Here is a 288,358-nt window from a genome sequence, read left to right on the forward strand (position 1 = left end):
ATTCAAAGTTGGAAAATTGCGAAATGTTCAAAATTTTCGCCAAATTTCAGTTTTTTTCACAAATAAACGCAGGTAATATCAAAGAAATTTTACCACTATCATGAAGTACAATATATCACGAGAAAACAATGTCAGAATCACCAGGATCCGTTGAAGCATTCCAGAGTTATAACCTCATAAAGGGACAGTGGTCAGAATTGTAAAAATTGGCCCGGTCCATAACGTGCAAACCACCCTTGAGGGTAAAGGGGTTAAAGTGCTGGCCATCAAGCAGTGCTGAAGACACAGATGGCCCTGCACATGTGCTGGGGGGCCCCAATGTTTGTGCAAGGTCACGGCTTTTGTCTGAGTGCACCGAGGATTGACGCTGGCTCTGGATGAGAGCATTTTTTTTCTCCTGTGTATTGCTGATGCTTATGATTGGTTAGCATCATATAGAAGAAGTACACTCCTCTAGTGAAAACTGTCCGATAACACCCACTTGGGCTTAACAAAAGTTAACTCATTAGATGCCAAATACTTTGATTGCAACGGAGAGGTGAAATTTAAAAAAATAAAATTATTTAGTTAGGCAACCACTATTACATTTAGTGAATGGTCCTCTTTAAAAGTGATTGAACAGAAAGAATCCTCATACAGTAATTTTTGATTTAGTTCAAAAAGAGATGACTGCTGTCATCAAAGGAAAGCAATTGACAACCTATAATGAAAAGTATCAAGCCATTTTATCCTTCAGTGACATTTAAAATACCGTATATACTCGAGTATAAGCCAAGATTTTCAGCCCACTTTTTTGGGCTGAAAGTCCCCCTCTCGGCTTATGCTCGAGTCATACCCAGGGGTCGGCAGGTGAGGGGGAGCGGGGGCTGTCTAATTATACTTACCTGCTCCTGGCGTGGTCCCTGCAGGTCCCTAGTTTCACAGTGCCCCAGCTTCCTCCTGTACTGAGTGGTCATATGGTACCGTTCATTACAGTAATTAATATGCGGCTCCACTTCCCAGAGGTGGAGCCGCATATTCATTACTGTAATGAGCGGTAACGGTGACCGCTCACTACAGAAAGAAGCTGCAGCCTGGCGAAGCAGGGACTGCACAGCGCCAGGAGCAGGTAAGTATAACGGGGAGGGGGAGCGCTGCGCGATACTCACCTGCTCCTCGTTTCGGCACCGCTCCATCTTCAGCAGTGACGCTCAGGTCAGAGGGCATGGTGACATAGTTAGTGCGCACCCTCAGCCTGAACGCCAGTGCTGAAGATGGAGCGGCGCTGGAACGAGGAGCACATGAATATTGAAAGTGCCGGGGGCCTGAGCGACGGAGAGGTGAGTATGTGATTTTTTTTTTTATCACAGCAAATGGGGCAAGTGTCTGTATGGAGCATCTATGGGACCATAATGTTTGTGCAGCACTATAAGGGGCCATAACGTTTGTGCAGCACTGTATGGGGCCATAACGTTTGTGCAGCACTATATGGGGCAAGTGTCTGTATGGGGCCATAATCAACGTTTGTGCAGCACTATATGAGGCAAATATCTTTATGGAGCATCTTATGGGGCCATAATCAGCATTTGTGCAGCATTATATTGGGCAAATATGTCTATGGAGCATCTTATGGGGCCATTATTAACCTTTATGCAGGATTATATGGGGCATATTTTAATATGGAGCATCCTATGGGGCCATCATAAACTGTATGGAGCATTATATGGGGCTCCTGATTCAATATGGATATTCAAAAACACTTAACCTACTGATGTCTCAATTAATTTTACTTTTATTGGTATCTATTTTTACTTTTGACATTTACCGGTAGCTTCTGCATTTCACACCCTAGGCTTATACTCGAGTCATTAAGTTTTCCCAGTTTTTTGTGGCAAAATTAGGGGGGTCAGCTTATACTCAGGTCGGCTTATACTCGAGTATATACGGTAGTTAGATTATTAATCTTTGTATTTCTGATTTTTTTTTTTTTTTACTTCCACCAAGCAATTTGTTATTTTTCTTGCAAGACAGATTTTTTTTTTACATGGATTTATTGTCAGTCAACTATTTACATGAACATTTAATTGTATTTCATTTAATTTAGGAAAACTAGCAAAAGCAAAAGCAAAATGTGATATGCTTTTTTATTTGTTCACCGTACTACACAAAAGTGAACCTGTCACATGATTAATGCAAAATACGGGCATAATGAATCAGAGCCTGGCTGCACGATTGCTCAATTATTCTTGGATGTGGATTATGTTCGGTATGAAACACGTAGAAAAACTCTGGAATGATTTTTTTTCAAATTTGCAAGAATAAGGATTGTTCGTGTATTTTTTAATCCAAAAAAAAAAAACTGGAATATTTGCCTGTACCAGAGATCTACATTTTGAGGATAATCAACTCAGGTTTCATAAAACCTAGTCATCTTTTTGGCTTCTCTACATCCTCTGTTAACTCAACATCCTTGCTTTTGACTCTTCCAAGTTCTGTGTCACACCTCTCAGCATCACTATTGTTGATCCCACACACTGATATGTCTCCTATTTTACGTACTTTGCTCTTCCCTCTTCAAGCATCCTAGGTAAACTGTTTTTAATTTTATTTTATTTTGTAACATTTTGTACATTTCTTTGTGATAAAAAAGTCTGTTACGAGAATGTCTGAAGAAATGGCATAGCCAAGGCATGCTTCTTTCAGATAGAATTGCTACTGACCCCAAAAGTCCTATTAATATATAAAAATTAATATATATATATTTTTCTATGAACCAAGCCACAACTGTCCAAAGCAAAACAAAAATGTTTGCAAAAATGTATAAAAAAAAATGCTTCAAAAAGTTGTGCATCAAGCTGGGAAAATGCTAGAATTATCAATCAAGTTATACTCAACTAGCAAGTCAAGTGTGCAAAATAACTTACAACCCCATTGTTCTGTCTATGTAAGGCCTCAATCACATGTTTGTATTTTACGCATGTGCTAAATCTGTTTTTTTCAAAGAATTTTCCATTTTTCTCTCTCTGTAGTCTAAGCTCATAACGTTTTTTTTTTCCTATTCATGGAGCTGTATGAGAATTTGTTTTGCATTGCACACCTCAGTTATTATTAGTGCCACTTTGAGGTGCTTATTACTTTTAAATTATTTTTTTTAAATTATTTTATAGAGGAGGGTGATCAAAAATTAATAACTTTGGTACTTGACTATGTTCTTACAAAATTCACTGTGTTGGATGAGTAAAGTGAAATTTTAACCCTTTTCTGACATTGGGTGTAATAGTATGCCAATGTTGGACTCCCTCCCTTTGATGTGGGCTCCGGCGGTGAGTCCACATCTTTCCAGGGACATGTCAGCTGTTTTGAACAGCTGCGGGTGGAATCGTGATCCACCCGCGGCTATTAACCAGTTAAATGCCGCTGTCAATCTATGACAGCAGCATTTAAATTGTGCTTCTGGCAAATGCGCTGGAAATACGCACACTGGTGACCCCCGTCACGTGATCACGGGTCACCGGTGTATTGGCATGATAACCTGAAGTCTCCTGGAGACCTCTATGGTTGTCAGTGCTGGCTTGCTGTGAGCGTCACCCAGTGGTCGGCGCTCATAGCAAGTGAGTAAATCTGCTATATAGAGGTGATCTGAACATCGCCTCTATGTAGCAGAGCCGATCGGGTTGTGGAAGCTTCTAATCTCCAATGGAGACTATTGAAGCATGCCAAAGGTAATAAAAAAAATGTTTTTAGAAACATAAAAAAAATAAAACTTCAAATCACCCCCTTTTGCCCCATTCAAAATAAAACAATAAAAATAAAATCAAACATGCACACATTTGGTATCGTCGCATTCAGAATCGCCCGAGCTATCAATTAAAAAAAAAGGATTAACCTGATTGCTAAACGGCATAGCAAGAAAAAAGTCAAAACACCAGAATTACCTTTTTTGGTCACCACTAGTGTTGAGCATTCCGATACCGCAAGTATCGGGTATCGGCCGATACTTGCGGTATCGGAATTCCGATACCGAGATCCGATATTTTTGTGATATCGGGTATCGGTATCGGAAGTGTAAAATAAAGAATTAAAATAAAAAATATTGTTATATTCACCTCTCCGGCGGCCCCTGGACATCAGCGGGAGGATCCGGCGTCCGGCACGGCTTCTTTCTTCAAAATGCGCGCCTTCAGGACCTGTGGTATGACGTCCCGGCTTCTGATTGGTCGCGTGCCGCCCATGTGACCGCCACACGACCAATCAGAAGCCGCGACGTCATTCCTCAGCTAAAGTCCTAGAATAAGCGCCTTTTAGGACCTGAGGAATGATGTCGCGGCTTCTGATTGGTCGCGTGGCGGTCACATGGGCGGCACGCGACCAATCAGAAGCCGGGACGTCATTCCACAGGTCCTGAAGGCGCGCATTTTGAAGAAAGAAGCCGTGCCGGACGCCGGATCCTCCCGCTGATGTCCAGGGGCCGCCGGAGAGGTGAATATAACAATATTTTTTATTTTAATTCTTTATTTTACACTTTAATATGGATCCCAGGGCCTGAAGGAGAGTTTCCTCTCCTTCAGACCCTGGGATCCATGAGGATACATTCCGATACTTGATGTCCCATTGACTTGTATTGGTATCGGATATCGGTATCGGCGATATCCGATATTTTTCGGGTATCGGCCGATACTATCCGATACCGATACTTTCAAGTATCGGACGGTATCGCTCAACACTAGTCACCACGATATTGCATTGAAATACAATAACGGGCGATCAAAAGAATGTATCTGCACCAAAATGGTATCTGAATACATGTGGGGATTCCGTAACAAACACGCAATCCCCACATGTATTGAAGCTGTCTAGCAGCCACAAATCATGCAGCTGCGTCGACATCAACTAAATCTACGAGCACGTCGAAATACTCGGAGACCACCCAAGCATGCTCGGTAAATCTCAAGTAACGAGTAATCTCAAGTAACTAGCTCATCACTAGTGCCCCAGCAGTGCTCGATGGTGGGTGGGCTCCGCCAACATTTTGTGAAAGTCTGGTGCCCCGTACTTCCATGGTTTCAATGAGGTGGACTCAGAGAAAATAGGTGAAGATTTTGATCTTGGGAGAATTCAATCTGCGCATGTGCCGCCTCCAGTGGCCAGTTTCCTGAAGTTGACTGCATTGAAACCATGGAAGCGCGCTGGTCTGGGCATTCACAAAATGTCAGTGGAGAACCCGCACCACCGAGCACTGCTGAACACCCTCTCTTTCCAGCCTGGGACTCAAATTATCGCCTCGCAGCATTGCACCTCCGAACACCTCCTTGTCCCAACCCAGTGGCTGTAGAATAGCCCGACTCCCATCCCCGCTGCCCTCCCGGTGAGATACATTCGAACTATAAGAAGCACCCCCAACAGCCCCTCCGAAAAAGTGCATTTTATATTCTAAAAAATACGATACTTTTTCTCTGAAATGCTGCAGTGTTTTAAAGAATATATATATATATATATATATATATATATATATATATATTAGTTCGGCATTGGTTTTGTACCATTTTTCTGGAGTCAAAATGATTCTAATAATGGTTTCATCTATTTTTTTGTTTCCCCTAATGGGTGTGATTTTGGTTATCCAGATGTTTTAGCCTAATTCATCATTTGGGACTTTTTGAAATATTGCGTCTTTGTTGTCTAAAATCCTAATGGCGTATGAAATCTGTCTTTAGCTGCGGAGTTGAAGACAAATGTGTAACATTTATTCTAAAAATTTGCAAAAAAAAGACCAACAACCTGTGTGCAACAAAAAAACGTGAGATAAAAAGTAAAGTCACTATAAACATCGTAAATAATGGATCATCCACACATTTTAAAAATGTTGTAACTCTTGTTTCTTGATAACTAGCTGGTATAAACATGCAGCCACTCACCCAATGAATGAGAAAAAATTCTCAATATCCTTAGGATAGGTCATCAATGTCTGATTGGTTGATGTTCGACACCCGGCACCCCCACTGATCAGCTGTTATTGATGTCAGTGCCGGCGTCCGTCAGCTGGACACACTCACTTGCAGAGCTGGCCGTCTTCTGATAGTATCCGCCTTAGGGTACTGCATATCTACATCCTATTTATTTGAATAGGAGGATGTGTATTAGCTATTAGAGTTTGTCTAAACAGGTACTAAATGACTGCAGATTGACAAACATGTAGCCTATTGGCAGTCTTTTAATGGCCACCGAAATCTAATGGAAACCCTACTTTAGACACTGAAGATGTGATGTGTGCCTCAGCTTCAGCTGTTCATACAACAGTAGTTCAGTTTTTCCAATTCTTATTTTGATAACCTACCATCAAAGTGAAATGAATGTTTTAACATTTCATCTAAGTAAAAGGCTCAATGACAGGTTTTTCACATCTCTATCACTTGTGTTAACCCTGCTCTTAGCCATCACATATTTAAAAGGATTAGGCTTAGAGCAACTGACACCATATTGTATGTCTGTGACATTTTGGATAATACCGTCTGTCAGCGTCACATCAAGGTAAAATAATGCCTTGAAGGAGAAGTCTTCCACAAACTATACTAAATTTTATAATCACATTATACAGTACATTTATTTTAATATTATGCAAATAATCATTTTTTTGCATTTTCCGTACACAGTACTTTATGCAAGTAACAATTTTAAATGAACAAAAAAAATTATATTTAAATACATATAAGTAATCTTACCAAAAGAATGTTATCTGTCACATCAAACAATGCAAGTCAATATAGAATCAATGAAGCATACAGTAAGAAGAAAGTTTGGAAAAGGGCTATTATAAAATTTAGTAAGGAGGTTACTCAGGTAGCCAGAGGAGTGCAAGACCACACAGCTGCAATGTGAGCAATGGATGCTAGGGCTGAATGGATCCTGCCCCTGTCTAAGTAAAAATAATTTAGTCTTGAAAGTCAGACCTCAAGGCATCTTGGTGTAGTTCCTCTTCTGTTTATTATTCCTCCTTTGCTGGAGGAGTTCTGCTGTCTTTGAACATCGATAGAGATAGCCAGGCAGCTTGTTTGTCATATATTTGACCGGAAATGTCATATGATGCTACTGGCCAATAAACAAAGAAAAAAGCACAAAAATTGAGCTTGACTTGAGTTGGTACACGTGCAGAACTTAAACGCATGTTCACATTGGCCCCAAAACATATAAAGCCTACTAGAGAAAAAGTGAGCAAAAACCCTGCTGTAACTAAGTAAATAAAAAAATGCTTTTAAATAACAGAGTTTTTAGTAATACTTTTTTTTAATCAAAAATAGCATAAAAGCCATCCCACCATGACAAGGTAACTCTGATCGGGACAGTCCTACACTGTCTAATATTAAAACCTTACCATGTGTCAATGTTGACCTCAGTGTGAATAAGGGCAGACAAAAGCACTTGGCCCAACCAGTGGATCACCTGTCTGGGGAAGCCTTATATACTATTTCCAGCTTTGGAGAAACAGTCCAGACCAGAGAAAAAAACAAAAAAATTGAGCTTGACTTGAGTTGGTACAGTTGCAGAACTTAAACGCACGTTCACATTGGCCACAAAACATATAAAACCTGCAAGAGAAAAAGTGAGAAAAAAAACCTGTTGTAACTAAGTAAATAAAAAGCAAAACAGTGCATTTCAATAACAGAGCTTTTAGTAATACTTTTATTAATCAAAAATAGCATAAAAGCTATCCCACTACGACAAGGTAACTCTGATTGGGACAGTCCTTCACTGTCTAATATTAAAACCTTACCATGTGTCAATGTTGACCTCAGTGTGTGTGAATAAACTCTGCTTAGTGGCTATTTTTCTATAATTTCTGATCCACCCCAATGGTTCCTTTGCTCCACTCCCTTCCTTTGGTACTGTCTGGAGAGCACATCTCATCTATTCCTATTCTTCTATTTGTAGACTCTTAAACTCACAAATTTTACTAAATGACTTGCTGGACAAATAAATATGGACCTATAGTGTTCAGTCTTGCTTTTTATTTAAATGTGGTTAAAATCGCCAAATTCTTAATAAACAAATGTGACACAGAAATGATAACAAAATCCACAACAGGTTGCAATTCACATCGCAATTGGGTTGGAACACATACTGTATATACTCGAGTATAAGCTGATCCGAATATAAGACGAAGCATCTAATTTTGCCATGAAAAACAGGGTAAGCTTATTGACTCGAATATATAAGCCGGGTATGCATTGTACCCTCATCCCTGTCCTGGTATGCATAGCTCCCTCATTCCTATGATTGTATGCATGGCTCCTCCATCCCTATCCTTGTATGCATGGCTCCCTCCGTTGCATACTTCCTATTACAAAAAAAAAATCCTACTCACCCACCTGTGCACCCTCACAGCATCTCATTCCAGCTTCCAGCAGCTCTTCCTGTGCTGAGCGATCACATAGCCCTGCTTATTGTATTTATGGCTCCCCCGTCCCCGTCATTGTATGCATGGCTCCACCGTCCCTGTCAATGTATGTATGGCTCCCCAGTCCCTGTCATTGGCATTGTATGCATGGCTCCCCCATCCTTGTCATTGTCATTGTGTGCATGGCTCCCCCCGTCGCATGCTTCCTATTAAAAAAAAACATCCTACTCACCCACATGCACCCTCACGGCATCTTGTTCTGGCTTCAAGCAGCTCTTCCTGTGCTGAACGATCATGTGGCCCCGCTCATTAAAGTAATGAATATTCCCTCCATGCCTATGGGCATGGAGACGAGTGTATATTAATTGCCTTAATGAGCAGGGCCACGTGATCGCTCGGCACAGAAAGAGCTGCTGGAAGCTGGAACCAACAAAGATGCAGGGTGCGCAGGAGGATGAGTAGGATGTCTTCTGGAAGCGGCTGCAGCTGTCACTGTGAGCCCTATAAGAGAAATGAATTTTCATTTCTCTTTAGTAGCGGCACAGGCTTTAGCCAAAGATGCTGGCTCCTGCCTCTGTGTCCCACTGCTTCGACAGCTCCCCCTCCCCCGCTGGCTTTCAGGGACAATTGACTAGTGTATAAGCCAAGGAGGGCATTTTCAGCTGAAAAAGGTGGCTTATACACGAATATATAGGGGAGCTATTTCTAATATTGATACTGTATATCATAACAGAATTTCATAAAATCATGTTTTTTTGTAAATGGTAGAAATCTTGTATCATGCATCACAGAATTTGTTGAGCCAGAAGGAAAGGTAAGTACAGACATTAGATATGAATGGATCAGACAAAAATTAAAATTGTTCTGTTTACGTAAATTGTACTGGAAGTATAATTAGTAGACGAGTGCTTGGTGGATCAAACAGTGGTCAGAGAGCAGCCAGATTGACCAGAAAGGAAAGTGGCCGGGAAAAGGTTAAAAAGAAATAAAAATATATCACTGCTCACCGACCATCCCCACTACTCTCTACCCTCTGTCCTCTGTCACATCTTCTGCCCAGTGTTTACTCAGGCTGGAGCTTCTGCTTGCAAGCAGGCCCAGAGATCACTGTGCATACGCCAGGCCAGAGATGGGATGCAATGGATACGAGAAAAATTAGACAGCAAGCATAGAGCACCAGGAGTGGCCAGAAAGGAGAGCAGTGAGGTGAGTTTGTTTTTTTGTTTTCTTACCTTTTGTTGACCCTTTACTCTTCAGCAAGATGGTGACCACAACTGGCCACCAATTTACTGACTTTGCGCAAAGCGAATTGCTAAAAATCTGTATTCTGCAGAATGCATATTTTTGTAAAATTTGGGTTGTATTCAATTACGCTCAATGAAATTTGCCCATCTCTAAAAGACACATCTGTATCAGCTATCACATTAAAACCACTAACTGTTAGAATGAATAACATTGATTATCTTGCCACAATGGAGTCTGTCAAAGATATATTAGGTAGCAAGTGAAGAGGCATTTCTCAAAGTTGATGTGTTCCAAGCTCTAAAGTTGAGCAAGTATAAGAATCTTGTCATGCTGTTGCAGTGCAGTACAGTGCAACCTCCACCAAGGGAAGCTTGAGAAGGAAGTGAGACTGCACACACAGAGCAGAACAGACACCACCAAGTGGTGAGAGAGTGGTCAGACAAGCCAAGTCAAAGCACAAGATAGCACGACAGTTCCAAAGGATTAGACAGACCGGATAGTCAGGACGTAGCAAGAGATCAGTAAACCAGAACGGGCAATATATGGTACAATAGGTTCAAACAGTAATGGAGTCAATAGCCAAACCAGGAGGTAAGAACTGGAGAATCAAGCAGATAAAGAGAAAAACGATGGGAAAAGGGCAAACAGAGGGAGTAAACAGACATGGGACAAGTCAGGGATCACAGCAGGACAAATCAAGAGATACCAGAGTCAGGTTCACACGCCAAAGACAGAACTATAGCTGACACCACCAGCAGGATACCTGGGAGCTAAACCTGGGCCCAGAATGACGGAAAGCAAAGTTAACCCTTGACATGATCCGCAAAGAGCAGACAGGACTAAACTTTTGAACGGATCATGATAAATCTAAGTTACTATGACAAAAATAACAATTCTCATTGTTAGACACATGAGTTAGATAATATCCAAATGACAAGTCTTGATGGGTGTTCCCAGTATACAACGGTTGCTAACTATCAAAAACTTTTCAGACGACAATCGGTAAATGAAAGAAACATGTTATAGATTCCCAAGGCTCACTTAAAAGTGTTTCCCCATGAACAAACTTAATTTTAATCAACATTTTTTGAAGGGAACCTGTCACCCCGAAAATCACAGGTGAGGTAAGCCCACCGGCATCAGGGGCTTATCTACAGCATTCTGTAATGCTGTAGATAAGCCCCCGATGTTACCTGAAAGAGGAGAAAAAGACGTTATATTATACTCACCCAGGGGCGGTCCCGCTGCTGGTCAGGTCGGATGGGCGTCTCTGGTCCGCTGCGGCGCCTCCCATCTTCATTACAAGACGGCCTCTTCTGATCTTCAGCCACGGCTCCGGCGCAGGCGTACTTTGCTCTGCCCTGTTGAGGGCAGACAAAGTACTGCAGTGCGCAGGCGCTGGAAAGGTCAGAGGCCAGGAGAGGTCTCGCACTGCTCCCAGCACTTTAACCCCTTAAATGCTGTGATTGAAAACGATTGCAACATTCTGGGAGCCGGCAGAGGGATGACAGCCCCTTTGCCTTTGGATCGTAGACCCAGCGGCGTGACACGGGGTCCCGATCATTGCCATAGTGACCCGATGTCGCCATGACAACATTCGGCTACCAGAACTAGGAAAGTAGCAACTTTCTCTGTCAGTGCAGAGCTGACAGTTTGCATACTATGGGGATGCTGCTGCATCCCCATACTATACAAGTGATCAGCCTGCAAAAAATGATAGTTCCATAGTGGGACAAAGTAAAAAAGCAAAAAAAAGTAAAAAAAAAAGGCTTTAAATAATTGTAAAAATATTTTTTCTAAAATAATAATGAAAAAAACAAAGATATTGTATCTATAAATAAATATTTGTATGAAAATAAATGATAAAAGTGCACATATTTGGTATCGCCGGGTCTGCAACGACCCGACCTATAAAACTGTCCCACTAGTTAAGCCCAAGGCAAACAAGGCAAAAACAATGCTTTATCATCATGCCACCAAACAAAAAGTGGAATAAAAGGTGATCAAAAATATGGAAATAAATAAACATGTTACCGCTGAAAACATCATCTTGTCCTGTAAAAAAACAAGCTGCCACACAGCTCCATCATGGGAAAAATAAAAAAGTTATAGCTCTCAGATTAAAGCAATGAAAAAATAATTATTTTTTCTATAAAGTAGTTTTTGTTGTGTAAAAGCGGCAAAACAAAAAAAACAATATAAATGAGGTATCGCTGTAATTGTATTAACCCGAAGAATAAAACTGACTTATCAGTTTTACCACAAACGGAATGGCATAACCGAGCCAAAAAATTCCTGAATTGCTGATTTTTGTTCATTCTGACCCCAAAAAAATCGGACTAGAAAACAATCAAAAGATGTTATGTGCCCGAAAATGGTACCAATAAAAACGTAAAATTGTCCCTCAAAAAACAAGCCCTCGCAGGCAGGACTCTGTGGCCAAAATATGGAAAAATTATATCTCTCAAAATGTGGTAATGCAAAAATGTTTTTTGCAATAAAAATTATCTTTTAGTCTGTTACAGCAGCCAAACATAAAAACCCAATATAAATCTGGTATCGCTGTAATCGTACAGACCAGAAGAATAAAGTCAAACAAACAAGATTCCGAACTGAGCGGCACCAGGTAACTAGTAATCTTCACAGGCTATAGAACATATGGGACCGGCTTTAAATCAGACTTAAAAACACACCTGGACCCGTGGAAGCACATTTGTCCATTCTCCTGTCCCCGCACCCCTCACTTTTACCTGCCGCCTCTCCACAGATGTCTAATGCCGCATAAAGCGAATTAAAGGACATTGTTTTTCAGCAATCTTGGGGTGAGTGCCACATCTTTTCTGCTTACATAGAAGAATAAGGTCGCCTAATCACTTATACCGCATGAGTAACGGCGTAAAAAATGAATAAAACCAATAATTCACCTGCTGTTGATTTTTCATTCTGCCTCCCAAAGATTGCAGCAATGCTCGGCGCACATTTATCGTGCCCTCTGCACTGAGCACTTGCACTGGGGTTTCCATGTAAATCTCTGAAATACATGATTCAGACGAAACCTCTGGTGGAAGATTTCCGGTAATGAGGAAGATGAAGACACTGTAGACATCGTCTGACCTGTGATATGGTGCAGCTTCGTGCACTTCTGAAAAGAAGGACTCCGCTGAACAGAGATCAGACGGAGTCCAGAGTAACTATAGTGAATGGATCCCTTGGGGTTTCATCTCAATCACGTTACTCAGCGATTTAGATAGAAACCCCAAAGTGAGAGCTCAGCGTAGAGCCCTGGATAAATGTAATCCCAAACGTTATGTAAAATGTTCCCAATAAAAGCTTAAATTCAATCCACAAAAAGACAGTCTTCACTCAAGCCTGTCTGGAGAGCCCATGCCTGGGCCTAGGGGTACTCGGTACCATGTCCAGTCATCATTAAAGGGGTGGTCACAGTGGCAGCGACCCGTTCCGTGGCCCTGGGAGCCAAAATTAAAGGGAAGGACTTTAAAGGGGTTTGTTGAATAAAGTTTGCTCATGACGCCACCTGTGTTATTCAGTCAGAGGTGACCGACGCTGCTTAAAGGGGTCCACTGGGGTGATTTTATGGCAGATGGGATGGTATGGCTTCCCACAGGTGAAGCTGGGTTCCCAGGGCTCCCAATGCATTAGGCAAAGATGGTGTGGTGCCATAAATAAACAGAGAATGCAAAGTTTCAGTCTCTTTACCTTTTTACTGTAGAGTTTAGGCAGCCACAGTCCAGGGTACCGGATCACAGATACTGATATGGTCCGGCCAGCTTGGAAGCAAATCTGGAATCCCCCTAACCAGGTGGGGTCGGAAGCCTTCCTTCTAGCGCTGCATTGTAGTCCCTTGCTGCCTTAGGCCTCACACAATGTCCTCACATTCTCTCTCTGTCCCCCTTTAGGTAGGACAATAACGGTAAGACAGGAAACTCGAGCCTTTTTACAGTGTCTCTAAGATGACGTCGGGCTCTATCTGCTAATGTGTCTTCGGGTGTTAATGGTGGACAGTAGAGTTGAGCGACCTTGACCTTTTTAGAGTCGAGCCGGGTTTTGCGAAACCCGACTATGTCCAAAGTCGGGTCGAGTGAAATCGGCCGATTATGACGTAAAGTCGGGATCGACCGAAACACGAAACCCAATGCAAGTCAATGGGGCAGCATAGTCGGCAGTGAGTGGGGGCCAGGAAAACACCTAGAGTGCCCATTTTAATGTCAAAACCATCCATTCTTCTTAATGAAGCTTGTCAAGCGTAATTTACCTTATAATAATTGGAAGGCATTTGAAATTGGGGGTCATTTGGCTAAAGTTGTGGGGGGTAGGGCTGGTTCAAGTAATTAGTGGGCCCAGGAAATCTGGACCACGTCACGGCAGTGGAGCAGGGAGAGGTAAGTATTTCAACTTTGCAAGTGCTGTGAACCTGAGCAAGCAGGGGGGGCCCACTCGTTGGCATTGGCACTGGCACAGGGCCCCTCAAAGTACAGCGGTGTGTTTGCACGGCGGGGGCGCCTCCCACCGGCAGCAACACTTTTGTGTACTATGAGAGGCCCTGTGCCAGTGACGTCGCCAACTAGTATTCCTCCCCCCACCTGATGAAGGAACCTGCACTTTCATCTGCACCTTCCTCTTTGTCCCCGTGTAAGGTGGTATGGTATGCGGGAAGAGCAACCTGACTTTCAGCAGGGTCACAATGTTGTTGTGTAGCGTGCACGGGGAATGTTGCGTTATGGGTCAATGTACCAGCAGACTCATCTATCACTGGCTGGGCAATGGGCACGATGAAGTGGAAACACAGATATAGGCCCAAAGAAGAAAGTGGGCTAAATGCAGTTCAAAATTGGTAACACAGGAATAACCAGGGGGCATTGCAGTGGAGGACAACTGGAATGAGAGGCTGACACAGAGAGTAGGGCCAAATCAGTAAGTAGTCAAAATGCAGTTCAAAATTGGCAACCGTAGTAAACAGGCGGCACAGCTTTGTTCAGTGGAGGAGAACAGCAAGGAGTGGCAGACACCGATAGTAGGCCCCAACCCAACTAGTAGGCCAAATGCAGTCTAACATTAACAACTACTTAACGAGAGGCTGAAAATGGTATTTCAGGACAGGAAACCAGGAGAACAGCAAGGAGTGGCAGACACCGATAGTAGGCCCCAAACCAACTAGTACGCCAAATGCAGTTGTTCCATTTAACCACAATTTAATGAGAGCCTGAAGATAGAAGCTCAGGAAAGGCAACCTGGGGAACACCTTGGAGTGTAACACACCATCTCTCTCCACCCCATACCCATTTTGTAGGCCTAATGCTGTGTACTTTTCTACAACTACTAAACGAGAGTCGGAAGACCGAAGCAATGGCAAGGAAACCTGGGGAACACCTTGGAGTGTAACACACCATCTCTCTCCACCCCATACCCAATTTGTAGGCCTAATGCAGCCTACTTTCCGACACCTACTAAACGAGAGCATGAAGATCGAAGCTCAGGAAAGGCAACCTGGGGAACACCTTGGAGTGTAACACACCATCTCTCTCCACCCCATACCCATTTTTTAGGCCTAATGCAGTGTACTTTTCTACAACTACTAAACGAGAGTCGGAAGACCGAAGCAATGGCAAGGAAACCTGGGGAACACCTTGGAGTGTAACACAACCTCTCTCTACACCACGAAAGGGCTGATTCTTAGGAAGGAAGGCTGTTGTAAATAAGCATTGCGCGTCCGAGGGTGATTATATTCTTATTCGGTATCTACTCACCCTCGGACGCGCCATGCTTCTTGATTTGTAATTAATGTTTATTTGCAATGTGCTTTTGACTTACTCAATTATTTTTTTAATTATTGATTTTATTAAATTAATAGTTTAACATCTTATTGGAAATAATTTAAAGGAGACGCGACAGGACAACACTCGGTGGATGCCATATCTGTGTTAACAACTCCAAAAAACTTTCAGTTAACTTCTTGCAGGAGAAAGAAATTGTAGCTGTTGGACCTTTGTAGTACAGTTCCAGATATTTGTTGTGTGTTTGTTTTGATTGTTAAAATGTCTGCATTTGAGATCTCAACACGATCTTATTTTTTATAATCAAATTAATTTTTTAAATATTTTATTAGGTTGGTTCAAGGGGTACACGGGCCGCAGTAGACAGGTCAGTGGAGGCCTAGTGGAAGGAGGGACCGCAGATGCGCCACTGTTTCACCCATACACAATTAGTAGGCCTAATGCAGCGTAGTTTCCAACAGCTACTAAACGAGAGTCGGAAGATCGAAGCTCAGGAAAGGCAACCTGGGGAACACCTTGAAGTGTAACACAACCTCTCTCTACACCACGGAAGGGCTGATTCTTAGGAAGGAAGGCTGTTGTAAATAAGCATTGCGCGTCCGAGGGTGATTATATTCTTATTCGGTATCTACTCACCCTCGGACGCGCCATGCTTCTTGATTTGTAATTAATGTTTATTTGCAATGTGCTTTTGACTTACTCAATTATTTTTTTAATTATTGATTTTATTAAATTAATAGTTTAACATCTTATTGGAAATAATTTAAAGGAGACGCGACAGGACAACACTCGGTGGATGCCATATCTGTGTTAACAACTCCAAAAAACTTTCAGTTAACTTCTTGCAGGAGAAAGAAATTGTAGCTGTTGGACCTTTGTAGTACAGTTCCAGATATTTGTTGTGTGTTTGTTTTGATTGTTAAAATGTCTGCATTTGAGATCTCAACACGATCTTATTTTTTATAATCAAATTAATTTTTTAAATATTTTATTAGGTTGGTTCAAGGGGTACACGGGCCGCAGTAGACAGGTCAGTGGAGGCCTAGTGGAAGGAGGGACCGCAGATGCGCCACTGTTTCACCCATACACAATTAGTAGGCCTAATGCAGCGTAGTTTCCAACAGCTACTAAACGAGAGCCGGAAGATCGAAGCTCAGGAAAGGCAACCTGGGGAACACCTTGGAGTGTAACACAACCTCTCTCTAAACCACGGAAGGGCTGATTCTTAGGAAGGAAGGCTGTTGTAAATAAGCATTGCGCGTCCGAGGGTGATTATATTCTTATTCGGTATCTACTCACCCTCGGACGCGCCATGCTTCTTGATTTGTAATTAATGTTTATTTGCAATGTGCTTTTGACTTACTCAATTATTTTTTTAATTATTGATTTTATTAAATTAATAGTTTAACATCTTATTGGAAATAATTTAAAGGAGACGTGACAGGACAACACTCGGTGGATGCCATATCTGTGTTAACAACTCCAAAAAACTTTCAGTTAACTTCTTGCAGGAGAAAGAAATTGTAGCTGTTGGACCTTTGTAGTACAGTTCCAGATATTTGTTGTGTGTTTGTTTTGATTGTTAAAATGTCTGCATTTGAGATCTCAACACGATCTTATTTTTTATAATCAAATTAATTTTTTAAATATTTTTTTAGGTTGGTTCAAGGGGTACACGGGCCGCAGTAGACAGGTCAGTGGAGGCCTAGTGGAAGGAGGGACCGCAGATGCGCCACTGTTTCACCCATACACAATTAGTAGGCCTAATGCAGCGTAGTTTCCAACAGCTACTAAACGAGAGCCGGAAGATCGAAGCTCAGGAAAGGCAACCTGGGGAACACCTTGGAGTGTAACACAACCTCTCTCTACACCACGGAAGGGCTGATTCTTAGGAAGGAAGGCTGTTGTAAATAAGCATTGCGCGTCCGAGGGTGATTATATTCTTATTCGGTATCTACTCACCCTCGGACGCGCCATGCTTCTTGATTTGTAATTAATGTTTATTTGCAATGTGCTTTTGACTTACTCAATTATTTTTTTAATTATTGATTTTATTAAATTAATAGTTTAACATCTTATTGGAAATAATTTAAAGGAGACGCGACAGGACAACACTCGGTGGATGCCATATCTGTGTTAACAACTCCAAAAAACTTTCAGTTAACTTCTTGCAGGAGAAAGAAATTGTAGCTGTTGGACCTTTGTAGTACAGTTCCAGATATTTGTTGTGTGTTTGTTTTGATTGTTAAAATGTCTGCATTTGAGATCTCAACACGATCTTATTTTTTATAATCAAATTAATTTTTTAAATATTTTATTAGGTTGGTTCAAGGGGTACACGGGCCGCAGTAGACAGGTCAGTGGAGGCCTAGTGGAAGGAGGGACCGCAGATGCGCCACTGTTTCACCCATACACAATTAGTAGGCCTAATGCAGCGTAGTTTCCAACAGCTACTAAACGAGAGCCGGAAGATCGAAGCTCAGGAAAGGCAACCTGGGGAACACCTTGGAGTGTAACACAACCTCTCTCTACACCACGGAAGGGCTGATTCTTAGGAAGGAAGGCTGTTGTAAATAAGCATTGCGCGTCCGAGGGTGATTATATTCTTATTCGGTATCTACTCACCCTCGGACGCGCCATGCTTCTTGATTTGTAATTAATGTTTATTTGCAATGTGCTTTTGACTTACTCAATTATTTTTTTAATTATTGATTTTATTAAATTAATAGTTTAACATCTTATTGGAAATAATTTAAAGGAGACGCGACAGGACAACACTCGGTGGATGCCATATCTGTGTTAACAACTCCAAAAAACTTTCAGTTAACTTCTTGCAGGAGAAAGAAATTGTAGCTGTTGGACCTTTGTAGTACAGTTCCAGATATTTGTTGTGTGTTTGTTTTGATTGTTAAAATGTCTGCATTTGAGATCTCAACACGATCTTATTTTTTATAATCAAATTAATTTTTTTTATATTTAATGATGTTGGTTCAAGGGGTACACGGGCAGCAATAGACAGGTCAGTGGAGGCCTAGTGGAAGGAGTGACGGCAGACAGGCATCAAAGGCCTAACATTGGGCTGGCTGTAGGCAAGTTAAAATTGGTTCCAGGGGAACACGGCCATCAGTGGCCTGGTCAGTGTAGTTGTAGTTGAAAGAACGGGACGCAGACAGGCTTCGAAGGCCTAACATAATAACATAGGGCTGGCTGTAGGCAAGTTAAAATTGGTTCCAAGGGAACACGGCCATCAGTGGCCTGGTCAGTGTAGTTGTAGTTGAAAGAACGGGACGCAGACAGGCTTCGAAGGCCTAACATAACAAACTTGGGCTGGCTGTAGGCACTTTTAAATTTGTTCCAGGGGTACATGGGCAGCAGTGTATGGTCAGTGGAAGTCTAGTGGAAGGAGTGACCGCAGACAGGCTTCCAAGGCCTAACATAACAAACTTGGGCTGGCTGTAGGCACTTTTAAATTGGTTCCAGGGGTACACGGGCAGCAGTGGTCTGGTCAGTGGAAGTCTAGTGGAAGGAGTGACCGCAGACAGGCTTCCAAGGCCTAACATAACAAACTTGGGCTGGCTGTAGGCACTTTTAAATTGGTTCCAGGGGTACACGGGCAGCAGTGGTCTGGTCTGTGGAAGTCTAGTGGAAGGAGTGACCGCAGACAGGCTTCGAAGGCCTAACATAACAAACTTGGGCTGGCTGTAGGCACTTTTAAATTGGTTCCAGGGGTACACGGGCAGCAGTGGTCTGGTCAGTGGAAGTCTAGTGGAAGGAGTGACCGCAGACAGGCTTCCAAGGCCTAACATAACAAACTTGGGCTGGCTGTAGGCACTTTTAAATTGGTTCCAGGGGTACACGGGCAGCAGTGGTCTGGTCTGTGGAAGTCTAGTGGAAGGAGTGACCGCAGACAGGCTTCGAAGGCCTAACATAACAAACTTGGGCTGGCTGTAGGCACTTTTAAATTGGTTCCAGGGGTACACGGGCAGCAGTGGTCTGGTCAGTGGAAGTCTAGTGGAAGGAGTGACCGCAGACAGGCTTCCAAGGCCTAACATAACAAACTTGGGCTGGCTGTAGGCACTTTTAAATTGGTTCCAGGGGTACACGGGCAGCAGTGGTCTGGTCTGTGGAAGTCTAGTGGAAGGAGTGACCGCAGACAGGCTTCGAAGGCCTAACATAACAAACTTGGGCTGGCTGTAGGCACTTTTAAATTGGTTCCAGGGGTACACGGGCAGCAGTGGTCTGGTCAGTGGAAGTCTAGTGGAAGGAGTGACCGCAGACAGGCTTCCAAGGCCTAACATAAACTTGGGCTGGCTGTAGGCACTTTTAAATTGGTTGCAGGGGTACACGGGCAGCAGTGGTCTGGTCAGTGGAAGTCTAGTGGAAGGAGTGACCGCAGACAGGCTTCGAAGGCCTAACATAACAAAATTGGGCTGGCTGTAGGCACTTTAAATTGGTTCCAGGGGTACATGGGCAGCAGTGTATGGTCAGTGGAAGTCTAGTGGAAGGAGTGACGGCAGACAGTCTTCGAAGGCCTAACATAACAAAATTGGGCTGACTGTAGGCACTTTTAAATTGGTTCCAGGGTAACACGGCCAGCAGTGGCCTGGTCAGTGTAGTAGTTGTAGAAAGAAGGGACCGCAGACAGGCTTCGAAGGCCTAACATAACAAAAATGTCAAAACAATGGTATTGTCAGTGCCAGGCATTGAAGGATGTCAGCGCCTAGACTACACATTGGTGAAGCTGTGAGAGATAATTTTGCTAGTGGTAGAGCACTGTTTGAGCTGGGGGGGGGAACTGTCTTGTGGCCGGCGGTACAGGCACAGGGCCCCTCATATTACAACGGTGTGTCTGACGTTGGGTGCGCACCACCACCGCCAGAGACACTTTATTGTACTATGAGGGACCCAGTGGCAGTGCCGTCGACCAAAAGCGGCCACACCCACCTCTTCAGACAAACAGCACTCTCAAGGGTCCAAGCGCAAAGTGGCGATAGCACGGCCCCGTGTGGGGAGTTTGGCCATTTCGTGAGGTGGAAACATGTCGTATGCTGGACAATCAGGTGAAGAAAATTACGAGATTGGAAAAGTCATTCAGAATAGTCCACAGGCAAGACCTTTTCATAGGAAAGCTAGGTGTCAGCCGGGCAGGGTGGGGCAAAAGATTTTGAAATCCAGTTGTGGTTCATTTTAATGAAGGTTAGATCATCTACATTTTGGGTAGCCAGACGAGTCCTTTTTTCTGTTAGTATTGAACCTGCAGCACTGAATACTCTTTCTGATAGGACACTAGCTGCCGGGCAAGCAAGCTCCTGCAATGCATATTCTGCCAATTCTGGCCAGGTGTCTAATTTGGATGCCCAGTAATCAAATGGGAATGACGGTTGAGGGAGAACGTCGATAAGGGATGAAAAATAGTTTGTAACCATACTGGACAAATGTTGTCTCCTGTCACTTTGAATTGATGCTGCAGTACCTGTCCTGTCTGCGGTCATAGAAAAATCACTCCACAACCTGGTCAGAAAACCCCTCTGGCCAACGCCACTTCTGATTTCTGCCCCTCTAACACCTCTGGTCTGCTGGCCCCTGGAGCTCGTGTGAGAACGATCACGGGCGCTGTGTGCAGGGAATGCCAGAAGCAAACGGTCAACAAGAGTTGATTGTTTTGTTGCTAATATTAGTTCCAAGTTCTCATGTGGCATAATATTTTGCAATTTGCCTTTATAGCGAGGATCAAGGAGGCAGGCCAACCAGTAATCGTCATCGTTCATCATTTTTGTAATGTGTGTGTCCCTTTTGAGGATACGCAAGGCATAATCCGCCATGTGGGCCAAAGTTCCCGTTGTCAAATCTGCGGTTGTGCTTGGTTGAGGGGCAGTTGCAGGCAAATCTACGTCACTTGCGTCCCTCAAAAAACCAGAACCCGGCCTTGCCACGCCACCAATTTCCCGTGCCCCCGGGAAAGCTTCCTCATTAAAAATATACTCATCCCCATCATCCTCCTCATCCTCCACCTCCTCTTCGCCCGGTACCTCGTCATGTACACTGCCCTGACCAGACAATCGCTGACTGTCATCAAGGCTTTCCTCTTCCTCTGGTGCAGACGCCTGATCCTTTATGTGCGTCAAACTTTGCATCAGCAGACGCATTAGGGGGATGCTCATGCTTATTATGGCGTTGTCTGCACTAACCAGCCGTGTGCATTCCTCAAAACACTGAAGGACTTGACACATGTCTTGAATCTTCGACCACTGCACACCTGACAACTCCATGTCTGCCATCCTACTGCCTGCCCGTGTATGTGTATCCTCCCACAAAAACATAACAGCCCGCCTCTGTTCGCACAGTCTCTGAAGCATGTGCAGTGTTGAGTTCCACCTTGTTGCAACGTCTATGATTAGGCGATGCTGGGGAAGGTTCAAAGAACGCTGATAGGTCTGCATACGGCTGGAGTGTACAGGCGAACGGCGGATATGTGCGCAAAGTCCACGCACTTTGAGGAGCAGGTCGGATAACCCCGGATAACTTTTCAGGAAGCACTGCACCACCAGGTTTAAGGTGTGAGCCAGGCAAGGAATGTGTTTCAGTTGGGAAAGGGAGATGGCAGCCATGAAATTCCTTCCGTTATCACTCACTACCTTGCCTGCCTCAAGATCTACAGTGCCCAGCCACGACTGCGTTTCTTGCTGCAAGAACTCGGACAGAACTTCCGCGGTGTGTCTATTGTCGCCCAAACACTTCATAGCCAATACAGCCTGCTGACGTATGCCAGTAGCTGCCCCATAATGGGAGACCTGGTGTGCAACAGTGGCAGGTGCGGATGGAGTGTTTGTGCGACTGCGGTCTGTGGACGAGCTCTTGCTTCTGCAGGAGGACGAGGAGGAGGAGGAGGAGGAGGGGGTGCGAACGGCTACAGACAACTGTTTACTAGACCGTGGGCTAGGCAGAACTGTCCCAAACTTGCTGTCCCCTGTGGACCCTGAATCCACCACATTTACCCAGTGTGCCGTGATGGACACGTAACGTCCCTGGCCATGCCTACTGGTCCATGCATCTGTTGTCAGGTGCACCTTTGTGCTCACAGATTGCCTGAGTGCATGGACGATGCGCTCTTTAACATGCTGGTGGAGGGCTGGGATGGCTTTTCTGGAAAAAAAGTGTCGACTGGGTAGCTCGTAGCGTGGTACAGCGTAGTCCATCAGGTCTTTGAAAGCTTCGCTTTCAACTAACCGGTAGGGCATCATCTCTAACGAGATTAGTCTAGCTATGTGGGCGTTCAAACCCTGTGTACGCGGATGCGAGGCTAAGTATTTCCTTTTTCTAACCATAGTCTCATGTAGGGTGAGCTGGACTGGAGAGCTGGAGATCGTGGAACTAGCGGGGGTGCCGGTGGACATGGCAGACTGAGAGACGGTGGGAGATGGTATTGTTGCCGCCGGTGCCCTAGATGCAGTGTTTCCTACTACGAAACTGGTGATTCCCTGACCCTGACTGCTTTGGCCTGGCAAAGATACCTGCACAGATACAGCAGGTGGTGCGCTAAATGGTGGTCCTACACTGCCGGAAGGGATGTTGCGTTGATGACTAGCTTCATTGGCAGAGGGTGCAACAACCTTAAGGGACGTTTGGTAGTTAGTCCAAGCTTTCAAATGCATGGTGGTTAAATGTCTATGCATGCAACTAGTATTGAGACTTTTCAGATTCTGACCTCTGCTTAAGGAAGTAGAACATTTTTGACAGATGACTTTGCGCTGATCAATTGGATGTTGTTTAAAAAAATGCCAGACTGCACTCTTTCTAGCATCGGATACCTTTTCAGGCATTGCAGACTGAGCTTTAACCGGATGGCCACGCTGTCCTCCACCAGGTTTTGGCTTTGCCACGCGTTTTGGGCAAGATACGGGCCCGGCAGATGGAACCTGTGGCGATGTTGATGCCTGCTGCGGCCCCTCCTCCTCCTCTGCTTCAGAACTGCTGCCGCCTGCACCCTGTTCCCCCAATGGCTGCCAATCGGGGTCAAGAACTGGGTCATCTAATAACTCTTCTTGTACCTCCTGCGCAACTTCGTCTGTGTCACCGTGTCGTTCGGTGGTATAGCGTTCGTGATGGGGCAACATAGTCTCATCAGGGTCTGATTCTTGATCAGCACCCTGCGAGGGCAATGTTGTGGTCTGAGTCAAAGGACCAGCATAGTAGTCTGGCTGTGGCTGTGCGTCAGTGCACTCCATGTCAGATTCAATTTGTAATGGGCATGGACTGTTAACTGCTTCACTTTCTAAGCCAGGGACGGTATGTGTAAAGAGCTCCATGGAGTAACCCGTTGTGTCGCCTGCTGCATTCTTCTCTGTTGTTGTTTTTGCTGAAGAGGACAAGGAAGTGACTTGTCCCTGACCGTGAACATCCACTAACGACGCGCTGCTTTTACTTTTACCAGTTTCACGAGAGGAGGCAAAAGAGCTAGAGGCTGAGTCAGCAAGATAAGCCAAAACTTGCTCTTGCTGCTCCGGCTTTAAAAGCGGTTTTCCTAATCCCAGAAAAGGGAGCGTTTGAGGCCTTGTGTAGCCGGACGACGAACCTGGCTCCACAGCTCCAGACTTAGGTGCAATATTTTTTTCCCCACGACCACCTGATGCTCCACCACTACCACTACCCTCATTACCAGCTGACAATGAACGCCCCCGGCCACGACCTCTTCCACTAGACTTCCTCATTGTTTTAAAAACGTAACCAAACTAACGTTATTTGTTGCAGTCACACAACTTACACGGTGAGCTATAACTTCAGTATGATTTAGCTACCCCTTTACAGGTTGGTGAGACCACAGCGAAAATCAGGCCCAATGTTACACACTCTTTTTTTGGTGGCTGCAAATTAGAGAGATGCCCCACACGCAGGACTGTCACTGAAGCACAAATGTTAATATTAATGTCACACTATTATTTTTTTTTTATTTTTATTTTTTTCAGGAACACTTTAGAAACCCCCCAAAAAAAAAAAAATAGATTTTTGCAGGGAGAATTTAGAAAACAAATGTAACAAACTATATGCTTTCTATGGGCCACTGAGTGAGAGATGACGCACACAGGAATCAGGAGTGGCACACAAGCCCAGAGGCCAATATTTTTCTACCAATGATTGATGGAGTTATTTTCTCTGGTAGATTTTGGAACCCAAATCAAGGAAAAAAAATATAGGCTTTCTATGGACCACAATTGGAGAGAGAGAGAGAGAGAGAGAGAGAGAGAGGGCACACCCAGGAGTCAAGACTGGCACACAAGCAGAAAGGCCAATATTAATCTCCCACTGTTTTTTTTGTTTGTTTTTTTTTTTTTTTTTTTCAGGGAGACTTTAGAAAAAAAAATAATAAAAAAAATATGATTTTATCAGGAAGAATTTAGAAACCAAATAAAATAAAATGATTTTTTCAGGGAGAATTTATAAAACAAATAAAAACAAAAATAGGCGTTCTATGGCCCACTGACTGAGAGATGACGCACACAGGAGTCAGGAGTGGCACACAAGCCCAGAGGCCAATATTTTTCTACCAATGATTGATGTAGTTATTTTCTCTGGTAGATTTTGGAACCCAAATCAAGGAAAAAAAATATAGGCTTTCTATGGACCACAATTGGAGAGAGAGAGAGAGAGAGAGGGCACACCCAGGAGTCAAGACTGGCACACAAGCAGAAAGGCCAATATTAATCTCCCACTGTTTTTTTTGTTTGTTTTTTTTTTTTTTTTTTTCAGGGAGACTTTAGAAAAAAAAAAAATAAAAAAAATATGATTTTATCAGGAAGAATTTAGAAACCAAATAAAATAAAATGATTTTTTCAGGGAGAATTTATAAAACAAATAAAAACAAAAATAGGCGTTCTATGGCCCACTGACTGAGAGATGACGCACACAGGAGTCAGGAGTGGCACACAAGCCCAGAGGCCAATATTTTTCTACCAATGATTGATGTAGTTATTTTCTCTGGTAGATTTTGGAACCCAAATCAAGGAAAAAAAATATAGGCTTTCTATGGACCACAATTGGAGAGAGAGAGAGAGAGAGAGAGAGAGATGGCACACCCAGGAGTCAAGACTGGCACACAAGCAGAAAGGCCAATATTAATCTCCCACTGTTTTTTTTGTTTGTTTTTTTTTTTTTTTTTTCAGGGAGACTTTAGAAAAAAAAATAATAAAAAAAATATGATTTTATCAGGAAGAATTTAGAAACCAAATAAAATAAAATGATTTTTTCAGGGAGAATTTATAAAACAAATAAAAACAAAAATAGGCGTTCTATGGCCCACTGACTGAGAGATGACGCACACAGGAGTCAGGAGTGGCACACAAGCCCAGAGGCCAATATTTTTCTACCAATGATTGATGTAGTTATTTTCTCTGGTAGATTTTAGAACCCAAATCAAGGAAAAAAAATATAGGCTTTCTATGGACCACAATTGGAGAGAGAGAGAGAGAGAGAGAGAGAGATGGCACACCCAGGAGTCAAGACTGGCACACAAGCAGAAAGGCCAATATTAATCTCCCACTGGTTTTTTTGGTTGTTTTTTTTTTTTTTTTTCAGGGAGACTTTAGAAAAAAAAAAAATAAAAAAAATATGATTTTATCAGGAAGAATTTAGAAACCAAATAAAATAAAATGATTTTTTCAGGGAGAATTTATAAAACAAATAAAAACAAAAATAGGCGTTCTATGGCCCACTGACTGAGAGATGACGCACACAGGAGTCAGGAGTGGCACACAAGCCCAGAGGCCAATATTTTTCTACCAATGATTGATGTAGTTATTTTCTCTGGTAGATTTTGGAACCCAAATCAAGGAAAAAAAATATAGGCTTTCTATGGACCACAATTGGAGAGAGAGAGAGAGAGATGGCACACCCAGGAGTCAAGACTGGCACACAAGCAGAAAGGCCAATATTAATCTCCCACTGTTTTTTTTGGTTGTTTTTTTTTTTTCAGGGAGACTTTAGAAAAAAAAATAATAAAAAAAATATGATTTTATCAGGAAGAATTTAGAAACCAAATAAAATAAAATGATTTTTTCAGGGAGAATTTATAAAACAAATAAAACCAAAAATAGGCGTTCTATGGCCCACTGACTGAGAGATGACGCACCCAGGAGTCAAGACTGGCACACAAGCAGAAAGGCCAATATTAATCTCCCACTGTTTTTTTTTTTTTTTTTTTTTTTTCAGGGAGACTTTAGAAAAAAAAATAATAAAAAAAATATGATTTTATCAGGAAGAATTTAGAAACCAAATAAAATAAAATGATTTTTTCAGGGAGAATTTAGAAAACAAATAAAACCAAAAATAGGCGTTCTATGGCCCACTGACTGAGAGAGAGAGAGAGATGGAACGCTTAGTACTGGCACACAAGCCCAAAGGGCAATATTAATCTCCCTTTTTTTTTCCAGGGAGAATTTCGAAAACCCAAAAAAAAAAAAAAATAGGCTTTCTATGGCCCACTATTTGTGAGAGAGATGGGACGCTCAGGACTGGCACAGATGGCACGCTCAGGACTGGCACAGAAGCCCAGAGGCCAATATTAATCTCCCTTTTTTTCTGGGAGAATTTATAAAACCAAAAAAATATTTAAATAGGCTTTCTATGGCCCACTATTTGTGAGAGAGATGGCACGCTCAGGACTGGCACAGATGGCACGCTCACAACTGGCACACAAGCCCAGAGGCCAATATTAATCTCCCTTTTTTCAGGGAAAATTTATAAAACCAAAAAAAAAATTAAATAGGCTTTCTATGGCCCACTATTTGTGAGAGAGATGGCACGCTCAGGACTGGCACAGATGGCACGCTCACAACTGGCACACAAGCCCAGAGGCCAATATTAATCTCCCTTTTTTCAGGGAAAATTTATAAAACAAAAAAAAAAATTAAATAGGCTTTCTATGGCCCACTATTTGTGAGAGAGATGGCACGCTCAGGACTGGCACAGATGGCACGCTCACAACTGGCACACAAGCCCAGAGGCCAATATTAATCTCCCTTTTTTTCAGGGAGAATTTATAAAACCAAAAAAAAAATTAAATAGGCTTTCTATGGCCCACTATTTGTGAGAGAGATGGCACGCTCAGGGCTGGCACAGATGGCACGCTCAGGACTGGCACACAAGCCCAGAGGCCAATATTAATCTCCCTTTTTTTCAGGGAGAATTTATAAAACCCAAAAAAAAATAAAATAGGCTTTCTATGGCCCACTATTTGTGAGAGAGATGGCACACTCAGGACTGGCACACAAGCCCAAAGGCCAATATTAATCTCCCACTGTATTTTTATCAGGGAGAATTTATACACCCCACAAAAAAAAATACAGAAAAATGAAAAGGCTTTCTATGGCCCACTATGTGAGAGAGATGGCACACACAGGGATGGCACTCTAGCAGAAATGCCAAATTGCCAATCTTAATCTCCCACCAAAAAAAAAAAAAAAAAAAAAAACAGGGAATGTCCTACAATTACTATCTCCCTGCCTGCAGTAATCTCAGCCAGGTATGGCAGGCAGCTACTATCTCCCTGCCTGCAGTAATCTCAGCCAGGTATGGCAGGCAGCAATAAGGAGTGGACTGATGCACAAATGAAATAAAAAGTGTGGACAAACAAAAAAGATAGCTGTGCAGAAAGGAAGGAACAAGAGGATTTGTGCTTTGAAAAAAGCAGTTGGTTTGCACAGCGGCGTACACACAGCAATGCAGCTATCAGGGAGCCTTCTAGGGCAGCCCAATGAGCTACAGCGCTGAGGGGAAAAAAAAAAAAAAAAAACTTCCACTGTCCCTGCACACCGAGGGTGGTGTTGGACAGTGCAAATCGCTGCAGCACAAGCGGTTTTGTGGTTAATGGACCCTGCCTAACGCTATCCCTGCTTCTGACAAAGCGGCAGCAACTTCTCCCTAAGCTCAGATCAGCAGCAGTAAGATGGCGGTCGGCGGGAACGCCTCTTTATAGCCCCTGTGACGTCGCAGACAGCAAGCCAATCACTGCAATGCCCTTCTCTAAGATGGTGGGGACCAGGACCTATGTCATCACGCTGCCCACACTCTGCGTTTACCTTCATTGGCTGAGAAATGGCGCTTTTCGCATCATTGAAACGCGACTTTGGCGCGAAAGTCGCGTACCGCATGGCCGACCCCGCACAGGGGTCGGATCGGGTTTCATGAAACCCCGACTTAGCCAAAAGTCGGCGACTTTTGAAAATGTTCGACCCGTTTCGCTCAACCCTAGTGGACAGGTGACTTGAAATCCAGTTGTCCACCAGTTTCTGGCATGGGGCATGAAGTTACCCCCACAACCTCAGTCTCTGGCTACCGGAATTCTGCGCTTCAGCGTAGAGGAAGCTCAGTTGCAGCTTCCCTCCAGCTCTTTACTCTCCTGCACTCCACTTCCCCTCTCAGTCTCCTACTGACTGCTCTGTTCTCATTCCTTCCAGGAGCTGCAGCACCTCACGTGGCTGCACGGCCCCAGCTTTCCTCTCAGACTCTCTCTGTCTGCTTCCTCTTTGCTCTGTCAGACTCCTCTCTCTGTCTCTCCCTCCGACAGACTAACTAACTCCTCCCCCAGGCCAGAATATATATTATCTAGGGAAGCTCCCCTGAAACCGGGTTCAGATCTCCCCTTCTGGCCTGGAGTCAGAACAGTGTCGCATGTGCTGAATACCTGGTAAAGGGATCCTTCTTCGCTTCCAAGCATGACATCACTCTCCCCATGAGAAAAGCAATGCCACTGTAGCAACCGGTTACCTGGGGTGTTACATGTCATCTGTAAATGAAAATATACGGGGCTTCCACTTTACCTCTAGTACTGCTAGTACGAAAGCTCTGGAAAAGCAAAATGGCTCCATAACACTCCAAAACAAATTCAGCAAATTCAGCGCTCCCAAATCCAAATGCCCCCACCCTTCTGGGCCCCACAGTGTACCTAAACCACATATAGTGTCAACATGTTTGTCATTTCTGAAGTGATGAAAGCCTGCCTAACTTACTGGTGCATGTCTCCAGAAGCACGGGCTGGGCATAACGTACTGGTGACTGCAACATACTGGTCACTACAGTGTACTGGTCACAACAGCAGCTGTTTGCAATTTTCACTTGGCAACATTCATTGCTGTTTGTTTCTGGAAAATACCCATGGGGTTAAAATTGTCACTACATCTGTAGATAAATCCCAAAGGGGTATAATTTTCAAAATGGGGTCAATTGAGAGGGGATTTTTCTCTTCTAGAAATTAGAGGCTCTGTATTTGGAGTCCTCAAACTGTTCTAGGAAAATCTGCGCTCCAGGAGGCAAATAGCGCTCCATTCATCCCGAGTCTCTCAGTACAGCTAAGCAGAACTGTACAGCCACATTTGGGGTATTGCCATGTTCAGTAGAAATTGTGGGACAAATTATGGTGCCATTTTTCCCCACTTCTTGTGTGAAAATTTAAAATTTGGGACTAAAACAAAATTTTGGTGGTAAAAATGTAGTTATTTTTTCTTCACTGCCCAATGGTATAAAATTCTGTGACACATCCGTGGTGTCAATACGATCACTGTCCCTTAGATGAATTCATTGAGAGGTATAGTTTGCATATTGGGGTCACTTATGGGGGTTCTGCTGTTCTGGCACTTAATGGGCTCTCCCAGTTAGTCGTGGCACATGCAAACCATAACAGTAAAAGCTGTCACTCCTTGCCTTCTCATTTTGCACTATGCCTGAAAAATATTTCCTGATTACAAGTAGGGTATGTAGAGTATTGATGCACTCAGGAAAAATGGACCTCAGTTTGTTTAAAAAAAAATCCTATTATCCCTTAGAGAATTAAAAATTTGGGCTAAAACAACATTTTAGTGGCAAAAATGTAATTTATTTTTTCTTCACCGCTCAGTTGTACAAAGTTCTGTGAGGCACATGTAGTGTCAATGTGATCACTGAACGCCTAGATCAGAGGTCTCAAACTGCATTCCTCAAGAGCCGCAAACAGGTCATGTTTTCAGGATTTCCTTGTACTGCACAGTTGATAATTTAATCACCTACACACATAATGATTACAGCACCTTGTGCAATGCTAAGGAAATCTTGAAAACACGCACGGTTTGAGACTCCTGCCCTAGGTGAATTCATTGGGGAGTGTAGCTTGTAAAATCAGGCCACATATGGGGGTTTCTGTTCTGGCACCTCAGAGGCTCTGCCAATTTGACATGGCAACCTTAAACCATTTCAGCAAAATTTGAACTCCAATGTGATGCCTCTTCTGAGCTATGTATTCCCCCACATATGGGGTATCGGCATACTCAAGAGAAATTGCACAACAAATTATATGGTGCACTTTCTCCTGTTACCCTTAGGAAAATGCAAAATTTGTGACTAAAATAACATTTTTGTGGGGAAAATGTGATTTTATTATTTTCACGCTTATACACTTCTGTGAAGCACCTGGCGTTTCAAGGTGCTCACCACTAATCTAAATTAGGGTTGAGCGAAACGGATCGGACAAATTAAAAAATCCCGACTTTCGGCAAAGTCGGGTTTCATGAAACCCGATCCTAGTGTGGGATTGGCCCGGGTTTCATGAAACCCGACCCGATCCTAGTGTGGGATCGGCCATAAGTTCGGTGATCTTCGCGCCAAAGTTGCGTTTCGTATGGCGCTTTCAGTGCCATTTTTCAGCCAATGAAGGAGGATGCAGAGTGTGGGCAGCGTGATGACATACAGTCATGGCCAAACGTATTGACACCCCTGTAATTCTGTCAGATAATACTCATTTTCTTCCTGAAAATGATTGCAAACAAAAAATAATTGGTATTATTATCTTCATTTAATTTGTCTTAAATGAAAAAAACACAAAAGAGAATGAAGCAAAAAGCAAAACATTGATCATTTCACACAAAACTCCAAAAATGGGCCAGACAAAAGTATTGGCACCCTCAGCCTAATACTTGGTTGCACAACCTTTAGCCAAAATAATAACTGCGACCAACCGCTTCCGGTAACCATCAATGAGTTTCTTACAATGCTCTGCTTGAATTTTAGACCATTCTTCTTTGGCAAACTGCTGCACGTCCCTGATATTTGAAGGGTGCCTTCTCCAAACTGCCATTTTCTCTCCACAGGTGTTCTATGGGATTCAGGTCTGGACTCATTGCTGGCCACCTTAGGAGTATCCAGTGCTTTCTCTCAAACCATTTTCTAGTGCTTTTTGAAGTGTGTTTTGGGTCCTGCTGGAAGACCCATGACCTCTGAGGGAGACCCAGCATTTTCACACAGGGCCATACATTATGCTGCAAAATTTGTTGGTAGTCTTCAGACTTCATAATGCCATGCACACGGTCAAGCAGTCCAGTGCCAGAGGCAGCAAAGCAACCCCAAAACATCAGGGAACGTCCGCCATGTTTGGCTGTAGGGACTGTGTTCTTTTCTTTGAATGCCTCTTTTTTTCTCCTGTAAACTCTATGTTGATGCCTTTGCCCAAAAAGCTCTACTTTTGTCTCATCTGACCAGAGAACATTCTTCCAAAACATTTTAGGCTTTTTCAGGTAAGATTTGGCAAACTCCAGCCTGGCTTTTTAATGTCTCGGGGTAAGAAGTGGGGTCTTCCTGGGTCTCTTACCATACAGCCCCTTTTCATTCAGATGCCGACGGATAGTATGGGTTGACACTGTTGTACCCTTGGACTGCAGGGCAGCTTGAACTTGTTTGGATGTTAGTCGAGGTTATTTATCCAACGTCCGCAATCTTGCGTTGAAATCTCTTGTCAATTTTTCTTTTCCGTCCACATCTAGGGAGGTTAGCCACAGTGCCATGGGCTTTAAACTTCTTGATGACACTGCGCACGGTAGACACAGGAACATTCAGTTCTTTGGAGATGGACTTGTAGCCTTGAGATTGCTCATGCTTCCTCACAATTTGGTTTCTCAAGTCCTCAGACAGTTCTTTGGACTTCTTTTTTTTCTCCATGCTCAATGTGGTACACAGAAGGACATAGGACAGAGGTAGAGTCAACTTAAATCCATGTCAACTGGCTGCAAGTGTGATTTAGTTATTGCCAACACCTGTTAGGTGCCACAGGTAAGTTACAGGTGCTGTTAATTACACAAATTAGAGAAGCATCACATGATTTTTCGAACAGTGCCAATACTTTTGTCCACCCCCTTTTTTATGTTTGGTGTGGAATTATATCCAATTTGGCTTTATGACAATTCTTTTTGTGTTTTTTCATTTAAGACAAATTAAATGAAGATAATAATACCAAATAATTTGTGTTTGCAATCATTTTCAGGAAGAAAATGAGTATTATCTGACAGCATTGCAGGGGTGTCAATACTTTTGGCCATGACTGCAGGTCTCGGTCCCCACCATCTTAAAGAAGGGCATGACAGCGATTGGCTTGCTTTCTGCGGCGTCACAGGTGCTATAAAGGGGCGTGCATGCCGACTGCCATCTTACTTCTGCCGATCGTATCATAGGGAGAGGTTGCCGCAGCTTCATTAGAAGAAGTAGTTAGGGAGGGAAGATTAAGCCCCGAAACTGCTTGTGCTGTAGCGATTTCCACTGTCCAACACCACCATTTGTTTGCAGGGACAGTGGAGGCTATATTTTTGTGCATCAGCTCTGTAGCTTATTAGGCTGCCTTATAAGGCTCCCTGATAGCTGCATTGCTGTTTGCACGCCGCTGTGCAAACCAACTGCTTTTTTCAAAGCAAAAATCCTGTTGCTCCTTTCTGCATAGTTATCTTGTTTATTTGTCCACACTTTTGTGTGCAGCAGTCCTTTTTATTGCTGCCATACTTTTCCTGAGATCATTGTAGGGAGATTGAAATTGTACTACAGTCCTTGTATTTTTTCATATATCTTCCAGCCACTTTCTGCTACTTACATTGTGTTGCTTTATACACTGGGCCTGAGTTTTGGTTGTCTCCCCCCAAAAAAGTGAGATTCAAATTCTCACAAAGTGGATATACTTCTGTCCTGTTAGTTTGTCGTATATCAGCCAGCCACTTTCTGCCACTTAGATAGCGTTGTTATATACACTGGGCCTAAGTAGTGGTTCAGTCTCCCCCCAAAAAAGAGAGATTCAAATTCTCACAAAGTGGATATACTTCTGTCCTGTTAGTTTGTCGTATATCAGCCAGCCACTTTCTGCCACTTAGTTTGCATTGTTATATACACTGGGCCTAAGTTGTGGTTCAGTCTCCCAAAAAAAAGGGGAGATTCAAATTCTCACAAAGTGGATATACTTCTGTCCAGTTAGTTTGTCGTATATCAGCCAGCCACTTTCTGCCACTTAAATTGTGTTGTTTTTTGCACACGGCCTGATGTTTTGTTCAGTCTCCCCAAAAAAAGGGAGATTTAAAATCTCAACACGTTTATATACACCTTCTACCTTGTTTTACAGTACCATCTAACGGTTGTTATTTGGTTAGATTTTCCCAAAAATGAGGAAGTCAGGTGGAAGAGGCCGTGGCGGTGGTTGCGAGCTGGTACTGATGGTGGTGGTGGTGAATCTGGTGGTAGTGGCAAAAGCACAATAGCACCTAAGGCTGGAGGTGTTGAGCCAGTGTCATCGTTTGGCTACACAAGGCCTCATAGGCTCCCTTATCTGGGAGTAGGTAAATGGCTTTTAAAGCCGGAGCAGCAGGAAAAAGTTTTGGCTTTCCTTGCTGACTCAGCCTCTAGCTCTTTCGCCTCCTCTTCAGAAAGTTCCAAATATAAAAGCAGCGAGTCGTCAGTGGATGCTCCTGGTCAGGAACAAGACGTTTCCTTGTGTCCTTCATCCAAACCAAAAGTGAAGGATGCATCAGGCGACACTACAGGTTACTCCATGGAGCTCTCTACACATACTGTGCCTGGGTTAGAACGGGAAATTGTTAACTGCCCATTACAAGATGAATCGGACATGGAGTGCACTGATGCACAGCCACAGCTAGATTATAATGCTGTTCCATCGAGTCAGATCACTACATTGCCCTCGCAGTGTACTGAGCCAGAATCTGACCCTGATGAGACTATGGTGCCCCGTCCTGAACGCTATAGCACCTTACACGGTGACACAGAGGAAGGTGCACATGACATTGAAGAGGAGGTGATAGATGACCCAGTTGCTGACCCAGATTGGCAGCCATTGGGGGAAGAGGGTGCCGCTGCCAGTAGCTCAGAAGCGGAGGAGGATGATCCGCAGCAGCCATCTACATCGCAACAGCTGTCATCTGGCAGGCCCGTATCAGGCCAAAAACTTTTGTCAAAAACAGTTTTAGGACAGCGTGGCCATCCGGTGAAAGTAGCACAGCGTGCAATGCCTGAAAAGATATTCCATAGTAGGAAGAGTGCAGTGTGGCAATTTTTTAACCAAGATCTGAATGATCAGTCAAAAGTTATCTGTAAGAAATGCTCAAAGACCTTTAGCAGAGGGAAGAATCTTCAAAATTGAAATACAACGTGCATGCTTAGACATTTAACCAGCATGCACTTGCAAGCCTGGACTAACCACCAAACGTCCCGTACCATTGGTGCACCTGCTCAGAATGAAGGTAGTCAGCAACGCTACATTGCTTCCCTCACTGTAAGCCCACCGGTTAGGACATCACCTGCAGCAAATATGGAGGTATCGTCGCAAGGCCAAAGCAGTCAGGGAATCACAAGGTTATTGGTAGGAAACACTGTATGTAGGCCAACATCACCAACCCTCTCTCAATCCGCCATGTCCACCACCACCACCACCATCGCTAGTTCCACCATATGCACCTCTCCAGTCCAGCTTACCCTACAAGAGACTCTCATTAGGAAAAGAAAGTACTCATCCTCTCATCCGTGTACACAGGGTTTGAACGCCCACATTGCTAGAGTAATCTCATTAGAGATGATGCCCTACCGGTTGGTTGAAAGCAAAGCTTTCAAAGCCCTGATGGCCTACGCAGTACCACGCTATGACCTACCCAGTCGACACTTCTTTGCGAGAAAAGCTATCCCAGCCCTCCACCAGCATGTCAAAGACCGCATTGTCCATGCACTGAGGCAATCAGTCAGTAGAAAGGTGCACCTCACAACAGATGCATATACCAGTAGGCATGGCCAGGGACAATACGTGTCCATCACGGCACACTGGGTTAATGTGGTGGATGCAGGGTCCACAGGGGACAGCCATAGTGGGACAGCTCTGCCTAGCCCATGGTCTGGGAAACAGTTGGCAGTAGGCGTTCGCCCCCCTCATCCTCCTCCTCGTCCTCCAGCAGAAGCGAGAGCTTGTCCACACACTCCAGTCGCACGACCACTCCATCCGCAGCTGCCACTGTTGCACACGAGGTGTCCCATTATGGAACAGCTAGTGGCAAGCGTCAGCAAGCTGTATTGGCAATGAAGTATTTGGGCAACAACAGACACACCGCGGAAGTTCTGTCCGAGTTCTTGCAGCAAGAAACTCAGTCATGGCTGGGCAGTGTACATCTTGAGGCATGCAAGGTAGAGAGTGATAACGGAAGGAGTTTTATGGCTGCCATAGCCCTTTTACAACTGAAACACATTCCTTGCCTGGCTCACACCTTAAACCTGGTGGTGCAGTGCTTCCTCAAAAATTATCCGGAGTTACCAGCCCTGCTCCTGAAGGTGCGAAGACTTTGCTCGCACATCCGCCGGTGCCCGTACACTCCAGCCGTATGCTGAACCATCAGCAATCGCTGAATCTTCCCCAGCACCGCCTAATAATAAAGTTGCAACAAGGTGGAACTCCACACTGCACATAGTTCAGAGGCTGTGCGAACAGAGGCATGCTGTAATTAATTTGTAGGATGATACACATACACATGCAGGCAGTTGGATGGCAGACATGGAGTTGTCTGGTGTGCAGTGGTCAAAGCTCCAAGACCTCTGTCAAGTCCTTCAGTGTTTTGGGGAATGCACATGGCTGGTAAGTGCAGACGACGCCATCATAAGCATGAGCATCCCACTAATGCGTCTGCTGATGTAAAGTTTGACGCACATTAAGGAGCTGGCATCTGCAGCCGAGGAGGAGGGAAGCCTTTATGACAGTCAGCCATTGTCTGCTCAGGGAACTCTCCTGGACGAGGTGGCAGATGAAGAGGAGGAGAAGGAGGATGATTGGGATGAATATTTATGGGAGGTGGATGCTTCACAGAGGGCAATAGAAACAGGTGGCGTTGCAAGGTCAGGTACAGGGTTTTTGCAGGACACAAGTGATGTTGATTTGCAAGAAAGTGCTCCTCAACCCAGCACAAGCAGTGAATTGACATCTGGAACATTGGCCCACATCACTGAGTATGCCTTGCGTATCCTAAAAAGGGACACCCGCATTACCAAAATGATGACTGATAACGATTAGTGTTGAGTAGTGTTGAGCGATACCTTCCGATATCGGAAAGTATCGGTATCGGTTTGGATCGGCCGATATTCAAAAAATATCGGATATCGCCGATACCGATACCCGATCCCAATGCAAGTCAATGGGACCAAAATATCGGAATTAAAATAAACCCTTTCTTTCCTTGTAGGTTCATTCTACCTGAAGGAAAACAACTAAGAATAATGTAGGATGTATGGGGGAGGTGGCGGAGACATTAAAGGCAATGAGGATTAGTCCAATCAAATAGAATAGCATGTTTTTTTTTTTTTTTTAAAGAAGTTCGGATTGAAAAAGATATTGAGTATGTAAATTTTTTTTATTTTGTCAGATATTGATGTTTCACTATTCCACGCCCTTCCCCTTCTTTTTTTTCTTTTTTTTTTTTTTCTTTTCCCACACTTTCATCTTCATCATCATCAGCATCCTTGACATCAACTTCTTCACCTTATTCATCTTCTTCTTCATCTTCTACCTATTTTTTTTTTTATTACATTCTTCATATTCATTTTCTTCAACTATTATTATTCTTCCTATTCTACATATTCTTTTTATTCCACTGTTATTATTCTTCCTATTCTACTTCTTCATCATATTCTCATTTGTGACAGGCATTCCCGTAGTTGTTATCTATAAAAGTTGGAAGATTACACCTTCCGTTCTGCCAGTCACAAAAGTTACATTTGTCCGCGTTCAGTTTGGCCTGCAGCATCAGGCTTTATCCAGGGGCACCACGAGGAGGAACGGACTCACCCCCATACACTGCTTAGTCTTCTTCTGCATATAATTTAGATAATATCTTTTGCTCTGATATTAAGTCTTATGCTTAATGTTCTTCTGCTCTTTGTTCTGCAGCCTCTTGTTCTTCTGCTTCTCGGTCTTCCATGTTGTCGTCTCCAGGGTCTTCGTCTCCAGTGTCGTCATCTCCGCCGTCGTCGTCTCAGCCGTCGTCGTCTCCGCCGTCGTCGTCGTCGTCGTCATCGGGGTGGTCTTCCGGGTCGTCGTCATCGGGGTGGTCTTCCGGGTTGTCGACGTTAGGGTCTTCAACTTGGAAATGTAGCAGAAGGTACAAGAAGGCTGAGAAAATGCCAAGAACCAGCTGATGGAACTGGAACTCGGATGGCTACCCGAAGGTTCAAGAGCCTATGGAACTACCGAGGACCAGCTGACGTTACTGGAACCCGGTTACTAAGCAGGAGGTACCCGTGCTAAAAAGCACTACCAAGGACCGCCTGACGTTGGCGGAACTCGGATACCCAGAAGGAGGCACCTAAGCCAAAGGCTCTGCCCGGAACCAGATGACGTTACTGGAACCAGGATGGGGAGCAGAAGGTACAAGAGCAAAAGACACTGCCGAGAACCAGCTGACGGTACTGGAACCCGGATGGGTAGCCGAATGTCCAAGAGCCAATGGAACTACCAAGGACCAGCTGACGTTACTGGAACCCGGTTACTAAGCAGGAGGTACCCGTGCCTGAAAGCACTACCAAGGACCACCTGACATTGGTGGAACTTGGATACCCAGAAGGAGGCACCTAAGCCAAAGGCTCTGCCCGGAACCAGCTGACGGTACTGGAACCAGGATGGGGAGCAGAAGGTACAAGAGCAAAAGACACTGCCGAGAACCAGCTGACGGTGCTGGAACCAGGTGGTGGACCCCAAGGCCCACAGGAGAGGAGAGAACAGCTAGGCCGCGAGGCAGCCGCAGTTACCGAACCCCAACAGTCCTACAGGGGGAGCTGGGCCTACTGGCACTACAGAACCAGCCTTGACTACCAGTTCACGCAGCCCACATAGGAAGCTCCTAAACTGGAGGCACCCTGGAGTTGGCTAACTCGACCGCCCCACGACGGGGCAAGCATAGGCGTCTCAGTGAAGTTGACACAACCCGGAAACAGCTGACGGTGCTGAAACCAGGCTTGGCACGAGGGAGTACCTGTGACAAGAACACTGCCGAGAACCAGCTGGCGGTGCTGGAACCCGGATGCGTTGCCCCAGTGTGCAAGAGCCAATGGCACGACCGAGGACCAGCTGACGGTGCTGGAACCCGGTTACTAAGCTGTAGGTGCCCGCGCTTAAAAGCACTACCAAGGACCGCCTGGCGTTGGCGGAACTCGGATACCCAGGAGGAGGCACCTTAGCCAAAGGCTCGGCCCGGAACCAGCTGACGGTGCTGGAACCAGGTGGTGGACCCCAAGGCCCACAGGAGAGGAGAGAACAGCTAGGCCGCGAGGCAGCCGCAGTTACCGAACCCCAACAGTCCTACAGGGGGAGCTGGGCCTACTGGCACTACAGAACCAGCCTTGACTACCAGTTCACGCAGCCCACATAGGAAGCTCCTAAACTGGAGGCACCCTGGAGTTGGCTAACTCGACCGCCCCACGACGGGGCAAGCATAGGCGTCTCAGTGAAGTTGACACAACCCGGAAACAGCTGACGGTGCTGAAACCAGGCTTGGCACGAGGGAGTACCTGTGACAAGAACACTGCCGAGAACCAGCTGGCGGTGCTGGAACTCGGATGCGTTGCCCCAGTGTGCAAGAGCCAATGGCACGACCGAGGACCAGCTGACGGTGCTGGAACCCGGTTACTAAGCTGTAGGTGCCCGCGCTTAAAAGCACTACCAAGGACCGCCTGGCGTTGGCGGAACTCGGATACCCAGGAGGAGGCACCTTAGCCAAAGGCTCGGCCCGGAACCAGCTGACGGTGCTGGAACCAGGTGGTGGACCCCAAGGCCCACAGGAGAGGAGAGAACAGCTAGGCCGCGAGGCAGCCGCAGTTACCGAACCCCAACAGTCCTACAGGGGGAGCTGGGCCTACTGGCACTACAGAACCAGCCTTGACTACCAGTTCACGCAGCCCACATAGGAAGCTCCTAAACTGGAGGCACCCTGGAGTTGGCTAACTCGACCGCCCCACGACGGGGCAAGCATAGGCGTCTCAGTGAAGTTGACACAACCCGGAAACAGCTGACGGTGCTGAAACCAGGCTTGGCACGAGGGAGTACCTGTGACAAGAACACTGCCGAGAACCAGCTGGCGGTGCTGGAACCCGGATGCGTTGCCTTGCCTATTAAAGATTGTCTTCCTAGAGCCCCAACTAGCGGTGTTGGAGCAAAGGGTAAGCAGGGGGAGATGAGTGTAGGCCGAAGCCTGCACTGGAGGCAGCTTTGTGTCTGCGTTGCGTTTGCAGGACACTTTGCCGGCTACACACTGGGGGAACAGCTGGCGTTGCTGAACCCCACTAACACAATGGCGTGTGTTTTTATCTGTGCAGCTAGCACTTGCGGGCAAAAACTTGCGATGTTAGAGCCCGTGTTGAAGCAGGAGGAGGAGGAGAGGAGCAGAGTGTAGGCCGAAGCCTAGTTGAACCAATTTCAAAGGAAACCTTTAACCCCCCCCTCAGGTGTTACAAAGTACAAGAGACACACCTTGTGCAGTATTAATGCTGCACAAGTGAAAGGTTGCTCTATTAATTTGTCTACTTGCACACGCTGAATGAAAGACATACACAATTTACCCCATTCTACAGTCAAACTGTAGTGGATGCGTGACTTGGTTTTTTGATGAGACGCAGCACAGGTGTCCAAAATAACGCCTTGGTGCTTGGCGCAGCTTCCTGAGCGTTGTTATTTGCTGTACAGGAGTCTGCGCTCTTGTGTTATCCCTTGGCAATGCCCTGTTAGCGCTGCCCATCTTATGACCTCATTTCATGTTGGCCGGTGCGGTTAACGATGGCCATAAATCCCAGACCCACAGTGTCTTTTCATAAAGCCACACTGCGGTGCTGGGATTCGTGGCCTTGAGCAGTAAATATTTTGGCCGCTCACACACGTCCTTACACCTGCTTCAGACTGGGCGGCCTCTGCTGATCCCTTCTCGCATGCCGCGGCCATGAGGCTGCACAGTCTGAAGAAGGCGGAAGGAGATGAGTTAAGACAGGCGAAGATATGCACTGCTCGTGCCCATCAATCACACCCTCGCAGTCAAAATAATTAAGACAACGAGGAGCATTTTATTCAGGCAGGGCGGACGAACAGGCGCAAGTAGCCAACCAATGATGTCAGAAGACGGGAAGCGCTACCAAGGGGGGTGCTGCGTATCATTAGAAAGGAAAGTCACACCTCAGGGACAGTGGAATGGTCTCAAAGAGACACATTTTGTACGTGTTGAGTTCCACGTGGGCAAGGAGAAAACGTCAGCCACCTTGTACAAATGCAGCAGTACTGCTGTACAAGGTGGCTGTTATACATAGAAACACCTGGGGGTGGTGGCCAGGCTCCCTTCAATTTCAGTTCATGTGCCTGCGTGGCGTTTGCAGGTCACGTTGCAAGCTGCACAGCAGGGGAACAGCTGGCGGTGCTGAACCCCACTAACACATTGGCTGGTGTTTTTCTCTGTGCAGCTAGCATGTCCGGGCAGAAACTGGCGTTGTTTGAGCCCAGGGTCAGCAGGAGGAGGAGAGGAGCAAAGTGTAGGCCGAAGCCTGCACTGGTGGCAGCTTTTGTTCTGTTGTGCCAGCGTGGCTTGTGCTGGACACGTTGCCGACTACACAGCAGGGGAACAGCTGGCGGTGCTGAACCCCACTAACACATTGGCTGGTGTTTTTCTCTGTGCAGCTAGCATTTCCGGGCAAAAACTAGCGGTGTTTGAGCCCAGGGTCAGCAGGAGGAGTAGAGGAGCAGAGTGTTGGCCAAAGCCTAGTTGAACCAATTTCAAAGGTTACCTTTAACCCCCCCCTCAGGTGTTGCAAGGTACAAGAGCCACACCTTGAACAGCATTATTGATGCACAAGTCAAAGGTTGCTCTATTTAATTTTGCTCCTTGCACACGCTGAATTAAACACGTACACTATTTAGCCCATTATACTGTCAAACAGTAGTGGAGGCGTGACTACTAGTCTTTTTAAGGAGACGCAGCACAGGTGTACAAATTTACACCTAGGTGCTGTGCGCAGATTCCTTACCGTTGTTATTTGCAGTACAGGAAACTGCGCTCTTGTGTTATCCCTTGGCAATACCCTGTTAGTGCAGGCCGTCTCATGACCTCATTTCATGTTGGCCGGTGCGGTTAACGATGGCCATAAATCCCAGACCCACAGTGGCTTTTCCTAAAGTCACACTGCGGTGCTGGGATTCGTGGCCTTGTGCAGTAAATATGTTCGCCGCTCACACATGTCCTTACACCTGCTTCAGACTGGGCGGCCTCAGCTGATCCCTTATCGCATGCCGCGGCCATGAGGCCGCACAGTCAGAAGAAGGCGGAAGGAGGGGAGTGAAAACAGGGGAACATATGCACTGCTCGTGCCCATCAATCACACCCTCGCAGTCAAAATATATGAGACAACGGGGGGCGTTGTGTCGGGCAGGGGGGACGCACAGGCACAGCCAGCCAACCAATGATGTCAGGAGACGGGCAGCGCTAACAATGGGGGTGCTGCGTGTCATTACAAAGGAAAGTCACACCTCAGGGACATTGTAATGGTCTCTAATGAGACACATTTTGTACGTGTTGAGTTCCACGTGGGCAAGGAGAAAAAGTCAGCCACCTCGTACAAATGCAGCAGTACTGCTGTACAAGGTGGCTGATATACATAGAAACACCTGTGGGTGGGGGGCAGGCTCCCTTCAATTTCAGTTCATGTGCCTGCGTGGCGTTTGCAGGTCACGTTGCAAGCTACACAGCAGGGGAACAGCTGGCGTTGCTGAACCCCACTAACACATTGGCTGGTGTTTTTCTCTGTGCAGCTAGCATGTCCGGGCAGAAACTGGCGTTGTTTGAGCCCAGGGTCAGCAGGAGGAGGAGAGGAGCAAAGTGTAGGCCGAAGCCTGCACTGGTGGCAGCTTTTGGTCGGTTGTGCCAGCGTGGCTTGTGCTGGACACGATGCCGGCTACACAGCGGGGGAACAGCAGGCGGTGCTGAACCCCACTAACACATTGGCTGGTGTTTTTCTCTGTGCAGCTAGCATGTCCGGGCAGAAACTGGCGTTGTTTGAGCCCAGGGTCAGCAGGAGGAGGAGAGGAGCAAAGTGTAGGCCGAAGCCTGCACTGGTGGCAGCTTTTGGTCGGTTGTGCCAGCGTGGCTTGTGCTGGACACGTTGCCGACTACACAGCAGGGGAACAGCTGGCGGTGCTGAACCCCACTAACACATTGGCTGGTGTTTTTCTCTGTGCAGCTAGCATTTCCGGGCAAAAACTAGCGGTGTTTGAGCCCAGGGTCAGCAGGAGGAGTAGAGGAGCAGAGTGTAGGCCGAAGCCTAGTTGAACCAATTTCAAAGGTTACCTTTAACCCCCCCCTCAGGTGTTGCAAGGTACAAGAGCCACACCTTGTGCAGCATTAATGCTGCACAAGTAAAAGGTTGCTCTATTTGTTTTGCTCCTTGCACACGCTGACTAAAACACGTACACTATTTAGCCCATTATACTGTCAAACAATTGTGGAGGCGTGACTTGTCTTTTTAACGAGACGCAGCACAGGTGTCAAAATTTGCACCTAGGTACTGGGCGCAGATTCCTGAGCGTTGTTATTTGCTGTACAGGAGTCTGCGCTATTGTGATCCCTTGGCCATGCGCTGTGAGCGCTTCCTGTCTTCTGACCTCATTTCATGTCGGCCGTTGCGGTTAGCGATGGACATGAATCCCAGACCCACAGTGTGTTTTCAAAAAATCACACTGCGTGGCTGGGATTCGTGGCCTTGTGCAGTAAATAGGTTTGCCGCTTACACATGTCCTTACACCTGCTCCAGACTGGGCGGCCTCAGCTGATCCCTTATCGCCTACCACGGCCAGGAGGCCGCACAGTCTGAAGAAGGCGGAAGGAGATGAGTTAAGACAGGCGAACATATGCACTGCTCGTGCCCATAAACCACACCCTCGCTGACAAAATAAATATGACAACGAGGGGCGTTGTTTCTAGCAGGGCGGATGCACAGGCGCAGCCAGCTAACCATGATGACAAAAGACGGGAAACGCTACCAAGGGGGGTGCTGCGTATCATTACAAAGGAAAGTCACACCTCAGGGACAGTGGAATGGTCTCAATGAGACACATTTTGTACGTGTTGAGTTCCACGTGGGCAAGGAGAAAAAGTCAGCCACCTTGTACAAATGCAGCAGTACTGCTGTACTAGGTGGCTGTTATACATAGAAACACCTGGGGGGGTGGGGCCAGGTTCCCTTTTAATTTCAGTTCCTGTGCCTGCATGGCGTTTGCAGGTCACGTTGCCGGCTACACAGCAGGGGAACAGCTGGCGTTGCTGAACCCCACTAACACATTGGCTGGTGTTTTTCTCTGTGCAGCTAGCACTTCCGGGCAAAAACTAGCGGTGTTTGAGCCCAGGGTCAGCAGGAGGAGGAGAGGAGCAGAGTGTAGGCCGAAGCCTGCACTGGTGGCAGCTTTTGTTCTGTTGTGCCAGCGTGGCTTGTGCTGGACACGTTGCCGACTACACAGCAGGGGAACAGCTGGCGGTGCTGAACCCCACTGACACATCACCTAGTGTTTTTTTCTGTGTAGACAACACTTCCAGGTGGCAACTGACAGTGTTGAAACCCAGGGAATCAAAGAGGAGCAGAGTGTAGGCCGAAGCCTGCAGTGGAGCAAGTTGAAAGGGAACCTTTAACCCCCCCCCCCAGGCATTTGTTGCTGAAAGAGCCATCTTGTACAGCAGTAATACTGCACATGGAAAATGGTGGCTCCGAAAATTATGCTCCTTGCAAACGCTGAAGTACACACTCATATAATGTGTCCCCTCACACCGTCAAACCATCCCGGAAGTGGGACTTTCCTTTGTAATGTGACACAGCACAGCCGTCATTCCAACCCCCTTGGTGCCGGGCACCACCTCCTCAACGTTGTTTGGTTCTGTCACGGAGCCCGCACTGTAATGTTATCCCTTGGCCATGCACAGTTAGCGGTGCCCGTCTTCTGACATCATGTAGGTGTCAGGCTGGCAGTGCCTGTGCGTCCAAGCTGCCCGAGATCCAACCTTGCAGTGTCATCTAATGTAGTCCCACTGCGGGCCAGGGATCCATGGGCATGCGCAGTGCATATCATCGCCTCTCACTCACCTCCTTCCTGCTTCTTCAGACTGTGCGGCGTCACGGCCGTGGCATGCTATTAGGGATCAGCTGACGCCGCCTAGTCTGAAGAAGCGTGAAGAAGGGGAGTGAGAGGCTAGTATATGCACTGCGCATGGCCATGGATACCAGGCCCACTGTGGGATCACATTAGACGACACTGCGAGGTGTGATTTCGGGCAGCGTGGACGCACAGGCGCAGCCAGGACGACAACAAATGATGTCAGAGGACGGGCAGCGCAAACTGTGCATGGCCAAGGGATAACATAACAGCGCAGGGTCCATGACGGAATCAAACAACGCTAAGGAGGCAGCGCACGGTGCCAAGGGGGTAGCAATGACGGCTGTGCTGCGTCACATTACAAAGGAAAGTCCCACCTCCGGGACGGTTGGACGGTGTGAGGGGACACATTACATGAGTGTGTAGTTCAGCGTTTGCAAGGAGCATAATTTCAAGAGCGACCTTTCCCTTGTGCAGTATTAGTGCTGCACATGGTGGCTCTTTCAGTAACAAACGCCTAGGGGGGGGGGGGGACAGGTCCCCTTACATTTTAGTTGTGCCAGCGTGGCGGTCGCATGACACGTTGCCGGATACACAGCTGGGGATCAGCTGACGTTACTGAACCCCAATAACAGAGGAGCGACTGTTGACTGTGCACACAGCACTTCCAGGCACCAACTGGCGGTGTTAGAGCCCAGGGACAGCAGGAGGAGCAGATTGGAGGTATTGCCGCACACACAGCTGGGGATCAGCTGACGTTACTGAACCCCAATAACAGAGGAGCGACTGTTGACTGTGCACACAGCACTTCCAGGCACCAACTGGCGGTGTTAGAGCCCAGGGACAGCAGGAGGAGCAGATTGGAGGTATTGCCGCACACACAGCTGGGGATCAGCTGACGTTACTGAACCCCAATAACAGAGGAGCGACTGTTGACTGTGCACACAGCACTTCCAGGCACCAACTGGCGGTGTTAGAGCCCAGGGACAGCAGGAGGAGCAGAGGAACAGAGTGTAGGCCGAAGCCTGATTGGAGCAAGTTGAAAGGAAACCTTTAACCCCCCCCCCCAAGACGTTTGTAGCTGAAAGAGCCATGTTGTGCAGCACTAAGGATGCAAAAGGAAAAGGTTGCTCTTTTAATTATGCTCCTTGCAAACACCGAAGTAAACACTAAAAATGTGTCCCTTTATACCGTTAAACCGTTCCGGAGGTGCGAATTTCCTTCGTAATGGGACACAGCACAGCTGTCATTCCTATCCCCTTGATGCCGTGCGCTGCCTCCTCAGCGTTGTTTTAAGCTGCCACGGAGCCTGCGCTGTTCTGTTAGCCCTTGGCCATGCCCAATTAGCGCTGCCTGTCTTCTGACATAATTTGGTGTCAGGCTGTCAGTGCCTGTGCGTCCACGCTGCTCCAGATCCCACCTCGCAGTCTCATCTAACGTAATCCCACTGCGGGCCTTGGAACCATGGGCATGCACAGTGCATAACCTCGACTCTCACTCCCCTCCTTCCCTCTTCTTCAGACTGTGCGGTGTCACGGCCGTGGCATGCTAGGGATCAGCTGACGGCGCACAGTCTAAAGAAGGCGGAGGGAAATGAGCGAGAGCCCGAGGGGAAGATATGCACTGCGCATGCCCATGGATCCCAGGCCCGCAGTGTGACTCAATCAGAAGACACTGCGAGGCGGGATCTCGGGCACCGCGGCCGCACAGGCGCAGCCAGCCTGACACCAAATTATGTCAGAAGACAGGCAGCGCAAATAGGGCATGCCCAAGGGATAACAGAACAGCGCAGGCTCCGTGACAGCTTAAAACAACGCTGAGGAGGCAGCGCATGGCACCAAGGGGGTAGGAATGACGGCTGTGCTGCGTCACATTACGAAGGAAAGTCCCAGCTCCGGGACGGTATAACGGTATCAGTGAACACATTTTATAAGTGTTAAGTTCTGCGTGTGCAAAGAGCTAAAAAAAAAGAGCTACCTTTTCCTTGTGCAGCATTACTGCTGCACAAGATGGCTCTTTCAGTAACAAACGACGGGGGGGGACAGGTTCCCTTACATTTAGGTTGTTGTGCCAGCGTGGCGGTCGCAGGACACATTGCCGGCTACACAGCTGGGGATCAGCTGACGTTACTGAAACCCAATAACACTGGGTCGTATGTTTTTACTGTGCAGCCTGCACTTCTGAGCCGCAACTGGCGGTGTTGGAGCCCAGGAATAGCAGTTCAGGTGGTAGAAAGATGAACACAGCAGGAGACCTGGATGACACCCAATTACTTAATCAGGCAGAGGAGTGGCAAATTCCTGCGAGATCCAGGCCTGGTTCATTTTCAGGAAAGTAAGCCGGTCAACGTTATCGGAGGATAGTCGCATGCGACGGTCTGTTAGTACACCACCTGCGGCACTAAAGACACGTTCCGATAAGACACTAGCCGCAGGGCAAGCCAGCACCTCCAATGCATACTGGCTTAGCTCTGGCCATGTATCCAGCTTAGAGACCCAAAACTTGAACGGGGAAGAGCCGTCTGGGAGTACAGTAAGAGGGCAAGCCATGTAGTCTGTCACCATCTGACGGAACCGTTGCCTCCTGCTGACTGGAGCCGCCGGTGATGGTGTAGACATTTGGGGCGGGCACACAAAAGTGTGCCAGAGTTGTGCCATACTGGGCTTGCCTTGGGCAGAGGCACTGCTTCTGCTCCCTCTTTGGGCAGAGCCTCCCCCACTGCCTCGACGCACTGAGCTGCTTTGTAAAGCACTAGCAGCACTCCTCTCAGTTGGACAGGAGAAGATGATGGAATTCACCAGTGTGTCGTGGTACTCCCGCAATTTACGCTCCCGGGTCAACGCAGGGATGAGGTTTTGGACGTTGTCCCGGTAGCGAGGATCGAGGAGGGTGAACACCCAATAATCAGGCATGTTGAGAATGTGGTTGATGCGGCGGTCGTTTCTCAGGCACTGCAGCATGAAATCCACCATGTGCTGCAGAGTGCCAACCGGCCCAGAAACGCTGTCCCCTGCTTGAGACATGATCTCTGCCCGCTCGTCATCACCCCACCCTCGCTGTACACACTGACCACTGGACAATTGTGTCGCTCCCTCCTCTGGACGGAGCTCTTCCTCCTCCATTGACTCCTCCTCATCCTCCTCACAAATTGGCCCCTGCGTACCCCTTTGTGAGGAACCACGTGGCGCTGACTCTCCAGAAGCTGATGGAAAAGGTGACTCCTCATCCTCCACCTCTTCCACCACATCATCCCTTAACCCTTGCAAAGTTTGCTGAAGCAGGCAGATAAGGGGGACAGTCATGCTGACTAGTGCATCATCTGCACTTGCCATCCGCGTGGAATAATCAAAAGGACGCAAAACCTGGCAGACGTCCTTCATAGTGGCCCACTCTGTGGTTGTGAAGTCTGATCGGCGCTGACTGCGACTTCTTTGCGCCTGATGCAGCTGGTACTCCATAACTGCTTGCTGCTGCTCACACAACCGCTCCAACATATGTAACGTGGAATTCCACCGGGTAGGTAGGTCACATATGATGCGGTGTTCCGGAAGGCGGAATCGGCGCTGCAGAGCAGCAATGCGGGATCTGGCCAAGCTGGAACGCCGCAAGTGAGCACACTCTAGGCGGACCTTGTGCAGCAGGGCATCAAGATCCGGATAGTCCCTCAGAAAACTCTGCACAACCAAATTGAGCACATGTGCCAGACATGGGATGTGAGTGAGGTTGCCAAGGGCCAAAGCTGCCACCAGATTTCGGCCATTGTCACACACTACCATGCCTGGCTGGAGATTCGCTGGCAGTAACCACACATCGCTCTCCTGCTTTATAGCATTCCAGAGCTCCTGCGCTGTGTGGCTTCGATGCCCCAATGAAACTAGTTTCAAGACGGCCTGCTGACGTTTGGCCACGGCTGTGCTCATGTCGGTCATAGGTAAACGTTCACGGGTCCATGTGGGGGTGGACTGTGACGGATCCTGCAGAGAGGAATCAGAGGAACTGGTGTAAGAGGAGGAGTCGATGCGTACAGACTGGATTCCTGCAATCCTTGGAGTGGGCAGGACACGTCCTGCGCCACTCGCACGATCTGTACCTGGCTCAACAACATTAACCCAATGGGCAGTGAGGGAAACATATCGCCCCTGTCCATGCTGACTGGTCCACGCATCGGTGGTGAGGTGGACCTTGCTACTGACGGCGTTCAGTAGCGCATGTTTTATGTTTGCCTCAACATGCCTGTGCAGGGCAGGGACAGCCTGCCTGCTGAAGTAAAAGCGGCTGGGCACCTTGTACTGTGGGACTGCCAATGCCATCAAGTCACGGAAGCTGTCAGTCTCCACCAGCCTGAACGAGAGCATTTCCAGGGACAACAGTTTGGCAATGCCTGCATTCAGAGCCTGTGCTCGGGGGTGGTTGGCCGAGAATGCCCGCCTTTTCTCCCATGCCTGTACTACCGATGGCTGTAGAGTAGACTGGGAGTGTGAGGATGACTGGGAAGGTGGTGCTGTGGGTGGAATTACACAAGGTCTCTGGGAGGAAGCCAAACCAGCTGTGCGTGAGCTGGAGGAAGAGGCAACACGAGCTGAAGAGGTGGTAGCTGCCGCTGTTGGTTGGCCTACATCTTCAGTGTGTTTCTGTAACTCCACCGCGTGCCTGGTCCGCACATGTTTCCACATATTTGTGGTATTGAGGTTGCTGACATTTTTCCCTCTTTTTACTTTATGATGACACAGCTTGCATTTGACAAAACAAATGTCATCTGCAACTGTGTCAAAAAAGGACCAGGCACTGCAAGTCTTGGGAGCGCCCTTTTTGGCTTTGGAAAGAGACAGGCTCCTAACGGGTGCCAAAGTGGAGGCTACAGGCTCCGCAGTCTTCCCCCTCCCTCTCCCTCTTTGGCCCGTAAGAGGAAGCTCTTCCTCTGAGCTGCTCCCACCACCTTCCTGTTCCTCACGCCACGATGGGTCAAGGACCTCATCATCTCCACTACCCTCTGCCACCAACTGCTCCTCCTGGGTAGTCTCAGCAGCACAGTACGCACGAGAAAGCGGCACCTGAGTTTCATCATCAGATGCGTACTGCGCTGTGGTCACCGGAGGCACTGGCCCACCTGCCTCTTCAGAGTCAGAGAGAAAAAGGTGTTGGGCATCACTGCACACTGCCTCTTCTTCCATTTCTCCAATGCTGCTTGGCTGGCCCCCTGTTTCCAAGCCAAGAGATTCAGAGAACAGAAGTAGAGACGGCTCCTGTCCTGGGCTCTCTGACTGCCTGGCCAATTTGGCAGGTGGTGAAGAGACAGATGGCTGCTCTCCAGTGCTCTGTGCCTGAGAGGATGTGGCACTAACTGAAGTCGATGCCGAGGCGTTAGCTGCCATCCACCCGACAACGGCTTCAATTTGGTCTTCACGCAGCAGCGGTGCACGGCGCTCTCCGACAAAGCTGCGCATGAAGGACTGTTCCCTGCTGAAACTGAGTGACGACGAGTCACCGGCGCCCGCAGCAGCAACAGAATCACCACGTCCTCTCCCTGCTCCTCTCCCTGCTCCGCGCCCACGCCCACGTGCCTTACTCCCTGCCCTCTTCATCTTGGTTGACAGATAAAGATAAGCAGAAAAGTACTAAGGCCTTAGTGTGCTTATTCCTGTAATGCTCCTCCTAACAGGTGTAAGAAACACTAATGTTGTAAATTGTGGACTAAACTTTATTATTTTTCAAATGTGGCCTACACAAGTGTTAAGTTGTGTTTGGTGAACTTAACTTTTTTTTTGGTGCAGATCGGGCTACAGAGCTAGTTTAAATCACACGGAGAGCGTGCAGACAGCCGTAAACGGCGCTGCAAGGCCAAAAAACCCTCCTCTCGGTTATCCTATATAGTGTTTTTCCACTATTTAGCTGGATACGAGTGGAAAGACACTAATAGGAATTTTTTTTTTCAAATTTTAAACTGGCTGCACTATTTGAAAAAAAGGAAATTGTTTTTCAAGGTATGAGGCAGTAACGCACCCTGAGCTGAATCCAACCGGCTATGGCTGCACACAGACTACAGGGCGAGCTGCGCTCACACAGAGACCGTGCAGACAGCCGTAAACGGCGCTGCAAGGCCAAAAAACCCTCCTCTAGGTTATCCTATATAGTGTTTTTCCACTATTTAGCTGGATACGAGTGGAAAGACACTAATAGGAATTTTTTTTTTCAAATTTTAAACAGGCTGCACTATTTGAAAAAAAGGAAAATTTTTCTCAAGGTATGAGCCAGTAACGAACCCTGAGCTGAATCCAACCGGCTATGGCTGCACACAGACTACAGGGCGAGCTGGGCTCACACGGAGACCGTGCAGACAGCCGTAAACGGCGCTGCAAGGCCAAAAAACCCTCCTCTAGGTTATCCTATATAGTGTTTTTCCACTATTTAGCTGGATACGAGTGGAAAGACACTAATAGGAATTTTTTTTTTCAGATTTTAAACAGGCTGCACTATTTGAAAAAAAGGAAAATTTTTCTCAAGGTATGAGCCAGTAACGAACCCTGAGCTGAATCCAACCGGCTATGGCTGCACACAGACTACAGGGCGAGCTGGGCTCACACGGAGACCGTGCAGACAGCCGTAAACGGCGCTGCAAGGCCAAAAAACCCTCCTCTAGGTTATCCTATATAGTGTTTTTCCACTATTTAGCTGGATACGAGTGGAAAGACACTAATAGGAATTTTTTTTTTCAAATTTTAAACAGGCTGCACTATTTGAAAAAAAGGAAAATTTTTCTCAAGGTATGAGCCAGTAACGAACCCTGAGCTGAATCCAACCGGCTATGGCTGCACACAGACTACAGGGCGAGCTGGGCTCACACGGAGACCGTGCAGACAGCCGTAAACGGCGCTGCAAGGCCCAAAAACCCCCCTCTAGGTTATCCTATGTAGTGTTTTTCCACAATAGAGCTGGAGACTGGTGGAAAAACACTAATAGGAAATTTGAGAAAAAATGTGCAGCAGGCTGCACTAAGAGCAAAAAAGAACAACTGTGTGAGGCAGTGTGAACCCCCCCTGAGCTGAATACAACCGGGTATATGGCTGCACACAGACTACAGAGTGAGCTGCACACACACACACACACAGAGACCTTGCAGAACGCTGTTAAAACAGCGCTGCAAGGCAAGAGCAAGGTGAACAGTGAAGAACACACAGCGTTTTGCTAAATTAGCCTTTGGAAAGGAAAATAAAGCAATTAGCTAGCTCGACTGGCCCTCAGTTAGAACACAGCGTCCTGTCCCTAACTGAAATCACAGCAGAGTGAGCGCAAAATGGCGGCAGCGCTTTTTTATAGTGCAGAGTGACATCATTTCAGCAGCCAATCCCAGCCTTGCCAGTACTTACATGCCCACCATGCTAAACAGGATGTGCCCACACTTTCATTCATTCCTCATTGGCTGCTGCGTTCAATTTGAATTCTGGGAACTTCCGATTCCGGTATCCGATACGCGGGAAGTATCGGAATTCAGTATCGGAATTCCGATACCGCAAATATCGGCCGATACCCGATACTTGCGGTATCGGAATGCTCAACACTAGTGTTGAGCGATACCGTCCGATACTTGAAAGTATCGGTATCGGATAGTATCGGCCGATACCCGAAAAATATTGGATATCGCCGATACCGATATCCGATACCAATATGTTATGTTTGCTAATGACAGGTGTTATGAAGGCAATCCAGAAACACAGTGTGCTTAGCGATCAGAGCGCACACAGTGATCTGACAAATACCCAAAAATACAAGAACGAGCTCTGAGACGTGGAAACTCTGTAGACTGCACACCTGATCCTATCCTAAACACAACTAAAAGCGGCTGTGGATTGCGCCTAACAACTACCTAGGCAACTCGGCACAGCCTAAGAAACTAGCTAGCCTGAAGATAGAAAAATAGGCCTGACTTGCCCCAGAGAAATTCCCCAAAGGAAAAGGCAGCCCCCCACATATAATGACTGTGAGTAAGATGAAAAGACAAAACGTAGGGATGAAATAGATTCAGCAAAGTGGGGCCCGATATTCTAGGACAGAGCGAGGACAGTAAAGCGAACTTTGCAGTCTACAAAAAACCCTAAAGCAAAACCACGCAAAGGGGGCAAAAAAAACCCACCGTGCCGAACTAACGGCACGGCGGTACACCCTTTGCGTCTCAGAGCTTCCAGCAAAACAAAAGACAAGCTGGACAGAAAAAAAGCAACAAAAAAAGCAAAAAGCACTTAGCTATACAGAGCAGCAGGTCACAGGAACAATCAGGAGAAGCTCAGATCCAACACTGAAACATTGACAAGGAGCAAGGATAGCAGCATCAGGCGGAGTTAAGTAATGAAGCAGTTAACGAGCTCACCAGAACACCTGAGGGAGGAAGCTCAGAAGCTGCAGTACCACTTGTGACCACAGGAGTGAATTCAGCCACAGAATTCACAACACCAATACAAGTCAATGGGACATCAAGTATCGGAAGATATTCTCATGGTTCCCAGGGTCTGAAGGAGAGGAAACTCTCCTTCAGGCCCTGGGATCCATAGGGATATGTAAAATAAAGAATTAAAATAAAAAATATTGATATGCTCACCTCTCCGGCGGCCCCTGGACATCACGCTGGTAACCGGCCGGCTTCTTTGTTTAAAATGAGCGCCTTCAGGACGTGCGAATGACGTCGCGGCTTCTGATTGGTCAAGTGCCGCCCATGTGACCGGCACGCGACCAATCAGAAGCCGCGACGTCATTCGCAGGTCCTGAAGGCGCTCATTTTAAACAAAGAAGCCGGCCGGTTACCATCGTGATGTCCAGGGGCCGCCGGAGAGGTGAGCATATCAATATTTTTTATTTTAATTCTTTATTTTACAAATCCCTATTGATCCGATACCGATACCCGATACCACAAAAGTATCGGATCTCGGTATCGGAATTCCGATACCGCAAGTATCGGCCGATACCCGATACTTGCGGTATCGGAATGCTCAACACTAATAACGATTACTGGTTGGCCTGCCTCCTGGATCCACGATATAAAGGAAAATTACAAAATATCATGCCACATGACAACCTAGAGCAAATATTGGCTACCAAACAAGCAACTCTTGTAGTTCATTTGGTTCAGGCATACCCAGTACACAGCGGCGGTGATGGTTCTCACACGAGCCGTAGGGGGCAACATGGCAGAGGTGTTAGAGGTGCACAAATTCGAAGTGGCGTTGGACAGAGGGGTTTTATGACCAGTTTGTGGAGTGAATTCGCAATGACCGCTGACACGACACGTAGTGCTGCATCGATTCAAAGTGACAGGAGACAGTATTTGTCCAGTATGGTTACAAACTACTTTTCCTCCCTTATCGATGTTCTCCCTCACAGGTCATTCCCCTTTGATTACTGGGCACCTAAAATAGACACCTGGCCTGAATTGGCAGAATATGCATTACAGGAGCTTGCTTGCCCTGCTTCTAGTGTGCTATCAGAAAGAGTCTTCAGTGCTGCTGGTTCAATACTGACCGAAAAAAGGACACATCTGGCTACCCAGAATGTTGATGATCTAACCTTCATTAAAATGAACCAATCATGGATTTCAAATTATTTTGCCCCACCTTCTCCTGCTGACATGTAGCTTGCCTGAAAAATGTCTTGCTTTTGGCCTCCTCTTACTGACTTCTCCAATTCCGCCATTTGCAGCCGCTAAATGTCCACCACAGGCCATTTTTATACCTCCCTAAATGGGCTGACTCCCCCCACAGGGCCGTGGTCACCACCTGGCGCAAGCACCCGTGCGAGTGCCGTTTGCCTGGACAGGTGGGTGTGCTCACTCTTGGGCGACGGCACTGGCACAGGGTCCCTCATAGTACAATGAAGTGTCTCTGACTGTGGTGGTGCACAACCAACATCAGAGACACCGTCGTAATATGAGGGGCCCTGTGCTAGTACCGCCACCCACAAGAGAGTGTTCCCTGTTGTGATTAGGTAATTCAGAACCACAATGGACCTTGAAGTTCAGAGCACACAAAGTGACCTGACAATAACCAAAAGACATAGGACGAGCTCTGAGATGTGGGAACTCTGCTGACCGCAATCCCTAATCCTATCCAACCACACTAGAGGCAGCCGTGGATTGCGCCTAACGCTCCCTATGCAACTCGGCACAGCCTGAGAAACTAGCTAGGCCTAAGAAGATAGAAAAACAAGCCTACCGTGCCTCAGAGAAATACCCCAAAGGAAAAGGCTGCCCCCCACATATAATGACAGTGAGTAGAGATGAAAATACAAACGCAGAGATGAAATAGATTTAGCAAAGTGAGGCCCAACTTACTGAACAGACCGAAGATAGGAAAGATAACTTTGCGGTCAACACAAAACCCTACAAACAACCACGCAGAGGGGCAAAAAGACCCTCCGCACCGACTAACGGTAAGGAGGTGCTCCCTCTGCGTTCCAGAGCTTCCAGCAAGCAAGAAAAACCAATTAAGCAAGCTGGACAGAAAAAATAGCAAAACAAAAATAACACAAGCAAAACTTAGCTTATGCAGAGCAGATGGCCACAGGAACGATCCAGGAGGAAGCTAGACCAATACTAGAACATTGACTGGAGGCCAGGAGCAAAGCACTAGGTGGAGTTAAATAGAGCAGCACCTAACGACTTCACCACATCACCTGAGGAAGGAAACTCAGAAGCCGCAGTACCACTCGTGACCACAGGAGGGAGCTCTGCCACAGAATTCACAACAGTACCCCCCCTTGAGGAGGGGTCACCGAACCCTCACCAGAGCCCCCAGGCCGACCAGGATGAGCCACATGAAAGGCATGAACAAGATCGGCAGCATGGACATCAGAGGCAAAGACCCAGGAATTATCTTCCTGACCATAACCCTTCCACTTAACCAGATACTGGAGTTTCCGTCTCGAAACACGAGAATCCAAAATCTTCTCCACAATATACTCCAACTCCCCCTCCACCAAAACCGGGGCAGGAGGATCAACAGATGGAACCATAGGTGCCACGTATCTCCGCAACAATGACCTATGGAATACGTTATGGATTGAAAAAGAATCTGGAAGGGTCAAACGAAAAGACACAGGATTAAGAACCTCAGAAATCCTATACTGACCAATGAAACGAGGCTTAAACTTAGGAGAGGAAACCTTCATAGGAATATGACGAGATGACAACCAAACCAAATCCCCAACACGAAGTCGGGGACCCACACAGCGTCTGCGATTAGCGAAACGTTGAGCCTTCTCCTGGGACAAGGTCAAATTGTCCACTACATCAGTCCAAATCTGCTGTAACCTGTCCACCACCGTATCCACACCAGGACAGTCCGAAGACTCAACCTGCCCTGAAGAGAAACGAGGATGGAACCCAGAGTTGCAGAAAAACGGCGAAACCAAGGTAGCCGAGCTGGCCCGATTATTAAGGGCGAACTCAGCCAAAGGCAAGAAGGACACCCAATCATCCTGATCAGCAGAAACAAAGCATCTCAGATATGTTTCCAAGGTCTGATTGGTTCGTTCGGTCTGGCCATTAGTCTGAGGATGGAAAGCCGAGGAAAAAGACAAATCAATGCCCATTCTAGCACAAAAAGCTCGCCAAAACCTCAAAACAAACTGGGAACCTCTGTCAGAAACGATGTTCTCTGGAATGCCATGTAAACGAACCACATGCTGGAAGAACAATGGCACCAAATCAGAGGAGGAAGGTAATTTAGACAAGGGTACCAAATGGATCATCTTAGAGAAGCGATCACAAACCACCCAAATGACCGACATTTTTTGAGAGACGGGGAGATCCGAAATAAAATCCATAGAGATATGTGTCCAAGGCCTCTTCGGGACCGGCAAGGGCAAAAGCAACCCACTGGCACGAGAACAGCAGGGCTTAGCCCGAGCACAAATCCCACAGGACTGCACAAAAGAACGCACATCCCGCGACAGAGACAGCCACCAAAAGGATCTAGCCACTAAATCTCTGGTACCAAAGATTCCAGGATGACCAGCCAACACCGAACAATGAACCTCAGAGATAACTTTATTCGTCCACCTATCAGGGACAAACAGTTTCTCCGCTGGGCAACGATCAGGTTTATTAGCCTGAAATTTTTGCAGCACCCGCCGCAAATCAGGGGAGATGGCAGACAAAATTACTCCCTCTTTGAGAATACCCGCCGGCTCAGACAAACCCGGAGAGTCGGGCACAAAACTCCTAGACAGGGCATCCGCCTTCACATTTTTAGAGCCCGGAAGGTACGAAACCACAAAGTCAAAACGGGAGAAAAACAGCGACCAACGAGCCTGTCTAGGATTCAACCGTTTGGCAGACTCGAGATAAGTCAAGTTCTTGTGATCAGTCAAGACCACCACGCGATGCTTAGCTCCTTCAAGCCAATGACGCCACTCCTCGAATGCCCACTTCATGGCCAGCAACTCTCGATTGCCAACATCATAATTTCGCTCAGCAGGCGAAAACTTCCTGGAAAAGAAGGCGCATGGTTTCATCACCGAGCAATCAGAACTTCTCTGTGACAAAACAGCCCCCACTCCAATTTCAGAAGCATCAACCTCGACGTGGAACGTAAGCGAAACATCTGGTTGACACAAGACAGGGGCAGAAGAAAAACGACGCTTTAACTCTTGAAAAGCTTCCACAGCAGCAGAAGACCAATTGACCACATCAGCACCCTTCTTGGTCAAATCGGTCAATGGTTTAGCAATACTAGAAAAATTACAGATGAAGCGACGATAAAAATTAGCAAAGCCCAGGAACTTTTGCAGACTCTTCAGAGATGTCGGCTGAGTCCAATCATAGATGGCCTGGACCTTAACAGGGTCCATCTCGATAGTAGAAGGGGAAAAAATGAACCCCAAAAATGAAACCTTCTGAACACCAAAGAGACACTTTGATCCCTTCACAAACAAAGAATTAGCACACAAGACCTGGAACACCATTCTGACCTGCTTCACATGAGACTCCCAATCATCCGAGAAGACCAAAATATCATCCAAGTATGCAATCAGGAATTAATCCAGGTACTCTCGGAAGATGTCATGCATAAAGGACTGAAACACCGATGGAGCATTGGCAAGTCCGAAAGGCATAACTAGGTACTCAAAATGGCCCTCGGGCGTATTAAATGCAGTTTTCCATTCATCGCCCCGCTTAATACGCACAAGATTATACGCACCACGAAGGTCTATCTTGGTGAACCAACTAGCCCCCTAGATCCGAGCAAACAAATCAGATAGCAGCGGCAAGGGGTACTGAAATTTGACCGTGATTTTATTTAGAAGGCGGTAATCTATACAAGGTCTCAGCGAACCATCCTTCTTGGCCACAAAAAAGAACCCCGCTCCCAATGGCGACGATGACGGGCGAATATGACCCTTCTCCAAGTACGCCTTCGTGTAACTCCGCATAGCGGCGTGCTCAGGTACAGATAAATTAAACAGTCGACCTTTAGGAAACTTACTACCAGGAATCAAATCGATAGCACAATCACAATCCCTATGCGGAGGTAGGGCCCTGGACTTGGGCTCATCAAATACATCCCGGTAATCAAACAAGAACTCTGGGACCTCAGAAGGGGTGGATGACGAAATAGACAGAAATGGGACATCACCATGTACCCCCTGACAACCCCAGCTGGACACAGACATTGATTTCCAATCTAATACTGGGTTATGGACTTGAAGCCATGGCAACCCCAACACGACCACATCATGCAGATTATGCAACACCAGAAAGCGAATATCCTCCTGATGTGCAGGAGCCATGCACATGGCCAGCTGGGTCCAGTACTGAGGCTTATTCTTGGCCAAAGGCGTAGCATCAATTCCTCTCAATGGAATAGGACACTGCAAGGGCTCCAAGAAAAACCCACAACGCCTAGCATACTCCAAGTCCATCAAATTCAGGGCAGCACCTGAATCCACAAATGCCATGACAGAATAAGACGACAAAGAGCAGATCAAAGTAACGGACAAAAGAAATTTTGACTGTACCGTACCAATGGTGGCAGACCTAGCGAACCGCTTAGTGCGCTTAGGACAATCGGAGATAGCATAAGTGGAATCACCACAGTAGAAACACAGCCCATTCTGACGTCTGTGTTCTTGCCGTTCAACTCTGGTCAAAGTCCTATCGCACTGCATAGGCTCAGGTTTATGCTCGGATAATACCGCCAAATGGTGCACAGATTAACGCTCACGCAAGCGTCGACCGATCTGAATGGCCAAAGACATAGACTCATTCAGACCAGCAGGCATGGGAAATCCCACCATGACATCCTTAAGGGCTTCAGAGAGACCCTTTCTGAAAATAGCTGCCAGCGCACCTTCATTCCATTGAGTGAGCACGGACCACTTTCTAAACTTCTGACAATAAATCTCTATCTCATCCTGACCCTGACACAGAGCCAGCAAATTTTTCTCTGCCTGATCCACCGAATTAAGTTCATCGTACAGCAATCCGAGCGCCAGGAAAAACGCATCAATATTACATAATGCAGGATCTCCTGGCGCAAGGGAAAATGCCCAGTCTTGAGGGTCGCCACGTAATAAAGAAATAATGATCCTAACTTGTTGAACTGGGTCACCAGAGGAGCGAGGTTTCAAAGCCAGAAACAGTTTACAATTATTTTTGAAACTTAGAAATTTTGCTCTATCTCCAGAAAACAAATCAGGAATAGGAATTCTTGGTTCTAACATAGAATTCTGAACCACAAAGTCTTGAATATTTTGTACTCTTGCAGTGAGATGATCCACACATGAAGACAGACCTTTAATGTCCATCACTACACCTGTGTCCTGAACCACCCAAATGTCTAGGGGAAAAAAAAGGCAAAACACAGTGCAAAGAAAAAAAAATGGTCTCAGAACTTCTTTTTTCCCTCTATTGAGAAGCATTAGTACTTTTGGCCTCCAGTACTGTTGTGATTAGGTAATTCAGAACCACAATGGACCTTGAAGTTCAGAGCACACAAAGTGACCTGACAATAACCAAAAGACATAGGACGAGCTCTGAGACGTGGGAACTCTGCTGACCGCAATCCCTAATCCTATCCAACCACACTAGAGGCAGCCGTGGATTGCGCCTAACGCTCCCTATGCAACTCGGCACAGTCTGAGAAACTAGCTAGGCCTAAGATAGAAAAACAAGCCTACCTTGCCTCAGAGAAATACCCCAAAGGAAAAGGCAGCCCCCCACATATAATGACTGTGAGTAGAGATGAAAATACAAACGCAGAGATGAAATAGATTTAGCAAAGTGAGGCCCAACTTACTGAACAGACCGAAGATAGGAAAGATAACTTTGCGGTCAACACAAAACCCTACAAACAACCACGCAGAGGGGCAAAAAGACCCTCCGCACCGACTAACGGTGCAGAGGTGCTCCCTCTGCGTCCCAGAGCTTCCAGCAAGCAAGAAAAACCAATATAGCAAGCTGGACAGAAAAAATAGCAAACAAAAAATAACACAAGCAAAACTTAGCTTATGCAGGATAGACAGGCCACAGGAACGATCCAGGAGGAAGCAAGACCAATACTAGAACATTGACTGGAGGCCAGGATCAAAGCACCAGGTGGAGTTAAATAGAGCAGCACCTAACGACTTAACCTCATCACCTGAGGAAGGAAACTCAGAAGCCGCAGTACCACTCTCATCCACCAAAGGAAGCTCATAGACAGAACCAAAAACCAATTAAGCAAGCTGGACAGAAAAAATAGCAAAACAAAAATAACACAAGCAAAACTTAGCTTATGCAGAGCAGACGGCCACAGGAACGATCCAGGAGGAAGCTAGACCAATGCTAGAACATTGACTGGAGGCCAGGAGCAAAGCACTAGGTGGAGTTAAATAGAGCAGCACCTAACGACTTCACCACATCACCTGAGGAAAGAAACTCAGAAGCCGCAGTACCACTCGTGACCACAGGAGGGAGCTCTGCCACAGAATTCACAACAGTTCCCCCCCAGCTCGAACAGTGCTCTACCACTTGCAATACTTACCTCTTCCTGCTCCACCACTGTGTAGTCTGTGCTGTTAAATCCTTCAATGGCACTGCCAATACAAATTTGTTGAAATGATAGATAGTTAAAATATACAGAGGCCCTTGCCTCCATTTTGGCCAGTTAACACTTTGCGCCTACTACCACTGTCTGCTACTCAGCTGAGGAGCCCACCCCAGTACCTAGCTATGCCGTCTGTTTAGTCCTGTTACCAATTTTGAACTGCTTTTAGCCTACTTTTTTATTGTGGGCCTACAAACTGTGTCTGCGCCACTTATTACAGTTGTCCTCCACTGAACAAAGCAATGCCGCCTGTTTAGTCCTGTTACCAATTTTGAACTGCTTTTAGCCTACTTTTATATTTGGGCCTACTAACGTGTCTGTGCCACTCATTACAGTTGTCCTCCACTGAACAAAGCAATGCCGCCTGTTTAGTCCTGTTACCAATTTTGAACTGCATTTAGCCTACTTTTTTATTTTGCCCTACTGTGTCTGCACCACTCATTACAGTTGTCCTCCACTGAAAAAAGCTAGGCCGCCTGTTTAGTCCTGTTACCAATTTTGAACTGCATTTAGCCAACTTTTTTATTTTGGGCCTGCTAACTGTGTCTGCGCCACTCATTACAGTTGTCCTCCACTGAACAAAGCTAGGCCGCCTGTTTAGTCCTGTTACCAATTTTGAACTGCATTTAGCCCACTTTATTATTTAGGCCTATATCTGTGTTTCTTCCTCATCCTGCCCATTGCCCAGCCACTGCTAGATGAGTCTGCTGGTACATTGACCCAGACCACTACATTCCCCTTGCATTCTACACAGCCTGAATCTGACCCTGCTGAAAGTCAGGTTCCCCTTCCCGCATACTATACCACCTTACACGGAGACAAAGAGGAAGGTGCAGATGAAAGTGCAGGTTCCTTCATCAGGTGTGGGGGCATACTCGTTGGCGACGTCACTGGCACAGGGCCCCTCATAGTATGCAAAAGTGTCTCTAGCAATGGGAGGCGCCACCCGCCATCAAACACACCGCCGTACTATGAGGGGCCCTGTGCCAGTGCCAAGTCCCAGCGAGTGGGTCCCCCCTGCTTGCTCAGAATCACAGCACTTGCAAAGTTGAAATACTTACCTCTCCCTGCTCCACCGCCATGACGTATTCCGCGTTTCCTGGGCCCACAAAAATCTTGAGCCAGCCCTACCCCCCCACAACTTTAGCCAAATGACCCCCTATTTTCAATGCCTAACTATTATTATAAAGTAAATTTAGATTGACAAGCTTAAGAAATAAGAATTGATGTTTTTGGCATTAAAATGGGCACTGTAGGTGCATTGAGAAACATGTGATGGTGTCTCCGCGGTGTTGGATGTTTTGATCTCATTCATCCTTATGTTTATACTTCGGAAAAATTAACATAATGTTATTTAACACACACAACAAAAAATTATAACATAGACACTGCATTCTCTTGCCACGGAGTATATCAATCGGGTGAAATGAAACAATTAGTGTAGACATCCCGCACTTTAAGTCCAGAGGGTGGACGACGTGGATGATGTCCATCTGTAGTAGTCAGGACATTATTTGCATCTTTCACATCATCACAAGCATTTGCAGTACAGTCGTGAATTCTTGTGAAGTTGTGAAGTACAACACATGCTTTGATACCTTGATTCACATTTTTTTCACTTAGTTGAATAGCAGACTGCAGAACATGCCATTTGGCACACAGAATGCCAAAGGCACACTCCACCAGGCGTCGTGCAAGGGATGGGTGGTCCAGGGTTCTCCACGGATATGGCCTCATGAGGTTCCTGGTTAATTAAAAAGTCTCATCACCAACCATGACATAAGGGACAGCTTCCAGATTAAACCCTGGTAGCTGACATGGGGGTGGGAGGTCCAACTGATTATTGCGCATACGACAACCCATAATGAAAGAATGGAACACTCGGGAGTCTCCTGTTCTTCCATAGGCCTAAATATCAATAATTCAAAACATGTATGCGCTGTCGACCGGGGACAACAGCACTACAGAAAAATATTCTTTATAATTATAATATTGGGATCCAGAGTTGGGCGGCTTACATACACGGATGTGCTTCCCATCCAGGGTTCAAATACAGTTAGGAAACTGGCATGTCTCCTCAAACCCACAGGCAATACGCAGCTAGTCTTGTTGTTTTGGCTCAAGCATGACCAATTGATGTAGTCGGGACCAAATTTGTGAGCACATAGACCGGACAATGCCTGAGATTGTGGATTTGCCTATTAAGAACTCCAAATGTAGTGCAGCACAGGGCAGGCCAGTGGCTAAAAAGCTAGAGTAAAAAAAAAATTGGTTAGGAGAACATATTCATGCATCATCATACCAAGATTATGGCAACATAACATTTTACGGAGAGTGCAAACTAAGCCCTGCCTCAACAAGTTACAGCAGTACACAATGCCTAGGGAACATTGCAGAATTACAAAGAGCAGGTAATGCACAAGGCATAATGACTAACACCAAAAAAATCAAACATAGGCCAAAAAAAAGGAAGGGAAATGTGTGTGTAGAAAATACACACATCAAATACATACGCAACATAGAGTTTTTGGACATTCCGTAAAGTAAGTAGAAGCCACTCCTCTGCCGTGTCCTTCCATCATGGTGTCCTTGTAGGTGATCCCAGTTCGCAGAGTCTCAAGAAGAATATCAAATGTGGCCAGGTTCATCTGAGTATATTGGTAAAAATTTGTCTGGATGGCTTTGTAGTGAAGCATACTGTGTTGTGAATTCTGTGGCCAAGCTCCCGACTGTGGTCGAGAGTGGTACTTCGGCTGGTTCTGTCTATGAGCTTCCTTTGGTGGATGAGAGTGGTACTGCGGCTTCTGAGTTTCCTTCCTCAGGTGATGAGGTTAAGTCGTTAGGTGCTGCTCTATTTAACTCCACCTGGTGCTTTGATCCTGGCCTCCAGTCAATGTTCTAGTATTGGTCTTGCTTCCTCCTGGATCGTTCCTGTGGCCTGTCTATCCTGCATAAGCTAAGTTTTGCTTGTGTTATTTTTTGTTTGCTATTTTTTCTGTCCAGCTTGCTATATTGGTTTTTCTTGCTTGCTGGAAGCTCTGAGACGCAGAGGAAGCACCTCCGTACCGTTAGTCGGTATGTTTTTGCCCCTCTGCGTGGTTGTTTGTAGGTTTTTGTGTTGACCGCAAAGCTATCTTTCCTATCCTCGGTGTATTCAGTAAGTCGGGCCTCACTTTGCTAAATCTATTTCATCTCTGTGTTTGTGTTTTCATCTTTACTCACAGTCATTATATGTGGGGGGCTGCCTTTTCCTTTGGGGAATTTCTCTGAGGCAAGGTATGCTTATTTTTCTATCTTCAGGGCTAGTTAGTTTCTCAGGCTGTGCCGAGTTGCATAGGGAGCGTTAGGCGCAATCCACGGCTACCTCTAGTGTGGTGTGATAGGATTAGGGATTGCAGTCAGCAGAGTTCCCACGTCTCAGAGCTCGTCTTATGTTTTTGGTAATTGTCAGGTCACTTTGTGTGCTCTGAACTTCAATGTCCATTGTGGTTCTGAATTACCTGTTCGTAACAGTACTGGAGGCCCAAAGTACTAATGCTTCTCAATAGAGGGAAAAGAGAAGTTCTGAGACCATTTTTTTTCTTTGCACTGTGTTCTGTCTTTCTTTTCCCCTTTACATCAGGGTGGTTCAGAACACAGGTGTGGACATGGACATTCAAGGTCTGTTCTCTTTGATGGATAATCTCGCTATAAATGTACAGAATATTCAAGATTTAGTGGTTCAGAATCCTATGTTAGAACCTAAAATTCCTATTCCTGAGTTATTTTCTGGAGATAGAGCTAAGTTTTTGAATTTTAAAAATAATTGTAAACTATTTCTGGCTTTGAAACCCCGCTCCTCTGGTGACCCAGTTCAACAAGCTAAGATCATTATTTCTTTATTACGTGGCGACCCTCAAGACTGGGCATTTTCCCTTGCGCCAGGAGATCCTGCATTATGTAATATTGATGCGTTTTTTCTGGCGCTCGGATTGCTGTACGACAAACCTAATTCAGTGGATCAGGCAGAGAAAAATTTGCTGGCTCTGTGTCAGGGTCAGGATGAAATAGAGATTTATTGTCAGAAGTTTAGAAAGTGGTCCGTGCTCACTCAATGGAATGAATGTGCGCTGGCAGCTATTTTCAGAAAGGGTCTCTCTGAAGCACTTAAGGATGTCATGGTGGGATTTCATATGCCTGCTGGTCTGAATGAGTCTATGTCTTTGGCCATTAAGATCGGTCGACGCTTGCGCGAGCGTAAATCTGTGCACCATTTGGCGGTATTATCTGAGCATAAACCTGAGCCTATGCAGTGCGATAGGACTTTGACCAGAGCTGAAAGGCAAGAACACAGACGTCAGAATGGGCTGTGTTTCTACTGTGGTGATTCCACTCATGCTATCTCCGATTGTCCTAAGCACACTAAGCGGTTCGCTAGGTCTGCCACCATTGGTACGGTACAGTCGAAATTTCTTTTGTCCGTTACTTTGATCTGCTCTTTGTCTTCCTATTCTGTCATGGCATTTGTGGATTCAGGCGCTGCCCTGAATTTGATGGACTTGGAGTTTGCTAGGCGCTGTGGGTTTGTCTTGGAGCCCTTGCAGTGTCCTATTCCATTGAGAGGAATTGATGCTACGCCTTTGGCCAAGAATAAGCCTCAGTATTGGACCCAGCTGACCATGTGCATGGCTCCTGCGCACCAGGAGGATATTCGCTTTCTGGTGTTGCATAATCTGCATGATGTGGTCGTGTTGGGGTTGCCATGGCTACAAGTCCATAACCCAGTATTAGATTGGAAATCAATGTCTGTGTCCAGCTGGGGTTGTCAGGGGGTACATGGTGATGTTCCACTTCTGTCTATCTCATCATCCACCCCTTCTGAGGTCCCAGAGTTCTTGTCTGATTACCGGGATGTATTCGATGAGCCCAAGTCCAATGCCCGACCTTCGCATAGGGATTGTGATTGTGCTATCGATTTGATTCCTGGTAGTAAGTTTCCTAAGGGTCGACTGTTTAATTTATCTGTGCCTGAGCACGCCGCTATGCGGAGTTACGTGAAGGAGTCTTTGGAGAAGGGTCATATTCGCCCGTCATCGTCGCCATTGGGAGCAGGGTTCTTTTTTGTGGCCAAGAAGGATGATTCGCTGAGACCTTGTATTGATTACCGCCTTCTAAATAAAATTACGGTCTAATTTCAGTACCCCTTGCCGCTGCTGTCTGATTTCTTTTCTCGGATTAAGGGGGCTAGTTGGTTCACCAAGATAGACCTTCGTGGTGCGTATAATCTTGTGCGTATTAAACGGGGCGATGAATGGAAAACAGCATTTAATATGCCCGAAGGCCATTTTGAGTACCTGGTTATGCCATTCGGACTTTCTAATGCTCCATCAGTGTTTCAGTCCTTTATGCATGACATCTTCCGAGAGTACCTGGATAAATTCCTGATTGTATACTTGGATGATATTTTGGTCTTCTCGGATGATTGGGAGTCTCATGTGAAGCAGGTCAGAATGGTGTTCCAGGTCCTGCGTGCTAATTCTTTGTTTGTGAAGGGGTCAAAGTGTCTCTTTGGTGTTCAGAAGATTTCATTTTTGGGGTTCATTTTTTCTCTTTCTACTATCGAGATGGACCCTGTTAAAGTTCAGGCCATTTATGATTGGCAGGGCCGGCGTCAGCACCTGGCGTACCCGGGCAAGTGCCAGGGTCCTGGTGAGATAGGTGGGGCCCATTCAGGGCCGGCGTTAAGGGCAGGCAGCTCCCGCAGGGGCCCTCAGCTAGCGGCACACCAGCAGCCGCCATGGGGCCTCTGTGAGGCAGGGGGGCCTGCCTGTCGCCAGCGCCTACTCCCCTGCTGCCGCATTGAACTATACCGGCGTCTGCCGGTAAAGTTCAAAGCAAATGATCGAGGAGAGAGCGTCACCTGACTTTCCCTCTACCATCATTCCCCACTCTGCCTCTGACACTGCCGTTGCGGGTTCGCGATGACGTCATCACACACTCGCTGTGTGTCAGGCAGTGCACTGGCAGCCGCCGAGACCAGTGAAGGGAGCAGCGCGGGCACGTTGAGAGGTGAGGAGTGTTTTTTTTTTTGTAACTATAAGTGAGTACTGGACTATGGGGTCATTCTTGGGGGGGGGAAGGGGCTGTGCTGTATACTACATGTCTGTGCTATATACTACATGGGCCGTGTAATATACTACGTGGGCTGTGCTATACACTATATGGGCTGTTATATGCTATGTGGGCTGTGCTGTATACTACATGTCTGTGCTATATACTACATGGGCCGTGTTATATACTATGTGGCTGTGCTATATACTATATGGGCTGTTATATGCTACGTGGGCTGTGCTATATACTACATGGCTGTTCTATATACTACGTGGGTCATGTTATATACTATGTGGGCTGTCTTATATAATATGTGGCTGTGCTATATACTATATGGGCTGTTATATGCTACGTGGGCTGTGCTATATATTACAAGGCTGTGTTATATGCTGTGTGGGCTGTTATATACTACATGGCTGTGTTATATGCTACGTGGCTGTGCTATATACTATGTGGCTGTGTTATATACTACATGGCTGTGTTATATGCGATCATGAATCGTGGTATGTGTTAAAGGGGGGGCCCACTGAGGCTCTTTCGCCCGGGGCCCTCAAAAACCTGGAGCCGGCCCTGATGATTGGACTCAGCCTACATCTCTGAAGAGTCTGCAGAAGTTCCTGGGCTTTGCTAATTTTTATCGTCGCTTCATCGCTAATTTTTCTAGTATTGCTAAACCGTTGACTGATTTAACCAAGAAGGGTGCTGATGTGGTCAATTGGTCTTCTGCTGCTGTGGAAGCTTTTCAGGAGTTGAAGCGTCGTTTTTCTTCTGCCCCTGTGTTGTGCCAACCAGATGTTTCGCTTCCGTTCCAGGTCGAGGTTGATGCTTCCGAAATTGGAGCAGGGGCTGTTTTGTCGCAGAGAAGTTCTGATTGCTCGGTGATGAAACCATGCGCCTTCTTTTCCAGGAAGTTTTCGCCTGCTGAGCGAAATTATGATGTTGGCAATCGAGAGTTGCTAGCCATGAAGTGGGCATTCGAGGAGTGGCGTCATTGGCTTGAAGGAGCTAAGCATCGCGTGGTGGTCTTGACTGATCACAAAAACTTGACTTATCTCGAGTCTGCCAAACGGTTGAATCATAGACAGGCTCGTTGGTCGCTGTTTTTCTCCCGTTTTGACTTTGTGGTTTCGTACCTTCCGGGCTCTAAAAATGTGAAGGCGGATGCCCTGTCTAGGAGTTTTGTGCCCGATTCTCCGGGTTTGCCTGAGCCGGCGGGTATTCTCAAAGAGGGGGTAGTTTTGTCTGCCATCTCCCTTGATTTGCGGCGGGTGCTGCAAAAATTTCAGGCTAATAGACCTGACCGTTGCCCAGCGGAGAAACTGTTTGTCTCTGATAGGTGGACGAATAAAGTTATCTCTGAGGTTCATTGTTCGGTGTTGGCTGGTCATCCTGGAATCTTTGGTACCAGAGATTTGGTGGCTAGATCCTTTTGGTGGCCGTCTCTGTCGCGGGATGTGCGTTCTTTTGTGCAGTCCTGTGGGATTTGTGCTCGGGCTAAGCCCTGCTGTTCTCGTGCCAGTGGGTTGCTTTTGCCCTTGCCGGTCCCGAAGAGGCCTTGGACACAAATCTCTATGGATTTTATTTCGGATCTCCCCGTCTCTCAAAGAATGTCGGTCATTTGGGTGGTTTGTGATCGCTTCTCTAAGATGGTCCATTTGGTGCCCTTGTCTGAATTGCCTTACTCCTCTGATTTGGTGCCATTGTTTTTCCAGCATGTGGTTCGTTTATATGGCATTCCAGAGAACATCGTTTCTGACAGAGGTTCCCAGTTTGTTTCGAGGTTTTGGCGAGCCTCTTGTGCTAGGATGGGCATTGATTTGTCTTTTTCCTCGGCTTTCCATCCTCAGACAAATGGCCAGACTGAACGAACCAATCAGACCTTGGAAACATATCTGAGATGTTTTGTTTCTGCTGATCAGGATGATTGGGTGTCCTTTTTGCCTTTGGCTGAGTTCGCCCTTAATAATCGGGCCAGCTCGGCTACTTTGGTTTCGCCGTTTTTCTGCAATTCTGGGTTCCACCCTCGTTTCTCTTCAGGGCAGGTTGAGTCTTCGGACTGTCCTGGTGTGGATACTGTGGTGGATAGGTTGCAACAGATTTGGACTCATGTAGTGGACAATCTGACTTTGTCCCAGGAGAAGGCTCAACGTTTCGCTAACCGCAGGCGCTGTGTGGGTCCCCGACTTCGTGTTGGGGATTTGGTTTGGTTGTCATCTCGTTATATTCCTATGAAGGTTTCCTCTCCTAAATTTAAGCCTCGTTTCATTGGTCCATATAGGATTTCTGAGGTTCTTAATCCTGTGTCTTTTCGTTTGACTCTTCCAGCTTCTTTTTCCATCCATAACATGTTCCATAGGTCATTGTTGCGGAGATACGTGGCACCTGTGGTTCCATCTATTGATCCTCCTGCTCCGGTTTTGGTTGAAGGGGAATTGGAGTATATGGTGGAGAAGATTTTGGATTCTCGTGTTTCGAGACGGAAACTCCAGTATCTGGTTAAGTGGAATGGTTATGGTCAGGAAGATAATTCCTGGGTCTTTGCCTCTGATGTCCATGCTGCCGATCTGGTTCGTGCCTTTCATGTGGCTCATCCTGGTCGGCCTGGGGGCTCTGGTGAGGGTTCGGTGACCCCTCCTCAAGGGGGGGGTACTGTTGTGAATTCTGTGGCCAAGCTCCCTCCTGTGGTCGAGAGTGGTACTTCGGCTGGTTCTGTCTATGAGCTTCCTTTGGTGGATGAGAGTGGTACTGCGGCTTCTGAGTTTCCTTCCTCAGGTGATGAGGTTAAGTCGTTAGGTGCTGCTCTATTTAACTCCACCTGGTGCTTTGATCCTGGCCTCCAGTCAATGTTCTAGTATTGGTCTTGCTTCCTCCTGGATCGTTCCTGTGGCCTGTCTATCCTGCATAAGCTAAGTTTTGCTTGTGTTATTTTTTGTTTGCTATTTTTTCTGTCCAGCTTGCTATATTGGTTTTTCTTGCTTGCTGGAAGCTCTGAGACGCAGAGGGAGCACCTCCGTACCGTTAGTCGGTGCGGAGGGTCTTTTTGCCCCTCTGCGTGGTTGTTTGTAGGTTTTTGTGTTGACCGCAAAGCTATCTTTCCTATCCTCGGTCTATTCAGTAAGTCGGGCCTCACTTTGCTAAATCTATTTCATCTCTGTGTTTGTGTTTTCATCTTTACTCACAGTCATTATATGTGGGGGGCTGCCTTTTCCTTTGGGGAATTTCTCTGAGGCAAGGTAGGCTTATTTTTCTATCTTCAGGGCTAGTTAGTTTCTCAGGCTGTGCCGAGTTGCATAGGGAGCGTTAGGCGCAATCCACGGCTACCTTTAGTGTGGTGTGATAGGATTAGGGATTGCGGTCAGCAGAGTTCCCACGTCTCAGAGCTCGTCTTATGTTTTTGGTAATTGTCAGGTCACTTTGTGTGCTCTGAACTTCAATGTCCATTGTGGTTCTGAATTACCTGTTCATAACAATACTGTTAGGTGTCGAGTTCCCGCCGTTGCACAGAGGGAAGCTCGAACCATGTCTGCTGCGGTCTCCCATTATCCTCCAGCCGCAGTGGAGCCTGCTCAGCGGAGACGTCGGTCTCAGTATCTGGCTCAGGCTGATACTGGATGACTGGTTACTACTGCCCTTCCAGGCTCTACCTTTGAAGCCAGCAATGTTCAGCAGCAAGCAGGTCTTTCTGGGACTAAGTCCTGCTTTTCCCATACTGAGCCTGCTCTTGTGACGACCTCCCATTGGAGGTCGGGTGTTGTGGATTCTGTTTTTGGGCTCCCTCTGGTGGTTACAGATGGTACTGGGTGACTTGTGTTTTCTGCGGTCTCTGGTGTCCACCTGTTCTATCAGGATATGGGAGTTTCCTATTTAACCTGGCTTTCTTGTCATTTCCTCGCCGGCTATCAATGTAATCAGTGTGTCTTGTTACCTCTGCTTCCCGCTTCTGTAATCTTCAGGACAAGCTAAGTTTTTGTTTTTCCTGTTCCACGTTTTGCTTAATTTTTGTCTTAGTCCAGCTTGCAGATATGTGATTCCTTTTTGCTGGTTGCTCTAGTGGGCTGATATTACTCCTCATGTTCCATGAGTTGGCACATGAGTTCAAGTAATTTCAGGATGGTTTTTGTAGGGTTTTTCGCTGACCGCGCAGTTCACTTTTGTATCCTCTGCTATCTAGATTTAGCGGGCCTCATTTTGCTGAATCTGTTTTCATAACTACATATGTGCTTTCCTCTCATTTCACCGTCATTACATGTGGGGGGCTGCTATTTCTGTGGGGTGTTTCTCTGGAGGCAAGAGAGGTCTGTGTTTCTTCTAATAGGGGAAGTTAGTCCTTCGGCTGGAGCGAGACGTCTAGGATCATCGTAGGCACGTTCCCCGGCTACAGCTAGTTGTGTGTTTAGGTTCAGGATCACGGTCAGCTCAGTTTCCATCACCCTAGAGCTTGTTTTGTTTTTTGTGCTTGTCCTTTTGTGATCCCCTGCCATTGGGATCATGACAGTATAGCCGGCCTAAAGTGGTAATCGTATTGGCTGAAGTAGGAGGAAAAGTAGTCTGAGGAAGTTTTTTTTTTTTTTTTCTCCCCTCAGAGTTTGCTGCCTAGCCTTAATTGCAGCCTGGCTGCGTCTTACCTCCTCTTAATCCTTGAATGGCTCTGACCTCAGCTGTTTATCATGGACGTCCAGAGTTTGGCTTCCAGCCTGAATAATCTTGCTGCTAAGGTTCAAAATATACAAGATTTTGTTGTACATGCTCCTGTGTCTGAACCTAGAATTCCTATCCCAGAGTTTTTTTCTGGAGATAGATCTAGTTTTCTGAATTTTAGGAACAATTGCAAGTTGTTTCTTTCTTTGAAATCTCGCTCCTCTGGAGACCCTGCTCAGCAAGTCAAAATTGTTATATCTTTCCTGCGGGGTGACCCTCAGAATTGGGCATTTGCATTGGCACCAGGGGATCCTGCGTTGCTCAATGTGGATGCGTTTTTTCTGGCATTGGGTTTGCTCTATGAGGAACCTAACCTAGAGATTCAGGCTGAAAAAGCTTTATTGGCTCTCTCTCAGGGGCAAGATGAAGCAGAAATATATTGTCAGAAATTTCGGAAATGGTCGGTGCTTACTCAGTGGAATGAGTGCGCCCTGGCTGCAAGATTCAGAGATGGCCTTTCTGAGGCCATTAAAGATGTTATGGTGGGGTTCCCTGCGCCTACAGGTCTGAATGAGTCTATGACTATGGCTATTCAGATTGATCGGCATTTACGGGAGCGCAAACCTGTGCACCATTTGGCGGTGTCTTCTGAACAGGCACCTGAGACAATGCAATGTGATAGAATTCAGTCCAGAAGTGAACGGCAAAACTATAGGCGGAAAAATGGGTTGTGTTTTTATTGTGGTGATTCAGCTCATGTTATATCAGCATGCTCTAAACGCACAAAAAAGGTTGATAAGTCTGTTGCCATTAGTACTTTACAGTCTAAGTTCATTCTGTCTGTGACTCTGATTTGTTCATTATCAGCCATTTCCGTCGATGCCTATGTGGATTCAGGCGCTGCCCTGAGTCTTATGGATTGGTCATTTGCCAACCGCTGTGGGTTTAGTCTGGAGCCTCTGGAAGTCTCTATTCCTTTGAAAGGAATTGACTCTACACCTTTGGCTATGAACAAACCTCAGTACTGGACACAAGTGACCATGCGTATGACTCCCGTTCATCAGGAGGTGATTCGCTTCCTGGTACTGTATAATTTAAATGATGTCTTAGTGCTTGGTCTGCCATGGTTACAAACTCATAACCCAGTCTTGGACTGGAAAACGATGTCTGTGTTAAGCTGGGGATGTCAGGGGGTTCATGATGATGCACCTCCGATTTCTATCGCTTCATCTACTCCTTCTGAGGTTCCTGTATTTTTGTCTGATTATCGGGATGTTTTTGAGGAGCCTAAGCTCAATTCGCTTCCTCCTCACAGGGATTGCGATTGTGCTATAGATTTGATTCCTGGCAGTAAATTTCCTAAAGGACGTTTGTTCAATCTGTCAGTGCCAGAGAATACTGCTATGCGGGATTATGTTAAGGAGTCCTTGGAAAAGGGACATATCCGTCCATCTTCGTCCCCTTTGGGAGCAGGTTTTTTTTTCGTGGCCAAAAAAGATGGTTCCTTGAGGCCTTGTATAGATTACCGTCTTTTGAATAAGATTACAGTCAAATATCAGTTTCCTTTGCCATTGTTGACTGATTTGTTCGCTCGCATTAAGGGGGCTAAATGGTTCACTAAGATTGATCTTCGGGGTGCGTATAATCTTGTGCGGATAAAGCAGGGTGATGAGTGGAAAACGGCATTTAATACGCCTGAGGGCCATTTTGAGTATTTGGTGAAGCCTTTTGGAATTTCTAATGCTCCTTCTGTCTTCCAGTCCTTTATGCACGATATTTTCCGTGAATATCTGGATAAATTTATGATTGTGTATTTGGATGATGTTTTGGTTTTTTCTGATGACTGGGAGTCCCATGTTCAGCAGGTCAGGAAGGTGTTTCAGGTCCTGCGGGCCAATTCTTTGTTTGTAAAAGGTTCAAAGTGTCTCTTTGGAGTCCAGAAGATTTCTTTTTTGGGGTATATTTTTTCCCCTTCTACTATTGAGATGGATCCCGTCAAGGTTCAGGCTATTTGTGACTGGACGCAGCCTACATCTCTTAAGAGTCTACAGAAGTTCTTGGGCTTTGCTAATTTTTATCGTCGTTTCATAACTAATTTTTCTAGTGTTGTTAAGCCTTTGACGGATTTGACTAAGAAGGGTGCTGATGTTGCTGATTGGTCTCCTGCGGCTGTGGAGGCCTTTCAGGAACTTAAGCGCCGGTTTTCTTCTGCTCCTGTGTTGCGTCAGCCAGATGTTTCGCTTCCTTTTCAGGTTGAGGTTGATGCTTCCGAGATTGGAGCGGGGGCGGTTTTGTCACAGAGAAGCTCCGATTGCTCAGTGATGAAGCCATGTGCGTTCTTTTCTAGAAAGTTTTCGCCCACTGAGCGGAATTATGATGTTGGTAATCGGGAGCTTTTGGCCATGAAGTGGGCATTTGAGGAGTGGCGTCATTGGCTTGAGGGTGCTAGACATCGTGTGGTGGTCTTGACTGATCACAAAAATCTGATTTACCTTGAGTCTGCCAAGCGTCTGAATCCTAGACAGGCTCGTTGGTCACTGTTTTTCTCCCGTTTCGATTTTGTGGTTTCATACCTGCCAGGTTCAAAGAATGTGAAGGCGGATGCTCTTTCTAGGAGTTTTGTGCCTGACTCCCCTGGAAATTCTGAGCCCACTGGTATCCTTAGGGATGGGGTGATTTTGTCGGCTGTCTCCCCAGAATTGCGACGTGCTTTGCAGGAGTTTCAGGCGGATAAACCTGATCGTTGTCCGCCTGAAAGACTGTTTGTTCCGGATAATTGGACCAGTAGAGTCATCTCCGAGGTCCATTCTTCTGCGTTGGCAAGTCATCCTGGAATATTTGGTACTAGAGACTTGGTGGCCAGGTCTTTTTGGTGGCCTTCCTTGTCGAGGGATGTGCGTTCTTTTGTGCAGTCTTGTGAAGTTTGCGCTCGGGCTAAGCCTTGCTGTTCTCGCGCCAGTGGATTGTTGTCACCTTTGCCTATCCCGAAGAGGCCTTGGACGCACATTTCCATGGACTTTATTTCGGATCTCCCTGTCTCTCAAAAAATGTCCGTCATCTGGGTTGTGTGTGACCGCTTTTCTAAGATGGTTTATCTGGTACCCTTGCCTAAGTTACCTTCCTCCTCTGAGTTGGTCCCTCTGTTTTTTCAGAATGTGGTTCGTTTGCATGGGATTCCGGAGAACATCGTTTCTGACAGGGGATCCCAGTTTGTGTCTAGATTTTGGCGGACGTTCTGTGCTAAGATGGGCATTGATTTGTCCTTTTCGTCTGCATTCCATCCTCAGACGAATGACCAGACGGAACGAACTAATCAGACCTTGGAGACTTATTTGAGGTGTTTTGTTTCTGCTGATCAAGATGACTGGGTTACCTTTTTGCCGCTTGCCGAATTTGCGCTTAATAATCGGGCTAGTTCTGCTACCTTGGTTTCTCCTTTCTTTTGTAATTCGGGGTTTCATCCTCGTTTTTCCTCTGGTCAGATGGAGCCTTCTGATTGTCCTGGAGTGGACATGGTGGTGGATAGGTTGCATCAGATTTGGAGTCATGTGGTTGACAATTTGAAGTTGTCCCAGGAGAGGGCTCAGCAGTTTGCTAATCGCCGTCGCCGCGTCGGTCCTCGACTTCGTGTTGGGGACTTGGTGTGGTTGTCTTCTCGTTTTGTTCCTATGAAGGTCTCTTCTCCTAAGTTCAAGCCTTGGTTCATCGGTCGTTCTTGCGGAAGTATGAGGTACCTGTTGTTCCTTCGCTTGAACCGCCTGCTCCGGTGCTGGTGGAGGGAGAATTGGAGTATGTTGTGGAGAAGATCTTGGATTCTCGTGTTTCCAGACGGAAACTCCAATATTTGGTCAAGTGGAAGGGTTATGGTCAGGAGGATAATTCTTGGGTGGTTGCCTCTGATGTTCATGCTGCTGATTTGGTCCGTGCATTTCATAGGGCTCATCCTGGTCGCCCTGGTGGTTCTCGTGAGGGTTCGGTGACCCCTCCTCAAGGGGGGGGTACTGTTGTGGATTCTGTTTTTGGGCTCCCTCTGGTGGTTACAGATGGTACTGGGTGACTTGTGTTTTCTGCGGTCTCTGGTGTCCACCTGTTCTATCAGGATATGGGAGTTTCCTATTTAACCTGGCTTTCTTGTCATTTCCTCGCCGGCTATCAATGTAATCAGTGTGTCTTGTTACCTCTGCTTCCCGCTTCTGTAATCTTCAGGACAAGCTAAGTTTTTGTTTTTCCTGTTCCACGTTTTGCTTAATTTTTGTCTTAGTCCAGCTTGCAGATATGTGATTCCTTTTTGCTGGTTGCTCTAGTGGGCTGATATTACTCCTCATGTTCCATGAGTTGGCACATGAGTTCAAGTAATTTCAGGATGGTTTTTGTAGGGTTTTTCGCTGACCGCGCAGTTCACTTTTGTATCCTCTGCTATCTAGATTTAGCGGGCCTCATTTTGCTGAATCTGTTTTCATAACTACATATGTGCTTTCCTCTCATTTCACCGTCATTACATGTGGGGGGCTGCTATTTCTGTGGGGTGTTTCTCTGGAGGCAAGAGAGGTCTGTGTTTCTTCTAATAGGGGAAGTTAGTCCTTCGGCTGGAGCGAGACGTCTAGGATCATCGTAGGCACGTTCCCCGGCTACAGCTAGTTGTGTGTTTAGGTTCAGGATCACGGTCAGCTCAGTTTCCATCACCCTAGAGCTTGTTTTGTTTTTTGTGCTTGTCCTTTTGTGATCCCCTGCCATTGGGATCATGACAGTCAGGGGTCACATGCTTAGGTCCTATTGCGGTTCCTATTGGACCACTAAAAAGGTCCTTGTCTGCTGCAGATATAAAAGGTTCACGGTCGCACGGTCATGCGCTAGTATCAACCTTTGTTATGAGCTTTGCTGCTTTAGTGGTCATGTCTGCATGAGGTCAGGGTTGGCTGAAATAAGCCCCTAGAATACCGGCACCTCCGGTGAGAAGTTTTGTGTGTTTGGATTCAGGGCTTGGCTGAAATAAGCCCCTAGAATACCTGATCCTCCGGTGAGGAGTTTTGTGTGCTTTGCTGACTGCGTGACCACTGGTTGCTCACTGCTCAGTTAGGTAGCTGTGATCCTCTGTGAGGTTAAAAGGGCACAGCATTCCCCTATATATGCGATTCTGTGAAGTAACAGAGTTTGCTTATACCACCATATAGTGCCGCCAATTCTAGCAGCAGGTTACTCTCCTGCACGGTGGACTCCGGGTTGCGAACGCACCTATTATTACATATATATACTCGGTGTGTTCCGCCAACCCTAACACATACAGACGGTGAAAATGCCCTTTAGTCATCTGTCGCCTCAAAAGTGGATGAACCCACATTCTTCTCCGCCTCCTCGGATCCACAATCACTAGGTAAGGTTCCCCAAAATGCTGGGACAAAACCCAGTGTAAAAGCACCTGATCAGTGGTGTTAAAGGTTAGCCTATATGACCTGCTGCACACAAATCAGCTAGAAATATACACCAGCAAACACTCTCTTGCAAAGCTAGGAGGAGGGGACTTGTTATTGAGCCAATAGATAGGGTCTCACATTAATTTCAAATGATTTTCAGGCCATGGATCCATCATTTGCTCATTTTGCAAGTGTGCAACAAAATCACGCCATACAGATGCCATGCGGATGTCACACGGATCCTTAGATGCGAGAAAATCGCATCCTCGCATTGAAAACAGACTACATACGGATCACCATATGGAGAACATTTGTGCGATTTGTACGTTGTCTAACTTCGGCCTTATAGGTATATTTTTGAGGAAAAATGTATATTGTTCTTTTATTCTATAAACTTCTGACAACATGTCTCCGAATTTCCAAGCAATAATTTTTGTATTTTTTTTCTGACAAAGAAAAATGGTCAAATTTTTTTTAAAAAACAGTGCGTTCAAACCTCAAATAATGCAAAGAAAACAAGTTCATAATCATTTAGAAACAACAATACTAATGTTTTAACTCAGGAGGATTTCAGAAATCAATATTTTGTGGAATAACCATTATTTGTAATCACAGCCTTCATGCGTCTTGGCATACTTTCCACCGGTCTTTCACACTGCTTCTGGTGCAAAAATTTAAGCAGTTCTTCTGTGTTTGATGGCTTGTGACTCTCCATCATCTTTTTGATTACATTCCAGAGGTTTTCAAAGGGGTTCAGGTCTGGAGATTGGGCTGCCCATGACAGGGTTTTGATGTGGTTGTCTCTTAATTTTTGCCAGAGCTGTATAACCACTGAAGCCTCATGCACATACTGCAGATTTTATCAGTATATTGCATTTATTTTTTTAAGACAAAAACATTAAACTCTTGGCAATATCTGAATAACTCCCCTTCCCCATTTACATCCTGTTTAGAAAGTCTGCCCTGATGAAGTAGAAAGGACTTTGTGATTCCCTTGCTTGGTCCCAGATACAACCAGGATGTGACCACTGTACAAATACTCTGTGCTGAATTTACTTGTTAATCAAGTTCTCAGGACGTCAGAAGAGCATGGTAATAAATAACATAAGGCCTTATGTTGGCATGGGCAGTTATGTGTCAAGCAGATTATCACCTTTAAATGTACAAATCATATTAGAACATTAAAGGGGTTGTCCACTTTCAGAAAATCTTGGTCCCTGACTGAAGTTGTTATGAAGAAAAAACACACCACTCTTTTACTCACCATTTCCAAGTCCAAGTCTTTGTCATTGCTTCCAGACAAAAAAAAACCCTCAAACGTGTATTTTTAATTTTGACAAGCAGTTTCCTTTATTAATGTAATCCTAATTTAAAGCACATTTTCTTTCTTCCCTGGTTGGCTGAATCCCTTGAAATTGCCCGGTACCTATATAATAATTTATTCAATGTATCACTGTTTTGTACTAAAATCATAAAATGTTTTGCAATTCATGACCCCAAGCAAAATAATAAAAATGAACAGTTTACCAATTGGCTTGTGTTTTATTGTTTTGCATTCACATAAGACTGAGAGTTAAACTGTTATGTTCACCATCATGACAATTCTTATAAACTTCTCTTCATGTTTTCCTTCATATTTGGATTCTGGATAAAAAAGGCACTGATCTGTGAGAATCCAGCTTGACAAAATGCATTTTACAAGGAAAACAAAGTGTATGGTGTGTGACAGATCTTTGCTCAATCATTGAGGCATTTTAGATTTTTTCCATAAAAAAAATATTGCTCCATAGCAACTAAAGCAACAACTAATAAGGATATGGGACAACTATGTGAGTGTTGTGGCTGCTACTACTGCATAAACAGAATTTAAAATGGTCGATAAAACTATATGGGACAGTAGATGCAAAGTTTCAGCAGTACATACAAAAATGGGTGACATTATCCGCTTTCTGTGCTGGTTCCTATGACCAGAACTCTGAAATCAGTGTTACAGAGATTGAGTCAAAGTATGAGTTACCTTTGGATGGAGTTAGAGTCCGTAGAAATCTAGATCTGAATACTGAATGAAGATCCAGAATTCATCTTCTAAATAAAAAAAATATATTTATTAATACATTTTAAATAATAATCACAAACACCCCAAGGTCAAAAATATAGCTAACCTAATCTTTCCAACGTGTTTCTAACCTATAATTATACAGTGGCATGTAAACTTTTGGGCACTCTTGGTGAAAATTACTGTTATTTTTTTAAAAATCACAGAAAAGGAAAATGGGTTGATTCACAAGTTTGGACATTTTGCCTGGTTAGTACCTAGTAGCACCCACTGCTTTGTTGCCAGGCAAGAGTCTTTCAATTCTTGTTTGAGGGATTTTCATCCATTCTTCCTTGGAAAATTCTTTCAGTTCTGTGAGATTCCAGTGTCGTCTCGCATGCACTGCTATTTTGAGGTCTAGCAACAGATTTTCAATGACGTTCAGATCAGGGGACTGTGAGGACCACCCACTTGTAAACCCTTCAGATTGCACCTTTTGAGGTAGTCTGTTGTAATTTTTGACATCTGTTTAGGATCATTATCCATTTGTAGAAGCCATCCTCTTTTCAACTTCAGCTTTTTTTACAGATTTGCTGTTTGCATAAAGAGTTTTTTGAAATTTCATTGAATCCATTCTTCCCTCTACCCATGAAATGGCTGCAACATAACCCCAAAGCATGATTGATCAACCCTAGTGCTTGGCAAGATGTTATTTTCCTGAAATTCTGTGCCCTTTTCTATCCATACATAACTTTGATCATTGTTGCCAAAGAGCTCTATTTTTAACCTCATGAGTCCGCCGGACTTGTTTCCAAAATGCATTAGGCTTGTTTAGATATTTTTGCATACTTCTGACTCTGGACACAGGAGCGGATTTCTTCTGATGACTCTTCCATGAAGGCCATACTTGTGAAGGTGTCTCTGAACAGTAGAACAATGTGTCACTAAATGTGTCTGCTAAATCTTTTTGAAGGTCTTTTGCAGCCAACAGGGGATTCTCATTTGCCTCTTTAGCAATCCTATGAGCAGCTCTCAGTGAAATGTTGTTTGGTCTTTCAGACCTTATTTTTACCTCTACTGCTCCTGTTAACTTCCATTTCTTAATTATGTTTCGAACTGAGGAAAGGGCAACATTCTCCTGCTTTGTAAGCCTCCACCATTTTCATTTTTAGAGTGCTAGGCAGCTGTTTAGAAGAACCCATGGCTGCAGTATTTTGGCACAAGGTTAGAGGAGGCTGTGTTTTTATAAAGCTGAGAAATTTGCATCACCTTACCTTTCCTAGCGATGATAGTAAAAAATGCAATAACCCTAACATGCTAATTAAGGTCTGAAACCTTAGTCTAAGCACACAAATCTCTAAGGGTATGTGCACACGCTGCGGATTTTGCTGCGGATCCGCATGTGTTTACAGTATAATTTAAACCTATGGGAAACGAAATCCGCAGTGCACATGCTGTGGAAAAAAACGCACGGAAACGCAGCGTTTTACATTCCGCAGCATGTCAATTCTTTGGGCGGATTCCGCTGCGGGTTTACACCTGCTCCAATAGAAAACTGCAGGTGTAAACCCGCAGTAGAAACCGCAATAGAAACCGCAATAAATCCGCAGTAAAAAACGCAGTGGTTTTGCACTGCGGATTTATCAAATCCACTGTGGAAAAATCCGCAGCCCTCAAAGATACGTGTGCACATACTCTAAGAGTGTCCAAACTTTTGCATCAGCACATTTTCCAGTTTGTCATTTTTAAAAAGTAAAAGCTGAAAATATATTTTTTGCCATAAGTACAAAGTAAATATATCATCTTAAACTTTAGGCCTTTTAGAGATAAAATCATCTTCAACTTGCTTAACTGTTTACAGTAACAGTAATTTTGACCAAGGGTGCCAAAAGTTTTATATGCCACTGTAAATGGTCCTGGTGGGTTTCAGCCCACTATACACACCAGATAACTAACAGCTGAATTGAACTTTGGCCAATCGTTTAGCTAACAGCCATTGCGACTGTCTACCCTATACACTCATTTGTCCGAGCTCTCCTGTGTTCTCTATGAGAAAACCACCAATAGACACGTCTGGCAGCGGCTTAACTTCAGGAGGACAAAGCCATCGGCAAACCGCAATCAAACTTGAGAAATTTTCATCACCTTACCTTTCCTAACAATGATAGTAAAAAATGCAATAACCCTAACAGGCTAATTAAGGTCTGAAACCTTGGTCTAAGCACACAAATCTCTAAGGGTATGTGCACATGCTGCGGATTTTGCTGCGGGTCCGCAGAGGTTTCCCATGCATTTACAGTATAATTTAAACCTATGGGAAACGAAATCCGCAGTGCACATGCTGCGGAAAAAAACTTTAGGCCTTTTAGAGATCATCTTCAACTTGCTTAAGGCTACGTTCACATTTGCGTTCTGCCGGGCTGCGTCGGGCGCAGCCGCGGCGACGCATGTACCATGCTCCCCTATATTTAACATGGGGGCACATGGACATGCGTTTGCATGCGTTTTGCGATGCATGCATCTTTTTTGCCGCAAGCGTTAGGGCGCAGAGGACGCAGCAAGATGCATTTTTTTTGCGTCCAAAATCTGACCAAAAGGACGCATGCGTCACAAAACTATGCGTTTTAGCGTGCATTCTTGTTTGCTTTGTGCGTTGCGTCGCCGACGCAACAGCGCACAACGCAAATGTGAACGTAGCCTAACTGTTTACAGTAACAGTAATTTTGACCAAGGGTGCCAAAACTTTTATATGCCACTGTAAATGGTTCTAAAGCCCACTATACACACCAGATAACTAACAGCTGAATTGAACTTTGGCCAATCGTTTAGCTAACAGCCATTTGTCCATGCTCTCCTGTGTTTTCTATGAGAAAACCACCAACAGACACGTCTGGCAGCGGCTTAACTTCAGGAGGACAAAGCAATCAGCAAACCGCAATCAAACATGTCGAATTGACATTTCCCCCAATAATTTTTTTGCCGGTGCCACCATATCAAGCGATATCAGCAGATGCAGCCAGCATTAATCTAAGGTGTATGGTAGACTTTAGTTATGCCATAAATACCACAAAATGAGAGACTAATACTATAAATATAGTTAACATTTATACAATTTTTTTAAATAGTTAACATTTATACAATTTTTTTAAAGTGTCAAAAGGAGATACTTATACCACATAGTCCCATACGCATAGCAATGTTTTTATATCTCAACATATCTTTATGCTTTAAACAGGACTCCCTTCCGTATACCTCAATCTCCCTCCTTTTTCTCATTTACCCTACACCTCTCTCATCCCAAGTTCTTCCCTGTTGTTTCTTTAAAAAACAAACGAATGTTGATACTTATTGTAATGGTTACATTAAAATGTTATTGTCTGTTTGAACATTCAAAAGTAAAGACTACAACGTACATACTGTATATATAGGCTTTCTAACATGCAAATTAATTCATTAAGCCATCTGAATGAAAATGCCTATGAACTCAAGAGCAAAATTAATGGCATTATGTACTGCACAAGAGAAATCTGCCCTTGGTATAACTAGACAAGCATAACGTTTATGTTAATAATTCCTGATCGCTCAACTAGTTCTCCACCAATCGTATAAAGCCAAACCAGATAGAACACTCTACTTCTACTACAGCCCATAGGATCCGTATGTACGAACCACGTATCACAGGCCATATAGTATCAAAAAGGACACTCCAACCAATTATATAAACCCAGAAAAAACAAGGAGTACTAAGTCCAGATATTTCATATAAACGTATATAATTTTATTACATCAATCATAGAAACATGTATGACAACATTACATAATAAGAGGGTTAGGGTAGTCACAAATACACCGGCATAGGCATATATCACAACGTAAAGTGCATAGTGCTCTAAGTTTGGATGGGAAGCTTCCCCAATAACGTGTACCCACTAGCGTCAGGGATTGGAGATTGCTACATAATTGTAGCCCAATAGAGTTATAGTACTCTTGAAGGGAGCTTACCCATCATATGGTAAAAGGCCGGGACCGTGTACACCGCCACCGACGCGCGTTTCGCAGTTCTTCTTCAAGGTGCGCACCTAGTGGGTACACGTTATTGGGGAAGCTTCCCATCCAAACTTAGAGCACTATGCACTTTACGTTGTGATATATGCCTATGCCGGTGTATTTGTGACTACCCTAACCCTCTTATTATGTAATGTTGTCATACATGTTTCTATGATTGATGTAATAAAGTATTATATACGTTTATATGAAATATCTGGACTTAGTACTCCTTGTTTTTTCTGGGTTTATATAGTTCTCCACCAACATTCATATATTTTCCTGATAGAGCAATGCAAGTCTGAAATGTCTAATGAATATGTGACACCCCAGGAGTCCGGTTGCCACAGTGGCATTTCCTCCCTCACAGGGGGTTATGTCATGCCTTGAAGCAAGGAGGCATCCCCTTTCCAGGTACATCAGCATGCAACATCTATCCTACTCCAGACCAGAAGGGGGAGCTCTAACACCTGATTTCAGGGGAGGTTCTCTATAAGTTCTGGCCTGAAGGCAGAGTTAGTGAGTCTAGTTCGAGAATCTGAGACAGTGAAAAAGGAAGAGGCAAGTGAGGAGAACCTGGGGGATTGGAGCTGTGACTGAGCTCACCCCAGGACTGAGCGCCAAAGACCAGACACCGGAGTCCGTGGTTGTGTGGGAACTGCAGGCTGAGCAACTAAAACTAGAGGAAAGGAGATTGCAGGTCTCCTGGCCCCATCTGACACCCTGAGCCGCACACAAGAGCATGGAGTCATCACGAGGGAGTGACACCTGGAACAGGCTCAAGCTGCCTGCCATGTGGGTAGTGTTCCATTTAATGGACAGACCGAGAGAGGGACTTGAGTAGAACATAAAGCATCTAGAACCCAGAGGACAGTGCAGTATGGAGGCCTCCAACCCCACCTGGCTAGGTGGATTCTGAATTGCTTCCAAGCTGCCCGAATCTCCAATACCACCTGTTACCTGTGCTCCGGACTGCACCTTCAACCAGGAATTAAAAGTAAAGAAAACTTTATCCCTTGTGTCCTCTAGTCCTTTCCCGCACCCTCAGTCCTGCACCCCAACATCCATGATTCCTGATAGACTGTACTCGTAGCCCCGGGGTTTTTCCCCACCTGTGGGGAGCCGAACCATCTCAGCTGTGACACCATCAGCCCCAGCGGTCCCTTTATGCAGCGTCCGCTACCCATTGCTGAACACCACAGGTGGCGTCACGTGAAATCCCTTACAAACGTTCCCTCATACTTTTATTGTGCACCTAAGGCCATGGACCGGGTCACTGCTGCTTCTCGTGTTTCCATGTGCAAATGAGAATAAGGATGATCTCTCTTCACTGTGACATCCTTTCAGATATTTGTAGATAGCTATTAAGTCTCCTTTTAGCCTTCTTTTTTGCAAGCTAAGCATTCCAAGATCTTTTAACCGTTCCTCGTAAGATGTATTTTGCAATCCGCTCACTATCCTGGTAGCTCTTGAGTAGTTTGTGGGCAGTTTTATTTGGGTGTTCACCAATTATCATTTTATTATAAATTCACATGTGTGAATGTCAAGTTGAGTTTTTTAAATAAAATTTCTCTCTTATTCTGTGGTATGTCATGCCATAACTAAGAATCATTTCTATCTCTAGATTTGAAATGTCTTGGCTTGTATGACTATATTTCTGAACATGGCAAGTTTGCAATTTTTTTTACCATACTGGATTTTAAAATCATTTACAAAGGATCAAAATGAATGTTTTATCTCGTAGATGAGTGCTGGAACGTGTATTGTTTGGATGTAGTTTACTGTGCCCATTTACCATATAAAATTTGCATTAACTAATGAGCCTTTTAAGATTTGTCTAGGAAGGTGAGAGAATCTTTTTTTAACTCTTTTCATACACTGTGTCAGCAGAAATCTACCCCTTCAAAAAATATATGTTAATATTTATATTGTATGATTAGCTTCTTAAAAACAAAGCTTTCTGTATTATTTATTTCAAAGCAATTTAGGAAAGATTAGAAATTGTGTTCATATAAATACAGTAATTATGTTCATTTAATCTGAGCCTCCAATTTATTTGTGTAATTGCAGGAAATTAGTTATAACTTACAACTAATTATTACACATGAAGAATCAGCACTGGATTTGTAGTTTGAAGTCACAGTTCATCTTGGCACTTCCAATTCTGTGTTCAGTAGTATAGACATGAGGAATGGTCACAAAAGCAGCAAGGTGCACAGCCACCCTTCATGACATCAACGACACTGAATACTACTACATCCACTGATTGTAGCAGTAATCTCCTGATGCACTGGGTGGGGTGGACAGATGATGGTGTGGAGAGCTTGATAGTTTGGGTGGTAAGGACTTAGTTGTTCTCTGCGTCTGCCCACCCATGGTCTGCATTGCTCATGGTCAAGTATCCTGCCTTCTCTCGATTTTCAGCCAGCCAGTTAACTAGTTGTCTGGCTAAGCACTTAAGGTACTGTCACACTAGACGATATCGCTAGCGATCCGTGACGTTGCAGCGTCCTCGCTAGCGATATCGTCCAGTGTGACAGGCAGCAGCGATCAGGCCCCTGCTGGGAGATCGCTGGTCGGGGAAGAAAGTCCAGAACTTTATTTCGTCGCTGGACTCCCCGTAGACATCGCTGAATCGGCGTGTGTGACACCGATTCAGCGATGTCTTTGCTGGTAACCAGGGTAAACATCGGGTAACTAAGTGCAGGGCCGCGCTTAGTAACCCGATGTTTACCCTGGTTACCATCCTAAAAGTAAAAAAACAAACAGTACATACTTACCTACAGCCGTCTGTCCTCCAGCGCTGCGCTCTGCTCTCCTCCTGCTCTGGCTGTGAGCGTTGGTCAGCCGGAAAGCAGAGCGGTGACGTCACCGCTCTGCTTTCTGGCTGCCCAGCGCTCACAGCCAGACCAGAGAAGCAGAGCGCCGAGGACAGACAGCAGAAGGTAAGTATGTAGCGTTTGTTTTTTTACTTTTTAGGATGGTAACCAGGGTAAACATCGGGTTACTAAGCGCGGCCCTGCGCTTAGTTACCCGATGTTTACCCTGGTTACCGGGGACCTCGGATCGTTGGTCGCTGGAGAGCGGTCTGTGTGACAGCTCTCCAGCGACCAAACAGCGACGCTGCAGCGATCCGGATCGTTGTCGGTATCGCTGCAGCGTCGCTATGTGTGACGGTACCTTTACACCTGACAACTGAATGCTATCCACACAAAACAATGAGGATTGACAAGGTGTGATTGTGAGCAAACTAAAAATTTGCTTTGATTTATTTAGTTAGGCCTGTGAAGGTGAAAACAATTCACTATATAATGAGAAAGCATGTCTTATAAATGACCCATCATATTTGAAGGTCTTGTTACATCTTTTCCTATTGGACCCCAAGAGCGTCAGCATACCCCTTTACATAACAGATGTTATAAAATAAAAATGGTTTATACTTTTTATCTGATTATGCTCCTGTTCCAAAAAATAAATTGCATTTAATATTTTTTCCGTTCTAGTAATAATTTATGTTAAATATTCTTTTCATTACCACCAATGAATCAATTGAAAGCATATCAAATTTACGTAAAATTTTTAGGTATGTGCAAACTATGATGAATTCGAACAATTTGCAATTAAATTTGCACGAATCTCCTAAAATACTCACTGCTATTTGACAATTATATCAATCAGTTTTAATGCCTTGCACTTATCACATAATATAACATTGTCAATCAAGAAGGGCTGTAATAGCCTGTACAAAAGCATAGGTAGGGAATGCAGCAGCAATATTGTGCTGAATTTGGATAGTGAGAGAACATCACACCTCACAGCTTAGCCATAAAGATAGTGAAATAATAATATAAAACAATAACATTACAAATGGTGTGCAGCTATACAGCAGTGAAAAAAGTTACCATTCATTTACCCATAGCCAAAATTTGTTGCAGTCATATTCACACTACTTAAGGTTGTGTTTGCAATAAGGTACTTAAAATGAGTTGGATACAGTTCTTGGAGATCTAAGAGTGTTGTACGTTTCTATTTTAAGAGTTATTAAATAACTTGTAACTCACCACAAATCCAATTTTTTGCAAAAATTTGGCAAGTTTAAACTTCAAAAGATTCTCTCATCTCTAACAGTCACGATAACATTACACATAACACATGAAAATGTATATAGTAATGCAAATGTAATGCCAAAAATTATATTATTTGAATGAACTTTATAGCGTAATGTATTATAACTTGAAAAGTACATTTGTGAGTTGTTTAAAAAGACAACATGTACACAGGTAATAAAGTGTTAACAATTGGGCTCATTCAATCAAATTATGCAAATCATTACTGGTGGATAGTAAAAACAGCAAGGGGGCTCATAAAAAAGTGTTACTCTCCAAGTATTCACTTGGGCATCTGTTTGCTTTCACTAGGTTGCTAGGAGGGAGCTGGCTATGTGATAACTGGCACAACCAAAGAAGTAATGAAACAAGCGCCAGATCTGATGAATGGTTCTTCCTGTTTTTTGCAATGATTATTCCTGGATTTTCCCTTATAAATTGCCATATAAATCCAGTGAAGGGTGTAGCATTCAAAATTAAACAATTCTACTTAATTGCATAATTTCCAATTATGCCCCGTGGTTATTCCAGCTGTTTAACCCCTTCATGACCCAGCCTATTTCGACTTTAAAGACCTTGCTGTTTTTTGCAATTCTGACCAGTGTCCCTTTATGAGGTAATAACTCAGGAACGCTTCAATGGATCCTAGCGGTTCTGAGATTGTTTTTTCGTGACATATTGGGCTTCATGTTAGTGGTCAATTTAGGTAAATAAATTCTGTGTTTATTTGTGATAAAAACGGAAATTTGGCAAAAATTTTGAAAATTTCGCAATTTTCACATTTTGAATTTTTATTCTGTTAAACCAGAGAGTTATGTGACACAAAATAGTAAATAAATAACATTTCCCACATGTATACTTTACATCAGCATAATTTTGGAAACAAATTTTTTTTTTGCTAGGAAGTTATAAGGGTTAAAATTTGACCAGCAATTTCTCATTTTTACAACGAAATTTACAAAACCATTTTTTTAGGGACCACCTCACATTTAAAGTCAGTTTGAGGGGTCTATATGGCTGAAAATACCCAAAAGTGACACCATTCTAAAAACTGCACCCCTCAAGGTGCACAAAACCACATTCAAAAAGTTTATTAACCCTTCAGGTGCTTCACAGCAGCAGAAGCAACATGGAAGGAAAAAATGAACATTTAACTTTTTAGTCACAAAAATGATTTTTCAGCAATAATTTTTTTATTTTCCCAATGGTAAAAGGAGAAACTGAACAACGAAAGTTGTTGTCCAATTTGTCCTGAGTACGCTGATACCTCATATGTGGTGGTAAACCACTGTTTGGGCGCACGGCAGGGCTTGGAAGGGAAGGAGCGCCATTTGACTTTTTGAATGAAAAATTGGCTGCACTCTTTAGCGGACACCATGTCACGTTTGGAGAGCCTCCGTGTGCCTAAAAATTGGAGCTCCCCCACAAGTGACCCCATTTTGGAAACTAGACGCCCCAAGGAACTTATCTAGATGCATAGTGAGCCCTTTAAACCCCCAGGTGCTTCACAAATTGATCCGTAAAAATGAAAAAGTACTTTTTTTTCACAAAAAAATTCTTTTAGCCCCAATTTTTTCATTTTCACATGGACAACAGGATAAAATGGATCCTAAAATTTGTTGGGCAATTTCTCCTGAGTACACCGATACCTCACATGTGGGGGTAAATCACTGTTTGGACACATGGTAAGGCTCGGAAGGGAAGGAGCGCCATTTGACTTTTTGAATGAAAAATTATCTCCATCATTAGCGGACACCATGTCGCGTTTGGAGAGACCCTGTGTGCCTAAACATTGGAGCTCCCCCACAAGTGACCCCATTTTGGAAACTGGACCCCCCAAGGAACTTATCTAGATGCCTAGTGAGCACTTTAAACCCTCAGGTGCTTCACAAATTGATCCGTAAAAATGAAAAAGTACTTTTTTTTCACAAAAAATTTCTTTTCGCCTCAATTTTTTCATTTTCACATGAGCAATAGGATAAAATGGATCCTAAAATTTGTTGGGCAATTTCTCCCGAGTACGCCGATACCCCATATGTGGGGGTAAACCACTGTTTGGGCACACGGCAGGGCTCGGAAGGGAAGGCGCGCCTTTTGACTTTTTGAATGGAAAATTAGCTCCAATTGTTAGCGGACACCATGTCGCGTTTGGAGAGCCCCTGTGTGCCTATGCATTGGAGCTCCCACACAAGTGACCACATTTTGGAAACTAGACCCCCCAAGGAACTTATCTAGATGCATACTGAGCACTTTAAACCCCCAGGTGCTTCACAGAAGTTTACAATGCAGAGCCATGAAAATAAAAAATAATTTTTCTTTTCTCAAAAATGATTTTTTAGCCTGGAATTTCCTATTTTGCCTATGGTAATAGGAGAAATTGGACCACAAATGTTGTTGTGCAGTTTGTCCTGAGTACGCAGATACCCCATATGTGGGGGTAAACCACTGTTTGGGCGCACGGCAGGGCTCAGAAGGGAAGGCACGCCATTTGGCTTTTTAAATGGAAAATTAGCTCCAATCATTAGCGGACACCATGTCGCGTTAGGAAAGCCCCTGTGTGCCTAAACATTGGAGATCCCCCACAAATGACCCCAATTTGGAAACTAGACCCCCAAAGGAACTAATCTAGATGTGTGGTGAGCACTTTGAACCCTCAAGTGCTTCACAGAAGTTTATAACGCAGAGCCATGAAAATTAAAAAAAAATTTTTCTCAAAAATAATTTTTTAGCCCGCAATTTTTTATTTTCCCAAGGGTAACAGGAGAAATTTGACCCCAAAAGTTGTTGTCCAGTTTCTCCTGAGTACGGTGATACCCCATATGTGGAGGTAAACCACTGTTTAGGCACATGCTGGGGCTCGGAAGTGAAGTAGTGACGTTTTGAAATGCAGACTTTGATGGAATGCTCTGCGGGCGTCACGTTGCGTTTGCAGAGCCCCTGATGTGGCTAAACAGTAGAAACCCCCCACAAGTGACCCCATTTTGGAAACTAGACCCGGAAAGGAACTTATCTAGATGTGAGGTGAGCACTTTGAATCCCCAAGTGCTTCACAGAAGTTCATAACACAGAGCAGTGAAAATAATAAATACGTTTTCTTTCTTCAAAAATAATTTTTAGCCCAGAATTTTTTATTTTCCCAAGGGTTACAGGAGAAATTGGACCGCAATAGTTGTTGTCCAGTTTCTCCTGAGTACGCTGATACCCCATGTGTGGGGGTAAACCACTGTTTGGGCACACGTCGGGGCTCAGAAGGGAAGTAGTGACTTTTGAAATGCAGACTTTGATGGAATGGTCTGCAGACGTCACGTTGCCTTTGCAGAGCCCCTGGTGTGCCTGAACAGTAGAAACCCCCCACAAGTGACCCCATTTTGGAAACTAGACCCCCCAAGGAACTTATCTAGATATGTGGTGAGCACTTTGAACCCCAAAGTGCTTCACAGACGTTTACAACGCAGAGCCGTGAAAATAAAAAATCATTTTTCTTTCCTCAAAAATGATGTTTTAGCAAGCAATTTTTTATTTTCTCAAGGGTAACAGGAGAAATTGGACCCCAGTAATTGTTGCGCAGTTTGTCCTGAGTATGCTGGTACCCCATATGTGGGGGTAAACCACTGTTTGGGCACACGTCGGGGCTCGGAAGTGAGGGAGCACCATTTGACTTTTTGAATACAAGATTGGCTGGAATCAATGGTGGCGCCATGTTGCGTTTGGAGACCCCCTGATGTGCCTAAACAGTGGTAACCCCTCAATTCTAACTCCAACACACCCCAAACCCTTATCCCAACTGTAGCCGTAACCCTAATCACAACCCTAACCCCAACACACCCCTAACCACAACCCTAACCCCAACACACCCCTAACCACAACCCTAATTCCAACCCAACCCTAACCCTAAGGCTATGTGCCAACGTTGCAGATTCGTATGAGATTTTTCAGCACCATTTTTGAAAAATCCGCAGGTAAAAGGCACTGCGTTTTACCTGCGGATTTACCGCGGATTTCCAGTGTTTTTTGTGCGGATTTCACCTGTGGATTCCTATTGAGGAACAGGTGTAAAACGCTGTGGAATCCGCACAAAGAATTGACATGCTGCGAAAAATACAACGCAGCGTTTCCGCGCGGTATTTTCCGCACCATGGGCACAGCTGATTTGGTTTTCCATAGGTTTACATGGTACTGTAAACCTGATGGAACACTGCTGCGGATCCGCAGCCAAATCCGCACCGTGTGCACATAGCCTAATTCTAAAGGTATGTGCACACGCTGCGGAAAACGCTGCGGATCCGCAGCAGTTTCCCATGAGTTTACAGTTCAATGTAAACCTATGGGAAACAAAAATCGCTGTACACATGCTGCATAAAAACTGCACGGAAACGCAGCGGTTTACATTCCGCAGCATGTCACTTTCTGCAGATTCCGCAGCGGTTTTACAACTGCTCTAATAGAAAATCGCAGTTGTAAAACCGCAGTGAAATGTGCAGAAAAACCGCGGTAAATCCACGATAAATCCACAGCGGTTTAGCACTGCGGATTTATCAAATCCGCAGCGTAAAAATCCGCAGAGGACCGGAATACGTGTGCACATACCGAAACCCTAACTCTACCCCTAACCCTAACCCTACCCCTAACCCTACCCCTAACCCTACCCCTAACCCTAGCCCTAGCCCTAACCCTAGCCCTAACCCTAACCCTAGCCCTAACCCTACCCCTACCCCTAACCCTACCCCTAACCCTAGTTCTTACCCCAACCTTAGTGGGAAAAAAAAATTATTTATTTTTTTTATTGTCCCTACCTATGGGGGTGACAAAGGGGGGGGGGGTCATTTACTATTTTTTTATTTTGATCACTAAGATAGGTTATATCTCAGTGATCAAAATTCACTCTGGAACGAATCTGCCGGCCGGCAGATTCGGCGGGCGCACTGCACATGCGCCCGCCATTTTGGAAGATGGCGGCGCCCAGGAAAGAAGACGGGCGGACCCCGGGAGGCTAGGTAAGTATAAGGGGGGGGAGATCATGGCATGGGGGGGCGTCGGAGCACGGGGGGGTGGATCGGAACACGGGGGGGTGGATTGGAGCACGGGGTGGGGGATCGCTGTGCGGAGGGGTGGATCGGAGCATGGGGGGGATCGCTGTGCGGGGGTGGGATCGCTGTGCGGGGGGTTGGATTGGAGCACAGGGGTGTGATTGGAGCACGGGGGGGAGCGGACAAGAGGACGGGGGAGCGGAGCACAGGACGGAGGGGAGCGGACCACAGATCGGTGGGCTGGGGGGGGCGATCGGTGGGGTGGGGGCACATTAGTGTTTCCAGCCATGGCCGATGATATTGCAGCATCGGCCATGGCTGGATTGTAATATTTCACCAGTTTTTTAGGTGAAATATTACAAATCGCTCTGATTGGCAGTTTCACTTTCAACAGCCAATCAGAGCGATCGTAGCCACGGGGGGTGAAGCCACCCCCCCGGGCTAAACTACCACTCCCCCTGTCCCTGCAGATCGGGTGAAATGGGAGTTAACCCTTTCACCGGATCTGCAGGGACGCGATCTTTCCATGACGCATATGCTGCGTCATGGGTCGGAATGGCACCGACTTTCATGATGCAGCGTATGCGTCAAGGGTCGGGAAGGGGTTAAAAGGTTATTCTCAAGCTGTCTCTTAGGTAGTTCTGAGCTGTTCAGCCTCTTAAAAGCCTTAAAAGTCTCCTTACGCCTTGGTTTCTGACAGATCAGACATACTTCTTTGAGTGATAGTTTTGCTGGTAAGCAGAGCTGTAGTATAAGTAGAACTATAATGCTCAGCACAAGTTCTGATGCAACACATATAGCTGTAAGTTGTTTGTTCTGCAAAGTACACTGTTATCACTGTATTTATATAGTCAGATAACAGCGCATTTAAACAAGCACACCACCCAAGCTCAACAAGAGCAATGATTAGGAGAAGCTCTTAAATATGCTGAAGGTGGAGTCTGTTGACTTTGCAAGACTGATAACAGTTTCTTGTCAAGAGCAGAGAGAGAGGATGAGGGACATGAGCAGCTAAATGCTTTACAGAAATCAATGTGCTGAAGACAGGTGGCTGGGATATTAGGAGTTAACCCCTCTTTCAGAATGTAACTACTGCATACACTTGCCCAGGGTTTGGACAGGAAACCATGGAAACCAGCTGTACACTATGAAAGATAAAAGTTTTTATAGCAGGAGAATAACTACATATAAAAAAACAAGTAAATTGCAAATGTGTTCAATTTTACCCTGTCTAACTAATTAAAGTAATTTAATGACACGAGAGTACTCCTTTAAGTCACCTAACTGTACCATCCAATCTAAGGATGCAGTGGTACTGTGGCTGCTGACCGATAATGATGCTGACTGAATCCAGGCAGTGACAGCAGATGTGTATAATTGATTTTACTCTTTTAAGCAATCTGAGAGCAATAGTATACATAGCCTGGACAACCCCTTTAAATTAACTCATTCAAAATGTATTACTGTAATACACACAGGAAACTTAATAGTGACTGTAGTCCTTGACACTAATGATAATGACCATCATGATTATTTTACATTTCAGTCAAGTGTGAGCAGCAAATTATGTCAAGTACAGTATCCTGGTTATTTTAGACTATACAATAAAATGTTAATGCATCTAGCTTCTGAACTATTGGCACCGTTGGGACAAGGATTTTCAAGTATTGCCTTGTCTCTTCAGAGAGGAAGAGGACTAGAACTCTAGCGCCACCTATTGGAAGTAGCAATCCTAACAGTCAATGTCGACCCTTTAACGAGCCTTGTCACATGACTTAGGATAATAGCCATACCAGAATCTCAATTTGCAGACACCGTGTTTTGGGGTTCTGCCCCTCATCAGTGCAAAGTGGAGAGTTCTAGTCCTCTTCCTCTCTGAAGAGACAATTTGCATATTTCCCAGAGGAGCATTTCGGCTTTAAGTCTCCTCACCTCGACATACTTATCATGTCACTCTCCGCAAGGAGAAACGATACTTTCTTGGATCCAAGTATTGCCTTAAAATTCAGACGGTCAGTTCACTGATCATAATGCAAAGTTAAAATAGATATGATTTTCTTAGAAATTGGAGTAATATCAACACAACCACCAAAAGATTGGCAGAATATAAATAATGGTATGATTTTAATTCAATTAAGTTGTGAACCCCCTAGAATATGTTTACAGAAAGCAAATAGTAATCGCAGTATTGCAACATATATTTTTGCACCCACTCACACAAATTGTTGGCAAGGTAAATCACTGTCTATAAAACAGAAAGAAGAGGTGATACGAATCCAATTTTTAATTTAGAAATCAAACAACATAAGTTTAAGCCAATGTTGGACCTCCAATGGCCATATGGGCTTCTGACCCTAAATGCATTAATAATTGTGATTGCATTTGGGAATTGAATTTGCGGCCATACCAATAAAGTATAGATTGGCTTCAGGCACATAATTATTAATCTATTATTATGATAATATCATTAGCATTGTGTGCTATGCTATGAATTAGTCTATATTCATCATATATTCATAAGACCTACTGTATGCATGGGCATTTAAGTTAAATGAGGTTTGAATTATTTTTATATTGTTTTTAGAAACTTTGTTGTTAACTAGCTTATTTCCTGTTCAAATAATTTTTATTATAACTTTGAAATTTAATATTAGCATGTGGAAAAAATCATATAGTCAGCTCGCAAGGGAATAAGGGTAAGGAGAGGGAGGGAGGTAGGGGAGATGGGTTTGGGGAATGGTAACCTGTGATCATACTTATTCAAATAATTTTATTATATCTTTGAAATTTAATATTAGCATGTGGAGTCAGCTCACAAGGGAATAGGGGAAGGAGAGGGAAGGAGGTGGGGAGGGTTTGGGGAAAGGTAAGAACAACATTGTGGACACACTGTCCATTTTAAACAAAATTTGATAATGATTAACAATTTTTAACAGATTAACATATAGTAACATATAATAGCATATAATAATAGCAAAGAGCATATAATAAGTTGTAATAACCTCACAGGTATGTAGAAGCCATCATCTTTCCTTTAATGCGATAGATTGGAGTTTACCTCTACCCATTTCTTCCATTTCCTATCATGTTTCGTATAGTAATTATTTACTATTGCGAAGTTTTCTTCGTATGTCTTGTGTAAGTTAATTTGGTCTATAATTTCAGTAAAAGCCGGTAAAGTCGGATTCTTCCAATGGAAAGCTATGGTTTGTTTGACCACAAGGCAGATATGGATGATAAGAGATCTCACATTTGTGTCTATTTTTTCCCAGTTCAGGGACAACAAGGCCATTGCAGGGGTAACTATAATATTACCTGTTAATAATTTGTTAATTAATTTTATGGCTTGCCTCCATAAGGGTTTTACCCGGGGGCATGACCAAAACACATGTAGCAAACTTCCACGCTCTCCACATTCTCTCCAGCATAATGGAGATCCTCCTGACGGCAGATGAGAAAGGCGAGCCGGAGTATAGTACCATCTTGTTATTATTTTATAATAGGCCTCTTTCAGTGTCATGCAGATGTTTGATGCATAAGTAAAGTGGATTGCATTTTCCCACTGTTCTGGAGTGAACGTTACATTCAGATCCCCTTCCCATTTTATCATATGAGCTAACTTATTGAATTGTATGTCATTGTTAAACCACCGATATATTTGCTTGTTATTCCAAAATAAATTGTGTGTGGGATTTTTTAGTAAATTAATAGTTGCTTCAGATATTTTTGGTTTGTTTGTAATGAATTTTTGAACTTGGTCCTTTAGTACCATGTAAGGGAAAAAGGCTGAGGAGGGTATTTTAAATTTTTGTTTAATAGAGCTGAAGGTGAGAAATTTAACCCCATCATGAATATCATTTAATTTTTGAATCCCATTGTCTCTCCATATGGGGGAGGGGTTAATATTTTGGGTAAGCATGATAATCTCTATAGGGGTATTTTGGAGTAGGATTTTCCTGTTGGAGCCTCTCTTTCGTTTGGACAATTTATTCCAGGCATATATAATGGGAGAAAAGATAGGGTGATGGGCGTAGGCCTTATAAGGTCTGTTGAGAATATGGTCAAAAACCAATTCTTTGGGAGATTTCCTATGGTTAAGTTCAATTTCAAGGTCAAGCCAATTCGGAGGATCTTCTTTCATGAACCAATACTGGCTTTGTTTTATTAAATTCGATAGATATAAAGCTGTAATGTTTGGTAAGCCTATGCCCCCAAATTCCTTGCATTTATATAGAATGTTTGTGGAAATGCGGGCCCTTTTTTTATTCCAAATAAATGTATTTATTGTTGATTGGAAGCTAGTCAGGTAGGAAGTGTTGATTTTTAGGGGAAGTATTCTCAGTATATAAGAGATTTTTGGGACAATAAAAATTTTAGTTGCCAATACTCTGCCCCACCATGAGAGGTCTTTTGTACCGAGGAAACCCAGGTCTTTGTTTATATTTTCCAAGAGTTTGTTCAAGTTTTTCTTCATTAATGTGTCTAAGTTTTTTGAAATGATTATACCTAGATAGTCTAGGTCTCCTTCCGACCAACTGAATGAAACTATATCTTTTATTTTCTTTGTTTCTAATTCCGTCAAGTAAAATGGCAATATTTTGGATTTATTTTCGTTTATCTTAAAAAGGGTAATAGTTGAAAAAAATTGAAGGGTTTTTTGTAGCTCCGAAACTGATTCATAGGGGTCCGTCAGGGTAAACATCATGTCGTCGGCAAAGAGCCCTATCTTATAATGGCGTGTTCGCGTTTGTAGACCTTTTATGGAATTATTTTGCCTAATTGATTGCGCTAGTGGTTCCATTGATAAAATAAAAAGCAGCGGAGATAAAGGGCACCCTTGTCTTGTACCATTTGAAATGTTAAATGGTGTAGAGGAGTAGTTGTTTGCATAAATTTTGGCTGTTGGTTTTGAATAGAGTGCCATTACGCTGTTGATATATTTTTCATTAAACCCAAATTTTTGAAGTACTGATGTTAAATAAAGCCAGTTTAATCGGTCAAAAGCCTTTTCGGCGTCTAGAGTAATAATTACAGATGGCACTTTAAAGGAATGAATCAATTTAATTGAGTTGATAAGTCTTCTAGTACCATCTGACGCTTGACGACCTGTTATAAAACCCATTTGGTCCCCATGAACCAATAACGGCAAATAGGATTTGAGCCTATTTGCAATTAGCTTGGAGTAAATTTTCAGATCTGTATTGATTAAGGAAATTGGCCTGTAATTATTAACAAGGGTTAAGTCCGAATTGTGTTTGGGAATTAAAATAATTGTTGATTCTAACATTTCTGCTGGGAATTTACCTGAGGAACTAGCTATATTAAAAAGGTTTTGTAGATGTGGGGAGAGTAATTTGGTGAAGGTTTTATAATATTCGTTTCCAAAACCATCAGGGCCTGGCGATTTAAAGTCCTTGAGTTGAAGAATGGTTCTTTCTATTTCTTCTAGGGAGAAAGGGGAGGTTAGGTTTTCTAAATCATCAAGGGTCAATTTTGGAAGGCTAATTGAGGTCAAGAATTTTTCAATGTCAGAAACATTTGGAAGTGGGGTGGAGGGCTGGGAATGTAAATTATATAATTTGCTGTAATAATCTGCAAAGGAGTTGGCTATATCTTGGGGATGAGATACCGTTGTACCATTTTTTGTTTGTATTTTGGTGATCCTGTTTGCTTGTCTTATTTTTTTCATTCTATTAATCATGTAACGCGTTGGCTTATTAATTGAGGAATATTGCTTCATTTTGGAAATTTTGACCATGGTGTGGAATGATGAAAATATGATTTTCTTAAGCTCCTGCCTGAGGTTCAGTAGCTCTATTTTAATTTGAGTAGACGGGGGGTTTAAACTTAGTTGTTAGTTTTCTTTGTCTTTTATTTTATTTTGAATGTCTTCAATCTGAATTCTAAGCAACCTTTTCCTTTTTGCAGAGATTTGGATCATGATACCCCTCATGACTGCCTTATGGGCACACCAATGGGTGAAAGGGGATGTTTCAGTAGGTGAATTCTCTGTGAAATAATTTGTTAGTGATTTTTCTAATATTGATCTATGGTCAGGGTGGGGTAGTAGGTTAGCGTCACATTTCCATAGTGAATTTTTATTAACCGAGTGGCCAATTTGGATTTCTGCTGAAACTGGGGAGTGGTCCGAGAAGGTTTTCCTTTCTATTGTGATTCTATAGATTTTAGGGAGCGTAAAAATGTCCGATAAGATTAAATCAATTCGTGACGCTGATTGATGAGGGTCAGAGAAATGGGTGTATTCAATTGAAGTGGTGTTTAGACACCGAAAGATGTCAAATAATTCATTTTGGTGTATCCAATTGTCTAAAGTATGTGGTCGGTATCTATTTGGGGTGGAGGAATCCATATTTGCATTTGGTACCAAATTAAAGTCTCCCAACCAAATCATGGCACCTCTCTTGATTGACATTACTTTTTTATTTACTTTGTTCAGAAAACCTATTTGACCTGTGTTGGGGGCGTAAATATTGATGATTGTGCAAATCTGGTTATTCAAGGAACAAACAAGAATATGAAACCTCCCTTTAGCATCTTTGATCTCCTCTAGAAATTCAAATGAGATAGTTCCCTTAACGATTGTGACCACACCGGCTTTCTTTTTTGTGTTGTCCGACTTGTAAATATGTGGGAAATTTTTATGCGAAAATTTTGGGTTGTCTGAGTGTTTAAATTTGGATTCCTGTAAACAAATTATATCGGCATGGCTTTTGGATAGTTCTCTCCAAAGGGTGTGTCTTTTGTGTGGACTATTTAAGCCTCTAACATTGTAAGATAATATCTTTAAACTCATTGTGTAGCAGCAAACCTGTGAGGATTAAGAAATCAATATACGTTAAGTAAGAGTAAGAACAATAAACAATAAACTGTAATGTCCACTTGAAGTGGTCCACTACGGTGAACCTGACTTCACCTGTTGGGGGAAAAGTTCGTATTACTAGCTCCCAAGCAACACCTTCTTGGTTGTTGAACTTATACCCATGTAACATTAACAAGAACGACCAAAAATAGGTATTAGCTTCTTATCGGGATAGTTTCCCATTTAAGTAAACAATAAACTTGAACAAAAACTCTTCATGTTTTACCATCAGAGTCAAGGCGATCCTTATGTCGTGGTTGAAGAGGAATACTGATGGAGTGCAAGAAGTCTCTGCCTTCTTCTGGAGAATTAAGAACGATAAAGTTGCCTTTGTAGTTGACTATTAACTTGAGTGGGAATCCCCACTTATAGGAGATTTCATTGTCCCTGAGAGGTATGGTAATGCTTTGAAAAGTTTTCCTCCCTTCAATCGTTTCTTTGGAGAGGTCAGCATATATTTTTAGTTTTTCAAATGGCTCAGGGAAATTTTTATTTTCTCTAAAGTAATTTTGGATTCTTTCTTTTGTTTTGAAGAAGTGCACTCTCATGAGTGTGTCTCTGGGTAGGACTTTAGGGATGGTGGGCGGTTTTCGCAGCCTATGTATTCTGTCAATTTCTAGCTCTTGCTCTGTTAGGGAGGGAATAATTTTCCTGAATAATTTTTTGGTAAATTCCTCCAGTTTGTTTGGGCCTATGGTCTCGGGGATGCCCCTAATTTTAATATTGTTTCTGCGATTTCGATCTTCTAAATCCGCTACTTTGAGCTTCAGCTTGTGCAACTCTTTTGTGATGTCTTTATTTATTTTAGAGGTTAGATCTGGCCTCTCTTCTATTTTTTTAATTCTGTCCTCAAACCCGTCCATCCTTTTGCTGAGGAGGGACAATGAGTCTTCTAGTAATTTATTTTGTTTATCAAATTTTTCATTCATACCATTTTCGAATTTGTCCATTTTCTCTGTCAATTTAGATATAAGAATCCCCACAGAATTCAGATCAAATCCCTGGGTATCGTCTATGTTTGGGTTACTTATTTTTTGCTTGGATTTAGCTGGACTCAAGTTAGGAGAGGTTTCTGAGACCTCGTCAGATGAGTCATGTGGAGTAGTGTATTTTTCGGCTATAACCTCTGGAATTTTCCTCTTTAAAGAGGTAGATGAATCCATCTCTATAATAGTAGTGGGGGAGGATTGTTTTACTTCATTTTGGTTAGAGAGTTTTTCGTGGTCTGAATCTTCCTCATCTTTTAGTGGGGACCTGGACCTATTGGGACTTGTTTTAGTTATCAAGTCTTTTGATGTATTTCGCCCTACCCCTTTAAATTTGTGGGCTTTTTGAGAATTAGATAAGGCCATGTTTGAGAATTGGGGTTTGGCCGAGGATTTACTCATAATTATCCCCGATCCGTGCTCTAGAATTCAGATAGTAGTAACTAAGACAGTCACAGAATAGGGTAGGAGGGTTGCCCACACTCTAAATCTCCCAGCAAAGTTGGAGTTATATAGAATGATTTATATGTTGTCGTGGAAGAATTTTGGGGAGGATTAATCAGAATTCTCTACTGGTAACTCTGAAGTAAGAGACAAAGGGTTGCTTATTAGAATAACCCTAAGAATATAATTTAGGAGAGAGAAGGTACTATATAGGCAGGCAGTAGTTATGACTATGCAGAGATGCAGAGGGGTGTGTAAACTAATACTATTCACCTGGGTTTGATCCTACCAGAGAAATTAGGTTATAGCTCTTTTGCATTAAAAGCCCTTCAGGCTCCTAACTAGTCGTCAGCAGGATTAGTTGTGTTGTAGTCTCCTCTTCTTGCTAGTGGATCTGGCAGGGTCTTCAAAGCCAACGGCTGGAACTCACCACCTCCAGAAATGGCGCTGAAGCAGTCCGGCCGGCTGCCTAAGTCCTCAGCTTGTGTTGCCGCGTTGTCGTCTTCCGGTGCAGGGACTTTCCCAGCCAGGAGCTGGAACTTACCGCCGATTAGATTTGCAGCTGATCGGGTCCAGCTTGGGTTGTCCAGCGCAGCTTTAACAGGAGTAGGTCGTGTGTGTCGCCTGGTCCGCCGCTGGCCACCAATAAAATGGCGGCGTCTTCTGTTTTCTCCTATGATGCGAAGTCCAGGGGAGTGTTGGAGGTGGCGAGAAGCGCTGTCTGTCACTTCACCGGATCCTCCCTGAATCCTTAATTGTTCTTTTCTGCCTCCGCCTTTCAGACCGGGGAGGCTTGGTGCTGTATAGAGATGGGCAGGTAAATACTCCTATTGTGTCAGATTTTCTAAGATGGCGCCCGGAGAGCTGGTACTTCTCTAATTAGCCGGGCCGGTGACGGGGTGAAGGTAATAAACTCTGTGACCCATTAATTTTGAGGGTTCTTCTGTTGTCAGGTGGGTTGTCACAGTACTGGGTGGACAAGTTGAGGAATCACAGTCAATTTAACAGGGAGAAAACCGGCAGGAAAAACAGCTGAGGATTCCTGTCACAAAGATTGACAGGCCTCAAAATGCTGACAGGAATTTCTCTCAGAAGAGACAATTAAGTCACAAATTTAGGCTCTCTGTTATCCTAGAGAGATACTGGGAACATATCCTCGATAATTTTTACCAAAGGATGCTGTTTTTCCACGGTTTGAGTTGATTTCAGACGATGTCACTCAGGAGCTTAGGCACCGCACACCTTACACCATTGCTGCCTAGGCCACGCCCCAACTAGCTTATTTCCAATTAAAATAACCGAAGATCCATTGAGATTTTTATTTGCATAATAGCCAGAGAGAAATCACATTTATATAATGGCAATGCTTCCTTTTCGGCAAAAAGTTCCAGGTGAACTATGATGAAGTCAGATTTATAGAGAAATCACATAAAATTTGTGTCTACCTTTTTATCAATGTGTCCACTGAAACACTTCTAGGCTACGTTCCCAAGATTAGATATTTGCGAATTTTGCAAGTTGTGAATTTTTGAAAAAGTGCAAGAAACCAATTTACTTAACAGGTGCGGAAATAGTGCAGAAAATCTGTAACATTAAAACTTCACCAAAAGCTCATCATGGGAAAGTAGCCCTATAATGGAAAAGGGCCTTTTACTCATTTATCAGCATTTAATATATTTATTGCAAAATACATGTTTAGAATGTGAAATATAATACTATATAGAATTTAATTTCACATTCTAAATGTATGTATTTTGAAACAGATATATTAAATAATAGTGTAAATATATATATATATGTATATATATATATATATACTGTATATATATATATATTTAAAATACATTGGATAGCTTCTGAAGTAAACACTTGTAAAAAAAAAATTTTCTCATTTAGTCTTTGTAAACTTTGTGAGAATGCGTTCAGGAAGTTTTGGAGGATACATTGAAACAGAAGTAGCCAAACACGTTGTATCCCCTTCAGTCCTTCAGTATGCAGGAACTCTTTTATCTTATGCCACTTTTGACACATAAAGTCCATTTTCTTTATTGTAAAGGGGAAGCAGAGCTAGATCTTCTCAGCTTGTTTGTGGAACTTACCATGAAACTGATACCTTTTTTTCATTCCGATGTCACTTCAGGTAGAGCTGAGTAAAGGGATTACCTTGGTATTGCTGACCTGCACTCATTGTGTGGTAGGAGAATTAATGGAGTAATTTAAGCCCAATAGAGATAACAAACAACAATGTACGGAATAACATTGGTTGCTGCCATTTCCCATGAAGTCACTAAACACTTTTAGTTGGTTTACAAGTTCTTTAATGTATAATTGCAATAGGGCTGTATTTAAGGCCATGCTCACATCTCAATATCTGAACATGCTATGTGTAGGCGCATAGTGCATGTGTCCTATGTACCCATCGTCACTATTCACCTAACGGAGGCCAAAAGAGTACCATAACATACCTTTTTTTAATTGCAAGGGAAACCACAGTGTTCTTCACTTTGCTGTACAGTGGGCCATCTCAAAACTATATGACAGATGATTTCCAGTTAACACTGTGACTAATGGACATAGGGAATTGCTCCTACCATGCATATTTGATATCAATAGAACAAAGCATGGTCCACAAGAACAAAAAAAAACGACTACAAAGTCCATATGAGAAAGTATATATAAAGAAGTCTTTATTAAATAGAGCAATATAAATGGACAGAACAGAACAAGACAAATGGGACAGAGTACCACATGGTGAGGCATTTTGTGCACACCATGTGGTACTCTGTCCCATTTGTCTTGTTCTGTTCTGTCCATTTATATTGCTCTATTTAATAAAGACTTCTTTATATATACTTTCTCATATGGACTTTGTGGTCGTTTTTTTTTTGGTTCTTGTGGACCATGCTTTGTTCTATAGTTATTAGCGACTAGTCCGTCTTCAGGCCTCCCCTTTTTGTGGGATTTATGAATATATTGGTTGTACTATGTTGTGCTCTGTCATGCTTTTAGCTAAATATTTGATATCAAGCACATAGATGATTTGAACACAGCCTTAACTTTACTTATGTGTATTTAAGGCAAAAGAGAAAATATTACAGTAATTTCATATTACACATAATTTGATATATTTCACAAGGACTCATGGCTCGGTCTGTTTAAAGCATGAACCAGGATAAGTATATAAAAAATGTAGCTCACCAAATATATTTTGTATAAGCGTTTTCCATTGTTGGTGATATGCATTTTTCAGTAAATTGTCTAAAAATTGTTAACACAGCTTGCTATTGCAGCTCAAGTTGAATATTTGCCAACAATTTTGATTTTGTTAGGAAAATCAATTTAACTGGATCGAAAAAGGAGGTGGCTTAAGCAAGCTGTGCCCAAATGTGGGCATTTTGGGAATTCACAAGGGTGGGCCTAAAAAGTCTGTGGGTTTGGGGCATTACAATTATAGCAAAGTATTTATCAACATTTTAGAACTATAATATATAGACAAAGGTGTTGGTACACACCTCACAATCATTAAATTTAAGTTATTCATTCAGTAGTTTTGCCACAAGTATATAAAATCCAGCCCATCAATATACAGTCTGCCTTTACTGAAAGAATGGAGTGTACTAAGGAGCTCACCCGGTTGGAGTGTGATATCGTCAATTCATTAATTTTCTTCCCTCCTAAATATTCCACAAACACCTATGCGTGGTGGTATTAAAAAGTGGAAACATTTAACAACTGGATCAATTGAGCCACCAAGTGCCAGAATATGTAACGTTACAAAGGAGGGTCCCCAACTAGAGTGCATAAAAGTAACCAAAGTTCTGCTGACTCAATAGCTGCAGAGTCCTCTACCTTCTGAGTACTAGCATCAGCACAAATATTGTGTGCTGGATGCTTCATTTCCATGGCTGAGCAGCTGTATGCAAGCTTTAGATCACAAAGCATAATCTCAAGAGTGAAATAGTGTGGTGTATAAAGCAATGGACTCTGGAGCAGTGGAAATGTGTTCTGTAGAGTGATGAATCACACTTCCGTGTCTAGCAGTCTGATGGATGAGTCTGAGTTTGGTAAATGACAGGGAAACATTACATATCTGCAATGTGCCACTTGTAAAGTTTGGTGGAGAACAAATAACCATGATGGGTTCTTTTTCAGCAGTTGGCCAAGACTCCTTAATTCTAGTAAAGGAAAATCTTAATGCTTCAACATACCAAGACATTTTGGAAATTGATTGCTTCCAGCCTTGTGGGAAAAGTTTGAGAAAGGCTCTATTCTTTTCTATCATGATTGAGAGGCATTGCACAAAGGAAGCTCTATAAAGGCATGTTTAATGAGTTTGGTGTTGAAGAATTTCACAGGACAGCACAAAGCCTTGACTTCAACCTCATTACACACCTTCACATACAATATCAATGTTTCACCTTGAAAATGCTCTTCTGGATAAATTGGCAAAAATTTCCACAGATCCACTTCAAATTCTAGTAAAAAGCTTTCCCAGAAGTGTGGAAGCTGTTATATCGGCAGATAGAATGACTAAATAAATAATGTCTATGGTTTTAGATTTGAATGTCATAATAGCCACTGTAGGTGTAATGGATAGGTGTCACAATACATTCTTCCATTTAGTATTTGTTGCGAATTATTCTAAATTTTAATGATGACCTGACCTGTAAAGACTTGTTCACCTATATTAACTAGAGAACTTGGAGATTTGTGTGCTAAGATACCTTTGACCAAAGTTTCAGACCTTATTTAGCCTGCTAAGGTTATGACTTGCTCAGTATCATTAGGAAAGGCCAGATGATGCAAATTTCCCAGCTTTATAAAAATCCTCTAAGCTTGTGCCAAGAATTGCTGCCATGGGTTCTTTTAAGCAGCTGCCTAGCACTCTAAAGATGAAAATGGGGGAGGGCCACAAAGCAGGAGAAGACAATAAGAAGACAGCAAAGGGATTTCAAGTAGCCCTTTTATCAGTTCAACACATAATTAAGAAATGGCAGTTAACAGGAACAGGGGAGGTCAAGATAAGATCTGAAAGACAAAGCAAAATTTCAGTGACAACTGTCCATAGGATTACTAGAGAGGCAAATCAGAACTTCCATTTGACTGCAAAAGACCTTCAGAAAGATTTAGCAGACACTGGAGTTGTGGTACACTGCTCTACTGTTCAGAGACACCTGCACAAATATGGCCTTCATGGAAGAAACATCAGAAGAAAACCTCTCCTGCATCCTCATCATAAAATTCAGAGTCAGAAGTATGTAAAAGAACATCTAATCGAGCCTGATGCATTTTGGAAACAAGTCCTTTGGACTTATGAGATTAAATAGAACTCTTTAGCCACATTGATCAAAGGTACGTGTGAAGAAATAAAAAGCACAGAATTTCAGGAAAAGAACATTTGACAACCATTAAGTATGGGGGTGGATGAATCATACTTTGCAGTTGTGTTGCAGCCAATGGCTTGGGGAGCATTTCACGGTTAGACGAAAGAATGGATTCAATGAAATTTCAGCAAATTCATGATGCACACATAACGCCGTCTGTAAAAAAGCTGAAGTTGAAAAAGGACGGCTTCTACAAATGGATAATGATCCTAAACACATGTCGAAATCCACACTGACCATCACAGTCCCTTAATCTGAACATCAGAGAAAATCTGTGGCCAGACCTCAAAATAGCAGTGCATGTAAGACAACATAGAGAGCTCACAGAACTGGAAGAATTTTCCAAGGAAGAATGGATGAGAATTCCTCAAAAAAGAATTAAAAGACTGTTGTCTGGCTGCAAAAAAGTTTTTACAAGCTGTGATACTTTCAAAAGTGATGCTACTAGATACTAACCATGCAGTGTGCCCAAACTTTCGAATCAGCACATTTTAAAATGTAAAAGATGAAAATATATATTTTTTGCCTAAAATACAAATACGTGTCATCTTTAACATTAGGCCTTCTAGAGATCATTTCATCTTCAACTTGCTGAAGAGTTCACAATAACATTAATTTTGACTAGGGGTGCCCAAACTTTTACATGTCACTGTATAAGAATAAGAAACAGACTGAAAACACAATGAATGTATGGCACAAGCAGTGAAACATCTAAAAATACAAAGGTGCTAGTTCAGAAACATTGTTATTAAAGGGGGTTTCCTGCATTATTTTTATGAACTACATTAAAAATTGAAAATAAAAAATTGATGAGTTCTAAAGTTTTAGTAAAACCATTTTTTTAAAACCTTTACAACATTTCACTGTATTTGTCAACATACTTAATTGTGCTCAATATTAAGTGATACAATTAATACTAATACAATTATCAATAATATAATGAGTATAATTCATTGATATTAATATTGAGCATAATTAATTTCAGCCTATTGGTTCAGCCATCCACAACAGTCATAGTCTCTCATGTGGCCCCTCGCGAAAATTAATTGTCCACCCCTGTTATAAATCATAGTACCAAATTTCTTAACCTGTATTCATGTTTAAAATGTGAAATTTTGTTTTAAAGTGGAATTACCTTTGTCAGTGATATTTCAGTTGAAACTATAAAATATGGAAATGTGAGTTAGATAATCTGGAAGAATTAATGAAAAGTCAAGAGCTTTACTAAACTCAACATCCAATGTAGGAAAAAAAAAATTTAAAAGAGGGCGGCCAAACCTTTTAGTACCAGGGTATTTTTTGAACTGTTTTCCAAAAGGTAAAATGCACGTTCATCTTGTATTAACATGAAGGCATGTTGGCTGCTTCAAAACTATATTTGTGAGATTACATCTGTTTATATGTATAATTTAATTTACAACTGGCATATGTTTTGGATTTTACTCAAGGGAATATAATAGTCGGAAATGCATGCAATATTTATTTCTATGTTAGAGAATTATATATGTAATATATAATGTTAAAACATCCAACATGGTGTACAAATAAAAGTTGCTCTAAATGTTTGACAAAATCTTAAGAACAATGTCTCTCCATGCGGAGAGTGACGTGCCTGGCATGCCAATGTTAGGAGACTTATAGGCCATGCAATGTTCCTTTAGTAAATTAAATATGCAAATTGCCTCTTCAGAAAGGAAGAGGACTTGAACTGTAGTGCCGCCTAGTGCATGTAGCAAATCAAAGTTAATATTGATCTTTTAACAAAGCCTTGCTATATGACTTAGGCTGGGTTCACATTGCATTGAACCCGCCCATTACATGGACTACGTTACACCCAGCATAATGCGGTGTAACGTAGTCCGTTAATGCCGCCATTGAATCCAATGTCAGATGCATCGCTAGCGCATGTCCACAATGGGCATGCGCTAGCGATGTGCCGTCATTGAGTGACGGACCCCGAGACGTGGGCTGCAGCGTTTCCGGGTCCATCACCACCAGCGCAGATAAAGCTAGCAGATGCTCTATGTGCGCTAGCGTGCTGCCATACCGGCACTTCCATTTGCAGCAGCCCGTTACCGTATGTGTTGAACGGGCTGCTGTAAACGCAATGTGAACCCAGCCTTAGGATAAAAGCCAAACCATAATCTCAATTTGCAAATGTTAGGTCTCGAGTTCCCACTTCTGCACAGGGGGAATCTCGGGCCGTCTCCGCTGCGGTCTCCCATTCCTATCCAGCCGCAGTGGAGTCTGCTCAGCAGGGACGTCGGTCCCAGCGTCTTGCTCGGTCTCGCTCGGTACAGAGAGTTACTGCAGCTTCTTCAGCTCCTGCCATTAAAGTCAGTGCTGGTCAGCAGCGAGCGGACTTCTCTGGGACTAAGTCCTTATTTGCGCACACTGAGCATGCCCAGGGCAAGATCTCCCGTTGGAGATCAAGGGTCATGTGCTCAGGCTCTGCAGCGCATTCCATTGGTCATCTTGGCAGGTCTTGGAAGGGCAAAGTTTCTGTGGCCACTTCCTGTCCTGCAACTATATAAACTGCGCATGACCGCACGGCCATGCGCTAGTGTACAATTATTTTGTGAGTGTGTAGATGAATGTACAGTTTGTCGATGAATGAAAGCTCCTAAGTATCCCTCCCTAGAGTTGTTGACTGCTCGCGGATGATGGTAGCTCTCTAGCGCCCGACTATCCATCTGTATGTTACACACATCACAGCGTCCTATAGCTGTGCCTGCCAGTACGGCGCCGTGCGCTTGCCTCGCGCTTTCCATACCCATGCCTGGGTGGTTAGTGGCGTCCGTCAGTGCAGCATCGCACGCACTCTTGTGCTCATATATTGCAGAAAAGGTTCTTTTCACACCCAGTTGCGGTGATGTGCCAGCAAGGGTCTAATCGGACTTCAATCCCTTTTGGGGTTAAGTTCGCTGACTACTTGCTCGCGCTCTATGTGCGGTACCGCGGTCCTGTGACTTAACAGGATCGCTTTCTTCACGTTGGGTGAGGTTTAACCCACGTGTTTATACTTTTAGTACCGCCATATAGTCTGTCGTTTACTAGCAGCGGGTTTCGCCTGCACGGTGGACCCCAGACTGCGAACGCATCTATATCATCTTACTTGGTGCGTTCCGCCAGTCCTAACATTACACTAGCGCCAGGGTCTGGCTAGTGATGACAGACAAACAGCAATCCTTCCGGTATATCCAGCAGCTGGAGGGTAGGTTGGCGGCTCTCGAGAGCGCAACCTCAGCTGTGGATGTTACCGCAGTTGCTGTACAGGCTGCCAGCGTGGCTGCAGCAACTTTGTCCATTGCCACCCCTGTTCCGACATTTTCTCGCCTCCCGCTGCCAGAAAAATTTTTTGGTGATAGCAAATTTTGTAGGGGATTTGTGAGTCAGTGCTCTATTCATCTTGAGCTCCTGGCTGCACGCTTCCCCACAGAGCGGGCTAAGGTGGGATTTATTGTATCTCTATTGTCGGACAGGGCGTTGGAATGGGCTATGCCGCTGTGGGAGCGTGGCGATCATGTGGTGCAGAGTGCTCCGCTGTTTTTGAGCACTCTGAAACAGGTCTTTTTAGGACCTCAAGTCACCCATGATACTGCGCTCCAACTGCTGGCATTAACTCAGGGTGAGTCCTTGGTCAGTCATTTTGCCGTCCAATTCCGCACTTTAGCATCTGAGCTGGAATGGTCGGATAAAGCTCTTATCCCCATATTTTGGAGGGGCTTGGCTGACCACATAAAGGACGCTCTGGCCACTAGGGAGATTCCTGCCACACTGGAGGAGTTAATAACAGTCTCCACTCGAATAGATCTCCGTTTTAACGAGCGGAGGTTAGAGCGAGCCCAGTGTAGGCAGAGGTTTCGGCTGGCTCCTACTTTCGCCAAACCTCTGGAATCTCCGGTCCTGGTTCCTGAGTCACATGAGGCCAGAGAAGTGTCACAAGCGGGATCCAAGTCCCGGACCGCTTGTGCACTCAGGGTCTGTCATGTTTGCCAGCAGTCAGGACATCTAGCCACCAGATGTCCTCAGCGGTCGAGGAAACGTCAGCGTCTAGTGGTCGTAGGTGGAGGTACACTAGACACGGCGACGTTTGCCTCTAAATTGTCCTTTAAGGGGACAATTACTATAGGCTCATTTTCTCACTCGGTAGAGCTCTGCGTAGATTCTGGGGCGGAGGGCAATTTCATGTCTTCTGCCTTCTCCCAACGTCACGCAATACCCCTGGTTATGCTAGCTCAACCTGTAACGGTACGAGTGGTGAATGGGTCGACACTGCCCTCACAGATAACACACCAGACCATCCCTTTTACTCTGTCCATGTCGCCATCTCATCAGGAGATTATTTCTCTGCTCGTCATTCCAGAAGGAATTGATGAGGTCCTGTTGGGAATACCTTGGCTACGGTACCACTCTCCTCATATCGAGTGGTCCTCAGGCAGAATTCTGGGATGAGGTGAATCTTGTGGGGGTAGGTGTCAGAGGGAGTGCATTCAGGTTGCTACAACAGAGGTACCCGCAGATCTATTCTTTCTCCCCAAGCAGTATTGGTCTTATGCAGATGTGTTCTCCAAAAAGGCGGCGGAGACCCTTCCGCCCCATCGCCCCTATGATTGTCCTATTGACCTCTTGCCTGGTGCTGAGCCTCCCCGGGGTAGAGTCTATCCGCTATCTCTCCCGGAGACGGAGGCAATGTCACAGTACATCCAGGAAAATCTGGCAAGAGGGTTCATCAGGAAGTCAGTGTCACCTGCTGGGGCAGGATTCTACTTCGTGCAGAAGAAGAATGGGGAATTGCGTCCATGCATAGACTACAGGGGTCTTAACGCCATCACCGTTGAGAATAAGTACCCTTTGCCTTTGATATCTGAGCTATTCGATAGGCTTCGGGGAGCAAGGGTATTTACTAAATTAGATCTGCGGGGTGCTTACAACCTGATTCGCATCCGTGAGGGGGACGAATGGAAGACGGCGTTTAACACCAGGGATGGGCACTATGAATATCTGGTGATGCCCTTCGGGCTCTGTAATGCCCCAGCCGTTTTCCAAGACTTTGTGAACGATATCTTCCGGGATATGCTTTCCACCTCGGTCGTAGTCTATCTGGATGATATTCTCATCTACTCTCCAGATATTGACTCCCACCGGAGAGATGTTTGCAAAGTCTTCGACCTCCTACGGGCAAACTCCCTCTATGCCAAGTTGGAGAAGTGTATGTTTGAGCAGGAGTCCTTACCTTTCCTAGGCTACATCATCTCAGCCCAGGGATTGGCTATGGATCCTGCCAAACTACAGGCTGTAATGGACTGGCAGGAACCCCATTCTCTTAAAGCGGTGCAGCGCTTTATGGAATTCATCAATTATTATCGCCAGTTCATCCCACACTTCTCAACGTTGGTAGCTCCCTTGGTTGCCCTCACCAAGAAGGGGGCGAATCCCAAATTGTGGTCTGAGGAGGTCTCCAAGGCCTTTATCTCTATAAAGTCACACTTCGCTAGCGCTCCCATTCTACATCGCCCCGATGTTGATAAGCCATTTATCATGGAGGTGGATGCCTCTTCTGTTGGTGCTGGAGCAGTCCTCTTCCAAAAGGATGCTCAAGGTCGGAAGCATCCTTGCTTCTTTTTCTCCAAGACCTTCTCACCAGCAGAGAGGAATTATTCCATCGGGGACAGGGAGTTGCTAGCCATGAAGTTGGCTTTCTCGGAGTGGAGACATCTCTTGGAGGGAGCACGTTTTCCCTTCCAAGTCTTCACAGACCATAAAAATTTGGTGTATCTGCAGACAGCTCAGCGGTTGAATTCTTGCCAGGCCAGATGGTCCTTGTTCTTCTCCCGGTTTCATTTCACCCTCCATTTTCTTTCTGGGGAGAAGAACATTCGGGCCGACGCTCTCTCTCGCTCCGTTGTGTCATCTGCGGAGGAGGAGGAGCCTCGGCTTATTGTCCCCACCGAGAGCTTGAGAACTGTGGCTCCGGTTTCGCTGGAGTCTGTGCCCCCGGGCAAGACTTTTGTTCCATCCAGTTTGTGACCGGAGGTTCTTTCTTGGGCGCACTCGTCCAGGGTGGGTGGACATTTTGGTACTAAAAGGACATCTGAGTTACTGGCGAGGACATACTGGTGGCCGCATATGGCCCGTGATGTCGCGGAGTATGTTCGGGCGTGTGTCTCTTGCGCCAGGAACAAGACTCCTCGGCAACGGCCAGCTGGTTTGCTTTATCCTCTGCCCGTGGCGGACAGGCCCTGGGAGATGGTCGGGATGGACTTTGTGGTGGGCTTGCCCAAGTCTCGTAACTGCACCATTATCTGGGTGATCACCGACCATTTTTCCAAAATGGTGCATTTGGTGCCTCTTCCACGGTTACCATCTGCACGGGCGTTGGCTGTCTTGTTTATCAAGCATATCTTTCGCCTACACGGTATGCCAGACAAAATTGTTAGTGACCGGGGTCCCCAGTTTGCGTCTCGATTCTGGAGAGAGCTTTGTCGTCTACTCAGTATTGCGTTAAATCTCTCTTCGGCATATCATCCAGAGACGAATGGGTTGGTTGAAAGGGCCAACCAGACCTTGGTCACATATCTGCGACATTTTGTTTCTGCCAGGAGGATGACTGGGCATCCTTGCTACCGTGGGCAGAGTTTGCACTTAACAATGCCGTAGCCAACTCCACCGGTCAGACTCCTATCCTCTTAAATTACGGCCAGCATCCGCGTGTTCCTGTGCCCATGCCTGTGTCTTCCGCTGATTCCAGGGTGGCAGACTGGGCTGTGGAGGCACGGGACATTTGGGATCGCACGCAGGATGCCATTCGGGCCTCCAAGGAGAGAATGAGGTCCTCTGCCGATGTTCATCGGCGCCCCGCTCCGACCTTTGCCCCTGGCGACTTGGTGTGGCTCTCCGCCCGTAACATCAGGCTGCGAGTTGAGTCCACTAAGTTTGCTCCTCGCTACTTGGGTCCCTTCAAGGTTCTCGAACAGGATAATCCCGTGGTCTACCATCTGGCTCTTCCTCCACGCTTGGATATCACCGACACCTTTCACGTGTCCCTCTTGAAACCCGTATACATGTCCCGGTTTTCCGAGTCATCTGCCAGGACATCGGGTTCGTCTACGGACGATTATGAGGTGAACGCTATTTTGGGGTGCAAGGTGGTACGCGGCAAAAAGTTCTATTTGGTGGATTGGAAGGGTTATGGCCCAGAGGACAGGTCATGGGAACCTGCTGAAAACATTCGGGCCCCGCAGCTCATTGCTGCCTTCGAGCGTAGCGAGGCCCAAGGAGGGGGGGGGGGCCTAGAAGGAGGGGTAATGTTAGGTCTCGAGTTCCCACTTCTGCACAGGGGGAATCTCGGGCCGTCTCTGCTGCGGTCTCCCATTCCTATCCAGCCGCAGTGGAGTCTGCTCAGCAGGGACGTCGGTCCCAGCGTCTTGCTCGGTCTCGCTCGGTACAGAGAGTTACTGCTGCTTCTTCAGCTCCTGCCATTAAAGTCAGTGCTGGTCAGCAGCGAGCGGACTTCTCTGGGACTAAGTCCTTATTTGCGCACACTGAGCATGCCCAGGGCAAGATCTCCCGTTGGAGATCAAGGGTCATGTGCTCAGGCTCTGCAGCGCATTCCATTAGTCATCTTGGCAGGTCTTGGAAGGGCAAAGTTTCTGTGGCCACTTCCTGTCCTGCAACTATATAAACTGCGCATGACCGCACGGCCATGCGCTAGTGTACAATTATTTTGTGTGTGTGTGTAGATGGATGTATGTCGATGGATGAAAGATCCTAAGTATCCCTCCCTAGAGTTGTTGACTGCTCGCGGATGATGGTAGCTCTCCAGCGCCCGACTATCCATCTGTATGTTACACACATCACAGCGTCCTATAGCTGTGCCTGCCAGTACGGTGCCGTGCGCTTGCCTCGCGCTTTCCATACCCATGCCTGGGTGGTTAGTGGCGTCCGTCAGTGCGGCATCGCACGCACTCTTGTGCTCATATATTGCAGAAAAGGTTCTTTTCACACCCAGTTGCGGTGTTGTGCCAGCAAGGGTCTAATCGGACTTCAATCCCTTTTGGGGTTAAGTTCGCTGACTACTTGCTCGCGCTCTATGTGCGGTACCGCGGTCCTGTGACTTAACAGGATCGCTTTCTTCACGTTGGGTGAGGTTTAACCCATGTGTTTATACTTTTAGTACCGCCATATAGTCTGTCATTTACTAGCAGCGGGTTTCGCCTGCACGGTGGACCCCGGACTGCGAACGCATCTATATCATCTTACTTGGTGCGTTCCGCCAGTCCTAACAGCAAACACATGCTTTGGGGCGTTGCCCCTCCTCACTGCAAAGCAGGACATTTGATTTGGCTGTATGAGAGGTCACTGACTGGGGTCTATTGGGTGTCATCTCTCCTTTGTTAGGAGTGACATGCCTGAAATGGTAGTGTAAAAAGACTTTTAGGCCATGCAATTCTTTCAAAGTATGAGTATGAGAAAACAGTTATGCTTCCACTTAAGGCCCAAAATATATACTAAAAGAACACTGTTTTTAATTGACTCCAATACAAATTATGAAAATGATTGAAACAAATAGACGAGAAAGTGGAGTAAACAATAACCACTATACAGAGGAATGAATGAAACTCACCCTTTTATTATGAAACAATAATTAAAAAAATAAACACCAAAAGGAGAATGTGGATCAGGTCTAAAAAGGAGAAAAGTAATAATATGTGAGAAGACAAAATCAGCTTCTAAACCGATACATATGGGTATAAACACTGGCAACCACCTCATATTGAGTCCAAGAGGGTAGAAAAGATGGTGTCCCGAGGTAGCAGAGATAGCATAGTTGTAGAGTTAGTTAAGTTAAAGTGACAGTGACTATAAAAGTGCCATATAGCTGCAGTGCTTACCCACAGCTAGAACAGACTGAATGTGTCCACCAGGAACTGGCCTGATGTACGTTTCACGTGTGCTTTTTCAAGGGGAGATGTGGCAATAAATAATGTCAAATCCATATTTTTATATAAAACTTGTTTAAGATTATAGAGGGTAGCCCTTCAGTCCCTTTGGCACCCATTTTGGTATTTGAACTTTAGTGTGATGTCATATCTACCATATTTCTCATTTCATAAAGGGGCCTGTGAGCCCTGAAATGCGTTGGGTAAGTGGAGCTATTGCTAATAAAGAAGATTATATTTGACCAATGCTATGGATTCCTTCCATCATGTGCACCAAGATCTGTCTATAGTTTGCTGGGCACTGTGCCTAACACACCTTGCTCTGTGTCTTGATTACATTTTGAAATGTATCTGTGTGAAAGAGGTGATATATTTTTATACATTTCCTGTAGATATTGTGGCAGGCCAACCAGTTGGGGTAAAAACCACCCATATTGAGAGAAACTCACAAACAAGTGTGGATTAGCCCAAGGCTACATGGGCTACACAGCACCATGTTAAAAGGTGTCTTTATCATGAGAATGTTTCTCAAATTTAACTACAATTTGTGCCTGTAAGGAACATTCACAAGGCACATTCACAAAAAATATTTGTCAAAAAAAAAGTCCAACGTGATAGACAAAAATGGAAGTGCACTCATCGGTCCTGAAAAACAACGATCCTTTTTAAGTATTTTCTGTACACCAGATTTTATAAATGATGAGCTTGTGCTAAAGAAAGAATAGCTTTCATACATTCAAATGTTATTTTACAGTAGTTTCTGTTTTCCAGTTTGTACATTGATATGTCTCAAGAATGACTTAGTTGTTCAATTTACTATGCATGGTTTCAATTAAACTGAGATCCCATGTTAAGTTTTGAGTCATTGTTATCTACAGCCATTGAAATTGTGTCATAGGTAGTGTTGAGCGATACCTTCCGATATTCAAAGATATCGGTATCGGATGGTATTGACCAATATCCAAAAAATATCGGATATCACAGATACCGATACCCGATACTAATGCAAGTCAATGGGACACAAATATCGGAAGGTATCCTGGATGGTTCCCAGGGTCTGAAGGAGAGGAGACTCTCCTTCAGACCCTGGGATCCATATTCATGTAAAAAATAAAGAATAAAAATAAAAAATATGGATATACTCACCCCTCCGAAGGACCCTGGCTGTCACCACTGCGAGCGTCTGCCTCCGTCCCTAAGAATGCAGTGAGTGAAGGACCTTCGATGATGTCGTGGTCAGGTGACTGGTCACCTGACCGCTCACGTGACCGTGACGTCATCGAAGGCCCTTCACTCACTGCATTCGTAGGAACGGAGGCAGACGCTAGCAGCGGTGACAGCCAGGGTTCGCCGGAGGGGTGAGTATATCCATATTTTTTATTTATATTCTTTATTTTTTACATGAATATGGATCCCAGGGCCTGAAGGAGAGTCTCCTCTCCTCCAGACCCTTGGAACCATATGCACCGCACACGCCGATTCTGATTTCGCAAAAATATCGGAACTCAGTATCAGAATTCCGGTACAGCAAATATCGGCTGATACCCGATACTTGCAGTATCGGAATGCTCAACACTAGTCATAGGTAATATTGTATTTCTGTTTCTCCTGCAGTTTTTACCAAATATATAGTCTGAAATTACCTGAGCTTTTAAAAAGAAGTGCAAAAAAGAATAATTTTAGTACAAAAATTTAAAATTGACTATGGGTGTGTGCAATTAGCTTTTAACAAATTTGTTAAAAAAACGTAATCATGTGGAACTTACATATAACTAATCTATGATTATTAGAAAATTTGTGCCAGAGATGGCAGCATTAATTTTAGTGGAATTGAATCCTACTCAAATTTTACAAAAGTCTCTGTTCTTCAGAATACAAATTCTGTTATTTGCTCTGCATATATTCAGCAAAATGGCAGCTGGGACATCACTATGGAGCAGTGTGGTAAAGTTGTAATGTCACAGCATCCAGTCTAGCGTGCAGTGGTGTATCTGGGGGGGCAGCTGGAGCATGTGCCCTGGGCGCAGATGGCAGGGGGCGCAATCGGGCCACCTAATTCGGCGGTCTGCAATGTCTCCCCCGGCGGCTGCATTCTTCCGCCCCCCGGATTGAGAATCGGCTGTTCTCTGTGCCGACTGTCAAGCTGACAGCCGGCACAGAGACGCTACAGCGCACCGGCTCCCAACATGTGCGGACATACCGGAGGAGTTGGAGCTCCTGCAGGGTGGTTGCGACGTGCAGGGAGAAATCCCTGCAGCTCCGCTGCCTACAAGAGAGAATAGCAGCGGAGCTGCAGCGATCTGTCTTCCTGCCCGCGCTTCCTCTCACACAAGCAGTGCCACAGGATGACGTCATCATTCAGCGGCTGGCTGTGTCAGAAGAAGGCGATGAGATGCTGCGGCAGAGCGTGTGGAGAGGTGAGAGTTTGTGTGTGTGTGTGTGTGTGTGTGTATATATAGAGGTGCTGTGTGTGTGTTGTATGTGTGTGTCTGTATAGAGAGGTGAGAGGTGCTGTCTGTGTATAAATACAGGTGAGAGGAGCTGTGTGTGTGTTGTATGTGCGTGCATGCGTAACGCTGCAGGTGAATGTGCAGAGAGTTAAATGGTTTTGTGTGTGTGTACGGGGAGGAGAGGCGAGGGCAATGATGGGGCTGACAAGGAGAGGGTAATAATTGGGATGGAGGAGGAGGAGGAAATGTTGGATGTGGTGGAATGGGCAATGATGGAGTGGCAATGATGGAGATGGAATAGGCAATGATGGGGTGGGGGGGAGGAAATGATGGAAGTGGTGGAATGGGCAATGATGGAGGTGGAAATTGGAATGGGCAATGATGGTGGTGGGGGGAGAATGCAATGATGGTGGGGGAGGAGGAAAAAATGGAGGCATCATGTGGAGATTTTCTGCAAAAGAGCGGAGAAGATGGAAGTCTGCAGAGATGGCTGTGGATGAGAAAACTCATCATGGGGTCTGGACAAGATGAAGAAAAGAAGAACGGCTCCAGAGGCGATGTCATCTATAAGGTACCTGGATGTAAATATTATTTGTGATACTAACTCTCATGTTTTTATTTATCTTAGGAGCATTAAAGAAAGGGGATGTCCAGTTTGTAATGAGTGCATTCATTTTTTGTGACTGCAGACTTCTGAATTCTCACAGTGCGCACTGCACGCTGTCAGGATTCTCTCGTGCTTGCGATTTACATACATGCAGTTACTTGCTGACTGGACATGTGTGGCCTCACTCAATGAAAATGAACTGAGTGAGGCCAGGCACGTCTAGTCGGAATGTGGTCAGAATTATACAAATTGCATGCTTGTGCTGACATGACTGTCCACCGGCAAAGGAGAATCCTAAAAGTGTGCAGTGCATTAGTTGTGAGAATTCAGAAGCCTGAGATGTCAGGATTCAGCTCTGCAGGTTCCAGTAGTCGTCACATGGACACCTCACTCATATGCGATTTTCATACTTATGGTCCTGTGACAACGAGCTTCCCTTCTGCTTCTCTCAGTTTTTCACTGAACATTGAGGGCATTAGGGAGAGGAGCTCGTGGGTACATGACTAAGTGTGCAAATCTCATATCTCCTTGGGGGGGGGGGGGAGTGGACGCCAAAATGAATTCTTGCCCCGGGTGCCAGAAACCCTAGATACGCCTCTGTGAGCGTGAACAGGAATAGAGCTTTAGCTCACAGTGGTGTTAAGCAGAGGTGCTAAGAAGGGTAACCAACTGTCCAGAAATTTTAGGACAGTCCTTTAGAAATAGGGCACTTTTTTGCCATTTGTAAAAAAAAATTTAAGTTGCCCATGAATTTTTTGAAGCTGAAGAAAATTATACAAAATATTTTTGCTGTCATTATCAGTTTATAGTAAATGCAGCTGATGTCTTGATATCAGAATTATGGGCTGTAGTTACAGTATATATCACTTATAATCATAAAGATTTATTATGGTTTTCCAATGTGTCCATAAAAAATATTGTCGGTCAGTGTTTTTGTTATTAACTGTCCATAAAAAATTAAATTGGCAACCCTAGTGCTAAGAATCATATGCATGACAGTTCCAGTGGAGATGACAGGAGACATGAGTGGTGAGTGGAGTATTAGTAGTTTTTTTCTACATCTTAGAGGTCCTGAAACATAATAAGTGACATTCAATTTGTGTTTAATAAATTCACTACAAATTGAATTTCCCTGTTAAGTCCTTGCGATTTGAGGCCAGCTCTGCTCATCTGCAGCGCCCGCTAGGACCGTGGGGTGGTCACGGTGGCAGTGACCCGGTCCGTGGCACTGCGTGTCCACTAAAAGGGGTTAATGAAAATGGGAATAAAGTCTAATGTAGTAATGTTCGTAACGCCACCTGTGGTACTTGGCCATCGGTGGCCGACGCTGCTTAAAGGGGTCCTCTGGGGCTGATGATATTGCAGCTTAGATGGTCTAGCTCTCCACAGGTAGAGCTTGGTTCCCAGTGCAGCTAGTGGTGTGGGTGGCAATTTTGCTAGTGTCAGGTAGTGGTGCTGAGTAGGTGATGCCGGAAAGAAATGGAAGGACACAGCATGTTGCAGTTTTCACAGTTTTACTTACAGCTCGTGCCCCCAGTCGGAGTGCTGTTTCCCCCAGGTAAGAAGTCCAGGAAACTCTCCGGCAAGTCAGGCACCTGTCCAGAACTCCTCTTATATGTATGCCTCTCCTGACTGTGTTTCTGCGCTGGCTATCACCTCTCCGCACTGCGCTTGCCACCCAGTGTCCCAAGCCAGTGAACGTGGATCTTGTCGGGCGATGTACTCTCTGTCCCCTGGACCTTATGTGTTCACCTTTTCGGCGAATAGGTGCAAATGTGGCTGCTGCACCTGCAATCACAGCAGCCTTTGGATTCTTAGCTGGAGCCTGGAGTGTTCCCACTAATTCAGGGGTCGGTCCCCTACTGTGGCCTGGTCCCTCCACTGATGCTGGTCAGCCTGGAAACAGGTCCCATGGGTGGCCTCCGCACTTCCCGTGTCCCTGGAACCCCTTTTTTCTGGAAGCTTCTTCTCCCTTTCAATTCTCTTGCTCTTTCTGTGTCTGTCAGGAGCTGCAGACCTGCATGTCTGTCCAGCTCCACTTCCTTTCTCCAACTCCTTAGACTTCTTTCTCTTTTGGTCTCTCAGGACCAACTGCTCTCACAAACTCCTTCCGGCCTGATTAGTTCCTCCCCTTTTACCTACCTTCCCCACCCACTCCCCAACACCCTTTCTTATCTAGACTGGGATGAGGCCATCCTCCCTTAGGGTTCAACCAGATGCCCCGTCTAAACTGGTGCCTGTTGGGTGTGATTGTTACAGTTTTGTACAATGTTCCCTTCCTAACAGAGAGTTGGGATACCACATCTCTGGCTGAGATACAGTACCTCTGTGGTGTCTGGACCTTCAGTGGTGCCACACCTCTCTAATTGGTGACAAATTCTTTCTTTGTGAAGTACAGCTCCAATATTAATACATTCTTCTTTAGTGCACTCTCTGGTCGGAAGCTTGAACTTTGATGAAAGGTTATGTGATGGGATATGTCAATCTTAGGGTTCATACTCACTTGTGAGAAAAACGGACAAGTGCAATCCAATAAAAAATTAGATTGCACTCGGAACAATGTTATTCAATAGGTGACATCTCATTTGCGAGTGTTTTCTCAGCCGAAATCGGACTGAGGGCAAAATAGCAGCATGCTGCGTATTGCTGCAATTCTCGGACAAGACTCGCTAATATAAGTCAATTGGTGCAAGAAAAAAAATCGCACATCAATCGCACCATGCGAGTGCTGTCCAATTTTTACGCACCAGTGTCCTTCAAAAAGCCAGCAATTCATGTCATGTGGACAGTAAAATCCCACTGACATGTTAAGAATAGAAAAGATAGAATGGATATAAAGACATAGAATACATTATATATATATATATATATATATATATATATATATATATATATATATACACTGCTCAAAAAAATGAAGGGAACACTAAAATCCCACATCCTAGATATCACTGAATGAAATGAATGAAATATTCCAGTTGTAAATCTTTATTCATTACATAGTGGAATGTGTTGAGAACAATAAAACCTACAAATTATCAACATAAATCAAAACTAATATCCCACGGAGGTCTGGAGTTGGAATGATGCTCAAAATCAAAGTGGAAAATGAAGTTACAGGCTTATCCAACTTCAGTGGAAATGCCTCAAGACAAGGAAATTCTGCTCAGTAGGGTGTGTGACCTCCACATGCCCGTATGACCTCCCTACAATGCCTGGGCATGCTCCTGATGAGGCAGCAGATGGTCTCTTGGGGGATCTCCTCCCAGACCTGGACTAAAGCATCCGCCAACTACTGGACAGTCTGTGGTGCAACATTAACTTGGTGGATGGTAAGAGACATGATGTCCCAGATGTGTTCAATCAGATTCAGGTCTGGGGAACGGGCGGGCCGGTCCATAGCTTCAATGCCTTCATCTTGCAGGAACTGCTGACACAATCCAGCCACATGAGGTCTGGCATTGTCCTGCATTAGGAGGAACCCAGGGCCAACAGCACCAGCATATGGTCTCACAAGGGGTCTGAGGATCTCATCTCGGTACTTAATGGCACTCAGGCTACCTCTGGCAAACACATGGAGGGCTGTGCGGCCCTCCAAAGATATGCCATCCCACACCATTACTGACCCACTGCCAACCGTTCATGCTGAAGGATGTTGCAGGCATCAGATCACTCTCCATGGCATCTCCAGACTCTGTCATGTCTGTCACATGTGCTCAGTGTAAACCTGCTTTCATCTGTGAAGAGCACTGAGCGCCAGTGGCAAATTTTCCCATCCTGGTGTTCTGTGGCAAATGCAATGGTGTTGGGCTGTGAGCACAACCTTCATCTGTGGACGTCGGGCACTCAGACCATCCTTATGGAGTCAGTTTCTAACCGTTTGTGTAGACACATGCACATTTGTGGCCAGCTGGAGGTCATTTTGCAGGGCTGTGGCAGTGCTCCTCCTGTTCCTCCTTGAACAAAGGCTGAAGTAGCGGTCCTGCTGCTGGGCTGTTACCCTCCACGTCTCCTGGTGTACTGGCCTGTCTCCTGGTAGCACTTCCAGCCTCTGGACACTGCGCTGACAGACACAGCAAATCTTCTTGCCACAGCTCGCATTGATGTGCCATCCTGGATGAGTTGCACTACCTGATCCATTTTTGTGGGTTGTAGAGTCTGTCTCATGCTACCACAAGTGGGAAAGCATAACCAACATTCAATAGTGACCAAAACATCAGCCAGAAAGCATTGGTACTGAGATGTGGTCTGTGGTCCCTACCTGCAGAACCACTCCTTTGTTGAGTGTGTCTTGATAATTGCCAATAATTTCCATCTGTTGTCTATTCCACTTGCACAACAGCATGTGAAATTGATTGTCAAACAGTGTTGCTTCCTAAGTGGACAGTTTGATTTCACAGAAGTTTGATTTACTTGGAGTTTATATTCTGTTGTTTAAGTATTCCCTTTATTTTTTTGAGCAGTGTATATGTCAGAGGTGCACTACGGGACCACCATCCAGGCCACACCATGACTGCAGGTATACGATGAGCTTCTTCTGGTGTTCTCTACTGTTATATTGGATAACTACTTGGGAGGCACTGCTATTACTTTATCACCAGTCATCAGCTTTGCTTATATCTTAGGGCGAGCATCTCCTAGGGACCCTGGCACTATCTAATGCATGTGTTACATGATTGTCAGTTGTTATTATTACCCACATTCGTCTATCATGGATATTGATATCTTTTGATGCACATACTATGTATGGGTTCTAGGTAATTGACATGCATTTAATGTGCTGTGATATTTATTAATAACACTATATAGTCCTTAGTTGATATGACTTTATCTTCCTGTTAATCCACTCTATCCCCAGTCGTGGTGCTTTATTTCATGGGTGGTTATTTGGCCCCATCGGTTTTTTCATGATACACAGCCGATCCTATTCCTCCCCTGGGTATAGGATATTGTCATGTTATTGTTTTTGTATTTCATAGTTTTTGTCAATTGATGTTTATGTATTTGATACATGGTTATTTAATACATTTATATATTGGTAACATATTTGTACCTTCTTTTGCTCTCTATTGGTTTATATGTTTATAGCTGAAGGGATCACTTTGTGATCATATGTTGGGCTTTCCACTGGTAGACACAGTGTATATGTCAGTGCCTCACACACATACTGCATATATACAGAATATACAGTGGGGCAAAAAAGTATTTAGTCAGTCAGCAATAGTGCAAGTTCCACCACTTCAAAAGATGAGAGGCGTCTGTAATTTACATCATAGGTAGACCTCAACTATGGGAGACAAACTGAGAAAAAAAAATCCAGAAAATCACATTGTCTGTTTTTTTTATAATTTTTTTTGCATATTATGGTGGAAAATAAGTATTTGGTCAGAAACAAACAATCAAGATTTCTGGCTCTCACAGACCTGTAACTTCTTCTTTAAGAGTCTCCTCTTTCCTCCACTCATTACCTGTAGTAATGGCACCTGTTTAAACTTGTTATCAGTATAAAAAGACACCTGTGCACACCCTCAAACAGTCTGACTCCAAACTCCACTATTGTGAAGACCAAAGAGCTGTCAAAGGACACCAGAAACAAAATTGTAGCCCTGCACCAGGCTGGGAAGACTGAATCTGCAATAGCCAACCAGCTTGGAGTGAAGAAATCAACAGTGGGAGCAATAATTAGAAAATGGAAGACATACAAGACCACTGATAATCTCCCTCGATCTGGGGCTCCACGCAAAATCCCACCCCGTGGGGTCAGAATGATCACAAGAACGGTGAGAAAAAATCCCAGAACCACGCGGGGGGACCTAGTGAATGAACTGCAGAGAGCTGGGACCAATGTAACAAGGCCTACCATAAGTAACACACTACGCCACCATGGACTCAGATCCTGCAGTGCCAGACGTGTCCCACTGCTTAAGCCAGTACATGTCCGGGCCCGTCTGAAGTTTGCTAGAGAGCATTTGGATGATCCAGAGGAGTTTTGGGAGAATGTCCTATGGTCTGATGAAACCAAACTGGAACTGTTTGGTAGAAACACAACTTGTCGTGTTTGGAGGAAAAAGAATACTGAGTTGCATCCATCAAACACCATACCTACTGTAAAGCATGGTGGTGGAAACATCATGCTTTGGGGCTGTTTCTCTGCAAATGGGCCAGGACGACTGATCCGGGTACATGAAAGAATGAGTGGGGCCATGTATCGTGAGATTTTGAGTGCAAACCTCCTTCCATCAGCAAGGGCATTGAAGATGAAACGTGGCTGGGTCTTTCAACATGACAATGATCCAAAGCACACCGCCAGGGCAACGAAGGAGTGGCTTCGTAAGAAGCATTTCAAGGTCCTGGAGTGGCCTAGCCAGTCTCCAGATCTCAACCCTATAGAAAACCTTTGGAGGGAGTTGAAAGTCCGTGTTGCCAAGCGAAAAGCCAAAAACATCACTGCTCTAGAGGAGATCTGCATGGAGGAATGGGCCAACATACCAACAATAGTGTGTGGCAACCTTGTGAAGACTTACAGAAAACGTTTGACCTCTGTCATTGCCAACAAAGGATATATTACAAAGTATTGAGATGAAATTTTGATTCTGACCAAATACTTATTTTCCACCATAATATGCAAATAAAATGTTAAAAAACAGACAATGTGATTTTCTGGATTTTTTTTTCTCAGTTTGTCTCCCATAGTTGAGGTCTACCTATGATGTAAATTACAGACGCCTCTCATCTTTTTAAGTGGTGGAACTTGCACTATTGCTGACTGACTAAATACTTTTTTGCCCCACTGTATATATGTGTGTTTTGAAGATTATTTGGTTTCAAAACGATGTGTTCAGTTGTATTTTACAATGCGATTTTAACATGAGCTTTTACATACAGAGAAGTGCTGTATGTAAAACCTCAAGTTAAAATCACATTGCATATGGATTGCTTACGCAAATACTTCATAAGTAACATTTTCACATGTTTACTTTACATCAGCACAATTGTGGATCCATTTTTTTTGTTAGGAACTTATAAGGGTTAAAAGTTCACCAGTGATTTCTCATTTTTACAACATCATTTTTTTTTTAGGGACCACATCACGTTTGAAGTCACTTTGAGGGGGTGAATATGATAGAAAAAAAACATCCAAAAGTGACACCATTCTAAAACCTGCACCCCTCAAGGTGCTCAAAACCAAATCCAAGAAGTTTATTAACCCTTCAGATGCTTCACAGGAATTTTTTGGAATGTTTAAAAAAAATAAACATTTAACTTTTTTTCACAAAAAAATGTACTTCAGATCCAATTTTTTTATTTTACCAAGGGTAACAGGAGAAATTGGACCCTAAAAGATGTTCTGCAATTTTTCCTGAGTACGCCGATATCCCATATGTGTGGATAAATCACTGTTTGGGTGCATGGCAGAGCTCGGAAGGGAAGGAGCGCCGTTTGACTTTTTCAACGCAAAATTGGCTGGAATTAAGATCGGACGCCATGTCGTGTTTGGAGAACCCCTGATGTGCCTAAACAGTGGAAACCCCCCACAAGTGAAACCATTTTGGAAACTAGACCCCTAAGGAACTTATCTAGATGTGTGGTGAGCACTTTGAACCCCAAAGTGCTTCACAGACGTTTATAGCTTAGAGCCGCAACAATAAAAAATCATAAAAATTATGTTTTTGCCCCCAATTTTTTATTTTCCCAAGGGTAACAGGAGAAATTTGACCACAAGAGCTGTTGTGCAATTTGTCTTCAGTATGATGATACCTCATATGTGCAGGTAAACCACTGTTTGGGAGAGCTCGGAAGGAAAGGAGTGCTGTTTTACTTTTTCAATGCAAAATTGTCTGGAATTAAGATCGGACGCCATGTCGCATTCAGAGAGCTCCTGATGTGCCTAAACAGTGGAAATACCACACAAGTGACACCATTTTGGAAACTAGACCCCCTAAGGAACTTATCTAGCTGTTTAGTGAGAACTTTAAGCTCCCAAGTGCTTCAGAGAAGTTTATAATGTAGAGCCATAAAAATAAATATAATTTTTCCACAAAACTCATCTTTTCACCCCAAATTTTTTATTTTCCCAAGAGTAACAGAAGAAATTAGACCCCAAAAGTTATTGTGCAATTTTGTCCTGAGTATGTTGATACCGCATATGTGGGGGTAAACCACTGCTTTAGCACATGGCAGAGCTCAGAAGGGAAGGAGTACCAGATTTTACTGTTATGGTTTGCAGGTGCCATGACCCACTGGGAGAGCACATGAGGTGCCAAAACAGCAGAACCCCCCATAAGTGACCCCATTTTACTAACTACACTTCTCAATGAATTCATCTAGGGTTGCAGTGATCATATTGACAACATGGGTGTGTCACAGTATTTTATACCATTGAGAAGCCAAGCGGAGAGACTCTGAAGGGGCGGAGCGCTATTTGTCTATTCAAGTGAATGTGTCTGTGCACATGTCAGTCTGTTTTCACGGACTGTGTGTCCATGGGCAATACACGCGGACATCTCCATTTTTTAATGTTAGCGCGGTCCACAAAACATCCAGCACACGTGCATATGCATAACACACATGGATGTCATCCATGTGACACGCATCGGCGCTGAGGAAGAAGTGTTACAGTAAGTGCTGTTCTCTGGTGCTGGGTGCTTAACACAGCTCTCATCATTCTCCCCTGGAGAATGCTGAGAGCCGTGTTCAGCACACGACTCCGGGGAACAGCGATTACTGTAACGCTTCTTCCCTGGTGCCCATCCTTGTAGTACTGATGCGGCATACGCATGCCACACTTGTGCCACAAGTATTACACACAGACACTAACATCTCTGGTAGCGGAAATATCAGGACATGTGAAAGAGGCGTTACAGTGGGCTTTTCTGTTTGACTGCTGTCACACACTGAAAGATGCTTTTAATTGCAAAATAAGTTTTTGCATCACCACATTTTGAGAGCTATAAGTTTTCTATATTTTGGCCCACAGTGTCATGTGAGGTCTTGCTTTTTGTGGGACGAGTTGATGTTTTTACCGTTCCGAGTGGGTTAAAATTGATAAGGCAGTCTTAGTATTCCTGAGGTTGTTATCTTCAGTGATATAAACCTAGAAAATGCTCTAGCACACTCACACTAAGTGCTGAGAGGGGTTAATCGGCCATGTTACGGCTAGGTTGATTGAACAACTGTAGATTGGGTGAGAAGCTGTTCAACATATCTCCACCCCAGGGTGGAGTCCAGAGGATAAATACAGTCTTCTGGCTCATTTATGGTTGGGTGTTTCTGGAGATATGAACTCAGGAACTCTGTGTAAAGATAAAGGAACTTTGGACCAATTTTTCTATGTTAGTTTCCTGAGCTGGTGAATCCCTTAGCAACACAGACTGTGCTATTTGTTTTGTTTCTCTGTTAAGCCAGAAAGGCCATTTTTATGGTGCTAACCCTGCCCTGGTTTATGCTATACCTACATAAATCAGTGGAAAATTTAAAGAGACAGCGTTCCTGTGTCTACCTCTATGAGCAGCTAAGTGAACTGATCTACCACAATACATATGCACATGGCAATTTTTAGCTACTAAATCTGTTATGACCTGGTGGTCAGGACAATAATGGACCTGGTGGTTAAGAGCACACGGAATGACCTGATAGTTACTGATAATAAGGACGAGCTCTGGGACGTGGGAACTCTGCTAACCGCAATCCCTAAACCTATCAAACACACTAGAAATAGCCGTGGATTGCGCCTAACGCTCCCTATGCAACTTGGCACAGCCTAAGAAACTAGCTAGCCCTGAAGATAGAAAAATAAGCCTACCTTGCCTCAGAGAAATTCCCCAAAGGAAAAGGCAGCCCCCCACATATAATGACTGTGAGTAAAGATGAAAATACAAACACAGAGATGAAATAGATTTAGCAAAGTGAGGCCCGACTTACTGAACAGACCTAGGATAGGAAAGGTTACTTTGCGGTCAGCACAAAAACCTACAAAAAGAAAACGCAGAGGGCGCAAAAAGACCCTCCGCACTGACTCACGGTGCGGAGGCGCTCCCTCTGCGTCCCAGAGCTTCCAGCAAGCAAGACAACAAATTAAATAGCAAGCTGGACAGAAAAATAGCAAACCAAAGAAATGCAAGCTGGAACTTAGCTTCTGATGGGAAGACAGGTCACAAGAACGATCCAGGAGTGAACAGACCAATACTGGAACATTGACAGGTGGCATGGAGCAAATATCTAAGTGGAGTTAAATAGAGCAGCAGCTAACGAATTAACCTCGTCACCTGTGAAACTCAGAAACACCCACCAGAGGAAGTCCATGGACAGAACCAGCCGAAGTACCATTCATGACCACAGGAGGGAGCCCGACAACAGAATTCACAACAGTACCCCCCTTGAGGAGGGGTCACCGAACCCTCACCAGAGCCCCTCACACGAGAATCCAAAATCTTCTCCACCACATACTCCAACTCCCCCTCAACTAACACCGGGGCAGGAGGATCAACGGATGGAACCACAGGCGCCACGTACAGTGGGGCAAAAAAGTATTTAGTCAGTCAGCAATAGTGCAAGTTCCACCACTTAAAAAGATGAGAGGCGTCTGTAATTTACATCATAGCTAGACCTCAACTCTGGGAGACAAACTGAGAAAAAAAAATCCAGAAAATCACATTGTCTGTTTTTTTAACATTTTATTTGCATATTATGGTGGAAAATAAGTATTTGGTCAGAAACAAAATTTCATCTCAATACTTTGTAATATATCCTTTGTTGGCAATGACAGAGGTCAAACGTTTTCTGTAAGTCTTCACAAGGTTGCCACACACTGTTGTTGGTATGTTAGCCCATTCCTCCATGCAGATCTCCTCTAGAGCAGTGATGTTTTTGGCTTTTCGCTTGGCAACACGGACTTTCAACTCCCTCCAAAGGTTTTCTATAGGGTTGAGATATCGAGACTGGCTAGGCCACTCCAGTACCTTGAAATGCTTCTTACGAAGCCACTCCTTCGTTGCCCTGGCAGTGTGCTTTGGATCATTGTCATGTTGAAAGACCCAGCCACGTTTCATCTTCAATGCCCTTGCTGATGGAAGGAGGTTTGCACTCAAAATCTCACGATACATGGCCCCATTCATTCTTTCATGTACCCGGATCAGTCGTCCTGGCCCCTTTGCAGAGAAACAGCCCCAAAGCATGATGTTTCCACCACCATGCTTTACAGTAGGTATGGTGTTTGATGGATGCAACTCAGTATTCTTTTTCCTCCAAACACGACAAGTTGTGTTTCTATCAAACAGTTCCAGTTTGGTTTCATCAGACCATAGGACATTCTCCCAAAACTCCTCTGGATCATCCAAATGCTCTCTAGCAAACTTCATACGGGCCCGGACATGTACTGGCTTAAGCAGTGGGACACGTCTGGCACTGCAGGATCTGAGTCCATGGTGGCGTAGTGTGTTACTTATGGTAGGCCTTGTTACATTGGTCCCAGCTCTCTGCAGTTCATTCACTAGGTCCCCCCGCGTGGTTCTGGGATTTTTGCTCACCGTTCTTGTGATCATTCTGACCCCACGGGGTGGGATTTTCCGTGGAGCCCCAGATCGAGGGAGATTATCAGTGGTCTTGTATGTCTTCCATTTTCTAATTATTGCTCCCACTGTTGATTTCTTCACTCCAAGCTGGTTGGCTATTGCAGATTCAGTCTTCCCAGCCTGGTGCAGGGCTACAATTTTGTTTCTGGTGTCCTTTGACAGCTCTTTGGTCTTCACCATAGTGGAGTTTGGAGTCAGACTGTTTGAGGGTGTGCACAGGTGTCTTTTTATACTGATAACAAGTTTAAACAGGTTCCATTACTACAGGTAATGAGTGGAGGAAAGAGGAGACTCTTAAAGAAGAAGTTACAGGTCTGTGAGAGCCAGAAATCTTGATTGTTTGTTTCTGACCAAATACTTATTTTCCACCATAATATGCAAATAAATTGTTAAAAAAACAGACAATGTGATTTTCTGGATTTTTTTTTCTCAGTTTGTCTCCCATAGTTGAAATCTACCTATGATGTAAATTACAGACGCCTCTCATCTTTTTAAGTGGTGGAACTTGCACTATTGCTGACTGACTAAATACTTTTTTGCCCCACTGTATCTCTGCAATAACGACCTATGGAACACATTATGGATGGCAAAAGAAGCAGGAAGGGCCAAACGAAATGACACAGGATTGATAACCTCAGAAATCTTATACGGACCAATGAAACGAGGCTTAAACTTAGGAGAGGAAACCTTCATAGGAACATAAAGAGACGACAACCAAACCAAATCCCCAACACGAAGTCGGGGACCCACACAGCGCCGGCGGTTAGCGAAACGTTGAGCCTTCTCCTGGGACAATGTCAAATTGTCCACCACATGAGTCCAAATCTGCTGCAACCTATCCACCACAGTATCTACACCAGGACAGTCTGAAGACTCAACCTGCCCTGAAGAGAAACGAGGATGGAAACCAGAATTGCAGAAAAACGGCGAAACCAAAGTAGCCGAGCTGGCCCGATTATTAAGGGCGAACTCAGCCAACGGCAAAAAGGACACCCAATCATCCTGATCAGCAGAAACAAAGCATCTCAGATATGTTTCCAAAGTTTGATTAGTTCGTTCGGTTTGGCCATTTGTCTGAGGATGGAAAGCTGAGGAAAAAGACAAATCAATGCCCATCCTAGCACAAAAGGATCGCCAAAACCTTGAAACAAACTGGGAACCTCTGTCAGAAACGATGTTCTCCGGGATACCATGTAAACGAACCACATGCTGGAAAAATAATGGCACCAAATCAGAGGAGGAAGGCAATTTAGACAAAGGTACCAAATGGACCATCTTAGAAAAGCGATCACAAACCACCCAAATGACCGACATCTTTTGAGAGACGGGGAGATCCGAAATAAAATCCATAGAAATATGCGTCCAGGGCCTCTTCGGGACCGGCTAGGGCAAAAGCAACCCACTGGCACGAGAACAGCAGGGCTTAGCCCGAGCACAAGTCCCACAGGACTGCACAAAAAAACGCACATCCCGCGACAAAGACGGCCACCAGAAGGATCTAGCCACCAAATCTCTGGTACCAAAGATTAGAGGATGCCCAGCCAACACTGAACAATGAATCTCAGAGATAACTCTACTAGTCCATCTATCAGGGACAAACAGTTTCTCCGCTGGGCAACGGTCAGGTCTATCAGCCTGAAATTTTTGCAGCACCTGCCACAAATCAGGGGAGATGGCAGACAAAATTACCCCCTCTTTGAGAATACCCGCCGGCTCAGGAACACATGGAGAGTCAGGCACAAAACTCCTTGACAGGGCATCAGCCTTCACATTCTTAGAGCCTGGAAGGTACGAAACCACAAAATCAAAACGGGAGAAAAATAATGACCATCGAGCCTGTCTTGGATTCAACCGTTTGGCAGACTCAAGATAAGTCAAATTCTTGTGATCTGTCAAGACCACCACGCGATGCTTGGCTCCTTCCAGCCAATGACGCCACTCCTCGAATGCCCACTTCATGGCCAACAATTCACGATTACCAACATCATAGTTACGCTCAGCAGGCGAAAACTTTCTAGAAAAGAAAGCACATGGCTTCATCACCGAGCCCTCAGAACTTCTTTGCGACAAAACAGCCCCTGCTCCAATCTCAGAAGCATCAACCTCAACCTGAAACGGAAGTGAAACATCTGGCTGGCACAACACAGGGGCAGAAGAAAAACGACACTTCAACTCCTGAAAAGCCTCTACAGCCGCAGAAGACCAATTGACCACATCAGCACCCTTCTTGGTCAAATCAGTCAACGGTTTAGCAACAGTAGAAAAATTAGCGATGAAGCGCCGATAAAAATTAGCAAAGCCCAGGAACTTTTGCAGGCTCTTCACAGATATCGGCTGAGTCCAATCGTAAATGGCCTGGACTTTAACAGGGTCCATCTCGATAGTAGAAGGGGAAAAAATGAACCCCAAAAATGAAACCTTCTGAACTCCAAAGAGACACTTTGACCCCTTCACAAACAAGGAATTCGCACGAAGGACCTGGAACACCATTCTGACCTGCTTCACATGAGACTCCCAATCATCCGAAAATACCAAAATATCATCCAAATACACAATCAGGAATTTATCCAGGTACTCTCGGAAGATGTCATGCATAAAGGACTGAAATACTGATGGAGCATTGGAAAGCCCGAATTGCATAACCAGGTACTCAAAATGGCCGTCCGGCGTATTAAATGCTGTTTTCCATTCATCACCTTGTTTAATACGCACAAGATTATACGCCCCTCGAAGATCTATCTTGGTGAACCAACTAGCCCCTTTAATACGAGCAAACAAATCAGACAGCAACGGCAAAGGATACTGAAATTTGACTGTAATTTTATTAAGAAGGCAGTAATCAATACAAGGTCTCAAAGAACCATCCTTCTTGGCCACAAACAAGAACCCTGCTCCTAACGGTGATAACGACAGGCGAATATGGCCTTTCTCCAAGGATTCCTTTATATAACTCCGCATAGCGGCGTGTTCTGGCACAGATAAATTGAACAATCGGCCCTTAGGAAACTTACTAACAGGAATCAAATTAATTGCACAATCGCAATCCCTATGAGGAGGTAGGGCACTGGCTTTGGGCTCATCAAATACATCCCGATAATCTGACAAAAACTCTGGAACTTCAGAAGGAGTGGAAGACGAAATAGACAAAAATGGAACATCACCATGTACCCCCTGGCAACCCCAGGTGGACACAGACATAGATTTCCAGTCCAATACTGGATTATGAACCTGTAGCCATGGCAACCCCAAAACGACCACATCATGCAGATTATGCAACACCAGAAAGCGGATATCCTCCTGATGTGCAGGAGCCATGCACATGGTCAATTGGGTCCAATACTGAGGCTTATTCTTGGCCAAAGGCGTAGCATCAATTCCTCTCAATGGAATAGGATACTGCAAGGGCTCCAAGAAAAAACCACAGCGCCTAGCATACTCCAAGTCCATCAAATTCAGGGCAGCGCCTGAATCCACAAATGCCATAACAGAATAGGATGACAAAGAGCAAATCAGAGTACCAGACAATAGAAATTTAGACTGTACCATACCAATGGTGGCAGACCTAGCGAACCGCTTAGTGCGCCTAGGACAATCGGAGATAGCATGAGTGGAATCACCACAGTAAAAACATAGCCCATTCCGACGTCTGTGTTCTTGCAGTTCAGCTCTGGTCAAAGTCCTATCACATTGCATAGGCTCAGGCCCATGCTCAGATTGTACCGCCAAATGGTGCACAGCTTTACGCTCATGCAAGCGTCGATCGATCTGAATGGTCAAGGACATAGACTCATTCAGACCAGCAGGCATGGGAAACCCCACCATGACATCCTTAAGGGCTTCAGAGAGACCCTTTCTGAAGATTGCTGCCAGGGCACATTTATTCCACTGAGTGAGCACAGACCACTTTCTAAACTTCTGACAATATATCTCCGCTTCATCCTGACCCTGACACAGAGCCAGCAAGATTTTCTCTGCCTGATCCACTGAATTAGGTTCGTCATAAAGCAATCCAAGCGCCAGGAAAAACGCATCAACATCACGCAATGCCGGATCTCCTGGCGCAAGGGACTTGTCTTGAGGGTCACCACGTAACAAAGAAATAATGATCTTTACTTGTTGAACAGGGTCACCTGAGGAGCGAGGTTTCAAGGCAAGAAACAATTTACAATTATTTTTGAAATTCAAGAACTTAGATCTATCATCAAAAAACAAATCAGGAATTGGAATCCTCTGACATCGGATTCTGAACCACAAAATCTTGAATGTTTTGTATCCTTGTAGTGAGATTATCCATCCAAGAGGACAGACCTTGAATGTCCATGTTTACACCAGTGTCCTGAATCACCCAGAGGTAAAGGGGAAAATAGAGACAAAACACACTGCAAAGAAAAAAAAATGGTCTCAGAACTTCTCTTATCCCTCTATTGAGATGCATTAGTACTTTGGGCCACCTGTACTGTTATGACCTGGTGGTCAGGACAATAATGGACCTGGTGGTTAAGAGCACACGGAATGACCTGATAGTTACTGATAATAAGGACGAGCTCTGGGACGTGGGAACTCTGCTGACCGCAATCCCTAAACCTATCAAACACACTAGAAATAGCCGTGGATTGCGCCTAACGCTCCCTATGCAACTCGGCACAGCCTAAGAAACTAGCTAGCCCTGAAGATAGAAAAATAAGCCTACCTTGCCTCAGAGAAATTCCCCAAAGGAAAAGGCAGGAGTAAAGATGAAAATACAAACACAGAGATGAAATAGATTTAGCAAAGTGAGGCCCGACTTACTGAACAGACCAAGGATAGGAAAGGTTACTTTGTGGTCAGCACAAAAACCTACAAAAAGACCATGCAGAGGGCGCAAAAAGACCCTCCGCACCGACTCACGGTGCGGAGGCGCTCCCTCTGCGTCCCAGAGCTTCCAGCAAGCAAGACAACAAATTAAATAGCAAGCTGGACAGAAAAATAGCAAACCAAAGAAGTGCAAGCTGGAACTTAGCTTCTGATGGGAAGACAGGTCACAAGAACGATCCAGGAGTGAACAGACCAATACTGGGACATTGACAGGTGGCATGGAGCAAAGATCTAAGTGGAGTTAAATAGAGCAGCAGCTAACGAATTAACCTCGTCACCTATGAAACTCAGAAACACCCACCAGAGGAAGTCCATGGACAGAACCAGCCGAAGTACCATTCATGACCACAGGAGGGAGCCCGACAACAGAATTCACAACATAAATCACATAAATAGTCTGATTCAGGCATCTTTCAAATTCCAGCTTTCAAATTACAGATTTCTAATTACACTACTCTGAAATAGAAAAGAATTGGACTGGAATTTGACTGTAAGGTAACGGAATATAAAAGCACTGCAATATTTCGATTTCTTTTTACTTTCATACTACACTATTTTCCATACCTTTTGTAATCCCCCCACATAGTACCGCATCCAAGAATTCTCCCGTACTTCCCCCATACTCTGGAACTCTCTACCCCAACACATCAGACTCGCGCCTACCATAGAAACCTTCAAAAAGAACCTGAAGACTCATCTCTTCCGACAAGCCTACAGCCTGCAGTGATCCTCAACCTACTGAACAGCCGCACAGCCAGCTCTTGCCTCTCCTAGTGTATCCTCACCCACCCCCTGCAGACTGTGAGCCCTCGCGGGCAGGGTCCTCCCTCCTTATGTACTCGTGTGCCTTGCTATCTGCTCATGTTTAATGTATTTGTCTATATTTGCCCCGTATTCACATGTAAAGCACCATGGAATAAATGGCGCTATAAAAATGTATAATAATAATGATAATAAATAGTAAGGACCTAGCAATTTCCCCCTCCATCCTCCCCAGCCATCTCACCTTCTCCTCACAACAGTTCCACCACATACAATACTTTTTCGCCAGACACACACGGCTGCATCATGTCCTATCCTGCTCCCACCTTCTAATGCTCTGTCTGTTACTCCTCATTGCTGGTGACGTATCCACAAATCTTGGCCCCCGTTAACACATCCCCACCCTCATTTCTAACCCCCTGCCATGATCCTCTCCAGCTGCACTTTCTTACTTTTCTTCCATCTCTCTCACACCCCTCACCCCAGCAACAAAAACGGTAGAGGAGGTGGCTTTCTCCTGTCTGACACATGCTCCTTTACTCCAATTCTGCTACCACCCTCCGCTACTCTTCCCTCGTTTGAGGTGCACTCCGTCTGCATCTACACCCCTCCAACCTGCAGCTGGCTGTCATCTACTGCCCCCAGAACTAGCCATCTCCACCTTTCTCGACCATTTCACCACCTGGCTACTTCACTTCCTCTCCGCTAACATCCCCACTATTTTCATGGGCAACTTCAATATCCCCATTGACACTTCCACCTCAGCTGCCTCTAAACTTTTATTGCTCACTGCCTCCTTCAGCCTCACTCAATGGTCTTCTGCGGCCACTCACAAAGATGGTCACACACTGGATCTTATCTTTACTCACTTCTGTTCCCTTAAGGTACCTTCACACTAAACAACTTCACAACGATATCGCTAGCGTTCCGTGACGTTGCAGCGTCCTGGCTAGCAATATCGTTGTGTTTGACATGCATGCAGCGATCTGGATCCTGCTGTGATGTCGTTGGTCAGAGCTAGAAGGCCGGAACTTTATTTCGTCGCTGGACTCCCGCTGACATCGCTGAATCGGCGTGTGTGACACCGATTCAGCGATGTCTTCACTGGTAACCAGGGTAAACATCGGGTTACTAAGTGCAGGGCTGTGCTTAGTAACCCGATGTTTACCCTGGTTACCATCGTAAAAGTAAAAAAAAAAAACACTACATACTTACCTTCTGCTGTCTGTCCCCGGCGCTCTGCTTCTCTGCACTCCTCCTGCATCCTGTGTTAGCCGGAAAGCACAGCGGTGTGTCACCGCTCTGCTTTCCGGCCACTGTGCTAACAGTCAGTGCAGGAAAAGCAGAGCGCCAGGGACAGACAGCGGAATGTAAGTATGTAGTGTTTGTTTTTTTTACTTTTACAATGGTAACCATGGTAAATATCGGGTTACTAAGCCCTGCGCTTAGTAACCCGATGTTTACCCTGGTTACCAGCATCGTTGGTCGCTGGAGAGCTGTCTGTGTGACAGCTCTCCAGCAACCAAACAGCGACGCTGCAGCGATCAACATCGTTGTCGGTATCGCTGCAGCGTCGCTTAGTGTGATGGTACCTTAAGTAATCTCACTAACTCACCCCTCCCCCTGTCTGACCACAACCTACTGACATTCTCTGACATTCAAAAAAAAATATATATTTTTTTGGTCCAATCTTGGATATGTCTAATATGCGCCCCTTTCCTAGTGAATAGTATACATTCTTCTGATTCACTGGCACTTTCGATGCTATATATTTGCAATTACATTCTATGCATTAAATCTCTAAGCAGCATTTTATGTTGTTCTTCGCCTTTTTAATTCTGTTCTATTATCCCTTCTATCTGTACCAGGGGGTTTGGATTATGGGCACTGACATCTGTCATAGATAGTGTTGAGCGATACCGTCCGATACTTGAAAGTATCGGTATCGGATAGTATCGGCCGATACCCGAAAAATATCAGATAGCGCCGATACCGATATCCGATACCAATACAAGTCAATGGAACATCAAGTATCGGAAGGTATTCTCATGGTTCCCAGGGTCTGAAGGAGAGGAAACTCTCCTTCAGGCCCTGGGATCCATAGGGATGTGTAAAATAAAGAATTAAAATAAAAAATATTGATATGCTCACCTCTCCGGCGGCCCCTGGACATCACGCTGCTATCCGGGAGGCTTCTTTGTTTAAAATGCGCGCCTTTAGGACCTGCGAATGACGTCCCGGCTTCTGATTGGTCGCATGCCGCCCATGTGACCGGCATGCGACCAATCAGAAGCCGTGACGTCATTCGCAGGTCCTCAACTCCTAGAATTAGGAGTTTTTGTGAATGAGAATGACGTCGCGGCTTCTGATTGGTCGCGTGCCGGTCAACAAGAGAACCGCAAAAGGACAAGCAAGGACTTAGCTTTGATGAACTGGTCAGAGTGTCAGGAAAGTCCTAAGAGCAATGACTCCAGGCACGAACAATTGACAACTGGCATTGAATGAGGGATAAGGCCAGACTAATATAGCCGAGCCAGAAAGACGATCAGTGAAAACAGCTGCTGAAGCTAAATCCAAGAAGCAGCCATACCACTCAAAACCACAGGAGGGAGCCAAAGAGCAAAACTCACAAAAATGCTACTTACAACCACCGGAGGGAGCCCAAGAGCGGAATTCACAACAGTACCCCCCCTTAAGGAGGGGTCACCGAACCCTCACCAGAGCCCCCAGGCCGATCAGGATGAGCCAAATGAAAAGCACGAACCAAATCGGCGGCATGAACATCGGAGGCAACAACCCAAGAATTATCCTCCTGGCTATAACCCTTCCACTTGACAAGATACTGAGGCTTCCGCCTCGAAAAACGAGAATCCAAAATTTTCTCAACCACATATTCCAACTCCCCCTCAACCAACACCGGGGCAGGAGGATCAACAGATGGAACAACGGGCACCACATATCTCCGCAACAGAGATCTATGGAAAACATTGTGGATGGCAAAAGAGGCTGGAAGGGCCAAACGAAAAGACACAGGATTGATAATCTCAGAAATCTTATAAGGACCAATAAACCGAGGCTTGAACCTAGGGGAAGAAACCTTCATAGGAACATGACGAGAGGACAACCAAACCAAATCCCCCACACGAAGCCGAGGACCAACACACCGACGGCGGTTAGCAAAACAATGAGCCTTTTCCTGGGACAACGTCCAAATCTGCTGTAACATGTCCATCACAGAATCAACACCAGGACTATCAGAAGGCTCAACCTGCCCTGAAGAAAAACGAGGATGGAAACCAAAATTACAAAAGAAAGGCGAAACCAAAGTAGCCGAACTGGCCCGATTATTAAGGGCAAACTCGACCAACGGCAAGAAAGTCACCCAATCATCCTGATCAGCAGACACAAAGCATCTCAAATAGGTTTCCAAGGTCTGATTAGTTCGCTCAGTTTGGCCATTGGTCTGAGGATGGAACACCGAAGAAAAAGACAAATCAATACCCATCCTAGCACAAAAGGCCCGTCAAAACCTGGAAACAAACTGGGAACCTCTGTCAGACACAATATTCTCCGGAATGTCATGCAAACGAACCACATGCTGAAAAAACAATGGAACCAAATCAGAGGAGGAAGGCAATTTAGGCAAAGGTACCAAATGGACCATTTTAGAGAACCGGTCACAAACCACCCAGATAACAGACATCCTCTGGGACACAGGAAGATCCTAAATAAAATCCATGGAAATATGCGTCCAAGGCCTCTCCGGGACGGGCAAATGCAAAAGCAACCCACTAGCGCGGGAACAGCAAGGCTTGGCTCGGGCGCAAGTCCCAGAGGACGGCACAAAAGCACGGACATCACGCGACAAGGAAGGCCACCAGAAGGACCTAGCAACCAAATCTCTGGTACCAAAAATCCCAGGATGACCAGCCAACACTGAACAATGGACCTCAGAAATCACCTTACTCGTCCATCTATCAGGAACAAACAGCTTCCCCACAGGACAGCGGTCAGGCCTATCAGTCTGAAATTCCTGAAGCACCCGCCGCAAATCAGGGGAGATGGCAGAAAGAATCACCCCTTACTTAAGAATGCCAACCGGCTCAAGGACTCCAGGAGAATCTAGAGAGGGCATCCGCCTTAACATTCTTAGATCCTGGAAGATATGAGACCACAAAATCAAAACGGGAGAAAAACAGGGACCACCGAGCCTGTCTACGGTTCAGCCGCTTGGCCGACTCAAGGTAAATCAAATTCTTATGATCGGTCAAGACCACAATGCGGTGCTTGGCTCCCTCAAGCCAATGTTGCCACTCCTCAAATGCCCACTTCATAGCCAACAACTCCCGATTGCCGACATCATAATTGCGTTCCGCAGGCGAAAACTTTCGGGAAAAGAAGGCACATGGCTTCATCAAGGAACCATCAGAATTCCTCTGTGACAAAACGGCCCCTGCCCCAATCTCAGAAGCGTTAACCTCAACCTGAAAAGGAAGAGAAACATCCGGTTGACGCAACACAGGGGCAGAAGTAAATCGGCGTTTAAGCTCCTGAAAGGCCTCAACAGCCTCAGAGGACCAATTAGTCACATCAGCGTCTTTCTTCGTCAAATCGGTCAGGGGTTTAACCACACTAGAGAAGTTGGCAATGAAACGGTGATAAAAATTAGCAAAGCCCAAAAATTTCTGAAGGCTCTTCACAGATGTGGGTTGAATCCAGTCATGAATGGCTTGGACCTTAACAGGATCCATTTCTATAGACGAAGGAGAAAAAATAAACCCCAAAAAGAGACCTTCTGAACTCCAAATAGGCACTTAGACCCCTTCACAAATAGAGCATTATCACGAAGGATCTGGAATACCATCCTGACCTGCTTCACATGAGACTTCCAATCATCGGAAAAAATCAAAATATCATGCAAATACACAATCAAGAATTTGTCAAGATAATTGCGGAAAATATCATGCATGAAAGACTGGAACACAGATGGAGCATTAGAAAGCCCAAATGGCATCACAAGGTATTCAAAATGGCCTTCGGGCATATTAAATGCAGTTTTCCATTCGTCACCCTGTTTAATACGAACAAGATTATATGCCCCTCGAAGGTCAATCTTGGTAAACCAACTAGCCCCCTTAATCCTAGCAAACAAATCAGAGAGCAAAGGTAAAGGGTATTGGAATTTGACCGTGATCTTATTAAGAAGGCGATAATCAATACAGGGTCTTAAGGAGCCATCCTTCTTGGCAACAAAAAAGAATCCAGCTCGCAATGGTGACGAAGACAGCCGAATATGCCCCTTCTCTAAAGACTCCTTAACATAGCTCCGCATGGCGGCATGCCCTGGCACAGGCAGGTTGAAAAGTCGGCCCATAGGGAACTTACAGCCAGGAATCAAGTCAATAGCACAATCACAGTCCCTATGTGGAGGAAGGGAACTGGACTTGGGCTCATCGAATAAATCCTGGAAATCTAACAAAAATTCAGGAACATCAGAAGAGGGGGAAGAGGAAATTGACATCAAAGGAACGTCACTATGTACCCCTTGACAACCCCAACTAGTCACAGACATTGATTTCCAATCCAGCACTGGATTGTGTACTTGTAACCATGGAAAACCCAGTACAACAACATCATGTAAATTATGCAACACCAGAAAACGGCAATCTTCCTGATGTGCAGGACCCGTGTACATAGTCATCTGCGTCCAGTACTGAAGTTTATTCTTGGCCAATGGTGTAGCATCAATACCCCTCAAGGGTATGGGACTCTGCAAAGGCTGCAAAGAAAAACCACAGCGCCTAGCGAATTCTAAGTCCATTAAGTTCAGAGCAGCGCCTGAATCCACAAATGCCATGACAGAAAAAGATGACAATGAGCAAATCAGGGTCACAGACAGGAGAAACTTAGGCTGCACAGTACTAATGGTAACAGATCTAGCGACCCTCTTAATACGCTTAGGGCAATCAGAAATAGTATGAGCAGAATCACCACAGTAAAAACACAGCCCATTCTGACGTCTGTATCCCCTCTGTTCTGCTCTAGTCAAAATCCTATCACATTGCATGGGCTCAGGACTTTGCTCAGAGGACACTGCCATATGGTGCACCACTTTGCGTTCGCGCAGGCGCCGATCAATCTGAATGGCCAGAGACATAGATTCGCTCAAACCAACAGGCGTGGGAAACCCCACCATAACATCTTTAAGGGCTTCAGAAAGACTCTTTCTGAAAATTGCTGCCAGAGCATCCTCATTCCATTTAGTGAGCACAGACCATTTTCTAAATTTCTGGCAGTATAATTCTGCCGCTTCCTGACCCTGACACAGGGCCAACAGTGTTTTCTCAGCATGCTCTACAGAGTTAGGTTCGTCATACAATAATCCGAGCGATTGAAAAAATGCATCTACATTAAGCAATGCCGGATTCCCTGACTCAAGTGAGAATGCCCAGTCCTGAGGGTCGCCACGCAGCAGAGAAATAACTATCTTTACTTGCTGAATGGGGTCACCAGAGGAACGGGGTTTCAGAGCAAAAAACAATTTGCAGTTATTTTTAAAGTTCAAAAACTTAGATCTATCCCCGTGAAACAAATCCAGAGTAGGAATTCTAGGCTCTAAGGCCGGAGTCTGAACCACATAATCTTGAATACTCTGTACTCTTGCAGCAAGCTGATCCACACGAGAAAACAAACCCTGAACATCCATGCCTGCATCCAAATCCCGAATCACCCAGAGATCAAGAGGAAGGAAAAAGACAAAACAAACTAAAGAAAAAAAAAATGGCTCAGAACTCTTTTTCTCTTCCTTCTTTTGAGAGGCATTCAGCTCATTTTTGGCCAGTTGTACTGTTATGATCTGGTGATTAACCCCTTAATGACCGCCAATACGTCTTTTAACTGACATGACATATAAGAGAATAGCTTCCCCATACAGTTAATAACCTATAATCTGTTGGTTGTGCACTATAGGTGGCAACTTGCTGTATCAGCCACGATCAGTGTTTGCACCGTTCAACTCTGTTTAAACCCTTAGATGCTGCTGTAAATAGTGACTACATCATTATATGTGGTTAACAGAGAGTGGGGGCTTCCTCTTTATCCCAATTGGTGCCCTCAGATCATGATTGTGTGGTCCTGATGTTTGCGATGGCAATTCATGATCAAATAGCGGTCTTAGAGTCTGACGGCTATAGTAATCTGTTCAGAAGTTAGAGACATTTAGGTGGTAAAAATACACATTTTCATTTCTGTCATACCACTTTGCATTAATACCCGTAAAGCACCTGAAGGGTTAATAAACTACCTGACAGCCGTTTTCAATATGTCAGGGGGTGCTGTTTTTAACATGGTATCACGTTTGGGGGTTTCCAAATATATGAGACCCCTAAAGTCACTTCAAACATGGATAAGTCCCTAAAAATATAAATTTAGTAAATTTCCTTGAAAAAAATGAAAAATCGCTGCTACATTTTTAAACCTCCTAAAATGCTAACAAAAAATAAAATAACATTTTACAAATGATGCTGATGTAAAGCCGAGATGTGGGAAATGTTATTTATTAATGGTTTGCTGTGGTATGACCATCTAAATTATTAAAGGGATAATCATTCAAATTTTGAAAATTGCTAATTTTTTTACATTTTTCTCAAATTTTTGATATTTTTTATAAATAAACAAAACATATTGACCTAAATTTACCATTATCATAAAGTATAATGTGTCATGAAAAAAACAATCTCAAAATCACTGGGATTTGTAGATGCATTGCAGAGTTATTACCACATAAAGTGACACTACTAAGATTTCAAAAATTTGGCTCCATCACTAAGGGGTTAAGGAGCGACATGCGTCTAGCTCTGAGCAGGTGGCAACTATACTGACCGCAGTCCCTAAACTCAACACAACACTAGAAGTAGCCGTGGAATGCTCCTAACTCTGTTTAGGCATCTCATCACAGCCTATGCGCTAACTACCCCTAAAGATAGAAGCAGGAAAACTATCTTGCCTCAGAGAAAATCCCCAAAGGATAGATTAGCCCCCCCCACAAATAATGACTGTGAGAGGAGAAGGAAATGACATACGTAGTATGAAACAAGATTTAGCACAGGAGGCCACTTCTAGCTAGATAGAAAATAGTACAGGACAGAACGCTGTGCGGTCAGTAATAAAAACTAGAAAAAGTCCACCGCAGAGAAATGCAAAAATCTCCACACCTGACTAAAGGTGTGGAGGGCAAACTCTGCTGCCCAGAGCTCCCAGCTTAGCTGAATAGATCCATACTGAAAAACTGGACAAATGAACAAAAACAAAGAAAGTGCTGAACAACAAAGTCTACAACAAGAGAACCGCAAAAGGACAAGCAAGGACTTAGCTTTGATGAACTGGTCAGAGTGTCTGGAAAGTCCTAAGAGCAATGACTCCAGGCAGGAACAATTGACAACTGGCATTGAATGAGGAATAAGGCCAGACTAGTATAGCCGAGCCAGAAAGACGATCAGTGAAAACAGCTGCTGAAGCTAAATCCAAGAAGCAGCCATACCACTCAAAACCATAGGAGGGAGCCAAAGAGCAGAACTCACAAAAATGCTACTTACAACCACCGGAGGGAGCCCAAGAGCGGAATTCACAACACTCGCCAGCTTCAACTCCATGCTCACTGCTGCAAAACAAACTTACTTCTCATCTCTCATATCCTCCCTGTCTCACAACCCTAAACAGCTTTTCAACACTTTCAATTCTCTACTTATCCCCAGCACCTCCTCCCTCAACTCTCATTTCTGCTGAACCTTTGCCTCTTTCTTTAAACAGAAGATTGATGTGATCAGAGAATGCTCTGGCCCGCAGCTCCCAATGCCCCTCTTAGTCGCTCAACTCTGTTGCTCCAAAACAAGCTTCACCACCATGACAGAAGATCAGCTTTCCACCCTCCTGTCAAGATCACATCTCACCACTTGCACACTTGACCCGCTCCCATCTCACCTCATCCCTAACCTCGCCACAATCTTCATCCCAACCCTAATACACCTCTTCAACCTCTCACTCACAACTGGTGTCTTCCCCTCGTCCTTCAAGCATGCCTCTATCACACCCATCCTCAAAAAGCCCTCCCTCGACCCATCCTCTGTGATTAGCTATCGCCCGATATCTCTTTTCCCTTATGCCTCAAAACTACTGGAACAGCATGTCCATCTTGAACTGTCCTCCCACTTCTCCTCCTGCTCCCTCTTTGACCGGTTACAATCTGGCTTCCGACCCCATCACTCAGCTGAAACTGCCCTAACAAAAGTCACCAGTGACCTACTAACCACAAAGAGCAAGCGACACTACTCTGTCCTCCTTCTCCTGGATCTGTCTTCTGCCTTTGACACTGTGGACCACTTCCTCCTGCTACAGATTCTCTCATCTCTTCGCATCACAGACTTGGCCCTATCCTGTGTTGTGAATTCTGTGGCTGAGTTCACTTCTGTGGTCACAAGTGGTATTGCAGTCTCTGGGCTTCCTCCCTCAGGTGTTTTGGTGAGCTCGTTGGCTGCCTTGCTATTTAGCTCCACCTGAGTCTGTCTTCCTTGCTCCTTGTCAATGTTCCAGTGTTGGATCTGAGCTACTGCATCTTTCCTTGGGCCTGCTGCTCTGCTAGATAAGTGCTTCTAGTTTGTTTTCTGTTTTTTCTGTCCAGCTTGTTATTATCTTTTGCTGGAAGCTCTGAGAAGCAAAGGGGTGCACCGCCGTGCTGTTAGTTCGGCACGGTGGGTCTTTTTGCCCCTTTGCGTGGTTTTCGTTTTAGGGTTTTTTGTAGACTGCATAGTTCTCTTTGCTATCCTCGCTCTGTCTAGAATATCGGGCCTCACTTTGCTGAATCTATTTCATTCCTACGTTTGTCTTTTCATCTTGCTAACAGTCATTATATGTGGGGGCTGCCTATTCCTTTGGGGTATTTCTCTGAGGTAAGTCAGGCTTGTATTTCTATCTTCAGGCTAGTCAGCTCCTCAGGCAGTGCCGAGTTGCATAGGTAGTTGATAGGCGCAATCCACTGCTGCTTCCAGTTGTGTGAGGATAGATCAGGTACTGCAGTCTACAGAGATTCCACGTCTCAGAGCTCGTCCTATTGTTTTGGGTTATTGCCAGATCTCTGTATGTGCGCTGATTACTGCACGCTGTGTTGCCTGATTGCCAGCCATAACAGTACAAGGAGCCATTCAATGATTTCCAATAGAGGGAAAAAAGAAATCCTGACATCATTTTTTTTTCTTAGCTCTGTCTTCAGTCTTTTTTTTCCCCTAGACATTAGAGTGCTTCAGGACACAGCTGTGGACATGGATATTCAGGCTCTGTGCTCCTCAATGGATAATCTCGTTGTAAATGTACAAAAGATTCAAGATACTATTGATCAGAAATCGATGCTAGAACCAAGAATTCCGATTCCTGATTTGTTTTTTGGTGACAGAACTAAGTTCCTGAGCTTCAGAAATAATTGTAAGCTATTTTTGGCCTTGAAACCTCATTCTTCTGGTAATCCTATTCAACAGGTTTTGATTATTATTTCTTTTTTGCGCGGCGACCCACAGGACTGGGCGTTTTCTCTTGCACCAGGAGATTCTGCATTGAGTAATGTTGATGCATTTTTCCAGGCGCTGGGATTGCTTTACGATGAGCCTAATTCAGTGGATCAAGCTGAGAAAAATCTGCTGGCTTTATGCCAGGGTCAGGATGATGTAGAAGTATATTGTCAGAAATTTAGAAAATGGTCAGTACTCACTCTGTGGAATGAATCTGCACTAGCGGCTTTGTTCAGAAAGGGTCTCTCTGAAGCTCTTAAGGATGTAATGGTGGGATTTCCTATGCCTGCTGGTTTGAATGAGTCTATGTCCTTGGCCATTCAGATCGGTCGTCGCTTGCGCGAGCGTAAATCTGTGCACCATCTGGCGGTATTGTCTGAGAGTAAGCCTGAGCCTATGCAGTGCGACAGGACTATGACTAAAGTAGAACGGCACGAACACAGACGTCTGAACAGACTGTGTTTCTATTGTGGTGATTCTACTCATGCTATTTCTAATTGTCCTAAACGCACTAGGCGGTTCGATAGCTCTGCCGTTATTGGTACTGTACAGTCCAAATTCCTTTTGTCCATTACCTTAATGTGCTCTTTGTCATCATATTCTGTCATGGCGTTTGTGGATTCAGGCGCTGCCCTGAATCTGATGGATTTGGATTATGCTAAACGTTGTGGATTTTTCTTGGAGCCTTTGCGGTGTCCTATTCCGTTGAGAGGAATTGATGCTACACCTCTGGCCAAGAATAAGCCTCAGTACTGGGCCCAGCTGACCATGTGCATGGCTCCTGCACATCAGGAAGTTATTCGCTTTTTGGTACTGCATAATTTGCATGATGTGGTCGTGTTGGGGTTGCCATGGCTACAAACCCATAATCCAGTATTGGATTGGAACTCTATGTCGGTAACCAGCTGGGGTTGTCAGGGAGTACATGGTGATGTTCCATTTTTGTCTATTTCGTCATCCATTCCTTCTGACATCCCAGAGTTCTTGTCGGACTTTCAGGATGTATTTGAAGAGTCCAAGTCTGATGCCCTTCCTCCGCATAGGAATTGTGATTGTGCTATCGATTTGATTCCTGGTAGTAAATTCCCTAAGGGTCGTTTATTTAATTTGTCCGTACCTGAACACACCGCTATGCGCAGTTATGTGAAGGAGTCCCTGGAGAAGGGACATATTCGCCCATCGTCGTCACCATTGGGAGCAGGGTTCTTTTTTGTAGCCAAGAAGGATGGTTCGCTAAGACCGTGTATTGATTACCGCCTTCTTAATAAGATCACTGTTAAGTTTCAGTATCCCTTGCCATTGATTTCTGACTTGTTTGCTCGGATTAAGGGGGCTAGTTGGTTTACTAAGATTGATCTTCGTGGTGCGTATAATCTGGTGAGAATCAGGCAGGGAGATGAATGGAAAACGGCATTTAATACGCCCGAGGGTCATTTTGAGTATCTGGTGATGCCGTTCGGACTTGCCAATGCTCCATCTGTTTTTCAGTCTTTTATGCATGACATTTTCCGTGAGTATCTGGATAAATTCTTGATTGTTTACTTGGATGACATTTTGATCTTCTCAGATGATTGGGAGTCTCATGTGAAGCAAGTCAGAATGGTTTTCCAGGTACTGCGTGCTAATTCCTTGTTCGTGAAGGGATCAAAGTGTCTCTTCGGTGTGCAGAAAGTTTCATTTTTGGGGTTCATCTTTTCCCCTTCTACTATCGAGATGGATCCGGTTAAGGTTCAGGCCATCCAGGATTGGACTCAGCCGACATCTCTAAAAAGTTTGCAGAAATTCCTGGGCTTTGCTAATTTTTATCGTCGCTTCATCTGTAATTTTTCTAGCATTGCCAGACCATTGACCGATTTGACCAAGAAGGGTGCTGATTTGGTTAATTGGTCTTCTGCTGCCGTGGAAGCTTTTCAGGAGTTGAAGCGTCGTTTTTGCTGTGCCCCTGTGTTGTGTCAACCTGATGTTTCTCTTCCGTTCCAGGTCGAGGTTGATGCTTCTGAGATTGGTGCAGGGGCGGTTTTGTCACAGAGAGGTTCTGGTTGCTCAGTGTTCAAACCATGTGCTTTCTTTTCCAGGAAATTTTCTGCTGCTGAGCGTAATTATGATGTGGGCAACCGAGAGTTGCTGGCCATGAAGTGGGCATTCGAGGAGTGGCGTCATTGGCTTGAGGGTGCTAAGCATCACGTGGTGGTTTTGACTGATCATAAGAACCTTACTTATCTTGAGTCTGCCAAGCGCTTGAATCCTAGACAGGCCCGTTGGTCGTTATTTTTTGCTCGATTTGATTTTGTGATTTCATACCTTCCGGGCTCTAAAAATGTGAAGGCGGATGCTCTGTCTAGGAGTTTTGTGCCCGACTCTCCGGGGTTATCTGAGCCGGCGAGTATCCTCAAGGAAGGAGTCATTGTGTCTGCCATCTCCCCTGATTTGCGGAGAGTGTTGCAGAAATTTCAGGCTAATAAACCTGATCGTTGTCCGGCCGAGAAACTGTTCGTCCCTGATAGGTGGACTAGTAAAGTTATCTCTGAACTTCATTGTTCGGTGCTGGCCGGTCATCCAGGAATCTTTGGTACCAGGGAGTTGGTTGCTAGATCCTTCTGGTGGCCATCTCTGTCACGGGATGTGCGTGCTTTTGTGCAGTCCTGTGGAATTTGTGCTAGGGCTAAGCCCTGCTGTTCACGTGCCAGTGGGTTGCTTTTGCCCTTGCCGGTCCCGAAGAGGCCTTGGACACATATTTCGATGGATTTCATTTCTGACCTTCCCGTTTCTCAAAAGATGTCTGTCATTTGGGTGGTCTGTGATCGCTTTTCTAAAATGGTCCATCTGGTGCCCTTGGTTAAATTGCCTTCCTCCTCTGATTTGGTGCCTTTGTTCTTCCAGCATGTGGTTCGTTTACATGGCATTCCTGAGAATATTGTTTCTGACAGAGGTTCCCAGTTTGTCTCGAGGTTCTGGCGAGCCTTTTGTGGTAGGATGGGCATTGACCTATCTTTTTCCTCGGCCTTCCATCCTCAGACTAATGGCCAGACCGAACGAACCAATCAGACCTTGGAAACATATCTGAGATGTTTTGTTTCCGCTGACCAGGATGATTGGGTGTCATTTTTGCCGTTGGCTGAGTTCGCCCTTAATAATCGGGCCAGCTCGGCTACCTTGGTCTCTCCATTTTTCTGCAATTCTGGGTTCCATCCTCGTTTCTCTTCAGGACAGGTTGAGTCTTCGGACTGTCCTGGTGTGGATTATGTGGTGGACAGGTTGCAGCAGATCTGGACTCAGGTAGTGGACAATTTGACCTTGTCCCAGGAGAAGGCTCAGCTTTTCGCTAATCGCAGACGCCGTGTGGGACCCCGACTTCGTGTTGGGGATCTGGTTTGGTTATCTTCTCGTCATATACCTATGAAGGTTTCCTCTCCTAAATTTAAACCTCGTTTTATTGGTCCGTATAGGATTTCTGAGATTCTCAATCCGGTGTCTTTTCGTCTGACCCTCCCAGACTCCTTTTCCATACATAATGTATTCCATAGGTCGTTGTTGAGGAGATACGTGGCACCTATGGTTCCATCTGTGGAGCCTCCTGCCCCTGTTTTGGTGGAGGGGGAATTGGAGTATATTGTGGAGAAGATTTTGGATTCTCGTGTCTCTAGACGGAAACTCCAGTATCTGGTCAAATGGAAGGGTTATGCTCAGGAAGATAATTCCTGGGTTTTTGCCTCTGATGTCCATGCCCCAGATCTTGTTCGTGCCTTTCATGTGGCTCATCCTGGTCGGCCTGGGGGTTCTGGTGAGGGTTCGGTGACCCCTCCTCAAGGGGGGGGTACTGTTGTGAATTCTGTGGCTGAGTTCACTTCTGTGGTCACAAGTGGTATTGCAGTCTCTGGGCTTCCTCCCTCAGGTGTTTTGGTGAGCTCGTTGGCTGCCTTGCTATTTAGCTCCACCTGAGTCTGTCTTCCTTGCTCCTTGTCAATGTTCCAGTGTTGGATCTGAGCTACTGCATCTTTCCTTGGGCCTGCTGCTCTGCTAGATAAGTGCTTCTAGTTTGTTTTCTGTTTTTTCTGTCCAGCTTGTTATTATCTTTTGCTGGAAGCTCTGAGAAGCAAAGGGGTGCACCGCCGTGCTGTTAGTTCGGCACGGTGGGTCTTTTTGCCCCTTTGCGTGGTTTTCGTTTTAGGGTTTTTTGTAGACTGCATAGTTCTCTTTGCTATCCTCGCTCTGTCTAGAATATCGGGCCTCACTTTGCTGAATCTATTTCATTCCTACGTTTGTCTTTTCATCTTGCTAACAGTCATTATATGTGGGGGCTGCCTATTCCTTTGGGGTATTTCTCTGAGGTAAGTCAGGCTTGTATTTCTATCTTCAGGCTAGTCAGCTCCTCAGGCAGTGCCGAGTTGCATAGGTAGTTGATAGGCGCAATCCACTGCTGCTTCCAGTTGTGTGAGGATAGATCAGGTACTGCAGTCTACAGAGATTCCACGTCTCAGAGCTCGTCCTATTGTTTTGGGTTATTGCCAGATCTCTGTATGTGCGCTGATTACTGCACGCTGTGTTGCCTGATTGCCAGCCATAACAATCCTGTATCTCGTCATATCTAACAGACCGAACATTCAGTGTCTCCCTCTCCCACACCACCTCCTCACCTCGCCCCTTGTCTGTCAGTGTTCCTCAAAGCTTAGTTCAAGGACCACTACGCTTCTCCATCTACACCATCGGCCTGAGACAGCTCATAGAATCCCACCCACGGTTTGCAGTATCATCTCTACGCCGATGACACGGAGATTTACCTATCCGGACCTGACCTCACCTCCTTACTCACCAAAATCCCACAATGTTTGTCTGCTATTCTCAGCCTTCTTTTCTGCTCACTTTCTAAAACTGAACATGGACAAAACAGAATTCATCATCTTTCCCCATCTCACTATACCCTCTCCACGAGACCTATCCATCAATGTCAATAGCTGCTCACTTTCCCCAGTCCCAGTCTCCCGGTGCCTCGGGGTGATCCTCGACTCTGCCCTCTCTTTCAAGCCACATATCGAAGCCCTTGCCTCCTCCTGCTTCTCAAACTCAGAAATATTTTCCATATCCGCGCATTCCTTGACCATGAAACCACAAAAAAACTAGTGCATGCCCTTATCATCTCCCGCCTTGACTACTGCAACTTCCTACTCTCTGGCCTCCCCTCTAGCACTCTGGCACCACTCCAAACCATCTTACACTCTGTGGCCTGACTAATCTACCTGTCTCCCCGCTATTCCCCAGCCTCTCCCCTGTGCCAAGCCCTTCACTGGCTTCCTATTGTCCAGAGACTTCAGTTCAAAACCCTTACTATGACATACAAAGCCATCCACACCCTGTCTCCTCCATACATCTGTGACATGATCTCCCGGTACTTACCTACACGCAACTTTTGATCCTCACAAGATCTACTTCTCTACTCCCCTCTTATCTCTTCTTCCCACGACCGCATCCAAGACTTCTCCCGGGCTTCCCCCATACTCTGGAACTCTCTACCCTTACACATCAGACTCTCACCTACCACGGAAACCTTCAAAAAGAACGTGAAGACTCACCTCTTCCGACAAGCCTACAGCCTGCAGTGATCCTCAACCTACTGAACCACCGAACAACCAGCTCTACCCTCTCCTAGAGTATCCTCACACATCCGCTGTCGACTGTGAGCCCTCGTGGGCAGGGTCCTCTCTCCTTCTGCACCTGTTAGTGCCTTGTTTTTGCTCATGTTTATTGTATTTGTCTATATTTGCCCCCTTTTCACATGTAAAGCGCCATGGAATAAATGGTGCTATAAAAAATGTATAATAATAAAAAATAATAATATTTTTTCAAATCACTTCACCAACAGACAATTTAGTGCTGATGCATCACACACAAATCGGATTACAAAAATATTTAAACACAGGTTATAATGTAACAAAGTAGGTAAAAAGTCAAGCTGTGAATACTTTTGCAATCCACTGTATGCAAAAATCACAATCTCCTATGATTGTCAGCCACGATCCAGCATTCACAGTAGATTCACAATGACAGGCACACGGTCTTCTCTAGACCTCTGGAAGTCATGACAACCCATCAGAGTCATGCAATCTTGTGACACGGGTGCTGATGGGAGCGATGTGTGACACACTTCTGGCCTGCGCATGTAAAATCCTACAGTCAGTGATTGACAGGTGGATTTAACAGGGTAACAGCTGCTGGCGGAGCACCGCTCCACCCACAGCTGTTAAAGGCACTTGATCGCTCATTAAATCATCGGAGCCTGCATCAAAGGCAGGGACATGACCTTTGATGTAAATTTTACGTCAAAAGTCATGAAAGGGCCACCTTATCTGACAGTAGCATAATGTAGGATAAGAGACCCTGAATCCAACGATGTATCACTGTATGGTTTACTGTGTGCAGAAGTTGTGACACAATCAGAATTTTAAGATGTAGCAGAGCTCAGAAAGCTAACCCGCCACACATACCAGCTTTCTATATACATTGTCTATTGACATTGAGCAGCATATCAGAGGAGGGGGCGTGGTTGAATCAGGACACATGGGAGCTGTAATCCAGGCAGTGATAATATCCTGGTGATAAAACATTCATTGTATGATATTTGTATACGTTTTTTAACCTAGGGGCATTCAGTCCTGTGAGGATGGGTGGACCGCGCTCCTCACAGGACTGAATGCCTATATATTCAACAGCAAGACGCTGATGCGCCGCTGTTACCTCTCTTTAAGGCTTTTCCTGGAGACAAAATATCCACTAGGCTGCATGCACTACCTCACCATCAACTTAAAACTGACACGCTGTTACTGTCAAACAAGGTTGTACCCAGAGACGAACCAGCCCCTAGGTTAAAAAACGTATACAAATATCAGCAAGACGCTGACGCGCCGCTGTCATTTCCAATTGAGGACATATCCAGAGACAGATCAACCACTAGGCTGTACTTAAATATCAAAGAAACCATACCTGCCCCTGGACACTACAGGGACAACATCCTTCCTACCATAAGAACTATTCGCATAACCTGGACTAAGTGCGACCTTAGAGTAAGACCCGGGAGGGTCGAAACGTCGAAATCATACCGAGTCGCATTCACACTTTGTAGTAACTGCCTTCTGTTTTGATCTGATGTACCTGATTGACCCTTTTTTTTTTTTGCACTTAAATAAATTAGCAATTTTCAAAAAATTGGAAATTTCTGTATAAGATATTCCACATAGGGAGTGCGATGGATTCTAACATAATACTAGTTCTAGACCTTATGGTCCGTCGCACCAGCACCCCGACCCATTTTTAGAGTGCAGGCCAAAATATTTATATTTAGGGTTTTCCAACAGACGCCCATACAAAATTATTGAATGGTTTTTATTAGACGCTACTAATAGGTTGCTGCAAAAGTTCTGTCTGAATCCCATTTTCCCTGAAAATGTGGTGTGAATAACAACCTGTTTAGAGCTTACCCAGCAACCCTAAAAAAATCAGAGGCATCTTTTTTTCTTTTAAACATTGACATAAATTCTGCTACTTTAGTGGACCGCTTAAATTGTTTGACCATTTTCAGCCCTATATCTTGGGTAGGGTGCCTTGGAAAAACAAGAAAAAAATAAAATGTAGCATTTTTGAGAACGTATTCTTTCTATATACTTCTCTAATATTGCTAATAGGATTTAGCAAGTACAAAGGCTGTAAGAAGAGGACCAGGTGATTGATGTTTCTCTGTGCTCCACCTGCCATCAGTGAGTCTGTTGACTTAACCTGGGACCTGGAGTGGGCCAAAGTCTAAAACACAAGACATCACTTATCTCCCAGGTTTGTGCTACATTAAATCTTTGCCATATGTGGGGAATCCAAGCATGTGAACTGCCAAGACAGTGTATTATACTTATTGCTTAGCCCTGTGGATCTTAAAAAATTAAGTCTTCTAAGACACATTAGATGCTTTGTAATCCATTAATGTTTAGATACCAGACTATAGAGATATACGCGTTTCTCTTTGTTGTCTGATAAAATCGTTTACTAAATTATTTCTTGCTTTTTACATGATTATAAAAACCCAAAAAAGAGGCTTTAAGCCCTTTAACAAAAGACTATCAGAAAAAAACAATAAAAAATCCTGACAATGTTTCATTTTGTTCATGGAATTTTTCTGTCAACATTTTTCACGATATATTTAACTTTTACTATATTTTTCCTTTTTTTATTTTTATTTATATTATTATATTTATCAATTAAATTTATTTTTGTCTTTAAAAATGATTTGCTGCGTGAAGTTTTTGAAAAACTGTTTATTCAACACTAACTCAGCTCAGGTTTTCCATTGTTTGTCTAAGACTTGATAAATGAAAAATGGCTCTATTAACACTTGGTTATATATCATGTTTCCAAAAAGCTTTATGTGTTAAAGAAAGAAGTCTTAGCATGAACTAACAAGAAAATACTTCTCTTTAGATGTTACATTAGACGAAGGAACATGCCAGCAGCTTTAAATGCTTATCATGCTTAAGTGATGATATTTTAGATGCTGGTACATTAATCATCTAGATTCATGGATTATTATTGGTTTTATCTAAGTCATACTTATGTGGACAAATTCCATTTACAAAGACAGAAGATTGAATATGGAGATGTTGGCATGATTGCCTACTAAGCATATTACTCCCTTTATCAACATAATTATATTGTCTGTCGTCTGGAAAAAACACAAAATGACTATATGATTTTTTTCTTTGCCTTAACTCACCATCTTATCAGTTACCATCAACTTCTGTGGTAACCAGTTGAGATTGTTAGTTTTTCTTGTCCAAAAAGCAATAGCTGTACAATATTCTACAGTAGGGTTGAGCGACTTTTACTTTTTTAGGGTCGAGTCGGGTTTCGCGAAACCCGACTATCTCTAAAGTCGAGTCGAGTGAAATCGGCCGATTATGGCAAAAAGTCGGGGATCGACCGAAACACGAAACCCAATGCAAAGTCAATGGAAATTTTTTATTTTTTTTATTTTTGTTTTATTTTTTTATTTTTTTTCTCTCTCTCCCTCTCCCTCTCCATCTCCCTCTCCCCCCTCTCTCTCTCTCTCTCTCTCTCTCTCTCTCCCCCCTCCATCCCTGAACAGAAAAGCTGGTGTTACACATTGCAAATCGCTACAGCGCACAAGCGACAAGATGTCGATTGGCGTCCACGCCCCTAAGACCTATGTCATCACTCTGCCCACGCTCCTTCATTGGCTGAAAAAATGGCGCCAAGTGCGTCATACGAAACGCAACTTTGGCGCGAAAGTCGCATACCGCATGGCCGACCCCACACAGGGATCGGGTCGGGTTTCATGAAACCCGACTTTGCCAAAAGTCGGCGACTTTTGAAAATGAACGATCCGTTTTGCTCAACCCTATTCTACAGGTTTGTTTATTCCTCTAAAAGGCAGGTTATTATTTTTCTAATTAGCCCTCTGTAGTCCTGTACTATGGGGAATCTTGAACAAGCTACAAACACTTTAGCCCAGTGATACAACCATGTCTAATATTTTCAGGAAGCATGCCTCATTTGTGCTGCTTGACAACACGCAACAGTAAAAGCTTAGTTATATTTGGTGCGGACGTTTAGATACTTTTAGCAATAGTCTATCTTGGACAATTCCTAGGGTTGTAGGGTTCTCCTTGTGAGGTGAATCCACTAAGACTCAGATCCATGGGGGGACACAATGACTCAAGGCCCTGGTGCAGGTTCCCAAAGGACACATTAGATCGGTTACTTGGTCTATCTCGAATCTCACCTGCAGTCGGACAGATTGAGTGGAACCCAGCAGGGATGGATGTAGGATGAAGTAACGGGAATTGAGCAAAACAAATATGGACCACTTGAGTCTCAATCATAAGATACAGGTGCAAGTCCTTAATGGGCCTTTCATAGGATTAGAGAGATGACTTAGCCACATCGGACAACCTGTAACACCCAAAGTGGAGCACAACAGAGTGCAGTGGACAGAGGTGAAGGAAGCAGAGCCCGGGATACCCAAGACAGATGTGTAGCAACCTACTTCTTCCTGACACTACCACTTTGCTATGACTCCCACTAATTTCCTGGAGTTTAGAAATCACTAATGACTTTGCAAACATCTGTACTAATAAAATAAAGATAATTCACATCTTCTTAAAGCGAACCTGTCAGCATGATATTGCTCAGTAAACTACAGACACTATCAAGTTGGCACTGTTATACTGATTAAAATGATGCCTTCATGAAGTCCGTTTTGTGGTTATTGTTTAACTTCTTAGCGACCTAGCCAATTTTGACCTTAATGATCAAGCCAAATTTTACAATTCTGAGCAGTGTCACTTTATGTGGTAATAACTCTAAAATGCTTCAACAGATCCCACTGATTCTGAGACTGATTTTTCATGACATATTGTACTTCATGATAGTAGTAACATTTCTTCAATATGACTTGCGTTTATTTATGAAAAAAATGGAAATTTGATAAAGATTATGAAAATTTTGCAATTTTAAAACTTTTTTCTACAACATTTTCAAAACCTTTTGTTTAGGAACCACATCACATTTGAATTGACTTTGAGGGCCTACATGACAGCAAATACCCAAAAGCGACACTATTCTAAAAACTGTTCCCCTCAAAGTGCTCAAAACCACATTCAAGAAGTTTATTAACCCTTCAGATGCTTACTTTAGCTCCAAATTTTTTACTTCCACAAGGGTAACATGAAAAATAAACCCAAAAATTTGCTGTCAAATTTCTCCTAAGCATGCTGATATCCCTGTTTGTGTGAAAGGCAGGTCTAGAAAGGGAAGTAGCACAGTTTGACTTTTTGAACACAGACATAGCTGGAATCGAGAGCAGATGCTATGTCACATTTGGAGAGACTCTGATGTGCCTAAATAGTGGAAATCCCAACAACTGACCCCATTTTTGAAACTAGACCCCTTAAGGAATGTGTCTAGATGTGCTTTGAGCACCTTGAACCCCTAGGTGCTTCACAGAAGTTTATAATGTAGAGCTGTGAAAATAAAAAAAACACATTATACTCATAAAAATTAAATTTTAGCCCCATTTTTTATTTTCACAAGGGTAACAGGAGAAAATAGACCCAAAATTGGTTGTGCAATTCCACCTGAGTACGCTGATACTCCATATGTGGGAGAATACTACTATTTGAGCACACAGCAGGTCTCGGAAGGGAAGTAGCACTATTTGATTTTTATTGGCTGGAATCAAGAGAAGACACCATGTCAGGTTTGGAGAACCCCTGATGTGTCTAAACAATAGAACCGAATCCCCCCAAAATGACCCCATTTTGGAATCTAGACCCCTTAAGGAATGCATCTCGATGTGTGGCAAGCACCTTGAACCCAGATGCTTCACAGAAGTTTACAGCGTAGAGTTGTGCAAACAAAAATCCAATTTTCACACAAAAATGTAGGAGGGAGTGATGTTTTGGAACACAGACTTTGATATAATGGTCTGCGAACATCATGCTGCATTTGGAATACACCCCACAAGTTACCCCATTTTGCATTTCGGAAACTACACCCCTCAAGAACTTTATCCAAGGGTATAGTGAGCATTTATAACCCACAGGTACTGCACAGAATTTGATAATATTAGGTTGTCTGTTGTGAATTCTGTGGCAGAGCTCCCTCCTGTGGTCACAAGTGGTACTTCGGCTGATTCTCTCTGTGAGCTTCTGTTGGTGGAGGGAAGTGGTACTGCGGCTTCTGAGTTTCCTCCCTCAGGTGATCTGGTGAAGTCGTTAGGTGCTTCTCTACTTAACTCCACCTAATGCTTTGATCCTGGCTTCCTGTCAATGTTCCAGTGTTGGACTTGCTTTTCCCTGGATCATTCCTGTGGCCTGCTGCTCTGCATAGCTAAGTTCTTCTTTGCTATTTGTTTGCTATTTTTTCTGTCCAGCTTGTCTAATTTGTTGCTGGAAGCTCTGGGACGCAAAGGGTGTACCTCCGTGCCGTTAGTTCGGTACGGAGGGTCTTTTTGCCCCCTTTGCGTGGTTTTCTTTAGGGTTTTGTGTAGACCGCAAAGTTATCTTTTCTATCCTCGCTCTGTTAAGAAAGTTGGGCCTCACTTTGCTGAATCTATTTCATCTCTACGTTTGTCTTTTCATCTTAACTCACAGTCATTATATGTGGGGGGCTGCCTTTTCCTTTGGGGTATTTCTCTGAGGCAAGGTAGGCTTATTTTCTATCTTCAGGCTAGTTAGTTTCTCAGGCTGTGCCGAGTTGCATAGGCAGAGTTAGGCGCAATCCACGGCTGCCTCTAGTGTTGTTTGGAGAGGATTAGGGATTGCGGTCTGCAGAGTTCCCACGTCTCAGAGCTCGTTCTATGATTTTGGGTTATTGTCAGATCACTGTATGTGCTCTGACCTCTATGTCCATTGTGGTACTGAATTGCCTTTCATAACAGTACAGGAAGCCAAAAGTACTAATGATTCTCAATAGAGGGAAAAAAGAAGATCTGAGACCATTTTTTTTTCTTTGCACTGTGTTTTGCCTTTTTTTTCCCCTAGACATTTGGGTGGTTCAGTACACAGGTGTAGCGATGGACATTAGAAGTCTGTCTTCATTTGTGGATCAGCTCTCGGCAAGAGTACAAAAGATTCAAGACACTATTGATCAGAAATCTATGTTAGAACCAAGAATTCCTATTCCTGATTTGTTTTTTGGAGATAGAACTAAGTTTCTGAGTTTCAAAAATAATTGTAAATTATTTCTGGCCTTGAAACCTCGCTCCTCTGGTGATTCAGTTCAACAGGTTTTGATTGTTATTTCTTTTTGCGCGGCAACCCTCAGGACTGGGCATTTTCTCTTGCGCCAGGAGATCCTGCATTGAGTAATATCGATGCGTTTTTCCTGGCGCTCGGATTGCTGTACGATGAACCTAATTCAGTGGATCAGGCAGAGAAAAATTTGCTGGCTCTTTGTCAGGGTCAGGATGAGATAGAGGTATATTGTCAGAAATTTAGAAAGTGGTCCGTGCTCACTCAATGGAATGAATCTGCGCTGGCAGCTATGTTCAGAAAGGGTCTCTCTGAAGCCCTTAAGGATGTCATGGTGGGATTTCCTATGCCTGCTGGTTTGAATGAGTCTATGTCTTTGGCCATTCAGATCGGTCGACGCTTGCGTGAGCGTAAATCTGTGCACCATTTGGCGGTATTACCTGAGCTTAAACCTGAGCCTATGCAGTGCGATAGGACTTTGACCAGAGTTGAACGGCAAGAACACAGACGTCTGAATGGGCTGTGTTTCTACTGTGGTGATTCCACTAATGCTATGTCTGCTTGTCCTAAGCACACTAAGCGGTTCGCTAGGTCTGCCACCATTGGTAAGGTACAGTCAAAATTTCTTCTGTCCGTTACCTTGATCTGTTCTTTGTCATCGTATTCTGTCATGGCATTTGTGGATTCAGGCGCTGCCCTGAATTTGATGGACTTGGAGTATGCTAAGCGTTGTGGGTTTCTCTTAGAGCCCTTGCAGTGTCCTATTCCATTGAGAGGAATTGATGCCACGCCTTTGGCCAAGAATAAGCCTCAGTACTGGACCCAGCTGACCATGTGCATGGCTCCTGCACATCAGGAGGTTATTCGCTTTCTGGTGTTGCATAATCTGCATGATGTGGTCGTGTTGGGGTTGCCATGGCTACAAGCCCATAATCCAGTATTAGATTGGAAATCCATGTCGGTGTCCAGCTGGGGTTGTCAGGGGGTACATGGTGATCTTCCATTTCTGTCAATTTCGTCATCCACCCCTTCTGAGGTTCCAGAGTTCTTGTCTGATTACCAGGATGTATTTGATGAGCCCAAGTCCGATGCCCTACCTCCGCATAGGGATTGTGATTGTGCTATCAATTTGATTCCTGGTAGTAAATTCCCAAAAGGTCGACTGTTTAATTTATCCGTGCCTGAGCACGCCGCTATGCGCAGTTATGTGAAGGAATCCCTGGAGAAGGGGCATATTCGCCCGTCATCGTCACCATTAGGAGCAGGGTTCTTTTTTGTAGCCAAGAAGGATGGTTCGCTGAGACCTTGTATAGATTACCGCCTTCTAAATAAGATCACGGTTAAATTTCAGTACCCCTTGCCATTGTTATCTGATTTGTTTGCTCGGATTAAGGGGGCTAGTTGGTTCACCAAGATAGATCTTCGTGGTGCGTATAATCTGGTGCGAATCAGGCGCGGAGATGAATGGAAAACTGCATTTAATACGCCCGAGGGTCATTTTGAGTATCTAGTGATGCCATTCTGACTTGCCAATGCTCCATCAGTGTTTAAGTCCTTTATGCATGACATCTTCCGAGAGTACCTGGATAAATTCCTGATTGTGTACTTGGATGACATTTTGATCTTCTCGGATGATTGGGAGTCTCATGTGAAGCAGGTCAGAACAGTTTTTCAGGTCCTGCGTGCTAATTCTTTGTTTGTGAAGGGATCAAAGTGTCTCTTTGGTGTGCAGAAGGTTTCATTTTTGGGGTTCATCTTTTCCCCTTCTACTATCGAGATGGATCCTGTTAAGGTCCAAGCCATCCATGATTGGACTCAGCCGACATCTCTGAAAAGTCTGCAAAAGTTCCTGGGCTTTGCTAATTTTTATCGTCGCTTCATCTGCAATTTTTCTAGTATTGCCAAACCATTGACCGATTTGACCAAGAAGGGTGCTGATTTGGTCAATTGGTCTTCTGCTGCTGTGGAAGCTTTTCAGGAGTTGAAGCGTCGTTTTTCTTCTGCCCCTGTGTTGTGTCAACCAGATGTTTCTCTTCCGTTCCAGGTCGAGGTTGATGCTTCTGAGATTGGAGCAGGGGCTGTTTTGTCGCAGAGAGGTTCTGATTGCTCAGTGATGAAACCATGCGCTTTTTTTTCCAGGAAGTTTTCGCCTGCTGAGCGAAATTATGATGTGGGCAACCGAGAGTTGCTGGCCATGAAGTGGGCATTCGAGGAGTGGCGTCATTGGCTTGAAGGAGCTAAGCATCGCGTGGTGGTATTGACTGATCATATGAACTTGACTTATCTTGAGTCTGCTAAGCGGTTGAATCCTAGACAGGCTCGTTGGTCGCTGTTTTTTGCCCGTTTTGACTTTGCGATTTCGTACCTTCCGGGCTCTAAAAATGTGAAGGTGGATGCTCTGTCTAGGAGTTTTGTGCCTGACTCTCCGGGTTTGTCTGAGCCGGCAGGTATCCTCAAGGAAGGAGTAATTGTGTCTGCCATCTCCCCTGATTTACGGCGGGTGCTGCAAAAATTTCAGGCTAATAAACCTGATCGTTGTCCAGCGGAGAGACTGTTTGTCCCTGATAGGTGGACCAATAAAGTTATCTCTGAGGTTCATTGTTCGGTGTTGGCTGGTCATCCTGGAATCTTTGGTACCAGAGAGTTAGTGGCTAGATCCTTTTGGTGGCCGTATCTGTCGCGGGATGTGCATGCTTTTGTGCAGTCCTGTGGGATTTGTGCTCGGGCTAAGCCCTGCTGTTCTCGTGCCAGTGGGTTGCTTTTGCCCTTGCCGGTCCCGAAGAGGCCTTGGACACATATCTCTATGGATTTTATTTCTGATCTTCCCGTTTCTCAAAAGATGTCAGTCATTTGGGTGGTCTGTGATCGCTTTTCTAAGATGGTCCATCTGGTACCCTTGTCTAAATTGCCTTCCTCCTCTGATTTGGTGCCATTGTTCTTCCAGCATGTGGTTCGTTTACATGGCATTCCAGAGAATATCGTTTCTGACAGAGGTTCCCAGTTTGTTTCAAGGTTTTGGCGAGCCTTTTGTGGTAGGATGGGCATTGACTTGTCTTTTTCCTCGGCTTTCCATCCTCAGACTAATGGCCAGACCGAACGAACCAATCAGACCTTGGAAACATATCTGAGATGCTTTGTTTCTGCCGATCAGGATGACTGGGTGTCCTTTTTGCCTTTGGCTGAGTTCGCCCTTAATAATCGGACCAGCTCGGCTACCTTGGTTTCGCCATTTTTCTGCAATTCTGGGTTCCATCCTCGTTTCTCTTCAGGACAGGTTGAGTCTTCGGACTGTCCTGGTGTGGATACTGTGGTGGACAGGTTGCAGCAGATTTGGACTCATGTAGTGGACAATTTGACCTTGTCCCAGGAGAAGGCTCAACGTTTCGCTAATCGCAGACGCCGTGTGGGTCCCCGACTTCGTGTTGGGGATCTGGTTTGGTTGTCTTCTCGTCATGTTCCTATGAAGGTTTCCTCTCCTAAGTTTAAACCTCGTTTCATTGGTCCGTATAGGATTTCTGAGGTTCTTAATCCTGTGTCTTTTCGTCTGACCCTTCCAGATTCTTTTTCCATACATAACGTATTCCATAGGTCATTGTTGCGGAGATACGTGGTACCTATGGTTCCATCTGTTGATCCTCCTGCCCCGGTTTTGGTGGAGGGGGAATTGGAGTATATTGTGGAGAAGATTTTGGATTCTCGTGTTTCTAGACGGAAACTCCAGTATCTGGTTAAATGGAAGGGTTATGCTCAGGAAGATAATTCCTGGGTTTTTGCCTCTGATGTCCATGCTCCCGATCTTGTTCGTGCCTTTCATGTGGCTCATCCTGGTCGGCCTGGGGGCTCTGGTGAGGGTTCGGTGACCCCTCCTCAAGGGGGGGTACTGTTGTGAATTCTGTGGCAGAGCTCCCTCCTGTGGTCACAAGTGGTACTTCGGCTGATTCTCTCTGTGAGCTTCTGTTGGTGGAGGGAAGTGGTACTGCGGCTTCTGAGTTTCCTCCCTCAGGTGATCTGGTGAGGTCGTTAGGTGCTTCTCTACTTAACTCCACCTAATGCTTTGATCCTGGCTTCCTGTCAATGTTCCAGTGTTGGACTTGCTTTTCCCTGGATCATTCCTGTGGCCTGCTGCTCTGCATAGCTAAGTTCTTCTTTGCTATTTGTTTGCTATTTTTTCTGTCCAGCTTGTCTAATTTGTTGCTGGAAGCTCTGGGACGCAAAGGGTGTACCTCCGTGCCGTTAGTTCAGTACGGAGGGTCTTTTTGCCCCCTTTGCGTGGTTTTCTTTAGGGTTTTGTGTAGACCGCAAAGTTATCTTTTCTATCCTCGCTCTGTTAAGAAAGTCGGGCCTCACTTTGCTGAATCTATTTCATCTCTACGTTTGTCTTTTCATCTTAACTCACAGTCATTATATGTGGGGGGCTGCCTTTTCCTTTGGGGTATTTCTCTGAGGCAAGGTAGGCTTATTTTCTATCTTCAGGCTAGTTAGTTTCTCAGGCTGTGCCGAGTTGCATAGGCAGAGTTAGGCGCAATCCACGGCTGCCTCTAGTGTTGTTTGGAGAGGATTAGGGATTGCGGTTTGCAGAGTTCCCACGTCTCAGAGCTCGTTCTATGATTTTGGGTTATTGTCAGATCACTGTATGTGCTCTGACCGCTATGTCCATTGTGGTACTGAATTGCCTTTCATAACAGTTGTCATATTGAAAATTTTCATTTTTTTTCACAAAAATGTTTTTGCCCCAAGTTTGTAATTTTCACAATTTATTTTAGGAGAAAATGGACCCAATAGATTGTTGTGAAATTTGTCACGAATGCGACTATACCCCATATATGGTCAAAAACGTCTGCTTGGGCACATGGCAGGCCTGGAGGAGGAAATAGCGCTATTTGCCTGGGATACATTGTGAATGTCATATTGCATTTGAAGAGCCCTGACATGTGAAAACAGCAGAAACCCCCTACAAGTTACCCAGTTTTGGAAACTAGACCCCTCAAGGAATTTATCTATGGGTGCAGTGAGTATTTTGAACCCATAGGTGCCTCACAGAATTATATAACATTGAGACGTGGAAATATGACACATTAGTGGTAAAAATGTAATTTTGTATCTGCTGCAAATTTGTCACATACACAAGGGTTAATAGGTGAAAGTAGAACCCACAATTTATTGAGCAATTTCTCCTGAATGCGGTGCTGCCCCATATGTTGTCAGTAATTACTGTTAGGCCACAAGACAGGGCTGAGAAGGAAGGAGCCCTATTTGTCTTTTGGAGCAGAGAGCTAGATTGATTTGCGGGCCACATTTGCGGAGCCCCAAAGGTGCCAGAACAGCAGAAAAACCTCAAAAGTGACCCCATTGTAGAAATTGCACCTCTCAATGAATTCTTCTACGGCTGCAGTGACTATTTTGTAATATCCATGCCAGGCTTTCTTTCTGGGGACTTGCAAATCTCTCAGTCTAGTGCACATACATTGTGTCCCCATGCAGTGTAGAGCCCCCATAAATTGTAGCGGTCTCATACATTGTGCCCAGCTTGTGCTTCTGGCGATATACACCTGTAAATTAAGTGTCTTCTCTCTAATACATTAATGGTAAACATGTGACTGCATGTTAGGACTGGTGGAACGCACCAAATGATAATATTAAAGAATATGAGGTGCGTTCGCAGTCCGACGTCCACCGTGCAGACATGGCACCTGCTGCTGAGTAATGGCGGTTGGACGCTTGTTCTAACATGGGTTAGACCTCACCCAGTGTGAATGGAAGGGAAATCTGTTGCTTCACAGAGTAGCCATAATTATGCTGCGCCCTGTTAGTAGTCACAGGGTGCAGCTGAAAGACACTAGTGGGATCCCTATGAATCACCCCAACTAAACTTCTGTTTGGACTTGCTCTGACCCTCGGTGGATTTTGAGCCCGCACCTGAGGACGCCCTCAGTCAGATGCTGAGTCCAAGCGGGAATTCCCCCCTACTCTTACCGGCTGTCAGGAAAGCGCACTGATTGCGCATGGTGCCATAAAGACGGGCACTGCAAATAGATACTGAAACGTGTGCTTAGTGTGCGGGTAGCACTGTCAGGTGCTAGGTAGCTTCCACCACTCGCAAGCAGTCATCAACACAAGGAATGGGAATGATTAAGGAGCTTTCATCCATCGACAGACATTCATCTACACACACACATATCAAGTCTATACTAGCGCATGGCCGTGCGGCCATGCAAACCTATTATAGCTGTAGCACTCAAGGACCTTCCTAGTGGTCCAATAGGAGCTGCTACAAAACTGAGCGTGTGACCCCCGACCTCCAATGGGAGGTCATCCTGTGGGTAGGCTCAGTATGGGAAAAGCAGGACTTACTCCCTGACATGCCTGCTTGCTGCTGATCAGTACTGGCTACAAAGGCAGAGCCTGGAAAGGCAGCAGTTACCAAGCACACAGTATCAGCTTGAGCCAGATGCTGGGACCGACGACTCTGCTGAGCAGGCTCCACTGCAGCTGGACGAGAATGGGAGACCGCAGAGGACATGGTTCGAGATTCTCCCTGTGCAGCGGTGGGAATTTGACTCCTAACATTACCTCCCTCCTTGGACCCCCTCCTCCCCGAGCCTCGCTACGCTCAAAGGCCGCAATGAGCAGCGGAGCCCAAATGTGCTCAACAGGCTCCCAGGTCCTGTCCTCTGGGCCATGACCCTTCCAATCCACCGGATAGAATTTTTTGCCACATACCACCTTACACCCCATGATAGCATTCACCTCGTAATCGTCCGTGGATGATCCCGATGTCCTGGCAGGTGATTTGGAAAACCGGGACATGTGAACGTGTTTTAGGAGGGACACGTGAAAGGTGTCGGTGATACCTAGGCGTGGAGGAAGGGCCAACCGATAGACCACATGATTGACTTGTTCCAGGATCTTGAAGGGGCCTATGTAGCGAGGCACAAACTTAGTGGACTCAACTCGCAGCCTGATGTTACGGGCAGAGAGCCACACTAAGTCGCCAGGAACAAAGGTCGGAGCGGGGTGCCGTTGTGCATCGGCAGAAACCCTCATTCTCTCCTTGGAGGCCCGGATGGCATCCTGTGTGCGGTCCCAAATGTCACGTGCCTCCACCGCCCAGTTTGCCACCCTAGCATCGATGGATAACACGGGCATGGGCACAGGGACACGCGGATGCTGGCCGTAGTTAAGGAGGAATGGGGTCTTCCCGGTGGAGTCAGCTACGGCGTTGTTCCATGCAAACTCCGCCCATGGTAGCAAAGATGCCCAGTCATCCTGCCTGGTGGAGACAAAATGTCGCAGGTATGGTACCAGAGTCTGGTTGGCCCTCTCCACCAACCCATTCGTCTCGGGGTGGTATGCAAAAGAGAGATTCAGCTCAATCCTGAGTAAATGACAGAGCTCTCTCCAGAACCGAGATGCAAACTGGGGACCCCGGTCACTGACAATTTTGTCTGGCATGCCATGTAGGCGGAAAACATGTTTAATGAACAATGCTACCAAGGCTCGTGCAGAAGGTAACCGTGGAAGCGGCACCATGTGCAACATTTTAGAAAAATGGTCAGTAACTACCCAGATAATGGTGCAGCTACGAGACTTGGGTAAGCCCACCATGAAGTCCATCCCGACCATCTCCCAGGGCCTGTGTGCCATCGGCAGGGGGTAAAGTAGCCCAGCAGGCCGCTGCTGAGGAGACCGATTTGTGGCGGAGGAGACACCCGCCCGAATATAGTCCCCGACGTCACGGGTCATAGGCGGCCACCAGTACGTCCTCGCCAGAAACTCTAATGTCTTCTTGGTCCCAAAATATCCACCCACCCTGGACGAGTGAGCCCAAGAGAGAACCTCCAGTCGCAAGTTAGATGGAATGAAAGTCTTGCCCGGGGACACAGACTCTAGTGAAACCGGAGCCACAGTTCTCAGGCTCTTTGAAGGGAGAATAAGCCGAGGCTCCTCCTCCTCCTCTGATGACACAAAGGAACGGGATAGAGCGTTGGCCCAAGTGTCCTTCTCCCTGGAGAGAAAATGGAGGGTAAAGTGGAACCAGGAGAAGAATAGGGACCATCTGACCTGGCGAGAGTTTAGCCGCTGGGCGGTTTTTAAGTACACCAAATTCTTATCGTTGGTGAATACTTGGAAGGGGTAGTAAGCCCCCTCCAGATGATGACTCCTAAAAGGCCAACTTCATGGCTAGCTGCTCCCTGTCCCCGATGGAATAATTCCTCTCTGCCGGTGTGAAGGTCTTGGAGAAGAAGAAGCAAGGATCCTTCCAACCTTGAGCATCCTTCTGGAAGAGGACTGCTCCAGCACCGACTGAAGAGGCATCCACCTCCATGATAAATGGTTTATCATCATTGGGGCGATGTAAAATGGGAGAGCCAGTGAAGTGTGACTTGATAGAGATCAAGGCCTTGGAGACCTCCTCCGTCCCCAATTTGGGATTAGCTCCCTTCTTGGTGAGAGCAACCAGGGGAGCTACCGAAGTTGAGAAGTGGGGAATGAACTGGCAATAATAGTTGATGAACCCCATAAAGTGCTGCACTGCTTTGAGAGAATGGGGTTCCTGCCAGTCCATCACAGCCTGTAGTTTGGCAGGATCCATAGCCAATCCTTGGGCAGAGATAATATAGCCCAGGAAAGGCAAAGACTCCTGCTCAAACACACACTTCTCCAACTTGGCATAGAGGGAGTTTGCCCGCAGGAGGTTGAAGACTTTGCAAACATCTCTCCGGTGGGAGTCTATATCTGGAGAGTAGATGAGAATATCATCCAGACAGACTACAACCGAGGTGGAGAGCATATCCCGGAAGATATCATTTACAAAGTCTTTGAAAACAGCTGGGGCATAACAAAGCCCGAAGGGCATCACCAGGTATTCATAATGCCCATCCCTGGTGTTAAAAGCCGTCTTCCATTCGTCCCCCTCATGGATGCGAATCAGGTTGTATGCACCACACAGATCAAGCTTAGTAAAAACCCTCGCTCCCCGCAACCTATCGAAGAGCTCAGATATCAGCGGCAAAGGGTATTTATTCTTAACGGTGATGGCGCTAAGGCCCTTGTAATCTATGCATGGATGTAGTTCTCCGTTCTTCTTCTGCACAAAGAAGAACCCAGCCCCTGCAGGTGACACTGACTTCCTAATAAATCCTCTTGCCACATTCTCCTGGATGTATTGGGACATCGCATCCATCTCCGGGAGAGACAGGGGATAGACTCGACCCCGGGGAGGCTCAGCACCAGGCAAGAGGTCAATAGGGCAGTCATAAGAGCGGTGAGGCGGAAGGGTCTCCGCAGCTTTTTTGGAGAACACGTCCACAGATGGTCAATAGTGCTTGGGGAGAGAGGAAAGATCTGTGGGTACTTCAGTTGTAGCAACCTGAACGCACTCCCTCAGACATCTACCTTCACAAGATTCACTCCATCCCAGAATTCTCCCAGAGGATGACTCTATATGAGGAGAGTGATAACGTAGCCATGGTATCCCCAACAGGACCTCATCAATTCCCTTGGGAATGACTAGCAGGGAGATAATCTCCTGATGAGATGAGACATGGATAGAGTAAATGGTATGGTTTGGTGTGTTATCTGAGAGGGCAGTGTAGACCCATTTACCACTCGTACGGTCACAGGTTTGGCGAGCATCACCAGGGGTATTGCGTGTCGCTGGGCAACGGCAGATAACATAAAATTGCCCTCTGCCCCGGAATGCACGCAAAGCTGTACTGTAAGAGTGGCTGGGCCTATAGTAATGGTCCCGTTAATGGACAGTTTGGAGGAAAACTTTGCTGTGTCTAGTGTACCTCCTCCTACAACCACTAGACACTGACATTTTCCCGACCGCTGGGAACATCTGGAGGAGAGATGTCCTGACTGCCAGCAAACATGACAGACCTTGAGTGCACGAGCGGTCCAGGACTTAGATCCTGCTTGTGACACCTCCATGGGCTCTTGTGACTCGGACGCCTAGACCGGAGATTCCAGAGGTCTGGCGAAGGTGGGAGCCGGCTGAAACCTCTGCCTACACTGGGCTTGCTCCAACCTTTGCTCGTTAAAACGAAGGTCGATGCAAGATGATACAGCTATTAGCTCCTCCAGTGTGGCCGGAATCTCCCTAGTGGCCAAGGCATTCTTCACATGGTCAGCCAGCCCCCTCCAAAATACAGGGATGAGGGCTTTATCCGGCTACTCCAGCTCAGAAGTGGACGGTAAAATGGCTGACCATGGACGAGCCCTGGGTCAATGCCAGCAGTTGGAGCGCTATATCATGGGTGACTAGGTCCTAAAAAGACCTGTTTCAGAGTGCTCAGAAACAGCTGAGGAATCTGCACCACATGATCGTCGCGCTCCCACAGCGGCGTAGCCCACTGCAACGCCCTGTCCGACAGAAGGGATATAATGAATCCCACCTTTGCCCGCTCTGTGGGAAAATGTGCAGCCAGAAGCTCAAGGTGTATAGCGCACTGGCTCACGAATTCCCTACAAGACTTGCTATCACCAGAGTATTTATCTGGCAGTGGGAGGCGGGATATGGTCAGAACAGGGGTGGCAGTGAACAAACTTGCTGCAGCCACGCTAGCAGCCTGAACAGCTACTGCAGTAACATCCACAGCTGAGGTTGAACGCTCGAGAGCCGCCATCCTGCCCTCCAGCTGCAGGATGTACCACTGAAGTTGCTGTTCATCCACCATTACTAGCCAGACCCTGGCGCTAGTATAATCTTAGGACTGGTGGAACGCACCAAATAATAATATTAAAAAATATGAGGTGCGTTCACAGTCAATGGTCCACCGTGCAGAGATGGCACCTGCTGCTGATTAATGGCAGATGGACGCTTGCTCTAACGTGGGTTAGACCTCACCCAGCATGAATGGAAGCGAACTCTGTTGCTTCACAGAGTCGCCGTAATTACGCTGCACCCTGTTGGTAGTCACAGGGTGCAGCTGAAAGACACTAGTGGGATCCCTATGAATCACCCCCACTAAACTGGTGATTGGACTCGCTCTGACCCTCGGTGGATTTTGAGCCCGCGCCTGAGGAAGCCCTGAGTCAGATGCTGTGTCCAAGTGGGAATTCCCACCCTACTCTGACCGGCTGTCAGGAAAGCGCACTGATTGCGCACGGTGGCGTAAAGACGGGCACTGCAAATAGATACTGAAACGTGTGCTTAGTGTACCTGAGTGTGTGACCCCCAACCTCCAATGGGAGGTCGTCCTCTGGGCATGCTCAATATGGGAAAAGCAGGACTTAGTCCCTGAAATGCCTGCTCACTGCTGATCAGTACTGGCTACAAAGGCAGAGCCTAGAAAGGCATCAGTAACCAAGTGCACTGTATCAGCTTGAGCCAGACGCTGTGACCGACTTCTCTACTGCGGCTGGAGAAGAATGGGAGACCGCAGCGGTCATGGTTCGAGATTCCCCCTGTGGGAACTCGACTCCTAACACCGCAAACTGTGGTTTAGGCACGGTAGGGGAGCATTTGGATTTGGGAGCGCAGAATTCATTGGCTATTATTAATGGGAGTGGGGGCCATGTTGCTTTTCCAGAGTCTTTGTTCTACCAGTAACGTGGGGACCCCCTATAGTTCCAGTCACAGATGACCGACATAAGTAAGGGTTGGTTTTTTGCGGGATAAATTAGGCATTTTATTGGTAACATTTTGGGGTACATAACATATTTTGATTGCTTCCAGTATAAGACTGGGATCACATTCTTGTGTTCTACACTGAGCACTTATGTCTGGGTTTCCATATAAATCCCACAAAAATGAAATTCAGAGGAAACCCCCAACAGAACCATGAGGCAAATGGTGACACTTTGGAGTCCGTTTGGCATCGGTGATATCCATCTTTTTAGGTGGCACAGATCTATGGTCGCCTACAATTATGCACTAAAAAAGATGCCTGAAATGATGGGACACTGCCAGAACAGAAATTCACAGCGAAGGAACACCATATATGAATAGAATAAGATACACAATAAAACTTAACCTTTAATAATTTTTTTTATAATTAAAAACACATACCACATACAACCTAAAACCAGTATCTACTGTTTGACACAGAGATATAAGATAAAGATACAGGGTGCTCTCGATCCCTAGGGTCCCGACTATCTGTCCCCTACCTTGCTGCGGAGGTTGGCACCCTATATAACCTGCGCAATGGCGCCCCCGCTCAACGTAGGCTATCCCTAAATCACCCTAATAGAACCTTACGTGCAAGAAAAATAGAAAAAAAAATCAAACAGCAGAGCATACACTCATAAACTAACAGTTACTAAAGATAAACATATTGCACTTACCCAGATACTTAAGTGCATACCCCAACACTCGTTTGGATGTTGCATAAGTAGTAATAAGCAACAAACTAAGGAAGCCTATATCAGCACCCTAGTTCACCCTACCTGCCAGTGGGGGTTGGCACCTTGTAAGGGGATAACAAAATACTATACAAGATGTACAGTTAGGGGCAAAAACAATACTTAATAAGAATAGAACATAACAAATCCCAAAATAGCACTCCAAACAGTGTAAATAAATAAACAAAATCCAAAACGTGCAATAACAAGAATAAAATTCTCTTTAAAGTATGAAGATCTCGACGCGTTTCCCTGAAATCAGTTCATCAGGAGACATACTTATAGGCATTTAAGAGAACTTATCTGAGTGACGATTCAGGAAGATAAGGATCACACTCTAACCCATTAACATGCGGTGGGGAACAATGTCCATCCAGTACCACAGAACTAAATCAGCCCTCTGTGATATGACACTGCCAGAACAGAGCAAAATCCAAAGTGACTACATATGCCTCATAAGTGAGTGGTTCCATCTGGGGTTTTATATGAATCACAGCTTAGGGAAATTTACATGGAAACTCCGACGTAAGCACTCAGCAGAGAGCGCAGCATAAATTTGAGCAGAGCCGATTTTTGAGAGGTAGAATTAACAAATAGACAGCACTACAAGAATAGTTCTCATTTTTATTGTTGTGTGGTTTACTGTGCGGTATAAGTGATTAGGCGGATTTATTTTTCAGGTCAGTGCAATTACAACTATACCAGATTTATATATAGGTATATATATTTTAGGTTTTGCTGCTTTCACACAGTAAAAATGCTTTTTTTATAAAAAGGAAGTTTTTTGTAGCTATATTCTGAGAACTGTAACTTTTTATTTCTTGGTGAACAGAGATGTGTGAAGGCTTATTTTTTGCCGGAAGAGTTGCAGATATTTTGGTAACATTTTAGGGTACATAATGTTAGGGGTTGAGTTCCTGCTTCTGCACAGGGGGAAACTTGGGCCGATTCTGCTGTTGTCTCCCATTCTTCTCCTGCCGCAGTGGAACCTGCTCAGGAGAGACGTCGGTCCTTGCGTCTGGCTCAGTCTCACTCTGAGCTTAGGCTTGCTGTTGCTTCTCCAGCTTTTGCCATTAAAGCCAGTGCTGGGCAGCAGCGGGCGGACGCTTTTGAGACTAAGTCCTGCTTTTTTCCCTTCTGAGCATGCCCAGGGTGAGATCTCCCTTTGGAGATCGAGGGTAACATGCTCAGATGCTGCAGCTGTTCCCATTGGTCCTCCTGGAGGGTCCTGGAAGGGCTAACTTCTGTGGCAGCTGCCCATTGGTCCTTTATTTGAAGGTCCTGAACGTCCTGCAGCTATATAGCTTCGCATGACCGCATGGCCATGCGCTAGTGTACAATTGTATACGTGTGTTTGTTATGAGTGCAAGTCGTTCATTAAATACCCCTACCCTATTGTATGACTGTTCGCGTAAGGTGTATGGCTGCTATCTAGCGCCCGACTAACCACTCAACCTGTCACACACGAATCAGCGTCTATTGCTGTGACCGCCAGTGCGGCGCCATGCGCCAGTAGTGCGCTTCCTGACCCACATCTGGGTGCTTAGTGGTGTCTGCCAGCACGGCACAGTTCGCACTTCGGTGCTCTAACTATCAGTTACCTAACACACCCTGTTGCGGTGTTGTGCGCAAGTAGTCTGAACGGACTTCAACCCTGAGTCTTGGGATTGAGTTCGCTGACTCCTTGCTTGCACTCTTTAGTGCGGTATTGTGGACCTGTGGCTTTACAGGGTTCGCTTCCACCGCCATATAGCGCTGCCATTTACTAGCAGCAGGTTTTCACTTGCACGGTGGACCCCGGACTGCGAACGCACCTTTTAATATTTCATCTTTTACTTGGTGCGTTCCGCCAGTCCTAACACATAATATTTTTTGATCTCTTTTTATTCAGATTTTTCAGACACAGAATGAACTAAACTCATCAATTCAGTTATTGGATTTTTTTTGCGCCACTCATCATGCGGTAATAATGATAAGATCTATTCGTTTGTCGGTATGATTACAGCAATACCAGATATAATTTTTTTATGCTTTGCTCGTTTTACAGACTAAAAACAATATTTTACAAAAATGAATTTGCTTTTTCATCATCATGTTCCGAGAGCTGTAACTTTTTAATTTTTTTTGCAGGACGGTTTGGTCATTTGTATCAAATTTTTTACATTTGACTTTTCGATCCCTATTTATTCACTTTTTTGTGAGTCACTATGATGAAAAAGTGACATTTTTGTAATATTTTTTATTATTTTTATTTATGGAGTTTTGCCAAATGGAATAAATAACATGACAGTTTTATTATAGAGCAGGTCATTATGAACGCAACCATACCAATTATGTGTACTTTTTAAAATGTATTTTTGTTTTATCACAAACACTGTGTGGCTAGACAGATATTAGTGACCTGTGTGCTTTTGTGTTTCTTTTTACTTGTTTTACTTTACTTTATTCACTTTTTTACTTAGTCCCACTGTGTGACATGTATAACTCAGTTTAATCACTTCCCTCATACACTGCTATACTCATGTACAGTAGTGCTTGAGAGCAGTCAGCGTCTCACTGACTGTGCTTGTGAGAGCCAACTTATTGCTGGATCTCACAGGCCACCATACTCTGGAGTCATCACATGACCTCAGGGTACCATGGTAACCATTGGGACCCGCGATTCTTATGAGTAATCTGATGATTACTAAGGCCTCTTTCACACTTCAGTCTTTTGGCGTCAGTCACTACCGACATAGTGACGGATTGACGGATCCGTCACAATTGTTGCGAAAACGGTTCTAACGGATCCGTTTTTTTGACGGATCCGTTACTTGGGGGTTGTCTGGGAGAAGTATCTACTTTTTGGAGCATGCGCAATTGAAAAAACGGATTGGGGCGACGGATCCGCCGAAAAAACGGTTGCGGCGGATCCGTCGCCCATAGGCACCCATTCTATGGAATGGCGGACGCGACGGATCCGTCGCGATCCGCCATTTCAGCGTTGACAAAAAACGTTCCAATGTCCGTCTATTTTCAGAAAACGTCGCATGGCGGATGGAACGGACGACCATCCGTCACAATCCGTCACTAATGCAAGTCTATGGGAAAATAACGGATCCGTCAAAAAAAATGACGGATCCGTTATTTGAGGAAAATGGCGGTTTTAGACTGACGCCAAATAACTGAAGTGTGAAAGAGGCCTAAGGGGTCTTGTGACCCCCTTGCAACAACTTAAATACCGCTGTCACGATTGACTGTATTTTGGGGGTTAATTGGCTCTGATTCGTTGCAAAAACATCCGGGGCCAATACTGCAGGATGTCAGCTGTCATGTACAGCTGACGCCGGCAAGAAATGCCGCCGCTATTCTCTTATTCCCAGACGCTGCTTTAATGACTGCTGTTTTAATGCCTATCAGTGGTAGTTAAGGACCAGTGACCTTTCATAAGTCCATACAAATGCATATGTAAGCAGAGCACCACAGCCACAGTGATCTTGGGGTTCTTGTTTCCCTCTCTCACCAAAACTCTTTTCCCACGATTGCTCAGTATGGCTGGACTGCCAGGTCTAGGAAGACTTCTGTTCATCCCAATCTTCTTCCATTTAAGGATTATGGAGGCCACTGTGCTCTTAGAAACCTTGATTATTGCAGAAATTCTGTTGTAACCTTGGCCAGATCTGTGCCTTGCCACAATTCTGTCTCTGAGCTCCTTGGCCAGTTCCTTTGACCTCATGATTCTCATTTGGTCTGACATGCACTGTGAGCTGTGAGGTCTTATATAGACAGGTGTGTGCCTTTCTAAATCAAGTCCTATCAGTTTAATTAAACACAGCTGTACTCCAATGAAGGATCTGAATACTTATGACCATGTGATATTTCAGTTTTTCCTTTTTAATAAATTTGCAAAAATTTCTACATTTCTGTTTTTTTCAGTCAAGATGGGGTGAATAGTATACATTAATGAGAAGAAAAATGAACTTTTTTTAATTTACCAAATGGCTGCAATGAAACATAGAGTGAAAAATGTAAAGTGGTCTGAATACTTTCCATACCCACTGTAAATCAATAGGTTGTCTTTGTGATGCAAGACAGGACACTAGAGATGAGCGAATGTGCTTGGATAACATCTTATTCAAGCATGCACGGGTGTTATCAGAGTATCTCGGGCGTGCTCGTATATTAAGTTCTTGAGTCCCTGTGGCTGCATGATTTGCGACTGTTAAGGTACCGTCACACTTAGCGACACTGCAGCGATACCAACAATGATCTGGATCGCTGCAGCGTCGCTGTTTGGTCGCTGGAGAGCTGTCACACAGACAGCTCTCCAGCGACCAACTATGCCGGTAACCAGGGTACACACACACGCCGATTCAGCGATGTCTGCAGGGAGTCCAGCGACGAAATAAAGTGCTGGACTTTCTGCAGCGACCAACGACATCACAGCAGAATTCTGATCGCTGCTGTGTGTCAAACTGAACGATATCGCTAGCCAGGACGCTGCAATGTCACGGATCGCTAGCGATATCGTTTAGTGTGACGGTACCTTTAGAAAGCCTCAACACATGCAGGGATCGGCTGTTGTTACTCCCGAAATACTCTGATAACACCCGGCTATGCTGGGATAAGACGTTATCTGAGCATGTTCGCTCATCACAAGATATGTTTTCTGAAGTCTGAAGTAATAGACTGTCTTTGTAACCATTCTCCACTCTTGCCAAGGGATAAGATACCCCTCTCTTTATTCAGAATTCCATAGGTTATATGAAAATGGCTTTTTAATTCTTTAAGCTTCATATCTTTAGAACAAGTTCCCAAACATGTTAAAAGTCACACCCAAGGCCACCTGAAAGTCAGTGAGATTTTCAAAACAATTGATAATGGGCTCACATTTTCTAGGTAAATGGGCTGTTTACCTACTAATTGGAGCATACATATACAATCAATTTGAAAATTGTGCCATAGCCACTAAATGTAAACTGACTCCTGTTTATGTCTTATTGTTTTTCCTATGGGCAAGATAATGCATCGTTTTTGTTTTCATTCCACACAAAGTAAGCAGCTTTGTCTCTTATATCACAAATTGAAGAATAGGACTTAAAATCTAATAAAATTAGTGTAACAATCTGTAAGCTCAAAACACTCATCCAGTGTCAGGCCCAGAGAAAGCCAATCTATTTAGCAGGGTCTAAATCTATTTAGCAGGGTTTGCTGTTTTTTACCCTTTAAAACCTTTTCATCAATTTATTTTTTGCTTTTAGCAAATATAGTCCTCATATCCATAAACAACCCTACATTGGTGGGTAAGGGTACCGTCACACAGTGGCACTTTGATCGCTAGGACGGCACGATCCGTGACGTTCCAGCGATATCGTTACGATCTCGCTGTGTCTGACACACTACTGCGATCAGGGACCCCGCTGAGAATCGTATGTCGTAGCAGATCGTTTGAAACTTTCTTTCGTCACTGGATCTCCCGCTGACATCGCTGAATCGGCGTGTGTGACGCCGATTCAGCGATGTCTTCACTGGTAACCAGGGTAAACGTTAAAAAACAAACACTACATACTTACCTTCAGCTGTCTGTCCCCGGCGCTCTGCTTCTCTGCACTCCTCCTGCATCCTGTGTCAGCGCCGGCCAGCCGGAAAGCACAGCGGTGATGTCACCGCTCTGCTTTCCGGCTAACCAGCGCTGACAGTGCAGAGGAAAGCAGAGCGCCGAGGACAGACAGCGGAAGGTAAGTATGTAGTGTTTGTTTTTTTAACGTTTACGCTGGTAACCAGGGTAAACATCGGGTTACTTATCGCGGCCCTACGCTTAGTAACCCGATGTTTACCCTGGTTACCGGGGACCTCGAGATCGTTAGTCGCTGGAGAGCTGTCTGTGTGACAGCTCTCCAGCGACCAAACAGCAACGCTGCAGCGATCGACATCGTTGTCGGTATCGCTGCAGCGTCGCTTAGTGTGACGGTACCCTAACACTTCTTTATGATAAAACTAAAAAAGAAGAATCAGCTCAATGACATACATATGACAACACTCTATTTCCCTGATAAAATACTGCTGCCTAATTTTTAGTGCAGCATTTTTTCTATATACCAAGCAGCTATATGGAGCTTTGACTAAACAATGGACTGTATAAAACTATAGGTCTAATTTTCCATTTGTTCTGTAGCTTTGCTTTTATACCTGTTTCAGTACTTAAAGACGTGAGCTCTGTCTTTTTTATTCCAGCAATTTGTTCTGATAAATTGTGTTTATTTACCAATAAAAACAAAGTTTTTTTTACAGTTTTTAAATAACTGGTAATTAATCACTTTAATTCTTTGGCTCTGATTTATTTTTTGCTGCCGGGGCCCTTGGTTTTATGTGCAATGTAACTACTGACAAGTGAAATGTGCTAAGTAAAAAACATAAAGGCCAGATTAGACCAAGAGAGACAAAAATATAGACAGAATATGATTAAAAAATGTAGCCAGGCTCAGCTATGTCAGAGCCCAGGAGGCAAGTAGAATAATATTAGGGTGGCTAGGAAGTCCTAGATCAAATCAGAGTGGAAATATATATGTTAATGCAAGACAGAGGTCAAAATTAAAGCCAGGCCCGAAGTGTTCACAAAGCATGACAAGTAAATTGGAGCAGACCTTTTGACATCCTCTCTTCCCATGGTATCAAGGACCTTGCCCTCTCCTGGATCTCATCATACCTCACTAATCACACATTTAGTGTCTCCCATTCCCATACTACCTCCTCACCGTGCCTTCTCTCTGTTGGAGTCCCTCAAGACTCTGTCCTGCGACCCATACTCTTTTTAATTTATACATTTGGCCTAGGACAGTTCATAAAGTCCCATGGTTTCCATTACTACCTATACCCTGATGATACCCAGATCTATGTCTCTGGCCCAGATGTCACTTCTCTGCTGTCCAGAATCCCCAAATGTATTTTAGCAATTTCCTCCTTTTTCTCCTCTCGCTTCCTAAAGCTCAATTTGGATAAAACAGAACTGATCATCTTTTCTCCATCCCACCTGCACTACCTGATCTATCTAGCACAATTAACAACACCACCCTTTCCTCAGTGCCAGAAGTCCACTGCCTCAGAGTTACCCTCAGCCCTGCCTTTTCCTTCAAATTGCACATCCAAACTCTTGCCACCTCGAACTCAAAAATTTTTCCAGAATCCATCCTTTTCTCAATTCTGACTGCAGTAAAATTTTAGTGCATACCCTCATCAACTCCTTCCTTGACTACTGCAATATCCTTCTCTGTGGCCTCCCTGCTAACACTCTTGCACCTCTCCAGTTCATCATTACCTCTGCTGTCCGACTAATTGACCTCTCTTCACGCTACTCCTTTGTTTCTCTCTCTGCAATCCCTTTGTTGGCTCCTATTTCCACAACCCATCCAGTTCAAACTGCTAACATTGACCTACAAAGCCGTTTGAAATCTGTCTACTTCATAAAAGTCTCAACTAATCTCCAGAACTTCTGGTCCTCCAAAGACCTTCTTCCCTCCACCATACTCATACGTTACTCGCCCAATCACATCCAAGACTTCTCATGAGTGTCCTCCATCCTCTGGAATACTGTGCCTAAACACATCCAACTCTGCGCCTCTCCCGGGACCTTTAGAGGGAACTTGAAAACCCACCTCTTCAGTAAAGCTTACAGCCTGCAATGGACCTGCTGCCACCTTACTACCACTTTCTGTACCAGTCTGTCATTGTTAGCTTGTTCACTGTATTTTATATTTGCATTTTGTATGTAACCCCATCTCATATACAGTACCATGGAATCAATGTGCTCTAAAAATAAATAATAATTAAATTCAAATTTGCCAGCTTCACTGAATTTTCCCAAAAAAATTCAATTCCTGGCACATAAATTTTTAATTCTGCAAACCCTATAATTGCCCAGAAAACATGTATATAAAATGCTGAGGTCTCCAAAAACTGTGCTGAACCCTCTTTGAATACTTTACCACAAACACAGGCTTTGTAATGTCCAAGTGATCTCAAATTATCTATCTAGGGTAAAAGACCAAGAAAAGAAAAACTACAACAGGCCACTGTTTTCGAGTGGCATGTGCAGGTGAAGCATTGGACTATCATAACAAGTAAGTGTGCAAAAAAATTAACAATTTTTTTTACAAAATGTACCCTTTGTTAGGTAGACAGTTGAATTTAAATTTCTGAAATTTGTTTCCATTCTGAATGTTTTTCAGTGCTTTTGTACTACAGTACAATGAGATTTAGGCCTATGTCTTTAATGATGAACTGTGCTCCCTGAACTTCTATTCCTAGGCTGCAAAATCTTAAATTGGCCACTGTTTTCTCTGTCATATTTTTTAAAGTTCCTGTGATACTCCTCCCAGATTGACTGTAATCAAATTGTAATATGATAGCTGCAAGGCATTATAGGAGATCCAACGTGACAGCACATGGTTGATGCAAATGTTGGCAGTGTTCAAAATCTTAATTTGCCTACTTGCACGGTTTATCCTGGGAAATCTGACTTACAGAGATGTTATTCTCAACAAATTTCTTGTCCCTTATTATATTTTGGGGCTTCAGACCTAAATAAATTTGTTATGTAAAACAGTAAAAACAAGCCTTATACTCACCTTATAGCTCATCTCTCTGGCCCCTCCGCTACTCATTGCCACCCACCCAGTCATCGCCTCATCTTCTGATCTCCCACTCCTTGCTATGGAATAACCGAGCCCATGAAAGCTAGAAGTCCAGGCTGAGCATTTGAAAAGGGTTCTGTGCAAGCACCCAGGAGGCAATGGTGTCTTGTCGTCACAATGTGTACTGTGACCTTTAAGTGCCCATGCTATCAAACTTCATGAAAGTTAGAAGACCCTGCTGAGTCTGAGAGGCCCAAGGGTTTCCACATGAGCAGCAAATGATCGGAAGATGCAGTGAGGATCAGATATTTGGCAGAGCGCAGAAGAGCCAGAGATGTGAGTGGTAAGGTGAGAATAAGGATTTTTAAATAGTTTTAGCTTTTTGATGGCTCTTTATAATTCAGAAAAAATGACCGCCAGCAGCTAGTATTATTTTGCATTTGCGCAGAAGCTAAAAACAAAAAATGTGCATTTTCTTAAATGCAAATTTTTGTAATTTTCAAGTAGAACTCAATGTCACTCTTATTTATTCGCTCATCTCTAGCACTGGCTCTGGGAAATTTTTTTGCGATCCTCGCTATTTTTTTCATATTTTCTGATATCTGAGTCTCTTAGTATATATGACTTGAATTTGTATAACTTGAGATTGATCCACTCACTATCTAGTGCCAAGTTATCATTGGAATGCAATAGTGCACAATAGAGAACCAGAAGCACTTTTTAACTGCTGAGCCAGTACTTCTATTGGTTTGCAGACCGCTTCCTGATAATATATACCTATAATAAATTGTACGAGTCAAACCTCAGAGTACAATATAATACCAAACTTTATTAAGGTTAAAACACAACAGAATACAATAGTGATGGTGATAAATACCAATGAACAGGCACCATAGACCTGAGGCACGTTAGTTGTAAATATCCTTGCTACTATATTATATAGATCTCCCGTTAATTAGCAATCCATTACGCCAAGTGTTTTAACCTCAGTAAAGTTTGGTATTATATTGTACTCTGAGGTTTGACTCGTACAATTTATCATAGGTATATAGCTTGGTTTGTAAGGGACCGGTATGGTTTAATTATCCTCTGATGGTCACAGGGTCCAATCTGCATTTACCCTGTATTGTGTTTGTCATTATTGGTAATTCACTTCCTGATAAGTGGTTTTGAAGTACCATGCAATTAGCCTCAGATTGTCAATTATTCTGGCTGGGCAGTCATGAACATTTCGCATGCACTGGCTACTATATTTTCCAGTGACACCATAGACACTAAAGTGGACAATCACCACTAGATAGAGTGGGGCTAGGTCAGTTTATGACAAAATTAGGTTAAACTAAACAGTTGACATGCAGTTAGATTTTAAAACACCATACAATAGAGCTATTATGCTCCTTATGTAACGCAAGTGGTGGAACTACTGTTCTGTGATCTAAAGATAGCTTGGAGGGGCGTAACACCTGACTCTTCGCTAGAGTCCCTTATGGTGGGGTTAGACTTGGCTTCAAATGGACAGATGTAGACAGGTACAACTGGTAAACAGACTGGTACAACAGGTGCAGGTGGCTACGGCTGGTATACAGACTGGCACTGCAGGTGCAGACAGGTATGAATGGAATACAGACTAGCATGGCAGGGACAGCTGATATATAGGGTGGCACAGCAGGTGCAGGCAGGAACGGTTAGTATACAGACTGGCACAGCAAGTGCTGGTGGAGTTGGTTGATATACAGGCAAGTGCATGCTGACGTACACAGCTGATATTCAGGCAGGCAGGGACTGGCGGGCACAGCTGATATACAGGCAGGTAGGTGCTCGCAGGCACAACTGATATTCAAGCAGGCAGGTGCAGGTGGATATGGCTGATATACAGGCAGGCAGGTATGGGTAGACAGGTGCAGGACAGGTAAACTAACTGGCGGGTACAGTGGACCAGAGAACTAGCAAGTATGCAAAGTACTGACATTCAGGGCCGGACTGGACTCACCCTTCCCCCCCAGCGCCGCCGCTGCCGCATTCAACTATACTGGTGTCCATGACGCCGATACAGTTGAATGCAATGATGGAGGAGAGAGCGTCTGCTGATGCTCCCTCTCCCATCATTCCCCGCTCTGCCTCTGACACTGCGGGTGCACACTCACTCACTGTGTCCCAGGCAGTGCAGTGGCAGCCACCGAGACAGGTGCAGGGAGCACCGCAGGCAAGAGGGGAGGTGTATACTACTATATGGGCTGTACTATATACTACTATGTGGGCTGTGCTATACACACCTATATGTGGGCTCTGCTGTATACTACTATGTTGGCTGTGCTATTCACTACTATGTTGGCTCTGCTGTATACTACTATGTGGGCAGTGCTGTATACTACTATATGGGCTGTGCTATATACTACTATGTGGGCAGTGCTGTATACTATGTGGGCTGAGCTATATACTACTGTGTGGGCTGTGCTGTATACTACTATGTGGGCTGTGCTATACACTACTATGTGGACTCAGCAGTATACTACTATGTGGGCTGTGCTACACACTACTATGTGGGCTCTGCTGTATACTACTATGTAGGCAGTGCTGTGTACTACTATGTGGGCTGTACTGTACACTACTATGTGGGCAGTGCTGTATACTACTATGTGGGCTGTGCTATACACTACTATGTCGGCTCTGCTGTATACTACTATGTGGGCAGTGCTGTATACTACTATGTGGGCTGTGCTGTATTCTACTGTGTGGGCTCTGCTGTATACTACTATGTGGGCTGTGCTATATACTACTGTGTGGGCAGTGCTGTATACTACTATGTGGGCTGTGCTATATACTACTGTGTGGGCTGTGCTGTTTACTGTTACGTGAGCTGTGCTGTATACTGCTATGTGGGCTGTGTTATCTGCTATGCGGGTTGTGCTATATACTATGGGGTTATATTATATTCTATGGGGAGGCCGTATTATATACTATGCGGCTGTTATATAGTGTTGTGGGTATTTTATATTCTATGGGGGAGGCTGTGTTATACTATGGGGGACTGCATTATATTCTCTGGGGACTACATTATATATTATGGGGAGGTGGGCTGTATTATATTTTATGGGGTGGCCGCATTATATTCTGGGGTGGCTGCATTATACTCTGGGGTGGCTGCATTATACTCTGTAGGGTGGTGGCTGCATTATACTGTATGTGGCCTGCATTATACTGTATCGAGGACTATGGAGAATACGTTATACTATATGAAGAATTATGGAGTGAATTATACTATGGGAAGTGAATTGTACTCCATGGATGACTATGGCGGTGCATTATACTATATGGAGCACTATGAGGAGTGTATTATGCTATATGGAGGACTATGAGGAATGTATTATGCTATATGGAGGTCTGAGCAGTGTATTTTAATATATGAAGGACTAAACAAGTAAAATGCTGCATATTCAGATTGTTTTTGCTGGAACAAAAATCATTGTTCTCAGCAGCACATCGCCGGTGTAAACTGTAGATGTGCTGCTGATAACATGATACTGTATGGTGATCTGTTAGTGATCTATTAGTGATCGTTTTGTCCCATCATTATTCCTCAGTTGGTGGAAAGAGGCCGGGAAGCAAGTGTTGAACAACTTCAGTATTGTTGATCAAACTCATTTAGCGGCCTGAACTCTGCGCTTTTAAATACAACCGAAATGCTTTTGTGTGATGTGCAATATGTTAGCATTTGGGGCCCCATTTTAAACTTTGCCTAGGTGTAGGGCCCCACTTTGCCTAAAACCGGCCCTGCCTACAAGTGTACAAAGATATTATACAGTCACCATGTGACAAGTGGGCCTGTGTAACTTCAAATGCCAGGGCTGAAATTTAGTCCCAGTGCGGTCCTGCTGACATTACACATTGCTCAGGCACCTCCCATCAGGTGGAGGTGTCTTAAATACTAAGTGTCTCCCAACCATTGGTTGAGAACATGTTAGGACAGAACGCACCCTAAGCACAGTGCCCAGGGATCCACAAACCTGACGCAGACTCCCAAGCAGCAGCCGAAAAGAAAAGAAGTGCAGGGGAGAAACATACAGGGATGACAGCACTACACCTTTTTTTAAATTTTGAAATCAAAATATAAAAATTCAACATAAGGATTTGTACTGAACAGGAGTGACAAGATTATCTCCCAGTTCTACAGCCAATAGTTCTAGATATTTGCTCCTCCAGTGTTTTAGAATGGGAATTTTTTTAACTTGTTGTAGTTCTAATATTTTATCTTTCCAGTGTTATACCTTACAACTATTTCTCTGCAATAACTTAGTATGGATTGCCTTATTTCCCAGAGAAGTCAGCTTCTTATCAACAAGGAACAATAGGAACAGTTAAACTTTCATTCTATGAGCACAACCATATACGGTAACTTTGTGAGTCCATGAAACCCATATCTTTTAAAACATCAGCCTGTTATCACATAAATTTGTTATTATCTAAATGGAAAATTGGTTGTCCCCCATTTCATTATTGGTGTAGAGTAATGAATATTCCTACTCTTTCCATTTTGTAGAATCAGATACCATTTATTTTCTCAATTTGATACGTATTTTGTAATTGCAAGGCTAAGTAAATCAGGAGGTACTTGTTGCTTAGCTTGGACTTAAGGTACCGTCACACTTAGCGACGCTGCAGCGATACCGACAACGATCCGCATCGCTGCAGCGTCGCTGTTTGGTCGCTGGAGAGCTGTCACACAGACAGCTCTCCAGCGACCAACAATTCCGGTAACCAGGGTAAACATCGGGTAACTAAGCGCAGGGCCGCGCTTAGTAACCCGATGTTTACCCTGGTTACCATCCTAAAAGTAAAAAAAAACAAACAGTATATACTTACCTACAGCCGTCTGTCCTCCAGCACTGTGCTCTGCTCTCCTCCTGTACTGTCTGTGAGCACAGCGGCCGGAAAGCAGAGCGGTGACGTCACCGCTCTGCTTTCCGGCTGACAGACGCTCACAGCCAGTGCAGGAGGAGTGCAGAGCACAGCGCTGGAGGACAGACGGCCGTAGGTAAGTATGTACTGTTTGTTTTTTTTTACTTTTAGGATGGTAACCAGGGTAAACATCAGGTTACTAAGCGCGGCCCTGCGCTTAGTTACCCGATGTTTACCCTGGTTACCAGTGAAGACATCGCTGGATCGGTGTCACACACGCCGATCCAGCGATGTCAGCAGGAGTCCAGCGACGAAATAAAGCTCTGGACTTTATTCAGCGACCAACGATCTCCCAGCAGGGGCCTGATCGTTGGTCGCTGTCACACATAACGATTTCATTAACGATATCGTTGCTACGTCACAAAAAGCAACAATATCGTTAACAATATCGTTATGTGTGAAGGTACCTTTAGCTTGGTTTATAATGAATTAACACCTTGCTGACATTGAACATACTGGCGTGTCCAATTTTGCAAGTTGTTCCTGCAAATGGATGTGCTGATAATTGTGTGGGCACAAGAGTTTATGCCCAGCATGACCACCAAAGGAGTTTAAGTGACATCCGAGCCCCTGCAGTTACAGAACATCCTCTAAAAGTCCTATACCTTGAGCCCCTGTATTTAATAATCTTCTCTGTCCTGGGCCCGTTTATTTAATAATGTCGCTCATCCTGGGCCCCTTTCTGTAATAATATTCTCCATCCTGCTTGTGCCTCTTGTGAGATGTATGCATGCCTTGAACAGCCATTTGAGGGTGATTATATCTGCAATCAATATCAGCAAGTTAAATGTTTGGAATCTAAACATGCAGCTTACAACAATCAGGAGCATTGCAAACCTGGAGAAGAGTTTAGAGCTCGCTGAGCATGCATTGGCAGGGACCAGTGATATGGAGGAGGGTGTAGGTGGGGAAGATTAGGACCCAGAAGTATGTAACTGAGTGACAGTTACAAGAAAAGGTAGGGGAAATAGTTTAATGGAGCTCAGTCCTAATCTGGCACAGCCTAGTAAATATGCTTGTTTGGCTGATATTAGGAATATAGGCCCAAGACTAGGATACTACAGCAGGACATTGCTCCTAGCAACCAGGAAAATAACTGCTGTAGAAAGTAGGGAAATACAATTGCAACAAAGGCCAGACAGATGTTTGTGGTAGAGGACAAAGTTAGAGGGACCTTAAAAATGATTGGTGGTGGTTTCATAAACATTGTCAGTGTCATGAGCATTACTAGAAAGACAGCGGGAGCTTAGAGAGATAAATAAGTGGTTTAGAAATTAGTGCAGGAAGGAAGGGTATGTGCTCATAGAAAATGGGCTGACTTCTCTGTTGGCTACAGGCTCTACGGTAGGGAAAGGCTGCACCTCGATGGGAGAAAAAAGATCAGATGAATGGAGGAGATTTTAAACTAGGATCTGGGAGGAGGGAGGGTAGTTTGTTATGATCAGGTGACCTTGGAGCAGCATGAATAACTTTCACTGGAGTAGGTGGTAACTATACTGACCGCAACCCTGATCTTAACACCGCAACTAGAAGTAGCCGTGGGGTGTGCCTAACAAAACCTAGACACCTCGACACAGCCGGAGGATTAAATACCCCTATAGATGGAAATAGGAATTTCTACCTTGCCTCAGAGCAGAACCCCAAAGGATAGGCAGCCCCCCACAAATATTGACTGTGAGTAGTAGAGGAAAAGACACAAGCAGGCAGGAAACAGGATTTAGCAAATGAGGCACACACTAGCTAAATAGGAAAGGATAGGACAGGATACTAAGCGGTCAGTATTAAAAAGCCTTCCAAAAATATCCACAGCAGAAAATACAAAAATTCCACCATCTAACTAAAGATGTGGAGCGTATATCTGCAACTCCAGAGAATCCAACAAGACTGAGAAAACACTGACACAGTCTAAGCTGGACAAGAGAAAAACAAATGAATAGCACATTATATAAGCACACTGCATGTGTGCCACAGAAACAAAAACCAGACACTTATCTTTGCTGAATTGGCAGCTAAGCAGGAGAAGCCAGAAAGTGAACCAACACTTCACAAGAAACATTGACAACTGGAAAGGGCTAATGAATCCTGCACACTTAAATATCCCAGTCAGAACTGCAATCAGCAGATACACCTGGCCAGAACTGCGACTCAGAGACAACTGCATTCCCACCTACAACCACTGGAGGGAACCCAAGAGCAAAATTCACAACAGTACCTCCCCTTGAGGAGGGGTCACCGAACCCTCACCAGGGCCCCCAGGACGATCAGGATGAGCCAGATGAAAGGCACGGACCAAATCAGCAGCATGGACATCAGAGGCAAAAACCCAAGAATTATCCTCCTGGCCATAACCCTTCCATTTGACAAGGTACTGAAGCCTCCGCCTCGAAAAACGAGAATCCAAAATCTTCTCAACCACGTACTCCAACTCTCCATCAACCAACACAGGGGCCGGAGGATCAACAGAGGGAACAACGGGCGCCACATATTTCCGCAATAAAGATCTATGGAAGACATTATGGATAGCAAAAGAGGCCGGAAACGCCAAACGAAAAGACACCAGATTAATAATCTCAGAAATCTTATAAGGACCAATAAACCGAGGCTTAAAATTGGGGGAAGAAACCTTCATAGGAACATGACGGGAAGACAACCAGACCAGATCCCCAACCCGAAGCCGGGAACCAACACACCGACAACGGTTAGCAAAATGTTGAGCCTCCTCCTGAGACAACACCAAATTGTCCACCACATGAGCCCAAATCTGCAGCAAACTGTCAACGACAGAACCCATACCAGGACAGTCAGAAGGCTCAACCTGCCCAGAAGAAAAACGAGGATGAAAACCAAAATTACAAAAGAAAGGCGAAACCAAGGTAGCAGAACTAGCCTGATTATTAAGGGCAAACTCGGCTAATGGCAAGAAGGCCACCCAATCATCCTGATCAGCAGACACAAAGCATCTCAAATAAGTCTCCAAGGTCTGATTAGTACGCTCGGTCTGGCCATTTGTCTGAGGATGAAATGCAGAAGAAAAAGACAAATCAATGCCCAGCCTAGCACAAAAGGCCCCCCAAAACCTAGAAACAAACTGGGAACCTCTGTCGGACACAATATTCTCCGGAATACCATGCAAACGAACCACATGCTGAAAAAACAACGGAACCAAATCTGAAGAGGAAGGCAATTTAGGCAAAGGCACCAAATGAACCATCTTAGAGAACCGGTCACAAACAACCCAGATAACAGATATCTTCTGGGAGACCGGAAGATCAGAAATAAAATCCATCGAAATATGCGTCCAGGGCCTCTCAGGGAATGGCAATGGCAAAAGCAACCCACTAGCACGGGAACAACAAGGCTTGGCCCGTGCACAAGTCCCACAGGACTGCACAAAAAACGCACTTCGCGACAAAGAAGGCCACCAAAAGGACCTACCAACCAAGTCTCTGGTACCAAAAATGCCAGGATGACCAGCCAACATGGAACAGTGAACCTCAGAAATCACTCTACTAGTCCATCTGTCAGGAACAAACAGTTTCCCCACAGGACAGCGGTCAGGTCTGTCAGCCTGAAATTCCTGAAGAACCCATCGTAAATCAGGGGGAATGGCAGAAAGGACCACCCCTTCTTTCAGAACACTGACCGGTTCTAAGACCTCAGGAGAATCAGGCAAAAAACTCCTAGAGAGGGCATCAGCCTTAATATTCTTAGAACCCGGAAGGTACGAGACCACGAAATCAAAACGAGAAAAAAACAAGGACCATCGAGCCTGTCTAGGATTCAGCCGTTTGGCAGACTTGAGGTAAATCAGATTCTTATGATCGGTCAAGACCACAATACGGTGCTTAGCTCCCTCAAGCCAATGTCGCCACTCCTCAAACGCCCACTTCATAGCCAACAACTCTCGATTGCTGACATCATAATTGCGTTCAGCAGGCGAAAACTTACGGGAAAAGAAGGCACACGGTTTCATCAAGGAACCAACAGGATCCCTCTGAGACAAAACGGCCCCTGCCCCAATCTCAGAAGCGTCAACCTCAACCTGAAACGGAAGAGAAACATCTGGTTGGCGCAACACCAGAGCAGAAGTAAATCGATGTTTAAGCTCCTGAAAGGCAGAGACAGCCGCAGAGGACCAATTCGTCACATCCGCACCTTTCTTTGTCAAATCGCTCAAGGGTTTAACCGCGCTGGAAAAATTAGCAATGAAGCGGTGATAAAAATTTGCAAAACCCAAAAATTTCTGAAGGCTCTTCACGGATGTGGGCTGAATCCAATCATGAATGGCCTGAACCTTAACCGGATCCATCTCTATGGACGAGGGAGAAAAAATAAAGCCCAAAAAAGAAACCTTCTGCACCCCAAAGAGACACTTAGACCCTTTCACAAACAAAGCATTGTCACGAAGAATCTGAAATACCATCCTGACCTGTTGCACATGAGACTCCCAATCATCGGAAAAAATCAAAATATCGTCCAAATATACAATCAAGAATTTATCAAGATAAGTCTGGAAGATATCATGCATGAATGACTGAAAAACAGATGGAGCATTAGAGAGTCCGAAAGGCATCACAAGGTATTCAAAATGGACTTCGGGCATGTTAAACGCAGTTTTGCATTCATCACCCTGCTTAATACGAACAAGATTATATGCCCCCCGAAGGTCAATCTTAGTAAACCAACTAGCTCCCTTAATCCTAGCAAACAAATCGGAAAGCAAAGGTAAAGGGTATTGAAACTTGACCGTGATCTTATTCAAGAGGCGATAATCAATACAGGGTCTCAAGGAACCATCTTTTTTAGCAACAAAAAAGATCCTCGCTCCCAACGGTGAAGAAGATGGTCGAATATGCCCTTTCTCCAAAGACTCCTTAATATAGCTCCGCATGGCGGTATGTTCAGGCACAGACAGGTTGAAAAGTCGACCCTTAGGAAACTTACAGCCTGGATTTAAGTCAATAGCACAATCGCAGTCCCTGTGCGGTGGAAGGAAACTGGACTTGGGCTCATCGAATACATCCTGAAAATCAGACAAAAACTCTGGAATTTCAGAAGAGGACGAAGAGGAGATTGACATCAAAGGAACATCATTATGAACCCCCTGACAACCCCAACTAGTCACAGACATGGACTTCCAATCCAACACAGGATTATGTACCTGCAACCATGGAAAACCCAGCACAATAGCATCATGCAAATTATGCAACACCAGAAATCGACAATCTTCCTGATGGACTGGCGCCATGCGCATGGTCACCTGTGTCCAAAACTGGGGCTTATTTTTAGCCAAGGGTGTAGCATCAATGCCCCTTAAAGGAATAGGGTTCTGCAAAGGCTGCAAGGGAAACCCACAACGCTTGGCAAACTCAAAGTCCATTACGTTCAAGGCGGCGCCTGAATCCACAAACGCCTTAACAGAAAATGATGACAATGAGCAGATCAAGGACACAGATAACAAAAATTTAGGTTGTACAGTACTGATGGTAATTGAACTGGCGATCCTCTTTGTCCGCTTAGGGCAGACAGAAATGACATGAGAAGCGTCACCACAATAATAACACAACCTATTCTGACATCTGAAACCTTGTCGTTCCGTTCTAGACAGAATCCTATCACACTGCATAGGCTCAGGAATTTGCTCTGAGGATAACGCCACAGCGCGCACAGTTCTGCGCTCCCGCAAGCGCCAGTCAATCTGAATGGCCAGAGACATAGAATCACTCAGACCGGAAGGCGTGGGAAAACCCACCATAACATCTTTAACGGATTCAGAAAGACCCTTTCTGAAAATTGCCGCCAAAGCATCATTATTCCATTTAGTCAATACAGACCATTTTCTGAATTTCTGACAATACAATTCTGCCGCCTCTTGACCCTGAGACAGGGCCAACAAGGTCTTCTCAGCTTGATCCACAGAATTAGGTTCATCATATAACAATCCCAAAGCCTGAAAAAAGGAGTCTACATCAAGCAAAGCCGGATTCCCAGATTCCAGGGAAAATGCCAAATCCTGCGGGTCGCCACGCAACAGGGAGATGACAATTTTAACCCGCTGAATGGAATCACCGGAGGATCGAGGTCTCAAAGCAAAAAACAGTTTACAGTTGTTTTTAAAACTCAAAAATTTGGACCTGTCACCAAAAAAAAAATCAGGAGTAGAAATCTTCGGTTCTAAAACAGGAGTCTGAACAATATAATCAGAAATACCCTGTACCCTAGCAGCAAGCTGGTCTACACGAGAAGCTAATTCCTGAACATTCATGCTAGCACAAGGCTCTTCATCCACCCAGAGATAAAGAGGGAGTTGAAGACAAAGTAGACTGAAGAAAAAAAAAATGGCTCAAGACCTTTCTTCCCTTCTTCTGAGATGGATTTAACTCATTATGGGCCAGTTGTACTGTTATGATCAGGTGACCTTGGAGCAGCATGAATAACTTTCACTGGAGTAGGTGGTAACTATACTGACCGCAACCCTGATCTTAACACCGCAACTAGAAGTAGCCGTGGGGTGTGCCTAACAAAACCTAGACACCTTGACACAGCCGGAGGATTAAATACCCCTATAGATGGAAATAGGAATTTCTACCTTGCCTCAGAGCAGAACCCCAAAGGATTGGCAGCCCCCCACAAATATTGACTGTGAGTAGTAGAGGAAAAGACACAAGCAGGCAGGAAACAGGATTTAGCAAATGAGGCACACACTAGCTAAATAGGAAAGGATAGGACAGGATACTAAGCGGTCAGTATTAAAAATCCTTCCAAAAATATCCACAGCAGAAAATACAAAAACTCCACCATCTAACTAAAGATGTGGAGCGTATATCTGCAACTCCAGAGAATCCAACAAGACTGAGAAAACACTGACACAGTCTAAGCTGGACAAGAGAAAAACAAATGAATAGCACATTATATAAGCACACTGCATGTGTGCCACAGAAACAAAAACCAGACACTTATCTTTGCTGAATTGGCAGCTAAGCAGGAGAAGCCAGAAAGTGAACCAACACTTCACAAGAAACATTGACAACTGGCAAGGGCTAATGAATCCTGCACACTTAAATATCCCAGTCAGAACTGCAATCAGCAGATACACCTGGCCAGGACTGCGACTCAGAGACAACTGCATTCCCACCTACAACCACTGGAGGGAACCCAAGAGCAGAATTCACAACAGTAGTTGTGCTATTAAGGGGATAGATAGAGTAGACAAAGAGAGTATGATAGTATGGGTCAATAAGGATTTAGGTGGGCTGGTACATGCAAGGAAAGTAAGTAGCTGAGTAGGAATAATAAATATGCTAATAGTGTTAAATGTGTGCTGGAAAATACAAGAAATCTCGCAAGCAAAATCAATGAAGTAGAGACTCTTATGTCAGTCCAAGAAAACAATATGATGGGCATTACCGAAACCTCATGATTAAGGGTACGTAGTCACCTGAAACTCGTCAATGTCGCATATCATGAAACTGTCAACGCTTATGTTGTTTTATCCTCTGCTGAATACCTCTTGGTGAATAAAGAAGGAATTTGTTCATAATTTCGTTGAGCTGGTTTCTCATGTTTTGATTGCCCCACTCTTTGACACAACATTCTCCCTGCTCCAGACACCTAATGATGTCTTATACGATGAGCTGGACTTTTTTCTATTACTGAGGCCAGGACAGAGCCTTTTGGTACCCCACTTGAAACACTATTCCAATCGGATGTGCAACCATTTATTACGACTCTTTGAGTACAATCACTGAGCCAGTTATGAATCCACATAATCATAACCTTGTCTTTTGATGACTTATCTTCCTACACTTTGGTTGTCCCCATGGATTGAAGCAACAAAGCTAAATAATTTGTCACTTTATTAGTAATGTATCTATAGACTATCCACGTGATCTAATGTACGTTTTAAGCTTTTGTACTTTTATTTCCAAAATAAACTTTTCTTCTTATTAATAAGTTGCTTTCAATGCTTTGATTTTTTTTTTTCATTAGAAACAGTAAGAACCACTTGGTGTTATAACTGGTATGCCATTCAAGCTTTGTAATAAAAAATATAATTCAGAATCAAGTACATTGTGTTTAAAATTTTAATTTAGTCAATTTTAGCTTTAAAAAAGTTTAAGCTCCTCCAGGGCTGTAGCATTTTTGGGGTATTCATGTGATAACATCAACGACCTGCTGTGTTTGTATGGGCTGCCTTAAGATTTAGAAGTTCTATGCCTTTTGTCAGCAGAGGATTAGATGTGGTTCCTTATTTGCACGGAATTCATGTCAAATCTCTGTTTTTAATTGACAAAGAGATGAATAGAAGAATTGAAAATATTTCACTGATCATAGGTTTATCTGAGGTAAACCTCTTAATACTGACATTTTCAATTCACTAAGATGTTTTTAGGAAACCACCTGAATTGTGAAATAATTGTAATTTAGATAACTGTTTGCGTTGAGTGGACGCTTTAACAATTTTTGGAAGATATTGTAAAGCTGAAGATAAAACTTTGAGTTGACATATATGGGTTTTACTGTAAATAAAATATAATTTTACTTTTATCTTACTTTTCTGTGCTGTGAAATGAGAATTAATATTTATTCTGCTGAATGAATAGTTTTGCATTCCTCTTTAGCATTTAGTTTTTTTTCACGTTTAATTCTTCTTCATAGCAATATTAAAGCAGTTGCAATTTGTTAACAGTTTAAAATGTACATGATCAAATACAGTTTCGTAGGTTAATGATGGCAATGTATCTGTAAAATTCAGATGTAAAGCAAATGATACGTATGGAATAAGAATTTTTTTTTTTTGCTCACCCGTAAACATGTATAGACAATTCTCATCTGAGATACAGACGGGAATAGTGCATGCTGCAATTTCAATTTTTTTCACACAGAAACTCAGCTCGTGTGAAGAAACTGTCACCTGAATAGTTTTATTGATTGGTCAGAGTGCTGTCAGATTTTTATACAGACAGCACACTTTCATATAATACACTCATCTTAATGAGCCCTTATTTAACCCCTAAAATGAATATTTACATAGTTATAAACCTCATGTAACTCAGACTGTTTATGTTATCTGTGAGTTCTTCCGGTAGCCAGATTTATTTTACTTTTCCATTCTATAGCTATATCCCTTGTGTTTTTCAGTGACATTAACTTCTGTGAAAAAGTTTTAGGCAGGTATGAAAAATTTCTACCAAATAAGAATGCTTGCAAAAACGATGTAGAAAAAAGAAAACTGATTGTTTTATCAATTAACAAAATACAACGTGAAATAACAAAAGAGAAATCTAAATGAAATCATTATTTGTTTTAACCGCCCTTTGCCTTCAAAACCGCGTGAATTATTCTAGGTACTCTTGCACAAACTCAGGGATTTTGCATGGTTATAGTCAGGTGTATGGGTAACTAACTATGCCAAACAGATGATAATGATCTCCATTTTTATTTCTTAGTTGAAACATATTTATTAACTGAAGCAGAAACAGCAGGGAACTCTAGAGGCCCTTCCCATTATTCACACCTGTCAAAAAACTCTAACTACTTGTAATGATGAAATTAAGGTTGATATCTCATAATTAATCAGTTAAGATGCACTACATCCTTGAGAGATGAAGACGAAGATTTAAAAAAAATCAGGTCAGTGCTAAAGTCAGAACATATCTGCAGCCTGGGAGTTGTGAAGATGGATCTTTAAAGGTTTGTAACACATAGATCATTAGGAGAAAAGGTTAAGATGATGCAACTGGCATTTCACAGGCCTTCCACTGGGTGCAAAGGGCTTTAGCTCAGAATCCTTTATGAAATCCTTACTCATCTTCACTAGTGATAAACGAGCATGCTCGTTGCTCGTGTTTTCCCAAGCACGCTCGGGTGGTCACCGAGTATTTGTCAGTGCTCAGAGATTTAGTTTTTGTTGACGTAGCTGCACGATTTATGGCTCCTAGCCAGCCTGAGTACAGGTGGGGGTTGCCTGGTTGCTAGGGAATCCCCACATCTATTCAGCCTGTCTAGCAGTCGCAAGTCATGCAGCTGCGGTGATGAAAACTAAATCTCCGAGCACTCACAAATTCTCGGAGACCGCCCAAGCGTGCTCTGGAAAACTTGAGCAACGAGTATACTCGCTCATCACTAATCTTCACATTTGGGACAAGTTTTTTGTTATCTGTGGAGTCGAGAGGCCATTGGACTGTCCAAATACCTTTATGATAGGGACATAATCTTAAGACCAATGACATTCGTCAACATCTCAGTATATTCTAGCTTCATTCAAATTCAGAAGAAGAGGGCAATAGTCACTATGGCTAAGAAATTATCACAAATGTTTCCTGGCTATTCACCCAAGCTTAAAATCTTCCCCTTTCTTTTCATAGAGGTCTATGGCTGAAAATTACTAATTTACCTTCATAAACGGTACACTGGAATTTCTCACCTTTTAATAGTAGAAACAAAAACTGCTTCTATTGGTAAAGGCAGAACGTCAAGAAATAATGGTTCCTATGATGCAGAACCCCTGCTTGTGTGCTAATAAAAATTAAAAAATAATAATGTTTTCGATTGTAGCATGGCTCAATCTCCAGCATTAATAAGCCACAAATGATCTGGCACACTAATGAAGTATGCAAGGAGTAAGCAAATAAGAACACTGCATGCGAAGAAGAACGAACTGTGTTTGTCGAGCTGTCCTACACAATTAACATTAATTGTTATAGGAGTAATGATCAACTAGTAGAGTTTTTGCAAAGAACTTCTCAATGTGCAGACTGAATTTCCTTTGTCTCTGCTTCTTATTGGCTTATCCCGCTTGTTAACAGGCAGCTTTTCGTGCCGCTGAAATACCTAGAAATGTTCTCCGAGAAACATTAGATCAAAAAGAACTTTTGTACATGTTAACCTGCTATAGGACAAAAAGGCTGTCAATAAAATACGTATAATGCCAGATGAAATGAAAGTACGCACAACTTGGTAATGACTGCTGGACGGATATATATGCCAAAGCTTTAATATCAAGCAATGGAAAATGTCTCTCTCATTCACATTTCTCCTCAGACAGCCACTTGCAGTTTGTCTGCAGACACATTTGTTAAGCCAAAAACCAGACCACTTAAGAATCAATTGGGTATTGTGAATTTTTATAGCATGTGTACAGCTCTCTTTTGTTTTTCCTAAAGACTGTCATTTTTTGCCATTTATTGTTAAATTGCCATCTTAATTGGTTACAGAATAATGCTTTGTCCTGTGCCAATTATTAAAGACATTGTCATATACAGTACATTATATTACAGTCATGTTTCTTACCCCGTGTTATGATGCCACACCATATACTTGCCAACTTTTCCTACTTTTAAGTCTTAATTGTTTCCGCTGTAATTTAGCCTGTTTCTTGGATTCTGCACTATCTCTTTTAACATTCATTTATCCTTTTATTAGTTCAGAATTTAATAAAACCAGGATGTCTGTGTTAGTACAATATATGTATTTTTATTGTATTATTCTCTTCGTTTATTTGCCAGGAATACTATTGTTCTTTTAATCTAATGACAATATGCGGTAGGAGAATATTGTAAAAATCTGTTCCACCAATAAAAATATCTGGTGATAAATGTTTATGATATAGGCTAGGACAAAAATAATCTATAATTGTAGCAACTAGCTAAAGCAGCTCAGATTGTATATGTAGCCCATATAATTAACAGTGTCTTCTGCACAGGGTTTACTTATTACTGTCCAAAGCCATTGTTCTCTCTACTTTAAGAATTACCAAGATGTAAGGGGATGTAATAGGAAGCCATTAAAAATAAATAGGAGTGAGAATTGGAGTTTCTTTCTTTCCTATTATCACTTGATTAATGGGTCTTTTACAAACCTAAGGCGTTGTTAATTTTTAGAGATGAGGGAATATTTTGACATTTGAATTCGCACGTTTCATCTAATTCTTCCCACAAAATCGATTTATGGAAATTGACTCATAGTAAATTGCAATTACTCCAATTATTCCGAAAAGAAGTGTTTAACACATTGAGTTCCTTTCAAGCCTTTTAACACAAACTTAACTTTAATAATGTCCTCAGTATATATGTGTATGAGAAAAATGGACGGTAACTGTCCTGCACTGCTGTAAAGCAGTGGACTTGAAGAAACATTCAGATAGACATGAGGCGGGAACAGCTAATGAACTATTTATTTTCCCTGATATGGTGGGAAATTGCAGTAGTTATGTCAACAGTTTAATAATATGAAGCAGATCAAACACAAGTAGAGTATGCAATACAGAATGTGTAGTGAATGAATACTTGAATTCACTTTAGATATTATTAAAGTGTCTGATTATTTTCACAACCCTCTAACAAGGGTTATGCACAAGTTCACATGGGAGCTAATGTGCTGGCTCCTCCTCTTGTAATGGCCCTAGCGGGGGTCACAGGTTCTTCATGCTTGGTCGCAAGTCCCCTTGACAAAGTCCACCAAAGCATGTTGGGCCTCCTTCACATCAATCAATCCCCACCCTGTCTGCAGTCCTAGCTGAGGTCCTCCTCTGTACTGTACGTCAGTCCTGGAAGTAATGGCCTACCTCACTCACGTCTCCCATTCACCACTGCAGGCGTCATCTGCTGGGCAAACTTTCCTCATCGCTTTTCATGTGCTTTCTGTGATTCACCAGGGTCTTACAAGCTTATAGAAACTTGATTCCGGCCTCGCCCTGGCCTCACATCAAGGAAAATAGAAAAAATTGAAGTCTGGCCCTGGAACAAGTGGTGGACACGGCGTTCTTGTTCGGCAGGAGACACCACTATCCACCACCGATAGTCATGATATCCAATTGGTCCTCCATCTAGGTCTGTGCTGCACACAAATATATATGGTCTCACCATTATACAGACGCACAGATCCACTTACCTCCATGTTGTGAATTCTGTGGCTGAGTTCACTTCTGTGGTCACAAGTGGTATTGCAGTCTCTGGGCTTCCTCCCTCAGGTGTTTTGGTGAGCTCGTTGGCTGCCTTGCTATTTAGCTCCACCTGAGTCTGTCTTCCTTGCTCCTTGTCAATGTTCCAGTGTTGGATCTGAGCTACTGCATCTTTCCTTGGGCCTGCTGCTCTGCTAGATAAGTGCTTCTAGTTGTTTTCTGTTTTTTCTGTCCAGCTTGCTATTAACTTTTGCTGGAAGCTCTGAGAAGCAAAGGGGTGCACCGCCGTGCTGTTAGTTCGGCACGGTGAGTCTTTTTGCCCCTTTGCGTGGTTTTCGTTTTAGGGTTTTTTGTGGACTGCATAGTTCTCTTTGCTATCCTCGCTCTGTCTAGAATATCGGGCCTCACTTTGCTGAATCTATTTCATTCCTACGTTTGTCTTTTCATCTTGCTAACAGTCATTATATGTGGGGGGCTGCCTATTCCTTTGGGGTATTTCTCTGAGGTAAGTCAGGCTTGTATTTCTATCTTCAGGCTAGTCAGCTCCTCAGGCAGTGCCGAGTTGCATAGGTAGTGATAGGCGCAATCCACTGCTGCTTATAGTTGTGTGAGGATAGATCAGGTACTGCAGTCTACAGAGATTCCACGTCTCAGAGCTCGTCCTATTGTTTTTGGTTATTGCCAGATCTCTGTATGTGCGCTGATTACTGCACGCTGTGTTGCCTGATTGCCAGCCATAACAGTACAAGGAGCCACACCAATGATTCCCAATAGAGGGAAAAAAGAAATCCTGACATCATTTTTTTTTCTTAGCTCTGTCTTCAGTCTTTTTTTTCCCCTAGACATTAGAGTGCTTCAGGACACAGCTGTGGACATGGATATTCAGGCTCTGTGCTCCTCAATGGATAATCTCGTTGTAAATGTACAAAAGATTCAAGATACTATTGATCAGAAATCGATGCTAGAACCAAGAATTCCGATTCCTGATTTGTTTTTTGGTGACAGAACTAAGTTCCTGAGCTTCAGAAATAATTGTAAGCTATTTTTGGCCTTGAAACCTCATTCTTCTGGTAATCCTATTCAACAGGTTTTGATTATTATTTCTTTTTTGCGCGGCGACCCACAGGACTGGGCGTTTTCTCTTGCACCAGGAGATTCTGCATTGAGTAATGTTGATGCATTTTTCCAGGCGCTGGGATTGCTTTACGATGAGCCTAATTCAGTGGATCAGGCTGAGAAAAATCTGCTGGCTTTATGCCAGGGTCAGGATGATGTAGAAGTATATTGTCAGAAATTTAGGAAGTGGTCAGTACTCACTCTGTGGAATGAATCTGCACTAGCGGCTTTGTTCAGAAAGGGTCTCTCTGAAGCTCTTAAGGATGTAATGGTGGGATTTCCTATGCCTGCTGGTTTGAATGAGTCTATGTCCTTGGCCATTCAGATCGGTCGTCGCTTGCGCGAACGTAAATCTGTGCACCATCTGGCGGTATTGTCTGAGAGTAAACCTGAGCCTATGCAGTGCGACAGGACTATGACTAAAGTAGAACGGCAAGAACACAGACGTCTGAACAGACTGTGTTTCTATTGTGGTGATTCTACTCATGCTATTTCTAATTGTCCTAAACGCACTAGGCGGTTCGATAGCTCTGCCGTTATTGGTACTGTACAGTCCAAATTCCTTCTGTCCATTACCTTAATGTGCTCTTTGTCATCGTATTCTGTCATGGCGTTTGTGGATTCAGGCGCTGCCCTGAATCTGATGGATTTGGATTATGCTAAACGTTGTGGATTTTTCTTGGAGCCTTTGCGGTGTCCTATTCCGTTGAGAGGAATTGATGCTACACCTTTGGCCAAGAATAAGCCTCAGTACTGGGCCCAGCTGACCATGTGCATGGCTCCTGCACATCAGGAAGTTATTCGCTTTCTGGTACTGCATAATTTGCATGATGTGGTCGTGTTGGGGTTGCCATGGCTACAAACCCATAATCCAGTATTGGATTGGAACTCTATGTCGGTAACCAGCTGGGGTTGTCAGGGAGTACATGGTGATGTTCCATTTTTGTCTATTTCGTCATCCATTCCTTCTGACATCCCAGAGTTCTTGTCGGACTTTCAGGATGTATTTGAAGAGTCCAAGTCTGATGCCCTACCTCCGCATAGGAATTGTGATTGTGCTATCGATTTGATTCCTGGTAGTAAATTCCCTAAGGGTCGTTTATTTAATTTGTCCGTACCTGAACACACCGCTATGCGCAGTTATGTGAAGGAGTCCCTGGAGAAGGGACATATTCGCCCATCGTCGTCACCATTGGGAGCAGGGTTCTTTTTTGTAGCCAAGAAGGATGGTTCGCTAAGACCGTGTATTGATTACCGCCTTCTTAATAAGATCACTGTTAAGTTTCAGTATCCCTTGCCATTGATTTCTGACTTGTTTGCTCGGATTAAGGGGGCTAGTTGGTTTACTAAGATTGATCTTCGTGGTGCGTATAATCTGGTGAGAATCAGGCAGGGAGATGAATGGAAAACGGCATTTAATACGCCCGAGGGTCATTTTGAGTATCTGGTGATGCCGTTCGGACTTGCCAATGCTCCATCTGTTTTTCAGTCTTTTATGCATGACATTTTCCGTGAGTATCTGGATAAATTCTTGATTGTTTACTTGGATGACATTTTGATCTTCTCAGATGATTGGGAGTCTCATGTGAAGCAAGTCAGAATGGTTTTCCAGGTACTGCGTGCTAATTCCTTGTTTGTGAAGGGATCAAAGTGTCTCTTCGGTGTGCAGAAAGTTTCATTTTTGGGGTTCATCTTTTCCCCTTCTACTATCGAGATGCATCCGGTTAAGGTTCAGGCCATCCAGGATTGGACTCAGCCGACATCTCTAAAAAGTCTGCAGAAATTCCTGGGCTTTGCTAATTTTTATCGTCGCTTCATCTGTAATTTTTCTAGCATTGCCAGACCATTGACCGATTTGACCAAGAAGGGTGCTGATTTGGTTAATTGGTCTTCTGCTGCCGTGGAAGCTTTTCAGGAGTTGAAGCGTCGTTTTTGCTGTGCCCCTGTGTTGTGTCAACCTGATGTTTCTCTTCCGTTCCAGGTCGAGGTTGATGCTTCTGAGATTGGTGCAGGGGCGGTTTTGTCACAGAGAGGTTCTGGTTGCTCAGTGTTCAAACCATGTGCTTTCTTTTCCAGGAAATTTTCTGCTGCTGAGCGTAATTATGATGTGGGCAACCGAGAGTTGCTGGCCATGAAGTGGGCATTCGAGGAGTGGCGTCATTGGCTTGAGGGTGCTAAGCATCGCGTGGTGGTTTTGACTGATCATAAGAACCTTACTTATCTTGAGTCTGCCAAGCGCTTGAATCCTAGACAGGCCCGTTGGTCGTTATTTTTTGCTCGTTTTGATTTTGTGATTTCATACCTTCCGGGCTCTAAAAATGTGAAGGCGGATGCTCTGTCTAGGAGTTTTGTGCCCGACTCTCCGGGGTTATCTGAGCCGGCGAGTATCCTCAAGGAAGGAGTCATTGTGTCTGCCATCTCCCCTGATTTGCGGAGAGTGTTGCAGAAATTTCAGGCTAATAAACCTGATCGTTGTCCGGCCGAGAAACTGTTCGTCCCTGATAGGTGGACTAGTAAAGTTATCTCTGAACTTCATTGTTCGGTGCTGGCCGGTCATCCAGGAATCTTTGGTACCAGGGAGTTGGTTGCTAGATCCTTCTGGTGGCCATCTCTGTCACGGGATGTGTGTGCTTTTGTGCAGTCCTGTGGAATTTGTGCTAGGGCTAAGCCCTGCTGTTCACGTGCCAGTGGGTTGCTTTTGCCCTTGCCGGTCCCGAAGAGGCCTTGGACACATATTTCGATGGATTTCATTTCTGACCTTCCCGTTTCTCAAAAAATGTCGGTCATTTGGGTGGTCTGTGATCGCTTTTCTAAAATGGTCCATCTGGTGCCCTTGGTTAAATTGCCTTCCTCCTCTGATTTGGTGCCTTTGTTCTTCCAGCATGTGGTTCGTTTACATGGCATTCCTGAGAATATTGTTTCTGACAGAGGTTCCCAGTTTGTCTCGAGGTTCTGGCGAGCCTTTTGTGGTAGGATGGGCATTGACCTATCTTTCTCCTCGGCCTTCCATCCTTAGACTAATGGCCAGACCGAACGAACCAATCAGACCTTGGAAACATATCTGAGATGTTTTGTTTCCGCTGACCAGGATGATTGGGTGTCATTTTTGCCGTTGGCTGAGTTCGCCCTTAATAATCGGGCCAGCTCGGCTACCTTGGTCTCTCCATTTTTCTGCAATTCTGGGTTCCATCCTCGTTTCTCTTCAGGACAGGTTGAGTCTTCGGACTGTCCTGGTGTGGATTCTGTGGTGGACAGGTTGCAGCAGATCTGGACTCAGGTAGTGGACAATTTGACTTTGTCCCAGGAGAAGGCTCAGCTTTTCGCTAATCGCAGACGCCGTGTGGGACCCCGACTTCGTGTTGGGGATCTGGTTTGGTTATCTTCTCGTCATATTCCTATGAAGGTTTCCTCTCCTAAATTTAAACCTCGTTTTATTGGTCCGTATAGGATTTCTGAGATTCTCAATCCGGTGTCTTTTCGTCTGACCCTCCCAGACTCCTTTTCCATACATAATGTATTCCATAGGTCGTTGTTGAGGAGATACGTGGCACCTATGGTTCCATCTGTGGAGCCTCCTGCCCCTGTTTTGGTGGAGGGGGAATTGGAGTATATTGTGGAGAAGATTTTGGATTCTCGTGTCTCTAGACGGAAACTCCAGTATCTGGTCAAATGGAAGGGTTATGCTCAGGAAGATAATTCCTGGGTTTTTGCCTCTGATGTCCATGCTCCAGATCTTGTTCGTGCCTTTCATGTGGCTCATCCTGGTCGGCCTGGGGGTTCTGGTGAGGGTTCGGTGACCCCTCCTCAAGGGGGGGGTACTGTTGTGAATTCTGTGGCTGAGTTCACTTCTGTGGTCACAAGTGGTATTGCAGTCTCTGGGCTTCCTCCCTCAGGTGTTTTGGTGAGCTCGTTGGCTGCCTTGCTATTTAGCTCCACCTGAGTCTGTCTTCCTTGCTCCTTGTCAATGTTCCAGTGTTGGATCTGAGCTACTGCATCTTTCCTTGGGCCTGCTGCTCTGCTAGATAAGTGCTTCTAGTTGTTTTCTGTTTTTTCTGTCCAGCTTGCTATTAACTTTTGCTGGAAGCTCTGAGAAGCAAAGGGGTGCACCGCCGTGCTGTTAGTTCGGCACGGTGGGTCTTTTTGCCCCTTTGCGTGGTTTTCGTTTTAGGGTTTTTTGTGGACTGCATAGTTCTCTTTGCTATCCTCGCTCTGTCTAGAATATCGGGCCTCACTTTGCTGAATCTATTTCATTCCTACGTTTGTCTTTTCATCTTGCTAACAGTCATTATATGTGGGGGGCTGCCTATTCCTTTGGGGTATTTCTCTGAGGTAAGTCAGGCTTGTATTTCTATCTTCAGGCTAGTCAGCTCCTCAGGCAGTGCCGAGTTGCATAGGTAGTGATAGGCGCAATCCACTGCTGCTTATAGTTGTGTGAGGATAGATCAGGTACTGCAGTCTACAGAGATTCCACGTCTCAGAGCTCGTCCTATTGTTTTTGGTTATTACCAGATCTCTGTATGTGCGCTGATTACTGCACGCTGTGTTGCCTGATTGCCAGCCATAACACCTCCACATGTAAAGGTGCACATTATGTACAAAGGATTCTTGCTTATGAAAGACACCTGTACCTCACATAGGATGAAGATTGAACTCACATATTGAGCCACTTCTGTTAGGTGTCGAGTTCCCACAACTGCAGAGGGGGAATCTTGAACCATGTCCACTGCAGTCTCCCATTCTCCTCCAGCTGCAGTTGAACCTGCTCAACAGAGATGTCGATCCCAGCGTCTGGCTCAAGCTGATACTGTGCGCCTGGGTACTGCTGTCTTTCCAGGCTCTGCCTTTGTAGCCAGCACTGTTCAGCAGTGAGCAGGCGTATCAGGGACTAAGTCCTGCTTTTCCCATACTGAGCATGCCCACGGGACGACTTCCCATTGGAGGTCAGGGTCACATGCTCAGGTACTGTTGCGGCTCCTATTGGACCATCAGGAAGGTCCCTGAGCGCTATTGATATAAAAGGTTCGAATGGCCGCTTGGCCATGCGCCAGTGTAAACGTATTAAATTCTATGTGTGTGTGGATGAATGCCTGTCGATGGAAGAAAGCTCCAAATCATTCCCATCCCTTGTGTTGCTGCCTGCTCGCGACTGATATAGCTGCCTAGTGCCCGACAGTGCTATCCTGCACAATTGCACAAGTTGCTAATCCAGATAGCAGCGACCGCCAGAGCAGCGCCGTGCGCAGATAATGCACTTTCCTAGCCATACTTAGGGTGGTTAGTGGCGTCCGCCAGAGTGGCGCTGCACGCACTCCTGTGCGGAAAATATTTGCTTTAGTTTCCCTGGCACCGCAGTAGCGGTGTCGAGTGCAAGAGATCTAGAGGGACTCTTACCCTGAGTTTTGGGGCAGAGTTCTGTGTCGCCTTGCTTGTGCCTTTTTGTGCAGTATTGCGGCCCTGTGATGCAACAGGGTTCGCTTCCTTCATACCAGGTGAAGCTAACCCGTGTGTGTACTCACATTATACTGCCATATAGTCCGTCATTACCAAGCAGCAGGTGTCTTAGCTGCACGGTGGACCCCGGACTGCGAACGCACCTTATATCATCTCCAATTATTATTTGGTGCGTTCCGCCAGTCCTAACAACTTCTGATCAACGTTTAACTATAGGACCCATTTAGGACCCCTTATGATCCATGGTGGGAGTCATAAACTCTTTCAATATCTCCCATGTGTTGTTCACCCAGACACCTCAGGAGCAGTTAGTGTATTGAAGAAGGTCAGCTGTATTGACAGAAACATTTATGAGAGACTTCTAATAAAATTCATCTATTCTACAAGTTGAGTGCCAAAATATATTTTACCACTGATCCCTCAGTGCCTGCCCCCTAATTTACATTCTGAATATTATATGTATTGAAAAAAAAATCATATTCAGCAGGCAGGCACCTGCACTGCAGCATAATCGCATGTATAATATGTATGTATTTAATTATTTTATGTGCTGCTGATATAAATTTAGTCAGGAAAAAAAATTCTGTCTAAAAATGGTGCCGGCCGCGCCTAAGCAGTAGCTTCTATCGGTGATCCAATAGATGCAAGTGCGCAGGCGCCGCCGGTGCCTTCTTGCTAGAGGAAAAGAAATGTCTCCACCAAGATGTTGCCGGCGGCACCTGTGTAGTAGCATCGGTCAGATCTATTGCTGATTTTATGGGTCGAAAATTTGTTTTATGAAACTTAGTCTTGTCAAAATTTTCAACATCTTTCTTGTGTTCAGTTGGATAATGATTAATATCCTATTTTTAAAGGTGGTTTACTAATTCAAGCTGAGAATTGTACATGTATGTGTGTATGTATAAGAGATGTATATGTATGTATATATATAAGAGATGAGTTAATATATTCAAGTCAACAGTCTTCCCCATGATTGTGGAGCCTGCTGAAACAGACTAAGGGAACTTTTTAAATGCTTAGGTAGCCTTTGCAGGTGTTTTTTTTTAATTATTCTAATTTACTGAGATAATGACTTTTGGGTTTTCATTGGCTGTAAGCCATAATCATCAACATTAACAGAAATAAACACTTGAAATAGATCACTTTGTTTGTAATGACTCTATATACTATATAAGTTTCACCTTTTGTATTGAAGAACTGAAATAAATTAACTTTTTGATGATATTCTAATTTTGTGAGAAGCACCTATATATAGTCTACAGAGCTCTTTTAAAATGCTAATCTAAAAACAAATACTAGGAAAAGTCACATCATAACTTTTTCACCTTTGTTGTCATCCTTAATTTGTAATATTCAGTTGAAAAGTAAACAGAATTGTTTAGGGGAGGAATAGAAAAATAAAGAACTAAAATAATGTTGCATAAATATGTACACACTGTATATACTCGAGTATAAGCCAACCCGAGGATAAGCCGAGACCCCTAATTTTGCCACAAAAAAACTGGGAAACCTTTTTGACTCGAGTATAAGCCTAGGGTGGGAAATGCAGCAGCTACTCCTAAATTTCAAAAATAAAAATAGATACCAATAAAATTAAAATTAATTGAGACATCAGTAGGTTAAGTCTTTTTGAATATCCATATTGAATCAGGAGCCCTATATAATGCTCCATAAAGTTCATGATGGGCCCCATAAGATGTTCTAAATTAAAATATGCCCCATATAATGCTGCATAAAAGGATAATGATGGCCCTATAAGATCCTCCATAGAATATTATGCCCTATATGCTGCTCCATAAAGGTTGATGGCCCATAAGATGCTCAATAGAATAATATGTCCCATATGCTGCTCCATAAAGGTTGAATACCCCATAAGATGCTCCATAGAATATTATGCCCCATATAATGCTGCACAAAGGTTGATGGCCCCATATGATGCTTCATAGCATATTATGCCCCACATGCTGCTCCACAATGGTTGATGGCCCCATAGAATAATATGCCCTGTATGCTGCTGCTGACATACTCACCCTCATCGCTGGATGCCCGTTGCCAGGGGCCGGAACAGGCGGGGACACCGGTACGCTATGGGGGTCAGGTGCCAGAGTAGCCGCTGGCTCAGGCACCGGCACTTGCAATATACACCTGTCCCCGTTGCACCACCGCACTCTGCTGTGTCTTCCGAGTCTCTGCAGTGACTGTTCAGGCTGAGGGCGTGCAATAACCACGTCATCACGCCCTCTGACCTGAATGTCACAGCAAGAGGACGTGGAAAACAGAGTCCAGCGGTGGAACGGGGACAGGTAAATATCGCATGGCTCACACTCCCCCGTCATACTCACCCCCTCCTGATGTGGTCTCTGCACATCCCTGCTTCTCCGATGGTTTCCAACACGCCACCAGCTTGTTCCTGTGTTCAGCGGTCACATGCTACTGCTCATTAAAGTAATGAATATGCGCTCCACGCCTATGGGAATGGAGTCACGTCCATATTCATTACTTTAATGAGCGGTACCATGTGATCGCTGAACACAAGAAGAGCTACACCTGCCAGAGACCATCAGAGAAGCAGGGAAGTGCAGCGACAAGTTGAGTGCCAAAATATATTTTACCACTGATCCCTCAGTGACCTGCCCCCTAATTTACATACTGAATATTATATGTATTGAAAAAAAAATCATATTCATCAGGCAGGCACCTGCACTGCAGCATAATCGCATGTATAATATGTATGTATTTAATTATTTTATGTGCTGTTGATATAATTTTAGTCAGGAAAAAAATTCTGTCTCAAAATGGTGCCGGCCGTGCCTCAGCAGTATCATCTATCGACGATCCAATAGATGCTACTGCGCAGGCGCCGCAGGTGCCTTCTTGAGAGAGGAAAAAAAATGTCTCCACCAAAGAGCAAATGTGTATGATGTGACAGCTACCACTCCTGACGCTCCCCCTCCCCCGCCGACCCCCTGGGACAATGACTCGAGTATAAGCCGAGAGGGGCACTTTGAGCCTAAAAAAATCTGCTGAAAATCTCAGCTTATACTCGAGTATATACGGTACTTTTTTAAAGTACCTTTTTATTTTATTAAAGCATTCAGTTTCTTTGGGTAGGAGTCTATCAGCATAGCTTGTCTTTTTATCAATTTTTGAGGGATGTTGAGTTTAAGGTTGTTAGGACTGGCGAAATGCACCAAATAGGATATAAGGTGCGTTCGTAGCCCAGGGTCCACCGTGCAGAGGTGACACCTGCTGCTTAGTAATGACGGACAGTATATGGCGGTATAACATAAACACACATTGGTTAACTTCACCCGGTATGTAGAAGGCGAACCCTGTTGTGTCACAGGGCCAGAATACCTCAGAATGAACTCTAATGTTTTGGTCACAGGACCCTGCCCCAAGGACACGGGGATAAAGTCCCTCTAGACCCACTATTATTGGGCACGCAACAGCGGTGACAGAGAAAAAATGGCTAAAGATTTACCGCACTATGTGCGTGCAGTACCGTTCTGGTGGGTGCCACTAACCACCCAAAGCTTGGGCCAGGAAAGCGTACTATTTGCTCATGGCGCCGCTCTGACAAGATGCTGCTGTAGATGCAGTACTGTCATGCCTTGTGCTGTATGGCACAATCTGGCACTAGTTAGCTCCAGACACCCACACTCAGTCAACAAGGCTAGGAAAGGGGATCAATTTGGAGCTTTCATCAGATTGCATACACACATCCACACATACACGATTTTGGATTTATACTAGTGCATGGCCGAGCGGCCATGTGAACCTTCCGGGACCTTCACTGTGGGTTCAGGAACTGATCATGTGACCCCCAACCTCCAATGAGAGGTCATCCCACGGGCATGCTCAGTTGACAAAAAGCAGGACTTAGTACCTGAAGCGTCTACTCGCCACTGATTTATGCTGGTTATAATAGCAGAACCTGGGACGGCAGCAGTAACCAGATGCTCAGCATCAGGTTGAGCAACACGCTGGGACTGATGTCTCTGCTGAGCAGGCTCCTCTGCAGCTGGGGAAGAATAGGAGACAGCAGATTCCCCCTGTTCAGCGGTGGGAGCTTGACACCTAGCAAAGGTAATTTCAGTTTTGTGCCAAATTTAACCCCTTCACCCCCGAGTCAGTTTTCACTTTGATGACATTATGTGGTAATAATTCTGTAACGCTTCAACGGATCCCACTTATTCTGAGACAGTTTTTTATGACATATTGTACTTTATGATAGTGGTAAAATTTGTTTGATATGACTTGCTTATTTGTGAAAAAAATGGAAATTTGGAGAAAATTTTGCATTTTTCTAACTTTTAATTTTTATGCCCTTAAATTGGAGAGTTAATTAGCGGATACCATGTTGCATTCATGTGCCTAAACAGTAAAAGTCCCCCACAAGTAGCACCATTTTGGAAACTAGACCGCCTCAGGGAACTTATCTTGATGTGTGGTGAGCACCTTGAACAACCAGGTGCTCTACAGAAGTGTATAACATTGCCATGAAAATAAAAAAATAAAATTTTTGAACCAATATTATTATTTTCACAAAGATAGCATGAGAAATAGACCCCAAAATTTGTTGTGCAATTCCTCCTGAGTACGCAGATAGACCATATGTGTTCCAAATCTACTTTGATGGGAATAAGCACCATATTACAGTTCACATTTTGCTGAACTGGTTTGAGGGTGCCTTGTCACATTGATAGATCCCCTAAAGTGCCAGAACAGCAGAACCCGCCATAAGAGAAACAATTTCACTGCACCACCTAAGTTAATTCATCTAAGGGTGCAGTGATCATATTGACACCACAGGTGGGTCACAGAATTTTATACCATTGGGCAATGAAGAAAAAAATAATTACATTTTTACTACCAAAATTTTGTTTTAGCCCCAGATTTTATATTTTCACATTTCTGTTGAATGTAGAAATACCCCATTTGTGGCTGTACAGTACTGCTTAGCTATATGACAAAACTTTGCAGGGATGGAACCCTATTGGCAAGTAGCGCTCTGCCCCTCCCAAGTCTCGCTGTATGGCTAAGCATTACTATTATAGGCATATAGGCATCCTGGAGTACAGAATTTTCTATAATAGTTTGCCGACTCCATATACAGAGCCCCTAAGTGCTAGAAGAGCAGAATTACCCCTCAAGTGACCCCATTTTGGAAATTGTACCCCTTTGGGCCAATTCTTAGATAAGGATTGTTTTATTGTCCTGTGATTAGGGTCTCTGTTGTGGTGACCCCACATGGTCTGATGGGCATGCCCAATATTTATGGACGTAACTGTTTATCACCCATGGTAATTCTGCTTCATGTCACCTGGCTTATCCATGGTTTTTTTCCCCTCTTTTTTTTTTTTCAATACTATGTTGCGCATAAATATGTGATTCTTCAGAATTTGTTTTTTAGTCTTTGCCTGATGAAGAGATGTATGTAGTCTCGAAAGCTTGCAATTTGTTACCATATTTTCAGTTAGCCATTAAAAGGTATCAACCACTGAGGACTCTCAATTCTAAATATTTTTCTAGACAGGCAGTGTAAGGTGGGAACTCCCGCTTGGCTTAGCATCTGATTCCAGTCATGTGTGCGGTTAGCACAGCTGAATTTCAGAGCAAGCACAAACACCAGCCTAGTTTTGGGGAAGTTATAGGGACCCCAACTAGTTTTATTACCTGCTGTATCCCTGTGACATCTAACAGGATATAGTGTTCTCTCTTTTAGTGTGGAGTAACTGAGCAGGTACTTTGCATGCTTTCTACATGGAGTGACCTTTAACTTCGTGTTTTTACGGTGCTTTCACGCAGCATCGCTCCGCCAATGTTTACTAGCTGTGGTTCCTCCATCACCGCACAGTGGACCCCGGGTTGCGATCGCACATCTCATAATTTATATTTGGTGCAATCCGCAAACCCTAACAGCCATTTCACTTTTCCAGAGCCTTTGTACTGCCAGTAACGTGGAAGCCCCCTATATTTCCATTAATAGATGCAGAAACTGCGTGGGGACTTGATTTTTTGTTAATTGAGTTGAAGCTTCACTGGGAACATTTTACATAACATTTTGGACTACATTTAATCTGTGCTTTATGCTGAGCACTAACATTGGGTTTTCCATCTAAATCAAATGTAATTTGCATGAAACCCCGAGGGAGGCACTCACTATAATAAGGCAGCAGAGTTACCCTGGACTCCGTCTGGCCTCTGTTCAGCGTTGTCCTTTTCAGAAAAGCACAAAACAATGGCGAATGGCACTTTTATGCACTCATGATAAAAAGACGGACACTGCCGGATCACAGGTCATACAGCATCCTGGTTACCTCCATCTGTCTCATTATAGGGAATCTTCCACTGGAGGATCCGTCTGAATCACGTATTTCAGAGATTTACATGGAAACCTCGGTGTAAGTACTCAGCGCAGAAAGTAGGACAAATGTGAATCAAGCCTTACTGTGATCTTTGGGGGGCATAATAAGAAAATCAACAGCAGGTGAAGATTTGGTTTTATTTATTTTTTACCCCATTACTCATGCAGTATAACTGAAATGACGACTTCATTCTTCGGGTAGGTGCGATTACAGCAATAACAGATTTATATCGGGTTTTTTTTGTTTGACTGGTGTCACACAGTAAAAGATGCTTTATTTTTCAAAAACAAGTTTTTGCATCACCATATTTTGAGAACTATAATTTTTCCATATTTCTTCTGACAAAGTCATGTGAGGACTTGTTTTTTGCAAGACGAGTTAATGTTTTCATTGATACCATTTTCGGGCACATGACTTTTTTTAATCGCTTCCGATTTTTGTGAGGCAAAATAAACAAAAAACAACAAAGCAGTAATTGTTTATTTTTTATGCCATTGCGTGTGTGGTAAAATTGATAAGGCAGCTTTCTTTTCCAGGTCAGTATGATTACAGCGATACACCATTTATATAATCTTTTAACCCCTTTACCCCCAAGGGTGGTTTGCACGTTAATGACCGGGCCAATTTTTGCATTTCTGACCACTGGCCCTTTATGAGGTTATAGCTCTGGAACGCTTCAACGGATACAGGTGATTCTGACATTATTTTCTCATAACATATTGTACTTCATGATAGTAGTAAAATTTATTTGATATTACCTGCGTTCATTTGTGAAAAAACAGAAATTTGGCAAAAATGTTGAAAGATTCGCAATTTTCCAAATTTAAATTTTTATGCCCTTAAATCACAGAGAAATGTCACACAAAATACTTAATAAGGCTAGTTTCACATTTGCGGTTTAATCCGCAGCGTTTAATCCGCATCCGCATTTGGTTGAAAAAACGCATATAAACACAAACAAACGCATGCGGGAACGCCTGTGTGTTTGCTTGGGAGCAAGACAGAAATCGAGAAAGATTGAGAAGGAGACGGCATAAGCGTTTTTGGAGACACTCCATTATTGAATTGCGTGAGAGACGTGGAGCCTATCACACGCTGTATGGCGAGCTTAATGCCAACCCGGACAAATTCCATGAATATACAAGGATGTCGCAAGACTCGTTCCGGGATTTGCTTGCTCATGTCCAAGGAGCCATAAGGAGAGAGGACACCCAGCTCCGTAGAGCAATTCCAGCAGAGGAACGTCTGCTGGTTACATTAAGGTACGTTCCAAATCTAAAACAATGACAGTCCAAATTTGGTGTTTTCTGACATGTATTGTTATGAAAGGTAATTCAGTACCACAATGGACATAGAGGTCAGCGCACATACAGTGACCTGGCAATAACCCAAAAAACAAGAACGAGCTCTGAGACGTGGGAACTCTGTTGACCGCAATCCCTAATCCTCTCCAACCACACTAAAGGCAGCCGTGGATTGCGCCTAACGCTCCCTATGCAACTCGGCACGGCCTGAGAAACTAGCTAGCCTGAAGATAGAAAATAAGCCTACCTTTCCTCAGAGAAATACCCCAAAGGAAAAGGCAGCCCCCACATATAATGACTGTGAGTTAAGATGAAAAGACAAACGTAGAGATGAAATAGATTTAGCAAAGTGAGGCCCAACTTTCTGAACAGAGCGAGGATAGGAAAGGTAACTTTGCGGTCAACACAAAACCCTACAAAAACCACGCAAAGGGGGCAAAAATACCCACCGTACCGAACTAACGGCACGAAGGTACACCTCTGTGTCCCAGAGCTTCCAGCAAGCAGAAAAAAACAAATTGACAAGCTGGACAGAAAAAAACAGCAAACAAATAGCAAAGAGTAACTTAGCTATGCAGAGCAGCAGGCCACAGGAACGATCCAGGAGGAAACAGGTCCAATACTAGAACATTGACTGGAGGCCAGGATCAAAGCCCTAGGTGGAGTTAAATAGAGCAGCACCTAACGACTTCACCACATCACCTGAGGAAGGAAACTCAGAAGCCGCAGTACCACTTTCCTCCACCAACGGAAGCTCACAGAGGGAACCAGCCGAAGTACCACTTGTAACCACAGGAGGGAGCTCTGCCACAGAATTCACAACAATGTATGTTTTGGGTATTTTCCTTTCTGTCTTTAGCGTAACCACACCATAAATGGAATAGATTGTAATTTATTTTTGGTTTGTTTTTCTTACAGATTTCTGGCAACCGGAGAGAGTTTATCATCCCTCCACTTCAAATACCGGCTTGGAATATCCACCCTGTCCGGAATGGTTGCGGACACCTGTTGGGCTTTGTGGAATGTACTCCAGAATGAGTTTATACCCCTACCCACCTTGGACATGTAGCTTGAAATTGCGGAAAAATTCTGGAGTGTGTGTGATTTTCCAAACTGTTTGGGAGTGGTTGATGGAAAGCACATTCGCATTATCAAACCAGCCAGAACAGTGTTGTGAATTCTGCTCTTGGGTTCCCTCCAGTGGTTGTTGGTGGGAATGCAGTTGTCTCTGACTCGCAGTCCTGGCCAGGTGTATTGGATAATTACAATTCTGACTGGGATATTTAGGTGTGCAGGATCCTTTAGCCCTTGCCAGTTGTCAATGTTTCTTTGGAAGTGTTGGATCTCTGCCTGGCCTCTCCTGCTTATCTGCCAGTTCAGCAAAGATACGTGTCTGTTTCTTTTCCTGTGGCACACATGCAGTGTGCTTATTTTCAGTACTGTTCGTTTGTTTTTCTTTTGTCCAGATTAGACTGTGTCTGTGTTTTCTCAGTCTTGATGGTTTCACTGGAGTTGCAGATATACGCTCCTACATCTTTAGTTAGATGTAGGAAGTTTTTTGTATATTCTGCTGTGGATTTTTTGAAGGGTTTTAATACTGACCGCACAGAACTCTGTCCTATTCTGTCCTATCTAGCTAGAGTGGCCTCCTGTGCTAAATCCTGTTTTTTCTCCCTGTGTATGTTTTTTCCTCTCCTACTCACCGCCAATATTTGTGGGGGGCTGTCTATCCTTTGGGGATTTTCTCTGAGGCAAGATAGTATTCCGATTTCCATCTTTAGGGGTATTTAGTCCTCCGGCTGGGACGAGGTGTCTAGGTGTGTTAGGTACACTCCACAGCTACTTCTAGTTGCGGTGTTAAGTTCAGGGTTGCGGTCAGTATAGTGGCCACTTTCTCCAGTGAAAGTTCTCATGCAACTCCAAGATCACCGGATCATAACAGTACAACAGGCAACAATGAGTTAAATGCATCTCAGAAGAAGGGAAGGAAGTTCTTGAGCCATTTTTTTTCTCCAGTCTGTTTTGTGTTCTCTTCCCTCTTAATATCTGGGTGGCTGAGGAGCCTGGTGCAAGCATGAATGTTCAGGAATTAACTTCTCGTGTAGACCAGCTTGCTGCTAGGGTGCAAGGTATTTCTGATTATATTGTTCAGACTCCTGCTTTAGAACCGAAGATTCCTACTCCTGATTTGTTTTCTGGTGACAGGTCTAAATTTTTGAGTTTTAAAAACAACTGTAAACTGTTTTTTGACCTGAGACCTCGATCCTCTGGTGATTCCATTCAGCAGGTAAAAATTGTAATCTCCCTGCTGCGTGGCGATCCGCAGGATTGGGCGTTTTCCCTGGAATCTGGGAATCCAGCTTTGCTTAATATTGACTCCTTTTTTCAGGCTTTAGGACTATTATATGATTAACCTAATTCTGTGGATCAAGCTTAGAAGACCTTGTTGGCCCTGTCTCAGGGTCAAGAGGCGGCAGAATTGTATTGTCAGAAATTCAGAAAATGGTCTGTATTGACTAAATGGAATAATGATGCTTTGGCAGCAATTTTCAGAAGGGGGCTTTCTGAATCTGTTAAAGATGTTATGGTGGGGTTTCCCACGCCTTCCGGTCTGAGTGATTCTATGTCTCTGGCCATTCAGATTGACCGACGCCTGCGGGAGCGCTGAACTGTGCGTGCTATGGCGTTATCCTCAGAGCAAATTTCTGAGCCTTTGCAATGTGATAGAATTCTGTCTAGAACGGAACGACAAGATTTCAGACGTCAAAATAGGTTGTGTTATTATTGTGGCAACGCTTCTCATGTCATTTCTGTCTGCCCTAAGCGGACAAAGAGGATCGCCAGTTCAATTACCATCAGTACTGTACAACCTAAATTTCTGTTATCTGTGTCCTTGATCTGCTCATTGTCGTCATTTTCTGTCATGGTGTTTGCCCCAGTTTTGGACACAGGTAACCATGCGCATGGCGCTAGCCCATCAGGAAGATTGTCGATTTCTGGTGTTGCATAACTTGCATGATGTTATCGTGCTGGGTTTTCCATGGTTGCAGGTACATAATCCTGTGTTGGACTGGAAGTCCATGTCTGTGATTAGTTGGGGTTGTCAGGGGGTTCATAATGATGTTCCTTTGATGTCAATCTCCTCTTCTTCACCTTCTGAGATTCCAGAGTTTTTGTCTGATTTTCAGGATGTATTCGATGAGCCCAAGTCCAGTTTTCTTCCACCGCACAGGGACTGTGATTGTGCTATTGACTTGATTCCAGGCTGTAAGTTTCCTAAGGGTCGACTTTTTAATCTATCTGTGCCTGAACATACCGCCATGCGGAGCGATATTAAAGAGTCTTTGGAGAAAGGGCATATTCGGCCATCTTCTTCACCATTGGGAGCGGGGTTCTTTTTTGTTGCTAAAAAAGATGGTTCCTTGAGACCCTGTATAGATTATCGCCTCTTGAATAAAATCACGGTCAAGTTTCAATACCCTTTACCTTTGCTTTCCGATTTGTTTGCTAGGATTAAGGGAGCTAGTTGGTTTACCAAGATTGACCTTCGAGGGGCATATAATCTTGTTCGTATTAAGCAGGGTGATGAATGGAAAACTGCATTTAACACGCCCGAAGGCCATTTTGAATACCTTGTGATGCCATTCGGACTCTCTAATGCTCCATCTGTTTTTCAGTCCTTCATGCATGATATCTTTCGGACTTATCTTGATAAATTCTTAATTGTATATTTAGACGATATTTTGATTTTTTCCGATGATTGGGAGTCTCATGTGCAACAGGTCAGGATGGTATTTCAGATCCTTCGTGACAATGCCCTGTTTGTGAAAGGGTCTAAGTGTCTCTTTGGGGTGCAGAAAGTCTCCTTTTTGGGCTTCATTTTTTCTCCCTCGTCTATAGAGATGGATCCGGTTAAGGTTCAGGCCATTCATGATTGGATTCAGCCCACATCCGTGAAGAGCCTTCAGAAATTTTTGGGTTTTGCAAATTTTTATCGCCGTTTCATTGCTAATTTTTCCAGCGTGGTTAAACCCTTGACCGATTTGACGAAGAAGGGCGCTGATGTGGCGAATTGGTCCTCTGCGGCTGTCTCTGCCTTTCAGGAGCTTAAACGTCGATTTACTTCTGCTCCAGTGTTGCGCCAACCGGATGTTTCTCTTCCGTTTCAGGTTGAGGTTGACGCTTCTGAGATTGGGGCAGGGGCCGTTTTGTCTCAGAGGGATCCTGTTGGTTCCTTGATGAAACCGTGTGCCTTCTTTTCCCGTAAGTTTTCGCCTGCTGAACGCAATTATGATGTTGGCAATCGGGAGTTGTTGGCTATGAAGTGGGCATTTGAGGAGTGGCGACATTGGCTTGAGGGAGCTAAGCACCGTATTGTGGTCTTGACCGATCATAAGAATTTGATTTACCTTGAGTCAACTAAACGGCTGAATCCTAGACAGGCTCGATGGTCCTTGTTTTTTTCCCATTTTGATTTCGTGGTCTCGTACCTTCCGGGTTCTAAGAATATTAAGGTTGATGCCCTCTCTAAGAGTTTTTTTGCCTGATTCTCCTGAGGTCTTAGAGCCGGTCGGTATTCTGAAAGAGGGGGTGGTCCTTTCTGCCATTTCCCCTGATTTACGATGGGTTCTTCAGGAATTTCAGGTTGACAAACCTGACCGCTGTCCTGTGGGGAAATTGTTTGTTCCTGACAGATGGACTAGTAGAGTGATTTCTGAGGTTCACTGTTCCGTGTTGGCCGGTCATCCTGGCATTTTTGGTACCAGAGATTTGGTTGGTATGTCCTTTTGGTGGCCTTCATTGTCACGTGATGTGCGTTCTTTTGTGCAGTCCTGTGGGACTTGTGCACGGGCCAAGCCTTGTTGCTCCCGTGCTAGTGGGTTGCTTTTGCCATTGCCAGTCCCTGAGAGGCCCTGGATGCATATTTCGATGGATTTTATTTCTGATCTTCCGGTCTCCCAGAAGATGTCTGTTATCTGGGTTGTTTGTGACCGGTTCTCTAAGATGGTTCATTTGGTGCCCTTACCTAAATTGCCTTCCTCTTCTGATTTGATTCCGTTGTTCTTTCAGCATGTGGTTCGTTTGCATGGTATTCTGGAGAATATTGTTTCCGACAGAGGTTCCCAGTTTGTTTCTAGGTTTTGGCGAGCCTTTTGTGCTAGGCTGGGCATTGATTTTGTCTTTTTCATCTGCATTTCATCCTCAGACAAATGGCCAGATCGAGCGTACTAATCAGACCTTGGAGACTTATTTGAGATGCTTTGTGTCTGCTGATCAGGATGATTGGGTGGCCTTCTTGCCATTAGCCGAGTCTGCTACCTTGGTTTCGCCTTTCTTTTGTAATTTTGGTTTTCATCCTCGTTTTTCCTCTGGGCAGGTTGAGCCTTCTGACTGTCCTGGTGTGGATTCTGTGGTGGACAGGTTGCAGCAGATTTGGGCTCATGTGGTGGACAAGTTGGTGTTGTCTCAAGAGGAGGCTCAACGTTTTGCTAATCGTCGTCGGTGTGTTGGTTCCCGGCTTCGGGTTGGGGATCTGGTCTGGTTGTCTTCCCGTCATGTTCCTATGAAGGTTTCTTCTCCTAAGTTTAAACCTCGGTTTATTGGTCCTTATAGGATTTCTGAGATTATTAATCCGGTGTCTTTTCAACTGGCGCTTCCGGCCTCTTTTGCTATCCATAATGTCTTCCATAGATCTTTGTTGCAGAAATATGTGGAGCCCGTTGTTCCCTCTGCTGATCCTCCGGCCCCTGTGTTGGGTGATGGGGAGTTGGAATATGTTGTTGAGAAGATTTTGGATTCCCGTTTTTCGAGGCGGAAGCTTCAGTACCTGGTCAAATGGAAGGGTTATGGCCAGGAGAATAATTCTTGGGTTTTTGCCTCTGATGTCCATGCTGCTGATTTGGTCCGTGCCTTTCATCTGGCTCATCCTGATCGTCCTGGGGTCCCTGGTGAGGGTTCGGTGACCCCTCCTCAAGGGGGGGTACTGTTGTGAATTCTGCTCTTGGGTTCCCTCCAGTGGTTGTTGGTGGGATTGCAGTTGTCTCTGACTCGCAGTCCTGGCCAGGTGTATCGGATAATTACAATTCTGACTGGGATATTTAGGTGTGCAGGATCCTTTAGCCCTTTCCAGTTGTCAATGTTTCTTTGGAAGTGTTGGATCTCTGCCTGGCTTCTCCTGCTTATCTGCCAGTTCAGCAAAGATAAGTGTCTGTTTCTTTTCCTGTGGCACACATTCAGTGTGCTTATTTTCAGTACTGTTCGTTTGTTTTTCTTTTGTCCAGATTAGACTGTGTCTGTGTTTTCTCAGTCTGGTTGGTTTCACTGGAGTTGCAGATATACGCTCCTACATCTTTAGTTAGATGTAGGAAGTTTTTTGTATATTCTGCTGTGGATTTTTTGAAGGGTTTTAACACTGAACGCACAGAGAACTCTGTCCTATTCTGTCCTATCTAGCTAGAGTGGCCTCCTGTGCTAAATCCTGTTTTTTCTGCCTGTGTATGTTTTTTCCTCTCCTACTCACCGCCAATATTTGTGGGGGTCTGTCTATCCTTTGGGGATTTTCTCTGAGGCAAGATAGTATTCCGATTTCCATCTTTAGGGGTATTTAGTCCTCCGGCTGGGACGAGGTGTCTAGGTGTGTTAGGTACACTCCACGGCTACTTCTAGTTGTGGTGTTAAGTTCAGGGTTGCGGTCAGTATAGTGGCCACTTTCTCCAGTGAAAGTTATCATGGAGCTCCAAGGTCACCGGATCATAACAGAACAGGATCGGAGTACTTCAATTACAAAAAATATTTTTCTGTTGTGCTCACGGCAATAACCGATGCAGACTGTCGCTTCATCGCCGTGGACATTGGAGCTTTTAGTCGTTGCAACGATTCTCAGACTTTTAAGAACTCTGATATGGGCCGCCGTGTGTTTGGCAAAAATTTTAATTTTCCACGGCCACAACCGCTCCACTCCACACTCAAGGTCTACCGATGCCATTTGTTATGGTTGGGGATGAGGCCTTTCAGATGTGTGAAAACCTACTGAAGCCCTATTCCAGTCGGGAATTGAACCACACTAGAAGGATCTTTAACTACAAACTGACCAGGGCCCGAAGAACAGTAGAGTGTACCTTTGGGATTCTAGTCTCAAAATGGCGCATTCTTGCATCAGCCATTAATCTAAAATTGGAGACAGTCGACGAAGTGGTCAAAGCCTGTGTGGTTCTGCACAATTATATAATGGCAAAGGAGCAACCCCATAATGAACTGGATGAACCAGTTCCACACCCACTGCCCGATTTCCAGCATCACCCGCTGCGGTCAACTGCAGAAGTTGGTCACATGCGGGACCAATTTGCTGCCTTTTTTGATTCTGATATTGGACGTGTGTCATGGCAGGACAATGTTGTGTAATGTTGTGATTTTATCTGTACAAGTAATTTTCTTAAATGATAATATTTCTCATTAATAAAATTTAGTTTTGGTTGTGTTGACCATGTCTCCTATGTATTTCCTCTACAAACCAAGGCTGTCCTAAAACTAGCAGTATTTGGTCTGTATTTAATATCAGTATTTGTAATCCAAAACCTGGAGTGGGTGATAAAGGCAGAGGTGCTAGTTAGTCTGTTAATATCATAATTTACCTCTAATTTTTCCACTCCTTGTTTTGGCTTACAAATACTGATATAAAAACACTGACCACATACTGCTAGTGTGACGGCAGCCATGTTGCTTTAGTGGTAAGCTTGTTGACGTCATTGCGTCCTGATTCTGTTCTGCAGTATCCATTGGACACAGACTGAAGAGACAATGACTGTCACACTACACATATCTATACTCATCAAGTCAGGTGTCAGAAATAATGAATTCATGATGCACATATAACAGCTTCATGAATTCACTATTTCTGACACCTGTGCAGGTGAGCATAGATATGCCGTGTATGACCACCATCGTCCCTTCACTTTGTGTGGAATAGATTACGTACACAGAAGAGAAAATGGAGGTTATACTAGGCAGTTCTCTACTCATCAGGTCAGGTGTCCAAACTAATGAGTTTTTTGACACCGGACCTGTTGAGTATAGTTGTGCATTGTATTTCCGCCATTTTCTCTTCAGACTGCAACACTAGTCACAGACTAAGCATAAGGAAAAGATTATGGAGATAATACATCAATTAATTTTTGGGCCCACCTCATATCTTTATACTAAAGACACACATAGCTGCAGTCTTTTATTTGCTAAATACTGGAGATATGATGTGGCCCAAAAATAAAGTGTGTGGCGAAGTTTCTTGGTGCACGGTGTGTGTTGCCGGTGGCAAAAGACACAATACACCAAACATAATTGGGGCAAAAAAAATTGTATTTATTTTTTAACAACAAAAATATTTATTTACTGCGCCGGCTTGGGGTAGAGTGATGTAAACGGGGGGTATGAAGCACTGAGGCCTGGCTAACCATGGACGATGCAGAGGTGGCAGGAGAAGGGGCAATGAAACTAGTGGGGTCTGGTAGTTCAGGGATGGGGCTTGACACATGAGAAGCTTATGACGCACTGGAAGGGTGAGACAAACCTGACATTACAGACACACTGGGAGGTGAAGGGGGAGGAATACTAAGAGTCCGCTGTTTTTGTTTTTTTTGTCCTTTTGGGGGGATAGCCGGGTTCTGGGACGCCTCGGTGGGCTCATATGTCTTGGCATGGTCATGGTGGGTGACCTGTCAGGGTCCGGCTGCACTGTGTCAGAGTCCATAGTGCTCGTAGAGCGTGCAGCCATGCCAGAGTCCATAGTGCTCGTAGAGTGTGCAGCCATGCCAGAGTCCATAGTGCTCGTAGAGCATGCAGCCATGCCAGAGTCAATAGTGCTTGTAGAGCGTACAGCCATGCCAGAGTCCATAGTGCTCATAGAAAGGAAGGCCATGCCAGTGTCCTGCTGCATCGTGGTGGTGGCGGTATGGGAGGCCATGCCAGGGTCCTGCTGCATCGTGGTGGTGGTGGTATGGAAGGCCATGACAGGGTCCTGCTGCATCATGGTGTCAGTGGAGGAGGTCCAAATAGGAGCAGCGGTTGTCATGGTGGTGGCGGTGGGCTGTCCAACTGCACTCGGCATGGTGGTGGTGCTGTAGTGGTGTCTGGCAGTGCTAGGAATAGAGGTGGCCGTGCAGTGGTATGCAGCAGAGGTCAGCATTGAGGTTAATCGTGACAGTGAAGGCACAGGTGGATATGCCTACACTGTCTGCTGAAAATACCGACTCTGCTGAATAGCCTGCACATAAGCAGCATTGGAGGCCTGCATGACACTAAGCTGGAGATCAGGAGTAAGGTGTTCCGACATGCCCTGTTCAATTTGGTTAAAAAAATGATGTGCTGGCCTCTGGAGGTTGGCTTTTACTTGGTCAAGGCTTTTGGTGACCTCATGGATATGTGTATTCATGTGGCTAAGTGAAATATCTATTCGGTCACCCAAAGCCTTGAGTCCTTCATGAAAAACCGAGCTCAAGTGCAAAAACTCGGGCATGAGGGACCTGTCCAATGCCCTCTGCTGCTGCCGGGAGGAGCCCAAAAAAAGGGGCAGTGGCAGAGGACTGGGAAAGGGGAAGACCTGATGGACCAGCTCCCTGGTCTCCAGTTAGTGTGGCAGGCCCACTTGCTGCAGCGCTGCTGGATGGCTGGGACGGGTCCGTGGCTGTCTGATGAAGGACCGCTCCAGAACCTGGGCCAACAGTAGTGCTCCATGTGCTGTGAAAAAAGTAATAAGAAAATTAGTACCAAAAAATAACCAGACGCAAAATCCTGTGGAATTGAAACATTCAGATTATGGCAATACAATACAACCTAATGCAAGGGAAAAATACTTACATTCTCTGGGCAAGGACCGGTCTTAAAAATGCAGGAACATGATAGTATTTATATCTTCGGATCCTTGCTCCTGAACCACCGGGAACACGGATCTCTTGACGCAGGTCCTTGTTGAAGTGGTCCTTCAACGAACGCCAACGTGTTTTGACTTTGGCCACTGTTAAAAAAATATATAATGGTCAGAAAATGGACTTTTTGCCGTGCTGACACAACTGTGTGTGATGAGAGAAACTCCTGAGAGTTTCTTTCATCACACACAGTTGAGTGAGCACGACCAAGGTCTCTGCTGCTTCACACTGCAGTGCAATACTTACCAAATGCAGTTCGGACCCGAGTCGGGGCATTGTCCCAGCCATCCCACATCTCTTTGGCCACCTCATTCCATAGGCGCCGCATTGTGACGTTGTTTGAGTGCAGTGGATCCTGGGTGTCCTACAACAGGACTCGCTCCTGGACCAGGGAGATGAGGAGGTCATTTTCAATTAGATCATCCTCCCGTTGTGGAACCTAAAAATTAAATAAAGTCATTAAAGTTTGGTCAATTAACATAAGGAAAAGAAAGAAAAAAGATGCTGAAAAATGGCATGAATAGGAAAGTCAACATACAAAAGGATTCCAGAAGAGAAAAGTAAAGAAATAGGAATAGGAAGAAAGGAAGATTCAAGAATATTACACTGAGGATACAGTAAACAGTCAGCCATGTATACATACCCGCTGCCGTCTTTCCACACAACCTTGACTCCAATGCTCCTGCCCAGTCTCTGCCGCAGATGAAGAAGAGCTCTAAAAAATGAAAAACTAAAATTGTCCCATGTGTGGATGTGACAGTGAATACTTACCAATCTGAGGAGGCAAGTATTCACCTCACTGACATGTTCAACTTCCGACGGCCCAGGACGTTGCTCCTCATCAGAAGAAGAAGAAGACATTCTGATGCATGTAGAAAGAAAGAAATGCAAGAAATTAAGATATGTAGAGACAGAAAATAGAAAATAAAGGTATTGGCTAGGATATACTCACATTGTTCAGTGTCTTGTTTTCCTCCAATATGTAGCCTGTGTCTCGTCTGCTTCAGTGTCTGCTGAGTAGTGACCTGCAAATGTCCACTACCTCCCTTTATCACCTACTATGTAGGGGGTGGCTTATCAGTGTCTAGACATCTTTTTCTATTGTGAAATGCATGCGTTCACGTGCGCAACCAAACGCATGGGCTTGTGAAGGCATGCGTTCATATAGACAACAATGCGTTTTTTTGGCGCATTCCTTGCGCAATCGACCGCATACATTTCCAGGCGGCAAATTGATGCATATAAAAATTACTACATGTTGCATTTCCGCGGCAAACCGCAAACGACGCATGCGTCGTCAAATGCGGCGAAACGCGAACAATCACAAACGCATGCGTCTTTAATGTTAAAGATGGGAATACACAACGCATGCGGATATTTGCGGAAGAAACGTTGCGGACACAACTGCAAATGTGAAACTGGCCTAAGTAACATTTCCCACATGTCTACTTTACATCAGCAAAACCAAACCAAAAATTTTTTTGTTAGGGAGTTATAAGGGTTAAAAGTTGACCAGCAATTTCTCATTTTTACAACACCATTTTTTTGGGGGGACCACATCACATTTGAAGTCATTTTGAGGGGTCTATATGATAGAAAATAACCAAGTGTAACACCATTCTAAAAACTGCACCCCTCAAGGTGCTCAAAACCACATTCAAGAAGTTTATTAACCCTTCAGGTGTTTCACAGGAATTTTTGGAATGTTTAAAAAAATGAACTTTTCCTTCAAAAAATTTACTTCAGCTCCAATTTGTTTTATTTTACGAAGAGTAACAAGAGATATTGGACTCCAAAAGTTCTTGCACAATTTGTCCTGAGTACGCTGATACCCCATATGTGGGGGTAAACCACTGTTTGGGCGCGTGGGAGAGCTCGGAAGGGAAGGAGCGCCATTTGACTTTTTCAATGCAAAATTGACTGGAATTGAGATGGGACGCCATGTTGCGTTTGGAGAGCCCCTAATGTGCCTAAACATTGAAACCCCCAACAAGTGACACCATTTTGGAAAGTAGACCCCCTAAGGAACTTATCTAGATGTGTGGTGAGCACTATGACCCGCCAAGTGCTTCACAGAAGTTTATAATGCGGAGCCGTAAAAATAAAAAATAATATTTTTTTACAAAAATGATATTTTTAACCCCCAATTTTTTATTTTTCCAAGGGTAAGAGAAGAAATTGGATACCAAAAGTTGTTGTGCAATTAGTCCTGAGTACGCTGATACCCCATATGTAGGGATAAACCACTGTTTGGGCACATGGCAGAGCTCTGAAGGGAAGGAGTGCCATTTGACTTTTTCAATGCAAAATTGACTGGAATTGAGAGGGGACGCCATGTTGCATTTGGAGAGCCCCTGATGTGCCTAAACATTGAAACCCCCCACAAGTGACACCATTTTGGAGAGGCCCTGATGTGCCTAAGCAGTGGATACCCCCAATTCTAACTGAAACCCTAACCCAAACACACCCCTAACCCTAATCCCAACTACATCCCTAACCCCAACCACACCCCTAGCCCCAAAACACCCTTTACCCTAATCCCAACCCTAACCACACCCCTAACCCTAATCCCAACCATAACCCTAACCACACCCCTAACCCTGACACACCCCTAACCCTAATCCCAACTGTAAATGTAATCCTAAACCTAATGCTAGCTCCAACCATAACCCTAGCCCCAACCCTAACCCTAGCCCTAGCCCTAACCCTAGCCCTAACCCTAACCCTAGCCCTAACCCTAACCCTAGCCCTAACCCTAACTCGAAAATGGAAATAAATACATTTTTTTAATTTTTTAATTTTTCCCTAACTAAGGGGGTGATGAAAGGGGGATTGATTTACTATTTATAGCATTTTTTAGCAGATTTTTATGATTGACAGCCGTTACACACTAAAAGACGCTTTTTATTGCAAAAAATATTTTTTGCGTTACCATATTTTGAGACCTATAATTTTTCCATATTTTGGTCCACAGAGTCATGTGAGGTTTTGTTGGTTGCGGGACGAGTTGACATTTTTACTGGTAACATTTTCGGGCACGTGACATTTTTTTGATCGCTTTTTATTCTGATTTTTGTGAGGCAGAATGACCAAAAACCAGCTATTCATGAATTTCTTTTGGGGGTGCGTTTATACCGTTCCGCTTTTGGTAAAATGGATAGAGCGGTTTTATTCTTCGGTTAAGTATGACTACAGCGATACCTCATTTATATCATTTTTTTATGTTTTGGCACTTTTATACGCTAAAATCTATTTTATAGAAAAAATTATTATTTTTGCATCGCTTTATTCTGAGGACTATAACTTTTTTATTTTCTCACTGTTGATACTGTATTGAAGCTCGTTTTTTGTGGGACAAGATGACATTTTCAGCGGTACCACGGTTATTTATATCCGTCTTTTTGATCGCGTGTTATTCCACCTTTTGTTCGGCAGTATGATAATAAAGCATTGTTTTTTGCCCGGGGGGGAGGGGGAATCATGTTATAACGACCAAAAAGAGAAAAAGAGAGCGGCACAGCTCCAAAAAACAGAGAAAACCGGTGACAAACCAACGAGGCGTGCAGCAGTCCAAGAAATGAACCAGGAGGTGCAATCCGCAGAAAAACAGTCCACGACAATCCAGAAAAAAAGAGAGAAGAAAGCAGATGCACTCACCAGATGCAGTTACAAAGCGTCCTTTATTTCAGTGCCAGCCGGCACATAATTCACGGCACGGGGGAGAGGGAAGTGGACAGGGAGAGTGCGACAGGTCTTACCTGTCGCACTCTCCCTGTCCACTTCCCTCTCCCCCGTGCCGTGAATTATGTGCCGGCTGGCACTGAAATAAAGGACGCTTTGTAACTGCATCTGGTGAGTGCATCTGCTTTCTTCTCTCTTTTTTTCCGGAATCATGTTATAGTGTAAGATCGCTGATCTGAAACTTTGCAAAGCACTGGTAAGCCATCTCCCTGCAGGACCCGGATGCAGCCCCACGGCCATTTTGGATCCGGGGCCTGCAGGGAGTCGACGCTCGGTATAACGCGAGCACATTGCCCTTCCTGCGCGATGCTTCCCAAGGCCCCGAAACACTGCGATCAAACATGATAATGTGCCAGTGGCGGTCTGTGACCACTCCTGGCACATAGTGCCGGATGTCAGCTGCGATAGTCAGCTGACACCCGGCCGCGATCGGCCGCACTCCCCCCGTGAGCGCGGCCGATTGCTATGACGTACTATGACGTACTATCCCGTCGGTGGGCATACGGGCCCACCCCACCTCGACGGGATAGTACATCACATGTCAGAAAGGTGTTAATGTTTTGGTGCTTTTACACAGTAAAACTGTTTTATAGAAAAAATAATTTCTATAGATGACATTTATAGCTGTAACATTTTTATTTAAATTCATTTTTTTACCAAGTTTTATTGCACTTTTTGCTTGGCGGTATGATAAAGCATAATTTTTTGCCTCGTCTTATTATTTTTTTTACGGTGTTCACTAAAGGGTAAACTAGTGGAACAGTTTTTAGGTCAAGTCATTCTGGAAGCGGTGATACCAAATTTGTGTACTTTTTTTATTTTATTTTTTTCATAATTATATTTATTTATGGGTATAATATATTCAGTATATATATTTTAGTGTTTTTTTTAAAATATTTGTACAACTTCTTTCTCTTTTTTTAACTTTTTTTATTTATTACCACTATGAGACTTTCACTTTCTAAAGTCTGATCCCAGTTATAATGTATAGCAATACATGAGCATTGCTATACCTTATAGCCTGTCAGCACTGCAGACACAAGTTAGTTAGATCATGCACTGCACATGATCTAACTAACTGGCTAGTGCCTGGTAACCCAGATGTTATCATGACAACATCGGGTCACCATGGCAACGATCAGGACCCACGATGACGTTGCAGAGTTGCAAATCCAAGGGCAGAGGGGCTTTCTCCCCTCTGCCTGCTCTCTAAATGCTGCAACTGCAGCGATCGCAGCATTTGGGGGGTTAAAGTGCAAGAAGCAGTGCGAGAGCCGAGTGCCAGCTGTCAGAATCAGTTGACACATGGCAGCGACCGCCCACTCAGAGCTCATGTGGGCGGGCAATCGCCATTATGTATATATACTGCATTGGTTGGGAAGTCCTTCGAGACCATGACGTATATATACTGCAAATGTCGGGAAGGGGTGAAGCTGCTTCTTGATGACTGTCTTCAGAGTGCTCGATGGTAATGCCTCTTAAATTTTTATGAACCCTTTCTCATATTGATAACTTTCAACAATGAGATCTATTTGCTGTGTTGTAAGCTGTTTGCAGATCACAGCTTGTACTGTAAAATGCCACTAAGAAAATGTCAGGAAAATCCTATAAACTTTATATTGGTTAATTATAATTATTTTAAAGGAAGGTATGTGTGTACTGACTATTATTTATCATGACTTTAAATTTGATTGGCTAAAGTATGAACACAATCACATCACCAATTTTGGTCAATTTCCTAGGCAAGGAGTGCAGTACTTGCAAGCTGTCTGCAATAAAACTTGCAAGCGCTGTCCTGAAACTGGCCAGAAAACTGAATCCAACCAGCTTCAATGTTTCTGCACTTGTGATGAGTGAACGTGCTCGGATAACATTGTTATCCGAGCATGCTCAGGTGTTATCCAAGTATCTTGGGCATGTTCGAATTTTATGTTTAGTCCCTGTGGGGATTGCCTAACAGCGACAAATCATGCAGCGGCGGTGTCTCGAACAAATTATTCGAACATGCCCAAGCTACTTGGACAACACCCGAGCATGCTCGAATAACACGTTATCTGAGCACATTTGCTGATCACTACTCTGCACTCCCCCAAAGTTTTAGAGGCAAAGCTGCCTATTCTTGCAACATCAGGGTGCACATACTTCTGGCTAGTGGCACAACAATGCCACTAGTCCAAACTGCCAATCAATCAGGAGTGCACTGTCCCCTACCCAAGCAGAAAGCCAAGATTCTGAGGAGCAGTGTGCTCCTGAAGATAATGAGACAAATTCTTTAATGTGGCCACCACCCAGCATATAATTACGTATGAGATGGATACTCACATGTGTACAAGCCCTAGTGTGCCATGTTATTAAAGTTCCTTTTGCAAATTACTAAGTAATACATCTTAATTAAGACAAATTCTCCAACTTCTACATTATAAAATCTGATTCACAGCATGCTATCATTAAAGATTTTGGAATTTCTCCTGTTAAAACACTGTACGTCAGCATTTGTAGGTTTGCGTGTCTGTCTGGAAATTACATGGTGGGATAAAAACATCACATTGAGTCCTTTAGGACCATTTCGTTCATTAATTTTAACTTTTCTGTTTTCACCAGATCACTTAGATCTTAATTAATCTTGAGAGAAAGGAGATACTAAGACAGCATTCAGTGCATAAAGTACTTATGAAATGCAGGTGAGAAAATATTGAAGCAAGCAGCAATTGTTCGATCAATTAAATTGTACATATGCATTTGACTAATAATAAATAAAACATCTTTATCTTTTCATAGTTTTTAACTTATTCTGCTATTTTTTTGTTTAGCTTGCAGAGTAAAGAGTGTTTTATTATGGTAGCAACTTCAACATCTGAAATAGTTTGCGAGTAATTGTCCAGGTTCATACAACCGTAAAAATTTTGAAGTCAGTTACATCCACAAATTGATATGTGTATGACCAGCCTGCTATTACATGGGGGGCTGTGTGGGTATATCGTTCTGTATGGGGACTGCATGGGGACATATTTCTATGTAAGGAGGCTGAGTATGGAAATCTTTCTGCATTGGGACTGTGTGAAGACATCGTTCTGAGTGGTTGGATGTGTGGCAAGATACTGTGCAAAGGGGCTGTGTGGGGACACCATTCTGAATGAGGATCTGTGTGGGGGCATAATACTGTGTAATTGAGCTGTGAGGGGACATCATACTATGTTCTAACATCATACCCTGGGGACTGTTTGGCATCATACTGTGTAGGGAGCTGTTGGTTAAGGTACAGTGGTTGAATAACAGGAGCATTATGATTTACAATTTTATAAAAATTCTATAGAAAGAAGTAAATTACATGGTTTTGATTATGCAAATTGCCTCTTCTGAGAAAAAGAGGACTTAAACTCTATAGCGCCACCTGTTGGAAGTAGCGATCCTACAAGTCACAATCAACCCTTTAACGAGTCGTGCAATATGACTTAGGATAAAAGCAAAATCAGTATCTCAATTCGCAGACACTGTGTTTCGGGCTGTTGGCCCTCATCAGTGGTTTTGATTAGCAGCTACATGTAAAGTACCATGTATTAACCGTAATAACTAGTCAACAGAAGGGATGAGGGGGCCTGTGGAAGTTCAGATTTATTTGGATAGGCCGAACTTTATTCCAAAGTTAGGTTTGGGTACTAGAGCTTGACCCAAACTTGACCCTGGACCTGAACTCCGTATAAGTCAGTAGGAAAATGAAATTGGTGCTGTAAAATGGTCACAGTAAGGAAGCAAAATGGTTTTAAAAGCAAGACAAATGTGAATAAGGAAATTTAACATAGAAAAAACATAGAATTAAAAATAATAATCATAAACCAGGAGGTTAATAGATAAAAAAATAAATGAGAAAAACAATGTGGGGTGAACTGGTCTTATTTTGCTGGGAAGGGTCTAATATCAATGGACTTTCCCAGCCTAATAATATCATCCCCCAGTTGTCTGCTTTGTCATTGCTGGTTACTAAAAATCATGGAACTCCCCAAAAAATGACTTGGGATCCCCATATTTTTAATAACCAGCTAAGGCAAAGCAGACAGCTGGGTACTGATATTAATAGGCTGGGAAATACTATGGATATTGGTCCTTCTCCAGCCTAATAAGGCCAGCCCTCAGCTTCCCCAGAAATCGCGCATCCATTAAATGTGCTAATTCTGGCGTTTAGCCTCGGCTCTTCCCCATTGCTCTGGTGCATTGGCAATTAGGGTAATGGGATTGTGGGGCTGATTTCAGCAGCTGGGGCTGACATCAAGGCCATGGGTTTTTAATGGCGAGGCATCTATTAGACACCCCTATTACTAACCCAGTAGTCAAAGGATATATACACACACATAAAAGTACTTTATTTGTAAAAATCACTTTCTGACAATTTCACACTTTCACCCATTTATTAAAAAAATGAATCCACATCGGTCCGCCGTAATCTACATGGAGCTCCCATTCCGATCTCTTTTTCGTCCATTGTATGGAGCCCCATTCAGAGATCGAAGCTCCATAGATTAGAGCAGCAGTCACTGCTGGATCCCAGATGGGCCTATTGGAAGAAGAAACCCTGCCTGTTTCTGCAAGTGACTAAAGATCGGGTTGGGAATCTAGCAAGATGGACTGGGAAGCTGGAAGTAATCCCACCCAGGGAAGGGCAGAGTCCGGGAAGAGTACACCCTGAGGAAAGCGGGCCGGCGCCATTATGGGAGAAAGAGAGCAAGCGGAAGGACTTTCTGAAGGATCGTTACCTGATTCAATGAAATGGCCAGTTCTATGGCATGACCCTCCACGGTTGGCCCGGACGGGCCAAGTGCAATTGCAGGTTGGTGCAGGCGGAGGAGGAGCTGCGGCAAACAATATGTGTCAAAGTGCTCCAAAATTAAGGCGCAAAAAATTAGCATAAAATAAGGAAACCACATTGTGGAATAAAGTAAGGTAACAGTATTCATAGATGCACCAATTCTATCATCTAGCATAAGTCAAAGAGATAAATTTGACACATCTTCAGACTGCAAAGACGACATTTGTAGTATAATCTGCAACAGTGTTTTAGAAGGCGTTTATTGTATAATGTAAAAACTCAACAGTAAGAAGTTTTAGAATATGAAGGGTTTACATGCAATGCATTTCATGCCTCCTGTACACATAAGAAATAAAAAAATCTCTTTCTCTTCTAATATATTTCTTTAACTTGATCTTACTTTGTATTGTATGGTAATTAGAAACAGATTTATCTTTTGAAATTAAAATTCACCACTTTCACAGAATTTAAATTCATGAATGTATTGATTCACCATAAATCGATAGTACTCAATTTGCCCTGAAAATCCATTTATTACACTCTTAGGTCTCCTAGGATTGTATTGTATCCAACTAATTTTATTTTAAGATCCTTAACACAAACACAGCCTTAATAATACTAAAGTGACCTTAACATATATGGATATGGGTAATGGGGTAGCAACTGTTCTTCACTGCTGTACTGTCACACACTATCTGTAATATTGTAATAAGCTGTGAGGTGGTACATTCACTCATAATTTAGATCCACCACAAAATGGCTGCTGCATTCCCTGGCTGTGCTTTTATACAGGCTCTATATTGTGACATATTAGCTACAAGGCATAATAAGGTAGCCTTGCAGCTATATTAGTTGATTAACACATTTAGTGGAATTCGTCAGGGTCAACAAATTAAAATTGGACACAAATTCAGTTTGCACCAAATCAATTACTGGTTCTCCAATAGCGATCACAACTGAGCAAAATAATTAATCCTATTCGTGTCAAAGGAGATTAGTCTAAATTTCAATTAGGCCATATTTTAGAGAAATTTCCAATATAACCTATCACAGTTAGGCAACTGATTGCACCGGGTGTAGTGCCCCAATTTTGTGCCATATCAAAATATGAGAGGCAGTTTTGTGCAGGACTGTCTAAGGATTGTGCATAAACCATACAGACCTACAACCTCTCTGGGTGACCTTTACTTCTGTTTACTTTGACAATGATTTTCTGGGTTTTGTATTTCCTTAACACATTTGCGGTTTATTTTGAGCGACATTGTAGAATTACAGGCTGTTCAAACTGTTAAAGTTCAACATTCAGTAAGCTAGAAAATGTTGATCTTTAAACATATTTCTACCAACCAGTCTATAAATATTAATGCAACATTGAAATCAATACAATAAAGACAAAAAAAGATAAAAAAGCATTTTAACAGTCATTTCCACACCCAATCCCTGCTCCTCCTGTTGCTCAAGATTTAACTGTAAAAGTCATAAAAGATTCTTTCCAAAAAGCTTTTCAAAAATGGTGTCTTTTTTTCAAAGTATGAAAGACACAGAAACCTCAATGCTGATAAATGAATACCTTTGTTTTCCTGAAGAAGTGTCAGAATGTAAACTATATACGTGTTTGTACAGGGTATGAAAAGGGCCCATATATGTTACAGACAGTGATAAATTGTTGCGCCAGGAACAAAGTATGAGATGTATACCTTACTTACTTACGTCTCTTTGGGGCTCTAAAATTTACATGGATACCACATGAATTAATCTTTCTTATGAAAATATATTGGTTCCATTAAAACTTTGACAGTAATGTTGGGTTTGAAACTATTTGAAATAATGAATTCATGTATTAAAATTTAGGTTAAATGTAATATTTAGTGTTCATTCATTTGCGATAATATTTTTAAAAGTCATGAATGTTATGTGTTTTTCCACAAATTTGAAGATTGGATTCCAAAGCACGCTTAATAGTAAATGGGGAAAATGTTTTTAAAGAGAAGCTGTCAGCTGATTCATGGTGCTTAAACCACAGGCAGCATGAATCAGAGCTTGGTTGCACGATTACAGCTTTTCAGAGAAAATATAGTGAGAAGATCTGGCCGACAACCATAGCCAGAGACAAGACTAGTCCAATGCCGCCCCTGGCTGGCTTCTCCCAGCGCAGCTACAAGTGATCGATAGATCTCTTTAATAGTGAGACACCTGTCAATCAAATCTAGCAGCATTGGGAAAAGATGTTCACAGTGTGACGTTGGACTAGTCTCGTCTCTTTTACAGTTTTTCTCTACAAATTTAATATCCCTTTTTATGCTCTGTGGTCTCTACAGACCCCAGAGCATACTAAATATGAGATTTAAAATATATATATATATATATGGACGGAGAATGGAGCGAGTATTAGCATGAGTAATCTAATTTATGATATTGTTACACATATTTTACAATTTTTAGCCCTTTAACCCCCGGAGCTTTTTTCGTTTTGCATTTTTGCTTTTCCCTCCCCTTCTTCCCAGAGCCATAACTTTTTTATTTTTCCATTGATATGGCCATGTGAGGGCTTTTTTTTTAGCGGGACAAGTAGTACTTTTGAACGACACCATTTGTTTTACCATGTCGTGTACTAGTGAATGGTAAAAAATTCCAAGTGTGGTGAAATTGCAAAAAAAGTGCAATCCCACACTTGTTTTTTGTTTGGCTTTTTACTAGTTTCACTAAATGCTAAATCTGACCTGCCATTATGATTCTTCACGTCATTACGAGGTCATAGACACCAAACATGTCAAGGTTCTTTTTTATCAAAGTGGTGAAAAAAAATTGGAAACTTTGTCAAAAAAAAAAATTGTGCCATTTTCCGATACCCATAGCATCTCCATTTTTCGTGATCTTGGGTTGAGTGAGGGCTTATTTTTTGTGTGATGTTTTTAATGACGCTATTTTGGTACCGCTCATCTGATCATCTGATGTGAGATTGTGTGAGACACAACACTGAAAAAATTTAAATCGAGGATCCAGCTGCACAGCCCCACAGGCTGGCAAGTCCAGTGCAGTATAGAGCAAATCAGAAGATATGAGAGTGGTTTATTTCTGAACATGTTTCGAAGTGTTCTTAATTCTTTAAGAGAACCACTGAAATATGTGTGTGGTTCTTCTGAAGAAGAAAGAATACTTTGAAACCCATTGAGAAATAAATTGCACTGATACCTGGTGCTGAATTGGAGTCCTTCAATGGATGCGATACCTACAGTGGAGGTTACCCATTACTTTGGAGTTGCTCAATATCTGTAAAACTGTAATAGCAAAATGCGAATGATGTGACAAAGCCAATCATAAGTCAATAGTATGACAGTTTTTGAAGAAAAAAGTGCTCTAGATAAAAAAAAAGAAATTTTGATACATTAGTAAGCAAGTAGTGCTTTTGCTAATGTAAACACTGCTAAAACAAAACGAAGAACGCAGTTTTTGCAAAGTCTTTATATTATTTTCTTAAATTGTTTTTGTTACTCTTTTTAGACAAATGAATCATTATGTTTTTCCATACACCAGCAGCAAATATTTCATATAGCTGCAAATAAAGATTTGCACAATATTACGGTAAGTAGAATTTATCACCATTTTTTGCTGCCTTATCTGAGGGCAATATAAAGTACTGACAAAGATCCCGATTTAATACTGGATCACTTACCAGTTTGTTTGCTCTATCTTTGATAGCACAGTTTTATCTGCTATAGCTTTGCTATTCTCTCAGTAATTTTATCAAAGCAAGATGCCTATGAATGACACATGACTGAAATCAGGGTCGGTGTCCCTATTTTATGCTGCTCACAGGTTTAGAAAAGATTCTCTTTGTTGTACAATTTCTTCTGAGTACGCTGATACCCCAAAACAACTGTTTAAGAGAACGGCAGGGCTCGCAAGGGAAAGAGCGCCATTTGACTTTCTGAACTCAAAATTTTCTGGACTCCTAAGCACAAGCCATGTCCCGTTTATAGAGCCCCTGATGTGATTAAGTAGTGGAAACTCCCCACAAGTGACCCTATTTTGGAAACTAGAACCATCAAGGAATGTTTCTAGATGCATTGTGAGCACCTTGAACCCCCAGGTGCTTCACAGAAGTTTATAACGTTGAGCTGTGAAAATTTTAATTTTTTCAAGGGCTAATAGGTAAAAATGGATCTTTGTTTGATGTAAAATTTCTCCTAAGTGTGCCAATACCCTACATATAATTGGGAAATATTTTTCAGGCATAATGAAAAGGTCAGAATGGAAGGAGAGCCATATTATTGTGCAGATTTTACTGTTATGGTTTGTGGGTGCCATTGTGGCACCCGCTAGGGCCGTGTGGTACTTGGTACCGGGTCCGATGTGGTTCTTAAAGGGGAAGGTCGAGGCAGCAGTGACCCGGTCCGTGGCTCTGGGCGTACAATAAAAGAGTCAATGAGATTGAATGGGGAAAAATAACGAATATAGGGGAATGTTCATGACGCCACCCGTGGTATTCGGCAATGAGATGGTGGCCAACGCTGCAGGTCAGATCCTCTGGGGCAGATGGTGATGCAGCTCAGTTGGTGCAGCTCCCCACAGGTAGTGCTATCCCCTGGGCAGATGTAGCATAAGTGTTAAGATGGTGGTTGTGGTTATGCCAGACGGGTGATGCAGCAGTGACTCAAAGGGACACAGCAAGATGCAGTTTCCACTTTAACTCACAGTTTCCAGTCCACAAACCCCAGCCGGAGGCTGTGTTCTCCGGTTCAGTGGTCCAACAAACTCCTAGGTAGATTGTAACTTTTCAAGGACTTTTTTCGTATGCCTTTTCTGGCCACCTCACTAAGCCTGCTTCCACTTCTCCTGCCCAGAGCCTTACCCACAGTGTCCTAAGCCAGCAGCCCCAAACCTGGTCGGGCGATGTCTTCTCAGTCCCCTTGATTCTATGTGGCTGCCTTTTTGGCGAGTTCTGTGTGGATGTGGCTGTGACTCTTGCAAAAGCCACAGCCTCTGGTTTCTTAGCTGAACTTGAAGTTTTCCACTAAATTGGGGCCTGTCCCCTGACTGCGACCTGGTTCCTCCACGTCTGGATGCGGGCCCCATGGGTGGCTTCTGCACTTCCCGTGCCCCTAGGACCTCTTCTGTCTTCCCAGGAGCTTCCTTCTGACTCTCCCTCTTTAGCTCTGTTCTTTCACTCTTTCTCCTTTGGTCTCCCAAGACCAACTGCTCTATCATACAGTCTTTGCAATCTCTCGCTAGCTCCCTCTGACTGGGAGCTCCTTCTTAGTACTTCTGCTCCCCTCAGCTCCTATCTCCAACTCCTCTGACTCCCTCTCTCTGAGCTCCTCCCCCTTTTCCTACCTACCCCACCCATTCTCACCACCACCCATTCCTATCCAGCCTGGAATGAAGCCTTCCTCCCTAAGGGTACGCCCAGGTGCTCCGATTGAACTGGTGTGTGTTGGATGTGAGTGTTAGAGTCCTGGGTATTGCTCCCTCCTTACCTGAGAGTGGAATACCACACCTCTGGATGAAGTGCAGTACCTCTTTGGCAACTGGACCCCTAGGGCGCCACACCGTGACTCACTGGGAGAGCCCCTAAGGTACCATAACAGCAGAATTCCCCATAAGTGACCACATTTTACAAACTACACCTTTCAATGAATTAATCCAGGTGTGTAGTGATCATATTGATACCATTGGTGTGTCAAAGAGTTTTATACCATTGGGCAGTGAAGAAAAAATAATTACATTTTACCACAAAATACATTTTTAAGCTCCAAATGTTACACTTTTTCACAGGCAGGTGGGTAAAAATGGCATCAAATTTGTTCCACAATTTGAACATGACAATACACATTTGTAGCTGTTCAGTACTACTTTGCCATACAGTGAGACTCATGAGGAATGGAGCGCTATTTGCCTCCTGGAGTCCAGATTTTCCTAGAATAGTTTGCGGACTTCATACATAGAGCTCCTAAGTGTTAGAAGATCAGAATCCCAGCTCAAGTGACCCCATTTTGGAAATTGTATCCCTTTGGGAATTTACAAGTATAGTAATGATTTTTACTCCATGGGTGTTTTCCAGAAATAAGCAGCAGTGGATGTTGCTGAGTGAAAATTGCAAATTACCGCTGTAGTGACCAGTATGTTGTAGTGCCCAAACCTTACTTCTGGAGACACGCACCAGTGAATTAGGCAGGCTCTCATCGTTACAAAAATGCCAAGCATATGGACGCGAAATCTGGTTTAGGCACACTGGGGCGAAGAAGAGAGTAGGGCATTTGGATTTGGGAGCTATAACTAGCTGGATTTCTTTTGAAGGGCAAGGAGCAACAGCACTTTTCCACAGCTTTTATACCACAATAATGTGGAAGCCCCCTATATTTCCATTAACAGATGACAGACCTGAATGATGACTTGCATTTTTTTGTTTATTGAATTGAAGCATTTACTGGGAACATTTTAGATTACATTTTGTATCACATTTATCCTACACTCTAAGCTGAGCATTTAAATTGGAGTTTCCATCTAAATCTTCAAGTGACGTGATTCAGATGAAACCCCGAAGAATCCATTCACTATAATTAGATAGCAGTGTTCTTCTTTTCAGAGGTGCCCAAAACTAGGGCCGATGGCACTTTTATGCACATCTAAAAAGGACGGACACCACCAGATCATAAGTCAGACAGTGTCCACTCTGCCTCCATCTGCCTCATTATAGGGAATCTTCCGCTGCTGGTAAGGTCTGAATCAGCATAGAGCCCAAGATGCATGTGGGTTGAGCTATTCTGCGATCTTTGGGAGATAGAAAGAGCAAATCAACCGCAGGTGAAGAATTGGTTTTATTTCCTTTTTCCTTGTACAGTATAAGTGGTTAGATTACTTTACTCTTTGGGACAATATGATAACAGTGATACAAGATTTATATAGTTTTTGTATGTTTGGCTACTGAAATACACTAAACGAAGGTTTTTTTGCAAAAACTAATTTTTGCATCTTCATATTTGAGAGCTATAATTTTTCCATATTTCTGCAAACAGAGTCATATGAGTCATATCACAGCTTGTTTTTTGTGGGACAAGTTGACGTTTTTATTATTATAATTTGCGCTGACATTACTTTTTTTTATCACTTTCTATTCCGATTTTTGGGAGGCAGAATTAACAAAAACCAGCAATTCAATTTTTGGAGGGTTTTTTTCATGCCATTCTGCGTATGGTAAAATTAATAAGGCAGCTTTATTCTTTGGGGCAGTGTGATTACAGCAATACCACATCTATATAGTTTTTGCAATTTTCCACAATAAAAACTATTTTATAGAAAAAGCAATTACTGTATTTTTGCATCACTTAATTCTGAAAACTGTATCTTTTTTATTTTTCCACTGATGTAGCTGTATGGTGTCAAGATGACATTTTCTGCAGTATCATTTTTATTTACATTCGTCTTTTTGATGGCGTTTTATTACACTTTTTGTTTGGCGGTATAATGATAAACCAGTTTTTTGGCTCTTTTTTATTTTTTTACTGTGTTCACTGAAAGGGTTATCTAGTCTTTCATTTTTATAGGGCGGGTCATTCCAGGTGTGGTAATATCAATATTTTTTTTATAACAATATTTGTACAATATATTTTTATTATCATTATTATTTTGTGATTTTTCATAAAATATTATTACAACTTTTTATTACTTTTTGTACTTTTTTACTTAGTCTCACTATGGGACTTTCTCTTTTTGCAGTTTGATCGCAGTTATAAACCATAGCAATGCAGACACAAGTTAGTTAGATCATGCACTGTGTTTGATCTAAATAACTTGCTACAGCCTGGTGACCTGGATGTCATAATGACACCGATCGGAGGGCAGAGTCCGTCCACTCCCTCCGCCTGCCTTCTAAATATCGATCACAGCATTTAGAGGGCTAAAATGCCTGAAGCGGTGTAGACATCGCTCCTGGCAGTGACTGCCCTCACTCTAAAAGGTCATCATGTGGCCCTCACTCAAAATGAACAAGGCTTGGATTGGCACAGACTTCTCAACCCCACCGGATTAAAGCAGCGGAACAGAAAGTTAATTAAAATGTAGGGTCATCAGGCGGTCCTCAATGAAAATCTTTATAGCTTCATACATTATATATGCAGATCATTAAGCCCACCTTTCCAGTTACCAATGGGTCAGGGCACAGATGATGTTATAGGACCCTTGTAAGGTGGGAATGGCCAACCAGAAAAATTATGGTGGCTGGGGACGAGTACCAAGGGGGCAGCTGCCGCCATGAGGTTGCAGAAAGCCTCCGTGTCCTCAAGCCTAAATGGCAACATTTCCAGGGCAAGCAGTCTGGAAATTTGCCTATTTAGTGTTTTGGCCAATGGGTGGGTGGCTGGGTACTTACGCTTGCATTCCAAGGCCAGGTGTAGAGACAGCTGAGAGCTATACAGACAATAAATTGGATGTAGTTGCCGGTGACGCTTGTGAATGTGCACAAAAAGGAGCAGGGTGGGATGCATCTGCGCCTGCGTCATAAACAGGGGATTGGCAAGCATATAGGGCATGAGAAGAGGCATTGGTGTCACCCATAGACACCGATTGTGGACCCTGATGTTCAGCCTATATAGTCGGGTGCTTTGATGACATGTGCCTGAGCATGCTGGTGGTGATCAGGCAGGTGGTGGTCAGGCCCCTGCTCATCTTGGTACAGCACAGGTTGCAAGTGACCATTCATTTATCATCTGCACTTTCTTTAAAAAAGAATTATATGGAACTATTTATCATCTGCACTTTCTGTAACCCCTTCCTGCCGCGGCCCTTTTTCCTTTTTGTGTTTTCGTTTTTTCGCTCCCCTCCTTCTGAGAGCCATAACTTTTATATTTTTCCGTCAATATGGTCATATGAGGGCTTATTTTTTGAGTTGTACTTTTGAACGACACCATCGGTTTTACCGTGTCGTGTAATAGAAAATGGGAAAAAAATTCCAAGTGTGGTGAAATTGCAAAAAAAGTGCAATCCCACACTTGTTTTTCGATTGGCTTTTTTGCTAGCTTTACTAAATGCTAAAACTGACCTGCCATTACAATTCTCCAGGTCATTACGAGTTCATAGACACCTAACATATCTAGGTTATTTTTTATCTAAGTGGAGAAAAAAATTCAAACTTTGCTAAATTCCATATTCCGATACCCGTAGCGTCTCCATTTTTCGTGATCTGGGGTCGGGTGAGGGCTTATTTTTTGCGTGTCGAGCTGCCGTTTTTAATGCTACAACATTTGTGTGGATACATTCTTTTGATCCCTGTTATTGCATTTTAATGCAATGTCACGGCGACCAAAAAAACGTAATTCTGGCGTTTCAAATTTTTTTCTCGCTACGCCGTTTAACGATCAGGTTAATCCTTTCTTTTTATTGATAAATCTGGCTATTCTGAACGCGGCAATACCAAACATGTGTAGGTTTGATTTTTTTTATTGTTTTATTTAGGATGGGGCAAAAGGGGGGTGATTTAAACTTTTATAATTTTTAAATTTTTTTCATATTTTTAAAAACTTTTTTTTAAACTTGTGCCATGCTTCAAAAGCCTCCATGGGAGGCTAGAAGCTTGCCCAACTTGATCGGCTCAGCTACATAGCAGTGATCATCAGATCGCTGCTATGTAGCTGAAATGCAGGTGTGCTATGAGCGCCGACCACAGGGGGGTGCTCCGACCACAGGGGGGGTGCTCACAGCAGGCCAGCATCAGTAACCATAGAGGTCTCAAGGACCTCTATGGTTACTATCCTGATGCATCGCCGACCCCCTGATCAGTGATGAGGTCATTTCCGGCAGGAAGCGCTGTTTAAATGCCGCTATCAGCATTTGACAGCGACATTTAACGGGTTAATATCGGCGGGTGAATCGCGATTTCACCCGCCGCTTTTGCGCACACATATCAGCTGTACAAAACAGCTGACATGTCGCGACTTTGATGTGGGCTCACTGCCAGAGCCCACATCAAAGCAGGGGACCCGATTTGTGCCGTACTAGTACGGGCATGTCAAGAAGGGGTTAAGTACATGATATGTTAATGGGGTTATTCAAAAGTACAACTTGTTCAGCAAAAACCAAGCCCCCACATGGCCATATTGGCTGAAAAATAAAAAAGTTATGGCTCTGGGAAGAAGGGGAGCAAAAAACGTAAATTCAAAAACTGAAATACCCATGGTCGTTAAGGGGTTAAGATCCTATTTTAAATGGCTATATGGGGGTTGTATGGGGAGACATGCATTTTGGGGCTTGGGCTGCTGATGTTTTAGAACCCTAGCAATGCCCTTGCTGTACTGTATGTTTACATATCCATGTTTCTGAGTTGTAAGTATGTTTGTAAGTAAGCTCAGTTATGGTACCATATCTAAGCAGTAAGCTTGCTTCTGGTACTGTATCAAAGAAGTAATCTAGATTCTGGTGCCATATGTATGCCATAAGTTTAGTTCTGTTCCCGTATCTATGTAGCAGACATAGTAAGCTATGTTCTGCTCCATTATCTTTGTAGTAAGCTTGGTTATGCTCTTTTATCTCTGTAGTAAGCTAGGTTCCGCTCCCTTATCTTTGTAGTAAGCTCAGTTCTGCTACCATATCTCTGTAGTAAGCTCGGTTCTGCTCCCTTATCTCTGTAGTAAGCTTCGTTCTGCTCCCTTATCTCTTTAGTAAGCTCTATTCTGCTCTCTTAACTCTCTAGTAAGCTTGGTTCTGCTCCCACATCTCTCTAGTAAGCTCAATTCTGCTCCCATATCTCTCTAGCAAGCTCGGTTCTACTCCCATATCTCTCTAGTAAGCTTGGTTCTGCTCCCACATCTCTCTAGGAAGCTTGGTTCTGCTCCCCTATTTCTGTAGTAAGCTCGGTTCTGCTCCCATGGATCTGTAGTAAGCTCATTTCTGCTACCATCACTCTGTAGAAACCTCAGTTCTGCTTCCATATCTCTGTAGTAAGTTTGGTTCTGCTCCCATATCTCTGTAGTAAGCTTGGTTCTGTTCCCATATCTCTATAGTAAGCTCAGTTCTGCTGCGATCGCTCTGTAGTAAGCTCAGTTTTGCTCCTATCACTCTGTAGTAAGCTCGGTTCTGCTCCCATATCTCTGTAGTAAGTTTGGTTCGGCTCCCTTATCTCTGTAGTAAGCTCGGTTCTGCTCCCATATCTCTGTAGTAAGCTTGTTCTGCTTCCATATCTCTATAGTAAGCTCGGTTTTGCTCCCATATCTCTGTAGTAAGCTCAGTTCTGCTGCAATCGCTTTGTAGTAAGCTCAGTTATGCTCCCATATCTCTGTAGTAAGCTCATCCAAAAAGATAACTCCGGCACACAATAGAAATCAAATGCAATTTCATGAAAGTTTATTGAAAAATTTCCAAACGTTGAAAATGACGTATTCAAATGACATTAATTCACCGCACACGTATTAGAAAAAAGAATAATAATATCCATCACTCCACAGGTAATTTTTCGACGTTTCGGCTTATGAGCCTTTTTCAAGTAAACCTGTACATGTATCTGTAATGATATTAAACAGATAAAAACACTTAAATACATATGACCAAACATGACCAAAGCTTTTGGAAAAAAAGCCAACGCCTCAAATGCATAGGACATATAATATAGAATAATCCCTATTTGAAAAAAAGGACCATACATTGGAACTGGGATATACTACATACATAGGACTGACAGACAAAATAGCCACCAGTCAAACTAGAAAACCAACCTAAACGGAAAAAAGAAGAGGAAAATCAGAGAAAAAGAAAAAAGTAAAAAAGGAAAAAGGAAAGTGAAGGGAAAACAGAAAATACAACCAAGAGAGATGAGAAAAATGAGAATATAAATTCACACACTACCATATATATGAGAACGCATATACAAGCACACATACACATTCACACACCAATCACAAAGCCCCCAGAAACATACACACTAACATGTACACACATATATAAAAAAAAAACTGTCACCCCTATATATACATCCAGAACTACCATACATAAGCAGAAAAAAGGGGGGATGAAGACACAGGAAAATAAGTAAATAAGTCTATGTGAGAAAGAGAAGGATATAAAACAAAAAGCCAGAGGAAAAGTAATGTGAAAACACTATAGCCGACAAGGGCCCAAGGAAAATACAACAGGTGGCAAAAAACCAACGGCATAGATACAAGATAACGCCAGAGGACCCAGAAGGCTGCGTGAAGAAACATACACAGAGAGACCTTACCAGTGGTGGTGATCCGGCTAGGCGAGGTCCGTGGTGCGGTGGGGGAGAGAGCGCAGTGCCGCACTTATATGTGCCCGCCGACCGCAGTGAGTGGATGGGAGGAAAAGAACTTCCGGGTGCCCAGAGGTCAGGATACAAAGTGCGCAGGCGCTAGACAAAAGTAAAGCGCCGAAGGGAGCCGAAGAAAGCCGAGTGCAGAGCGTCCCCGGCGCATGCGCAGTTAGCGCAGATCGGAGCCAGCCTGTAAGAAAGGAAGGAAGGAAACAAAATGAGTATATAGCAGAAAAAATAACATATAAGCGATCAGAAAGAAAGAAGGAGGGGGGGGGAAAGGGGGGGAAAAGACCTAAGGGAGAGGAGAGAAAAGAAAATAGAAAACATATATTCAAAGATAAGACAACAAAAATAACGATAATGATAATAATAATAATCCCAATCACTGAAATGAAAAAAGAAATGAAAAAAATGAAAAAAAATGAAAAAAGAGGGAGATAATAAACCTCCACATATCAAGTAAGGTCCATAGGAGGAAGTACCTTCCCGCAATTCTAAGAGAGCCAGACAAATGATAGATGGCAGAATAGTTTATATATCAATAGACAATGTCATAATCCCTGTTGAGGCCAAAGGGAGAAAGTGTTTGCAGCTTATGGATCCAGTAGGATTCACGGGCCTTGAGTTTTTTAATCCTATCACCACCTCTTCTGGCTAACGGAACACTGTCAATCACCTGATAACGCAATTGTGCAATAGTATGTCTATGTTCCAAGAAATGGGCAGGAATGGGTAGTAAGCTGCGTGAACACCTAATGGTTGATTTGTGCTGAGAAATGCGGTCCCGGATATGCTGGGTAGTCTCCCCAACATATCCGAGACCGCACGGGCATTTAATAAGATACACCACATATGTGGAATCGCATGTGAAGTGGCCCTTAATCTGAAATCTGTGCCCAGTCCGTGGGTGTGTAAAGGAGTCCCCCTTTATGATATTCGAACATTGGCGGCACCCCAAACAGGGAAAGGTCCCTCTCCGTGGGGTACTCAAGATCCGTTGTCGTGGTGTAATTATTGCTGAGCCGACATCTGCTCTAACAAGATGGTTCCTGAGATTATCAGATCTGGTATTACAAATTAGTGGTCGAGAGTTAAATTCAGGGATATCAGGATACGAGGTCTGCAGGATATTCCAGTGTCTGAATATGCTTTGGTGTATGGGCCGCTTGAAGGGGTGAAACATATTCACAAAGGCTATCCGAGGAGTCTTGTTTCTGTCTCGTGTGGATATATCAGTATTTCCTGATAACCCTGAAATAAATGAAGGATAACCCCTCTCCCGGAATTTTAAGTCCATCTCGAGATGTCTACGGGACCGAACTAATGGGTTCGAAACTATCCTCCTAATCCTCTCATGCTGGGATTTGGGTAAGGCCCTTTTTACATGATGGGGGTGGCTGCTCGTATATAAAAGAAGACTGTTCCTATCTGTTGGTTTTACATACAGATCTGTCTCGACTAGGCCGCCCGGTTTTATCAATACCAATGTGTCCAAGAAGTTAATAGAACCATGATCATATTGAATAGAGAACTCAATGTTGGATGTGCACAAATTTAAATCATTGTGAAAAACAATAAGTGTCTCCACATCTCCCGTCCAAATCAGGAACACGTCATCTATATAACGCTGCCAAAAAAATACATGCGAAATAAACAGAGGATGACAGTAGACAAAGGTATTTTCAAAAAAGTCCATGAATATATTCGCGTAAGGGGGCGCGACGTTAGACCCCATCGCGGTCCCCTTCTGCTGCATATAGTATTGGTCCTCAAACAGGAAAAAGTTTTTTGTAAGGACCAATCCAAGTAGGTCACGACAGAAGGACAATTTGTCAGTGGTGAAGGTCGTATGTTGTTGTAGGTAAGTCATAACAGCCTCAATACCTTGTTGGTGCCCAATACTGGTGTACAGACTTGTCACGTCCATGGTGACAAGAACCGATTGTGGGGGTAGGGGGCCCAGGTCCCTCAATAGCTTTAGAAAATGTGCTGTGTCCTTTGTGAAAGATCTCATATTTGGCACAGTCGGAGATAGAATTTTTTCCAATGTAATGGCCAAAGGGGATAATAGGGAATTGGTGGACGCGACTATAGGTCTGCCGGGAGGTTTCCATAAGTCTTTATGCACTTTAGGAAGTGTGTAGAAAACTGGTGTTACTGGATGCCTGTTGATAAGAAAATCCCCCAACCTAGAGTCAATAATCCCTAACCCCTGGTAATGAGTGACAACTCGTTGAATCTGTTTTGTTATCTCGAAGGTAGGGTTGTAGGGTATTGGGGTATAGGTCGTATTATCCCTTAATTGCATCCGTATCTCTTCCATATAATACGACCTGTCTAGCACCACTATCGCTCCCCCTTTATCGGCGGACTTAATAATTAGGTCTTTATTGTTCTTAATCTCAAGGAGAGATTTATACTCCTCCTGAGATAGATTATTCCTGATCTTCATATGTCCTTTCTCAATGGAATCCAGGATTGATGTCACGTCCTTTTGTACTATCGAAATAAAAGTCTCAACTGGATGGTATGTTCGTGGTGGCTGGAAAGTACTACCTACTCTAAGGCCCAGGGACTTTAGAGAAAAACATGTCGGTGTTACTTGAGGTTCAACTGCTTGATTATGTGAGCGATCAGCGAAATGGGCTTTTAATCTCAGAGTCCGAAAGAATCGATGTAATTCTTGGTCAATCTGGAAAGAGTCAAAATGGGGAACTGGACAAAATGTGAGGCCTTTTTGCAGGAGTGTCATGTCGGCTGGGGAGAGGATCTGTGATGAGATGTTGTATACAATGTTGGTGGATGTGGTGGTACCCCTACCTGAGATCTCGTGGTCATCCTTTGTCGATCGGTGTTGCCTCCTTCCTCTCCGCGTCTTCCTCTTTGGTGTCGGGCACGTCGCTGCTCTAAAAAAGGCGGTCTTGAGGTTCCGAAGTCGCTGTCCGAACTGGTAGAAAAAGAATTGTTGTTTCTCCTGTATGGTCTTGATCCTCTGTACGGTCCAGTAAAGCGCCATCGATAGACTGAGTTGTACTTGTAATCATCAGCGTCACGCAAGAACTTGGTTCTTTTCTTCTCCTGTAAATTGTTACGGAATTCTGTGATGGTACTGTCAAGCTTAGTCTTAAGGGTCTTGAAGTCCTCCGGCTTGATGGTATCGACCAACTGTTGTTCTGCAGTGGTAATCTTCTCTTTCAGGTCAATTAACTCCCTCTGCAAAAAATCAATGGTAAGAACAATAAGGTCCATGGAACACTTGTTTAGGATGGATTCGAATTTGACACAGTAGTCACTGTTATCTTGGAAAAGGGTGGGTCTGAGTGAAACCCGGAGACCCCTCGGGATACGTTGAACTTTGTGATACTCGGCCAATGTTGTCGCATGTAAATCAAGGGCCGTGAGTCGGCGTAGATCTCTTTCAAAGTCCCTCGTCCGTATTTGCTCCGAAGGCGTATGGAGAAAGGTTCCCGGGGTCGTGACTTGAGAAATAATATTGGATGTCTCGTCCACGTTGTATGATAATGTCAAGAAAGACATTGGAAAAGATGGGATTCGTAGGAGCAACACCCAAAACAACAATAGTGAATATAGAAAAAGATGAGGTGCTCACTATTTAGTTGGTGCTCAGGAGAAAAAAGTAGAACATCCAAAAAGATAACTCCGGCACACAATAGAAATCAAATGCAATTTCATGAAAGTTTATTGAAATCTTTTATCTCTGTAGTAAGCTAGGTTCCGCTCCCTTATCTTTGTAGTAAGCTCAGTTCTGCTACCATATCTCTGTAGTAAGCATCCAGTAACACCAGTTTTCTACACACTTCCTAAAGTGCATAAAGACTTATGGAAACCTCCCGGCAGACCTATATTCGCGTCCACCAATTCCCTATTATCCCCTTTGGCCATTACATTGGAAAAAATTCTATCTCCGACTGTGCCAAATATGAGATCTTTCACAAAGGACACAGCACATTTTCTAAAGCTATTGAGGGACCTGGGCCCCCTACCCCCACAATCGGTTCTTGTCACCATGGACGTGACAAGTCTGTACACCAGTATTGGGCACCAACAAGGTATTGAGGCTGTTATGACTTACCTACAACAACATACGTCCTTCACCACTGACAAATTGTCCTTCTGTCGTGACCTACTTGGATTGGTCCTTACAAAAAACTTTTTCCTGTTTGAGGACCAATACTATATGCAGCAGAAGGGGACCGCGATGGGGTCTAACGTCGCGCCCCCTTACGCGAATATATTCATGGACTTTTTTGAAAATACCTTTGTCTACTGTCATCCTCTGTTTATTTCGCATGTATTTTTTTGGCAGCGTTATATAGATGACGTGTTCCTGATTTGGACGGGAGATGTGGAGACACTTATTGTTTTTCACAATGATTTAAATTTGTGCATATCCAACATTGAGTTCTCTATTCAATATGATCATGGTTCTATTAACTTCTTGGACACATTGGTATTGATAAAACCGGGCGGCCTAGTCGAGACAGATCTGTATGTAAAACCAACAGATAGGAACAGTCTTCTTTTATATACGAGCAGCCACCCCCATCATGTAAAAAGGGCCTTACCCAAATCCCAGCATGAGAGGATTAGGAGGATAGTTTCGAACCCATTAGTTCGGTCCCGTAGACATCTCGAGATGGACTTAAAATTCCGGGAGAGGGGTTATCCTTCATTTATTTCAGGGTTATCAGGAAATACTGATATATCCACACGAGACAGAAACAAGACTCCTCGGATAGCCTTTGTGAATATGTTTCACCCCTTCAAGCGGCCCATACACCAAAGCATATTCAGACACTGGAATATCCTGCAGACCTCGTATCCTGATATCCCTGAATTTAACTCTCGACCACTAATTTGTAATACCAGATCTGATAATCTCAGGAACCATCTTGTTAGAGCAGATGTCGGCTCAGCAATAATTACACCACGACAACGGATCTTGAGTACCCCACGGAGAGGGACCTTTCCCTGTTTGGGGTGCCGCCAATGTTCGAATATCATAAAGGGGGACTCCTTTACACACCCACGGACTGGGCACAGATTTCAGATTAAGGGCCACTTCACATGCGATTCCACATATGTGGTGTATCTTATTAAATGCCCGTGCGGTCTCGGATATGTTGGGGAGACTACCCAGCATATCCGGGACCGCATTTCTCAGCACAAATCAACCATTAGGTGTTCACACAGCTTACTACCCATTCCTGCCCATTTCTTGGAACATAGACATACTATTGCACAATTGCGTTATCAGGTGATTGACAGTGTTCCGTTAGCCAGAAGAGGTGGTGATAGGATTAAAAAACTCAAGGCCCGTGAATCCTACTGGATCCATAAGCTGCAAACACTTTCTCCCTTTGGCCTCAACAGGGATTATGACATTGTCTATTGATATATAAACTATTCTGCCATCTATCATTTGTCTGGCTCTCTTAGAATTGCGGGAAGGTACTTCCTCCTATGGACCTTACTTGATATGTGGAGGTTTATTATCTCCCTCTTTTTTCATTTTTTTTCATTTTTTTCATTTCTTTTTTCATTTCAGTGATTGGGATTATTATTATTATCATTATCGTTATTTTTGTTGTCTTATCTTTGAATATATGTTTTCTATTTTCTTTTCTCTCCTCTCCCTTAGGTCTTTTCCCCCCCTTTTCCCCCCCCTCCTTCTTTCTTTCTGATCGCTTATATGTTATTTTTTCTGCTATATACTCATTTTGTTTCCTTCCTTCCTTTCTTACAGGCTGGCTCCGATCTGCGCTAACTGCGCATGCGCCGTGGACGCTCTGCACTCGGCTTTCTTCGGCTCCCTTCGGCGCTTTACTTTTGTCTAGCGCCTGCGCACTTTGTATCCTGACCTCTGGGCACCCGGAAGTTCTTTTCCTCCCATCCACTCACTGCGGTCGGCGGGCACATATAAGCGCGGCACTGCGCTCTCTCCCCCACCGCACCACGGACCTCGCCTAGCCGGATCACCACCACTGGTAAGGTCTCTCTGTGTATGTTTCTTCACGCAGCCTTCTGGGTCCTCTGGCGTTATCTTGTATCTATGCCGTTGGTTTTTTGCCACCTGTTGTATTTTCCTTGGGCCCTTGTCGGCTATAGTGTTTTCACATTACTTTTCCTCTGGCTTTTTGTTTTATATCCTTCTCTTTCTCACATAGACTTATTTACTTATTTACCTGTGTCTTCATCCCCCCTTTTTTCTGCTTATGTATGGTAGTTCTGGATGTATATATAGGGGTGACAGTTTTTTTTTTATATATGTGTGTACATGTTAGTGTGTATGTTTCTGGGGGCTTTGTGATTGGTGTGTGAATGTGTATGTGTGCTTGTATATGCGTTCTCATATATATGGTAGTGTGTGAATTTATATTCTCATTTTTCTCATCTCTCTTGGTTGTATTTTCTGTTTTCCCTTCACTTTCCTTTTTCCTTTTTAACTTTTTTCTTTTTCTCTGATTTTCCTCTTCTTTTTTCCGTTTAGGTTGGTTTTCTAGTTTGACTGGTGGCTATTTTGTCTGTCAGTCCTATGTATGTAGTATATCCCAGTTCCAATGTATGGTCCTTTTTTTCAAATAGGGATTATTCTATATTATATGTCCTATGCATTTGAGGCGTTGGCTTTTTTTCCAAAAGCTTTGGTCATGTTTGGTCATATGTATTTAAGTGTTTTTATCTGTTTAATATCATTACAGATACATGTACAGGTTTACTTGAAAAAGGCTCATAAGCCGAAACGTCGAAAAATTACCTGTGGAGTGATGGATATTATTATTCTTTTTTCTAATACGTGTGCGGTGAATTAATGTCATTTGAATACATCATTTTCAACGTTTGGAAATTTTTCAATAAACTTTCATGAAATTGCATTTGATTTCTATTGTGTGCCGGAGTTATCTTTTTGGATGTTCTACTTTTTTCTCCTGAGCACCAACTAAATAGTGAGCACCTCATCTTTTTCTATATTCACTATTGTAGTAAGCTCAGTTATGCTCCCATATCTCTGTAGTAAGCTCAGTTCCTCTCCCTCATTTGCGTAGTAAGCTCGCTTCTGCTCCCACATCTCCTTAGTAAGCTCCTTTCAATTGCCTTTTCTATGTAGTAATCCTGGTTCCCTTCTCATGTCTATGTAGTCAGTTTGCTTCTGTTGCAGTGTCTATGAAGGTAGTAAGCTTGGTTAGCAACACGGGTTTACCCCAATATCAACATGGGTTTACTAGGGACCGTTCCTGCCGGACAAATCTGATCAATTTCTATGAAGAGGTAAGTCTCGGACTGGACCAAGGGAACACAGTGGACGTAGTGTATATGGACTTTTCAAAAGCTTTTGATACAGTGCCACACAAAAGGTTGATACATAAAATGAGAATAATGGGGATAGGGGAAAATAAGACATAGCTGAACTGGAGCGGGTGCAGAGAAGAGCGACCAAGGTTATTAGAGGACTGGGGGGTCTGCAATACCAAGATAGGTTATTACACTTGGGGCTATTTAGTTTGGAAAAACGAAGGCTAAGGGGTGATTTTATTTTAATGTATAAATATATGAGGGGACAGTACAAAGACCTTTCTGATGATCTTTTTAATCATAGACCTGAGACAGGGACAAGGGGGCATCCTCTATGTCTGGAGGAAAGAAGGTTTAAGCATAATAACAGACGCGGATTCTTTACTGTAAGAGCAGTGAGACTATGGAACTCTCTGCTGTATGATGTTGTAATGAGTGATTCATTACTTAAATTTAAGAGGGGACTGGATGCCTTTCTTGAAAAGTATAATGTTACAGGTTATATATACTAGATTCCTTGATAGGGCGTTGATCTAGGGAACTAGTCTGATTGCCGTATGTGGAGTCGGGAAGGAATTTTTTCCCCCAAGGTGGAGCTTACTCTTTGCCACATGGTTTTTTTTTTGCCTTCCTCTGGATCAACATGTTAGGGCATGTTAGGTTAGGCTTTGGGTTGAACTAGATGGACTTAAAGTCTTCCTTCAACCTTAATAACTATGTTCCTATATTACTATGTTACCTTATCTATGCATATTTCACATTTCAATCCACGCCCCCGGAAGAAGTTGGAGGCAAAACGCGGGTCAGGGTGAGGGGACGCTAAGCAGACCTCAGGCAGCAGCGCCACTACAAATTTCAGATCATCAGGTATTATATGCACAGCACTTTGCACTTTATCTCAATGTGTTCCTATATCTGCTTATAGCTTGCAGGGCACCATAGTTTACACTAAACCAGTCTATGTGAATATTTAATTGTCAGGTAGAGGCAGCATTTGCAAGCAGATACAATGGAATCATGTGATTCATCTTTTTTCTAGAGGAGGAGGTGTATATTAAATATCTTATCTAGCAGTCCATCTGTAGATAGATCATTACCTCCTTAGGATGACATTAAGTAGTGGGTCTGTTCAGGACTGCCAATAATTTGGATTTATCCTTTTATGTATGAAACTAGATGGCAGCCCGATTCTAAAGAATCGGGAGTCTAGAATCCATATATACTTTATTTATTCAAATGTAAGAATAATACAATTAATAAATAATAGTAAGAAAGAACAAAAAATGGCTGCACTCACCAGCTCTTGACAATTCTTGTTATTTAAGGTACAGTTACACAGGATCCATGAACATGCTTATGAGGGGAGGGATGAAAGACATCAGACGACAACTTTGCGTGTTGTGGGCAGTGTCAGGTAGTAGGAAAATAGCCAGTTAATAATAGGCAATAGTTCTTTGCAGGAATGCAGATATTAATAAATAGGCAGTTTATATTGCAGAGAAATTGCTGGGCAATAATGGACAATGTCCTTATGTGGCAAATAATAGAGCAATATACCCAATGTGGCACAGAAGAGGTTAATAAACGGCAGTCTCTCAGTATAACAGTCAGTGAATAATAATAATAGAGGACACGGCACTCAAGGTTTGTAGGAGGTGCACAAGTTAGGTATCCAACCCATCAATCATATAGAATAAATTACTTGGCACTCAAGAGATAGTCTTTGCAAGATAAAACGTGAACAATTCGTTTATTAGGTGCATCCAGTTCCACATAAATTGAACGTTTTCGGTCTAATCATAAGACCTTCATCAGAAAGGTTATTGAGTACTGGATGATGTGAACAATCTGAAAGGGCCCATAAGGTGCCAGCATCAGAGCAGTCCTGGGAGAGGGAGGGCGCCTGTCAGAGGGTATAGAAGGCGAGCGCTGTGGGAGGCGAACTAATCGCAGGAGCAGAAGCGCTGTAACGCCGGAGGACGCCGGCACCGTGCTGTGGAGGCTGCGAGACTCCCAGGGCTGGTCAGTCAGCCTAGTCAGTGAATAATAGGCAGTATATGGAGAAAACACCAAACAAAAGTTCAAAATTGGTGTGAAAATGTCACTGAACCACTTCACAACTAAATATATATAGTTTTGGTAAATGCTATTATCATTTTTTTGACGAAATTCGGCAGGAGCTTGAAGAGCAACGTCACTGGGCCCGCCTCCACGCAGTAGAAACTTGCTGTGAGGTAAAAATTCAAAAATCACACCAAAATGGCGGGCGGAGTGTGTCACAGTACGGCACGTTTCTGATTGGTCGCTCGCAGCAGGCGGCAACCAATCAGACACTGGACACTGTTGACGTCACTTATCTCCGGACATTAGCTCCGGACATTAGCTCCGGACATTAGCTCCGGACAAAGCCACGGAAGTTGGCACAAATTGCAGGAAGTAGTATTCTAGGCAATTATATATTAGATATAAATATAAAGGCAGCTTCTGGGTATATCATCACTGGGACCCACTGATTGCAAAATTCATGTGAACATTCCTGTGTAATGATTATGTAAAGATCTAATTACCGATGAAATGTATCATTATTTTTTTCTATCAATTGGTGCATTATTATCTAATATATAATTGCCTAGAATACTACTTCCTGCAATTTGGGTATATTGCTCTATTATTTGCTACATAAGGACATTGTCCATTATTGCCCAGCAATTTCTCTGCAATATAAACTGCCTATTTATTAATATCTGCATTCCTGCAAAGAACTATTGCCTATTATTAACTGGCTATTTTCCTACTACCTGACACTGCCCACAACACGCAAAGTTGTCGTCTGATGTCTTTCATCCCTCCCCTCATAAGCATGTTCATGGATCCTGTGTAACTGTACCTTAAATAACAAGAATTGTCAAGAGCTGGTGAGTGCAGCCATTTTTTGTTCTTTCTTACTATTATTTATTAATTGTATTATTCTTACATTTGAATAAATAAAGTATATATGGATTCTAGACTCCCGATTCTTTAGAATCGGGCTGCCATCTAGTAACTAATAATTTATTATATTGGCCTCTTTGTATATCCTCTTTGAGTCTAATCTTAGTGTCCCCTATTGTGACATTTTCTGCTTTTTTATTATGTTTTAATTTAATTTAATAAAATCATGTTTTATATGGATCTCTTCCGTTTTTGACCCTTTACTTGGATCGAAATGCAAAATATGTAGGGTTGTAGTGTCTATAGCAATATGCCCTGGACACCATAATAAAATGTAACCTACATGGCCAAAAGTACTCACACCCCTGCAATTCTGTCAGACAATACTCATTTTCTTCCTGAAAATGATTGCACACACAGATTATTTGGTATTATTATCTTCATTTAATTTGTCTTAAATGAAAAAACACAAAAGAGAATGAAGCAAAAAGCAAAACATTGATAATTTCACACAAAACTCCCAAAATGGGCCAGACAAAAGTATTGGCACCCTCAGCCTAATACTTGGTTGCACAACCTTTAGCCAAAATAAATGCGACCAACCGCTTCCGGTAACCATCAATGAGTTTCTTACAATGCTCTGCTGGAATTTTAGACCATTCTTCTTTGGCAAACTGCTCCAAGTCCCTGATATTTCAATGGTGCCTTCTCCAAACTGCCATTTTTAGATCTCTCCACAGGTGTTCTATGGGATTCAGGTCTGGACTCATTGCTGGCCACCTTAGAAGTCTCTAGTGCTTTCTCTCAAACCATTTTCTAGTGCTTTTTGAAGTGTGTTTTGGGTCATTGTCCTGCTGGAAGACCCATGACCTCTGAGGGAGACCCAGCTTTCTCACACTGCGCCATACATTATGCTGCAAAATCTGTTGGTAGTCTTCAGACTTCATAATGCCATGCACACGGTCAAGCAGTCCAATGCCAGAGGCAGCAAAGCAACCCCAAAACATCAGGGAACCTCCGCCATGTTTGACTGTAGGGACCGTGTTCTTTTCTTTGAATGCCTCTTTTTTTCTCCTGTAAACTCTATGTTGATGCCTTTGCCCAAAAAGCTCTACTTTTGTCTCATCTGACCAAAGAACATTCTTCCAAAACATTTTAGGCTTTTTCAGGTAAGTTTTGGCAAACTCCAGCCTGGCTTTGTTATATCTCAGGGTAAGAAATGGGGTCTTACCGGGTCTCCTACCATACAGTACCTTTTCATTCAGATGCCGACAGATAGTACGGGTTGACACTGTTGTACCCTCGGACTGCAGGGCAGCTTGAACTTGTTTGGATGATAGTCGGGGTTCTTTATCCAACATCCGCACAATCTTGCGTTGAAATCTCTTGTCAATTTTTCTTTTCCATCCACATCTAGGGAGGTTAGCCACAGTGCCATTGGTTTAAACTTCTTGATGACACTGCGCACGGTAGACACAGGAACATTCAGGTCTTTGGAGATGGACTTGTAGCCTTGAGATTGCTCATGCTTCCTCACAATTTGGTTTCTCAAGTCCTCAGAGAGTTCTTTGGTCTTCTTTCTTTTCTCCATGCTCAATGTGGTACACACAAGGATACAGGACAGAGGTTGAGTCAACTTAAATCCATGTCAACTGGCTGCAAGTGTGATTTAGTTGTTGTCAACACCTGTTAGGCGCCACAGGTAAGTTACAGGTGCTGTTAGTTACACAAATTAGAGTAGTTTCACATGATTTTTTGAACAGTGTGAATACTTTTGTCCACCCCCTTTTTTATGTTTGGTGTGAAATTATATCCAATTTGGCTTTAGGACAATTCTTTTTGTGTTTTTTTAATTTAAGACAAATTAAATGAAGATAATAATACCAAATAATTTGTGTTTGCAATCATTTTCAGGAAGAAACTGAGTATTATCTGACAGAATTGCAGGGGTGTGAATACTTTTGGCCATGACTGTATATCTATGCAACATGCTCCATTCTGTTCCCATATCCATGTATCAGCCTGTTTTTAAAGCCTGATATCTCTGCTGCTTTAATGCAGTTGCCAGAGATAATCAGGGCAGAGGTGGGCCTCCGCAACTCGACGACCACTGCCTTGTGATTGCCCTCGGGCTGAAAAGTGCCAGCCAGCCCCTGAAAACAATGGTGAAGATCTTTTCCTCTACAATACTGATGTATGATCTGATACAGACATAATGTTGGAAAAGCTCATGAAAGGCTTCTTTGCACTGTGCAATGAATGTAGAATCTTTATTGTCCTTTCGTAAAAGTACTGTAAAGATTTTTTTTTACATATATGTAAAACCTTCCTTCTCCTCTATTTTAAAAAATCGCATTCCTTGCTTTATCTAGTCCTGCAACATTAATGGGTGGGAATGCAATCATAATTACAATTTCTGCATCATTACCATCACAAAATGTAAGTAGGTGTATTTTGAAATAGTTTGTTGATTGAGCTGGAGCCTAACCCAAAGTAGAATCTAATATTTTAACTCAATAGCTATAGGATATTTCTTTTGTACTTTAATGTCTTTCCTTTTTTTTAAAGTGTTCTGTCTGAACCTTAATCTCTATTGTCAAATTTTCAAACAAATCTTTTTCAAGGCTTCTCGTGTTTTGTCTTATTCTTTCTGGGAGATCTTAGCTAGTTTGTTTTGCATGTCTAAATGCTTCTCTTAGAGGTTATTATAACCGAGACAGGCAAGAAAGTATAAAAGTCTTTCAAACATGCTCACAAAATGTATATATGCAACATTCCAAACAAATAACTTAATCCTTAAAGGCCAAGCATATATGATGATGTTCTTATTTTCATAGTCATTATTTATTCATTCTTACTATATTCCATATTAGTGATTGTCGTGTCCTTCATAATTTCATCATTTTAATTTATTCCATTACCATTTCCCATAAACCAGATTTATTAAATTGTATTATTGTATTTTTATTTAATGAGACATTCTTTGGTAATTTAAAACTAAACAGACCTTAAGATTTAAAGGGAACCTGTTACCATTTTTTTCCATTATAACCTATGGCTACCATTCTACAGTGCTGCACATATGACTCTAGTTCATTTTGGAAGTAACAAAAATAAAGACCTTTTGTTCTACTCACCTAAGGAGCAGTCAGGTACAATGGGTGTCGCTGGTCTTGGTCCGGTGCCTCCTCCCTTCTTGTGATGCCGTCCTCCTTCTGTGCTTCCTGTGGATGACGTGTCCTACATCATCCACACAGTGTTCCCCTTCATGCTTTTGTGCAGGCACACTACTCTCTGCCCTGCTGAGGGTATTTACTTAATTCAATGAATGCCAAATTGTAATTCTCTAATATATTTGTTTAATATGTATGCACAGTCTCATATTTCGACTGCCCCATATTAACACATCAAATTTTTCTTCACTAAAAAGCATGAAGCTAAAATAAAACTGAGCTTGATGTAAAAGATACATGGAACCATGTCGAAGACTTTTATGACATGCCAAAAGATGAGTGACCAGAATCTTTCTATAACTAATAGTCATAGATTTTTTCAGGGTGAGTCCCAGTTGTTGAGTGCCTACCCATGAGACTTTGAACATATCACAAATTTCTTTTCTGAGCAAGACCACTGATTCCCCAAGAGATTGCTTGTCTACTGTTACCAACCAGCCCACACTTATCTCATTAGATAACACCAATCTTAACCAAACTCTCAATCTACAAATTATTATGGGAATTATTTAACATAATTTGTACAATTTTTGTAGCTGAAAAGTCTCAAATTGTGTCCCATGTCATAAAAATACAATAATTTGTGACTTTACTTACTCTTTGCACTTTTGAAACAAAGTGAGAAAATTGGGTGGGGTTGTCATGGTAAGACTGGGTCTTCTTCATCAGGCTGATAAAGTGACAGTCCCTAAAGACAGAAAATGGTATAAATTTTAGCACACCTGTTACCACCAGGCATACATTTCACGGGCTAAATGTTTCAGTTTGCGCACATTCAGAAGTTTTGAGAGTTGAGCACCTTCTTAAATTCAGCACATAGTATGCCAACACACTGCAGTTTGAAATGAAATATGAAATTACAGTTTTAATACAGTTTCAGTATTTGAGAGTTATTAGGTTCTACTTATGTGAGAAATCTAGCTGTAAGAAATTATTTTTGTGATATTTTATCTGAAATTCTATATTTTGTTAAAAAAAATGTTGTTTATATAAATAACTACTACATGTGGCACATTGTCTAGTTTTCGAATATCTGCTGGTGTCTGTTAGGAGTAGAGTTTCCTCTGCTGCACAGGGGGAATCTCGATCTGTCTCCGCTGCGGTCTCCCATTCTCCTCCAGCCGCAGTGGAGTCTGCTCAGCAGGGACGTCGCTCCCAGTGTCTTGCTTGCTCTCACTCTGTACAGAGAGTTACTGCTGCTTCTTCAGCTCCTGCCATTAAAGTCAGTGCTGGTCAGCGGCGAGCGGACTTCCCTGGGACTAAGTCCTTGTTTGCGCACACTGAGCATGCCCAGAGCAAGATCTCCCGTTGGAGATCGAGGGTCATGTGCTCTGGCTCTGCAGCGCATTCCATTGGTCCTCTTGGCAGGTCTTGGAAGGGCAAAGTTTCTGTGGCCACTTCCTGTCCTGCAATTATATAAACTGCGCATGACCACACGGCCATGCGCTAGTGTACAATTGAATACGTGTGTTTGTTGTGAGTGCAAGTCGTTCATTAAATACCCCTACCCTATTGTATGACTGTTCGCGTATGGAGTATGGCTGCTATCTAGCGCCCGACAAATCACTCAACGTGTCACACACGTATCAGCGTCTATTGCTGTGACCGCCAGTGCGGCGCCACGCACCAGCAGTGCGCTTCCTGACCCACGTCTGGGTGCTTAGTGGTGCCTGCCAGCACGGCACAGTTCGCACTTCGGTGCTCTAATTATAAGAGTTGCCTAACACACCCTGTTGCTGTGTTGTGCCAGCAAGGGTCTAATCGGACTTCAATCCTAGTTGGGGTTAAGTTCGCTGACTGCTTGCTCGCCTTCTATGTGCGGTATCGCGACCCTGTGACGCAACAGGATCGCTTCCTTCACGTTGGGTGAAGTTTAACCCACGCGAGTATACTTATGAGTACCGCCATATAGTCCGTCATTACTCAGCAGCAGGTTCCATCTCTGCACGGTGGACCCCGGGCTACGAACGCACCGTACACTATCAGTCTTATTATTTGGTGCGTTCCGCTAGCCCTAACATTACACTAGCGCCAGGGTCTGGCTAGTGATGACGGACAAACAGCAATCCCTGCGGTATATACAGCAGCTGGAGGGTAGGTTGGCGGCTCTCGAGAGCGCAACCTCAGCTGTGGATGTTACCGTAGTTGCTGTACAGGCTGCCAGCGTGGCTGCAGCAACTTTGTCCATTGCCACCCCTGTTCCGACATTTTCTCGCCTCCCGCTGCCAGAAAAATTTTCTGGTAATAGCAAATTTTGTAGGGGATTCGTGAGTCAGTGCTCTATTCTTCTCGAGCTTCTGGCTGCACGTTTCCCCACAGAGCGGGCTAAGGTGGGATTTATTGTGTCTCTATTGTCGGACAGGGCGTTGGAATGGGCTACGCCACTGTGGGAGCGTGGCGATCATGTGGTGCAGAGTGCTCCTCTGTTTTTGAGCACTTTAAAACAGGTCTTTTTAGGACCTCAAGTCACCCATGACACAGCGCTCCAACTGCTGGCATTAACTCAGGGTGAGTCCTTGGTCAGTCATTTTGCCGTCCAACTCTGCACTTTAGCATCTGAGCTGGAATGGTCGGATAAAGCTCTTATCCCCATATTTTGGAGGGGCTTGGCTGACCATGTAAAGGACGCTCCGGCCACTAGGGAGATTCCTGCCACACTGGAGGAGTTAATAACAGTCTCCACTCGAATTGACCTCCGTTTTAACGAGCGGAGGTTAGAGCGAGCCCAGTGTAGGCAGAGGTTTCGGCTGGCTCCTACTTTCGCCAAACCTCTGGAATCTCCGGTCCTGGTTCCTGAGTCACATGAGGCCAGGGAAGTGTCACAAGCGGGACCTAAGTCCCGGACCGCTTGTGCACTCAGGGTCTGTCATGTTTGCCAGCAGTCTGGACATTTAGCCACCAGATGTCCTCAGCGGTCGAGGAAACGTCAGCGTCTAGTGGTCGTAGGTGGAGGTACACTAGACACGGCGACGTTTGCCTCTAAATTGTCCTTTAAGGGAACAATTACTATAGGCTCATTCTCCCACTCGGTAGAGCTCTGCGTGGATTCTGGGGCGGAGGGCAATTTTATGTCTTCTGCCTTCGCCCAACGCCACGCAATACCTCTGGTTATGCTAGCTCAACCTGTAACGGTACGAGTGGTGAATGGGTCGACTCTGCCCTCACAGATAACTCACCAGACCATCCCTTTTACTCTGTCCATGTCGCCATCTCATCAGGAGATTATTTCCCTGCTCGTCATTCCAGAGGGAATTGATGAAGTCCTGTTGGGAATACCTTGGCTACGGTACCACTCTCCTCATATCGAGTGGTCCTCAGGCAGAATTCTGGGATGGGGTGTATCGAGTGGTCCTCAGGCAGAATTCTGGGATGGGGTGAATCTTGTGGGGGTAGGTGTCAGAGGGAGTTCGTTCAGGTAGCTACAACTGAGGTACCCGCAGATCTTTCCTCTCTCCCCAAGCAGTATTGGTCGTATGCAGACGTATTCTCCAAAAAGGCGGCGGAGACCCTTCCGCCCCATCGCCCCTATGACTGTCCTATTGACCTCTTGCCTGGTGCTGAGCCTCCCCGGGGTCGAGTCTATCCGCTATCTCTCCCGGAGACGGAGGCAATGTCACAGTACATCCAGGAAAATCTGGCAAGAGGGTTCATCAGGAAGTCAGTGTCACCTGCTGGGGCAGGGTTCTTCTTCGTGCAGAAGAAGAGTGGGGAATTGCGTCCATGCATAGACTACAGGGGTCTTAACGCCATCACCGTTAAGAATAAATACCCTTTGCCTTTGATATCTGAACTGTTCGATAGGCTTCGGGGAGCAAGGGTATTTACTAAATTAGATCTGCGGGGTGCTTACAACCTGATTCGCATCCGTGAGGGGGACGAATGGAAGACGGCTTTTAACACCAGGGATGGGCACTATGAATATCTGGTGATGCCCTTTGGGCTCTGTAATGCCCCAGCCGTTTTCCAAGACTTTGTGAACGATATCTTCCAGGATATGCTTTCCACCTCGGTCGTAGTCTATCTGGATGATATTCTCATCTACTCTCCAGATATTGACTCCCACCGGAGAGATGTTTGCAAAGTCTTCGACCTCCTACGGGCAAACTCCCTCTATGCCAAGTTGGAGAAGTGTATGTTTGAGCAGGAGTCCTTACCTTTACTAGGCTACATCATCTCAGCCCAGGGATTGGCTATGGATCCTGCCAAACTACAGGCTGTGATGTACTGGCAGGAACCCCATTCTCTTAAAGCGGTGCAGCGCTTTATGGGGTTCATCAATTATTATCGCCAGTTCATCCCGCATTTCTCAACTTTGGTAGCTCCGTTGGTTGCCCTCACCAAGAAGGGGGCGAATCCCAAATTGTGGTCTGAGGAGGTCTCCAAGGCTTTTATCTCTATAAAGTCACACTTCGCTAGCGCTCCCATTCTTTATCGCCCCGATGTTGATAAGCCATTTATCATGGAGGTGGATGCCTCTTCTGTTGGTGCTGGAGCAGTCCTCTTCCAAAAGGATGCTCAAGGTCGGAAGCATCCTTGCTTCTTTTTCTCCAAGACCTTCGCACCAGCAGAGAGGAATTATTCCATCGGGGACAGGGAGTTGCTAGCCATGAAGTTGGCTTTCTCGGAGTGGAGACATCTCTTGGAGGGAGCACTTTTTCCCTTCCAAGTCTTCACAGATCACAAAAATTTGGTGTATCTGCAGACAGCTCAGCGGTTGAATTCTCGCCAGGCCAGATGGTCCTTGTTCTTCTCCCGATTTCATTTCACCCTCCATTTCCTTTCTGGGGAGAAGAACATTCGGGCTGATGCTCTCTCTCGCTCCGTTGTGTCATCTGCGGAGGAGGAGGAGGAGCCTCGGCTTATTGTCCCCACCGAGAGTTTGAGAACCATGGCCCCAGTTTCGCTGGAGTCTGTGCCCCCGGGCAAGACTTTTGTTCCATCTAGTTTGCGACCGGAGGTTCTCTCTTGGGTGCACTCGTCCAGGGTGGGTGGACATTTTGGTACTAAAAGGACATCAGAGTTACTGGCGAGGACATACTGGTGGCCGCATATGGCTCGTGATGTCACGGAGTACGTTCGGGCATGTGTCTCTTGCGCCAGGAACAAGACTCCTCGGCAACGGCCAGCTGGGTTGCTTTATCCTCTGCCCGTGGCTGACAGGCCCTGGGAGATGGTCGGGATGGACTTTGTGGTTGGCTTACCCAAGTCTAGTAATTGCACCATTATCTGGGTGATCACCGATCATTTTTCCAAAATGGTGCATTTGGTGCCTCTTCCACGGCTACCATCTGCACGGGCGTTGGCTGTCTTGTTTATCAAGCATATCTTTCGCTTACACGGTATGCCAGACAAAATTGTTAGTGACCGGGGTCCCCAGTTTGCGTCTCGATTCTGGAGGGAGCTATGTCGTCTACTCAGTATTGAGTTAAATCTCTCTTCGGCTTATCATCCCGAGACAAATGGGTTGGTAGAAAGGGCCAACCAGACCTTGGTCACATATCTGCGGCATTTTGTTTCTGCCAGACAGGATGACTGGGCATCCTTGCTACCGTGGGCAGAGTTTGCACTTAACAATGCCGTAGCCGACTCTACCGGTCAGACTCCATTCCTCTTAAATTACGGCCAGCATCCGCGTGTTCCTGTGCCCATGCCTGTGTCTTCCGCTGATCCCAGGGTGGCAGACTGGGCTGTGGAGGCACGGGACATTTGGGATTGCACGCAGGATGCCATTCGGGCCTCCAAGGAGAGAATGAGGTCCTCCGCCGATGTTCATCGGCGCCCCCCTCCGACTTTTGCCCCTGGCGACTTGGTGTGGCTCTCCGCCCGTAACATCAGGCTGCGAGTTGAGTCCACTAAGTTTGCTCCTCGCTACTTGGGTCCCTTCAAGGTTCTCGAACAGGTTAATCCTGTGGTCTACCGCCTGGCTCTTCCTCCACGCTTGGGTATCACCGACACCTTTCATGTGTCCCTCTTGAAACCCGTATACATGTCCCGGTTTTCCGAGTCATCTGCCGGGACATCGGGTTCGTCTACGGACGATTACGAGGTGAACGCTATTTTGGGGTGCAAGGTGGTACGCGGCAAAAAGTTTTATTTGGTGGATTGGAAGGGTTATGGTCCAGAGGACAGGTCTTGGGAGCCTGCTGAAAACATTCAGGCCCCACAGCTCATTGCTGCCTTCGAGCGTAGCGAGGCCCAAGGAGGGGGGGGCCCTAGGAGGGGAGACTTTGAACATATCACAAGTTTCTTTTCTGAGCAAGACCACTGATTCCCCAAGAGATTGCTTGTCTACTGTTACCAACCAGCCCACACTTATCTCATTAGATAACACCAATCTTAACCAAACTCTCAATCTACAAATTATTATGGGAATTATTTAACATAATTTGTACAATTTTTGTAGCTGAAAAGTCTCAAATTGTGTCCCATGTCATAAAAATACAATAATTTGTGACTTTACTTACTCTTTGCACTTTTGAAACAAAGTGAGAAAATTGGGTGGGGTTGTCATGGTAAGACTGGGTCTTCTTCATCAGGCTGATAAAGTGACAGTCCCTAAAGACAGAAAATAGTATAAATTTTAGCACACCTGTTACCACCAGGCATACATTTCACGGGCTAAATGTTTCAGTTTGCGCACATTCAGAAGTTTTGAGAGTTGAGCACCTTCTTAAATTCAGCACATAGTATGCCAACACACTGCAGTTTGAAATGAAATATGAAATTACAGTTTTAATACAGTTTCAGTATTTGAATTAGGTTCTACTTATGTGAGAAATCTAGCTGTAAGAAATTATTTTTGTGATATTTTATCTGAAATTCTATATTTTGTTAAAAAAAAATGTTGTTTATATAAATAACTACTACATGTGGCACATTGTCTAGTTTTCGAATATCTGCTGGTGTCTGTTAGGAGTCGAGTTTCCTCTGCTGCACAGGGGGAATCTCGATCCGTCTCCGCTGCGGTCTCCCATTCTCCTCCAGCCGCAGTGGAGTCTGCTCAGCAGGGACATCGCTCCCAGTGTCTTGCTCGCTCTCACTCTGTACAGAGAGTTACTGCTGCTTCTTCAGCTCCTGCCATTAAAGTCAGTGCTGGTCAGCGGCGAGCGGACTTCCCTGGGACTAAGTCCTTGTTTGCGCACACTGAGCATGCCCAGAGCAAGATCTCCCGTTGGAGATCGAGGGTCATGTGCTCTGGCTCTGCAGCGCATTCCATTGGTCCTCTTGGCAGGTCTTGGAAGGGCAAAGTTTCTGTGGCCACTTCCTGTCCTGCAATTATATAAACTGCGCATGACCGCACGGCCATGCGCTAGTGTACAATTGAATACGTGTGTTTGTTGTGAGTGCAAGTCGTTCATTAAATACCCCTACCCTACTGTATGACTGTTCGCGTATGGAGTATGGCTGCAATCTAGCGCCCGACAAATCACTCAACGTGTCACACACGTATCAGCGTCTATTGCTGTGACCACCAGTGCGGCGCCACGCGCCAGCAGTGCGCTTCCTGACCCACGTCTGGGTGCTTAGTGGTGCCTGCCAGCACGGCACAGTTCGCACTTCGGTGCTCTAATTATAAGAGTTGCCTAACACACCCTGTTGCGGTGTTGTGCCAGCAAGGGTCTAATCGGACTTCAATCCTAGTTGGGGTTAAGTTCGCTGACTGCTTGCTCGCCTTCTATGTGCGGTACCGCGACCCTGTGACGCAACAGGATCGCTTCCTTCACGTTGGGTGAAGTTTAACCCACGCGAGTATACTTATGAGTACCGCCATATAGTCCGTCATTACTCAGCAGCAGGTTCCATCTCTGCACGGTGGACCCCGGGCTACGAACGCACCGTACACTATCAGTCTTATTATTTGGTGCGTTCCGCTAGCCCTAACAGTGTCAACCTCTAAATTTAATTTTACAGATAAACAGGTTTTACGTTTGATCCCACTCGTCATTTGCTAGAGATGTAGTAAAGAACATCTATATGCAGACAGTGAACATATTCCCCTTTTTTTTGCATGGAAGATTTAGTGGTTTTCCATCTCTACCTGGTCACAATTTTCCATTCTGTATAGATGCATTAGGGGAGATTTATGAAGCCAAATGTGCCAGAATTCAGATGCAATTTCAATAAAAAAAAACTGTCTTTCATGATTTTCACCATAATTATGATGAATTTTAGATACTTTCTAAGGCTGGTCCAACAAGGTGATTAGCTTCAATGAAAAATGGGTAAGGCTTAGTGAAAAGTGGTTTGTCCTTTTGTTCTACACTGTGCACCAGGAATGCACCAAAATTATTGCACAAATTCTGTCAAACTGTAAGTCAATTAATAGGTGGGGTAAACTTCAAGAAGACAGTCTAAGGATGCTCCAGAGTTATCAAACAGACTGACCCAATGTAATAAATTTAATATACTCAAAGTCTACCTAGAAAAAACATATGCTAAAATTACTTCTTTTTTTCTCATATTGAAATAGTCTTACACAGAGGAATCACACGTGGTGATAGCAAACCTATGCGTTTTGTTGTTAAGCCTTACTCGTGGTCTCCTGAACATGTAGCACATATCCCATTTAATCCAGAATCCAATACATATCCTACTTAAACAAGAAGGTCTAAGGATGCAGCAGATTTATCAAACAGAATTAACCACTGTGATAAAAGTGGTGCTTTGTAAGACTATCTAATACAAGCTTCCACTGGTTAAGAATTACAGTATCGAAAAATATTCTGCACTGTGCATTGCAATTTCTCAACCTCCTGTGGACCACACAGAAAGTCAATGCAGGAGCATAATTTATTAGTGTCATAACAGATATACCACAGACCATGATTCATCTCATTTCTGAGATTGAGAAAACAATGTACAGAACAGCCAAGAAAAAGCACGCAAATATACACAGAAAACTAGAAATATTTAAAGCATTGTTTTATTATTTTATTAAACCAGTTTTTCCATGCATGGCCTCTTCAGTTAAACTGAATTTTTGTATTTTTTCTTGTTCAATGTTTTTTTTTCATTAAAATATCTAACAAAACAGCAAAATCATGAAGTTTTGAGCCAACTTTTTGAAACTGAAATCTGAAGAGCACATTGCGATAAAATATAAATGCACCATTCATCTTACTGAATAATATCTTATGTGGATCTTTGCTGTTCCAATACAAAAGCCATGTTTCAAGATGAAAATATTGCTGAAAAATCCTTGTAGGGCCTCATTTCCATATATCCATTTCTATGGGATCATTGCCAAACCTTGGATTAGTCCCAGAGATATAATTTTTTTAGATCCTGATGTCACATGTTTCTGGCACATGGAATTGGAGCCATATTATGGTTGTGTGGAGCTGGTAAAAAAAAGATAGGAGCATCTAGTGGCGTAACTAGAGTCTGATGGGCAGTGGTGCAAAATTTGTACCTGGGCCCCCACCTCCATGTTGGTCAGATGTATGGGTCCTTGTAGCATTATTTATCCTATTAATACAACCCATATGTAATAATATCCCACATCCAGCTTCCTTCTAGTTATAATCTTCCCCATTATGGCCCCTTCCTGTAATAATGTCCTCCATCCTGGTCCACTTCCAGTACTAATGCTCCCCTTCCTGGACCCTTCTAGTAATAATGCCCCTCTCCCTGGACCCTTCTAGTAATAATACCCGTATCCTGGGCCCTGTGTTATAACAATGCCCCCATCCTTTGCACCATGTTATAACAATCTCAATGGGCCCTTTCTTGGTATAAAGCTCCCCATCCTATAACAATGTGCCCCATCCTGGATCCCTTCTATAATGCCCCCCACAAAAATTGAAAAGTTGAAATTGACACTGGAGTCAGCAGGTCATCTTCCTATGTGGGTCTGATCATGGTTACGCCCCTGGGAGTATCTGCAAAACTCAACCATACGTCAGCCTCCATTTTTTAAATGTAAACCTGAAACAACTGTCTATAGTATGACTACACCATCTTAGCTCCTAAATATATTTTGTGAGAAAGCTACAAGCTGCCATTAATCTAAAACACATATTAAAGATACTGACTGACACATATAAGGGTGGTTTCACACTTGCGTTTTTGTCTGCAGTGTTTTTTGCACAAAAAAAGCATGCGTTTTTTTCCCTATATTTAACATTGAAAACGCATGCGTTTTGTTGTGTACGCGTTTGGTCGCGTTTTCAATCGCATGCATTTTTTTACTGCATGCATTCATTTTCAGAAATGCAACTTGTAGTATTTTTGAGAGGCGTTTTTTGGACACATAAAAACGCATGCGTTTTCATGTGTTTTTTTGGGGGTCAAAAAATACATTGGAGTCAATGGGGACGCATGCTTTTTTTGTGCATGTGTTTGCATGCGTTTTTGGATGCATGCGTTTTTTTGAGCTAAGGTTGACTAGAATGTAGATAAGGTTGTCTAGACACTGATAAGCCTCCCCCCTAGCAGCAGGGTGATAAAAGGAAGGTTGGGGGAAGTTTCTGGTCACTTCTCATCAGACTCCAAAAAAGACGAGACACTGCCAGGACGCATTGGTGGACAAGACCCAGAGCAATGTGAGTATATCCTAGCCAATGCATTTATTTTCAATTTTTTGGATCTACATGTCCTAATTTCTTTTTTTTCTTTCAACATGCATCAGAATGTCTTCTGCGGAGTCTTCTTCTGATGAGGAGTTTGAGCCACGTCAGTCAGAAGTGGATCATGTGAGTGAGGTTACTTTTTTGTCCTTCAGCTTGGTAAGTATTGACTGTCACATCGACACATGAGACAATTTGATTTTTTTTTTTTATAGAGCACTTCTACTGAGGGACAGAGAGGGACGGAGCAGCGGAGTCAAGGTCCGGTGGGAAGACGGCAGCGGGTATGTATACAAGGCAGACTGTCCTCATTGTAATATTCTTGAATCTTCCTTTCTGTACCCTTGATTTTCTTTTAATTTTTCTTGTATGATCCTTTTCTGAAAGTTGACTTTCATATTCATGCCATTTCTCATCTTCTGGTATTTTTTTTTCCTAATGTGATTGAGCAAACTTATATGATTTTCTTTTAATTTTAGGTTTCACAACGGGACGATGACCAGATCGATAATGACCTCCTGATCACCCTGGTCCAGGAGCGAGTCCCGTTGTGGGACAGCCGGGATCCACAGCACGCAGTCAACAGTACGCTCCGTCGGTTGTGGAGTGAGGTGGCCCAAGCGTTGTGGGATGGCTGGGAGAATCCCCCTCCATGGGTCCGTAGTGCATTTGGTAAGTATTGCAATGCAGTGTGAAGCAGCAGAGACCTTGGCCGTGCTCTCTTGACTGTGTGTGATGAAAGAAACTTTTCGTAGTTTCTGTCATCACACACAGTCAAGAGAGCACGGCCAAAAGTCCATTTTCTGACCATTATATTTTATTGCTATTTCACAGTGGACAAAATAAGAACACGTTGGCGTTCCATGAAGGCCCGCTTCAACAAGGACCTTCGCGCAGAGAATCGTGCTGCAATTGGTTCCGGAGCAAGGCACCGGCTGTACAAATAGCACCGTGTGCTGTCCTTTTTAAGACCGGTCCTTCTCATGAGAACGTAAGTATTTCTCACATGCTTCCGGTTGTATTGCATTGACATGATATGTAATTTTAAATTCCACATGATGTACCGTCTTGTTATATTTTGGTATTAATTTTCTGTTTTCTTTTTTCACAGCACACACAGCACGACTGTCGCAACAGGTTCTGGAGCGGTCCTTCAGCTGGCAGCCACAGACCCGTCCCAGCCATCCAGCAGCGCAGCAGCAGGTGGGCCTTCCACACTCACTGGAGACCAGGGAGCTGGCCCATCAGGTATTCCCCTTTCGCAGTCCTCTTTCACTGCACCCATTTTTGCGGGCTCATCCCGGCAGCGACAGAGGGCTTCGGATAGGTCACTCATGCCCGAGTTTTTGCACTTGAGCTCGGTTTTACACGAAGCAATCAAGGCTTTAGGTGACAGAATGGATGTGTCCCATAACCTCTTAAATTGCCGGATCCAGGATGTCACCAAAAGCCTTGATCAAGTTAAAGCCGACCTCCAGAGGCCAGCTCATCATTTTTTTAACCAAATACAGCAGGGCATGTCGGAACACCTTAGCCCTGATCTCCAGCTCAGTGTGATGCAGGCCTGCAATGTTGCTTTCCTGCAGGCTATGCAGCAGAGCCAGAGTCGCAATTTACAGCAGACAGAGGTGGCATATCCAACTGTGCCGTCACTGTCACGATTAGCCACCATTCCTACCTCTGCTGCATACCACTGCACGGCCACCTCTATTCCATCCACAAGTGTACTCCGCTACAGCGCCAACACGATGACAAGTACTGTTGGACATCCCACTGCCACCACCGTGACAACCGCTGCTCCTGCTTGGACCTCCTCCGCTGACACCACGATGCAGCAGGACCCAGGCATGGCATATCGGAACCCCCCCCCCCCCGATGCAGCAGGACCAAGGCATTGCTTTCCGGGCAAGACACCCCCAATGCAGCAGGACCCAGGCATGGCGTATAGGACCGCACCCCCCCATGCAGCAGGACCCAGGCATGGCGTATCGCATCGGCCCCCCCACGATGCAGCAGGACCCAGCCATGGCTTTCCAGGCAGGACCCATCCCGATGCAGCAGGACCCTGCCAGGGCTTTATGTTCCCCCCCACCAGCAATGCAGCGGGACCCTGGGAGGGCTTTATGTTCCCCCCCTCCAGCAATGCAGCAGGACCCTGGGAGGGGTTTATGTCCCCCCCAACGATGCACCAGGACCCTGGCAGGGCTTTATGTTTCCCCCCCACTACGATGCAGTTGGACTCTGGCGTTGCCGAGCGATCCACAATGGAAACGGACTGTGAAATTGTAGAGCCGGACCCTGACGTGTCTCCCGCCAACACGCAACAACACGCCCAAGAAGACATCCCCCTACCAGGAAAACACAAAGGAAAACTCAAAAAACACATAAAAAACAAAAAACTCTTAGCATTCCTCCCCCATCACCTACCGATGTGTTTGTATTGTCTGTTGTGTCTCACACTTCCAGTGCGTCTCAAGCCTCTCATGTGTTAAGCCCCATCCCCGAACTGCCAGACCCTTCCAGTTTTATTGCCCCTTCTCCTGCCACCTCTGCCTCCTCCACGGTGAGCCAGGCTTCAGTTCTTAACACCCCCTGGTTACGTCACTCTACCCCAAGCCGTCGCGGTACAACGCGTCGCGGTACAAAAAAATAAATGTTTAAATTTCTTTGTTAACTCAATTAAAAAAAAGTTAATTTGCAACAATTATGTTTGGTTTATTGTGTCTTTCACCGCTGTCAATACACACCAATAAACTTCGCCACACACTTATTCTTTTGGCCAAAACATATCTCCAGCAGTATAAAATACAAGACTACATCTATATGTTTTTCTTCAGTATACAGATATGAGTTGGCCAAAAAAATTAGTTATTTCCATACTCTTTTTTTGTACCTAGTGTGAGAGTACAAAGAGAAAATGGTGGAAATCAAGTTCAGTACTCAACTGAACAGGTCAGATGTCCAAAAACTCATAAGTTAAGACACCTGACCTATTGAGTTGATTACTGCCTTGTATATTCACCATATCTAACAAATGATGTGACAATGGTTGTCACACTGATGTGACAATGGTTGTCACACCCTACATGCTCACCTGGCCAGGTGTAAGAAATTGTGAATTCATGAGCATGTATATGTTTATCATGAATTCATTATTTCTTACACTTGACTTGATGGGTATAGAGAGCATGACAGTCTTGACGCAATGACGTCAACAAGATTACCAATAAATCAACATGGTTACCAATAAATCAACATTGTTTCCATTATTAGAAGTATGCGGCCAGTGTTTTATATCATTATTTTTAAACCAAAATAGGGAGTGCAACAATATAAGAGGTCAATTATGACATTAAAATAATAACTATTACCTCATCATCTATCACCCACTCCTGGTTTTGGATTACAAAATATGATATACATACATATCTACTGCCCATCTTTGGTCAACCTTTGTTTAGAGAGGAAAAAGATAGGAGACACGGTCAACACAACCAACACTCAAGTTTATTAATTTGAAAAATGTTTATCAGTATTTAATAATTGATAAAGATAAACATACAACAGGACATTTACACAACATTGTCCTGCCATGACACCCGTCCAATATCGGAAACAAAATAGGCCGCAAATTGGTCCCGCATAAGACCAACGGCTGCAGTTGACCGCATCGGGTGATGCTGAAAATCAGGCAGTGGGTGTGAAACTGGTTCATCCAGTTCAATGTGGGGTCGCTCTTTAGCAATGAGGTAATTGTGTAGAACCACACAGGCTTTGATCACCTCGTCCACTGTTTCCACTTTTAGATTTATAGCTGTTGCAAGAATGCGCCATGTAGCAACCAGAATGCCAAAGGTGCACTCTACTGTTCTTCTGGCCCTGGTCAGTCTGTAGTTGAAGATCCTTCTAGTGTGGTCCAAGTCCCTACTAGAATAGGGCTTCAGGAGATTTTCACACATCTGGAAGGCCTCATCCCCAACCATTACAAATGGCAGCGGTGGGCCTTGAGTGTTGGGGAGAGGTTGTGGAGGGGGAAAATTAAAATTGTTGCCATACACCCGACGGCCCATATCCGAGCTCTTAAAAGTCTGGGAATCATTGCCACGGCCAAAAGCTCCAATGTCCACGGCGATGAAGCGACACTCCGCATCCGCTATTGCCATGAGCACTACCGAAAAATATTTTTTGTAGTTAAAAAACTCAGATCCGGTTCAGGCAGGTTTGATAATGCGGATGTGCTTTCCATCCACCACCCCCAAACAGTTGGGGAAATCACAACGTTCAAAAAGTTATCTGAAATTTCACGCCACATGTCCACGGTGGGTACTGGTATAAACTCCTCACGGAGTACATTCCATAACGCACGACAGGTGTACACAACGATTCCGGACAGGGTTGATATTCCAAGGCGGTATTGGAAGTGGAGGGAAGATAAACTCTCTCCTGTGGCAAGAAATCTAGAAGAAAAAGAAACAAAACAAAAAAATTAAAATCTACTCTTTTTATGGTGTGTTTAAAAATAACAAAAAGAAAAAAAACACATAAAATACATGTCATAACCAAAATTTGGACTGTCATTGGTTTAGTTTTGGAACGTACCGTAATGTCACTAGCAGACGTTCCTCGGGTGGAATCGCTCTACGGAGCCGTGTGTCCTGTCGCCGTATGGATCCTTGGACACGAGACAGCATATCCCGGAACGATTCTTGCGACATTCTTGTGTAGTCCTGGAATTTCTCCGGGTTGGCATTCAGCTCTGCATAGAGCGTGTGATATGCTCCACGGCTCTCACGCACTTCAATGATGGGGTGCCTCCAAAAACGCCTACGCTGTCTCCTTCTCCATCTTTGGCGGTTTCGGTCTTGCTCCCAAGCAAAAGCACAGGCCAGGAAAATCTTGAAGCTGAAATCCAGGTTGAAATAAAAGCTCTCCATGGAAAGATCCATCATGACACCGGAAACAGTAGCAAGCTGTGAAAATTTCTGTACCCCTAGGGTCAATATATAGAGAGACAATCATATACGCCCTCTCTATTCCCATTGGTTGTGTCTGGTTATCTTTTTTTGGCTCCTTTTTTTTGGGGGGGGGAAATGTTAAAAAAAACACAAACGCATGCAAAAACGCATGTAAACGCGTGTAAACGCTGCGTTTTTTGGATGCATGCGTTTAAAAACGCAAGTGTGAAACCAGCCTAAATCAACATAAAGTAAATCATGTAACCTGCTGTAGGCCACATGGATTTGAGCAGTTATGAAATCTCTCTGTAAGCATATATACACACAACAGTTTTTTCAGGCGGGTCCACTCAAAAACATCCCTGAAAAAGCACTAATTGCTCAAAAGAATGAGCATATAAAAAAATATTTCTTAAAAATCTGAAAAGTACTAGTTGCTGTGCATACTGTATGTTCAGGATTCAAAAGATGCCAAGTGGTTATTTACAGTGAGCTGACCATTCCTCAGGTGTTTTTCTTGAAAATCTGCCAGCAGTTTTTTCATTGTTTCATAGAGTTAAAAAAAATAACTGGAAAATATTAGAAAAAAATGCTCCAGAAACACCTAAAGAGTTATAAAAACACACTATGACCGAAACATGCTAAAAAAGATGCTTCCGGAAAAAAACACCAGTATTTCCTGATGCGTCCCCCTCTTGAAAACCATAGTAAGTTTGCCCAAATAAAAAAAAATGCTTGTGCCAATAACCTAAAGCTCTATTTTAGTTAGTCTACCCACAATAATAGTATCATAGTATAAGATAGCCAGCTATACAGTAAATCATGGTTCTTAATATGGAATCATAGAATGTCAAAGTTGGACGGGACCTCCAGGCTCATTGTATCCAACCCCCTTCTCAATGCAGGATTCACTCACTAAACCATCTCAGACAGATCTCTGTCCAGCTTGTTTGAAGACTTCCATTGAAGGAGAACTCACTACCTCTCGTGGCAGCCTGTTCCTCTCATTGATCACTCTCACGGTCAAAATGTTTTTTTCTATTATCTATTCTGTATCTACTAATTATTATTACTAATATTATTATTATTATTATTATTAAGACTAAAAAAAGACAAAATATTTGTCACATATATTTTTTATAGTTATTTTTTGTCCTTAATATTTACAAAAATTACAAAAAATTACAAAAGTGCTCTGCAAATATATGGAATATTGATTTCCCAGTTGTTAACATTATCATTAAATAAATTTAATTAAAATAAATGGCCTTTAAAAATAAAGTTCATGTTGCTTTTCAAGCAAACAGCTATTGTATGCTCTCTTTGCAATAGATTAGCCAAACAGGGATCCAGTGATCCTCATGTGGAATAAATTTTCGGCTTCTCTGAAGCTTGAGCCATGCTGTGTAAAAACAGAATCACTGTGAAAACAAAGAGTGCGGACTGCAGACACTTTTCAGTTGTAACTTCTGTTTAATGGTATTTTTTGTTAGCATTAGGGAAACATCTCTACTATTCTGTCTATGAGGAAAAAACACTTTACAGGTCAGTGGTATTACGCATACCCACATATTTAGGTAATAGGTAGAAACACAGGCGTGAAAACAGCCAGACAACTTTCCTGTGCGCCCATTATCAGATATATAAAGAGCACATTTGTTCCGTAAAATGGATGAATATTGTTCATGAGTCATCACTGTATTGCTATCTGCTGCAGACCTATGTCACGACATTGTAAGAGTCCCTGATTGTGAAACTTTTGCTTGACTGTACTAGAAATATGTATAATTTGCAATTGTTTAAAGGGAATCTGTCACCTCATTTTGCCACTATAAGCTGCGGCCATGACCATTAGGGGCTTATCTACAGCATTCTGTAATGTTGTAGATAAACCCCCCGATGTAAGCTGAAAGATAAGAAAAACAAGTTAGATTATACTGACCCGGGGGGCGGTCCCGGTTCAATTCGGGTCCAATGGGCATCGCAGGTCCGGGTCCAGCGCCTCCCATCTTCATGAGATGACGTTCTCTTCCTTGCTTCTGTTGCGGCTCCTGCGCAGGTGTACTGATTTGCCCTGTTGAGGTCAAAGCAAAGTACTGCAGCGCGCAGGCGCCGGGCCTCTCTGACCTTTCCCAGCACCTGCGCACTGCAGTACTTTGCTCTGTTGTCAACAGGGCAGAGAATTACGCCTGCATTACAGGAGCCGTGACAGAAGCAAGGCGGATGACAACATCGTATGAAGATGGGAGGCGCTGGACCCGGACCTGCGATGCCCATCGAACCTGGACCGCACCGGACCGCCCCTGGGTGAGTATAATCAAACTTGTTTTTCTTATCTTTCAGGTTACATTGGGGTCTTATCTACAGCATTACAGAATGTTGTAGATAATCCCCTAATGGCGGTGGCTGCAGTTTATAGCGGCAAAATGAGGTGACAAATTCCCTTTAAATCAACCGACCAAACTGCAAACCAAACAGCAGAAAGGAACTAAGCTTCCTCAAACTTAGTTTTTTAGTTTTGGGGAATAAAAATTGAGATATACTCCATCTAACTATAATTTAAGGTTAAGTACCCCATATAAGGTGATATTTCCATGTGTTGCATCTACTTAGAAAAAAATTACATTGAAATCTTAGGGGTAAATGTCACCATGGTTGTTATTGTTGAAAAGGGTTAAGAGTGAAATACACAAAGGAGTTTCTGCACAGAAATCCATAGAAATAAAGTTATTGTGTTTTCACAATCTAGGAACATAATATAATTTTTTTATCAACCCCCCAGAACAACCTGTGTCTCTCAACACCCCTATAGCTGGCCCCCTACCTCTAAATAATACTGTGCCAAATTGGCACAAAGAGTGTCAAAATTACAAATACATGGTCAGAGAACCAGATTTTTAGGCCATGTATTCAATGTTTATTTCATTTATATTTTGTGCTCCAATACAATCTTATGTATTATTCTACTGCATTGGAAGGTTAATTTGGAGCTAAAAGAGGTTGGCAGCTAGGGATGAGAGGAACCGTGGAAATTTGGGTTTGGCCGAACTCCATATAAGCCAATGGGGACCAGAACTTTAGTGCTGTAAAATGACTGTAAAATGGTCATAGTAGGGATTAGGGGGCTGCAAAAGGAAGCAAAATGCTGCCCTCTCAAGAAGCAGCCGCTGTGAACTGAGGTAACCTTACTGACGTCACCTCTGTTCACAGCGGCCAGGTCTCGCAGAGTACAGCTTGAGACCTGGTAGTGGCTACTAGGGTTGAGCGAAACGGGTCGAAATTGTTCAAAAGTCGCCGACTTTTGGCAAGGTCGGGTTTCATGAAACCCGACCCGACCCCAGTGGGGGGTCGGCCATGAAGTCGGCGATCTTTTGAATCTGGAATCGGAATTCCGATCCCGATTCCCGATATGTTTAAGATATCGGGAATTGGTATCGGAATTCAGATTAAAGTGTAAAATATAGAATTAAAATAAAAAATATTGCAATACTTACCCTCTGACGCGCCCTGGTACTAACCGGCAGCCTTCCTCCTTCGAATCCGCACTTCTAGGACCTTGCCGTGACGTCGCGGTGACATCGCGGCTTGTGATTGGCCGCGCGGCCGCCCATGTGACCGCTCGCGCGGCCAATCACAAGCCGCGACGTCACCCGCGACGTCACCGAAGGTCCTGGAAGGGCTGATTCTTAGGAAGGAAGGCTGTCGGAAGGAAGCAGGGCGCTTCCGAGGGTGAGTATATACCTAATAGGTATATTAGGTATATTAGGTATATTAGGCAAGGTCCTAGAAGCGCGGATTCGAAGGAGGAAGGCTGCCGGTTAGTACCAGGGCGCGTCAGAGGGTAAGTATTGCAATATTTTTTATTTTAATTCTATATTTTACACTTAAATATGGATCCCAGGGCCTGAAGGAGAGTTTCCGCTCCTTCAGACCCTGGGAACCATGGAAACCCAATGCACTGCATTGGGTTTCGAGTTTCGGCCGACCCCGACCCCGACTTTTTTATAGGATCGGCCGATTTCACTCGACCCGACTTTTCCAAAAGTCGGGTTTCGTGAAACCCGACCCGATCCTATAAAAGTGAAGGTCGCTCAACCCTAGTGGCTACTGCTCCAGTGTATGGAGCTTTATTCTCTGAACAGGGCTTCATACATTGGATGAAGACAGGAATCATTGTGTGACCTCCATTTGGATTACGCTGAACCCTGTGGATTATTTTTTTATGGTAATAAATGGAGGATAGAGGGAAATTGTCAGGGATTACTTTTTTGTAATTAAAGGACTTTTCTGTGTGACTACTCCTTTCTATTGACCTTGGGTTAGTAATGGGGGTGTCTGATAGACGGTACATAGTACACAGTAAGCGGCAGCTGTAACCACAACCCAGCACCGACTGACAGCCGGCAGTGCATCATTACAGAACTGACTGTCAGTCATTGCCGAGGGCATGGTTACAGCCACAGCTCACTATGTACTGAGGGGTGTCTGAAGCCACAATAGCCATACCTCTATGACTGAAAGCCGGAGACTGCTGGGAGGAATGAAGGAAACCGCATGGCTTCAGAATGCTATTAACCGGTAGATTAACCACAAATCTGTAGATTAATAGTGTTTTTTGACATGACATATTCACTGTAAGTTTAGTTTGCACCACTCTTAGGCTACTTTCACACTGGCGTTTTTTGCCAGACGTCGCAATGCGTCGTTTATGGCAAAAAACGCATCCTGCAAAGTTGTTTGCAGGATGCGTTTTTGCCCCATAGATTAACATTAGCGACGCATTGCGACGCTTTGCCACACGTCGCAACCGTCGTGCGACGGTTGCGCCGTGTTGTGGCGGACCGCCGGGAGCAAAAAACGTTACGTGTAATGTTTTTTGCTCCTGACGGACTTCTTTTTCCGACCGCGCATGCCCGGCCGGAACTCTGCCCCCACCTCCCCGCACCTCACAATAGGGCAGCGGATGCGCCGGAGAAATGCATCCGCTGCACCCGTTGTGCAGTGCGTCAAACGCTAGCATCGAAATCTCTGCCCGACGCATTGCGACGGGGAGATTCCGACGCTAGTGTGAAAGTAGCCTTAGGCTGGAGTCATACTTCCAACATTCAAGGTCCAAATACGGATCGCAATGTCCAGACCGACTGCAGGTCTCCTGATCCAAACTCTACAGTCTACAGTCCTCTGACAGTTTCAACATTGCAGTTCTTAGTTGGACATGTGGGACATGTTAAACTAGCCTTGTGCTGAGGCTATTCCTGATATTGCAGCTTGGTACCATTATCGTTAATGCGAAATGAATATGCAGAAATTAAGTTACATGTGGATTTTCACATGAAAAATATTTTGAGGCTGATATTTTCTATAATATGTGAATTGACACGTTTACTTCCATTATACTTTACTTTCGTACAATTTTTTTAATCAAGATATTTTTATTGAAACCAATGTCATCATTTACAGCAGAGCAGTCTGCAAGATCAGAGCCTTATACAATCCAATTAAATGAGTAGTAAGCAAATAAACCAATGTGTATACATGTTTCAGACCAAATTCCCCCCCCAAAAAAAAAAAAAATCCCCCCCCCCCCACTAACTCCTTTCATTTTCCTTGGAGGCGTTCAATGAGAAATAACCAAACAAATTTAAGAGAGGCTAAACCCTTAGGATAAGATATTGGGTATTGCATATTCCTAGCAATGACAGGAATTAGAAACTTCTCATAGTACCAACAGATTGAAGACAACATCAATTGCCAGCCACTCCAAAACTACTGCTGTGCATCTAATCCAGTCACCTGGTTGCTTTACAAACTTGGCGATTGCTCCCCTCTTGATATAGACCCTTTTTTTTCAATTAAAATGTTATTGTTAAAACCCGGAACCACTTCCTCTACAGAGGGAGGACCATTTGACAACCAATGCTTGGCAATACACTTTCTGGTTTGATAGAATATTTTGACAATGACCTACTGTACTTGGGAAGAACCACCCACATCCCCCACTAAGCCTAACACACAGGATTTTGCACTAAGGGTACCGTCACACAGTGCAATTTTGATCGCTACGACGGCACGATTCGTGACGTTCGAGCGATATAGTTACGATATCGCAGTGTCTGACACGCTCCTGCGATCAGGGACCCCACTGAGAATCGTATGTCGTAGCAGATCGTTTGAAACTTTCTTTCGTCGTCTAGTGTCCCGCTGTGGCGGCATGATCGCATGGTGTAACATATATCGTATACGATGTGCGCATAGTAACCAACGGCTTCTACATCGCACATACGTCATGAAATTATCGCTCCAGCGTCGTAGATTGCAAAGTGTGACAGCAGTCTACGACGCTAGAGCGATATTGTTACGATGCTGGAGCGTCACGGATCGTACCGTTGTAGCGATGAAAATTGCACTGTGTGACGGTACCCTAAGAGGAATTCTAATGTTATAAACCTGTCTTTAATCTGTCAATACTTTCTCATAGACCAACTACTCAAGAGCATTACCAAAACACATGTATTAAGTACACACCCTCCTCTCTACAATGTTGACAGCAGTCATTAGCACGAAAGCCCATTCTATATAATACTTTTGGAGTTCTTAAGACTATGTTTATGAGAAACAGTTGGAACCTCCTCTGCGCCATATTAATTGAGACTAGTCCTGTCGATTCTAGCACATCCTCCAACTCCTCAGTAGAGATATTGCCCACATCTCTCTCCCATCTAGCCCTGACCATTGGCTTGATTGATCATCTAGCCAATGCCATTTGATCTCCCAGAAAGTTTAATATCAAGGAGTTATGTAATAGCAATATAATTCCCTCAGTAGCTTTAGCATGCACCACAAAGTCTATCAACCCATTAGAGGAAGTGGTAAGATCAGAAATAGTTTCTTGAGCCCGTAGCGCAAGTCTTATTTTCAGGTATTTAAAAAAATCCGATTTACGCAAATTAAACTCCTGCTTCAAGTGGTCAGATAAGCAGAAATGGCCATCGGACAACTGATATACGTACTTCAATACTGATTTTTCAATTTCCCAAATCCGTCCAGATGTTGCAGTTCCCTCAAATTAGGATTTTCTCAAAGAGGGGTATACTTCAAGCAATCCTGCATTCCCAGTCATTTTTTTACATGTTCACCAAATTTCATGAACCAGAGAGAGCATTTTGTAGTATCTCGAATTACCTTTGAATTTATAGGATTCCAACAAATCTATTAAATTGTTCATGACCCCAAAATATTTTAATACTATCATCCAAGCCTCCTGAGTCCCCTCTAGTGCTCCTCCCCTGAAATGCTGGAATTGAGAGGGTAAGTAAAATCCCCAAATATGTGGCAGAGCTAGCCCCTCCTAATTTTTAGGTAACAGCAACTTTTTCAGTTTTATCCTGCGGACCCCTCTTTTCCACACTAGATTTCTAAATATATTATCCATTTTCCTGAACCAGTACTTAGGAATCCATGGGGGAGTTATCTGAAAGGTACAAAATACATGACATAAGGCTCATTTTAATAAGGTTAATTCTAACCAAAGCTGACAAGGAAAGTTTCCCCCCAGTGCTCTCTTTAGTCCTTATTTTTATTAACAGAGAGCTTCGATTTAAAGGGTTATAATCATGTGTCTTTCTTGTGTAAGAAGGTTGCGAGCAGAGCATGGATTAACAGTTTTACTTAACAGGGAACACTCCACGCAGGGAGGCAATGAGATAAACAGGGGAATAAATAGTCTAATTGCAAAAGGATATGCAGAGTTGAAGGACAATGAATCAGGTAACGGCAGTTCCTGTGAATCACTTAACATGGCAGTAATTCCTCTGACTGTGAATTCTGCTGAGAAGTCAATAGCGCCAACAACGGCAGGCGCGGTGCTGTTACAAGAGGGATCAACTGGTTACTGTGGTCCATCTTCTGGCAGTAGCGGTCGTTCTCCGGTACCTTCCGCTGAGCCCCTAGTCTATGAACATATGCAGCTGAAGCAAACAAGTCTGCAGCACAATCAGGGTCTCCCCTGGGTGGGAAAGTATATGCTGGTAAGGTGGGTTACAAAAGTCTATCTAGTACTCGGTTCTCTCTTTGCGGCACATGCGCTGTACTCGTGGTCACGAAGAGCACAGCACCTCGATCTCTATCAGTTGCAGGACGCGCTGCACTTCTCTCTCTATGCTGCGTGCTGCCTGGTCCTACCAAGATTGTAGCGCCGACAACCACTAGCACGGGGTTGTTCCGGTGAGGTCCTGCAGACCATGGTCTGACAACGAGGGCAGCAGTAAACAATCCTGAATTCTGCCCTGACTCTTAGGCTGACATGCGGTGCTTAGCTGAATAGGGCTCCCGGCTCTTTCCCTACTACTGCAGTGGACTCCTGCAGGGTCCCAGCATTGATTCGGCCACATGTAGTTGTGGCCTGGCTGCGCACCCTTCGGAGCCCGCTATGCACGTACCTTGACTCTGTCACTGCCTGAATCTGCCTGACGCTGCACGCACTTTGTCTTTTAACTGCGCCTCCAGCTTCTGGCTCAGAGCCCCGGTCCAGTCATTTTTGCCTTTCCCCAGGAAAAAAGGGACGCAGCCTCAGCAGTTCAGGACCCAGCTCAACACAGGTACTTGCAGGCTGGTCTTCCTCCTTACACTTGTAATGTAGATACCCAGGTATTTACATTCTGAACCATTGAAATATTTGCTAAACTGTCCCAGTGTGAATTATCTAAAGAAAACAGAGTGAACTTTATCTTGTTCCTCTAAAAAGCTCAAATAAATCAGATATCTCTCCATTAGCCTTTAGTCTAGCCGTTGGGGTATTGCATAATAGCATAATCCACTTGATGAAGTTGGGGCCTAACCCATCTCTTTCAGTACTGACCACTTATAGTGCCACTGCACACTGCCAAAGACCTTGGCAACATCTAAGGAAAAAATAAATTTGTTTCTTGGGTCAGCCGATGCCGCTTGCAAATTTAGTAATACCTTTTCTGCGACACAGAGGGGCCAGAAGGCAGCAATGTTTGATTCCACATACTCCTGCACTGATTAAAAGCACTTCACCATCATAATAAACAGTGCAGGCCTCTGATAGTAGTGAAGGGGTTACAAAAAATTCAGTTGAGAGTCTTTGAAGCTTTCCTGCTTTGATAGTCTCAGCTGCTCAGTAATCGCCACTCTCCTCTGGTATATATACTTGCCTCTGGGAATCAGAATTGCCAGAGTTAGTTTTATACTGCCTAATGTGGAGTTGGATGGGTTTGTTGAGGAGGTGTTTAAAGAGTTGTTCTAAGACTCTTGTTTGGTGATTTGTCTGTGTGCATATCCTCATCCTCTCCTATATAGTTGTTCTTTCCTTTCACTTCATGGCGTTCCACTCTGTTGTTTGTGAAAGCATATTTGCATGATTGGTATTTTCATTTATCCCTGTACATCTTCCCTTGTTAGTCTGGTTTGTACATTCTTATACACAACTACTCCCCACTTCCCTGAGCGGATGAGGGGACAGATAGGGGCTGATTCAGGAGCTCAGCAAGGTACGTGGCCCAGCATCTTCACCATTAAAAGTAATTCGAGGAGCAGGGATAGCTAGGGCACCCCTAGCTTTAGGGATAGGGAAGGAAGCCCTAGACCAGGGATATCACACTACAGTCACATGACAATATCCTTCACAAATTAATGGACATTTTGAGGGCAATATCACAGTTTGAGCTGAACGTATTTCTGGGGACATTACCATGCCCAGCCATGTTGCCAGGATTTTCGCTGAGTTCTTTACGACTGACATCAATAATGACGTAGGTCTATATGAGTCTGGTAGCGCCTTCCTCTTCCCCTCATTAGGTATAGCCATAATTATTGTGTCAGTAAGGGAACTTGGACGTCTCCCAGCTATAAATGCATTGTTAATAATATCCAGGTATTGTTTCCCCAATACCTACACAAACAGCTTGTATATTTCTATTGGAAGGTCCATTTGAGCCTATTTCCATTGTACCAGATTCTCAAGGTTGTTATTTTGCATAAAAAGTAGTTCAGTCTTCCTTGTTATATGTTTCATTTCCACTCCTTTTTCCTCGCAATTGTCTTTATTTCACCTATAACAACCCCTTTCATAGCATCCCATACCAAATTAATTGGCGCAAAACCCAAATTAATCTAAAAAAAATCCAACAGTTCCCTTTGACGTTGTCACAATTAATATGTTTCCAGCCAAGTGAGTGTTTAGCCCTAATATCTACTTACAGAACATTAGAAGGGAGTGATCTCACAAGGACTTAGGGGCAAATTCAATATCCGACAAAAGCGGTACCATACAGTAGAGGTGTTACACCATACCATATATATTCTTGAAATGGATTGGTAAGTCAACGAGGTACAAGAGAAGGCTTTTGCAGAGGGAAACCTCTTGCTCTAAATATCTATCAGGGACACTTCTGTAGTAAGATGCCAAAATGGAAATACAGTCTTCCCCTCCCAAAAAGTTAGGTTCATGAGAATTGCAAATATTATTAAAGTCACCCATAATTATTAACGGGACATCAGGCCATCCAGTGAGTTTTACTAGAATTTTTTAAGCGGGGTGTTAAAAAATGAGGGGGCATATATAGGACAACAGTGATATATTCAAAGTGGGACACTGTACAATGCAAGCTGACAAACCTGCGCTCATCATCTCTGGATGAAACAATGCATTTAAAGGGAATTCTCTGATGTACACATAGACTAACCCCCCCCCCTCTGAGTAACTAGAATACAAAGAGTCTAAAGCAATCCCCATCCAAGATCTATGTACCATGTTAATGGATTTGTCACGTGTCTCCTGCAGTCCAACAATCACCAAATTAAATTTCCTAATGTCTTGAAAAATTTAACAAATTTTAGCACTGTCTCTCTTCCCCCAGATGTTCCATGAGAAACAATTAACTGTTAAACCCATGTAGTAGGAGTAAAAAATAATAGTAAATATTGTTAACAAAGCTCAATCAAAACACAAGACAGTCATACTGGAGAATACCCAGAAATCTTTACATTTGCACACCTAAAGAAAACCCACCCATCCTAACCCAGAACATTCCCTCTCCCTCCCTCCTCTAAATGACATAAACCTACCCTTACCAATAAAGGCCCAGGGCTCAAAATAGCAGCTATCCATCTAATACGCTCCCATGCTGAGTGTGACTAAACCGTGAATACACTGAAAAAGAAACATCTAAAGCAGAGTTCATTCAGTTATTGAAAAGTCCGTATTTAGAAAAGACCAGGACTTCAGACTTATAACAACACACATCAAATGTTTTAAAAACCCAGAGGAAAAGTACTTATTTTATATAAGTGAAGCAGCTTCTTACATTGAAAGCGTCTACGATTTATGATCTTCTATCCCTTATTTCTTGACGGATCTGAATCTCATGAGTGTCCAGCCATCTAAAGGTGTCCTTCAAATACTCATAAAAATGTAGTAGGTCCCAGAGCCACCATGCTGAACTTAGTGGCATAGATCATTGAGTATTGCAGACCCAGTGCATATATACCTGTATTGATGTCTAGGAATATGGCCCTCTTACACTGGATTTCCACCCAAAAATTTGGAAGGAAATAATCCTTTGCCCACTTAAAGTAATGTCTTGTTTCTCCTATGCCTTCCTCAGAATAATGTCTTGATCATTATAATGTAGGATTTTGATCAAAATGGGCCTAGAGGGTCTACTATTTGGTATCGGTCTCATGGGGACACTGTGAGCCCTTTTCCTCTACTGCAAAAAAAAGAGTGAGGCTCTGCTTTCCAGAAGTGTCTATCAGCCATTTTCCCAAAATACTGTCAGTGTTTCTCCCTTCTACTTTCTCCGGTACCCTGACCTGTCTTATGTTATTGTGTCCTTGTCAGTTTCACAAGTGGTCAACCTTAACAAGTAGAGCTGTCAATGCCTTGGAATGACTTTGAATGTCCTTATGAATGAGGGGAAGAGAACCCTACAGTTTGCCAACTTTCCCCTCCACTTCCGTAGTGCGCGCCGCAACTTTATGAACATTGTGTCATATTATAGCAATAGATTCCTGTATCTGTCCGACGTGACCTTTTTGTTACAGAATCAAAGACATTCCCCTCACAACATCGGAATAGGGCACCTAAGATGGCTGTCTTCACCTCACAGCCTTCCACAGGCTGAAGTCTTCCCAACAGCAGTGCAGTGCAGGGGTCTCCGGGCATCAGAAGCGGACATACAACGTACCGCTGCCGTTTCTTCCTCTCAGCAACTGATAGACTACAGTTAAGACTACAAAAGGAAGGGTTTAATGGAGGATTCCTGTCCAGGTTACCAGAAGCTTTGCTTATACTTGTCTGTTTAGCACCAGAACATGGCCATGCCCACTTTCTTATGAGTTTTAATTGCAGGTTATGCACAGAGAATCCAATACAAATCTGCCATATCTGAATACACTATTATAAAAATAAAATAAACCTTCATAGATGAAAACAGAAATAAACAGCACTGCTTAACCTTTAAATGTCGTGTTGCTCTTTTAAAAACACCACTTAAAAATTACTAAGATGTATACAATTAAGTTTGAGGTAGACAGACTTCTTTACTAAATAATGAGAGGATTAACAAATCTTCTCACCTAAATAGTGTAGGTGCAGTCATGTGTACTGTCTCCACATGTGGGATATTATCAAAGGTCAGATGTCTACCAGTATCAAAAAACGTCATGCAGCCCTAGACTTATATACATATGGTGAATTAATATCACTGGCTTAAAGGGATTTTATAATATCCGGTTTGTTTTGAAAAATCCTTTCAAAATGCTGGATGTTAAAATGTAAAAATAGTTTTTAAGATGCTTTCACGGACAATCCGAGGTAGTGGAATCATGTCTATTAACCCCTTTCTGACCTCGGACGGGATAGTACGTCCGAGGTCAGAAGCCCCGCTTTGTTGCGGGCTCCGGCGGAGAGCCCGCACCAAAGTCGGGACATGTCAGCTGTTTTGAACAGCTGACATGTGCCCATAATAGGCGCGAGCAGAATTGCGATCTGCCCGTGCCTATTAACTAGTTAAATGCCGCTGTCAAACGCAGACAGCGGCATTTAACTACCGCATCCGGTCGGGCGGCCGGAAATGACGTCATCGCCGACCCCGTCACATGATCGTAGGTCACCGATGCTTCTCCATTGTAACCATAGAGGTCCTTGAGACCTCTATGGTTACTGATCGCCGGTAGCTGTGAGCGCCATCCTGTGGTCGGCGCTCACAGCACACCTGCAATTCTGCTACATAGCAGCGACCAACAGATCGCTGCTATGTAGCAGAGGCAATCGTGCTGTGCCTGCTTCTAGTAAAAAAAAATGTGAAAAAAATAAAAAAAAATATAAAAGTTTAAATCACCCCCTTTTGCCCCAATCAAAATAAATCAATAAAAAAAATCAAATCTACACATATTTGGTATCGCCGCGCTCAGAATCGCCCGATCTATCAAATAAAAAAAGCATTAACCTGATCGCTAAACAGCGTAGCGAGAAAAAAATTCGAAACGCCAGAATTACGTTTTTTTGGTCGCCGCAACATTGCATTAAAATGCAATAACGGGTGATCAAAAGAGCGTATCTGCACCAAAATGCAATCATTAAAAACATCATCTCGGCACGCAAAAAATAAGCCCTCAACCGACCCCAGATCATGAAAAATGGAGACGCTACAAGTATCGGAAAATGGCGCAATTTTTTTTTTTTTTTTTTTAGCAAAGTTTGGAAATTTTTTTCACCACTTAGGTAAAAAATAACCTAGTCATGTTAGGTGTCTATGAACTCATAATGACCTGGAGAATCATAATGTCAGGTCAGTTTTAGCATTTAGTGAACCTAGCAAAAAAAGCCAAACAAAAAACAAGTGTGGGATTGCACTTTTTTTGCAATTTCACCGCACTTGGAATTTTTTTCCCGTTTTCTAGTACACGACATGCTAAAACCAATGATGTCGTTCAAAAGTACAGCTCGTTCCGCAAAAAATAAGCCCTCACATGGCCAAATTGACGGAAAAATAAAATATGGCTCTGGGAAGGAGGGGAGTGAAAAACGAACACGGAAAAGGAAAAATCCCAAGGTCATGAAGGGGTTAAAGTGATGAGATAAGAGACAATTGCAGTGAATGATGGCATGGTCCTGAACATATGAGTTTTCTCCAAAAACACAATAACTCTTATTGTGATGAACCCGCACCGCACCACCCTGTCTGACATCATTATTATATCAGTGCGGTTTCCCCACTTGCCCCAATGTAACATTCCTCACTCCCTGGGGACACATAAAGTCAGCTTGGTACAGTTTTACACAGACACCCCCTGTCTACACAGGCCCAGGGAGGAGAGGATGTGGCCCACAGAGTCACTGACGTGGCACCACACTCGCCCACAAGCCTGACAAGCTGAGTGGCCCCTTTCACTAGCACCAGTAAAACAGAACATTGCCAGCCTGGTTAACGAGATTATATCAGGCCAGAAACCAGCTCCGGTAGCATGAAAAGTTAAGCCGAGGAATGGACGTGTGGATTTGTGAATTGAGATAAAAGAGCAGCACATGGTTACATTGTATATTCAATCACCTTAAGGTCACACTAAATAATACACTATGGTTACATGGTTATACATATACAAAGCCCTTCCCCTAGCCACTGGCAGCTAAAAACTAAAAAAAAAAAGATGGGTAATAACTCCATAATGGATGGTCCTAGGGATGTGGTTTTGGTGCCATCAGATTCAGCCAGGCCCCTGCTATGTGTTAAGACCAAACACAGCTTTGCTACCTGGCTTCTGCAAGCCATTCTACGCATCTCGCAGCCTTGGGGTGCTAAAATGGATTGAGACACTGGAAGACGTTCAGCCTGTTCCAGAGATCTCAAAATTGTAACGGCTGTGTAACTATGATGTACGATAAGTCCATATATTCCTTATGAAATCCTAGCTCTCTGAACAAAGCAGCTAAACCACATGGTATCCACATTGCAAGTATGCCTTAGCTTAGTTGGCTCAAGGTGTGAGATCTGTTACTCACATCCTTTAAATACTTGACTTACTGCTGAGCTAGGTATCCTGTTACAGCTGCACAAATATAATTCCATGCCAAATAGGATACAAATGATTGACATAAAATTATTTCTCTAATATTCTTCACACTGATCAGCTGATAACCGTCCTTAAAAACACACCTGGCCGTTAGCTCTGTGTAGCTCTATAGACTCTTACCTTAACATGGAGACAATCACCCATGATGACCTACATTTGCACATTAAAGGGTTTGTCCATTGTAAATCAATAAGCTTGCAGTCACTTTTTGTGATTGTGCACTTCATGGATTTGTCAGTTTCTGACTCAGGATCGGAAGGTATGTATGAGCTATGCATACTCCCAGCCAGTGGGCACGGCCATGCTTCCATACACTTGTATGGAATGAGGCCGCACCCTCTAGTCAGCCATGTCCACTAAATGGTGGCATCACCAGATGAGGCATGGCCTCGCTCAATATAAGAGTATGGATTGAGGCCACGCCCACTGGCTGGGAGTATGTATAATTCATACATACCCTCCGAATCGGGTGAGAAACCAGCAAATCCTCGCATGTCACCCATTCACTTGAATTTGGTCACTTGACTGTTGGTCTACATAAAAAATTGGGCATGTGACTAACCCTGACACTGACATATGAGTAAGGTCTTACTTATAAAATCTTGGGATGCAAAGCATTCTATAATTCTATCCTTCTTGCCCAATATTTTATTCTGGCTTAATTTTTTTGTAAAAGTAATAGGTTTATCTGCCACTGTCTTGTAGGGAAAAACTGTCTTTGGTTCAATAACATAAAGGATTCAAGGGAACCCTTTTTCCGAAAAACTGAACTATCATAGGAAAGACCACTACATTTATATATTTTAAAATGCTGAAATGTATTGTTTTTATTTATTATTTGTTGTATTTTATTTTAGTGTTTTATTCTCTTTCTTCTTTCATGACACATGAGGCTTTCCTACACAAAACTTGTTCTGATATATTTTATTGTGTAATACTTATGTTGAAAAAATGAGCAGTCTCATTTACTAAGTAATGAGAGGATTAACAGATATTGTCACCTGAATAGTGAAGGTGCAGTCAAGTGTACTGTCTACACATGTGGGATAGTATCAAATGTCAAATACTTTCAACCGTCTACCAGTATCAAAAGATGTCATGTTGCTCTTTGCATACACATGGTATACTCAATGTCCCCAATGTAGCTATGTTTTGTTTACTTTTGTTAACATGCTTACTGGATTTATGTATTTTTAACACTGACTCTTTTCATACATTTTCCACTAAAATTTTACTTTTTGTCCAATGTAACATAATTTTCACATATTGTTCTATTACTGAGAACTAGGGTACTGGAGACCAAAGTACATATACAATGCAAACATGTACATTTTTGTAAAGATTGAAAGGTTTGTATTATGAGGACAAGATACATTGCAATAGAAGCCTGTAAGATAACAATTTTAGCTTCTTGATTTGCATAATGTAAGTCTTTTGGGTGCTGTCAAGCTTATGCTATATGTTCACAGTTCACCCATATCATAGCTTTGATATACAGTGGGGCAAAAAAGTATTTAGTCAGTCAGCAATAGTGCAAGTTCCACCACTTAAAAAGATGAGAGGCGTCTGTAATTTACATCATAGGTAGACCTCAACTATGGGAGACAAACTGAGAAAAAAAAATCCAGAAAATCACATTGTCTGTTTTTTTAATCATTTTTTTGCATATTATGGTGGAAAATAAGTATTTGGTCAGAAACAAACAATCAAGATTTCTGGCTCTCACAGACCTGTAACTTCTTCTTTAAGAGTCTCCTCTTTCCTCCACTCATTACCTGTAGTAATGGCACCTGTTTAAACTTGTTATCAGTATAAAAAGACACCTGTGCACACCCTCAAACAGTCTGACTCCAAACTCCACTATGGTGAAGACCAATGAGCTGTCAAAGGACACCAGAAACAAAATTGTAGCCCTGCACCAGGCTGGGAAGACTGAATTTGCAATAGCCAACCAGCTTGGAGTGAAGAAATCAACAGTGGGAGCAATAATTAGAAAATGGAAGACATACAAGACCACTGATAATCTCCCTCGATCTGGGGCTCCACGCAAAA

This window comes from Ranitomeya imitator, chromosome 5, assembly GCF_032444005.1.
Source record: "Ranitomeya imitator isolate aRanImi1 chromosome 5, aRanImi1.pri, whole genome shotgun sequence".
Taxonomy (NCBI): Eukaryota; Metazoa; Chordata; class Amphibia; order Anura; family Dendrobatidae; genus Ranitomeya; species Ranitomeya imitator.